This window comes from Maniola jurtina, chromosome 8, assembly GCF_905333055.1.
Source record: "Maniola jurtina chromosome 8, ilManJurt1.1, whole genome shotgun sequence".
NCBI classification, from domain to species: Eukaryota; Metazoa; Arthropoda; class Insecta; order Lepidoptera; family Nymphalidae; genus Maniola; species Maniola jurtina.
In genome coordinates this window covers 14,280,734-14,569,091 of record NC_060036.1, presented here as the reverse complement: position 1 = coordinate 14,569,091, position 288,358 = coordinate 14,280,734, and the positions used below count along the sequence as shown (strand labels likewise).

Sequence of the window (288,358 nt, the reverse complement as noted above, 5' to 3'; positions counted from 1 at the left end):
ATTTTTGGACTAGATGTTGGGGCTGATTACTTTAGCTTAGGCTTGGGGAATGTGGTCACCGGTGGGCTGGAAACCGTTCTTGTCGGCGATGTAGGTGACGAGGTAAGTTTTACCATCATCGCCGACGTAGGAGTAAGCTCCACGGACTGCGATGCCCTCGTCTTCGGATCCAACGTTTTGAAGCACTCCGGTTTCCTCACCCTTGATTCCGTTGGAGGTCTCGTAACTGTTAACAAAATAACGGTTATTATAGCAGGTAAAATATCGCAGTCAGTATTACCATCGCTGACTCACAAGACAGCGTGGGTCTCCTCTCAGATTTAATGAGAAGGGTTTTGGCCATAAACATTTGGCCACAGTCTGCTGCACTAAGCTGGTCCAGTTTAAACTAACAGTGTAAACTAGAACTTATCGAAAAGGAGCATCTTCAAATTATTTGATTGCTTTATGCGTTATGAAATCCTTTGCTCGTGTTACTTAATATTTATTTGTTAACATATTGCCGCATCGATACCCGGCAGCGTTATTAACTTGTTTGATTTATTCCGAAATAATGGAAACTTTTCTCTTCACGACCTCTGTGATCAGCCTAGCACCAGTTATTAGACAATCTTTATTAAAATGTGTTTTTTTCATAAGAATTCATCATTATCATCATTTCTTGGGGAGTTGTAATCTCCCAGTACCCTGTGAGAAATTTCGATTAAATACATAGGTACTGAAGAGATGCGAAGTGCAGCAAAACTAAAATGGCTGTATTGAATTGATTGCAATTTCACCTGGTGGTAAATGATGATGCGACCTAAGATGGAAGCGGGCTATTCTGGAAGAGGTATGGGCAGTTTTTATTAAGCTCATAAGCACTCCTCTGGTTTCTATAGTACCGGAACGCTAAATCACTTGGTGGCACGGCTTTGCCGGTAGAATGGTAACTAGCCACGGACAAATTCTCCCACCAGACCAGACCAGAAATTTAGGAATTATAAATAACCCCAAACCCCTGATGCCGAGAATCTAACCCGGGACCTCCCACTTATAAGAAATGTGTTAAGAAAGTAGTTGTAACTTACGCGTAGTTGAATCCATCAACACCAATGTTGTCGCTATCGTACCGCAGGATCTGGGCATCACCGTCGGGGGAGACTGGGGCGGCGACGGCCGCGGCCACGAACAGAGCGAATACGATGAACTGTGGGACAAAACACTTATCAGAATCCTATGCAATTGCTTGGCACTTAACACTTCTCCTCTCTTCACTGACAAATCATCATCATCCCAACCCGTTGACTAAAGAGCATGGGTCCGGAAGATTCTCCAACAAGCGTGGATTAGCAGACTTCATGCACCTTTAAAAATATTAATGGACAACTCTCAAAAGAGCGGAAGCTTCGTACAAAAATTACTCTTCAAACAAAAATGAAACCTGATAACCAAAAAGCCTGAGTAGAAGTTCTCAATAAAATAACTTTATAACAGGATAATTAAAATTCAGTGCTAAAAAGTATCTCAGCTTGATACAAAAAAAAGCAAAAACTGTTAATTGTTAAACATGCTTAGAATTAAAACGAGAGAGACATGTTAGACAAAAATCTGTCTCATCTTAACCGTGTATTAAGTCTGAGCAGAGTCAAAGTTCGATAGCTCAGCCTTTTGCACATTGTAAGAACTTTCCTTGTCTAAGGAATACAATAGCCAAAAATTATTGTTGCTTGTGTAGATTACACATAATTATGGCTTATGTATTGTTAGACAAGAGTTATGGTCTTGCATTGCGAAGATGCCCGCAGGCAAATCCATGTGGTCCGTTGGTCCGTTAGCACAATTCTTATTATAAAAAACACTATATTAAAAGTCACAATGTGTCACAGACGTACCGATTTCATTTTGAAAGGTGTTGGTGTTTGTTATTGCTAAGCAATGGAGAGAATGATGCCCCTCAGTAGAAGATGCCGCTATATATACCGGGGCAGCTTGCAGGCAAGGACGCGTTGTGACATTTGAACTTAGAGCCATCTTCGGTCAGCGTTCTTTGTCAAAGGTTCTTTACTATGTCAGGCTGTGGTTAATGTTCACCCGTTTCAAGGATAACCTATTATTTATTAATTTTATTCATTATTTAGGAATTTATATAATCTTGGCACATTAATGACTTTTATTGTTTTTTTTTTGGCTGTTTCAAGGCATAAGTAATATAATACAGAAGTAAACTTATAACTTTTAGTTCGTGTGTGATTTTGTGTTTCTCACAATACCTCCTCGAATAAGTATTTGATAGTTGTAGTAAGTAGATATTCTGCAAAATTTATAACAATATAATTTTTGTGGAGACGATGGAGCTATTAAAAAAATTCAGCTTGTATCTTAAACTTAAATCTACGTCGTCATCATGACCAGTTCACTACTAAGAACGGGTTTTTTCTTAGAATGAGAAGGGTTTTAGGCCATAGTCTACCACGATGCCCAGTGTGGATTGGCAGACAACTCTCAAGCATGCCTCCCTTCAAGGTCCAGGTCAGGTTTCCTTACGATGTCTTCCTTCACTGTTACAGTGAAGGAAGACATCGTAAGGAAGGAAGTGGCAATGGGCAGGGCACTTAGTTCGAGAAACCGATGGACGTTGGGGTCTCAAGACGTTAGAATAGCAACCCCACACTGCGCAGCGTTGGAAGACCTCCCACTAGCTAGACGGACGATATCAAACGAATCGCAGGTACCGCTGGGTTCAAGAAGCGCAAGATCGTGGCGTTTGGTGTGATCCCTACAAGAGACCTATGTCCAGCATTGGGCGTTTATCATTGATGATGATTTTTTTTTAATAAAATAGCGGGAATACGAGCAAGCGGGTCACCTGATGTTAAGTGATTATGCTGCAGTGAACAATTGCAGTACCAGAGGAACCGCCAATGCGTTGCCGGCATTTCAGGGATTTGTTGGTCCGCCCCTTGAATAACCCCATGCTGTAATCTAATGGAAACACCGCAGAAGGTAGTTGATTCCACAGTTTCCATGTGCATGTTGATGATGAAATGAAACCTTACTGATGTGTGCTTACTGTTACTTGAACCTACAGTAATTTATGTTGATTTAGCTGATACGTGTAGGTCACGAGATGAAATATTTGAGCACAAAGTGCAACGATTATATGTTATGAATTATTTATACTCCTTTCACTTAACCGGTGTATTGAACTCTATGTTTGATAGCTTAGAAATAATTAATAATTAAGTAAGATAGTCTATTTAAAAAAACTTGTCTTAACTGACTGACTGATCTATCAACGCACAGCCTAAATGTTGGCGTCGGAAACTTGCAATTTAGTAAAAGGTCCTATTATATTATCCTACGTTTTATAACATAGGCACTCACTAAGAAAGGATTTTTAGAAATTCTACCCCTAAGAGGGTTATACGTATACAGGATGAAAGTTCGCACGAACGGCCCTCATTTTTTCAAGTTATATCCATGAATGAGTATTTCAGGATTTTTGGAAAATCCGCCCACTCACTGGTTTTCATAAATTATATTCTAGTGAAGCCGGGGCTACGGAAATACATATAACTCCAAAAAGTTAGTAACGCATGCCCGGGATAGAACCCTGGAGCCCCCGAAAAATGACGTTTCATTTGGCTATCGCTATCGCTGCTTTTTTTTATTCAATGCTTTGCATAATGTGGAAAGTTGTTAGCGCTACAAAGTACAAACCACAAACAGGCGGAACCGCATGCAAGAACATGTACATAGAGTGACTGGTGACATGATGCAACTTGCAAGCATTGATTTTGGAAGCCCTACCCCTATCAATCCATACCAATCTATAGTTTTCTATGAAAGTTCGTCATTTTTCAAGTTATATCCCTGAAATTCCGTCCTTGGGGTTTCAGTTAAAAATGTATAAAATGATCCACGATTTTTGGAAATTTTACCTCCTCTCCGATTTTAAGAATTCTACTCGAGCAAAGCTGGGGTAAGTCACCTAGTATTAAGTATTATGAATCCCTACTAATATTACTAATATGCAAAATTCTGTCGCTCTGTTATCTTTTCACGAACATCCGTTTAGCCGATTTTGATGACATATTTTGGAAACGGCCATTTTTTTCGGGAAAATCAATGAGTTTCCACAGATTTTTAAAACAAATCATTTACTTGATACAAATAGCCTGTATCCCTAAGACGGACCATAGGCTACTTTTATACCGAAAAATCTAACTTTAAACTGAAATCTACACGGATGACGTCGCGGGCATTATTTAGTATAGTATTGGCAGTATTGGCCGAAAGCTTCCTAGGCTTAATGTCACAATGAGACAATATCAATGTTACCTCATCAAAAGCTAAATGACAAATGGTACTTCTTTGCGTAGGATTCGCACAACTACGCTTGTTGCATTACACAATACTAAAAACCTTTTGAAGTTTTGTTTTTAAAGAGAATTTTGCTTCATTAGTAGTAGATGACGCCCGTTTCTTCGTCCGCGTGGTTTTTTTTTATAAATCTCAATTTTAATTATACGGTACAAAAAGTAGTACTTAAGATAAATCCCAAGGAAATTTGTTGATTCAAAAAAAAGTTAAAATCATTTATTCAAAGTAGATACTATTGTACACCTTTTGTTTGTCAGATTTGTTAGATTAGAAAAATGATATTATTATAGTGGTGATAATTAATTACGTAAACTTAAAACTAAAGCTACGAGGGTTCTAAACTCGCCCAAGTATATTAATTTTGTTAATATATCGATTCATGTAGTATGTTGGAGGTTCGATCCCTGACCTGTAACTTTTCGGAGCCATGTGCGCTTTAAGCAATTAAAATATCATTTCATTTAATGGCGAAGGAAAACATCGTAAGGAAACCTGCAATGTCTGAGAGTTCTCCATAATGTTCTCAAAGGTGTGTGAAGTCTGCTAATCTGCACTGGGCATGGCGGCTCATTTATTTATTTATTGATTTATTTTATTTATTTTATTTTATCAACATAAATCTTATAACTATTTACATATTCTTAACGCCCATTCATTCTGAGAGGAGACCTGTGCTCAGTAGTGAGCCGAAGATGGGTTGATCATGATGATGTCAATTATTGCTACGCGATTTTTTTTGCATTCATATTTTGATGAAACTCAAAAATTAACTATAGTAATTTATTGATGAAAAATGATAATTTTGAAAATTAAAAGGCTATAAAATACTAATATAGTGACAAAAGTTAAATAAATTCAGTATCCTTTTAGGCTATGAGGCTATAATGCGTTATGCCATCCCACACAGGCATTCGTGGATTAGGGTCATCACTGATTGACACAGCACCGTGCTGACATCATTTCAGTACAACGCGGTCACAAAAAGGTATGAAATTGTACCGGAGATTTCAAATTACGATATTTCGCCGTCTCGTAGACCGCGATTTTTTTTCTCGTCATCCACACTAAATGCCTTTACCTGTACAGCTACATGCATGTCACATTAGTTAACTAAATTGCACTTGGTCTTCAGAACACGTTTTTAACTTCAGAAGAAACAGCGTTCTATTCTGAAACACTACGCCGTCCGTACACATGCAACTAACTTGTCGATACAGGTGAGTTTGATTGTCTTGAATTTTTTTTAGAGTAAATGAACGAAGATGATTGTTTTAAAGTCTTCTTCTCACTGCACATAATCAAGCGTTTGCTGGTTGGATCTATAGATGATTTAAAAAAATATCGTGCTAAGGCTACAAAGCAATTTTATTTGAGGAATATAACAGCGTTGTGCTGATGCGGTTCTGGATAAGTCAGCGATGACCATTATATTTGAAGTATTTTTTGAGATATGGACCTTATTATTTATTGTCTACGGTTTACAATCCCTTTGAATGGACTTAAATAAAATTATGCAGCATGCATAATAAAAACAATTCAAATATGCATTTCCATAGATTTCCAAACAAGTTCAATGCTGATGAATAAATTATTTTAAACATGACCAAGTTAAAGTTTAGATTTGTTTAAAAATATGTAAATTCAATTTAATTTTCAATTGAATCGCACAAATTCCCCAACACGCAATTGACGCACGTTTCGCTCCGACACCGGAGCATCCTCAGGAGATGTAGACCTTACACTGCACAATCCCAACCTAAAAAACCTAAGAAGGTCCATAAGGTGATAATTAATTACGTTAACTTAAAATTAATGCGAGGGTACGAGGGTTCCAAACGTGCCCTGGTCTGAGAAGAAGCCCACTCTCAAGTCTTTTACACGGATTTCCGCATTCCAGTCTTCCACAGTAATCTAGATAATAGTCATTTTGATTTAGTTTTAATGAGTTCACTTTTTTCTGCTGATTAAAATGCCTGGATTGGAATTCGGCAGAATTATTTCCTAGTTTTGGTTATTGTTTGGAACCGAATACCTGCAGTCAAATATCGATAAATCGTGACTCGTTATTCGATTAAACGCTTGTTTTAGCGTGGAAGACGGCCTGGCGACTTGTCCTACCTACTTACATTATGAAATAGCTTTTATCTGTTACATAATAAAATTAGAATTTTATGTATAAGGTTCATGCAGAAGACTCTAACATAGCTATAATATAACAATATTATATACTTAAAGTAATACACAGTTTAACTTACTTTTTTAATTGCATATAATTTTAGTCAAAAGAATGAAATGAAAGATGTATCCACTTGTTTCTCTTATAAAAACGCGAAAGTATGTAAAAATATGCGAAAAATTATAAGAATGCTTGTTGAGAGAAGGTTATTACCGTGTAAACCTTCGCTAATTCACGCGGGTGACAACATTACGCAACACGAGTTTATTTGTCTCCGCCACAGAAATCGAAACACATGTAGAAGTGTTAAAAAACCGTGAGATTGATGCCGCGCTGCTGAACCTAGCGTGTCATTATAAAAGTAGAGTTATTTTCAAAGTAATAGAGTTCAGTTTACGTTATTTTAGATGCTAGAGCTGTTTTTCTTTCGGATTTCCTCATTATTGATTTGATCACGTAGAGAAGCTCTAAGCATAGCTCTATAGCTGAGTGACTCCAAGCTTTCTTTCAAGGCATATAGTTACCGACCAATGCATCGACCAGTGGTAAACATTTGACGATTCAAAAGTACTTGTAAAAGTTTAACTGAATAAAAATATTTTGAATTTTGAATTTGGCTATGTATTGGACATCACTGGTGACACATACTGTTGAAGACTAATGTCTTCGAACACAAAGACTTTGGTCTTTAAGCTACAGGTTGCGAACCGATTGAAGTTAGGGTCCAAAGTTGCTGGAATGGCGACCTCACATCGGCAAGTGCAGCGTTAGATGACCCTACACTAGATGGAAAGATGACATCAAACGAGTTGCAGGGAGAACAAGCAAATACACTTTCTCATCAGAAAGCGTGTGTGTTGCTTTGCTTTTCAATCAAGCTGCTACTGAGCAACGGATCGACGAAGTTTTTACACAGATATAGATGAATTAAAGACCTGGATAGGCGCGTAGGCTATTTTTTATCCCCGTAACCCCTAAAGAGACTCAGACAGGTCATAATGACAATTTGTAGAATTTTGTAAGTGAATGTCTTCTAATTGGCGAGACGCATTCCCCGTATCATAGACAGACAAGATATACCATTTCTATCAGCTTATTTAGATTTCTGTGGCCTGCGCCCACGCAGCGGCAGGTGGTCTAAGATGGCACTGTTTCTTCACGCCTGATTCATTTCTTTCGAGTGTGGAGAGTGAATCACATTTACATAATGGGCCTTACCGAAAGTTTGAACCATGTTCCAGGAATTCGAACTTAGGTGCCTATTGTTACAAAATCGTTGACTTTTCCCTATCATAAGTTAATATTGTTTCATTAATAATATTGCTACATTATTGTAACACTGAAGCGGTGATAACTTAGCGGATAAAAATATGTCGGCCCAGACTCACGGAGTTTTCTGAGTTAGATACTTATGTGCGTTTCAACTCTACAATAGATAAAAATAAAGTGAGGTTACGTTATCTTCACGAGAAAAGATCAACAAACTGATGTCAATATGGCTTTTTTTAGTTTATTCTTTTTTTACCGACACTTCAAGGAAACTTCTAAATTAGTAATTCATAAAATACATATCAAAAAGTGCAGGCAAAAAAAAAACACTATCACAAAAATTATAAATCAAAAAAAGCTATGCCGAAACAAGCAAGGTTTAATTACTTCATATTGCAACGGCTAAAGTAAAAAATAGCATTATTAATTTGATGCATCGTTATTTAGACATAACAAATCCGTTACGTTTAGTCAAAGTTCATGTAAGAGCTGGCGCAGACTAGACAGCATTTAGTTCTAAGGATTTTTAGGGTTCCGTACCTCATATTGGAAAAATGTTCCCATCTAAGGTCACTTTGTTGTTCGTTTGCCTGTCTATCTGTGAGTCTGTGAGTAAAACCTGGGTTAAGATAATAATAATAATTTTGTGAACGCTGTTAATTACGATTAAATAAATAAAATAAAATAAATGCCCTCTCTGCAAGAAACGACTTGAGGTTTTAGATAAAATAATTAACAAGCTAAACTAAATATTCATATGGGCTGCAGTTGCTGTAAAAATTTGAAGTTTAAAGCTTTTCAAAGCATATTTTCATACAAAATGTTTGATTCAAATCAAAACCTGCAAATAGGGCACTTCCTGTTGAAATACGGTTAGTTAAAAATTTATTGCATTAAAGTATACTAAATATCTATCTAAATATTATCTAACTAAATACTAAGTGATATTTAGCTCTTTCATATCAAATCGCTTTAGGAAAGGGTTTCCGGGTAAAAGTAACCTATGTGATAATCCAGGGTATAATCTATCTCCATTCAAAATTTCAGCCAAACCCGTCAAGTAGTTTTTGCGTGAAAGAGTAACAAACATACACACATACATACATGTACACACAAGAAACACACAAACTTTCGCCTTTATAATATAAGTATGGATAGCGCATTTGTTAAATTTGCGCCAGTCCTAATTTACCTGGGCTTATTATGATACAATTGTGGTGAGGTCAAAGTATGCTGTCTTATATGCAATGTAATATGCAGTAATACATTACAATGTGCCTCTTGGGTGTGAACAACCAATATCCAATATAATACGTGATTATGTAAGTCTCTTGCCGGTATTTTAAATGGTTTTTAGGGTTCCGTACCTCAAAAGGAAAAACGGAAACCTTGTAGGATCACTTTGTTGTCTGTCGTGTCTGTCAAGAACCTATAGGGTTCTTCCCGTTGACTTAGAATCATGAACTTTGACAGATAGGTAAGTCCCATACGTAAAGTAAAAAATCTGTAAACTAATAATTTGTAACTTTATTGTAGTAAAAATGTGTTCATGAACAAATAATTAGTATTTTCAATTTTCAAAGTAAGATAGATAACTATACTAAGTAGAGTAACGGATTTTTATTTATTTTTATGCATAATAGTTTTTGATTTATCGTGTAAAATGACAGGAAAAATACCCGAGTACGGAACCCTCGGTGCGTGAGTCTGATTCGCACTTGGCCAGTTTGATAATGGTTTTGAAGAAATCCTATTACTACACACGGATTCACGAAAAAAATTATTCTTTGTTGGTATAAAAAGAAGAGAGTAGTGATAGCCTATTGGTTAAGACCTTCTATTCGGGAGGTCGGGGTTCGATCCCGGGCACGCAACTCTGACTTTTCAAGATTATATGTGCGTTTTAAGCAATTGAATATCACTTGATTTAACGGTTAAGAATGTATCGTGAGGAAACTTGTATGCCTGAGAGTTCTCCATAAAGTTTCTCAATGGGAACAGGAAATCGAATTTGCAGCGCATTGTTTTCTAAGGGTTAGTTGTACATCAGAAGGTCAAATTACTTCTGGTCACAGTTACTAAACCATTTTAAATTTAATGAAAAAAAAAAACTAGGTGTTCAACCTATAAAACCTTAATAGGTTACGTTACACAATACACTATTTGTATGTTCATGGTTACTATTCTCATAGCTGTAACCGTACTTTAACCGATGATATGAACTGACCGTGAAGTCTTATTGCATGACAGGTGGTTTTAAAGTTAATGCTAGCGTTAAGTCTTGACCATCAAGCAAAATAGGTTTCACAAGTTAGTACTTATTTTATTACTCCATGAGATAGTTAAATATAAAATGTTGGTCCAAAGTTAACAAATCCCGACTAGTAAAATCTATTTTGCTTTTACATGAATGAATAAAATATTATGCTACATTCTACGCTAAAAGAGAAATGCAAACAAACAATAAAATTAAAATGGGTACGATTGGCGGCCTTATCGCAATCAGGTTGCGGAGGATTTAATGACTAATGAGAAAGGGTAACCCCTTTCTCATTAGTCATTAAATCCTCCGCAATTTATCGAAGAAATAGAAACCTACTTAAAAATACCCAAATAATATTATATAATACACAAGTACAAACATAACATACTTTATGGTTGGGCAAAGTTTAAAGGCAGTGTTAGTTTAAACATCTGTCATGCAACTGGACCTTGGTGAGTATTCGCAAATCTGATGCCAGTTGATCATTAAACATTTAGACATTTTGAAACAATTTAAAACTAACCTTTTTTTATCGACATCGATTGAAACCGATTTAGCACATTTTTAAATGATTCTTTAAATTAGTTACTCGCTGATTCGGTGCAGATAATAAAAATAATATTTGGTTATATCTTGCCTAATCCAATGAAGAATACCCGGCTGAGTTTAGTGTGGGCTCTTCTTAGACCTGGGCGTGTTTGGACCACTTGTAACTTTTGTTTTAAGTTTACTAATAATAATAGTTTAAATTTAATAATAATAATCACCGTAATCACCATGATATTATTATTTTCCAAATTCCACAATTTGATGATCAAAGAGTGTACAATGACACCCAATTGGAATAAATTATTTGATTTTTAGGGTTTCGTACCTCAAAAGGAAAAGCGGAAACCTTACAGGATCACTTTGTTTTCTGTCTGTCAGTCTGTCGTGTCTGCTTCGTGTCTGTCAATTTTCAAAGTAAATAATTAATATTTTCAAAGTAAAATACCAAGTGAGGTACCATATGAAAGGGCATTACTTGTACATTCTAAAACAGGTTTTAATATATTTCTATGCATAATAGTTTTTGATGTATCGTGCAAAATGTTGAAAAAATTCCGTGTACAGAACCCTGCAAACCCGGAGACGGCGGAACCATGTATTTCAATAATAATATCCTTTGTTCTACTAAAAATAGGTAAAAAAGTGTCATCAGACATATAATATAGTATCAGATGGCTCCCATATAAATATTTATGTGTTCTGATCGCATATGAGTCGTGAAAGCCTGACATTTGCGCGCGCGGGCGCAAATGTCAGCGTTTCGACACCCACCGCCGACAAGCAATAGATAATGCACACGTGGATTTACCTACTATAATAAAAAAGCCGGCCAAGTGCAAGTCAGACTGGCCCAACAAGGGTTCTGTACTCGAGTATTTTTTCCGACATTTTGTACGATAAAGGTACCAAGGGGGGTATCATATGAAAGGGCTTTACCTGAAGGTACATTCTAAAACAGATTTCTATTTATTTTATGCATAATGGTTTTTGATTTATCGCAAAATGATAAATCAAAAACTATTAATACCTGAGTACAGAACCCTCGGTGCACGAGTCTGACTCGCACTTGGCCGTTTTTTTGCGAACTATTTTTGCCATTTCAGCTTCGCAATTCGCTGAGCTGTGTCGGTTACTCCGGTTCTTCTGTGGATCTCCTCATTTTTGATTCAATATTATGACGTTCGATCAACGCCACAATTTCAATCATTATTATGACAAAGTGCATATTCCAATCTTGACTCTACGGCCTTGCTGCTATAGTTCCTATGCATTTCGTTTCGGCTGAACTTTAATTAATAAAGCTACATATCAAAGCGAATATTAAGTCATTCATTAATAACTTGAAGATATTAAATATTAATTACTTATTAATCATAAAAAAATTGCATTCAATTAAATTTTTGTTTTTTTTATAAGTTCATTATTTTTTGAACTTGACCTTTCTACACTTAAGTTTTCTCGCTATTCTAGCAACCTGTTCAGGATTCTTTTTTATTATCATCATGATCAACCCATCACCGGCTCACTACAGAGCACGGGCCTCCTCTATTACCGGTAAGCGGTTACCATCCATCCATATACCCCCCTACCCCTAACGGTCACTATAAACACTACCCATCACTACCCATAATATAAATGCGAAAGAGCGTTTATTTGCGTTAATTTGTCCCTCAATCACGTTGCAACGGAACAACGGATCGACGTAATTTTTAGCAACATTATAGTTTACGACCTGAAGAGTGACAAAGGCTACTTTTTATCCCGGAAAATCAAAGAGTTCGCATGGGATTTTAAAACTGAAATCCACGCGGACGAAGTCGCTGGCATCAGCTAGAACCTAACCATATTAGTTTACACACCGAATTTTTTTTTAAAAATAAACTTTATCCGTATTAGTTTGACTATTTTTAAAAATAAACTTTATTACTCAGGTTATCAAACAAAAAAAAATTGTTTGAAACTCGTTCACCTGATTATTTCCTGGTCATCGTAAAATATCATGGTTAGTTTATTGATAGACATCTCTGCGATTATAAATTAATATTTGTTTGTGTGTACTTGTAGTTAATAAGTAGGTAGTAAGTCCATCACGCAGAAGCTACTGGGCCGATTCTTACAAAACTGACAGTTTGAAAACGTAATATGAAAACATTAGCGTCGATTCTGATGTTTTTCTCTAAACTAAATTTAGAGTATCTGCATCTTGTTGCTTGAAGCTAGACGGATTAGAGACTTTAAATTTCAGTGCTACTCTACTTTAAGGACTTCGTCTGTGTTGGTGTTAGCTTAGAGTGTTTTTTTTGTTAAAACTGATTGGAAAGCGCTCTAAGGGGGTGCCGTGCGTATGTCGGCGAGCGCCGGCACAGACGGGGCCCATACTTGTATAGTTTCCCTAACTTGTTACAAATTTGACATACTACAAACTTGACATTGGCAAATCTTTGTAAAGCCAGACGAGAGAGCAAAAAAAAAGCTCTACTTTGACTGGCATCTGAAGTTACGAGGTTTGACAGTTCTAAATTAAATTTAAAACTGTCAAACTGTGTCTGTCCTTTTCATATTACATTAGTAAGAAAAAGATGCGAATACTCTATAGTGATCAGAATTAGTACAAATCATCAATGTGAAATTACAGTATAATAAAAATACTGCCTACCCAACTTTAATAAAAATAAGTCCTTTAGTGCCTAAGCGATCCTTTCCAGGACGAAAGCAGTTTTAAATTATGTCACTGTATATCAATAATGTATTCGATAAACTCAGTAAAATCTATCTCTGGGTATTCCTGCCCCCTTTTCATTCGTTATTTAAAGGGTTTCCAGGAATAATAAAATAGTGGGCTCCCATATCATTCCAGGGATTTCGACTCTTAGGTTTCAAGATTGTTAATATCAGACGATAATAGCCCGGACGTCGCGCTACAAACAAAATGTACGACGGTAATCACTTAACATCAGGTGACCTGCCTGCTTGTTGGCTCTAAATAACCATTTTCAAAAAACACACTTGGGTCATTGGATCATACCCAGCGCAAGGCCACAAGTCCTTCTATTATAATGAATATCAAATATCCAAAATACCATGAGATCGCTGTATCGGGTCATGTCTTTTTTCTACAATCTGTCATAATTCATTAGACTCAGCTCACGTTTTTTTTCCGGAAATGTTGCATTGCTACAATACCTGCCTACTAACACTAAATAATTCAAATAATATTTTGATACAAAGACCTATCAAAACATTATTAATTTAACTAACTGACAAGGGTCGCTCGTATCTGAAAATCCATTCTCTAGTGTAGGTACAAAAAATCCTAAAAGCATATAATTATTATATCGTCAGTTTTAATCGAAAGCCCTAATACCTACATATTTTCGTGATTTGAAAAAATCACGGATTTCAATACAAATCACCCATTATTTATTATTATCTTTAGGGGTGGAGTTTTTAAAATTTTTAAATCAGAGTTTCTTAATTTTTAACAGAAATTTCAAATAGCATTATCTTGAACTTACAAATTTTCATCCCTTATCTAACCCCCTTAGGGTTGGCAGGTAAATAGTTCAAAAACTTAACCTTACTTAAGACTTTATCTTTAAGTCTCCAGGTAAAGTCGCGAGCGAAAAATCTAGTTAAATAAAATAGGTAATCCTACTTAGTGTTTTGCAACCGAATCAATGGAACACGTCATCGTAAAAAATATCCTAAAATATACAAAATATGTTACAATCAATGCGCGATCAAATGGGCCGCTCCTTTTCATGTAGATAACAGATTATTTAGATGTGTTTTACAATAAGGCAAGCTATTCACGACACGATGACGCTAAGCGACAAAATAGTCGCACAGGAGTTTTCATTTTAAACAAAAGAAATGGAAAATAAAAAGCAGAATTGTATTTACGATAAAGTAGGTTTAAAAAAAGGGGTTTTTGAAAATTTTTATTTATGGACTTTGGTTAATTTTGAACTTCAATGAGATATTAAAAAATGTGAAGTGTTCACGAGTATGTATCACTAACATCAAATCAAGAAAGCCTAGCAAATATTGTTATATTTTTTATTCAGATACAAGTTAACCCTTGACTGCAATCACACTTGGTGACAAGTGATGATTTTATTTTACCCATAACCCTTTGTTCCTCAAAAACACCTTTCACAAACTCGCTTATGGTGAGTTAGAGGTGCTATTAATGTTCATAAAAACATAGCAGCGTGTATGCGTGCAGGAACTGCTAATAGTAGCAGCCTTTGAACAAAATGGTGACAATAAATTGTAGATGTATAGAATAAACCAGCTCAGCATTCCTAAGAGTGCTGAGCTGGTATATTCTGCTACTGATTATAGTAACTTAATCCTTAAACGGATACCTATGATTGGCATTTTTTTACATAGTTTTTTCGTCTTGAAACGGCACAAATATTGTGAGGAACTTATAATTAGGACAGCTTCTTATGTCAGGACAAAAGTGTCGTGTCGTGCATAGGGCGCCTCGCTAAAATGTCGCGCCGTGACATATTGTACTTGACTCGCGACGCGCTCACCTTGACACGCCGCGAATGTCGCGAAGCTTGCATAATTACGGATAAAAATAATAAAATGTATCTGTGCTGTCATTTTCAGGGTTGTCATCTGCGCGTTTCTAATGTTTTTCCTAGTTGCTCAGGAAAAAAAACCTCAAAATAGGTATACTTTCTCTTTCAATTCTGAGGATCGTATCCAAAGGGGCCTTTAGTCATATAATAAAAGTAATAACAATGAATTCTGTACTATGATCAAATTTTTCAAATAAGTAGGTAAAAAAATGGCCGTTTTTGTAAAATCTTCAAAAATACTTTAGCTTAATAACTTTTTAAACAAATAGTCAATTATCAAACTGACCAGTAAGCAATCATAAAACGGTCCATTTTTGAAAAAATCTAGTCGAAATAAATAAATGTTTATCTGAAATCCTCATATTTCGTAACCGTCAATGTAACATTTCAATATGATTTCAATATAAAATCTGTTCGGTTTTGATCATCAACATCATTTCAGTTTTTAACCCATTGCTGGCCTACTACTAAGCACGGTCCGCGGCTCTCATGAGGAGGAGGAGACTCTCCTCTCAGAATGAGAAGGAAAATGATTAAGAAGACGTAGAAAGTTAGTTTTGATATTATATTGAAAATATTGCATTGACTAATACTGGTAATACAAAATACCTACTTCTTTTAAGTCTATGCTGTTAATATATTATAATATAATAAATAATTAGTTTTTTGTAAGTCCTGTTAATTTTTTTTTTATAATTTAAACTTTAACCTAGATTAAGATTGTAAATATAATTTTGTACGCTGTTAATTACCTACGAATAAATAAATAAAATAAATAAATAGTGACAACCTTAGATAATGATGACTTGGCGAGAACGAGGAACCATTCACTGAACACGTGATTAGTGTGTTTCCATTGTAAAATAAATATTAAAGTTATTTATTTTAAATTATGAAGGAATAAAACAAAGCTAAAACATATTATCACTACCCATATTATAAATGCGAAAGTGTAATTGCTTGTTGGCTTGTTGGTTTGTCCTTCAATCACGTCGCAACGGAGCAACTAGTTTTTTAGAAGTGAATTTTTACATAGCTTTTACATTATTTAAAAACAAAAAAAAAACAAAATAAAACACGCCATCGCATCCAGACCGTGAAAAAACTTCAAATAAAAGTAGTTGTAAGATACTGGGTATTCGACATCAATAGAATATTTTTGTAATGTTTTTATTTCTTTTCTAGAGTGCATGAATAGGCAAAGGACGCTTTTATCTTATTTTAAAATACATGAATTTTTAAGCTTTGATTGTTAATTCTTTATGCTAACTTTGATGCAAGATTGAATCTGAACTTTCACTACTTTTGAGTTCCAATATGTTTTTTTTTCATGCTTCATCTCAACTGAATGTGATTCTACTAATTAGATTTCTGTGATTATGAAACACTGTGTATTTCCTTGTTCACCTACTGCATAGACATACGAGTACAAGAGTATGTCCAGCAACGGACGTCTAGCGACAATGACGCCCTTCCAAAGCTTTTTAGAAATTACTGCCGAACTCCATTTTGGATTAAATTTTACAAATTTAATGTAAAATAATTAATTTTAAAAATAATTAAATTAATCACACTTCACACTTAATATTATAAAGGCAAAATTTGTGTGTGTGTGTGTGTATGTTTGTTACTCCTTCACGCAAAAACTACTAGACGGATTTGGTTGAAATTTGGAATGGAGATAGATAATATCCTGGATTAGCACATAGGCTACGTTTTATCCCGGAAAATTAAAGAGTTCCCACGGGATTTCGAAATACTTAAATCGGCTAGTTTGAATTAAAAACAATAATATCGTAGGATAGTGGAAACAAGTAGGTCTGATTGACGTGGAGAGTGGAGACACACATGGTCTGTGAACTAGTCGAGAATCAGTCGACGACCCACATTGGCTCTAATCGGTAAAGTATCACTGAACTTTATTGGTAAAATAACTTTATTTCTTATATTGTAACCGACTTAAAAAAAGGAGCAGGTTCTCAATTCGACTGACTGTATGTTTTTTTTGTATGTTTGTTACGCGATTTCTCCGCCAAATAAGAACCGATTTTGATAATGAAAAAAAAATAAAAACCGACTTCTATTACCACAAACGCTAAAAGTAAAAAATAATTTAATTTATAACCGTATGTATTATGTATACAAGAGTAAATGTAGTTAGTTGTACAATAACATTTTTTGGAGTCGGTGCCAATGAGGTGCCAATGTGGAGTCACAAGCAATATGAAAAAGCAATAAGCCGCACGAACCGATTAGGTACTAAACAGTTCGTGCGGCTAATTGGCACCGGCTCCAAAAAGTGTTAATATAGAACTACATTTACTCTTGTATACAATATAATACATTCGGTAATAAATTAAATTATTTTTTTTACTTTTTCGTGTTTGTGATTATTGAAATCGGTTTTTATTTTATTTTGAAATAATTTAATTACATAATTTTTATGATAGTGTTTTTTACCTACACTTCAAGGAGATTTCTAAATAATTTTTAAATAGGTACATATCAAAAATTATGGTTCCGGCAGGATTCGAGTGCCATTCCTTTTAGACCACGGAATCCGGATGACATATAGGCTACATTCTATACTTACAGAAAAAAATCAACCTGACGGATGTTACCCCTACATACATCCAAAAAAGGGGGGGTCTTCAAAAAATTTTATTTTGCTATTGTACCCAGTGGGATATAAAATGAAAGACGAAAAATTCTGAGTTCATAAGTATAAATATAGTATATAGTGCTGTCATAGATACTTAAGATTTTTCTAAGTACGCACTAAGTACTTACCTAACTAGTACCTACCTAATGCAGAATACTCTTAGCATAGAATAAGCACTTCAAAAGTGACATCCATTTAGGTATTATTCAACACAGCTTATCTGTGTAATCAGTAATCACAAAATAATTTTCAAATAAAAGATGCAAAACAAATAGTTTTTAATATTGCCCACATTTCGAAGGTGCGCTAAACTCTACCCTATTTTTTGAACAATAGAGTTTTAATTTCTTTCGAGTCGGTGTTACAAAATGTTCACACAAATCGGTCATCAGCTGATCGGCTCGTTATACTGGGTGATATTTTGGGAGGGATCAGTGAGAACCAAAATTAAGCTATTAGAGATAGAAGAATTGGGTTTGAGCGATGATATTATTATTTATCAATTTATAATTATATAAAAATACGTTATAACGAGTCAGTTGGTAGACCACTCAGGACTGCTGAAATGACAAACGGGCTTCGAATCTCTAGTTTTTCTCTAAAATTTGTTTAGTAGAGTATCTGCATCTTTTTTTTAATATTGTTAAAAAAGGACGAAGCATGAATTTTCTTTTAAAGACACTAAATTTTAGTGCACGCTACAAAAAACAATAGGCTCGCAGTTATTCTTTTAATATGCTCGCTCGACTTCATACATACATTACACGTGTAGAAACAAAAATTTAATTTGTTATTTTTTAGTGTTTGTGGTTATTAATCAACTTCAAAAAGGCGGAGGCTCTCGATTCATCGGAATCTTTTTTTTATTTGAATGTGAAGTCGGTTTTTTTTAGATTTTTTTTTATATTACTGACCTCTTCCAAAATTTCACTCAATAGAGTACGGTCAACGCAACATTTCTGTAGTGTGTGTAATAGATTAGAACCGGTTGGATGTAGGAAGATGCGCTAAATGTCAGCTAATAGGTACTTATACCCACTTCAAAGTACGATTAACACACCACATCAACATTTGCACTTTCAACTTCTTGTGTGCATGCACTTGATTGAGATTTAAAATGACCTCGTTGGCGCGGTGATAAGCGCTGTGATAATCTTATAAGTGGGAGGTCCCGGGTTCGATTCCTGGCAGGGGTTTGGAATTTCATAATTTCTAAATTTCTGCTCTGGTCTGGTGGGATGCTTCGGCCGTGGCTAGTCACCACTCTACCGGCAAAGCTGTGCCGCCATGCGATTTAGCGTTCCGGTACGATGCCGTGTAGAAACCAAAGGAGTATAGTTTTAATAAAAATTCAGTTCCAGGTTATCCCGCTTCCATCTTAGAATGCATCATCACTTACCACCGAGTGAGATTGCAGTCAAGACCTCAATTGTATCTGAATAAAATAAAAATAAACTTTGCTTATAAACAAGAGGTTCTAGTTGCAGATTCGATTCTCAGCTGAGTCAAATCTAAAATTCATCACCATCATCATCACCGCCATCATGATCATAGGTTTTCTTGACAGAAACGACGGACAGACAGAAAGACAGACAACAAAGTCCTTTTTGCCTTTTGAGGTACGGATCCCTAAAAATGTTTAGCCATTAGCCAGTATCGCTCGGGATGAGTTTAATTACCCCACACATCTAGATCTGTTCAGGAATTTAGAAACTATGATGGAATGAAAAGTTGTACCTAATAGCCTAGTGGTTAGGACGTCCACCACCTGATCGGAGGTCGGAGGTTCGATCCCGGGCACGCATCTCTAACTTTTCGGAGTTATGTGCGTTTTAAGCTATTAAATATCACTTGCTTTAACGGTGAAGGAAAACATCGTGAGGAAACCTGCATGCCTGAGAGAGTTCTCCATACGTTTCTCAAAGATGTGTGAAGTCTGCCAGTCTGCACTCATGCGTGGCAGACTATGGCCTAAACTCTTCTCTTTCTGAGAGGGGACCCGTCCTCTGTAGTGAGCCGGCGATGAGTTGTTCATGATGAAGAAACTCACCACATTATACATAGGTACATGAAGCCTGAAAACATTGCACTCCTTTTTTGCAGTTGTGTAAAAATAGTTGTGAAGCACTAAATAAAAAAAATCTTGAGTAAAATAATATTATGTAAATAATATTCTGGCATTTACAATAAATTAGAATCTACAAGTTTGCCCTATGCGGCCGAGAAGTGAACCTGTGACCTTACCGAACCGGACGTAAGACCATACATTTACTACCTGTGCCGGGTCCCAGACAACCTAGAATGACTATGGTTAAACTATGGGTACCTCGTAGATATAAATTAAATCAATTGCAAGACGATTCCTGCGACTTCGTCTGCGTGAATTTAGGTTTTAAAAATCCCGTGAGAACTTAGGTATTTTCCGGGATAAAAAGTAGCCTATGTGCTAATCCATGGTATAATCTATATCCATTCCTCAGCCAAATCCGTCCTGTAGTTTTTGCGTGGAAGAGTAACAATCACCCACCCATCCTTACATACAAATTTCCGCGTTTATAATATTAATACGTAGGATATCTAAGGCTAAATAAAATTCAATAAGACTAGTTAGTGTATGATTGTAGTTCTTTGTGATTGCGAAGATGCTCCCATGCAATTAGATAGGCAATAAATTTATTATAACAGAATCGTGCATCTTCTGATTTGAGGTCAAAGATTCAAATCACTCGTCCTGCAAAGGGCAAGTCAGTTTAACTTTGTTTTTGCGGCCGGAGATCTGCCATGAAGCCAATTTATATATTTTGATTTACCATGAAACTAATATGCTTATATCAACATGATCAACCCATTGCCAGCCGCCTACTGAGCACCCGTCTCCTCTCAGACTAAAAAGGTTTTAGGCCACAGTCTGCCAGTCTTAAAAATAAATTAAAATCTGTTTTAGAATTAACAGGTGATCTTCATGTGATACCCCACTTAGTATAGTTAACTTTCTTTGAAAATTTAAAATCCATCCATACTAATATTATAAATTTGAAAGTGTGCCTGTCTGTCTATCTGTCTGCTACCTTTTCACGGCCCAACAATTTAACCGATTTGTATGAAATTTGGTACTAAGGTAGCTTGCGTCCATAAAATTGACATAGGCAACGCGGAAAATCAAACAGTTCTCACGGGATCTTTGAAAACCTAATTCCACGCGGACGAAGTCGCGGGCACCCTCTAGTACTAATTATTTGTTCGTGAGCACATTTTAATTATTTTTTTTGTGATGTAACCACAAATTCATGGTTTTCAGATTTTTGCCTTTAATTGTGCTACAAGACCTACCTACCTGCCAAATTTCATTATTCTAACTCAATGGGAAGTAGCCTATAGGTTTTGTTGACAGACACGACAGACGGAGAGACAGACGGACGGACAGACAGACAGACAGACAACGAAGTGGGTTCCTTTTTCCTTTTAAGGTACGGAACCCTATAAAACATATTTTCCTGGATGATAATATGGGTACCTATGTGTATCATGGACCCGTGTTAACAGCATCATTAGAGCAAAGCAAAAGCAAGACATCGCAAATGCACGGCAGCGACAAACGTCAGATACTCCTTTGTGGCAGTCACGCGCACGAACATCAAACACGTCGTGTGTAAGGCGACCAGGATTTGCAGAAACGGTACGAAAATCCGTAGCAAGTCATTAATTTTTAACCCCCGACCCAAAAAGAGGGATGTTATAAGTTTGACGTGTGTATCTGTGTATGTGTGTGTCTGTGGCATCGTAGCTCCTAAACTAATGAACCGATTTTAATTTCGTTTTTTTGTTTGAAAGGTAGCTTGATCGAGAGAGTTCTTAGCTATAATCCAAGAAAATAGGTTCAGCCGTTTTAAAGTTATCAGCTCTTTTGTAGTTACTGTAACCTTCACTAATTGTTGGGGGTGTTATAAATTTTTAATTTACACTACGGTTTACGGCCTTAAACCCTTCTCATTCTGAGGAGACCCGTTCTCAGTAGTGGGCTGGCGATGGGCTGGTCATGGTTATACATCACAAACAGAGTATCAAGAATTTGAGCATGAAAAAACGTTATTCAAGAAACAGCCTGAAAAGAATAGTAACTACAATCCAACCTTGTGGCGACCCTCGTTGCCTTTGATCAGTGCCACTAGCAAACGTAACTACGCTAATGTGGGCTTTGTCACAACTACCCACCTACTTTGATGCTCAGGACACTGAAATGTACATAATGTATAATCTATTTTTAAGGTTCCGTACCTCAAAATGAAAAACGGAACCCCTAAATAGGATAACTTTGTTGTCTGTCTGTCTATCCGTCTGTCGTGTCTGTCAAGAAACTAGGGTACTTCCCGTTGACCTAGAATCATTAAATTTGGCAGGTAGGTAGGTCTTAGCACATGGCACAAGTGAAGGAAAAAATTTAAAATGTGTTCATGAACAAATAAATTAGTATTTTCAATTTTCAAAGTAAGATAAATATACCAAGTGTCATACCAACTGTACAAAGGGCCTTGCTATATTCTATTATATGCTATATTATATTCTAAAACAGATTTATTTTTGTTTTTATGCATAAAAGTTTTTGATTTATCGTACAAAATGTCGGAAAAATACCCGAGTACGAAACCCTCGGTGCGCGAGTCTGACTCGCACTTGGCCGGTTTTTCTTGACTGACTTAAAAGGTGAACAAGTAGCTTCCTGCAATCAATCAAATATCACTTGCTTAAACGGTGAACGAAAACATCGTGAGGAAATATATGATGCATAAGAGTTCTCTATAATGTACACAAAGTGTGTGTATTCTGCCAATCCGCACTTGGTCAACATGGTGGTCTACGGTTAACCACTTCTCATTCTGAGAGAACCGTGCTTAGTAGTGAGCCGGTTATGGGTTGATGATGATAGTAAACGTAGACCGCTGCGATTAGCCTAACTCCTAACTACCAATGATTCAAGATTCAAGATTCTTTTATTCAATCTAAGTTCTTAAACTAATAAAAATTCTTAAATAAAAAATAATATTTAGGATAACTTTTAATCCTACAAAAGTAGGACTAAAAGTTATCCTAAATATTATTTTTTAACCCCCGACCCAAAAAGAAGGGTGTTATAAGTTTGACGTGTGTATCAGTGTAGGTATCTGTCTGTGGCATCGTAGCTCCTAAACTAATGAACCGATTTTAATTTAGTTTTTTTTTTGTTGGAAAGGTGGCTTGATCGAGTGTTCTTAGCTATAACCCAAGAAAATTGGTTCAGCCGTTTGAAAGTTATCAGCTCTTTTCTAGTTACTGTAACCGTCACTTGTCGAGGGTGTTATAAATTTTTAATTTGCACTTGTATTTTTGCTATTTATTATTAATTGTTAGTTGATGTGTTTTATATTATAAGTTATAACAGTAGATACACAATTTAAAAAGATGGTAAAGTTGGTAAGGCATACCGTACATACGTAGGAATAGGAATACATTGGTAGGTAGCTTATTGCACTGAAGTCACATAATTCCAGTTTTTACCTACATTAAGCACACAGACAGACAAATGGGCAGCAGTTAACTTCATCGCCGGCGACGATCCCGCAGGTCATCCCGGCGACCCGCCGCTAATTTGTTGCGGAACTTCGTTACGTTACGGACATAGACGTTACATATTATTGGCGTCACTCAGAAAAGCAGGTATTATTTAAATAATTTAATCGAATAATTGGAATGTCCTCTCCAAAACCAACACAAAAAACACAAGTTTAATGTGTAAGGTTATCCGAGAGTTTTAATCTAAACAAACTAATGCCAAAATAAATAATTTAATTAGAGCGTGATTGCTATCACAACATCTAATTATTCAGTTCACAATCCAAATACCGAAAATATGCGATATCGCTCCGAATCTCAGAAGGAGACTGAACTAAAACCTTCAAAACACCCGTATTTATGCAAGTTCAATCTTGTTGGCCTCCTAGTAACAGATTGTATGACATCGAATGAGCCAAATATCGATTTTACCAAACTACCTTCATCAGCTAAATTAATAATTTTATATTATTTTTGACAACTCAAATCAACTTTTTTAAAAATAACCTTACAATAAATACGAGTATGTCTACTGTGTTACGTTATAAAGGGTGCGAGCAGTGCGCGGTTTATGCCTGCAACTTCATTCGCGTGTATTTAGGTTTCAAAAACCGGCCAAGTGCGAGTCAGACTCGCGCACTGAGGGTTCCGTACTCGGGTATTTTTCCCAACATTTTGCACGATAAATCAAAAACTATTATGCACAAAAATAAATAAAATTCTGTTTTAGAATGTACAAGTAAAGCACTTTCATATGATAGCCCACTTGATATAGTTATCTTACTTTGAAAATTTAAACACATTTTAATTTTTTTTAATGATGTAACCACAAATTCGCGGTTTTCAGATTTATTCCTGTACTTGTGCTATAAGACCTACTTACCTGCCAAATTTCATGATTCTATGTCAACGGGAAGTACCTTATAGGTTTCTTGACAGACAACAAAGTGATCCTATAAGGGTTCCGTTTTTCCTTTTGAGGTACGGAACCCTAAAAATCCTGTAGAAACTCCGCGAGATGGTTCCGTGGGATGATTTTCCACGTTAAAAAGCAGGCTATGTCACTGCAAGTCTTAGACTATCCATGATCATGGAACACTAGACACTATTGAGCACTGGTCTCATTTTGGAACGAGAAGGGTTTGACCAAGTGCGAATTGGCAGACTTCACGCATCTTTGAGAACATTATGAAGAGCTCTCAGGCGTACAGATTTCCTCACGATGTGTTATTGCCGTTAAAACAAGTGATATTTAATTGCTTATATCGCACATAACTTAGAAAAGTTGAAAGTGCGTGGCCGGGATCGATTTTATCGATTGATAAAAATCGCGTGGGAACTCCTGGCTTTTCGGGGTGAAACCTTTCTTACTCTTCAGGTCCTTAACTATATCCATACAAAAAAAACCGCGGATCCTTCCCCCGTTGCGGCATGATTGAAGGACAAACCAAGAAACTAAACACACTGTCACATTTATAGCAATTATTAGTATAATTGTTTTACTTAAGGCCATTCAGATGCCCTCTCGAGAGTTAATTACCCACTCGGAGTTAGCTAAAGTTCGAAACTCCCCAACTTTTCCAATCTACGCCACCTTTGATATCCCACTTCTATTCTATTCAATTTATTGGCTATCAAAATCCCTGATCTGCGTCAATAATGGAGATTGGAAGATGGTTTTTGTTGTTGTTGATTGTTGTTATTAAAACTCGGAAAATAGGCTTCAAAAAATAAAGGCCCAGAACACCAATTAAAAATTATATGTAAAAAGCATTTTTTTTAATAATATGTAGGTAAGTAGGTACTGCAAATATTCTAAAATGGCGAAAAGAATATAGCATCAAGGTCATAGGCAAGTCAAGAACTAAAAGCTCTATTTGCTATAATCCACTGAAACAGACAAATCCCTATGATGCAACATGCAGCATTTGCATGCATTTCTCGGGTATTATTGAATTCCTCGCTACGCTCAGGATCCTACTTAGAATTCCTCGCTGGGCTTGGGATTCTACTATAGAGTCCTGTAGCTGCTGAATTCGAAATAAGGCCCTCGAGTAGCAAAATATCACTTTGGCCCCTTGTAACATAAATACCTATTATTCTCTCACTATCAACAAATTCATCCTCGAAGTTGCAAAAGAATTCAGATAAATATTTCTTAATTGAAAAATCGGTTGCAAAATTGGAATCAAATATACGGAAGTGAAGCTAAATAAAACTGTTTAAAAATGATACAAAGCTCTTTAGAAACAGCTAATAAACGAGCGAGGTAGCCGACTAACTGCCAGTCGACAGTGGAGTGGAGCGGAGTGGAGGCAGAGTGGAGGCGGTAAGCGTTTTATTTTTCCTCGTTAATTATTTCAGCTAACAAGGTGTTGTCTCGCACTTTATTTATTGCTTTCTGAGCGTTGAGCTTTTTCTTGGCTCTTTGATACATTGTAATGTATTTTTAGCTGAAATCAAATAGTAGGTTCTTAAATTATCAGGTATATTTGGAATTTCAATCTTTTTAGGGTTCTGTATTCGAAGGGTGCCAACGGGACCCTAAGCCTTTGCTGTCGGTCCATCCATCTGTTCGTCGTCAGCGGGCTGTATCTCTTGAACCGTTATTAGTTGAAACTTGAAATTTTCACAGAATGTGTATTTCAATGCCGATATCAACAAAAATAAAAACTTCAAAATGGCCGCCATAAAAATAAATGAAAAATGTTTTTTCTTGTAGGATGGCACGGAACCCTTCGTGTGTGTCTGACTGACTGACTGATTTCTTGAGTTTGGCTCTGAAGAAAATAGAAATAAATTAAATCAAATAAAATGTTTGTCAAAATAATATCTTTATTTTTTTCATAAATGCTTGTTTTCTTTTTTAATAACTATAAACACCTGCCCAAGCCTCGCTCGCTTGGAATTTCTAAAATAATTTCTTAGTTAGACAGCCTTTTTAAAGAAAACGTAATGCAAAATCAAAATTTCCGAAATGGGTCTTAAATTTTACGAATTTGGTGAAAAAGCGAATTGAGCTGTAAATATATATACTCAAATCAAATATTAAAAAAAATCCATCCCAACTCTCACCAAAATATACAAAGACCGATCTAGTATTTTCTGAGAAAAAGTGATACAACAGAGTCTGTTTTTTATTTAAAGGCAAGGAATCCTAAATATGAGGATCTAAAGGCCTATAATAATTATTTTATTGAGGAAAACCTATCCGCGGTGGTTGTTTTTCCCCCATAAACTGCTAAGTTTTACGAGGCGGTGTTGTTGAGGCCTTCCGTCATCCGTGACACTTATGTCGTGATCATAGCGCGGGGGCCTGGTGGCAGGTGGGAGACCAGATTTATTAAACCGCATTGAAAGTTTACGGGGCTATTATTAGCTGTGGTCGAGATGAAATTTTCTACATATTTGAACGTTTTATGACTGAAATAAGACATTTTTAACCCCCGACCCAAAAAGAGGGGTGTTATAAGTTTGACGTGTGTATCTGTGTGTCTGTGTATCTGTCTGTGGCATCGTAGCGCCTAAACGAATGAACCGATTTTAATTTAGTTTTTTTTGTTTGAAAGGTGGCTTGATCGAGAGTGTTTTTAGCTATAATCCAAAAAAATTGGTTCAGCCGTTTAAAAGTTATCAGCTCTTTTCTAGTTTTCTTGTAGAAAAGAAGGTTAGATTAGGTTCATAATATTCTAGTGTCAATAGACAAATGTCAAGCTGTCAAGATGGACGTTGCCTAGATATACATAATTATTTATTTGAAAATGATGTTTTGGAAAACTCAGATACCTACTTTGGATTGTAGGCACGGAATATTATTAGTCCAAGAAAATCGGTTCAGCCGTTTGAAAGTTATCAGCTCTTTTCTAGTTACTACATAACCTTCACTGGTCGGGGGTGTTGAAAATTTTTAATTTACACTTGTTACCAAAGAATGCTTTGGCTTTCTAGAATCCTTATGGTAGAGCGTGTTTCCAATTTCGACTGCGTCTTACTTATAATACAACTGTACCTACTTAATTTCGGTACATTTTGAAAATTTTAATCGCAGGAAATTTTTGTCTGTCTTCTTGCACGCTTTACACTTATAATACTACTAAACGGATTTAGGAATATTTATAGTTATAGTTTGTAACTCGAAAATCATTAGAGTTTCTTCGGGATACGAGAGCTTGGTTATTTTGCTCCAATTTCCTTTTATATATTAAGATATCGGTCAGAAGTCTCAAAAATAAAAGTCTAGGTTTATTTATGCCAAAGGCAAAACACGTAGATTTAACGTCTTCGTAGCGACTAGCGGCGAGGGTCTGGAGGTGAGGTGGTGTTTACAAAAACACGGTGACTGGCTGATCGGGCCCTCCCGCGTCTTTATCGGCCCGCGTAGGCTTGTTGTCTGAAAGGACCGCACTATGCCACCATGAACAAATATTCATATCCATAATAATATTATAAATGCGAAAGTGTGTCTGTCTGTCTATCTGTCCACCTGGCTGCTAGCTTTTCTAGTTTAAGAGGGGTCTCTGCGTCACTCGTTCCATACAAACGTAGTTACAATTTCATTTGAATATTAAGCAACCAAAGACCATGAAATTTTGCAGACTTATTCTAGAAACTAATATCTATGCCTGTGGTTTTCCAGATTTCTGTTAAAATATTCGGTTTCAAAGTTACGCGGTCTTACAAATTTACATAGAAAATGTGGGGGGTAGCTTTCCCCGGGTATCGAACCTCGCCCCCAACCCCGAGGTGCAATAAAAATGCGCTATGTCGTTCTGCAGTCTCCAGCCAGGCGTAGTGAGGCAGCGATTTTCCCAGTTTTCCGATTTTCTTGTCGCTGACTCTTGTTCGGTGATCAGTGGAATGTCCAGTCGAGACACCCCCGCGTTTATATATATTTTTGCCCAATTATCTAGAATATTTGCTGCCTCACCCCCTCTGTGGTTAAGCCTTTATTTTTCCCATTTTCTATTTACATATTATGTTGATTCCTTAACTAATACTTAGTCTAGTTTATTTACAATACCTAGAATCATGCATGCTTACTCTGCGACATCTATTTTCCGAATAACGGCGGAATTTCGGATTTTGCATATTTATATGACCCTGCCCCGCACCACCGAGGCTATAAATATCACCCCCGCCAGGTTCCCGCATTCATTTCGCGAGACGCCGTTGCAGCGAAAGTATGCATGTTACAAGTACAATTTGGTATGCTAGACGTCTAGATTTATCTAGACTACCTATAATAAATGTTCTACATATGTTACTTTACTAAATAATTACATAAATTAATTCTACTGTTTGAATCTAGATTTCCTAGGTCTTTACTTCTTATATTTGCAGTCTTTGGTTTTAAAAGGCTAGATCTTGATCAAATGAATCGTTTACAACATATTATTTTCCTGTTTTCTATTTAATCTATGGGTAATGGATTAAAGAAATTATACAACCTTAAGTCCTAGGTTTTAGCCTTTTGCCTAAAACCTAGGTGTACTGTTTTTTCCCAGATTAGGGATCGCGCTAATCTTTATTCGTATAAACAAAAAACATTTACAATTATTCAATACTTTCTAAGTTATTTACATTTTTCCTTAATAACTATATCGAGTTATATTTCCGCAAATACTAGACCTAGATTCTATTTATTATTGGTTTTACATAGTTTTCTTAGTTATCTACCTATACTTATACTTTAAATCAATGTATTCTTTATTAATTTGCCAAATTCTTATAAGATAAAAACATAAGTTAAAACTAATTTTCACCCTAGAATGCTCGCTCCTGATTGGTCGAGAGCGCTTTTCTGCTCGCTCATGTAGTTACTTCGCCAGTCTTGCAGCGGAACGCGGCTCGTCGTTCACATAATTTTTAACTTAGAATGCTCGCTCCTGATTGGTCGAGAGCGCCTTTCTGCTCGCTCCTGTAGCTATTTCACCGGTCTTGCATCGGAGCGCGGTTCGTCGTGCACATTTCTCCCGCCGGTCGCAGCATGCGGCTCTAATACTGGTAGCACGACGATCCTCTTGCTTGGTCTTTTCAGCACGTGCCCGTTGCTCGTCGTCACGTCCACGACGCGTACTTCGTCGTCCGGCCCTGGATATACTCGAGATACTCGTCCTCGTGGCCATACGTTCCTGGGTAGGTTTGGATCGCAGATGATGACTAGATCGCCGACTTTGGGGTGAGAGCCGGTATGGTAGGGCTCCCGCCGCTGTTGTAGCTGGGGAAGGTACTCCTTCACCCAACGTCTCCAAAACTCGTCCACCAGATGCTGTGAGTCGCGCCGGTGGTAGGTCCCCCATCGACGGTGTCATCGGCTTCGCTTTTCTTAATTTGCATATCGGACAGCTCCTTATAACACTTTTCACCGTAGGTCGTATTCGCGTGATCCAGTATCGTTGTCGTAACTCGTTCACAGTCAACTCAACGCCGCCGTGATGCATTTTTTCGTGTACATATTGTATATACATTTTTGTATATTTATGTTTTCCATCTAGCAGAGCAGGGTTGACCGTTTCCATGGTGATTTCTGTAGTCGCTTTGATTCTTCCCCGTAGACGAATTAGCCCATCATTTTCCAGGTAAACACTCAGACTTGCGAGCTTGTCACGTGGGCCGGGGGCGTTTCCCCGTATGATGCGTTCTCTTTCACTCGCGTATGATTGTGCTTGCACTTCTCGCACCCATAGTTTTTCCGCTTTTAGAATGTAATCTGATTCCAAATGCACGAATTTTCTTTTTTCTCTTCTTTTCACACTTGTATTTGAGTCCTTTACGATTTTTCGGCCCCTTGTCCAGCTAGGATCTTCTATGGGATTCGGTTTCGTACGTTTTCTTTTCGTTGCGGCCGTTGCGTGTTTTCCGGGTCTACACAGGTCGACGAACTGTAGCACGCGTGCGGTCGCCCTTACTAATGTTTGCCATTTTGAGATGTTTTCGATTTTCGGTAAGTGTGCCGCAAGCGTAGGTTCATGCGCGATACAGCATCGTTCTTCGTCCGTTTTTTCAGGGACAATTTTCTCTTCAGGTGGCCATTCTTCTTCCGCCTTTTTTAGGAACGGTGGCCCGTGAAACCATCTGTGGTTTGCGTTGAAGTCGCTCGGCGTTTCTCTCGTCGCGTCGTCGGCTACATTTTCCTTGGTAGGCACCCACCGCCACTGATTGACTTTAGTTAATTCTTCAATTTCCGCTAGACGGTGTGCTACGAAAGTCTTGAAAGTGCGCGGCTCCGATCTTATCCACGCGAGTACTGTGCGTGAATCCGTCCAGTAGATTTTCCTTGAGAACTTGAAATCGTGTTCCTCTTCAGTTCGCTCGGCTAGGCGCGCTCCCAGTAAAGCAGCTTGTAGCTCGAGTCGGGGTATAGAAGTGGGTTTCAGTGGCGCCACGCGACTTTTCGCGGCGGCCAGGGCGACGTGTATCGATCCGTCGGCTCGTTCCATCCTTATGAATATTGCGGCTGCGTAGGCTTCCTGACTTGCATCTACGAATACGTGTAGCTGCCTGTCTACGACCGCTGATCCAACATTGTAGCTCCGTGGGATGTGTAGACTCTCTATTGCTCGTAGGTTGTCTAGCCATGATGACCATCGTGGTTGTAGTTTTTCCGGGATCTGTTCATCCCACCCTGTCCCATATCTCCATGTTTCTTGCATAAGCCTTTTCGCTGGCGTGGTGAGTGGCGAAACTAGGCCTAATGGATCGAAGAGAGACATGATGACACTTAAAGCTTCTCTTTTCGTTGGTGGCCGCGTGTGGTCGAGAATTTCGGGTGGTGTCTTCTCTATGTTCAGCCGAAAACCGATGCAGTCTTTTTCCACTTCCCATAGCAGGCCGAGGGTCTTCTCCGTGTTGGCGCCTCCTATAGGTACGGTTTCGGTCCCGGTGTCTGTATTAAAGTGACGTAATACAGACGAGTCGTTCGACACCCATCCTCGTAGCACGAATCCAGCTTGTCGATGTACGTAGTCGACGTCTCTTGACACTTGCATTGCTTCTTCTTTTGTCGGGAAGCTTGATATGAAGTCATCCATATAATGATTCTTCTTTATTTCTTTCACGGCCTTGGGATAGGTTGCTTCGAAGTCTTCGGCATTTCTATTCTTTATGTACAACGCCGTACATGGTGATGACGTAGCCCCGAAGATCACCGACGTCATCTGGTACTCCTCAGGTTGCTTGTCGCCTCTGCTATCCTCCCGCCATAAAAATCTCAGCGCGTCTCTGTCTTCTTCTCGTATTTTAATTTGCATAAACATTTCCTTTATGTCCGCTGAGATCGCGTAGGCGTGCTGTCGGAACCGCATGACGACTCCCGGCAGCGATTGCAGTAAGTCGGGTCCGGAGAGCAGCATGTCGTTCAGACTCCAGCCATGAGACCTTGCAGCCGCGTCGTGCACTAGTCGTATCTTCGGCTTCGATGGGTTACACACGGCGAAATGAGGTAGGTACCACGTTTTCCCCGATTTCCCCGGCGCTTGTGCCTTGACGGCGTATCCCGACGTAAGTAGATTTTCTATTCGTTCTTCGTATTTTTCCTTGAGAACCGGATCGCGGTTTAACTTTTTCTCCAAAGTCTTCAATCGCTTGAAGGCGTCATCGTAGTTGTTAGGTACAACGAAGTCATCTTGTTTCCATAGCAACGAAGTTTCGAAGCGGCCATCGGGCAATCTTCGACTATTTTCCTTTTGAATTTTCATCGCGCGTTCTTCTGGATCACTCTTCTGTCTTCTGGGACTGATACCGAGAGCTTCCATGTCGAAGAACTCCTTCCTCATATTTTCCATTTTGTTATCTTGTTCCTTGAGTATAATGTGACCACAGAAGGCGACATTCTCGTGATATGACGTGCGACATCCGTGTAGAACCCATCCTAGGCGTGTATTTGAAGCCACCGGTTGATCTCGACGACCGGTACGGATCTCCAATGCCGACAATAACTCCCAGTTATCTTGACCGATAAGTATCTTCGGGCTCGCGTTCTTGTATATCAATTTATCTTCAATTTCCTGTAGGTGGACGCAGTCCCTTAGTTCTCTTTGTTCGATATTCTGTTTCGTAAACATAAGGCGTTGTACTGTGCGGGCGTTTCGTAACGTAAACTCTTCTTCATTGAACCGTCCTCGTATCTTGACGTCGACGCGTCGGCTGTTTTCGTGCCTCACTGTTTCATTAAGGCCTTGCACCCACATAGGATCCCGCGGCCCGTCGAGCTCCAATATTTCCGCCAGGTTTTCGTCGATCAACGTGATAGTGCTGCCGTCGTCCATAAGGGCGTAGGTATCGACGCGGGCACCGGTAGGTCCCGTCAGCGTGACCGGTGCAATCTTCAAGTATGCTTGTCGGCTTCTATTGCTGGCGTTTTTCACGATTTCCACCGTAGACGTGACTTCAGCGACGACCGGCGATGACGGCGACGGTGAAGCCTCTCTTTTCTTGTGATGGAGAAGTCGATGATGCGACATACTGCAGCCGTCGTGACCACACTTCTTGGCCCTGCACGTAGACCGACGATGCGGGCTTCTTAGACATAGGAAACAGATACGATGCTTCTTTACAATTTCCCAGCGTTCGTTCGTGTTGACGTCACGGAAGCATTTGCACTCGGGTAACTGGTGGTCTAATTTGCAAACAGGACATTGTTCCTTCTTGGTATTCTGCTCTTTCGTGGAGTAGGTATGCTCGATCCTCTTCTTCGTATACCTCTCATTATACCCTGAGATGTCTTCAGGTTGCGCGTACGCTCCGCACTTGTCCGCCTCTTCATTTAAGAATGTTGCGAGTTTTTTCAAATCAGGAATGTCCTCCTTTTCCTTCGCAGCATAGTCATACCACGCTTTTCGTAAAATCGGCGTTAATTTTTCTATCGTGGCCTTCACCAACTCTGGATTGTACATATATTGAATTTTCTTCAAGGCTTCCAATGTAGCTATTATATTCGATACTTTGTTTGCAAATATACATAGGTCACGTGGGCTATCACTTAATTTTCCAAGCGATTTTATTTTCTGTATTTCGCTTATTGCCAATGCATCAGGTCTCCCAAATCTTCTTTCCAGAGCTTCCATGATATTCTTGGGATCTGGTGAGCTGATGAGTAGACTGCTGATAGCTTCATGCGCCGCCCCCTTGACGCTGCGGCGCAGTCTTGATACATTTTCCGTTTTTGAAAATAACCCCTTGGTTTCTTCATAAGCAGCGCGAAACGTTAGCCAACAACCGGATTGCCCATTGAACACCGGCAGCTCCTGGAGGTACTTCGGTGCGTCTCTCGTCGTCCGTACTGCTTGACTGAGAGCTGTTGCCAGTGAGGTAACATCCACGTTGAGTGGCTGACGCGCAGGCCGGTTTTCTTCTTCCCGGTGTTCGCATTTCCCGTCGTCGTGTCGACTGCGAGCGCCCTGTCCTCGTCCTTCATTGTTCACCTTTTCTGGTTTTCCCTCCAGCCATTCTTGAACGTGGCTAGAACGTTCCTCTTTTCCTTCATCTTCATTTTCCGATGCTGACGCCAGGTCCTCTTCGTCCGTAGCGGCAGCGTGATGCTTTTCCAATTGTGCTTGAGCGAGAGCGATAGATGCTCGGATCTCTTCTAACTTCAGGGCGGCCAGTTTTTCCTTCAATTCAGCTTCTTTCAGCTTTCTTGACCCGGAGCGATGTGACTTCGTCGGCTTGGCGCGCCCGGAGTCTCTCGTTGGTTTTGCCGTGACGTTAGAAGATGTCGTGTTTTCCGTGGAATTTTCCGTGGACGTGGTTGATCCACTTGTGGTGGTACGATCTGTACCCTCGGAGGTTGTGGTGCGTTCTGCACTCTCCGATGTGGCCGCTGACGTGTCGCGGCTTGATGCAGCAGTAGGTCTTGAGACGGAGTCCCTCACACCGCTGGTGGCAGTAGGTCTTGAAGTGGTACTTCTCACACCGCCGGGATGATTCTCACTGACTGGAACAATATTTTCCGACGCGTTGGCTTGAGACCGCGTTGTAGGCATTTTCTTGATTTTCGATGACCCGCACTTGGTTCTGTAGAATTTTCCTTAATCCGGCTCGAAGGACCAGAAAATGTGGGGGGTAGCTTTCCCCGGGTATCGAACCTCGCCCCCAACCCCGAGGTGCAATAAAAATGCGCTATGTCGTTCTGCAGTCTCCAGCCAGGCGTAGTGAGGCAGCGATTTTCCCAGTTTTCCGATTTTCTTGTCGCTGACTCTTGTTCGGTGATCAGTGGAATGTCCAGTCGAGACACCCCCGCGTTTATATATATTTTTGCCCAATTATCTAGAATATTTGCTGCCTCACCCCCTCTGTGGTTAAGCCTTTATTTTTCCCATTTTCTATTTACATATTATGTTGATTCCTTAACTAATACTTAGTCTAGTTTATTTACAATACCTAGAATCATGCATGCTTACTCTGCGACATCTATTTTCCGAATAACGGCGGAATTTCGGATTTTGCATATTTATATGACCCTGCCCCGCACCACCGAGGCTATAAATATCACCCCCGCCAGGTTCCCGCATTCATTTCGCGAGACGCCGTTGCAGCGAAAGTATGCATGTTACAAGTACAATTTGGTATGCTAGACGTCTAGATTTATCTAGACTACCTATAATAAATGTTCTACATATGTTACTTTACTAAATAATTACATAAATTAATTCTACTGTTTGAATCTAGATTTCCTAGGTCTTTACTTCTTATATTTGCAGTCTTTGGTTTTAAAAGGCTAGATCTTGATCAAATGAATCGTTTACAACATATTATTTTCCTGTTTTCTATTTAATCTATGGGTAATGGATTAAAGAAATTATACAACCTTAAGTCCTAGGTTTTAGCCTTTTGCCTAAAACCTAGGTGTACTGTTTTTTCCCAGATTAGGGATCGCGCTAATCTTTATTCGTATAAACAAAAAACATTTACAATTATTCAATACTTTCTAAGTTATTTACATTTTTCCTTAATAACTATATCGAGTTATATTTCCGCAAATACTAGACCTAGATTCTATTTATTATTGGTTTTACATAGTTTTCTTAGTTATCTACCTATACTTATACTTTAAATCAATGTATTCTTTATTAATTTGCCAAATTCTTATAAGATAAAAACATAAGTTAAAACTAATTTTCACCCTAGAATGCTCGCTCCTGATTGGTCGAGAGCGCTTTTCTGCTCGCTCATGTAGTTACTTCGCCAGTCTTGCAGCGGAACGCGGCTCGTCGTTCACATAATTTTTAACTTAGAATGCTCGCTCCTGATTGGTCGAGAGCGCCTTTCTGCTCGCTCCTGTAGCTATTTCACCGGTCTTGCATCGGAGCGCGGTTCGTCGTGCACACAAATCTTTGAGCCCCTGTAATTTTAAAACTACATATTTTTAGAAAAATCTAAAACACCACAGGCACAGATATTAGTTTTTAGCATATGTCTGCAAAATTTCATGGACTTTGGTTGCTTCATATTCAAATTAAATTGGAACTACGATTGTATGGAGTAAGTGACGGAGAGAGCCCTGTTAACTGATTTTGATTACATTTGATACAGAGTTAGCTTACATTCCGGGGATGGCTATTTTTTATCCCGTTTATCCTGGAAAATCAAAGAATTCCCACGGGATTCTTAAAGGCGCATCCGTTTATCCGACTTATATGAAATTTAGTACCGAGGTAGTTTGCATTCTTGTAATTATTGACATAGGCAACTTTTTATGACGAAAATCAAATAGTTCCCACGGGATCTTTAAAAACCTAAATCCACGCGGACGAAGTCGCGGGCATCCTCTAGTAATATATAATTTAAAAAAATCTAAAATATTGTCACCTGAACCATTGTCATATCGTGCATAATATATTATGTGCAGACCAATCTGGTCTGTCATAGATATAAATAGTTTTAGAATTAGATAAATAGATTTAACATAAGTTTTAGGTGTGTGTCATTACTAACAAAAATGAAAAAATATATGATCTTTTGTAGAAATAAATGATTTTTATTTTATTTTGCTGTTCAAACAATTGAGTTGATGGTTCGTCATTGCATGCGAGGGTCCACATAAATAAGTAGTGAGTAAGCAAGGTAATGGGCCGGCGCCGCCGTGTTACAGCGCCTGTAAATGTAAACAGGTACTTACCCTGCCTAACAGCTAAATATTTACAAACCCAAGCTATTTTCATACCATCTAAGCTGTACAAAGGACTTCATAAAGTCAGTTACCTTGTAGCTTATTGTAGTAGACTAGCTTATGCTATCTAGGCTGTACAATTGACGTCTTGATAATGTCAGTTAGTTATTTTGTAGCTACTTGTAAGAGACTAGCTTAAGTTCGCGACTTTATCCGCTTGAACTACATAAATTCGAACCCAACTATGGACATCCCCTATGGGATAAATTTTCAAAAATCCTTTTTTTTTTTAGATTTTTTTGAGGACTGAGCTGTGCGTTTTGATAGATCAGTCAGTCACCTTTTTCTTTTTGTATACTTACTGGTATTTAGATGATTCCCACGAATTCATTGACCGAGACTTTTACACACAGGATTGAGATTTTGTAAAAACCCCGTAAAATTTTGTAAAAAGTGGTGATAGCCCGGCTTCCTATTTGGGAGATCGGAGTTTCGACACCGGGCACCCACCTTTAACTTTTCGGAGTTATGTCAGTTTTAAACAATTCAATATCACTTGATTTAACTCTGAAGGAAAACATCGTGAGGAAACCTGCTATCCATGATTTCTCATTGACTATGGTTTAAACTGTTCTCATTCCGAGAGTTGTCCTGTGCTCAGTAGTGAGTCGTCGATAGGTTGATCATGATAATAATGATTGAAGAGAAGAAATATTTCAAACAAAAGTCGTGTTCTATGAAACTGTCAAAATTATCATATTGGGCATCAAGTTGTACGTGGCTGTACGTAAAAACGAGTTGCACAGGTTGCAGCCTACTGAAATTATTGTTCGAAACGTGAACGTTGAAATGATTGAATGAATTTACTTTTATTGTACACCACAGAATTAATACAGAAAAAACACAATACAAAGCAAAACAAAATATAGATAGGTAGGTCCCAACGTTCTGGCTTGTACTACTATATACGTATCAGGAAACTAAGGAAAGTAATGCCATGAAGTGGGTCCAACAGCAAAGTAAAAAGTAAGAAAATAAAACCTACATACGGGTCGTGGTATAGGCTAGAGCCGCGGTCTGACAACAGATCCTCATGGCGGCCTATGGCCTAAGCCCTTCTCATTTCAAGAGGAGACCTGTGTTCAGTAGTGGACCGGGCGAGGGGTTAAATGAGTTACCCATCAGTATAATGACCGGGATAAGCAGCCCCGGCGATCGTCGTGTACCGGTGTATCAAACATGTAGTTGGCAAAATTCCACCTTTTTACCGAATTATGTTTACAATTTACGACGCCCTGAAATACGGGGAGGTTAAAAATCTTGCGCTATCTGTGGCGCGCCGCCAAACTACCTGCGCGGTAAATTGTACCTACCATCTACGGCGCGGACCGTTATTAAAACTGTCAACTGTAAATATCTTTTTAACGAACTTAAAAAAGGAGGTAGGTATTCAATTCAACGCGTACCTATGTCATATTAATTCTGCTGTTATTTTTTTTAGGAATAATATTAGCCACGTTAATCATGTCTAATATTCCCCTTTCCCCTCCAACTAAGCGTGCTAGGAGTAGGTACGGCAAGAGTGCAACGGGTTGGGTTTGAACTGCCAACCTTTCAGGATTCAGTTCACTCCCGTAACCGTTGAGCTATTGAATTTAAATGAATGAAATCTATGGCCATATTGTTACACAACACAAGATAATATAAATGCAAAATGGAAAAATGAACTATACCTACATATGAATTTGGTGAAAATCTGAGGAGCATTGTCGGAAATAGAGGGCGGAATACTTCAACAACGAGTTAATTTATCCATACTAATCCATACTTCCATACTATTAATATTATAAATGCGAAAGTGTGTCTGTCTTTCTGTCTGTCTGCTACGGCTCAACCGCTGAACCGATTTTAATGAAATTTGGTTCAGACTTGGGATACATCCCGGTGAAGGACATAGGCTACTTTATATCCCTGAAAATTGAAGAGTACCTACGGGATTTAAAAAAAAACAAAATCCACGCGGGCGAAGCCGCGGGCATCCTCTAGTTAAATATAATTTCTAAATTGTGTCTGATTTAGGCTTTGACCACGGCTTGTTACCTACCGACAAAGCCGTGCAGCCAAATGATTTTTTAGACCTAATCTAGACAAGTATTTCGCCAAGATCAATTAGCATGATGGATACGCTAGTAGAGTCTCCTGTAATTTAATACCTATTTATATTAGGAAATATAACCAGAAAAATCTCATATTTAAATAAAAATTCAAATAAGATTCAACAAAAATTCCACAACAGAACATGATAATGTAAGCTAGGCATCCCTGTATGAATTTCAGTATAATTCGGCGGCAAATCATACAACGCCTGGAATCTCGCCAACCTACCCCTACGCTACCTGTTTCAGTGCTCCTATCCGATTTATAGTATTTTTCTTTCAGATAGCATTTAAATGTAGTCTTGTTGCTCATAATGCTTATTTTTATAGCACTTTGCAGAATTGTATTCAATTAGAAGAGTTCAATAGAATATTGAGTTCAGGTCCAATTAGAACAGGGGCCCTACTACCACCGCTTAAAGTAATAATGTTTCAGTATTGTTTTGACAATTTCATACAAGAAGAGAAGTTAGGTCATAGAAGAAGTTAGGTCTTTAGGGAAGGCCTATGTCCAACAGTGGACGTCCACAGAGTGATGATGATGATGATGATCCGTCAGGTCCATTTTTTTCGTATTACATATAGCCAATGTCACCCTGACCTTTACAACGAAATAATTGACACCTCATCCATCAAAATCAGCCCAGTAGTTTAGGCGCAACGGTGGAACACACAGAATTTGGATACGAACATACATACATACATAGACTGCTAAAATCATAACCCTTCCTTTTGGCTTTGCCGCAAACCCAGTAGTAGTTACGTGGCCAGCGTAAGGACTATGCCCTAAACCTTTCTCATTTTGAGAGGATCTTGCTCGTTGAATAGTGGGCCTGCAATTTAGATTGAGATCGATAAAGTCAGTTATTGAATAAACCCGTGGCTAAATAGTGCAGGTGAATAAATAACGCAGCGGTCGCGTCCACACTAACTCACTGGCTGCGTGCGTGCGACGTGACACGCTTCCAACTGATTTATGTGCCCACTGGCGAATCCAACACCACTAGTTTTTGCACGCAGCTTTCATTGCTGTTAGAGTCTATCTAGTGAAAACTAAGAATGAAAAGTGGTAGCAAAATTTGAAAAATTAGCTCATAACGTATATTTATGCCTCCTTATCAATCATGTAGGTAAGTCTGTCTTTCAAAAACATTTCATATTGCCGCTTCCATATATGTACATTTTGGACGTTGCAAAGTTTGTTAAAACGAACCTTCACCTTTTCAAAACTCTGCATGATAATGTTGGAAAAAGAAGATTGAGAAATCATAATAAATTAGTGTTTGATAGGATCTCAAAAACAGTATCTCACTATATCAGAAAAATTGCTACGTACGAATATGTGCATAAAAATCTTTAACAAATCACCAATGGAGATCAAAATAAAATTCAGTTATAAATTAAATAAAGGCTGCAAGAATTTTTTTTTTATGCAGTTGATGACCTAATGACACATTCATTAAGATTTGATTTTGAAACTTAATTATTAAGATTTGTGCATTATACTCGTAGTTGCTTGAACATACATCAAGAATCGGGTCAAATCTTTCTATTGTTATTACTTACGGCCTTATTAGTCAAAAAAATTGTATGTCAGGATTTCCTTACTGGATGTGTTGGCTAAGCTCTGTATTGTAAACACCTTGTAATCCCATAATATTCAAACAAATAAACTATTTCAAATTTCATGATACTAAACTATTAAACATGGTATTAAACTATTGAAAAGCGTTTTCCTTTCCCACAATAGCGCACCGTTTACCGAGCCATTCCACCTGCTCACATCGGGAAATAACTCAAACGCCGCATCTCACTGGATCTATTGTTGGGGGAAAAATGTGCTGTTCGCCCATTCGGTCCATTGTGCGCAGGTATTCAGGAAATTAACTCGGTCTAGACGCTAAACTGGTGAACTCTGCCCCTGACTTCTGGCCCGAAGAGTTCGTAACTTTGCTCTACATTAAAACTATTCCTTTCTCTTTTATCTACTCTAATACAAACAAAAAAGTTACTAAGCAGAAATTTTTTGTGTAAGGAAATATATTGTATCACGAATATACCTACATATTATTTGTGATATATACCTACATATTTACACAAACAACATTTAGGTACATGGGCCCTTCGCAGGTGAAAAAGTAATTTTAATAAAGTAAAACTCATACAATGCACTTATTTTCTTCTAAACCGATGACATAAAACAAAATTAAAGTTTCACGCAGTATAGCTCTAAGAAATGAGGAAATGAGTATAAGCAACAAGAAAAGGTAACCGACATAGGTAATTAAATGAATTACATCATACCCGCTGGAGATATTATAGCCAACACAAAATCATATTCTTTGGCGATTCTTGAAGAGGTCTACCGTGTGTCTACCACAGCGTATATAGCTGTGGATCTACTATGTCCAGCAGTGGTGACCTATGTTTCAAATAACTATAATATATTAGTCCACATAATATTTAAGACCAATTTACTCGTATATTATACCATATTCTCGCAAATAAACACTTCTTATTCTTATAGGTATGACAAGGACTAAACCGATAGGTAAAGCTATTTTTAACCCCCGACCCAAAAAGAGGGGTGTTATAAGTTTGATGTGTGTATCTGTGTATCTGTCTGTGGCATCGTAGCGCCTAAACGAGTGAACCGATTTTAATTTGGTTTTTTTTGTTTGAAAGGTGGCTTGATCGAGAGTGTTCTAAGCTATAATCCAAGAAAATCGGTTCAGTCGTTTGAAAGTTATTTACTTTTTAGAGACTTTTGTGTCGGGGGTTTTTAAATTTTGAATTTATTTAATTTTTAAATGTTTGTGGTTACTGAAGTAAGTTTTTTTTTTTCATATTGTCATGATTTGCATGATTCTAATCACTAAATAGCTCGAGCTAAAAATCCAACTAAATCATAGACGAAAAAAAATTCGACTACCGACAAAGTTCAAGGTTGAAAATTAGTCAGTAAATCCTGTTGATCTATTGTTGGGGGAAAAATGTGCTATTAAGTCCATTTGGTCTATTGTACAGGTATTCGGAAATTAACTCGGTCTAGACAACGAACCGGCGACCTCTGAGCCCCTGCTCTTGTCTGATTAAGCTTGTGACCTTTTTACTGACCTTTGACTTTGACCTTTTTATTGTTTGTTTTGTTTCGTACGCGATTTCGTTTTAGTACCAATTAATTTTTTGGCGGGATGTAGAATTGTTGGAGTAAAACTACAAAGATTGTTTAGGCGATATTTAGATATCAAAGCCTGAAAATCTTATTTGATTAGGCTGTAGAGACTGTATTTTGAATAGCTCTTGCCCACGACTTCGCTGCATACCTATTTAATTAATTAAAAAAAATCTAAATCTATTTAATATGCCGTGTCTTTTATGCTACGTTTGCGACTCTACCACTGGTTTGGAATGTAGATTCTACTGAAAAGAGCCGGCAAGAAACTCAGCAGTTGAATAGGCTTATAGCATTAAAATAAAGGATAAATAATATACCTACTTAGTTTAGTTCTGGAGATTATCTCCTTCATCCAAACTACGATACCGCTAAGATAGAATATTTATATTATAGCAATTAATTTAAAGAACTATGTCAATTTTCAGTATGGGTTAGGTATTTTTTTGCTATAAATTATAAATTGCATCTACTCTCCGGTCTCCCTCACAAAAATATTGAGAAATTTCGAAAAATTAATACCTACTTACGTTAGGTTCCTAAATACCTATGGAAATATTATAACCTGTTATTTATTCTAGGTTTGTAAATAAGAAGCTAGACCAACGTTTCATTAGAGCTATAAAGAAAACCTAGATGTATATAGACTATAGACATCTAAATTCCATGGTTTAGTTGTAATAGAATTGAACAATGCTCCGTTAAGTAAAACTTTAACGCGTTCGTCGTGGCGAGCAAAGGTCCCTGGATCACGTGGCTGGAATGGAAGGTTGATTTAATTGCCCGGCTCATTATAATGGCGTCTTAACTTTGCCTCCACGTCTGCTGTCGTCTTCGAGCGTTTTACCATAGCTGCCGACACTAGGGACCAAAGAACTTCCTTATCGATCGTCTTCTTCATTTATTCATTTTAATCGATACCGTTGTACAGTCGCTACTTACGTACATGTAGGTATATCCTCCTATCGCATGTCATTAGGTTTTCTGAGCGTAGGTACTTAGTAAATAATTCTAGTTTATTTTCGAATCCAAATTGCCAAGACATACAAGTCTTACTTACGAAGAATGACTTCTGGATTTCCGGTTTGGATTTTTAAGGGATTCAAAATAGTAGTAGTTATATATTATAACTAACTTATGCCCGCGACTTTACCCGCGTGGACCACACAAATTTCAACCCCTATTTTACCCCCTTAGGGGTTGAGTTTTCAAAATTCTTTTCTTAGCGGATGTGTAAGGTGGGGCCATTGGCAAACCGCCCTCACTTCGAAGTGAGCCACTACGTAGGGGCTAATAAAGTCTCCGCATCGTTTGGCGGCTACCAGCTAAGCCCGCTTTTGAGTTATCCGTGTGTAGTGTGTACTGTGTATACATCCTTCTGTTCCTCCATTCTTAGTTACAAACTAGCTGATGCCGGCAGCTTCGCCCGCGTGGATTTAGGTTTCTGAAAATCCTATGTGTGTACATACACACAAACTTTCGCCTTTATAATATTAGTGTGATCTTGTATGAATAAGTAACTTTTAGCCCTTTTTACTGCACTATTTTTTTTTTAATTTTTTACTAAAAAAACATTTTTACTTTTCACTTATTTCCATGTTTAGTGGCGAATTAACTCGTTACCTTACAATACGTCTCGGTTCACCCGTATAGCCACTCACGGTAGACGGCTAAATGCCTGGATCAGAGGATACGACCGACTCTAACTAATCTCATTAGACCACCGAGAGGCGTTGAGGGCAGGTATCGCTTAAGGGATCGTCTGAAACCCTCTTAGTCTCTTAAAATACTCGCACTTAGAGATTTACCGAATTAAAATTGCTTTGCTTCGTAAATATTCCCATATATATAAAAATGTTATAGGAAATTCAATAGAAAAGCCTCCAGTTTAATTTTGAATTCCACAAAACCTATATCCCAAGTTTGGAAACTAATTCAAGTAGGTATGCTTTCAAGGAATAAGCAAATCGCCTACTTATAGACCAATATTTCTAAAAAATCGTTACTTGTCTCTATGCATTTTTTACGTCGAGTTTCTTGTATAAAAGTATTTGACTAAGAAATCTTCCTGTTTCTATGTTTTTTTTTAATAAGAAAGGTCTAAGTGGACGGAATTTGCCACCTTTTTTCGGTGTAGCAGTAGGTAGGTAAGTAATATTATTAATACCTCGTCATCATATTGTATGTCGGCCCATCTCCACGGATCTGTATGTCGATCCATCTCCCGACGTGACGGATGACCGTGTGTGGCGCCGCGACTCCATCCGTCAAGATTATTGCTTATTATGTGCTCTTTATACGAGCACCTTTGGTGATCAGCCATTCAATATATGTATCTACTTACTTTGCTTTGAAGGGAACTAGCTTAAAGGATAAGTATGAGTAAGTATAGGAAATATACTTACTACCGGTAAATAGCTTAGAAATCTTCTTTTGAATCGGTGAACGATATCATCGTGAGGAATCCTGCATGCCTGAGAGTTCTTCAAAAATAAAAAACTACGTTATTATCTTTCTTTACAATAAATCTAAAGCAATTCATTTCATAAAATAAACACGTGTGTACAAAAATGAGCTTAACAAATAAAAGCAGATTTCACGGAAGATTTGAGACGATCCCAAACGCAAACTCGTGGTATAAATCTCAGAATGTTTCCATTAGGAATAAGTCCCATAAATAATGTTCCGTGCAATAACCGAGTGGGGCGTTTGCACAAAATATTTGCATGTAAAGCAGCGAGCAATCCACTTACAGCGACTTTTACCTGCACGGCGCTCGTCTCTTACAGTCTCCACTGACACTGAGACATAGACCACCGTAGAGTCGCTCATAATACCGCTTATTATAAGTTTGCACAAAATATTTGTATGTAAAGCAGCGAGCAATCAGTGGGTTGATTCCATAGGCTTTAGCGAAAAAATTGTAAGTCTATTGTAAGTTGATTCGCTAACGGTGAATGATAGCCACCAAACTCATTTGACCATAATATTATGTGGTGTGGTGTGTGGACTGTGGACCACACTGTGATCATTGACACTGTGATGGCTTTGTGATGGATAAAAATATTTTTACTCAAATTTCCCATTGAAAAAAAATGCTTTTATAAAACAGTCTTTAATTTATAATTATATTAAAATTATAAATAATTTAATAATACGCAAATATTTCTACGGATATACAGACAAAGACATTGACATAATTCACATTGGTTGGTTCTACATTGTTGCTTCACTGAGTATAATATCAAAATGATTTTTCGTAGAAAACCTTCAATGGATTAAAAATAAATGTCTAATTAATGAGCTCGCTAGTTATCATTCAGCGTTAGACACTGAGCGAATTAGCTTACAGGTCCGTGCTCATGCCGGTATCTTGGATTCAAAGTAAAAACAAAAATTACAGATCTCATGGCGTCTCCACGTCTTTTATTGGACACAATTTGTCGAGGACTTACCTCTTCATAAAGAGGGTTGGAATTTTTCTTTATTGTCCGGATTATTGAGGACTCCTGAGAGGTTTACGCGATCTCAAGATGGCTGCCGATCTTTTACGACATTATCAAACTGCCATTCACCTCCGCTTGTTATTAAGTTATTGATGGCGAACCATTTTGCAGAGCTTTGTGTAACCAAGAGATAGAGGTATTGTGATGTGGAGTTATACCTTTATACAAATTGGGTTTGGCTTTCAGCAATTTCTTGAATAAAGAAGTAGGTATAGCTTCCTACTTGTAGTTATTTTGATATAAAAGATCATCAACATTATTATGCCATCGCCGCGCCGCCGCCGGGTTGAGCATGGTTCTCCTCTCAGAATGAAACAAGGGTTTGGCAATAGTCCACCACGCTGGGCAAGTGCGGATTCGCGACTTGCTACACCTTTGAGAACATTATGGAGAACTCTCAGGTATGCAGGTTTCCTCACGTTTTAAAACAAAAACTAGAGGTCGGGATCGAACCTTGGATCCATCGACTTAAGAGGACGAAGTCTTAACTACCAGCTCTCACCGCTTTTAACTGTCAAAAAATGTAGATTTCGTAAAAGGTGAATTAATATTGTAGACCAATTCTTTGCTTTACCGCTTTTAACTGTCAAAAAATGTGGATTTCGTAAAAGGTAAATTAATATTGTAGTCCAATTCTTTTCCACTAAATTGTATTAGTTTACGAAACGCGTAGCAGCGCGTAGTGGAGTTCCCGGAGCGGTCGACAAATCTACGTCGCGCGTCGTTTACCGTCGGCTGACTTTTCAATTTGTACTGTTTCACGTAAGTGCAGTCTATGCGCCACCCGCCTGCAGCTACGATACTGCCAGTTATTTTGGATGCGCTATTCAGAAATGAAAATTATTATAACGTAGATGTACGTTAACGACAGTGAGTTTTCAAATATTTTGGTATATTTTACAATTTAAGGACTAAAAATTTGATTTTAATTGATTTTACTATTGCACCTACGTTCCTTTTTAATTTTGACTTTGAATGTTAGGAAACTTGTTACAAACGTCGAGGCTCCACCTACAATGCTAGGCGTTAAATGTTACCAACATTTGACGTATACGCGTTTTTCCTTACACGAAAAATCCCAAGTTCTAATACTTACCATATCCAATAAATAATTTGCTATACCTCACCTCCAGGAATTGCATCCGCCTTGCCCGTGTACACTAATGATAATTTATCTGTTCGCAACCTTCCTATCACCCCCCGCCCTTCCCGCCCGCCCTCACCCGCCCGCCTTCGGAACAGGAATGCGACCATCTAGATTACAATACCTAATTCTGAAAAAGCTTACTTACCGAATCTAATTTTAATCAAGATGTTTTAGATTCTAGAGCACATACAAGTAAAATAGTTAAATGAGCTGACTGAAAATTCGAAGAATAAAACTAATTGAAACTAACTGATGCTGGTGACTTCGTCCGCGTTAATTTAGGTTTTCAAAAATCACCAGTCTAACGCTATTCCATACATCCAAATCTGTTAAGGCATTTAGAACTTATGGTGGAATAAAAAAACTCACACACATGAACCCTGTATCTGAACGAAAATCTAAAAAATATTATCTGAGAGAAAAAATCTGTGTTACTTGTTACTTTTATTTTATACAGTCGAAACCTATTTAGATTTATCCCCCGAGGAGATTTTAAAAGTTGTAACAACTTTTCTCTACTCTTCAATCGTCCTATTCAATTCTAATGCAGACGTTTTCATCGTAATGTTTTTCAACAACTTTTTCGCCCGGTACAAAGTTCGATCAAGGTAAAACATTAATCTTGAGTTGTTTCCGAAAGTCCCGGCGTCCTATCATTAGTGATCCAAGAGCTAGTGGAAAATTAGAGCTACTTACTACGCAAACCAGAACCGATCCACACAGAGATAGTTTTGATACCTACTATTCATGAAAAGAGTAGACAAGCGTGTTAAATTAGAACGTGCCTGAAGAGGCTTTAAAGTTGGGACATATTGTGGCACTTTTTTACTGTTTATTTTGGTGTGTGGCAAGCGAATAAGGTAATCCCAAGAATCTTTAGTTACGAGTATACGTTATACAGAAGCTCTTTGCGAGATCTTACAAACCAGCAGGGAACCGTCTACGCTGAAATTTCAAAATTGACTTAGCCATGATGCGAAATCGAGACCTTCCTATTACAAGTGTAAATTAAAAATTTATAATACCCCCGAAAAGTGAAGGTTACAGTGACTAGAAAAGAGCTGATAAATTTCAAACGGCTGAACCGATTTTCTTGGATTATAGCTAAGAACACTCTCGATCAAGCCACCTTTCAAACAAAAAAAAAAAACTAAATTAAAATCGGTTCATTAGTTTAGGGGTTACGATGCCACAGACAGATACACAGATACACGTGTCAAACTTATAACATCCCTTTTTTTGGGTCGGGGGTTAAAAAGGGCATATTATGTAGAGGAAGATGCCTTAAACTTTCCACATGCTCTGCGGCTATAGGGAGGTTTCGTATTCAGGTACCCGTGTTTTTTATCTGGAAAACTTGGAAAAACTCGAAAGTAATCGACAGAAAGAATTAATGTGGCGTCACTAACTCGGCCGTCGCCTCTGACTTTTAAAAATCTCTCTTTCTTAATTTTTACATCATTGCAAGGTGTTATATTCTTAGTGACGCGCAACTTTTTGCTATCGATAGTGATAACTTCAGTTTTTTTTATTGAAACATTATTTTAGTAAAATTGATGGATTTGTTTATAACTTTGTCATATAAAATAGTTGAGAAAATAGTAGAAATGCTTTTACGTTTCCATAGTGTTAATATTTTATGTGAGTCTGTAAAACAACTCAGTAAACCAACTCAGTAAACCAATCATACTACTCAGTAAACCAACCGATAATATTATAATTTATGTTGACGTTGTAATTCAACACGTATACGAAAGAGGTCCTCTTTATAGGTATAAAAGTAGAAACTGCGTGGTATATCAATGTCCAGCTCAATCCACTCTCTCTAAAAACTTGAGATTTTGATCGTAGGTTTTCTCTAGGTGTACTACGACTTGAAATGATTTTCAGAAAATTGACGCGAGAGGAGTAAATCTAGTATTTTTATATAAAAAAAAATATTAGCCATGCTAATCATGACTAATACTCTCTTTCCCCTCCAATTAAGCGTAAAGCTTGTGTCAGGAGTGGGCACGACAATATTGCAACGGGTGGGGTTTGAACCGCCGACCTTTCGGAATTCAGTCCGCTCCTCAACCGTTGAGCTATCGAGGCTCTATAGTTATCGATATGAAAGCTGTCCCATCACTACGCACGTCTACGTAGTGAAACCTATTAATAATTCTCGGGTGGGAAAGTTTAAAAGTGTTTCCCTCCACCTTGTCGGCGGTGCTCGATGCTCATTAATTACCGCGGGCTCCTGGCGCGGAACCTGATGATATTGTTACTTTTAGGGTTCCGTTTCTCCAGAGAAAATAAACCATTTTAGGATCACTCTAGGTCTGTCTGTCTGTCAAGACCCGTCAAGGGAATCAAAACCTAACCTAAGACTACTTCCCATTGACCTTGAATCAGGCAAGTAGCAATGTCTTATTGCACAAGTAAAGGAAGAAATTAAAAAACCGTGAATTTGTAATTAAGTAACCTTAAATTTACAAAAAAATTAAGGTATTTTTATTGTTTTGAGACGACACTTAAAACATCTTCGGAAAAAGCGGGGAACGTCTTCGAGACTCGGTTTCCGTAATGAACGAAAAAACATACCTACGAGTTTCTACGGCACCCTCAGTCCGCGAGTCAGACTCGCACTTGGCCGGTTTTGTTAATGTAGGGACGGATGAATAGATGATGATTAGGTAATTTCAAAAAAATCGTAGCTCTTACTCGTACTATACATTAGTCAGTTACAAATTACAATAAATATTGTGAAAATGTTCCGGTGTCGGAGTGAAACGTACGTTGAGTGTATTCTAGAAGATTTGTGTGGTGTTGTGTGTCCGTGGTGTCTACCGTGTACCTATTGCTTGCTTTTCCTGCTTCTTAGTAGTGGGAGGGCGGATGGTGTATATCGACTGCTGCTTGTTGTGCCATGTAGATTATTCTATTTTGGCGGATTATAGCGAATGAAACTTGTAGTTCCTTGTATTACAAGGAACTGTATGAAGTACGTTATCTGCTGAGTCACCTTCATTAAAAGATTCGCCCTATGGGGCCGAATTTTACTGAAAGCTTTGAAAAATTAAAAAATAAATACTTTCTCATGAAAAAAAAATTATTAATGATGCAGTCTAAAATCTCTTGTCGGCTCAATTTACAAATCAGGCATCAGGTAGGTAAGTTTGTGGGTACGTCGTTTCCTTAATTTTCTCATTTACTTAATGTCACAAGCATTTCCTTAGGGTGAAAATTAAATATAAAAAAACAACAACGCTCTTTCAACTAGCAAATTACAAACGAAACTCTATGGGTATAGAAATAAGAGTATAATGAGTGGTAAAGTTAGGTTGGTAAAGAAGCAGGGCGGTCGTGGATATGACAGGTTGGAAGGTGCTTCGCTCAAGGTGTAAATGGATGCTTGGAATTCTAAGGACCTCCTTTGTGCGTATTGTTTTGTTAGACTGCTAAAAATGTTTAACTTTTAAAATGGTAACCTTTTATTGTGAAGTAGGAACTTACGTAAACGTGAAGTACTGGTTTTCTTTCAGTATCTACCCCTAGATATAATATTTCATAAGATCTCTTTTTTTTCTTTTTTAGGGTTCCGTACCTCAATAGAAAAAACGGAACCCTTATAGAATCACTTTTATTTTATTTTATATTAATACAAAACATTTATGTAACAAAGCCGGCCCTCAGTAATTCTCTTTTCGGAAATCTAAATGTTACAATATTTTGTAGATATACAATAAGTAATGTAACTATTACAATGGTTCTGATTCTGAGCGCAACTTCGTATCTCTTTCTTACTAATGTAAATAAGAAAGGACAGACAAACCTAATTTAGTTTAGAACTGTCAAACCTCGTGACTAGGTGCCAGTCGTAAGCCTGTAGAATGCACTAAAATAATCTTTCACTTTCCATGCTTTTTAGAAATAGGTAGATATTAAAAAGAAAAAGATGCAGATTCTCAAAATTTAGTTTAGAGAAAAACATCAGAAACAGAATTATCACCTCTATTAGTGTAAAGTGTAAAAGCTACTTTATGTAAGTAAACTATTAGAATCATAATGTCCTCTATGAAATAGTTACATAATCCAAAATTATGTCATCAATTCACGAACAAAGGCTGTAAATAACAAAGTTGTACACTCCACCCCTCTACCTGTTAATAAAAAAGCTTCATCGTAGTGAGGTGTGAGGGTAAAAATTACTTAAACTTTTCCGCTGAGTCGTCAGTTCGTGAGGCCATTTTTCAGCCGTCTACCCTATACTATGTGCCTCTATGCTACTGCTATATGTTACCGGGGGGTGCAATAAACTTGTTGAGCTCACGTGCTCGTTTCAAGTGGTATAACTTGTGTAACCTTTGTTAATAAAAAAACGTAAGTAAGTATTTCTAGATCTATCTTTACGAATACATGGTACCAAAAGAGTTCTCAGCATCTTTGTGTTAGTTTAAATACTGTGATAAATATAATTATATTAAATTTATCTTGACAATTTGAAAACTTGGAAACTTGAGAAGGGGCTAAACTACATTAGGTGCGTTTTTTCACGTCCGTCAAAACAGGAAGTCGCCCAAAGCGCTTCCGGCCGATAACAACATCCTGAACGAAGTTTGCCGAAGTTGCCCGAAGTTCGGCGAACTTCCGCAAAGTTTGGCAAAGTTTCGCGAAGCAGGTGCTCGTTTCGGATAAAAATTTCCACCTTTTGTTGGGAATCTTTTTATGAGAGTAAGTTTTAAGACGGATCTGTTTTATGGGGAATTATTGTCGCTCCTCGGATAATACGATGAGATGGGGAAACTTTCCCGCCCCGCTGTGCTTTCATCTTAACTTACATAACACTTTGGATCAAATACATAGAGAAAGTGTAAGTACCTACCTAAAGCACTTTATATTTAAGCACAAAATTCCATATAGGTAGGTATATGAATGATTATTTCAAATAACATTAAATAAAGTCGAGATATTTTAAGATTTAAAAGTGCGTTTACTTAGGTATTTCTTTTTTAATTTAAAACTTAATTTTCTACTCTACTTCCTGAACACCGGATACCTTTGCGCTTCTAAAAGTTATTTCCCCTAGAACTTCGAAGTTCAAACGCAGGTCCAATTTGCCATACTTTAAGGACAATAATACCATGCATACAAGTGAAAGAAAAAGTACTCAGGACTTATTACTAAAGAACAGTGCTAGTACAATTTATAGAAAAACAAAAACAAATTGTCTTCCAATAAAAACTCTAAACTGAGATAAGTCAATGGACCGATTCTTAGGTATGAGAATGATTTTAAGGTTAGGTTAATATAATATTGCTTATAAGCTTCATTCATAGGCTAGATTGTAATGTTAGTAATGTAGGTAGGTACTGTTGTCAGCACTATATGATAAAAAAGGAACAGGGCACGAAACGACCAGAAACCTGATTAAATAAATTATTCAATTATCTACAAGTTTATGAAAATCAATCTGCGCTCCTCCCCAATACTCATTAAGCAGATAACATTAATCTATCACTACAGTGATCACGGCCTAATCTGACGTCTGTGCATTAAACAACAATTTAGACTCCAGGTATTATAATAAATCTTCCGAATCGCCCCGGGACACTCGACCAATACCAACATTTACCCCTTTGATACACCCAAAACGAACGAATTTAAACCTTATTACTTTAAACATAAATACGAGGGTAGATGTAAAATTAATTGCAAATGTAACAGACGGGTTAGGGCCGGTACACACGATAGCGGGAGATATTAATCCGTCAGATCGTGATTAGATTCGGTGGCACGGAGTAATATATTCTCTAAGGTGTCAGGAATAGTCGCGTGCCAAAATTTATCGATAAATTATGAGTACTTATCACACAACAAGAGAGCTCAATTTTTATTACCAGCTCTGAGAACAAGAATGCGTCCTCTAACATGCTGATGATAGACAGGCTTTAGCCACAGAAACTAGCTATCTAGTCAGTGTCTTAAAACCACCCGGTGAAAACTCTGTAGGCGATCTACCATCACTGTAAGTACGATGGCATGACACAAAGGTGAGTTACAACGATGAGCAGGAACATCTATAGACAGCCATCTTTCAGATGAAATGCAAAGGTAACTGTTTATAATTTTTCATTTTATAATGTTCCGAAGATTAGCCCGTTCAGACAGACTGACTGACAGACAGACAGATAGACAAAAATTTTAAAGACGTGTGATTCAGTTACAGCACCGTTCAAATAATCATATGAGCTTAATATGAGATAGTTGTTTCGAAATTACAGGCCGACACTTCAATTTATTTATTAGTATAGAGTATAGTATAGATAAGGTATAACGCAGTTTTTAACCACTTGGGCAACATTTCCTATGAAGGCATCCATGGGGATAATCTCCATACTAAAGGGAAACAGGTATGTTGGACCTACTCGGTACTTGTATGTTAATTTTGAAAATACAAACCTACCATTAATACACTTTCAGGTTAAACCTTAGTTAAGCTCAAACTTGTAAACCGATTTTTTTATTGAATTCAGTTTAAATGGGCTTCGATACTCAGGTAAATCGACACAGCACATCCCTATTCGTCGCTCGCTAGGATATTCGCAGTTCGTGCCGCGGCAAGCGTCCGGCGTCTTAACGACACCTTCAGATATCAATAACTTGTACCCAGGCGCTGCAATGTGCCGCTTGTTTACACACTGATATTGTACCACGCGTATATTATACGTAAAAATGTATAACGGCCAACTTCTAAGTTGTGGTAAGTTGGAGTGTAATTCGTACAATAAAGGCGACGAATACTAAAAAATAATAAAACCGGCCAAGTGCGAGTCAGACTCGCGCACTGAGGGTTCCGTACTCGGATATTTTTCCAACATTTTGCACGATAAATCAAAAACTGTTACACATAAAAATAAATATCTGTTTTAGGATGTACCTACATTGTACAGGTAAAGCTCTTTCATATGATACCCCACTTTGGGTATAGCTATCTTACTTTGAAAATTGAAACACATTTTAATTTCTTTTAATGATGTAAACATAAATTCGCGGTTTTCAGATTTATTCCTGTACTTGTGCTATAAGACCTACCTACCTGCCAAATTTCATGATTCTAGGTCAACGGAAGTACCCTATAGGATTCTTGACAGACACGACGGACAGACAGACAGACAGACAGATAACAAAGTGATCCTATAAGGGTTCCGTGTTTCCTTTTGAGGTACGGAACCCTAACAATAATAAAAGAACATTTTAAGGAGCCGGCGAAAAAAACGCTATGATTGCGAGAAATTCAACTTTAAAGGAGTTCAACTTTTCAAAGTACCGGAATGCGTCACCGTAAATTAAATAATTATCGTGAATTATTGAAAGCAACAATCATAACATTTAAGCTGCTGAAAGCCTTTCGAGTCGTCCGCGTAATCCGCTCAGAGTTCATACCGGCAAGCAGGTAGCTCCAGCAAACAACACGCCTAGGAGTAGACTACGGAGATATGCAGGGTGCACATGAGTCAGAGGGATCAAGTCATCGTCTGACCACTACTGAATAAAAATCTCCCACGGGATCTCCAAAAACCCATCCGCTTAACCGATTTGTATGAAATTTGGTGCCGAGGTAGCTTGCGTCTCTGTAATTGACATAGGCAACTTTTTATTCCGGAAAATCAAACAGTTCCCACGGGATCTTTAAAAACCTAAATCCACGCGGACGAAGTCGCAGGCATCCTCTAGTTCTTAATAGTTTTTGACCCAATGGTCCGATACTATGTCAGATCACTTTTTATGGCAGGGAGGTACTTAGTTAAGTAGGTAGGCACGCGACGTATTTTAATTCGCAACTAATTTCCAGTGCTTAGCAGTTAAAGCGGATTCCGAAGTTGGTAATGACGACAAAGTTCGTCGCGCGCGCGCCCGCCGCCGCGCCGCCCTGTGAACTGCGGTGGGTTTTTTGGAAACTTTACGGTTACTGTGCGATACAATCTGCCAGGCTTAAACCTCAGACGACGACTAAACTAAATTGACAGGGACTAAAAATCGAGGCAAACTTTCCCGCAGAGAGAAAAGGACTTTGGGAAATAGTAAGAGGGCTCTCTCCGTCACTCGTTTCATACAATCGTAGTTCCAATTTCATTTGAATGTTAAGCAACCAAAGTCCATGAAATTTTGCAGACATATTCTAGAAACTAATATCTATTGCTTAATATACAAATGAAATTGGAACTACGATTGTATGAAACGAGTGACGGAGAGAGCCCTGTTAATTTTACAACAATTGCTCGTAAAATTGCTCTTCTTTCACCGTTTTTAGTTAGTAGTGGGAGGGCGAGCGGAGCATATCGATTATTATCGCATGTTGCACGTTAGACACGGACTAAACTAAATTGAGAGGAACTTCTCCACAGTGTTATAACTTATATCAATAAAGGTTAGTCGATATCACAGGAGACCGAAGAGCTGGCAGCTACCTCGGACAAAGAATTAGTCTAGCCATTCAAAGGGGGAACGCTGCCAGTATATTCGGAACCTTACCTAAAGGGACTTCTTTTAATAATTTATTATATTACATTTTTTAAGGTTTTTAGTTTTAGGTTTATTGTTTTACTAATTTAGATTTTAGATGTTCAGAATAAATTAATATACCTAACTTATACAAAGACTTTTATTTATTTACCTTTACACTAAAAGTAAATGAATTGTTGTGGTAACGTTTACCTTCTGCCCCGTAGTTCTCTGTAGACTAGTCCCCAGAGCGTGGTGCGAGGTAGCGGTAAAAAGAGATTGCCATTGTTAACACCTGCGATGACTCCCGTGAGATGCGTTGCTATAAATGTTACTGGTAACTTTATTTTTAGTGTTACCTTGTTAAAGAACACTTGAAGAAAGTTTATAACTTCCTTCCCACGTTAAAGTTATGCCATTATCTACATTAAAATCATTTTTAAACAAGTGGCTATTAGAGAAATGCTTCCATTCTATTAGGGAATACCTGAATCCTTATATATAATAGTATCTATGATTTTTCGATAGCTCTAATTTTTATTTTGTTTGTCTAATTATTTTTAAAATATGTGTAAAAAACAAAATATATTATGACATTAAGCACTACCTAACAGACTAGGATATTTTGAGTTGCTAATAATAATTGATTTGTTTTTATATGGTTTTTATAATGTTGACATTTTTGATCTTTATTTAACTATTATTTTATACTTTGTGTAAAGTCTATGTATGTCTTGTTTACTTAATATTTTAGTCTTGACTTTTATTTGTATTTAATTTAATTTAATTTTAGATAATATTCAAACACCAGTTATAGTGGTAAAATGTATAGCGCTCATCAGACATTATAAGGTTGCAAAAAATTAGTTCTTGTACGGATCTCTTCGTTTTTAATTTGTTCACGCGGAAAAACTCCAAGCATAGCTCTTTGCAGCTGTGTGTCTCACAACAAGACCATAATTAGCGACCATATCTCGGATCTGTAATCACTGGCAACACGCACTGTTCGAAGACTCAGGTCTTCAAGCACTGAGGAATTTTGGACGAGAAAATATCTCGAGGCTTCCCAATCCCCGAGTCCCTGAGACAATCACAGTACCAAACGGGTTGCGAAACTGAAGTGGCAATACGCAGGGCAAATAGTCCGAAAAACCGATAAATGTTGGAGTCCCGAGCTGCTAGAATGGCGATCTCGCACGGGAAAGCGCAGTGTTGGAAGACCTCCCCTTAAAGAAGACAGACGACATATCAAACCAGTCGTAGGGAACCGCTGGATTCAAGCGGCACAAGACCGTGGCTTGTGGAAGAGGCCTATGTCCAGCAGAAAACGATAGACGTTTATGATAATGATAATAATGATGACGAATAAACCAACAAACAAACACCCTTTTGCATATTTATAACATGGGTAGTGATTATGCATATATCTGCATCAATACTTCTCGTCAAGACCGTTCCCCACTCGAGGTAGGTAAGCACGTCGTCGTATCGTTGGGGCAGTTTAAATACAATCGTGCGCTAAGCTCCTGTTACACTTAACTCGTTTGTTATTACATTAAATAGTTAAGAATATCAACAACAAATCATTATTGCAAGCCTCAACACTTTCTCGTCAAGATCGTTCCCCACTCGAGGCGAGCACGTCGTCGTATCGTTGGGGCAGTTTAGACACAATCGCGAGCTAAGCACCTGCGACACTTAACCCGTTTGCAAAGCGCTGACTGTTACAGGCTCTTTTACGTGGGAAAGTGATGCCTAGAGATGTGACAGATCACATATCGATATTACTTTTAGCCATATTGACCCACTAATATTCCATTTCCCATCCAAATAAGCGTAAAATTTGTGCCAGGAGTAAATACATCAATAGTGAAATGGGTGAGGTTTGAACTGCCAACCTTTTGGATTTAAGTCCACTTCTTTAACGGTTGAGCTATTGAGCCTTATCTAATTACTATACAAATTATGCCCGCGTGGAATGGTGCCAAGAATACTGTCTCGAGTGCGTATTACGATTATTTCGGAGTTATGTGCGTTTTAAGCAATTAAATATCACTTGCTTTAACGGTGATAGAAACATCGTAAGGAAATCTGCAGGTCTGAGAGTTGTCCGTGATGTTTTCAAAGATGAGTGAAGTCTACTAATCCGTACTTGGCCAGCGTGGCCTAAACTCTTTTCATGTTGAAAGTGGTCAGTACTAGGCTGGCGATAGATTCATCGTGATGAACTACCCCCTTACACCCTAATAGGGGATCGGCTTTGCGTCTTTGTGGACGTTTTTACCTTCAATTTTTCCTCCCAACACTAATCTTGGTAATGGGAATTGGACTCTCCGTAAATATCCAAAGAAAGCGAGCTTACTCCGTACGATGGTGGGCCTTGTGTTCGGTGTGACGCTGTTCCAAGTGATCTTCAGCATTTTTCTGTAGATCCAGTTTCCTTTTTGAGAAGTCGAAGAGTTTAACTTTTTAACCCCCTACCCAAAAAGAAGGGTGTTATAAGTTTGACATGTGTATCTGTGTATCTGTCTGTGGCATCGTAGCTCCTAAACTAATGAACCGATTTTAATTTAGTTTTTTTTATTGAAAGGTGGCTTGATCGAGAGTGTTCTCAGCTATAATCCAAGAAAATCGGTTCATCCGTTTGAAAGTTACCAGCTCTTTTCTAGTTACTGTAACCTTCACTTGTCGGGGTGTTATAATTTTTTAATTTACACTTGTTTTAAAATAAAGTTGTAGTAAAAAAAAAAAAAAATTGGTTGTCTGTAAAGTCGGTTCACTAACGATAGTTGAACGTGACAACAAAGGCCGATTGTGCTTCTTTGTCGCTCGTTCCGCGCTCTCGCTTGCACTTCAAGCCTTACATGGAACGCCTCAGAGCGAGGTAACGCCGCATGAGTCATGTTTTTTCGTGCGTGCAGCCGGCTCTATCGAATTATAAGACGTTGTCACGTCAAAATATAAATGATCGATATCGACAGTCGCGTCTCTAGTCGGCACGGAGTATCGAGTGCAAGTGGTCGTTGTGCCGGATGCATGGCCATCGAGCACGCGCGCGCTCTCTACCTCCAGCCAGCGATACTGGGTCACTGGGGCTGGGCTATTCCTGGATCGGCTTTTTGTCCTTGTCATATTTTCCGTTGACGTAGCGTAGTTTTCTCGAGACATCACACTATCACACTTCACATCACACTATCACACTAATATTATAAAGGCGAAAGTGTGTATGTGTGTGTGTGTTTGTTACTCCTTCACGCAAAAACTATCGGACGGATTTAGCTGAAATTTGGAATGGAGATAGATAATATCCTGGATTAGCACATATGCTACTTTTTATCCCGGAAAATCAAAGAGTTCCCACGGGATTTCGGAAAACCTAAATCAACGCGGGCGAAATCGCGGGCGTCACAACAAAACAGGAACACACTAGTTGTGATTTAGGACAATGCACATCAATCGATTGCAATTGTGAAGCAACGATGACCCAAGTCAGTAACTTATTTGGGTGACCGACTTCAAAAATTCCAAATCGTTGAATTATCATATTATCACGCCTTTATAATATTAGTGCGACTAGCTGATGCCCGCGACTTCGCTTGGATATAGGTTTTTAAAAAATCCCGTAGGAACTCTTCAATTTTCCGGGTTAAGAAGTAGCCTATTTGTTAATCCAGGGTATTATAATCTATCTTCACTCTAGATTCCAGCCAAATCCGTCCAGTAGTTTTTGTGTGAAAGAGTAACAAACATGCACACAAACTTTCGCCTTTATAATATTAGTGTGAAGTGTGATGTGATAGTGTGATTATGTACTAAATCCCTCAAAAGTCCAAAAGTTGTTTCGTTTCCAACGGTCTCAGAGTCCGACGGTCTCAGTCGTTATCACTAAAATCTGATAGGCAGGTGAAACCTACTGGATTAATTAATGGAAAGCGGTCGCGACTCTCATTAATGAGGAATACGACGCAGAGAGAGGAAATTATCACTAGACTAGAAAATCTGTAAGAGTAGTTTCAAAGAACCTACCACTACAAAGTAACAAGCGAAAAGTAACTTGTAAACAAACAATTTTCTAGACACCTTAATTTACCTACATTAGCAATCAACCTCAAAGCATCGAGTTCCATTGAGAATGAATCTCAAATGATAGGTATCAATAGTGTCCCCTGTAATCAACCGCCATCATCCCACCGGATTACAGGGTGCGCTTACACCGTACACCTACCTACTATAAACCTCGGTTGAATAGAAATATCCATTTATCCCAACGAAATAATTACGCATTTTAAACACTTGTCCCACCGCCGACAAGGAAGCGACTAGTAATCGACTATTTGCTCGCTCGAGAAACTACTTAATCGATGTGTGATTCTGGATCAATAAAAGAGATAATATGTATAGTAATAGTTGATCGGTGAGAACTTTCTTTCCATTCGTTTGTCACAGCGACAAGAGCTATAAAGAAAACTCGTTCAGCGACCTTCTCTTCGCGGTCAAAACATTCGCGCAGTTTGAACAGGATACATTTCTAGTTCTTAGCTCAACTGGTTTCTCGCTTATCGTCTGCGGTCGCAGTGATAGCTAGGCCATGGTCCACGAAAGTGCGAAGGTAGACTTCACACATTGGACGTTATAGAGAACTTTCAAGCATGCAGGTTTCCTCGCGATATTTTCCTTCACCGTTAAAGCAACTGATGTTACATACCCCCCATGAATAGGCACCTCTGAAAAGTTGAGGTTTATATCTGGGATCGACCCAGACTTCCCTAATAGGAAGCCAACATCCTAACTACTAAGATATCTTCGCTTATAGCCTGAATAAATACAATATTTTGTAAACGAGTGGAAATTTCTAATCGTCCGAGGTTTACAGGCGCTAAGTCTATAATTATAGTTCATTTCTCTTCTATAACGTGGGCCGTGGAAGTGTTTGCTTTGAGAAATTAATAGTAGGTAGGTATTTGATAATTTACAATACGCCTGAGGAAGTTCGCACCTTCGTTATAATAACGTATACTACTAGCTGATGCCCGCGACTTCGTCCGCGTGGATTTGGGTCTTTTAAAATCCTATGGGAACTCTGATTTTCCGAGATACAAAGAAGATATTTCAATCTCCAGGGACTTTATACCAATGCAAAAAAACAAAAAAATCATGTCAATCCGTTGAATTGAAAGACAGATCAATAAACCAACAAACACATTTTCGCATAATTATAGGAGTAGTAATGACCTGAGTGCGAGTATTACAAGGTAGATATTTAAAAGATTCTAATATTTCCGTCATTGGGGCTATATTATAAAACTAGGTTGATATGCTATTTTAAAGAGATGTTAGATCTCTTACTTTAATTTAGTTTTAAGACTTATTCACACCAATTGCGTCCACGTGACACGCGCGTAAACCCCTAACACACCGGGTTACGCATACGTCCACGCTTTACGCAAGCGGTATACCATGTTTCATACAGTTCCATACATTACAACGCTATGGTACGCGCTACGTCTACGCTTACGCAGCCGGCATGAACGAGCTATTAATCTTTCCTTATTATAAAGGATACTTAAGTACTAAAAGCATAACGCATGCGCCGCACCACTACCGCAGGGACCTCCTCAATTATAACCATAGTAAAAAAGGGGATAAAATAAAACGATAGAATTATTTTGGAAAATTTATTTCGTGATCTCCAGTAGTAATAAAATAAAAACTCTACTTCTCAACACGCTACGTGAATGTGCCGTCGCGTTAAGGCACGTAACCTAGCATTACGGTACGCACAGACCAACGCGCCACCCGATAAAATATACCCATTCATTTTGAATCTTATTGCATACGCGATAACGTTCAATTTACATTAATCATAGAATGTTAGGTATATTTTATTCAGCGGTGCGAATTGGGTCCTGTGACACTTGTTTAACTCTAAAGAGAGCTTGTGCACTAGGCCAAATTAAATCAGAAAAAAAAAGTAATTAAAGCCTAATGCACCAACGCATTCGCATATGGTATTGAAACCCCATTCTTACGTATAATATGACCTATAGACATTACAAAAGGTACTGACCCCAAAAAGTGTTTTTTTGATCTGATCTTCAAAAATCATGGGAATTTAGAAAAAGTAGGTAATGTTTCTAAAAAAGATTGCTACGGTCCATTTTCCTTTAATAATATGTTTCGATACTCGAAATATATCTGAACTTTGACAGTTTCGGAGATCAATGTAACCCATGTTGTCACAGGACCCAATATATCCACAACTTTCAAAAAACGTTTCTACTTAACTACATGTCATACTAATGTCATTTTCATAAACACAATACAAACTAAACCTACGTAATTGTTAAAGCTTGAAACACACACAACACGCGATGGAACGTATCCGGCGAGGCTCTTATACACAAGAAAATGAATGAAGATTGAAGGCCCTACACTGAGGCGATATTTATTAAGCAAACTTTACTCAGACTTAAAGGGCCATAAGGAATCAGGATCTTTTGCGAAACGTGAAACAAAAAACAACTTTATGATGTTTTTACAAATTATAATTATCCACAGAGTAAAAGTGGCTAACCATGTTTTCGATTAAAAGTAAAAAAATCTTTTAGAGCAGTAAGAATTTAATTTTTTTCCATCAGAACAATAAAATTGTATCCAATCATGCTTCTATTCAAAGACGAATTTGCGAAAAAAAGTTAGATAGATAGATGGTAGGTCGATGAAATCTTTATTGCACACAATAACATAAAAAAAGCTATGGTATTAGTTCTCAAACTATGGACTCAGAAATAGCTAAGAAAAACTATTGCAGACTTTATAGAGACATAGATCTGTCTTGTTTAAGTCTGTCGCAAAGTCAACGTTCACTATAGATCTTAGCCTGAGAAACGCTCGTCGTTGCTGCATACTCCCTGTATGATACAAAGAGAACGGGTTTAAGCGCTTTTTAGTATGGCAATACAGTTTCCGTCACGTGTTGTGTTTGTTTCAAGCTTCAATGTGAACACAAATTATACAAATTCATTAAGTAATGAAAATAAAAAAGTTTTGGACTTTCACATTTTTGGACGGAGAAATAAAAAAAGCTCAAAAATCACTTGATAATAATAAAAGTACATAGTTGTATATAAATAATGATACAAAATAAAGAGATTCGGAATAGGTACATACCAAATTTAAAGCCTTAAAACTATAATATTATCTTAAAACTAATTTGTATGATTCATTACATTAATATTATTTTACTGGATTTTTAAACAAATGCAAATCGACATACTTTTAGTTTTTTTTAATCGCGTAAGAGTGCGTTTACATTGAAGATTATTGACGTACTACGGCGTAATAATTATGTAATCACGTTATACCTACTCTCAATAATAATTGGATATCTCCACTTCAATAGAAACGCGCCCTTAACTTTATATATTTGACATGCATTGCAAAAAAGATAATTTTGACAGATACTTATACGCGTTTTACAAAAAAAAATCTATTTTTTTTTTGCAAACTATACTTACATTATTATGATTTCATTTCACAAAATCAATGGCTCATATAAATAAATCTATTGTTGTTATATAAATGTATAAAATTCTAAGTACATCACTATACATAATATATTTTATACGGAAGAAAAATACTGGTAGGTAACAATTTGGTTTTACAAAAAAAAAAACAGAAATATAATTGGTACCGTCCTTTTACAACGTTTTTCGTAGAAAGGGATGGCACCATTTTAAATTCAATCAATTGTTTCTTGGTTTTTATAAAACCAAATTAGTACTTTTAAAATAAACGTCTAAACAGAGGCATAATGCCAAGTCAGCAATATTATTTAGGCATAGAACTAAAACTTGAATCGCCATTAAAAAAGGAATTTCGGGCAATTTTTACGAGTAATATACCTCAACGTGATTTTTAAATCTAATAATCTTAATTAGTATAGAAAAATATGTATTTTGTACATATTTTTGTTAAACAACCAATATTGCGAATGTGCTTTTTTCGTGCGTAATTTTTTTGGAATCCTATACTTAGGTATCTATAATTGTCACTTTGGACGAAAAATGCAGATCGCACAAATACGAACGCTATGGTATAAACCTTAAGGTTGCAAATAGCATGGTAAAATGAACTTTTTAATATTAATGTTTCATGAGATTCATAGACTAAGAGATGGGTTATAAAAGTAGCCAAATGGCACCTTATGGGAGAGAACATTAGAGCAATTTTACCTTTTGAAAATATTTTTAAAATGCCATATAAGGAGCCGTTACTTTGCGCAAATTCAAAGGAATAACCAACTATGTTTGCTATAGGAATTTAAGTAATATGGTTAGCAATATAGGTGTTAAAATAAGTAAATAAAAATATGGGTATTCCTCGCGATCTTGTTTTATAGGGAGTTTAGTTTTTTTTTTTCAATAAATGAAATTGAGAATCGAAAAAAGTTACTAAATATTCCAATACAAATTCTAGTGCCCGTAAATGAGAGAAAGGCACGCGTATATTACGATCAATATTGTCTAATACTGATAGTGAAGGGAGGATTAGAGGTAGTTTACTGATAAAATGGGTTACTTGGTTGTTCTTATTATTTACTTATCGCCGTTGCGTCTATTCGAATCGAAAAAAAAAGTTTTGGAAATTAATACCGATTTTTTTTTAAAATTAAACTGATGATTATACTGCTAAGGTGATGGAAGGGTGTAACCAGGCGAAAACACAATCCAATGCTAATAACCTTAATCAATAAATTACCTTAGTTTTGATGATTTAGAATTTTTCAAACCCGCAATGTATAGCGTGCAAAATTCGAGTCAATGCCCCACCTACGACGCGGCATTGACTCAGAATGGCCTACACACGTAACGTTCGTTGACCTCTAGCGTCAGTCAGATGTTTTATTTGAAATATATTGTGAAGTTTTAAAAATACAGGATTTTGTTTGCGTTTTTTATCGCTTGTCTTCGTTTTGCTAGCGTTCTCGTTACACCCTGTATTTTAATTATTATATTGAGCTATAGAGGCTTCAAATCAAAAACCGAATCCCGTTAGCCGCAACAGCGATACAGCGTAAAGGCAAACAGGTGACGTGTGTGGTGAGTAAGTGAGAGGGTGGTGGAGTGGGTGTCGCGTGGCGGCTAGATGAAGAACTCCCTGCGCTTGGTGACGCGCGGGCCAGTGGCTGCGGCCAAGGCTGCCGCGTCCGGGTCAGCCGCGCCGTCCGCACCACGCTCCTCCTGAGGTCAAATATAGCATTTAAGTGTATGTTACATGGAATTATTTAAAGGGGGACCAACAAATTCCTCAAAGGCCTCTTCCAAAGGTACCTCTGGTGCTTGCAAATGTTCATGGGCGGCGGTAATCACTTAACATCAGGTAACCCACCTGCTCGTTTGCTCGCTATTTTTTTATTAAAAAAACGTTGATTTTTCTCAGTTATTTTTTTAATTTTTATTCAGATACAACTTTTTTTTTACTCTCTTGTCACTATAACAAGAGCCGGCTGCTTACTCTGACGTAAGAGGAAGCAGCCAGTGAAGGTGTTAGAGACGTTTTTTAGTTATTTTAAAATTTAAAAAAAAATGTATAGTGTGTAATATGCAATAATAAAATAATGATATGTGCGATACAAGTTAGCCCTTAACTGCAATCTTACCTGATGGTTAGTGATGATGCTGTTTAAGATGGAAGCGGGCTAACTTGAAAGGGGTCTGGCAGTTTCATTAAACCTTAAGATTTTTTAAATTAAAAAAAATTAATTTAAAAAATCTCAAAAAATAAAGCTGATTTTAGATAATTATCAAAAAAACTCCACTCAACTCCGTCTGTTTATGCTAGTAATTTTACCTGTGTGAGATATTCTCCCTTGTGGCGCGACAAGGCCCGCACTAGCACGATCGCCACGACAATCAGCAGCAGGAAGATGAACGCCAGCACCGCTGCGACAAACAACAACGAATCAGTATCACGCTATAAACAAGTTTGACATTACATTTTGTCAAGAAGTATAATCATTGATGTAGGCAAATAGGTATAGATGGCAGCTCACGAACAAAATGACATCGCTTAAGTTGCCAGGTTTGCACACATATGTAGAAAAAAGTTTTATAATATGACGCCTATAGTCGGTGCAGTGGAAGTCCAGGTCGTCTCCTACATCGGAAGGGGGGGGGGGGGGGGGGGGGGGAGGGTGTCTTCACCGGCTTCGAGGGGTGAGTGACCGGCTCACTCCAACGAAGTTTTGAGGAGTGTGCAAAGTGCTACTCACTGCCAAGAATGGCCTCATCGGTGCTGTGGAAGTCCAGGTCATCCCCCAGGTCAGCAGGAGGAGGGGGGCGCGTCTCCACGGGCTCCGGGGGGTGAGTGACTGGTTCCACACCGCAAAAGTCTTCGTGGAGTTGACCTAGGGAAAAGATACGGTTTTAATAGATTTCAAATTTTCAGGGTCAATAAAATGATGTACCTAGTTATTTATTTTATTACCTCCAATAGACCTGACGTTGGGCGGGGGATCCTGCTGGAACAGCAGCTTCAAAGGGTAGATATCATCGAACTCCACTCTGCTGACGCAGCCGACGAAGCCTTCGTACATAGTCTCGTTGCGACCTATGTACATGTACTGAATGTTGTTAAACTGCGCATCCGCTGACTCGCGGATGTTGAAGTGGTACTCTTGGGTTTCGTAATTGTCCACCTATACATAACAAATAATAAAAATTTCAAAATTTCCGCTATTAAAATTAAAAAGTATTATTTCTTGTACAATGGTACGGAACACTTCGTGTGCTAGTTTTTTTTGATTTATTTATTTATAGATACAAAAATTCCTTACAAACTATCTCTTACTAAACTGCAACGCAGTTTGTTGGCGAGTTAGCGCTCATACCATACCATAAACATCTATACTTACAAACATTAAATTTACTATGGTCAGACTCGCACTTGACCTTGATTTTTGTTTGAGCATACCTGTAAAACCATAGTAGCGCCGCTATCCTTTCGGGACAAGCGAACATCGTGGTACTGGCCCAGACCGAAGTGTTTGCCTTGGAAGATGATCTCCTGACGCTCAAAGCCGAAATCGAATACCACTCGGAGATGTCCTGTTGGAAAAGATGGACATATTATTCGAATTTATTAGCGCACTAGATGACACCCGCGACTTCATCCGCATGGATTTGGGAACTTTTGATTTTCCGGGGCCTAAAGCCTATGTCTTTCCCCGGAACACTTTGGAAAAGTTCATCAAAATTGTTGAAAGTTAAAATGTTTAAATTGGACAGACAGACAGACAGACGAACGGAGAGACAAACTTTCGTATTTAAAATATTAGTATGGATACGGATTGTCACAAACGTTAGCCATGATATTATGAGGCACCAATTCAAAATTCAATGAAATGTTTGTTTTATTAATTTTAAGGGAGAGTCTCATTGGTATGACATCATTAGCGCCATCTATGAGGCTTTTAAGAAACAGGGCCTGAAAAGTTTGTAAAATTACTCATTAGTTTTTTAGCATTCAATCTATTTATACTTTTTATTTTGCCCTTTTGAATTAAAGCATGTATATCTCTGCGTTCCTAGTTGCGTGCAGCCTGGGACGCTCTCGCTAAAGCCTATGTTCAGCCGTAGACGCAAATAGGCTGATTGATTGATTCACTCACCAGAATTAGACACCATGAGGGTGAGGTATTCCGAAGAGATGTTGGAGTAGAAGCCAAGAAGGAAGCCCTTGGGGTTGGTGGTGGTGAAGCCCACCCGAATCTTCTCGTTGATGGTGGAGCGCCAGGATCCAAGGAAGTCATACTTCACCATCGAATTCGGCCGCAAGTTTACACCAATCTCTGGAGGAACAAATAACATGCCAAATACATCTTCAATAACATCCTCTCATAATATGTTCCACAAATAACACTACTTTAGAAGGTTTTTTACCCATAGATGAAACTAATGTGAATCGGTAGAGTAATGGAGCCTATGTTAGATACTTAAGTGGAAAAAATAGAACTTCAAGTTTTTTAAATATTTACTATATTTGTTTTTAACGATTTTCTATGTATGGCCTATAAAAAAATCAAAAATATTTCTATTAATATAAACCAGCAGTAATCACCAAGCATATTTTTATCCCAAAAACCTTGGTACAGGTCTCTTCATAAATCTTCAAATCTTGATGAAAACGTTCACCATGTTTACCATTCAAATTATAATTTGGAGCAGATAACATTGAAAAAACAGTTCAATATTTGTACATAAATACGAGTCTATAAAAGTGGTAGTAGTGCCCGTACGATAGGTAAATGTAACAGGGCCTGAAGCACTCACCGTCAGCACAGATGGGTCCCTTGAAGGCGGTCCAGCGACAGTCGCATCCGTACGAGTCGTACCCCTCCAGGCACGTGCCGTTGTTGAGGCACGGGGACGACTCGCACTTGCCCGTGCAGCCCTCCGATACGCCGTACACTCCTGTACGATACCAAAATGTATTATGAAAGAAAAAACCGGCCAAGTGTAAGTCAGACTCGCGCACCGAGGAATTTTTCCGCCATTTACCACGATAGATCAAAAACTATTATGCATAAAAATAAATAAAAATCTGTTTTAGGATGTACATAGGTTTTCTTGACAGATACGACCGACGGACGGACAGCTAGATAGATATACAGACAGACAACAATGTGATCCTATAAGGGTTCCGTTTTTCCTTTTGAGGTACGGAACCCTAAAAAAAGAAAAACATGTATTTATCAAACAGATGATGCCCGCAAGTTCGATTGTGTGGATTTAGATTTACTTAAACACGTGAAAACCCTCCAATTTTCCGAGATAAAGAAGCTTGTGTTTCCAATTTCGCAAAATTCTTGAACCGGAAATCGCAGCTTTGAAAGACCTCACACTAGGTGAACAGATGACATCAAACGAGGCTGTGGGAGCTGCTAGTTGGTGGCGCGTGGCAGCCCCTACAAGACCTTTGTCCAGCGGTGGACAAGTGGCAATAAGACCCACCTCGCCTGGCGTGGTAGCGCAGGTCAACCGGGACGCCATTGAGCAGCATGGCCCGCATGCAGCCCACGAAGCCGTCCTTCCTGTCCAGCGTCGCGCCCAGCACCAGCGCGGTCGTGAGGTGCAAAGCCCGCACCGGGTCTTTAGCTGTGCGGATCTCATTCTTTAACGCTCCGTCCACTACTACACGTGCTTCTTTTCTGTTAAAAATGAAATGAACAATTGAACCTTTTTAATTTCAAATACATAGATAAATGCACAATTTCTTTTGAAACATTTTTTTTAATTTATAGACTATCGCTAGGCTGCAATCAGACTTGCTAGCAAGTGATAGCAGCCTAAGATAGAGCGCGCTTGCCTAGAAGTTGCCTATTCACTCTTGACTTGAAGGTACTTATACTAAAAGGTAATCTGTAGCTATTATTCTAAAGAGGTTCCTTTCAATACAGACAAAAAGCCATCAGCGAGTCTGTTGCTGGATTCCAATAATGCTCTGAGTGGAATCCACTTAGAAGGTAAACTGGAGTTGATCACTACCAATAATTTATGTAGACCCTGGGGATTAGGAAGTTACCTGTTCCTCTCAATGGAGACGGAATGCCACTTGTTGTCAGCGAGTCTGTTGCTGGTTTCCACGGATACTCCAAGGGGAGTGTCCCCCACTTGGAACTGGAACTGGAGCTGGTCTCCGCCGATGATGGACAGCTTTATGTAGTCTTGCGGGCCCTGGGGATGAGGAATTGCGAATTATTACGGTGGCAATCCTGAGGACTCTTGTACAGAAAATACTGTCCAAAATTGCCAGACCTTACCTTATCTATTCTACCTATTATTCTCTATTAAATCTATTAAACCTTAGTTTTAAAGGTTTAATAGATTTGGGTTTTCAATTCCAAGGGAACTATTTTCTGCCCCAGAAAAAAATTGTTTATCCCATTTTTTTAAAGTCATCACCGGCATGCGATAATTCTGTCAAAATTAGTTATCCTGAAAAGAAAAAATCCTGAAAATACAAGATTATCCTGAAAAAAAGGTAAACAAAAATTTAAGAAAATGTTGAAAATTGGATTGAGCTAATCAGGCGATGGAGAGAGTCCTATGTCCATGGTCGTTTATCGGTTGATAATGATAATGATGATGATAATTAAAAAAAATATATAGTGCGTCATTTTGAGAACGCACTTGCCATTTTTGCTGTTTCAACTGTCATGTCAAAATCACGATTGTTGTTGTTTGCTTATTAAGTGCCTTTTTGTTGTGCCACACAGCATAATTTACTTCGCGGAAGACGCTTTGCTTGGAGAAAACACAAAGAAGGCTGATCAATTTTCTTAACGAGTCTATTCGGGAACTCGACCTAAGGGTAAACCGTACTTTTGACATGAAAGTTGACATATAAAGCAAATAATGTAAGTGCGTTCCTTACCTTAGAGTGTAGCAAGACGGCATTCTCCTTGGTGGTTTTGAACTCAAAGTAGATGTCTCCACTGTGACTCAGGTCGAAGGTCGGCAGGGTTATCACGGCATCCGATATGCGGAAGGTCACTGCGTTGCTGAATAGATCTGCCAATAGAAATGTTTGCGTTCGACAAATTACGCGCCGTGTGCGAAATTATGTCGAACTAGATAATGCTCGCGACTCCGTCCGCGTGGAGGTTTTTTAAAATCCCTTTAAACTCTTTGCTTTTCCGGGATAAAAAGTTCCCAAGGTTAATTGCCGCTACGTCAGCTACCTCTATACCTAAATAAATCGGTTAAACTGATAGACCCTTAAGAATCCCGTAGGAACTCTGATTTTCCGGGATAAAAAGTACTATGTCCATCCACGGTATGTAAGCTAACTCTGTACCAAACTTCATTAAAATCGGTTCAGAGGTTGAGTCGTGAAAACGTAGCAGACAGACAGACACGCTTTCGCATTTATATTTTTTTTTTATATTTAATAATACGGAATATTGAAGGCTATATTACCGTCTCCCTCGCACAGCAGCGGTCCCAGAGAATACCGTCCCTGTTTTTCATCCAGATGACTGCCCGTATCTCCGAAACGCAGCTGTTTGACCGGCAAGAACTCTTTCTCCGTTATATCACCACCATCGATTTGGAACTCTGTTCAAATAAAAACATGGCTGTACAATGTACACCCGACAAATTGTGCATCTATTTCGATCTTTGATTTTGAGGTCGTCTATATACTCAAGACTTAGTAAAAAACACTAGAAATATAACTTACAAATACGATTGATAAAATGCAATTACAAAACAAGGGGACTATTTGGTTGACGGAAATTGGGCATTCAGCCCAAGTGGTAGTGGTTCAAGAATTTACGTCAATGGAGTTTCCACCCAGCAGCGTCCAAGGTGCAAATAGCCCAAACGGTTGCCAACCTCCGATAGGCGACGATACTTTAAGAAGAAGAATATCTAAATGGTCCCGTAAAAGAGCCCCTATTAGTCCCTACTTGCATGAGACACATGTTGATAGTAATTTGTAGTAGTTTCGTTTTTATTTTTCAACACTTACATCTAGCATTACAGGTGTTCCTAATTCGCTAGTGTAAAACATACATAGTGTAAAAGCTACTTAAGTCTTAAAAATAACCTTAAAAATAAATATCTACTTGTGATAGTGAAGTGTGTAGTTATGGTTAGAGTAGTTACCATCGGTGGACAGGGGGCTGTACTCAGCGTCGCAGTTGCACCACTTGGTGGGGTCGACGCAGGAGCCCAGCACGCCGCACTGGCACATGCGGCTGCCCGGCGTGGCGCCCGCCCAGTAGTCCATGCGCTGTCCACTGCGGGACACCCACCACGCAAACGGGTGGAAGTTCGTTTCGTCACCTGAGACAGGAAATAAAATTATACTTCTAAAAATCTAAAACTATCAGAATTCACCTCTTATATCAGAACACCACTTTAATACAGTTATCACAACTGGTTTAACGCCAAAGGAATGGAGCAGAAGTGTTAATGTATTCTTCTTCAACAAGATAAAGTTGAAAACTAAAACCCGACTGTGATCGTCCAATAACTGCTGAAATATTATATGTATAAAAATTATTTTTCTGTTACAAATTACATTTATATTCATGAATTCAGAATTATCTTCCCTTTTATTTGACATCCCACTCGATGCAAAAAAAAATTTTGGAGACCCCCACTTTTTTCCATGTTACATCCATTAGTTCAATTTTTTCGTATAAAATGTAGCCTATGTCACCCAGACCTTTACGACGAATCGATTGACACTTCATTCATCAAAATCGGCCCAGTAGTTAAGGCGCTACGGTGGAACACAGAGAATCTGGATACAAACATACATACATACATACATACATACATAAGACTGCTAGGGATAGGTACCATGGGCAGTACAAATCTAAGCTCAGCTAGGGGCTTGGCTCTACTAGAGATCTCATAACTTTTTAACAGTGAAAGCATTTTGAACTTGTGAGTCTTGGCAACCTTTACATGGTTTTTGGTGGGATAGTCGTTACAATCTAATGAAATGAAAATCACTCACGATATTTTGAACATTAAAAAAGCTTGAAGTCATTAAAATACATGCTAAAATCATAACCCTTCCGGCTTTGCCCTAGTCGGATAAAAATCTAAAACTAGCGGGGTTTAGCTCCCAGTAACTAGTCCCCAATAAGACGTCTTGTCTGAAGGTGACTTACTGGGGGAATTGAGCAGTCGGGAATGCCTGCACAGATACTCCAGGCGTTGACTGCAGGTGTGGCTCCTGTTCAGCAGAGCCTCCAACTGCGCGCGCGACGCGTCGTACGTGATGTCTTGTCTGAAGATGACTTACTGGGGGAATTGAGCAGTCGGGAATGCCTGCACAGATACTCCAGGCGTTGACTGCAGGTGTGGCTCCTGTTCAGCAGAGCCTCCAACTGCGCGCGCGACGCGTCGTATGTGATGTCTTGTCTGAAGATGACTTACTGGGGGAATTGAGCAGTCGGGAATGCCTGCACAGATACTCCAGGCGTTGACTGCAGGTGTGGCTCCTGTTCAGCAGAGCCTCCAACTGCGCGCGCGACGCGTCGTATGTGATGTCTTGTCTGAAGATGACTTACTGGGGGAATTGAGCAGTCGGGAATGCCTGCACAGATACTCCAGGCGTTGACTGCAGGTGTGGCTCCTGTTCAGCAGAGCCTCCAACTGCGCGCGCGACGCGTCGTATGTGATGTCTTGTCTGAAGATGACTTACTGGGGGAATTGAGCAGTCGGGAATGCCTGCACAGATACTCCAGGCGTTGACTGCAGGTGTGGCTCCTGTTCAGCAGAGCCTCCAACTGCGCGCGCGACGCGTCGTATGTGATGTCTTGTCTGAAGATGACTTACTGGGGGAATTGAGCAGTCGGGAATGCCTGCACAGATACTCCAGGCGTTGACTGCAGGTGTGGCTCCTGTTCAGCAGAGCCTCCAACTGCGCGCGCGACGCGTCGTATGTAATATCTTGTCTAAAGCTGCCCGGTTCCTGGTAGCCGTCCACCTGAGAGCTCTGCACTGCCGAGTGCTGGATTGAGGTTAATATACGCCCGTCCGCTACAAAAAAAAAAAGTTTTATTAAGAACTAGTCAAGTGCGAGTCAGTCCGAACCTCGAAAGGATTACGAGTAATTGTTTTGTCCTTTAACCAACTGCTAATGTAAGTTTGCAACCGCAAAGAAAATAATTTTCATGTGATATAACTACTTATCAATGATTTTCGAATTTTTTCCTTGCTTCTTGGTTTTCAACGGGAAGTACACTGTACAGGGTGAAACCAGAACTCTAGCAAAAACAGCGATATTATTATATTAACTTAACACAATCCAATGCCAATAACTATTTGCCTTATTACAAGATAAGGCAAAAAGTAAAAGTAGCATTTTAGTGATTTTTCAAACCCGCATTGTATAGCGGGTAAAAGTCAAGTTAATGCCCCCACCTACGACGTGGCATTGACTTCGAGGGACCTATTTATGGAACGTTCGTTGACCTCTAGCGTCAGCCTAATGTTTTATTTGGAATACATTGTGAACTTTCAAATATACAGGTTTTTTTTAATTTTTTCGTAATTCTTTATCGGTAATCATCAGTATTATCACCCGTCTTCGTTTTTACTAGCGTTCTGGCTACACCCTGTATGTTATGCCCAGCAGTGGACATCTATCGGTTGACGCTGATGTTGACTTACAGTAGAACTGGCAGGTGGCGGGGAAGGGCGGCAGGGGCCCGGAGCCGTCGACGTCCAGCATGAGATGTGTGGAGGATTGTTGAGCGACGCCGCCCGCGCCGCCCGCGCCGCCCGCTTGTTGGTAGGCCGCGCACGATACCGGGTGCAGTGCTACACAAAGTCAAAATCACAGTCAAAATTAAAGTCAAAATGATGATTTTTTTAATGATTTCAAGCTTTTTATGGTTAAAATATCTTGAGTGATTTTCATTTTAAGTATAGATTGTAATGGCTATCCCACGAAAAACCATGTAAAGGTTGCCAAGACTCACAAGTTCATAATGCTTTCACTGTTAAAAAGTTATGAGATTGCTAGTAGAGCCAAGCCCCTAGCTGAGCTTAGATTTGTACTGCCCATGGTACCTATCCCAAGTCTAAAGTATATAGCTCTTAACTCTTGACTGTATCACATATTTTATGACAGTAAATAACAAATAACTTTACTTACAAGCTCTGATTCTACAAACTCTACATCTTGGTTAAAAAAGTACATTCATTTAGTGGTATACACTGAGTTAGAGAATCACACCGCTGCCTGTTGGCAAGTTATGATGCAGTGCAAGATGAAGCATGTAGAAGATGCCTATTAACTCTTGGCTTGAAGGTACCCATATTAAAAGAGGGGGGGAGGGGGGGTTTCTCGTCTGGCTTTACACTGATAAGCCAATGTCAAGTTTGTAGTTGTAGCGGTTGCCACATTCGCAAGAAGATGTCGCTTCTAAACTCAATCAATCAACAACGCTCGAAACACGAACCCCAGCCTGATAACTCACGACCTACGCCTAGATGGCAGCACGGGTAGCTTAACTGGAATACAAGGAGAAACACGCAACTTCCAATCGCATTGACAGAGCGTTTACCAAATTGCACTATATATAGAGGAGTCAACGTCTAACCGTCGGCCCAGCTGGCGCCACCGAGCACAACACCGCTCGGTTGGGAAATTTCCCTATTGGTACGGTCGAGCATACACCCACAGCTCCCGTACATTGGTGACAACCGACGTGATCGAAGACGGATCGCACACCACCACAACCGACTCAAGCGTGGTCACACACACCACCACAAGCAGTCGACGTGATTGAAGACGGATCACACATCACCGCAACCAACTCAGCGTGGTCACACACCACCGCAACAGCCGACGTGACCAAAAAGTGGACGCACACCGCACACTGACGCACGGCGCACACCAACGCGGTCAAGGGACGCATCGCGCACACACCGCAACACCCTTGGGATCGCACGGCGCAAGCGCAGCAAGCGTCATCGCACATCAGGGCAAAATGGGTCTGCACTCCACCAGCAGATGTCAGCATACAACGCCACTTCTCTGGATGGTTAAGCCAGGCGCCATTCCCCTTGGATGCACAACAACGCCACCTCTCCTCGATACTTCACACCACGACGTCGTCTCAGAGGGGAGTGATGTAGCGGTTGCCACATTCGCAAGAAGATGTCGCTTCTAAACTCAATCAATCAACAACGCTCGAAACACGAACCCCAGCCTGATAACTCACGACCTACGCCTAGATGGCAGCACGGGTAGCTTAACTGGAATACAAGGAGAAACACGCAACTTCCAATCGCATTGACAGAGCGTTTACCAAATTGCACTATATATAGAGGAGTCAACGTCTAACCGTCGGCCCAGCTGGCGCCACCGAGCACAACACCGCTCGGTTGGGAAATTTCCCTATTGGTACGGTCGAGCATACACCCACAGCTCCCGTACATAGTTATTAACAAGTTAGGGAAACTATATGTATAAGTATGGACTTCGTCTGTGCCGGCGCCCGCCGACATACACGCGGCGCCCCTTTAGATAGAGCGCTTCCCAGTCAGTTCCACCACCAATAAACACCAGCAGAACACAAAAACCGGCCACAAGCAAACGCCACCACAGACGAAGTCCCAAAGAGGGGTTTACTCTTACACGTGTGGCAGACGGCCCCGGCGTACCCCGTGGCTGCGCAGTCGCACGTGAACTCCTCCGCAGTCTGCGTGCACACTCCGTTGTGTTCGCACGGGTTGGGGTTACACCTGGAGCAAGGTCAAGTCACAGTTAAAATCAATGAAAGGGAAGAGTAAAATAAGGAAAGCGTTAACTTCCCCTAAACACAAATGAAATAGCAACTTCTTAACTTAGAAAGAAAAACCGATCAAGTGCGAGTCGAAGTCACACACGAAAGGTTCCGTACCATCGTACAAGATATACCTAAGGCCTTTATGTAGAACCCTGCATAACGGTCTGCGCCATCTATATGTGATTTAGTAAATTACCGAAACGTGAACACATTTTAATTTTTTTTTGTACATTGTGTTGTGATACAACTACAAATTCACGGTTTTTGGATTTATTCCTTTACTTGTGCTATAAGACCTACCTAGCTACCTGCCAAATTTCATGGTTCTAGGTCAACGGGAAGGTTATATAGGTTAGGTACCCTATAGGTTTTCTTGACAGACACGACAGACGGCCAGACAGACAGACAGACAACAAAGTGATCCCTAAAGGGTTCCGTATTTTCTTTTGAGGTATGGAACCCTAATAACGAGGATGAGTCAAATGAGAAATATTTTCTTAACGAATGTCTACGTCATTATAGCTATCTGCATGTCTTTCAGCCTGATCCGTCCATAGTTTGAGCTGTGCGTTGATAGACTAGACCAGTCAGTCAATCAATCAATTTCCCTTTTCATACATTTAAATGCATGGACCAAACCGCGTCAGATTGGACCAGACGATTTCATCTAAATCTAAGTCAAAGTAATTTTTTTTAAAGAATATTAGCCATGCTAATCATAACTAACACTCCCCTTTCCCCTCCAATTAAGCGTAAAGCTTGTGCCAGGAGTGGATACGACAATAGCGCAACGGGTGGGTTTTGAACCGCGGACCTTTCGGAATTCAGTCCTTTCCTCAACCGTTGAGCTATCGAGGCTCTTATATTATATTCTATTAATATTCAAGTACATAGTGCCATGTTTCTTTAAACTATTACTACTGTAGTCATAGTAGGTATCTATTTACCTGTCAATCATGTGGCAAGCATCGAAGACGACTTCATTGGGGCAGCAGTACTCCTCTTTTTTCCAGTCGGTTGGTAGGCGATAGTTGCCGTCCACTGCAATCTTGCGCATGCAACCGATGAAGCCGCGGGGCGGGGCTTTGCCACCTACACACATACACAAATATATCTGATGTAACAGACCAACCAACATGTTTATCAGTGGGAGGGCGGCGGGGGGTGCATGTCGCATGCTGCATGTTGCACCATACAGATTTGTTTGGTTTAGCGGATTATACAATTAATTAAGCTTTTGGTTCCTTGTATATCTGATGTATTTTGTTTCTAGGAGCGGTGATAACCTAGTGGTTATGACGTCGGCCTTCTTTCGAGAGGTTGGGGGGTTCGATCCATCTCTAAATTTGGATAGCGTTTTAAGCAATTAAATATCACTTGTTTTAACGGTGAAGGAAAACATCGTGAGAAAATCTGTATGCCTGAAAATTCTCGATAATGTTCTCAAAGGAGACACGTTCTCAGTAGTGGGCCGGCGATGGGGTGATCATGATGATCATTTGAAAAGAGCAACCGCCGAGTTTCTTGCTGGTTCTTCTCGGTAGGAACAGCATTCCGAACCAGTGGTAGATTATTTTGACGATTCAAAAGCACTTGTAAAAGTTTAATTGAATAAAAATAATTTGAATTTGAATTTTGAATTTGATGATGATAATTTTGTTTCTTGCGAAATAGTGGTTTCTGTACTATAGAAATCTAACAAATCTGACCATCAAAAAAGAGTACAATGGTACCTACTTTACATAAATGATTTGACTAAAACACTTAAAAAGTCTGAGATTTGACTATTCACTTTTTGACACATGTAGGAATAGTTGACTCCTGTCAGTGACGTCGAAGACTCGATGTTATTTTACTCGTACAAGATACCTAACTGTCGTGAACTGTTACGAATCTATAAAAGTTTCTTGTTATACTACGAACGCCTGAAAAGGGAAACCAAACTTACCAGCAATATAAAATGTACTTCCAGTAAAGAACCTCAGTTTCTTCGTAGTTTTAACAGGTCGGTAGTCCACCGAAAGGATAAGACTGTCCGGCGCCATGGTGAGCAGCAGAGAATGCCATCGCCCGTCGTTGAACTCCTCCGCATAGTTATCTAGCTTCGCTTTGGATGAGCCTTCGTTGTATAGCTCCACCTTTACTTTGCCTTCTTCTAGGAAAACCTGGTGTAGACAAGTTAAATCAAAACTGTGTCATTCTTTTCTTTTGGGAACATTGTGAAAAAGATGGATAACTAAAATGGCAGGTCTAGGTACTAGTGCTATCCTTTTCCACAGGGAGCAATAGAAAAGCGATAAGAATATTAGTTAAAAGAGATTGTTTACAATGGAATTCAATAGCTCAACGGCTAAGGAGTGGACTGAATTCCGAAAGGTCATATATTCGTAGCCCACCGTTGCACTGTTATCGTATCTGGCCTGGCACAAGCTTTACGCTTAGTAAAAGGGGAATATTAGTCATGATTAACATGGCTACTATTCTTTTAAAAATAACATAATATGTGAAATTAGGCCAATAGTTTTGACCACAAGTACTGAGATCTATGTAATAACAAAGTTCTTCGCTGGAACAATACATCTTCAAAATGGTATATCTTAGCACTCACCTTTACGTATCCTTCACTCTTGAACTTATGGTAAATGAGCAATCCATGGAGCTCATATGTTCGGAATTCGAGGGAAATATTGAGCGTAGTCCCACCGGAGTACCCGCGCAGTTTGGCGTATGATCCCTCTTTGAGGAATGTCACTGGTACTATTGGTGGCTCCTGAAATAGTTTACAACGTTAGTTGCAATGCCAAACTTCCACCACCAGCCACCAAACAAAACAGCTGTTTCGAGACCGCCATCGTTTATTAAGGTGTGTTAAAGAATTAATTAGTGTCATAGATTAAAAGAAACAAAGAAATATTAAAAGATCTTTACTCACAGGACAAGCATACAGGGTGTTAACTTTCTGAAACTTAAAGGCCTCTCCGCTCTCGTAGCCCTGTTTAAGCTCCTCAATAACCTTTGTGTTGTTAAGATACATGTTCTCCACACACCCTGTGAAGTTTTGCGTCACTACTAAGCCCTCTTGAGAATTGGGCACACCCCCTATGTATATCTATAAAGGAAGAAGGGAAATTTTAAGTCATTTCGTCTATTTTGGATTTAAGCAAAGCTTTTGACTCAGTATATCAAAATAATTAGCTACTTGAAAAAACAAGTTGTATGTCATGGTGTATTTTTGAATTTTAGCAAGGCGTTTGATTCAGTCTCTCATGATTTTCAGCTAGAAATGTGCCGTAAATGCCATTTATATATATATAATGTTATTTTATTCTTGATTGAAGTCGGGAAATGAAACCAAGACTTAATTGCGTTTCTATACAATTACAGAAACAACATTTAAAGCCTTTATTTACGGTTACAAATCTTTTCTAATGATAAAACAAAAAAATACGTTAACTTCCAAACACAGACAAAACTTCAGCTGTCAATTTTCCTAACTGTCAGTAGTGACATTTGACAAGTTAAGTCCATAGACTAACCGCCTTCAGAATATGTTTTAGCACCAAAGACAAAGTAATAAATTAAAGAAAAGCACTGAGTAGGTGTCCATGGTTAAAGTGGTTTTCTTTACATATAGTATACAACTTGTCTTACGATAATTAAAATTACAAGCACATGAAAATCAAACACTAAAGAACTAATTAATGGGATCTTACAAGGGAGTACTCTGGCATTTTTCTTTTGCTGTTTTATACAAGTGATCTCCTAAATTTCACTACTAATAAATACTCAAATATACTAAAGCCTTTCAGCAGATTATATTTATAATTTGAATTGCACTTGTAGAACTGACCAGACGGCTTACAAGACGACACGCGTTAACATTTCTCGGAAGTAGTAGGGAACAATCTACATTCTAGACAATCTCGAAGTCAAGAATTAGAACAGAATTACTAAGAATAGAAACGAATGGCTTCTTCTGGAGTCAATTACTAATTCCACTTTTGGTTAAACATACCGCTCTATTTAGGTTAAGCCTAGAGAACTCTCCTTTGATTCTTCCGCGTACCACCACGCGGTCCACTGTCAACATGATGTCGCGTCGGTTCCTCGATAACATTACATCGTGCCAGATGTTATCGTCTAGCAAACTGCCGACGGATAGTGATGTGGATGTGCCCGAGCCTGGCGGAAAATATACAACAATTATATAAAAGCACAGTCTATATAACTCAGGCACAATTTTCTTCCAATTCCGACGTGCCTATGCCTTCCCTGTAATATCACTGAACCAATAAAGCTACGGCTTTTACTGGCTTTTTTTGGTAGTTCACTATCAAATTAAGACTATTTTCAAAAAAACGGTCAAGTGCGAGTCGGACTCGCACACGAAGGGTTCCGTACCATCGTACAAACATACCTAACATTATAACTTTATCTAGAACTCTGCAAGTTAATAACGGTCCGCGCCATCTATATGTAATTTAGTGAATTAAATTTTTCGTGAACACATTTTTTTGTATGATATAACCACAAATTCACGGTTTTCGGATTTATTCCTTTATTTGTGCTATAAGACCTACCTACCTACCAAATTTCATGATTCTAGTTCAACGGGAAGGATCCTTTAGGTTTTCTTGACTGACGGACGGGTTGCTATAATGGTTCCGATTTTCTTTTTGAGGTACGGAACCCTAAAAAGGGAACAATACCCTGTTGCCAATGACATTAAGACCTTGTTTCCTGCTGCAAGGGCACTTACCCAGATCAATGTTGAGCACAAGGCGGTTATCCCTCAGCTGCAAAGCGATATAGTCGCCCTGCGTGCCGCGCGAGTACATGAGCGCGCCGGAAGCCACGCTCGTCTTGAAGCGGAACTTGACCGTCTCGCGCGTTGCCGAGATGGGGTCGCGCAGGAGGTCCACTTTCACCAGCGATGTCCCGTTGAAGTATAATGTATCCGCCACTGCACCAAACAAAACGCTCGGTAAATACAGTACTACGCCTTTTGTAAGTTACTAGCTTTTGCCCGCGACTTTGTCCGCGTAAACTACACAAATTTCAAACTCTTATATCGCGAGATAGCACCAGTCTCTGTCGTTATTGTGTTTAAAATCTTAGTGTCAAGTAATAAGGTATGTATTTCATTGGTGAACACACACTTTACTGCACAAACGAACTTTGGCGATGCGACTTATAAAAGTGATAATATTATAATTTGTGTTAAATATTTAGCGCGCTAAAATGCAGCGCTCAGATAGAGCCTTGTTTTAAATTTTATTAAATTCCAATTCTGGAAATAGCAACTATAACAAAAAAAGACTAACTACATACAGATACACGATACTATTTTTTCCAGCAGTAAGACATGGATAGATACCATAGTCGCAGCCGTAGACCTCGACCCTCATGGAGATCTTGTCCCGCCAGCGCATGGGGTTGATGCGGATGTACTGCGCTATGATCGGCACCTCGAACTCGTTTTTAACCACCGTGTTACCGTCATGGTTACCTTCGAACATCTGAAAGTTTCCAAAATAATTATTACGACAAATTCAATGTCTGGATAATTTTCTAACATGGTCCCAATATTATAGAACTCTTTGATTTTCTATGTGCCTCCAGAATGCAGGTTATTTCTGTACGAAACAGTTGATGCGAGCGACTCAGTCTGGGTGGATTAAAGTTTTTAAAAATCCCATGGGAACTTTTTGGTTTTCTGGGAATAACAGTAGCAGGGACCTATCCGTCCCTGGGGTCACATCAAAATCCCGATCCCAGGCACGCACCACATAACTTTTCGGAGTTACATGCGTTTTGACTTTAACGGTGAAAGAAAACGTCGTAAGGAAACCTGCATGCCTGAGACTTCTACATGTTCGCAAAGGTGTGTAAAGTGTGCCAATCCGCATTTGGTTGGCATAGTTGACTATGGCCAAACCCTTCTCATTCTGAGACAAGAACCGTGAGCTCATACCAGCGATGGGTTGATGGTGATGATGAGTCTTAATACACTGTTATACGTCAACTACATCACCTGTGTATACCCATTAGCCTTGGTCATCGCCCTCCAACTCTCCCCATCATCGGAATACTGTATCATATACTCGGTGACGTACTCCTCGGTGGCGAAGCGCCCCCGGGTGGCGATACCATGCAGCTCTTTGCGGGACTGAAGGTTGATGGTGAGGTGCTGGTAGTAGGAGGACTCCTTCGCCGTCCACACCGACGTGCCTTCACCAATGTTAGTGCTACTTAGTTAGGTTAGCCGATACTACTGCAAGAACTGGTAGCGCCAGAGACAAATCTAGCGGGAATTCGGTGCAGAAAATTTCTTTCATAAAGGGTTTTGAATATTTTAGTATGGAGCCTGCTTTACTGTGCGTCATTTTCTTTTTTTTTAAATAACAGCTACGCATAAAATTTGTATTAATCAACAGCTGGCATCAATACAAACAAGTGAACGCATAAAACAACATTTTCCAAAGTGTCACGTTTCCGAGATGTAAGCTATCAAGATGTACTGGTGATACAGGTTTTTTGCGTGGCTGAAAAAAAGAAAAAGCCCTTTTCAAGTTTTTCCATTTTTGAAATCTCGAGGTATGAGACAATGAATGCAAATAGTTGCGGAACCTCAGTGAGAAATGCGCTCAAAGCGCGCGCGAATATGGCGCTCTCTTAACATTGCCACATGACACTGGCGCAGAATTCCAAGGGCATTTTTCGCTAGATTTGTCTCTGGTCTTGAATATACGGATCGAATTGATCGATTGCTTCAAAGAAATATAACTCTTGCGGTTGGCTTCTGTTTTAGTTGTTAGGTATTAATTTTAGACTCTTAGCAGGGAAAATTATTAAATTAAGCGTTACCAAGTCAGTAATTTTCCACATTATTTTAGGATTTGGAATTTGTATCATAATATACCTACTAATGATTATAGTACAGTATTATTGTACATGTCCTAATTTTCCTGTTAAGAGACCAAACTATTATACTTAAGTTAAATAGAAATACTTATAGATCAGTTTATTAAAATAATTTAAAGAATATATTCAAGAAATTAAAAAATGTTAAAATAAAGTATTAAGTACTAGTGCAAAATAATATCAAGCATTCCTAACTACAACATGCCATAAACATCTACTCTACTTGATAAATTAGTTACATGACCCCACTTTGTTAACATTATAACATACCCATGTGTGTTAAATTGTTAATCCTACCAAAACCCACTGTGTTAAGTTGTTAATCCTACCAAAACCACTTTGTTAAATTGTTGAACTTTTAATAATTACCTTAACTTCACCCCCTGCAGCTTTGTAGCGTACATAGTCAAGACCGTTGGAACCGTAACTGATGTGGTATTCTTGAACAAACTCCTGAGAGTGAGCTCTGCCCTGAGTTGCTACTCGAGTTATGTTCTTCACAGTTCCCAAGTCGATCACTAGTTGCTGATCGAAATCATTCTCAGATGCTGTCCACGCGTTCAAACCTTTTCCAAAATTTTTTTCTTTTTATGTTACTGGCTAGTACTTTTTGTTAGTAGGTTTCTGGTGTTAGTTTTAATGAAAAAAAATGTTAAGGTTTTCCTTTATTTATACCCTTATTATAAAACTTTCAAACTGCTATTCAATACTAAGTTTGGATTCTAAACTGATTTAGAAGTACATAATAACAACATTAGCAATATTACCCTATATCTCCCATTATACAATTTCAGTAAAACTATAATTAAACTCTTAAAATATAACTTTTAATCTGAAATAGGATTCTTAATACTATATTTTCTTATTATCTGAGTTTTTTTTTACATTTGTTATAAAGTTTTCTTAGTATTTTAATTTCCTATGCATGATGCTAAAATTCTAGTAATTGGTACATGAACAATAATCCCACTGGCGAGATTAATATAATATCATGATTTAGACCTAAATTGTCTATTGAGGTTTCATTACTTTCTTGATAAAATCATTAGCAAACACTGAGTCTAACTCTGCTAAAGGTTCAGCCTCCTTCACTAAATCATCATAGCTCAAAAACTCATAATTTATAGAATCATTTTTCTCTTTATCATCTTCAAATGAAACTGCCACAGCATGTTTTTCATCTAATAACGTCTCTTCAAAATGCCAATCTTCTTTCAAACAATTCTTTACATACAATTTCGTATCTGCAGTTATTTCACCAACTTTTAATTCAGATTTAATATTAAAACTTATTTCGTTCAATGCTACAGTGATTCCTAGACCAATATTTTTAACGTAACTCTCTTTTAGACACCACATTCGGTAGAAACATGCAATCTGTTCTGATTCATTAGGGTATGCATAAATGGTTTTCCATTCGTGATCAGAAAACTGTCTTTTCATAATGCGAAAGAATTCCTGTATGTTTTTATTAGCTGGTGGTTCTATCTTCATGAGATCAATGCCAATGTTTTTTCCGTTAGTCCCTCCTAATACAACATAGTCTCCTTGATGTGAAATGTTAAAGTTTACTGGTACATCACCTATACCTGATAGGTATGGCTTCCCACGATCATCTCTGCCAAAGCAAACGTTTTGGTATTCTAATAACGTACTTGTATGAACAAACTTTCTTAACATAAGCCGTCCAATTAAAGATGACTTGGCATCGTCTTGGAAGACAAACCTTGAGATTCTCTGCTTTTCTTCAGGCTGTATGTAACTTGAAGCAGCCAATATTTGATCAAAAGTTGGTGTCCAAGTGCTAGTATTAAATGCCCATCTCACATTTACTTTATCCATGGTCTCTGAGCAAATAGACTGTTTCTTTGTTGTTTGGTTTCTCCAAGTTAGTATGTTCATCAAAGTATTTCTTTTAATTGGTTTTTTAACCTGCAGAGGAATTAATCCTGTTACAGGTTCCCTTAATTTTAGCAGTTTTATTTGAAAACTTCCATAAGCCCTATTGTAAACACTACAAACAATATATTTCAAAACAAAACCATGCACATTTAAATCAAAAATAAATTTTTGCTCTTAATAGGTGCTCCTACAAAGCTATAAATCACACTTTAATGAAACTCAAAATAATAGCATAAAACACTAAACCTTTTAAAGAAATTAAAGAAAAGAGCTGCAAACATATTTGTAATGATTCAATAACCCAATACATTTGCAAACTATCAGTTATTCATAACTGTTTTTCTTATTAGAGAACATTTGTTACCTAATCAAAATTAATCAAGTACGTAGAAGAAAATGGATTGTATTTTTCAATGATAAATCCTAGAGTCTATGTTAGGAAAGAAATCCATTTAAGTTAAACTATTTAGCTAAAAACTGCAAGTATTTTGAGTTATTTAGTACAGTGATTGTAAAACAAGTGGACCAATCTTAAAATGAGGCACTTGACTGTGCAGTGTGTGTACAAAAACAGACCACAGCAGGCGTTGTATCCTTAGCTGTACCTGCGCAGACCGCCACGTTACAACTTCAGATTGGACTACTTGTTTTGTGTTCACTGTTAATATTTAGTAAGAACTTTTTTTAGTTGAATGTTTTTCAGCTTACCATACAGCTTAGCATTCTCCGGCCCCCTTTCCCTTAAACTAGAAGTTGCAGTGAGTTTAGCACCTTCTACCAGTGGCTCGTTGCATTCATAAGTATCATAATATCTTGATAAATCTAAATGGAAACAGGTACAAAAATTATAACCTTACTTCATTTTATTCTTTAAGTACTAAGCTATACAAACTTTGAATAAGAGTAATAGCTCAATTGAACTACTAAAACATATTAAAACACTCTTTGCTGGCCCTATTTTTCAATAAAACAGGACTGTTTACAAAATGTTTTAATGTATTCAAAACTTCGACTTACCTGCTTTAGTATTTGTTATGCTGAAGCAAATTAATGGTAGGTAATAATATACCGAAAAGCTCATCATAATTTCATATTGTTTTTGATCGAATTGTGTGAAATAAAATACAATCTCAGTTATAAAATTAAATAAAACTGTTTGATCATTACGTCCGTTGTCACACTCTTTGCCGGACAACACCCAAGTGTGTTTTCGTTGACCAATTATTGTAAAAAAAAAAAGTAAAACCATAAAACTACACAACACACTATTGGTCAAAATTAATTAAAAGTGTTTTCCGTTACCCCAAGAACCAATCAAAATTAATACTTTGGACTTTTTTCAATCAGAACCTGTAATTGAAAACATATTATGTTCCTTCTAAAAGATTTTTTCGTACCCATCAAACGTCAAAAATGATGAAAATGTGTCCATGGCCTTAGTTTTATGGCTCTCTTACACGATGACAAGTTATTCCGCACAAAATATGGCGGACAACCCAACCCTAGACAATTCCGCAGCTATAGCTAGTATTTTTTTTCATCTGGCAACACACTAAATATTTTCTGCTCAGTGATTTTCTGACTTCTGTCAATATGTAGATTATGTACTTGTATTGGTGAATTTTTAGCTTTTGTGAAAATATTTACCGTGTTGAATGTAATAAATAAATCGAAGTAAGGGTAAAAGTTAATGTCGTCACATGAAGAGTGCTAGAGTTTAACTAAAGTGTATGTAATAACATTTTATTGGTCTTTTTCTGTATGTGCACCGCCGCAACTTTCCCGTTACCTGCATTGAATCAATATTTTACTTCTGCCACGTTAATTCGATTGATACTCGATTATTTTGTATGTAAAAAGTCTTAAATATCCCCAAAACCTTATGCATTTTATGATAATATTGTAAGTCCTCTAATGAGTCATAATGCAAATGATCTCAGACTTGACTACTGACCATTTGTGATCTAAAGGTGCCTACAACATGTCGGATTGGTGCATAAAATCAATATTCTACGTATACCGGCGCAATTACAGTTATTGAGCAACAAGTGTACTTATATTGTGTTTCCAATACAGTTATACTGAACCCACAGATATTTGGTTTAGTTGATTTTACATAAATAATAAGAAATTTCTTATTCAAATCCCATTAAAGTTTTCTTTCAATATACTTACAGTGTATAACGTTTGAGTTCATTAACTCAACTCTGCTCTTTTGTGGCACAACTAACTTTTACACGCTATATTAGCTTTATCTGTTACTTCTTTGGAAGCAAAGAAGAAATCTTGCAACTTTCTTTACACCCTGTTCTCAATGTAGACTACTCTGGAAGCATGAAAGAAAATCTAACAACTTCCTTTTCACCCAGTTCTCAATTATTTAGTATCTGTTGCAAGCTTTGCAATTTTTTGCAACTCTCCTTCAACTTGGTACATTTAAATAGTACCTACTAGCTGATGCCCGTGACTTTGTCTATGTGTATTTAGATTTTTAAAAATCCCTTAGGAACTTTGATTTTCCAGGATAAAAAGTAGCCTATTTGTTAATCCAGGGTATAATCTATCTCTATTCTAAACAGCCAATTCCGTTCAGTAGTTTTTGCATGAAAGTAACAGACATACACACAAACTTTCACCTTTATAATATTAGTGTGATAGTAGTGTGACTATCAAAATGGTACAATGATGAAGGTGGGAGGGTCTCTTCAATGACTTACAATGGAATAGAAATACTTTTTATTCAAATAAACTTTTACAAGTATTTTTGGATCCATATTTCAAATTTTTTAGCATTGCACTCATAAAAACTAATTTATCTTTCTTAACTCCTCTTTTTGTGTGGTTTATGTAAACAATTATAAACTTATGTATTAATTTGTGTTGTAGAAGTGATAATGTCAAGCATGTCCGACCGCAAGGCAGAGCTGGAGCGCAAGAAAGCCAAACTCCAAGCTCTGCGGGAAGAGAAGGACAGACGCAGGCGAGAGAAAGAGCAGAAAGATGCTGAAGAAGCCCTGGTGAGTAAACTGACACTAACATTTAACTAACTGGTTCTTGACTCGTAGTTTTCACATTCTTCTTCTTCTTCTCTCTGGGCTGGTTTCCGCACTTAAACGTTTCCGTCTGTTGTGCGTGCGTTGCCCCTCCCCGCCGAAGTAAAGTAGTTTTCACATGTCATGAACACTGAAATGAAATACATGAAATGATTCATTTTCATTTCTTGTCTTTCTTTTGTCTTAAAACTTGATGATTTTTTGGAATTAATGAATTCTGTCAATAAACTAAGACAAATTATTTGTCTAGCAACGCGCCTCCACCGCGTCCAGCCTGGACAGTCGTCGCGACTTGGACGAAATGCTGTCGTCGCTCGGAGTGGCGCCCGTCAAAGACGTCCTCTCGTCACTGTCGTCCATGACGTCACTCACGCCGCCGCAGACAGCCTCACCTGATGCCAGTCTACCACACACTGACAAGTCCAGCTTACCTCCGCATGGGTAAGATGATTTCATTGTAATTATTCCTCAAAATATATCAAAAAAAAAACATTATCATTGACAGACTGGACATCAGCTATTGGACATGAACCTTCCCTTAAAATGATCCCTAGTCAGCTCTATCTCACAGTCTTCTTCATTCAGCCACCTGTTATATTGTTGGTACATCCTGCTGAACGGCGCTCCACGTTTTTTACAAATTCCATGCTTATAATTTGCATGTAAATTTTGTGTCATATAGACCCAACTAAGAAATGATTTTCAGATATTCGACCTAAGATTTGCTCAAGTTGTATAAAATACTGTTCAGCTATTTTACCACACAAATTACATACACACACCATACACACCACAAATATAGACCCTAGTTGTATTTTAGATAATTTAACTATTCATTTCAATGTTATTCTGTTATTTTAGGCAAAAGGCAATTTTAATTGTCCATAAATGAAATGAGACCTGGAACCCAAGGCATATATTATCTATTCTGTAATATACCTATGTGTGTAATTTTGTGGGTGGTTCTAAAATAAATAAATAAATTTTTTTTAATCAATTTTCCAGAGGCCCAAAGAAACCACTGCAACTGCAAGTGGTCTCAGTTCAATCAACTGACATTCCACCCAAGGAGAACGTTACATATGCTAAACAGACGCAAACTACTGCCTCTGGCGTCACAGAGTTGCGCGATGGTAAGTTATCACTCTCTTCTATCTTTTCTTTTACTTTCTTTTTCTTTTGCTTTAATTATCCCATTATCAATTTTTTTTTAATTTTTAAGGAATCGAATTAGTAGTAACAATTTTTATTGAAAAAAAAAGAATTACTAGTAGAATTTTTAAGTTTTTTTCTTAATATTTTAAAGAATTAAGTTAGTAACAAATAAATTTCAGAAAATAAAGAATTGCCTAGTCATAAGTTTAATTTCAATTTAATAATCATTATCGACTTTAATAATATTTAACTTATTAATAAAAGCTTCTACCTTTATCTCAAAAAGGAAAGTAAAATCGAAATGAATAATTAAATCTTTAAACCCTGACTGTTGTTCTATTGACAAATATTAAAATATTATTTAGGTATAGTTCATTTTAGATAATCAATAAATTGTTCCATTACATAAAGTTGATCACAATAAAGGACAATATTATCAATGTTTTAAATACCTGCAAAAAATATTGCCCTTTATAGTTTTTGAAAATTGATTTATTTTATTTTAAATTTGGACATTTGTTGTAAATAATGATTCAAAATGGGTTTCAATTCTGCATTGCATTGATATTTCAGGTTTTTATTAACAATTAAGTTAATTAACATATGCAGTACAGAATGGATTTTTTTGTGTTGTTTTCTGTGGAATGTTGTGCCCTTGAAAGTCAAATTGTATTTTGACTACAAGTTGGCATGCAAATTCTCAAATCTTTAAGCCTTTTTTGGTTAGTTTACTATTTTGATTTTTACTGGTTAATTTTTTGTCATTTCAGCTTATTATTTCATACAATTTGAGAATTTGTCCCCCAAACAGATACATTAATATATTAATAATGAACTTAACTGTGATGTCTATGGGTGATGGTCTTAACATGGTCATTTGCAAATATGTACTATAGGATTTTAAAAGGCATGAAAAACATCATGAAGGACTAAATTAATAATAATAGAGCAAATCATTATTTTATTTTTTTAGTATAGAAATTTGGTAAATGATTGCAAACCTCTTAGGATTCAGTTAGTCAGTGGCTTGATTGTGGTAAAATGAGAGCTACAGTGTCATGATCACAATCACCTCTGATTGGTTGACACTTTTACAATGCATTGTTGCAACAAGAATGCCGTGATTTCAGGCAATCACAACAATATAAACCCAGCTGAGTTTCTTGTAGGCTCTTCTCAGACCTGGGCGCGTTTGGAACCGTCGTAGCTTTAGTTTTAAGTTTACGCAATTAATTATCACCACTATATCATCATACATTAACAATTCTGACCATCAAAAGGAGTACAACTACTTTGAATAAATGATTTGAGTTTTGAATGACTGATGCGGGTTTTCCGGAATCGACCTACTGGTTTTTGTCCCCAATGTCTCTTATGGGTGTCTTCATCTCTTACGTCTTTCACTCTTAGCTAAAAATAGATAGATTATATTTTCGCCTAGCCGTAGTTACGAATACCGTGCTCTAAAGGAAATAACCAGTGTCGAAAAGATTGCAATCATTTACCAACTATATATGTATACAATATACAAGTTTATTTGTCTATTCCTCAGTTTTCAATATATTTTCTTCAACTTTGATTTTACCTTCTTCATATAAAACATAGTATTTGCAAATGGTACCACCTCTGTGTTAACCAACGACATCTGTAGTTACAGAAAGCAGTATTTACTTTTCTCATGTCATTTTTTTTGTTCGGGCCTTGTCAGTAGTCTGAATTTATGTTTATACTTTAAAAACAGTTAGCTTAGAACATGATCATTTAGGCTTTTTAGTGAGTAGGTCGTTAAATAGAATGAAGCTTGAGCGTTGAATTACAAAATTCTAAATAATGAATATATTCCAGGTATCAGGGATTTATATTATTCGGTCACACTGTTGCTTTTTATCGTCCTTTGGTATAAAAAAAGCTGCAATTGGCTGACACTTTTTTTTCAAAGTTTTAAATCTGGAATAAAACTAGCTGAGAACTAACGTGTTGGTATAATCTTTACGGTATTTAATGAGAGAAAAAAAAAACAGGCTGAACTGAAAACTACCTCTTTTTGAAAGTCAATTCAAAAAACAACTGGATGTTATGGGCATTCCCTCGGTTTCCTGATTTTGGTGCCTTCAGCTACAATCAAAATAGATATGAAGAAATTTTGAGAGATCTTAGTAATAATGTGATATATAAATTTGGACTACATATCTTCACGCAACGTTTTGTCTTTTGTTTGCTTGACGTGCTGGCCAAAAGTATGTGTTTTTTTTTACTTTTTTTCTAATTACATCTTAATCTAAAATTACTGTCACGATTTGGCTGAACTACTTATAAAAAAATATCTATTATCATTTTTTTGGGATCCGTATCTACCAAGAAAAAAAAGCCATATAGGATCGCTTCATTGTCTGTCTGTCTGTCTGTTTATTTTTGTATAATAAAGAGTTCTTACTTGAGGTATAGTGCATAATTGTGGTAGTTAAGCGGTGCGGGAGGGTGGCAGTTGTCATAAGTTGACAAATCACTGAGCTCTTGGAGTGACGTCATCACACCCTTCCCGCACCGCACAGACTACCACAGGAACCTACTCAGTTATGCGTTATGGCTGCAAGTTACTCATTCCCACAAACCCATCGGCGTTCCCACTAGATTACAACATGGGGTTAAGACCAACAAATTCCTAAAAGGCCGGCAATGCATCGGCGGTATCTCTGGTGCTGCAAATGTTCATGGGCGGCGGTAATCACTTAACATCAGGTGACCCGCCTGCTCCTTTCAGCAAAAAAGTGCCATTTTGTGACAGCGATAAATATAAAATATTTTCTTATTTGTTTGTAAACCATCTTTTGATGAGACTGACAGCAAAAGTAAATACTGTAATGAGTTAGGCTGCAATGTTTGTGTTTGTGCTACCATAAACAAGGCTGCTCTTCCAATGCATCACCGCTTGCAGGATACATGGAGGACTGGTGGCGGCCGCGCAAAGGTAACCCACACTTATTAACACTCCTCTACACTTCTCGTCATACCTACTATACACGTCACGAAACTTGAAAAGCAGGCCGTCATTCATCATCAGCCTGTGTACGTCCACTGTTGGACATAGGCCTTCCCTATAGAGCGCCACTACACCCGGTCCTCAGCCTTCCTCATCCAGCCATTTCCCGCCAGCCGCTTTATATCGTCAGTCCATCGTACTCGCGGTCTCCACTCAAGGACTTTCCGGCTCCAACGCCATCGCCTCTACGACAAGCATGGCCTGCCCACTGCCACTTCAGCTTGCTAATAGTTTGGACTATGTCAGTGACCTTGGTTCTCCTGCGGATCTCCTCAATGATGATTAGTAACCAACATAGCTCAACGGATTGCGAAGCTGAAGTGAAAGTGGGATGCACTGGAACTGTCACTTATGTATGAAATAACTATTAGGTACTTTAAGATTAACTACTGCTCAGTTTCAACTTTCGTGACGAAAACTGTATTTTCTTTCTATTTGACAAATTATTATTGGTTAAGTGTCTATGAAACAACTGTTATTTGAAATCGGTTATTGATTCGATTTTTATTACACAAGCGTAATATATGAAATACGGAACTTAAGTGTGCAAATGTCAAATAGAAAGTAGTATAATGAACCGTAAAATAAAATTACACATGAGACCGTCAAATTAAACTGTAATGATTTTTGTTATAGCTAAAACGTACATTTATCAACTGTTACTACCCTATTCAAATGCTTCAAGCATCACTTGACACCTACAAACTTTATTTACATCTTCGTGTTGCCAATTCTGTTGTACACGATCTCTAAACTAAATTAAATTGACAGTTCTAAGGTTGAAATCTTTAGCGCGCACTTTGAGTTTGCTTAGATTTAAGTTTCAGTTAAAACTAGATAGATTTACGCCAGCGGCATAACGCTGTCTCGTTTTAACAGTGTCTTAAGTCTGAGCTGTCAAAGTGCGTTCTGTAGATCTCATCCTTAATGTAATGCTATCCTTTTCCACAAAGGATATTATGAAAGGGATAGCAATATATTTAGGCTTATAATTTTAGTTTCATTCAGAGATTGTATACAGCAGAATTAGCCACATTATAATATTATTGAGTGAAATGTGTTAGCATTTGAATAAAATTATTATAAAATTGAAAACATAAAAAACAGTTTAATTTCACGGTCGTTGGCAATGAGACATGTGTTTTGTATGTGTTTGTCACAGATCAATGAACGTTAATTTTATTTAATAAATAATGTATCTCATGTTTTATTAATAAAATACACGTGCATGCGAATCGTATGTTATCCGTTCATTAAATGGGGGAAATTGTATCCATTACCTCGACGCACACAACAGTGGTCTAAAGTCCAAGCAGCTCATATTTTGAGTGGTGTCGCATGTATTTCAGATACAAATGCATGTTTAGGAGTTTGTCCGGAAAAATGGGTTCTTAGAATGAGAATGCATATACTTTTGTTTCTTCCCAAACTCTCCCAAAAATATTCAAGATTCTGATTTAGTTAATCGCATTTCGGGATTCTGTGAAATATATCATTTATCCAGGTATTTTATTGACGTTTTTCAAAAAGACCTCCACCAGATAATTTGAGATTTTTATCACAAATCATTGTTCCCAGGAATTTATAGAGACAGACGACCGCATCGGAATACTTGGCCAAACTATAGACTCGACAAAAGAAAGTTCCCATCTATACTAATAAATAAAATTGGAGTGTCTGTCTGTAATTTCGAAATAACTACCGCATATTAAGGTCATATGGTTATTTGAACGATACTATAACTAAATCACACTTTTTAAAATTTTTGTCTGTCTGTCTGTCTGTTTGAAAAGGCTAATCTTCGGAACGGCAGAACCGATTTTGACGGGATTTTCACAGACAAGTAGAGAATTGACCAGGGAGTAACATAGGCTACTTTTTAACCGACTTTCAAAAAGGGAGTTGTGTTTTTCTACCTATGTACACCGAAATCTCCGAGATTTCTGAACCGATTTGCGTCATTTCTTTTTTAATCGATAGAGGAACTTTGCGACATTGTTTTATAAAAAATTTGGATCCCAACTCCTCAATCCTGATGCTGCAGGGGATCTGACCAATCCACGCGGGCGAAGCTGCGGGCATCAGCTAGTTAAAAATAAATTTACCACAAAAATTCAAAATCTGTTTATTTCATGTGGGATAACTATGCTACGTCTGTGATCCTACCACTGGTTCGGAGAGCAGATTCTACTGAGAAGAGTCTAGTCGGCACAAAACTCAGCAGTTACTCTTTTCAAATCTTAAAAAATTACAATAGGTACTTAAATCAATATTTAAATCTTACTTTACTATCTTGTGGGCAACTGAAAGCTAACCCGGTTGCTTCCACACGACTGTCATAAAATACAATATTCTATCGTCGTAATTTGTGATTTTTTTAAAAGTCCTTTTGGGATCATTAAACTTCATTAAATTCTAAAAAAAATTGCATCATATCTCATTCCTGTTTCTTAGCACGAATTGCAAGAATATCAAACTGAGAGAATTTACTCGACTTCCTAAAAGTTAAACTTATCAAGACTACCAAAATAATCTTAAGTGTTAAGCCTCAATAATCTGCTTTTCTGGGCAAGCTCCTCTAACAGTATTAACTTCACGAACACTGTGAATACCATTTTCATTGTTTTGGAATTCGAAACGTCCATCAATAGTTAAGGCAATTTATATTTTTTCTATTGATCCTGCGATTACAATGGAAACTTTATTCACTTACAATATTTTTACAAAACAATAGTTGACTATTTCATTTTACTGTGAATTATGGCAATTTTGATCCATTCAAATTGGGCATATTGAAAAATCTTCATATTAATGTAACAAATACGAAAATATTGGAATGATTGGATTTTAGTAAGACAGAACAGGTATACGTTTGGAAAATATTTTTACTCTATTTTTCCAAAAACATATGCTATAAGAACATTGACATTAGTCAAATATTGTTATGTGGAACAAAACCGAATTCGATTTATCTTCCTATTCATTATATTATACAGATCAAAAAACCACGTTTTATGATTAATACAAGGCAGAAGCGAATAAAGTTCCAATAAGTACATTAAATTTTGAAAATAACTACAATAAATCTTTTATTATAATGACTGTTCATATTTGAACTGACGGATTATTTTGATTTTTGTCCCGATATAGCACACGCCACTGACTACTACGGTAAGTCATTATTCCTCCTGATTGCTTCTTGTCTCTCTCTAACATTACATCTCTGTTACTTCGGTGATTAACTTGGTGTCGGGTGTACTAGGTTGTCTTACATAGTTATGTACATATAGACGTATATCCTTTCTGTCACGCTTCTAGAAGTTTCCTACTAACATTTTTATAGGTACGGTTTCAATCAGATTACTGGATAACAAAACTATTTTATTATATCTAGTTTATTTCATTTTTTTTATTACAATAATTATCTAGAAATCTGGTACATACTCTACGTATAAGGGTCGTAAACGCATCGCCGTATAATGTGGTTGTGTTTTTTTACCAAAAATTAAATTAAAAAAATTGGCCTTCCAGAGTTCTCCACGTGGCATCATCAGCCACTATTAAGGCCTCAAATATTATTATCACAAAATATAAAGATGTTATTCCTTATAATATGTGTATAATCTGTTATGGTGGTGGTATGGGGGATCGCCATATCATCTCACGCCCACTTACCCTTTCGAGTCAACTAACAAACACTGCACAGGTCTTGATACAAATTGACCCATTTAATTTCAACTCTAGGACTGATTGTTGCACTTTTCTCCCAAACTGGATTTAGTTCAGCAATCAAATACAATAGGTGTATTTACACCAGCAAAATTTTTGATATATTTTTTTCCAAAGCTTGATCTCATCTCATCTAACCATTATAAAAATATTTGAAGGACAAAATCCAGGACCTTGTTGATAAATTATTTTGAATTCTTTTTATGTAGTAGTTTTTTACAATTTACAGTCTTACAGTTAAATCAAATGGAGTCGTGTTCACGGGTCATGCTGTAAATTATAAAATACTTGCGCTAATAATTAATTATATGTGTAAAGTTTTTGTTTTTTATTATTATTTATATTAATAATGGTCGAAAGATACTGACATTGTTTTGTTTTCCTCCCTTTTTCAAGACGAGTACAATCTAAACCCGGGTTTAGAGTGGGAGGACGAGTTTACAGGTAGGTTTCAATTCCGAACCATAAAAACAATCATTGAACTAAAACTTGCCCTTGGTAGAGCCTGTGCCGCTGTCACTTAGCATGTTTGTTCCTTACTCTATCTATTTCTCCATATCTTTAACGCTATTTATCGAATATAGTCGCTAACAACAACATTTAACATAGCACATCGTAAAGATCAGATCATACATGTAAACTCATGCAACTCTCTCTTTCTAAAAGGTTCGCGACAGTTATTCCATTGTTTTCTAAAATAAGGAATACCCAATAACTTTATTGCTGATAAGGGTCCTCAGTTAGTCTCTAAAATATATTTAATTACTGCTGTTATATTGCTATCATTGCATCGGCTATAATATGCAATCATTAAAATATAAAATGGAATAACTACGTCTATTCACTTTATCATTCTTAAACTTTATACTCCTTCTGTATGCGTTTACACTGTGATAATATATTTTTTTGATGTTATAATCTGTAGTGTTTTTAATATGTCGGCCTCAAAGGTTTTCTAAACGTATTTAAACTTATTTGCATGTGACAGAAAATTATTGTGTGTATGCATGACGAGCAGTCATCATATATTATATTATTTAAACAAATTTATTTTTGCGTATATTTACACTAAGTATATCTCTCTAGTGGAGAGCTCGGGAAGTTTTGAGTTTTTTTTTTGCATAACTTAATAATTTATTTTAGAGCTTTCTGTCACTCAAAATGCTTTTTAGGATTATATTTATTGTGTGTGTCTTACAGTTGCACATGATTCAGTTTTCGTTTTTGGGTTAAAAACTGTGTTATGGTCAACAAAGTTTTTGAAATAGGTAGTAACATTTATCATGTAATTTTGTTTCAAACATAATGTTGAGTTATGACATTATAGATACAGAATGTTGGAAGAAAAAATGCCACGACGATTCGATTATTTTGTTTTTCTACTCAAAAATATTGTAAAATAAATTTTGAACTTGTACCTTCATGGAACAACATCAATTGTGATAGGCCAATCAACATAATCTAGTCTGCAAAGAGTAAAAAACATTTTTTTTTGTTTAAATAAATTTAAATTATAGTAAAACATATCACAGATCTAATCCTGAATTATGTAATTATTTACTACTGATAAATTGAATATTTACATGCCGATACATCTACTCAAACTGTGCAGTTTACAATAAGGGTAGCTTCATCAGAATCGTCGCATATTTTTTATCGATCTTTTTCTATTTCTCAAAAAAAAAAAAAAAACAACTTAATCGAATCGTTTTATTCTAATTCAGCATGCTGTATCTGTAGCCAGACATTCAAATCATTCGATTTGTTACGAAGTAGGATATAGGAGTCTTATTTTCGTTTGTCAAAGCTTCATAAAGCATTATACCTAATAACTTAACGATCACAGACAAGACTAGACTATATCACGCTTACGTTGTGCTAACACAATCAAAACTGATAAATTATAATATCTAATCAATCATAAAATCTAGCCATAGTTATTAATTAGAAAAAAATATTATTAGCAGTCATTATTTCTGGATCTCGTAAGACAACATAATTTTTTTAACACATTTCTCGAAAAAATCTTCTTTTTTTTTGCTATGACGTTATAGCTGAAGATATCTAAGCTTTCAATAACATTTTAATATACATAGTATAATATTATTAGTCACATTAATAAATAAATAAAATTTCATCTTTGTTGTTTAACATCTTTAAAATCGCTTTAATCTATGGCTAGATTTATTTAAACTATGGAAATCTAATTAACTTACATAAAGCTGTACAACGTGAGTTTTATTTATAGCTAGGATGCAAACGAAAACATGCAAGATGATTTTCTTTAACAGTTACAAAAATTCCTTTCCATTTTATCAATGGAGAGGCTGGCCGACAAGACTGTGTGATTTCACCGAAATTAAATTTTACATGAGCATAAAATTGAATGAAAGCTGTTGAAAGTTTACTATAACTGTCCCGTAATCGAAATCACTACCTTCAGACTCAATTTTAGCACAGTTGTAGACTATTTTGCTTTAAAATGAGTTTAGATTTGCATTTAGTGATTGAAATCACAAAGTTTAGTATTGTCTTAGGCAGTTTCGCTAAAAATGAGCTCAGGTTTGTATTTAATGATCGAAATCACAAACTTATAAGGTCGTTATACTTTTGCAGATTTGCATTCAATGATTGAAATCACGAAAATTAGCATAGTCTTAGGCTGTTTCGTTAAAAATTAGGTTCAGATTTGTACTCAGCGTTCTAAAAAGATATTTTGCCAGCTCCTCCATGAATGTCTAATGATTAATATCATTAAATTCTTCATTAATTCATTAAAAGTAGCCTTTATTGTAACATTTTCTTAATCTATCATCTTGCACGTTTTTACTATCATTTTCTTACATATGTTTAGACCACCAACAGTAACCTTTTTTTCGCTGGTAGTTGAAACAATTAATTAGTGCAATTGTACACACGTTTCCTTTCACACACGTCTATCACGTAACACATTATATGATTTCATGGAGTTACTATAAAACTTAGCATTTTGCAAAATATCACTATTTATAAGTTTATTCAATTTTAGCTTATAGCTACTAGAAAATTGTTACCTATGTAATTACTTTGGATATTCTTTAACTTCATGGAATCAAGAAAAAGGGTACGACCGACTTTAGAAATCAAAAAATATCTTTACCAAGAGACTTTTCAATCAATTTACCAAAATATACCAAAAATTCGTAAAAAAATTAAGGGAAATTCGCACCCACAAAGTTATGTTTATTGTCGGATAATAAAGTCTGTCGTGGTCCCCTCGCACACTGGCCGGAGCACAAGGGCCATTCTTATTCACCGTCCAGTGCTTACATTCGACGGGGACGGCGCTCGGCAAGGCGAGGACGAAGAGGCGGCCTTCCACGGTAAACTACCACCGGGCATCCTGCCTCACGGCCTGCCGACCGTCAAGGAGGTGCAACCGGCCGTCACCGCAGCGCCGCAAGAGAAGAAGGAAGAGGAGAAGGAAAAGAAAAGTAAGTTGCTTTCATTGTTCTTCTCAACTTTGAATTACTTAAGATTTGAAAGAAAGATGTTTACGTTTATTTTCACAATAGTATTGACCTTTTGTTGTATATAAGTATGAATTACTTCTTACTTAATTTAATCTGCTTTTTGTATCAAGTGAAACTTCTATCGTGTTCCATAATTTGGTTCCATTAAAACCCCCGTCATTTCTAATTTCAAGTAAATATTGTTTTCGTATCCATCTTCGTGGCCATCTTAAATTTTCAAATAGACGCCATCTTCGTAATCAGCACTCTGATAAGGATTTCTTAAAAAAGACGTCGTCCATCTTGAATTTAAAAATGTATGTTATGGTCATAATCAGCACCCCGAAAGCCTCAAAGATGACTCATACATCGATTCATTCAAAAGAGGTTGCCGATCTTGAATTTGAAAATGGACGTCATTTTCGGTAGGACTATAATTAGGGGTCTCCCAAATACTTAGTCAACAAGGCTCCTCCATATACAGTCCGCGAGCTGAGCAACGACGAGAAGCAAACGATAATGCTGTCGGCGGAGTTCCAGAAGTTCATGAGCCGCGCCGGCCGCGTCATCGAGCGCGCGCTGGCCGAGTCCGTCGACATCTACACGGACTACACCGGCGGCGGCGACAACGAGAATGCTCAGTAAGTACCATTTTTAGGGCTTCGTACCTCAAAAGGAAAATTGGAACCCTTATAGGATCACTTTGTTGTCTGTCTGTCTGTCTTTCCGTCTGTCGTGTCTGTCAAGAAAACCTATAGGGTACTTCCCGTTGACCTAGAATCATGAAATTTGTCAGGTAGGTAAGTCTTATAGCACAAGTAAAGGAATAAATCCGAAAACCGTAAAGATGTGTATATCATACAAAAAAAAATTAATGTGTTCACGAATAATTTGATTAAGGACGTCTTTGCAAAATGAATAGGTATCAAAATTGCACTACTACATAAGTACACTGCCCACACGCACACAGCTGCGTCAAAATGAGTGAATCGACTTGATTTTGATACTTTGATATTTTTATTTTATTTTATATTTGGTCATCTATTTTTTTTTTAACAGTTTTTTTTTTAAATATGTATCTTGACAATAATACAGTAAGTAGAACAGTGCCTACAGACTAAGGGTCTGATGATGAAATATTTCACCATGACTTCTTGGCAATGAACAACATTTCCATGCTTATGAAATTATGAGCTCCTACTATGACTAAAATAATCTGAGAAGGATAGCATTACATTACCTCCCGACTTGATGAAATTGCATACTTTGGAACCTACTACTGGAACTCAGAGACGAATAGAGCTAGGTGTTTCGAGTTTGGGCTCATTTTCTTAGTCATGATGAGATCTTACCTCCGGATTTGTGGAGTGACCTGATGGTATACCTCGGAAGTCACTATTGGAACTCGGAGACGAATAGAGCTAGGTGTTTCGAGTTTGGGCTCATTTTCTTAGTCATGATGAGATCTTACCTCCGGATTTGTGGAGTGACCTGATGGTATACCTCGGAAGTCACTATTGGAACTCGGAGACGAATAGAGCTAGGTGTTTCGAGTTTGGGCTCATTTTCTTAGTCATGATGAGATCTTACCTCCGGATTTGTGGAGTGACCTGATGGTATACCTCGAAAGTCACTATTGGAACTCGGAGACGAATAGAGCTAGGTGTTTCGAGTTTGGGCTCATTTTCTTAGTCATGATGAGATCTTACCTCCGGATTTGTGGAGTGACCTGATGGTATACCTCGGAAGTCACTATTGGAACTCGGAGACGAATAGAGCTAGGTGTTTCGAGTTTGGGCTCATTTTCTTAGTCATGATGAGATCTTACCTCCGGATTTGTGGAGTGACCTGATGGTATACTTTGGAAGTCACTATTGGAACTCGGAGACGAATAGAGCTAGGTGTTTCAAGTTTGGACTCATTTTCTTAGTCATGATGAGATCTTACCTCCGGATTTGTGGAGTGACCTGATGGTATCCTCGGAAGTCACTATTGGAACTCGGAGACGAATAGAGCTAGGTGTTTCGAGTTTGGGCTCATTTTCTTAGTCATGAAGAGATCTTACCTCCGAATTTGTGGAGTGACCTGATGGTACACCTCGGAAGTCACTATTGGAACTCGGAGACGAATAGAGCTAGGTGTTTCGAGTTTGGGCTCATTTTCTTAGTCATGATGAGATCTTACCTCCGGATTTGTGGAGTGACCTGATGGTATACCTCGGAAGTCACTATTGGAACTCGGAGACGAATAGAGCTAGGTGTTTCGAGTTTGGGCTCATTTTCTTAGTCATGATGAGATCTTACCTCCGGATTTGTGGAGTGACCTGATGGTATACCTCGAAAGTCACTATTGGAACTCGGAGACGAATAGAGCTAGGTGTTTCGAGTTTGGGCTCATTTTATTAGTCATGATGAGATCTTACCTCCGGATTTGTGGAGTGACCTGATGGTATACCTCGGAAGTCACTATTGGAACTCGGAGACGAATAGAGCTAGGTGTTTCGAGTTTGGGCTCATTTTCTTAGTCATGATGAGATCTTACCTCCGGATTTGTGGAGTGACCTGATGGTATACTTTGGAAGTCACTATTGGAACTCGAAGACGAATAGAGCTAGGTGTTTCGAGTTTGGACTCATTTTCTTAGTCATGATGAGATCTTACCTCCGGATTTGTGGAGTGACCTGATGGTATCATCGGAAGTCACTATTGGAACTCGGAGACGAATAGAGCTAGGTGTTTCGAGTTTGGGCTCATTTTCTTAGTCATGAAGAGATCTTACCTCCGGATTTGTGGAGTGACCTGATGGTATACCTCGGAAGTCACTATTGGAACTCGGAGACGAATAGAGCTAGGTGTTTCGAGTTTGGGCTCATTTTCTTAGTCATGATGAGATCTTACCTCCGGATTTGTGGAGTGACCTGATGGTATACCTCGGAAGTCACTATTGGAACTCGGAGACGAATAGAGCTAGGTGTTTCGAGTTTGGGCTCATTTTCTTAGTCATGATGAGATCTTACCTCCGGATTTGTGGAGTGACCTGATGGTATACCTCGAAAGTCACTATTGGAACTCGGAGACGAATAGAGCTAGGTGTTTCGAGTTTGGGCTCGTTTTGTTAGTTATGACGAGATTATACCTTGAAACTTGTTGGAGTGCTCTGAAGGTATACTTCAAAAGCCACTATTAGACTTTCGAGTCGAGTAGAGTTAGATGTTATGAGTTTGAGCTCGTTTTGTAAGTTCCAATAGTGACTTCCGAGGTATACCTCGGAAGTCACTATTGGAACTCGGAGACGAATAGAGCTAGGTGTTTCGAGTTTGGGCTCATTTTCTTAGTAATGATGAGATCTTACCTCCGGATTTGTGGAGTGACCTGATGGTATACCTCGGAAGTCACTATTGGAACTCGGAGACGAATAGAGCTAGGTGTTTCGAGTTTGGGCTCATTTTCTTAGTAATGATGAGATCTTACCTCCGGATTTGTGGAGTGACCTGATGGTATACCTCGGAAGTCACTATTGGAACTCGGAGACGAATAGAGCTAGGTGTAGCTCTATTCGTCTCCGAGTTCCAATAGTGACTTCCGAGGTATACCATCAGGTCACTCCACAAATCCGGAGGTAAGATCTCATCATGACTAAGAAAATGAGCCCGAACTCGAAACAGCTAGCTTTATTCGTCTCCGAGTTCCAATAGTGACATCCGAGGTATACCATCAGGTCACTTCACGAATCCGGAAGTAACATCTCATCATGACTAAGAAAATGAGCCCAAACTCGAAACACCTAGCTCTATTCGTCTCCGAGTTCCAATAGTGACTTCCGAGGTGTACCATCAGGTCACTCCACAAATCCGGAGGTAAGATCTCATCATGACTAAGAAAATGAGCCCAAACTCGAAACACCTAGCTCTATTCGTCTCCGAGTTCCAATAGTGACTTCCGAGGTGTACCATCAGGTCACTCCACAAATTCGGAGGTAAGATCTCTTCATGACTAAGAAAATGAGCCCAAACTCGAAACACCTAGCTCTATTCGTCTCCGAGTTCCAATAGTGACTTCCGAGGATACCATCAGGTCACTCCACAAATCCGGAGGTAAGATCTCATCATGACTAAGAAAATGAGCTCAAACTCGAAAAACCTAGCTCTATTCGTCTCCGAGTTCCAATAGTGGCTTCCGAGGTATACTATCAGGTCACTCCACAAATCCGGAGGTAAGATCTCATCATGACTAAGAAAATGAGCCCAAACTCGAAACACCTAGCTCTATTCGTCTCCGAGTTCCAATAGTGGCTTCCGAGGTACACCATCAGGTCACTCCACAAATCCGGAGGTAAGATCTCATCATGACTAAGAAAATGAGCTCAAACTCGAAAAACCTAGCTCTATTCGTCTCCGAGTTCCAATAGTGGCTTCCGAGGTATACTATCAGGTCACTCCACAAATCCGGAGGTAAGATCTCTTCATGACTAAGAAAATGAGCCCAAACTCGAAACACCTAGCTCTATTCGTCTCCGAGTTCCAATAGTGACTTCCGATGATACCATCAGGTCACTCCACAAATCCGGAGGTAAGATCTCATCATGACTAAGAAAATGAGTCCAAACTCGAAACACCTAGCTCTATTCGTCTTCGAGTTCCAATAGTGACTTCCAAAGTATACCATCAGGCCACTCCACAAATCCGGAGGTAAGATCTCATCATGACAAAGAAAATGAGCCCAAACTCGAAACACCTAGCTCTATTCGTCTCCGAGTTCCAATAGTGACTTCCGAGGTATACCATCAGGTCACTCCACAAATCCGGAGGTAAGATCTCATCATGACTAAGAAATTGAGCCCAAACTCGAAACACCTAGCTCTATTCGTCTCCGAGTTCCAATAGTGGCTTCCGAGGTACACCATCAGGTCACTCCACAAATCCGGAGGTAAGATCTCATCATGACTAAGAAAATGAGCTCAAACTCGAAAAACCTAGCTCTATTCGTCTCCGAGTTCCAATAGTGGCTTCCGAGGTATACTATCAGGTCACTCCACAAATCCGGAGGTAAGATCTCATCATGACTAAGAAAATGAGCCCAAACTCGAAACATCTAGCTCTATTCGTCTCCGAGTTCCAATAGTGACTTCCGAGGTATACCATCAGGTCACTCCACAAATCCGGAGGTAAGATCTCATCATGACTAAGAAAATGAGCCCAAACTCGAAACACCTAGCTCTATTCGTCTCCGAGTTCCAATAGTGACTTCCGAGGTATACCATCAGGTCACTCCACAAATCCGGAGGTAAGATCTCATCATGACTAAGAAAATGAGCCCAAACTCGAAACATCTAGCTCTATTCGTCTCCGAGTTCCAATAGTGACTTCCGAGGTATACCATCAGGTCACTCCACAAATCCGGAGGTAAGATCTCATCATTACTAAGAAAATGAGCCCAAACTCGAAACTACTAGCTCTATTCGTCTCCGAGTTCCAATAGTGACTTCCGAGGTATACCATCAGGTCACTCCACAAATCCGGAGGTAAGATCTCATCATGACTAAGAAAATGAGCCCAAACTCGAAACACCTAGCTCTATTCGTCTCCGAGTTCCAATAGTGACTTCCGAGGTATACCATCAGGTCACTCCACAAATCCGGAGGTAAGATCTCATCATTACTAAGAAAATGAGCCCAAACTCGAAACACCTAGCTCTATTCGTCTCCGAGTTCCAATAGTGACTTCCGAGGTATACCATCAGGTCACTCCACAAATCCGGAGGTAAGATCTCATCATGACTAAGAAAATGAGCCCAAACTCGAAACACCTAGCTCTATTCGTCTCCAAGTTCCAATAGTGACTTCCGAGGTATACCATCAGGTCACTCCACAAATCCGGAGGTAAGATCTCATCATTACTAAGAAAATGAGCCCAAACTCGAAACACCTAGCTCTATTCGTCTCCGAGTTCCAATAGTGACTTCCGAGGTATACCATCAGGTCACTCCACAAATCCGGAGGTAAGATCTCATCATGACTAAGAAAATGAGCCCAAACTCGAAACACCTAGCTCTATTCGTCTCCGAGTTCCAATAGTGACTTCCGAGGTATACCATCAGGTCACTCCACAAATCCGGAGGTAAGATCTCATCATGTCTAAGAAAATGAGCCCAAACTCGAAACACCTAGCTCTATTCGTCTCCGAGTTCCAATAGTGACTTCCGAGGTATACCATCAGGTCACTCCACAAATCCGGAGGTAAGATCTCATCATGACTAAGAAAATGAGCCCAAACTCGAAACATCTAGCTCTATTCGTCTCCGAGTTCCAATAGTGACTTCCGAGGTATACCATCAGGTCACTCCACAAATCCGGAGGTAAGATCTCATCATTACTAAGAAAATGAGCCCAAACTCGAAACACCTAGCTCTATTCGTCTCCGAGTTCCAATAGTGACTTCCGAGGTATACCATCAGGTCACTCCACAAATCCGGAGGTAAGATCTCATCATGACTAAGAAAATGAGCCCAAACTCGAAACACCTAGCTCTATTCGTCTCCGAGTTCCAATAGTGACTTCCGAGGTATACCATCAGGTCACTCCACAAATCCGGAGGTAAGATCTCATCATGACTAAGAAAATGAGCCCAAACTCGAAACACCTAGCTCTATTCGTCTCCGAGTTCCAATAGTGACTTCCGAGGTATACCATCAGGTCACTCCACAAATCCGGAGGTAAGATCTCATCATTACTAAGAAAATGAGCCCAAACTCGAAACACCTAGCTCTATTCGTCTCCGAGTTCCAATAGTGACTTCCGAGGTATACCATCAGGTCACTCCACAAATCCGGAGGTAAGATCTCATCATTACTAAGAAAATGAGCCCAAACTCGAAACACCTAGCTCTATTCGTCTCCGAGTTCCAATAGTGACTTCCGAGGTATACCATCAGGTCACTCCACAAATCCGGAGGTAAGATCTCATCATTACTAAGAAAATGAGCCCAAACTCGAAACACCTAGCTCTATTCGTCTCCGAGTTCCAATAGTGACTTCCGAGGTATACCATCAGGTCACTCCACAAATCCGGAGGTAAGATCTCATCATGACTAAGAAAATGAGCCCAAACTCGAAACACCTAGCTCTATTCGTCTCCGAGTTCCAATAGTGACTTTCGAGGTATACCATCAGGTCACTCCACAAATCCGGAGGTAAGATCTCATCATGACTAAGAAAATGAGCCCAAACTCGAAACACCTAGCTCTATTCGTCTCCGAGTTCCAATAGTGACTTCCGAGGTATACCATCAGGTCACTCCACAAATCCGGAGGTAAGATCTCATCATGACTAAGAAAATGAGCCCAAACTCGAAACACCTAGCTCGATTCGTCTCCGAGTTCCAATAGTGACTTTCGAGGTATACCATCAGGTCACTCCACAAATCCGGAGGTAAGATCTCGTCATGACTAAGAAAACGAGCCCAAACTGGACACATCTAGTTCTTCTAGTCTTCAAGTTCCTGTCGCAGCCTTCGAAGTTCACTATCAGATCACTATCATGCTCAAGAAAAAAATCCAGCTAACGATAAAATGTGATAATAGGTACATAATATTATCATTATTATCTTACCTTGCCAAAATATCAGCACAATCACGGAATAAGTACCTATAAATATCAGTTAGGGTTTTGTCGAACTATTTTGTGTTCGTACAGCGATCTTTTCCACATCAAAAAATTATAGCAACCGACGCAGAGACCACCCACGAAGGCGGCTAGCCGCTGACTGATATAATTTTGAAATCATACCATTGCCTGCCCAATATCAAAATAACCCTTAGTGCACTGTATTAAGGTTTGCGGTTGAAGCAAAATACGTGAAAAATTTATACACGATGTTTTTATTTATTTTTATAATACTATTAATATAATAATCTCACATTTTGAGGTACACATTATGTGCTAACGGAAAATATTTATTAGAAGAATAAAATCCGTACGTAAACTGAGAAAAATGTACCTAAACTTGACCCTAAATCGTTAATTCTGCGTGGAAGAGGTGAAGGAAAATCGTTCTTATAGTATCAAAATTAATGATTTTATCAAAAAATTACTCGATCTCTGGAGATAAAGGACCAATCTATTTTTAGCAATCTGTAGTTCCAATTTACTTAGTATATTTTAGCCACAAAGCGTACCGAAAATCTATACAAGTGTGCAAATACGTCCTTAACTAAATCACATATAGATGGCGCAGACCGTTATTAACTTGCAGAGTTCTAGATAAAGGTGTTAGGTATATGTCTAGTACAAGGTGTTAGGTACCTATATGTCTAGTGCAATAGCACTGGACCAGGCGTGCGCGGCAGCGGGCTGCGGGGAGCGGGGTCTCGCTGCGACCGGCGCTGGCGCGCGGCCCTATGCATTCGCGGTGCTACCTTCTACTTACCAGCATTTATATCATACATTAGAGTATATTAAACATTTTAAAAAACAATTAAAAAAGTGTTATCAGTGCAGTCAGTCCAATACAAGGTGCAACACAACACAATACTATCCAGTATATCTTGTACCACGCTACGGAACCCTTCGTGTGCGAGTCCGACTCGCACTTGACCGGTTTTTCTTTCCAACACAGTTGGCTTCGGCTCGTTCCTTTGGGTTAACGCCCCCTAATGGCCACTTTTTTAAATCGCAGGGACGACAAATCAGATGCGCGTCTATCCCTCGTGCGCACGTTCTACGACGAGCGTTGGTCTCGAGGCCGCTGCGTCACGTGCCTCGACTGGTCCTCGGCCCATCCGGAGCTGATGCTGGCCTCGTACCACAACAGCGACGACGCTCCTCACGACCCCGACGGAGTGTGCCTCGTGTGGAACACCAAGTTCAAGAAGTCCACGCCCGAGGATATCTTCCACTGTCAGTCGCCAGTCATGAGCGCTACTTTTGCCAGGTAATTGCTCAGCAATTCTTCCCAATTATCTTCACATTATATGGGATTTAGCAGAATAAATCCACAAGTCCACGACTCATCTTGAGCTGATGAATTCGGTCAGGGTCATGAAGAGCATTCCTCATTACCCTGACGAAATTTGCCTCGTGTGGACTAAAAAGTTCAAGAAGTCCAGGTACTTTCGCCTGATTGTCTGTCTGTCTAGATTTGTTAGGTAAGCGCAGATGAAATTGCAGGTTTCTTGAAAAGATTTTTCATTCCCTAAATCCAAAAAAAGATGTCACTACTTATGGTCTTCCTGATGTGGAATAGAATTTCGAAAAGATTTTGTAATTCCTTCTGGAACGAGAAAAATTTAATTAAACATCCATCTTATATCCTTTTATCTCATTTCTGGAGTCAATATATTTGCATTGTTTTTAGATTCCACCCGAACCTCATCCTGGGTGGAACGTATTCGGGGCAGATCGTGCTGTGGGACAACCGCGTGCAGAAGCGGACGCCCATACAACGCACGCCGCTCTCTTCGCTCGCACATACTGTGAGTTTAATATAACCAGCCAAGAGTGGATTAAGTCAGTCGGCCCAGACCTTGGTCTGTTTTAAGGTATTTCTTGAGTTAGGGTGGACCATTCCAACTGACTCTTACATCTTTCATTGAAGATCATTATTGGACTTGATTTCCAATTTGACTACACAAGATTTCTTGAGACACAAGATTTCTAGACTGGAAGTCCAGGGCAGGCCGCCTTTCTTGCCATACTTGCTGATTGCCTATAATATGAGCGAAAGGTTTTCGCTAATAATCACACAATCTGAAAAATGTATTACACCCATTTGGGATGGTGTCATAGTTGAAAATGTTACATTTGTATGCTTTGTTTTTATCTGTGACACCAACTACAAATAAATGCATTTCCTTTCTTTCTTTCTACGACTTACCATTCTGTAAACTTTAAGTGTTCCAAAAGGAATATCACACACTACAAAAAAAATACTACAAAAAAATTGCTTTGATTACTTTATGCTTACTGAGTAAGTTGCTTTTTGGTAGTACAAGGAACCCAATAATATGAGTTTCCGAAAAACTTTTTTTTGACCCACAGCACCCAGTATACTGCCTATCGGTAGTGGGCAGTCAGAACGCCCACAACCTGATCTCTGTCTCCACGGACGGGCGCATGTGCTCCTGGTCTCTGGACATGCTGTCCCAGCCTCAGGAGACGCTGGACCTTCACCACAGGCAGAACAAAGCCGTGGCCGTCACCTGCATGGCGTTCCCTCACGCCGACGTCAACAACTTCGTGCTGGGCAGCGAGGACGGCAACATCTACACTGGTAAGGCCCAGGCTGTAAACTTTCGACCTTCACTACAGGCACAGAACAGAACAGTAATAAGCTACCCGTGCGAAGCAGGGGCGGGTCGCTAGTTTACTATGCTGCAACTTGAAATACTAGTAACGCCATCTATGTTAGATAAAGCACAACTCCAAGATTTTTAAGAGTTCCACACAAAATTTTGTAAACGGCTTCCAAAAAAGAGGTTCCTGATTCGGCCTTTTTTGCATTTCTAATTCAAATTCCTTTATTGCAAATATGGGTTAACGATGGAGATGTTAAAAAACCAAAAAAAGGTACAGCCAAACTCTGCCTTTTAGCATACAATATTTTATGATATGAAAACTTGTACATAGTCCTGATAAAATTGGCCACATTAAATAGTCACAAGGAATATTAACATAACTAGCTGGTGCCCGCGACTTAGTTCCCGTGGATATAGGTTTTTAAAAGTCCCGTGGGAGCTCATTGATTTTCCGGGATAAAAAGTAGCCTATGTGTTAATCCAGGGTATAATCAATCTCCATTCCAAATTTCAGCCAAATCCGTCCAGCAGTTTTTGCGTGAAAGAGTAACAAACTCTACACGTGAAATACATCCATCCACATTCCATACATACAAACTTTTGCGTTTATAATATTAGTAGGATGTCAAAAATTAAAAAAAAAAATTAAAACGTCAAAAGGGCTCTGTTGTTTTCACCAGGGTGCCGACACGGACAGAGAGCAGGCGTGTCAGAAAGCGTGGAGGCGCACGCAGGCCCCGTCACGGCTGTGGCGTGCCACGCCGCGCCCGCTGCCTTAGACCTGTCGCATCTCTACCTCTCCGCCTCTGTGGACTGGAGCGTCAAGCTGTGGAGTCTTAAGGTTAGATACAAGTTGAATTAAAATGGGCTTAAGCTGTCTTGTTTTAAGGTTCGATTTCGTCCATAATTCTAAGCATTCAAAAAGAGTTTGGTAAAAAAAATTGATAGCCTTGAATATACGTCTTCAGAACAAATGCGTTTAAGTAAGTTGTTTTGTTTCCTAAAATAATGTTCTAAATGATTCTCAGGAAAATAAGGCGCTGTACTCGTTCGAGGACAGCGGCGACTATGTAGCAGACGTGCGCTGGTCGCCCGCTCATCCTGCCCTGTTCGCCGCCGTGGACGCGGCCGGTAGACTCGACCTGTGGAACCTCAACAGAGACACCGAGGTATGTGTATCCTGCAGGGGCATAAGGCGCTGTACTCGTTCGAGGACTAACAAATCCAAGAAAAATTATACTACACTTATCAAATCAGGCAATCAAACATCAAAACAAACGAAAAAAGGTCAAAACGAGTATGAAATAGTGAAATGAAATGTCACAATCATTCTTTTTAATAGTTGGCCAATATTTTACGAGAGATTATTTAGTACTTTGTGTAGTTTGATCGATGATTCATTTTATTTTAATTGGTTGTCAAACTGAAAACTAGGAAACAGTTTGGATTTTATGCATTTCAAAAGAGCTTTAGTTATTAATCAACGTTCCTATTTTTCATCTGGTGGTTTTCTGGGAGGGATTTTATCATTCAGTTATCTCCAGGTGCCGATCGCGTCGGTGATGTCGGAGACAGGAGTAGCCTTCAACCGGGTATCGTGGAGTCCGAGCGGTGGCCACGTCACAGCGGGCGACGACGCGGGGAAGATCTGGGTCTACGAACTGGCTGAGGTAAGTTCTGTCCTTCCCAAAAACGAATACGCACTGCATCCGATCCGAATCCGTGAAAATACGTATATGAAAACTCGGACCGAATCCCTTGCTTCTGGACTAATCCGATCTCTGATCGAAATCTAAGTTATCTAATCTATATGGCCAACTAGATGATACCCGCCACTTTGTCCGCGTGGGTTTAGGTTTTTAAAAATCCCGTAGGAACTCTTTGGTTTTCCAAGATAAAAAGTTGTCTATGTCAATTTCCGTATTTTTTAATAAAATTTAATATTTTACTTAAATTTTTATAATTAATTCATTAAAAAATGATATTCTTACTGCAGCTATGAATTTTAGCTGATAGTGGGAGGGTGTCAGGGGAAATTATGATGGAAACACACATACATACACATCTGTGTTACCAGTCAACTGTCATCATTTCCCAGAACGTGGCGCAACCTCGTCACGACGAGTGGAGCAAGTTGGTGTACACGCTGCAGGAGTTGCGCAACAACCAAGCCGACGAGGAGACGGACCGCCTCAGCCTGGCCACCTCCCTCACCAGCCTCAGCTCACTGGCCAGCAACCCTCTCAGGTAAATACACAACACCTATATTTTATACTAATAGACAAACCATGCTTTTTTTTCAAGAAAACCATCGGCAAGGTAGGTGTGAGGAACGCTCACCATATGCGGTGGGGGACGCTCACCATATGCGGTGGGGGACGCTCACCACGTATGGTGGTCGTATGGTTGGGGCTGGGCCGTGAAAAGCTAGAAGACAGACACACATTCGCATTAGTATATTAGAATGGATAACAGCTGTTGCTGTACAATAAAATCCGTAAATAATGCATTTGCGAAGCTAGTGTGAACGATATCATGCTAAATATATAATATCGATTCCCTTATGCGTCTCGACGTTAGACATAAATCCACCTTAGATACATTTTCCCTTAGATAGATGTTAGAATTTCGAGCTTTATATTCAGCAGCTTACTGGTTCTTCTCAGCAGAATCTGTTTTCCAAGCCAGTGATAGTCTTGATATAAGTCTTGGTACATGCTGTGCTACATGAAATAAATAAATTCATTTCACTAACGGAATATTCTTTTTGCTGTTTGTAGATAACTGCTACACTGGGACATTCGCTGTGGATGGAAGTTGTAATGAGCGAGGCTGGGTTCCCATGTCACTGAAGGAAATTGTGGTGCGAGAGAAAAACATGTTTAAATCTAGATCTTTTAATGCTCTTAACCGTTATAACTATATTTAAAAGTTGCATACAATAAAGTATAATAGCCTAAAACTGCACAAATGCATTTTTATCAATAATTCCATAGTTCAAGATGAATGGATTGAAATTGACGAAGGTTCCTTCCTTTAACTGTATAAAAATTAAAGCCAGACATATTTATATTATGTATATCTGAATTTGCAAGGTGTTATTTCGTAGCGGGCGGCCCAGGTAAGAGTGGCGGCCAGCGTGTAGAACAAACTTAATATTTACAAGTTGGAAGGAAGACACGTGGACGTGTCCTAATCGAGAGCGGGTGCCAAGCGGCATGGAGAGTATGGCATCGCGCCCGCTGCCCGCCGCGCAGGCGCAGGACGCACCCGCTCCCAGCTGGGCCGCCGACTTAGAGCCTTAATAATTATTATAGGTTTTAGTATCAAGGTGTAATTATTGTTATCAATTAATATTTTACTCATTATCAAGTATTATTGTAAAATTGTATTTATATAATTTAGAACATCCTGTGCATTGCATGGTCCTTGAAATGTAACCATGCATGGCACGCCAAATGATACCATACATGGTTATTTTTTGAATGTCAGTGCATATGCAATTAAGTATGAATTGTAAGAGATGAAATATGAATAAATTCATTGCTTATTATTATTTTTTTCTTTTATTTCTACATTGACTATAGGATGCAATTTGAGTTTAATACATTGAGTTATTTTCAAAGCATTTTGAAATTTGGCGTGAACCACTGAATCAAGTTATACGAAAATAAAACTGCATTCTTATATTTCTCAATAACAATAAAATCAAACCTAGTTTCTCAAAAAAAAAATTTTAGTAATTTTACTATGGAAATTGATAGTGTTGTAATGAATAACAGTAATAGGGTGAAAAAAAAACATTACATGACTATTAAATTATTTATTACAAAATTCCAACCCTGGGTTGCCATTTTGTTGAAGCAAGCTCGTAGGTGTCAAAAAGTATCCCACCAAAAACATTTCATGTGAAGGTTGCCAAGACTCACAAGTTCATAATGTTAAAAACTTATGAGATTACTAGTAGAGCCAAGCCCCTATCTGAGCTTAGATTTGTGCTGCCCATGGGATCTATCCCAAGTCCAAAGTATATAGCTCTTAAGTGCTCTTGACTGTATCACATTTATATCAATAACAAATAACTCTACTTACAAGCTCTGATTCTACAAACTCTACATCTTGGTTAAAAAAGTACGGCTTGGCTGTTTAATGTTCATGGAATTTTTATCTGCCAGTGGTGTCAAAGCCTCAAGATTTTGTTAGAAGCTGTGTTACAAGCTTTGCTTTTTATTATTAAACTAGCTGATGCCCGCAGCTTCGCCCGCGTGGATTGGTCAGATCCCCTGCAGCATCAGGATTGAGGAGTTGGACTCCAAATTTTTTATGAAACAATGTCGCAATGTTCCTCTATCGATTAAAAAAGAAATGACGCAAATCGGTTCAGAAATCTCGGAGATTTCGGTGTACATAGGTAGAAAAACACAACTCCCTTTTTGAAAGTCGGTTAAAAAAGTAGCCTATGTTACTCCCTGGTCAATTCTCTACTTGTCTGTGAAAATCCCGTCAAAATCGGTTCAGCCGTTCCCAAGATTAGGCTTTTCAAACAGACAGACAGACAGACAAAAATTTTAAAAACGTGTGATTCAGTTATAGTATCGTTCAAATAACCATATGATCTTAATATGCGGTAGTTATTTCGAAATTACAGACAGACACTCCAATTTTATTTATTAGTATAGACTACAATTGTATGAGTGTTGCCTATTATTATACACTTTATTTGTACACTACCAGAAGGAAAATTACAATACAAGAACAAGAAAACAGACAAAAGTAGGATACAAATGTCTGCCTTATTGCTTGCTATTAGTGAGCTCTACCAGGCAACCTTTGAATTAGAGAAATTCTATCTGGAGTTTTATCATCTTTGTGAAGTCCTAACAAAACAACTCATTCGGGTGAGAATGGTACGGCAATCTTTCCTTTAGCCAAGTTGACTTCTTCCCAAAGAGTGCAACAAAGGCTCTTTCTGTCCATAATATCTGTGTACAGCTTCCCGTCTAGGTGATCCATTTCGTGCTGAGCTATTCTAGCTGCCCAGCCTTTGTATAGCTGTGATATTGACTCACCTTCTGGGTTATAGCCTGTAAGGTAAGTTAATTTTCATAGAATGCTGCATAATATACTTACAACATCAAAAAAAAGCCACAGAGGCAGGCGAGGGACATGAACAAAAATAAAAAAATTAGTGAGTAGGTGCAATTTTAATTTGAAAATATCTAAAATATTTTCTTAGTTTTGGCAAATCAATACCCATATTATAAACGTGAGTGTGTCTGTTTATTGGTTGACTTCGCAACGGAGCAATGGATCAGTGGTTTTTGCATGGGTTAGGTTTGAGTTAAAGATTTGGAGAGTGACACAGGCTACTTTTATACTGGAAAATTAAAGAGTTCCCACGGCATTTTCAAAACCTAAATTCACATAGGCAAAGTTGCAGGTATCAGCTCATATCTTAATATTAGGAAGTTTTACCTGTAATTTGAACAGCATTGTATCGGGCTACCTCTGCATTGAAGAACTTAACACTTTCACATCCTTCTGGTTGAATAACTTTTTGATAATCCATCACTTTCAACTGAGGATTAACAAAAACCTGTAATACAAAACACCATATTTTCCATGAAAAAAACCAGTATGTAAACCTCATTATTATCATAACAATATAGCTTCGATATTACAATGTTTTACATTTTTATTTAAACAGGATATTTTATTCTAAGTTTGAATTAATAGTTTTTGGTTCATTTACTCACTCACAGTATACGGCACAACACTTATATTCCTCAGTTTAATAACTTCTGCCGACATTTCTGATATTTGTTTTTCCGTAAGCCTCATAACAAATATTCTTAAATTAACTCCAACTTGCGGTGCCGCCATTCCTACACTGCCATATCTATTCATTACATAACTCAGCTTTTCAATCACACTTTTAATTTCTTTGGTTTTTATTTTCTCTAAAGGAACCGGCTCCGATACTTTACGTAATGTTGGGTCTCCAATTTGAACAACATGTTTGTAAGGCGGAGGCGATGGTCCGTGGCTTGGACCTAGTCTTGCATACCAGTTAATTGTTTTTCTAATTACACCCATTATAAATTATATTTCATTCTTCACCGATAATCAATTTTTTTTGTAAATGCCAACTGCACAGCCACTCTGCGGAAACAGAAAATAAAAATCTGTTCTGAAAAATCGTAACATAAACATAACCTAAAATATGAAAATGACAGAGTAGGGATGTGCGCATTTACTCGACCAGCTACTAGTCGATTTCCGAAAGCCTGTATCGATCATTATTACAATCGCAATTGTTGTGACTGGCTGAATTATCAATTAAATGGTATTCTTGTAGCTACAAGAAAACTATAAATTCAGCTAATCATAGCAACTGCGTAAGATTGATGCAAGTTTTTCGGAATCGACCTACAGAAATTAGTTTTGCCTTAACTATCGATAGTCTATCGATTTTGGACTATCGACAGCCAACACTAGTGTCAACGTCAACATCAAATGTCAAAAGATCAAAAGAGAGAGACGAGAGGTGGGAATACTTTTTCTGTGCAAAATTCTCTAATAATTCTAAAAACAAATGAGAATCTAGTATTTAATTTGAATACTTGTTTGCACTGCCGAGGCCGATATAAATTAAACTGAACGACTTATTTTATATAGGAATAATATTCAAATTCCATCGATAACTTTGTTCAAAGTTCAAGTTCATGGTGAGTATCAACTGCTTTACGATTTACTCAAAAGTATTTGAAAGTTAATATTAAACCCTTATGCTAATACAATCCAAAAACATACATACTATTGGTAGCTACGCGTAGTTTTAATTAAATAATATTGATAGATATAAAGTATCGTAATCTATGACGTAAAAATAAATTATCATATAATGTAAACAACTGACTGCCTACGGTTCATAAGGAGATATACAGTATGATACTGACATTTAATGGTATGATATTATTCTATTACAGATGCTAAAATTAAGGTTACTCCCGCAAGTAACCTCTGTACTAAGACGCACAATGTCCACCCAGGAACCAGATGTGATATTCGAAACGCTCAATAACGCTGGCATCATTACATTGAACAGGCCTAAAGTTTTGAACTCTCTAAATACATCGATGGTTACAAAATTACTTCCACAGCTGCAGGAGATGGAAAGTAGTAAAAGGCTAGTCATTATCAAGGGGGCAGGAGATAAGGCCTTCTGCGCTGGGGGGGATGTTAAGGCAGCTATTGATAAAGTGGAAGGCCGTATTTTCTTCCATACAGAGTATAATGTTAACTATCTCATAGGTAATACTGATGACTTTATAATTTATATATATTCGAATTTAAGCTTCAGTGCAAAATTATGTTGAATTTGTACCTATCCATTCTATACTTCAATTGTATACTTATTAAATGACCCACAACATAAATTAAGTATAATATCACACCAAAGTAGGTGATGATGATGATGCAGCCTAAGGTAATACTTACCTAGAACTTAACTACCTATACTTGCCTAGAAAGAATTCACTCGTCTTTTGAAGGTCCCAATATTGTAATCTTGTTAACAGATGATTGCAAAGTTAATTTCTTCTATTTATTTAATTTGTATAAAATATAAACTAGTAATTTATAGTATGTATTTTTACATGAATAAACTCTATTGATTTTATACCTACTTAAAGATAGTGTGATGTTCTGACTAAAATTTAAAAAAATAAAAAAACTAGTAAATAAAACTACATATTGTCTAAAAAGTGACTAATTCTTTTTAATTATAACTTTCTTGTTATGTTTAGGTAAATACAAAATCCCATACATAGCATTTATAAATGGGATAACAATGGGAGGAGGCTTGGGTCTCTCAGTGCATGGAAGGTACCGGGTGGCGACAGAAAAGACAATGATAGCCATGCCCGAGACTAAGATTGGATTGTTCCCTGATGTCGGTGGATCTTACTTCTTGCCGAGGTTGCAGGTTAACTTGGGACTTTATTTGGGATTAACAGGTACCTAGTAATGTAATTTTTAATTGCATTACCATTATTCACCCATAAATAGATCTGAAGGTCTAATATTATCAATATTTAAATATTAGTTTCAATATTTGATTGTCTATAATAATCTGTTGATAAGTTACCAGTATTGTTATTTGTCAAAGTAGAATATGTTTTATGTTATAGGTGATAGATTAAAAGGCAAGGACGTAGTTAAAGCTGGCATAGCAACTCATTTCGTATCAAGCAAGAGGTTGTATGAATTAGAGAAACTGTTATCAAGGTGCACCAGTGAAATAGAAGTTGATAATTTACTGAACAAATTCAATGAGCCGCCCGAGGAATTCTCTCTTGCACCTAACATCAAACACATAAACTACTGCTTTGCTGCTTCCACTGTTGAAGAGATCATTGAGAGGCTGGAGAAAGTGCAGAATGATTGGTCGGTTAAAACTCTAGAGGTAAACATCTATATCATTTATGCGGTTAATAATCTCATCTGGTGACGGAAGGGTTGACTCATTTTTTGAGCAAAGGCTGGCTTTTTCTGGCTGTCCAATGTAGAAATTCAGCCAGTACTCTTGGCACCATTCCACGCGGGCATGATTTGTACAGTAAATAGATAAGGCAAACTTTAAGTTCTATTGAAACACATATTTTTTCAAATATATAACAAGAAATTAACAATTTACGCTGAGTTGTTTGAAAGGAATTCGAAAATTAAAATTAAACTAAATCATGAGACTCCATAGAATTCGTGTCTTTAAATTCATTTGATTTTAACTTTAATTTTTGAACTTTTCGGACGGAAGTCACGTTTATAAGTCACTTCCGCCTAAAATGGTCGCCAAACAAAACAGCTGTATCTCAATACAGTTGTAGTTCTGTTTGGCAGGCGTATTTATTGAGTGGTACCAAATCATTAGTGATAAAGATTAAAGGCCGATTGACACCAATTGCGTACACGTGACAAGTGCGTAAACCCCTAACACACCGGGTCACGCATGCGTCCACGCTTTACGCAAGCGGTGTGCCATGTTTCATACAGTTCCATACATTACAACGCAGTGGTACGCGCTACGTCTACGCTTACGCAGCCTGTGTGAACAGGCTATAAAATCACAATTTTTCTTACAATGTGATATAATTTTTTAAACATTACAGACACTCCATCAGATGTGCCCCGGCTCGCTGAAGATCACGATGCGAGCGTTACAGCGCGGCGCACAGCTGGACCTGCCGCAGTGTCTCCGCATGGAGTACCGCGTCGCGTGTCGGGCCATTGAGAACCACGACTTTCCCGAAGGTGAGTTTTAACCGTGGAGCCCCTACACCCCTGTCACATCAGAGTACTATACTACGTAACGAAGCGAAACTCACGCTCCCCTCCCCCTTTTTTTCATTGATGACTCAGCTATTGGTGCTGAGCGTCACTCGGTTCTCGCCTTGTTGTCAAGCTCAATCCTGAGCCTCCCCTCCCCGCCCCCCTTCCCCCCTCAAAGTCAAAATCATTTATTCAAAGTAGGTAACCTGCGCCCGGCCCCGGCTTTGCACGGGTAGTTTATTACAATTTTCGCAGGGATCTCTAATTTTTACTGTCGCTCAGGAATAATGTAGCCTTTTCCTGGTGAAAGAATTTTCGAAATTGCTTCAGTAGTGCCAAAAAAAAGATACTTCCTTACAGCTTTCAAAGCACGAAGTAATGCCACGCAGTTCTGTGCTCACCTTGGACAACATGGGCAGGTTATATTAGTCCGTGCGAGTCGGACAAACCCTGCCAGTCGGCAGAAGACCGTAGGGATTTTTCCCTCTCCCGAAATAAAAAAAAGACATACTTTCAAACTTTACCTCTTTATAATCTTAGTATAGATTATGGATGAAGGGCTATAGATCTTTTTTCTTATTTTTAGGCGTCCGAGCTTTACTTATCGACAAGGACAACAAACCTCAATGGAATCCCAAGACTTTAGCCGAAGTGGACGACGATTATGTAGAAAGTTACTTCAAGAAACTCCCGCAGGATAGAGAGCTCCAGTTCTTCGACGCTAAGCTTTGAGTGAAACGAATCTTATGAGTTATGACCTCATATTATATTATGTTGTAATATCTAGTATAAAATTGCTTTATCACCCTTCCTCTGTTACAAAAACGGAGCTCTACACCTGTGATTAAAGGCCGATTCACACCAATTGCGTACACGTGACACGTGCGTAGTGACGCGCGTAAACCCCTAACACACGGGTGACGCATACGTCCACGCTTTACGCAAGCGGTGTGCCATGTTTCATACAGTTCCATACATTACAACGCAATGGTATGCGCTACGTCTACGCTTACGCAGCCTGTGTGAACGAGCTATAAATGTAATGCCTTCTTAGGAAAGTTAAATGCTTGTTAGTGCAGCTTACAAGACCTACAAACATACATGTACAAAAGTGTATTGATTTACTGAAAGTTTCTCAGAAATGATAAAGCAATTTTATGGTTGACTACCTATTCAATTATTATGACTTTCAGTCATACAAAAGAATCAATTATGTATCCAGCTTAAGATGTTGCTATGTAATATTTTTATATGTAAAATTTTGAAGACTTAAAGCATTTATAAAAGTGATGAAAATTTTAGGACAGTAATATTGGAAATATTGCTTAAATGTATCATAGTAAAAAGTAAGTATAATATATATTTGAAATTCGTGAACAAACAAAACATGTAGGAAGGAAAGTAGAGACTTAGGGTGAGATCTATAGAGCGTACTTTGATTTTGTTCAGCTTAAGACAGAGTTGAAACGAGACAGATATATCTCTCACATAAATCTGTCTCGTTTTAACTCAATTTCGATTCGATTCCCGGCAGGAGCAATTTGGGGATTTTTAAGTCCGAGCAAATCAAAGCATGCTCTTATAGACCTCAGCCTATAGCATGAAACAATTTATCTGATACAGGGTGTGTGAGGCATTTACTTAAAAAATAATTACTTAGTTATTTTAAAAAAGATCGAAATATACACGAAATATTTTTAATAAGACCCATTGCATTATTACAAGACATATTCTGCCAAGGTCGGTGCTGACGTGAAGGGTCCCGCATTTTAGGGTTCCGTGTAATGTTGCTAATCCGGATGGGAATATATTATTGTTATACCTAATTATTACATCAGTCATTTTTTAGACTTGCATATTTTGATATTTTTATTGCATGCGTGCCTAAAAAATATAATACCTACTACAATTTTTTATAATTAATGTTAGTAAAATAGGTACATAGAGTAAATACACAGACATAAAGAAAAAGGTAGACGGAGGTGGCGACCAAACTATTCATAATTTTAAGACTAGCGCTTATAACGCCAGCGCATATAAGGTCCACTTTGTTTTTAAGTTCTACATTATGTACTATCGATTTTTATTTCACAAATTTTTCACTCTTCAGAGTTATGTGCGTTAAGTATAGTCAAGTATACTCCGTAGAGTACTACGAAGTAGAGTTTTCCGTACTACTTGGTCACCCAAAATGGTTGACACTTATTTTTGTCTTTGTCATTTGTATGGTATTACGTAACAGAGAAAACCCTACACTTACTTCTCCCTGAATAGATTATACCCACCTGACTCGTACATGTATAAATTCGTATTTTATCTCGACAATGTTGATTGATTTCCAATTTCGAAACACTATAAAATTGACCTAAAAGTTGATTGACTTTCAGGTCAATTTAGTCATTTATTCAGTAGTGTCTGCTTGGGGTGCTGGCTGTATATGTATTGGCGACAAACTCGAAATCTACTCGATCTCGATATCGAGATGTACGAATTCATACTAAGGGTGCTACCGATTACCAGATACCGATATTTCTCCATACCTGGTACGAGACGAGCTTTTGTTTTTGAAAATTAAATTCACTATAGAGACTATTAAACCTTCTGTCTCATTTATTGGTGTCCCGTTTAGTCTACATTTCTCTTTAAGTCTGTGGCTAAATGTTAAGTGTAAAAAATAAAAACATATTTTATATTCTTTGTACCGTTTTTGTACCTTTATTTGTAATCATAAAACTACTTTTATAAGAAATAAGTGCCTAAGTGGAGTTATGTTATGTAGTAAAAAGACTGTTCACAGATTTAAATGAATAAAGACCCTAACTACATATTGTTTTTCATTTTACCTACTAAAAGCCGATTCACACCAACCAGGTACAAGTGACGCGCGTGAATCCGTAGACATAACTGCACGCATTACGTCTACGCGAACGTTCACGCCACGCAAGCGGTATGCCATGTCTCATACAGTTCCATTACAACGCAATGGTACGCGCTACGTCTACGCTTACGAGACGCATACGCGGCCTGTGTGGCCGGCGCTTTAGGACCTCCCTGGCGCAGTGGTCTTCGATCGGTCGGGTGCGAATCCCGGCAGGGTTTGGTTTATGTTTAAATTCACTGGTCTGATCTCGTAGGAGGCTTCGGCCGTGGCTAGTTACCACCCTACCGGCAAAGCCGTGCCGCCAAGCGATTTAACGTTCCGGTATGATGCCGTGTAGAAACCAAAGAGATATGGGTTTAATAAAAACTGCCAAAACCCCTTCGGTTCGCTTCCATCGTAGACTGCATCACCAAGGTACCACCAGGTGAGATTGCAGTCAAGGGCTAACTTGTATCCGAATAAATAAATAAAACCTAGGTGACGGTGCCGAATCTGATGTCACACTTTCTACTTACCTATACACTAAAAAATAAAAGTGCTAGATACCTACCTATTTAGAAAGTGCAAAACTATCAAGAAAAACTGTGTAGCTTATATTGAACGTAAATAACTAGGTACTAGGCAGGTAGATATTTTCACATTAATTATTCAACTAACATTCATACAATATTACTTAGGTAGGTACCCCTTTATATAATTCCAATCACATTTAAATCTGAATATTAAATACGGTGATTGCGATCTACTTGTTAATTGTTAAACATCTCTAATAAGTAGGTAAAATAGTTATGTATTCTGTGCTAATTACTGCTATTTATTAATATTCATATACCTAACTAACTACAAGCCTAGTATTACAGTGAACAGAAATATTTTTAGAAGGTTGGTATAGTTGTTTCGTTTCAGGTTGAAATCTATAGAGCGCACTTACGGCCGTATTCACAAACGTTACTTTGAGGTCTCACAATAAGCTCGAACGCATAGTGTAGGTTCTACCAATCAGATCACTGTAAATTGACATGATACAGTCATCTGATTGGTGGAACGGACACTGTGCGTTCGAGGCTCGAGTGCACTATGAGACCTCATAGTAACGTTTGTGAATACGGGTGTTAGACTTTGCTTAGACATAAGGTATAGTTATAACGAGACAGATTTATGCCAGCGGTATAACGCTGTCTCGATTTAACAATGTCATGTGCTACAGATCTCGTGTGAGTTCCTACCGACTCATCTTGATTGCAGGCAAAGTACATTCGTTTCTATTCGTTTCGATATTACGTCACAGAACACCCGCCCGCCCGCCGCCATATGATTTGACTCGAGCGTCAACCAATCACGTTCGAGGAGAAGCTATTCCCGTGTTAATCAGATCAAGAAATGGAATAGAGCGGCATTAGTTCGTACTGTTTTTGTACAAAAGTTCGTCGTTTTATATGAATGGGCCGTGAACCCTCCGTACACCGGCCCAAACACTGCTGTTACCCACAACGTTATTACCTTTCCTAACCCTAACTAGGCATTTCCACTAACGAGTTTTAAATTTTCTTGAAGTGAAGTACAGGAGTCGCAAAGTCACAGTTTCTAGTTCGCCTTCTATTTGATTTAATTAGTTAATACATAAGTGAAAATGCTGAATAAGATGCTTTCACCATCTGAAACATTGAAAATAAATGTGAAGTCGCGTCAGTATACCTACTGGATTCTCTTATACCTAGGTACAATTATCGTTTCATGTTTTATGCCTACCGCACCAACTTTAAAATTGGCGTGGTTTAAAAATGTGGTGAAGTGTGAGTTGGACTCACACACGACGGCTTCCGTAATCCGTACCGTCGTCGTAGTTACAAGAAATAACACTTTTAATTTTCTTGTGATGTAATTCACGGTTTTCAGATTTTCCCCTTTACTTTTCCTGTTAACTTCACACTAATATTATAAAGGCGAAAGTTTGTATGTGTGTGTGTGTGTGTGTGTGTATGTTTGTTACTCCTTCACGCAAAAACTACTGGACGGATTTGGCTGAAATTCGGAATGGAGATAGATAATATCCTGGATTAGCACATAGGCTACTTTTTATCTCGGAAAACCATAGAGTTCCCACGGTATTTCGAAAAACCCTAAATCCACGCGGACGAAGTCGCGGGCGTCAGCTAGTATAAGATATCGCTAACCGCCAAACATGATTATTCTCACCGAAACATACGCCTGGTAAGAGATCTCCATAATTCCGAAACTTCGTAATACGACAGGCCTCTGCAAAATTGTAATACTTTAATAAAAATTTTACACTAATTTTAATAACAGGCGAAAAGTTCGATTTTATTGTAATGTAACTAGGTAGGTATATAGCAATAAACGATCGAATCGATCGAATTTTCAAAGATTCGTGGCGAGAAATCATTGACGAGTTAGATTCGCGCAAAATGCAAAGAGAAAGAGGTATATAATTATTATGTAGGTCACTACCGCGCAAGGAATTATTTTCTGTGCTTTTTCTGTGGTGATTTTTGTCTTAAAATATTCGATTGTATTGCAATAAGTCAATGGTTGTTGAGTAGGTTTTGTAATCAAGATGTTTAGGTTTTTCATATTATGTAGGTAATTGTTGACGTCGCAAATGGAATAACTACGTGTTTCTTAATTTATTAATATTCTATTAAACTCTATATGGTCAGAAAAGTAATAAACAATTTTTGATTAATAATTTGGTTCTCAGAACCGACTTGAATTTTTTTTGAAGGTATACACTATGCTTTCGGACTTAGTCTAGTAGTTACTCAAAGTAGGTTTTACGAGTAGACGGTGTGATCAAGATGGCTAGCTTCTTACTATAGCTAGGGTTGGTTACCTATGTTCCTACCCTTTACAACATGTAAAGGGTAGGAACATAGGTACGTACCTATGTTCCTACCCTTTACATGTTGCAATAATATTATGACTAACATAAATTTTTAAAATAAAATCAATGTATTTGAAAGCTTTTTCGTGAATAAGTAGTTAAATACGAAACGACTTGTGTCTACCTACTTAACTTTTATATACCTACATAAGTAGTTAGAAAATTAATAGTAAAAGCTTTTTATTACAGAAGCAACTTGGATTTTTTACATGCCGTATCTGTAATTTTTTTTATGCTACACTTTTGATTTAATCTCAAATATGTCTCAAATGAAAAATGAACAAATTATACCATACATCACTTCGCTTGCTCTGCTTAATGATTTCCTCATGTTTTTTTTTTTTCTCTCTCGTCTGGCTTTACAAAGATTAGCCAATGTCAAGTTTGTAGTTATAAGTTAGTTAAACTATACAAGTATGGACCCCGTCTGTGCCGGCGCTCGCCGACATACGCACGGCACCCCCTTAGAGCGCTTTCCAGTCAGTTTTAACAAAAAAAAACACTCCAAAAAGGCAGAGCACGCCCGCCAGCTAACACCAACACAGACGAAGTCCCTTTCCTCATCTTACACATTTCTACCTAGTTACCTGAGCTTGATCCATAGCTATGACCAATAACTTTCGGACTCTTTGAGAGCTCTTGCCGCGACAATTCTGCCAGCCTGAACTATAAATAGCAGTGGGAAGAAGGCCTGCCTGAAATGGTTTCATTTGTTATTAATTATTATTTATAGTTTACTAGCTGATCCCACGACTTCGTCCCCGTAATTTCGAAGTCCCGTGGGAACTCTTTGATTTTTTGGGATAAAAACTAGCCTATGTGACTCTCTATGTCCTTAGTTATATCTATGCAAAAAATCACGTCAATCCAACTTTGGTGCTAGGGGCGGACCAACAAATTCCCGAAAGACCAGCAAAGCATTGATCCGCGCAGGTGCTGCAAATATTTATGGGCGGTGGTAATCACTTAACACAAGGTGACCCGCCTGTTCGTTTGCTCGTTTGCGCTAGTTTTTCAAATGATTCTTACATTTATTGGCGTCACTCAGAAAAACAGGTATTATTTAAATATTTTTATCGAATTATTGGAATGTCCTCTCCAAAACCAACACAGAAAAACACAAGTTTAATGTGTAAGGTTATCCGAGAGTTTTAATCTAAACAAACTAATGCCAAAATAAATAATTTAATTAGAGCGTGATTGCTATCACAACATCTAATTATCCAGTTCACAATCCAAATACCGAAAATATGCGATATCGCTCCGAATCTCAGAAGGAGACTAAACTAAAACCTTCGAAACACCCGTATTTATGCAAGTTCAATCTTGTTGGCCTCCTAGCAACAGATTGTATGACATCGAATGAGCCAAATATCGATTTTATCAAACTACCTGCATTAGATAAATTAATAATTTTATATTATTTTTGACAACTCAAATCAATTTTTAAAAATAACCTTACACATTTTAGCTGTGGTTTTAGTAAGAACTGTTTGAATAGACGGCCTACTTACCGCTACTGTGACATCTCCACCGTTCCACATTAATATGCCAGTGCTGTAAAGTAGTGAAGCTGAAGTCAAAACTATCGTAAAAGCCATTGCTAACGTACGCTCGGTACTCTAAAACAAGATTTAAGCTGATGAAAAAAAAAAACATATACCAAATTACCTAGATAATTTTATTTATTGGTGACTTACCATCATTTGTAACATTTGTAATGAGAAGACAAACACGTTTATAATTATTTGTGCGCTGTATACGAAACCGCAGACCAGTTGACATTGTCTGGTGCACCTTTATAGAAATTTTATCTCAGTTAAATATTCATATGTCATATTTATGTACTTACCTATAATATTATTCTGATTTGCCATTTTAACTGACATATTTTATATTAGTAAAAAAAGATAATTGAACAACTCTGCCGTCCTAACGAAGAGAGCATTTAACTAGGTTTCGACTACTATCGAGATATTCGCGGTTATGATTAGCTACTTACAAATCGTAATATTACATATTGCAGTTTTGATAACCAACAGAACCGAAACTACTGAAGATACAAAAAAGACGTCTAAGGCGAAAATATAGAGCTCATTTTCCTGATTACCCTAACGAAGAGAGCAATACCTATTACCTAACTAGGTTTCGACTACTTTCGAGATATTCGCGGTTATGATTAGCTACTTACAAATCGTAATATTACATATTGCAGTTTTGATAACCAACAGAACCGAAACTACTGAAGATACAAAAAAGACGTCTAAGTCGAAAATATAGAGCTCATTTTCCTGATTACGGATATGGTCTTAAGTTCATTTGCCCAAAAACTCGACTTATTGCACTCTTTGTTAGGACGGCAGAACTGGTTCACTTATCTTTATCCAGTACAACAATAGCCCATGTGAAAAATCGTTGGATACTTTTACAAAGTAAGGTAATTCAGGCTTCTCATTCAGGCTGCATTGTCTGTATACTCACCACAATGTTTCACTATGTAATTGGATTCCAACTTTGAGAGCCTCTTCGTATTTTTGTTCAGCATTCTCTTGACCCGTTTCTCTTATGCTCTGCTCGTCGAATATATCATTGAGACTGTAGAAATAACTTTGTAGATTGTTAAATTGGTAGGCCAGACACCCTGTAGTTATTATTATGAGTATGAAGACTGCTGAGACACGGGTCATGCATACCCACCACATGAAATAGCCAAAGAATCTACCAATACCTGCTGCAATGCTTTTGTCAGTAACGTCGGGCCACGCAGTCACTACTGTTACAAAAGTACCACCTTCAACAATGTTGAAAGAAAATGTAAAAAAAAAGATTATACCATATGTTTTGTTAACAATAATTGTGAATATAAATTTGACCGGCTTGCCCGCGAAATTCAAATTTAATTTAGTTTTTCGCAATTTGTAAACTAATACGACAACGTAGGCTTATGGCATTCTGATTTCGACAGTGGCAGTATCATCCTCACAGGTTTACATAAAAATCTTTATTTGAAAAGGTCCAGTTTAAGAAATTAATTAAAGTATCGACTTAAACTGGACCTTTTCAAGTAAAGATTTTTATATAAACCTGTGAGGATGATACTGCCACTGTCGGAATCAAAATGCCATAAACCTACGTTGTCGTATTGGTTTACAAATTGCGAAAAACCAAATTAAATTTGAATTTCGCGGGCAGGCCGGTCGCTTTGCCCTTAATATATACCTACCACGTAAAACTTGCATCACTCCCTCCAAGCCGTAAGAAACCAACGCGCTCATGAGATTTAAGAGAAATGCCACTGAATACATTGTAGTTTTCTTGATCATTTGCCGTTCAACTTCAGGGTCGTTGTAGACATTCTTCATTTTGATGCATAATTTATAAAGCAGAATGTTTACCTCTTCTTTGTAATATTCAATAACAAAACTATAGCTTGTGAGGATGGAATGACTAAAAGCAAGAATGGTCATGTCACTTGCTTGCTTGGCTGATAAGTTCTTTTGTGTGAAAAAAGACCCCACTTCCATAGCGACGAATATAAAAATACAAACTGTTAGAACTTTCTGTATATATTTGTGAATTGTCTTTGTGTAACCACTCTCTTGCCATTTAAGTAAATCAGGCAATGCACCAATAAGCCAAAATGTATTTACTTTGTAAAAGTACAACGAAGTCTTATTTAGATTGTGTTTAGAGTTGTGATTGGAATTTTCGCTAGACGTTGACATCCTTGCAATAATTTGCTTCTCATAACGTTACAGCAAAACCGTTCGCTGAACTTGTTCAAACTACAATATTATTAACAAGAGTATAAGTAGAAATAAACAAGAGCTTCGCAACTTTTATATCACAAGTAAGAGGTGGATGGGTCTATACTCTATAACATACTGAGTGAAACTCACATTTAATCAAGCATTTTCAATTATTTATGTCTTTTACTTTGTATATTAATTGTAACTATAGTAGTATATAGGTAGAGAGATAATAATATAGGTAGTCAAATGAGGCTATAATTAATAGTACCCTGAACTTACCCAACGGACCTTATTAATATGCCTCTGCTGTTCGTCCGTCCATCAGTCCATCCATCCATCCATCCGTCTCCATCCGTCCGTCTGTCTGTCAGCGTACCGTATCACGTGAACCGTAATTGGTAAAGAGTCAAAATTTTTACAGAATGTGTTTCTATTGCTCCTTTAATCTATTTCTATACTAATAAATAAAATTGGAGTGTCTGTCTGTAATTTCGATATAACTACCGCATATTAAGGTCATATGGTTATTTGAACGATACTATAACTGAATCACACGTTTTTAAAATTTTTGTCTGTCTGTCTGTCTGTCTGTCTGTCTGTCTGTCTGTTTGAAAAGGCTAATCTTGGGAATGGCTGAACCGATTTTGACGGGATTTTCACAGACAAGTAGAGAATTGACCAGGGAGTAACATTGGCTACTTTTTTAACCGACTTTCAAAAAGGGAGTTGTGTTTTTCTACCTATGTACACCGAAATCTCCGTGATTTCTGAACCGATTTGCGTCATTTCTTTTTTAATCGATAGAGGAACTTTGCGACATTGTTTCATAAAAAATTTGGAGTCCAACTCCTCAATCCTGATGCTGCAGGGGATCTGACCAATCCACGCGGGCGAAGCTGCGGGCATCAGCTAGTAACAAATAATAATCTTCTTCAAGTTGAATTGTGCAAGTTATACTTGAACGTAAATAACTAACTAGGTAACTAGGTACCTACCTATTTCCATTTTTTTTTCAAGTACCTACCTATAATTAAATTACTACCATTTCAATATAATTCCAATCTGAATATTAAATACTTTAAATATAATTGACAGTGATTGCGATCTACTTGTTAATTGCTAAATATTATACGTCACTTATAAGTAACTGTGGATCTGTAGTTATGTGCTAATTACTGGGATTCATAGACCTACCAGACATAGTTAGTAGTGAACTGCAAAGTATTTAGCATGAAGCATGATGTACCAAATTAATAGGTTGGTTGTAACTTGTAATAATAGTACTTAGCTTACATAGTTATTATTCGAATAGATTTTGTAATCAAGATGTTTAGAATTTTCTTATAACTTGTACAATTATATCGAAATACGCATTTCATAATTTGTGTTATATCCTAGCTAACTCTATTATAGTTAATACATATAGTCCGGAAAATAATAATAATTATAATGTAAACCTTAATCTAAATTAAAATTTAATACCTAAATAACTGTCAATTTTACTTTGCAATTATAAAAAATTTACAACTTAGTTCTCAGAATTTTTAACATAGCTAATCACAGACCACGAATAGCTAATCAAGTTCACGGAGCTGCCAATAACTTCGGTCTCTTATAAATCCTGGCCGCGACAGTGCTGCCACCCAGAATCTTCAATCTGTATAAACCATACATGTAAGCGACATTGCCTTTGCCTCGAGTTGAATTAAAAAAAGAAAAGACAATTGGCGGGAGATGGGAAAATGGCGGCAAAAATTTTCCTAATTCGCAAGAGCGTTAAAAAAGCGTTGCGTTAAAACCCGGCGTTGCGCTGAAAATATAAAGTGCGCGTTAAAAAAGCATTGACGTCTGAACAGACACTCGGGAATGCACATTTTGTTCTATTTGAATGCGTTTTTAATGGACGTGAAACAAGCTCTCGTGCGGATGATGGCTAAAAGAGTCATATCCAGGGCCGTAAAAAAAAATAAAAAAAAATTTTTTTCTTTCATCTGTGAAATAGTGGAATTTTGAAATTTTGGTGATTTTAAAATGGACTGTTATAATAACAAATAAATAGGACTTCGTCTGTGGTGGCGTTTGCTGGCGCGCGTGTTGTGACTTTTTGGAGTGTTTTTTTGTTAGAAGTGGCCGGTTTTTGTGTTCTGCTGGTGTTTATTGCTAGTGGAACTGACTGGGAAGCGCTCTAAAGGGGCGCCGCGTGCATGTCGGCGGGCGCCGGTACAGACGAAGTCCATACTTATACATATAGTTTCCTAACTTGTAAATAACTACAAACTTGACATTGGCTAATCAGTGTAAAGCCAGACGAGAGAAAAAAAATAAAAAAAAATAAAACTAAAATTTGATTGAAATAATCAATACGAAAGTGAAACAATAATTCTAAATCGAAATGACTGATTTAACGTAAAAACATAAATAAAATACTTGTAATTAAAAATATTGTATACCAGTAACCCTTACAGTTTAGAGGTTATAAACATTAATTTCATTTTTCGCCGAGGTCGTTTCGTAAATCGTAAATATGCGGACTTATAAGCGTAGGAATGTAAAAGAGTGTATAGAGCCTATTGAGGGAGTACTCGGGCTGTGCAGACTGTGTCTGGAGGAAACTAAGGAGAGTGTTCCCATTTTTACCAATAAAAGTGATATCTGCACCGTGCTCGCCACTAGAATATTGATGTGTGTTGGCTATGAGGTATGGAATAGCTTTTTAAACAAAAACTTCTTTTTTTTAAATAAAAATTGTGAGCAAACGATCAGGCGACTCCCCTGATGTTAAGTGATAACCGCTGCCCATGAACATTTGAACCGCTACTGCGTTGCCGGTCTTTCAGTTGATCCACCCCTTGAATAACCCCACGTTTTGCACATCGGATGGAAACATTTAAGTGCGGAAACCAGCCCAGAGAGAAAAAAGAACCCCACATAGTAATCTAGTCGGAACACTATCTTTAGTATCTTAATCCACTATGATTTAAAACTCCATGAAATGAAATAAGAAATTATGAGAATGAGATAGAATGTGAATAGATGTTTCATATTATTTTGTACTTGATTTACCATAAATATACCATAATATATGATTTACCATAAGCTTCTAGGTCTAGCCTAGCCACAATGTCTTCCTTCACCATTGAAGCATATGATACTTGATTGCTTGAAACACACAACTCTGAAAAGTTACAGGTGCATGGCCAGGATCAATTTCCTGACTTACCGAACAGAAGGCAGCTATCTTAATCATAGGCTATCATCACACACATGTATAGATTTATCATCTTTTGCAGATTACACGAGAAGATTGTCTACCGAACGCAATATGCACTGAGTGCCACAATAAATTGAATAAATATTATGAGTTCCGAAAGAAATGTGATAGTACATACATTAAACTAAAAAATCACTTACTTGCTGTACAGGCAAGAACACCTAAAAAGCTTAGTGCTGAACAAGAAGAGCATAAGGCTTTATTGGGCAGTATGTCAATCTGCCCAATCAGTCAGTCAGTCTGTCCTATCAGTCAATCTGTTTGTCCAGTCAGACAGTCAATCTCTCCAATCGACCAGACAGTCTGCCCAATTATCCAGTCAGTATGTTCAAGTAGCCAGTCAGTTTCTTCAATTAGTCAGTCAGTCTATTCAATTAATCAGCCAATCTGTTCAATTATCCAGTCAGTATGTTCAAGTAGCCGGTCACGGCAGTCAGTTTCTCCCATTAGTCAGTCAATCTGTTCAATTAATCAGCCAGTCTGTTCAATTATCCAGTCAGTATGTTCAAGTAGCCAGTCAGTTTCTCCAAATAGTCAGTCAGTCTGTCCAATTAGTCAGCCAGTCTGTTCAATTATCCACTCAGTCACTCAGCCACTATGTGCAGTCAGTCAGTCAGTCAATCAATTAGATAGTACAAATGCTCAGTTACACAGTACAGATAATAATCAGTTAAATGGCACAGTTGGCCAGTCAGATTGGACAATCAGTCAGTCAGACACATCTTTAGACAGTCATTTAGTGACCATGTCAAGAGATCAGCTTATGCTTGCGTTTGAAAAGCCGTTAGAAATTGTACAAACTGAGTTACAACAAAATGGATTGGATAGTACACTTAATATATGGATGGACGGCGCTGTGGATAAAAATGTGGAGGTTTGCAATGCTTTCAGTCTACCTATTTAGTTTTATGATTAACATTAAAAGAATTCTTAAGAACATTTAAAACAAATGTTTTTTTTTTGTTTCCACAATGAACTATATTATATAGGTAGGTAATTAGATGAATTAAGTATTTTGATTGTGTATTACAGGCCAATTTCAATTTTACCGACTTTTAGCAAGATATTTGAAAAAATTATGCTCAACCAACTGCTCCAGCACTTTAATCTGAATAAATTACTTCATTCGGAGCAGTATGGTTTTACTAAAGGTCGATCAACAATCGATGCGGGCGCAATGCTTTTAAAGCATATATTCGATGCATGGGAGAACTCACAGAATGCTATTGGAATTTTCTGTGATTTGTCTAAAGCATTCGATTGCGTTTCGCATGAGACTCTCTTGGCTAAATTGAACCACTATGGAATCAAAGACTCTGCGCTTAGTCTCATTGCGTCCTACCTCAGTGATCGTATACAAACTGTATGTGTAAATGATGTGAAGTCATCCGGATCAGCCTCACTAATGGGTGTTCCACAAGGCTCTATCTTAGGTCCCTTCATGTTTTTGGTATATATAAACGATTTACCATATTTCGTCCAAAATGATTGCGATATTGTACTATTTGCTGATGATACGTCTTTGATTTTTAAAGTCGATAGAAATTATAATAATTTTGACGATGTAAATAGAACCATATCGCAGGTTACTCATTGGTTTACTGTTAATAATTTGCTTTTAAATGCAAAGAAAACTAAGTGTGTCGAATTCGCATTGCCCAATACTAAGACGGCAAATGATTTTAATTTAATGGTAAATAATGATATGTTGAAAGTAGAAGAAACTACCGTGTTCCTAGGGATAACTTTAGATGCAAAGCTTCAATGGAACGCCCATATATCAACACTTGCTGGTAAACTCAGCTCTGCTGCTTACGCTGTTAGAAAGATTCGACAGATAACTGATGTGGAAACTGCAAAAATTGTATATTTTGCCTATTTTCACAGTATTATGTCTTACGGAATCTTACTATGGGGTAAAGCGGCAGATATTGGAAAAATTTTCGTATTACAAAAAAGGGCAATACGCGCAATCTATAATTTAAAACCGCGCGATTCCCTACGAGAGAAATTTAAGGAAATAGGTATTCTTACAGTAGCTTCTCAATATATTTACGCTAATATAATTTTTGTACGACAAAACATTCATAGTTACAAAAAAATCGGTGATTTCCACGACCGGCAAACTAGAAACCGTAATAGGCTCGCATATCCTACGCTCCGCCTCAGGAAAGTGGGAAAATCGTTTGTGGGAATGAGTGTAATATTTTATAATAAAATTCCACAATCAATTTTAGACTTGCCTTTACACAAGTTTAAAAAATCTATTAAAAGTATGCTCCTGGAAAAAGCTTATTATACAATCGAAGATTATGTAAATGACAAAAAAGCTTGGATTTGATTCGCTCCAGCAATATACGGCGCTGCAATTGCTTGTATACAGTATGGCATATTATTGTAAATTGTACATTTGAAAAGAGCAACCGCCGAGTTTCTTGCTGGTTCTTCTCGGTAGGAACAGCATTCCGAACCAGTGGTAGATTATTTTGACGATTCAAAAGCACTTGTAAAAGTTTAATTGAATAAAAATAATTTGAATTTGAATTTATTGTATTTTTTTTGCACATTTTGAATCAATAGACAGTTGGTCAATTTCTTCTTTTATATATAATACTATTTACATAATACAGCTTAGATTATCTCATGAGAACTCTGATTTTGTGGGATAAAAAGTAGCCTATGTCCATCCTTATCCCTTAAAATGTCTATCTAAGGGTGTATGTCTGTACAAAATTGTGTCCGAATTGGTTAATTCAACAGACAGCATTAGTAGCTTTTTCCATTAGTCTGCATAGATTTAGGTTTTGTAAAGATCAGAATGCTGCAAAATCCTTTCATGATGGAAATCTATCATTACCCAGCTGTTTGAGCTGTATGTTGGTATACTTAAATAGAAAGTTTATTATTACAGGACATTCCTCAAGAACCTAGTCAAACTAAACCAACAGAATTGTGTCCGGACGTCACTGAGTTCCTGTGTTCAATACTTGTAGAGATGGGCATTCTGAAGAGACACCAAAATGAGCTGCAAATGATAGAAGAGTACAGAACGATACAGGTAGAGACAGGCGATTGCAGACAGATCACTTTGGAGTTCGTTCAAATTGAAGAGGTATTTAGTATTTAGTTTGTAGGGTTCCGTGAGTCTACGAGACCGTATTTTTAAGCCTTTGTCTGTCTGTCTGTTTGTCAGCCGCTTGTATCTCATGAACCGTAACAGGTAGAGAGTTGAAATTATTGCAGGATGTTTGTTTCTATTGCCACTATAACAACTAATAATACAAAATTTCAATATGTCCGCTATGAAAATTAAAACAAGCATTATTTTTTGTACTATGGTACGGAACCTTTCGTGTGTGAGTCCGACTCGCATTTGACTGTTTTGACCAATAATAGATTCACTTAATGATTCGAAAGCATTTTGGAAAATTTATTTGAATAAATATTTTTTCGATTTCTGTTAAAACGTATCTCTATCTTTCACTACATGTTATATTATGTTTCCATGTTTTTAAAATTCTATTTTGTTTCAGGAACAATCAACTCCAACAACGATGATAAATAATAAAACGAAAGAAAATGGAAAAACAATAAATGAGGTCACAAAAAAAAAGAATGAGTAAGTCAAATATTTCAGTATAATTAGACTTGTTTTGATGATAAGGGTGACCAATCAACACATAGGCATGGTTGCTTCAGCAAATTCGTAACCATTATACTTGTTGTTACAAAACAAAATATCAAAGAAAACCATTTTAATGAATGTATGTAACGATAACAAACTGTTTGAAACAACATCGGAGCCTTAGCTATACTGTGCTGTGCAATGTCAGTCACATATTTCTTGACAGACACGACAGACAGACAGACAAAGAGACAACAAAGTGATACTATAAGGGTTCCGTTTTTCCTTTTGAGGTAGGGAACCCTAAAAAAAGCACCAGAAAGTTAGCTTAGCTGAGCACACAGCACAGCGCTGCATAGCTCAATGTCGATTGGGCGCCCTTATGCCTGTAGCATTCAAACTCATCATTAGATTCTACTATATGATTAGGGTGTGGTCTGTTCAGGCGTCCGCGGTGCCCCGAGTGCGGGCGGGAGTTCTCCACGCGCGCCGTGCTCAAGCGGCACCTGCGCACGCACACCGGCGAGCGCCCCTTCCGCTGCGCCAGCTGCGGGCTCAGCTTCACGCAGCGAGAGGTGCTGACGCGGCACGCACTGGTGCACCGACGTGAGTTCCCGCCTCCTCGAAAACCTTGGATTACATCCACATCAGGGGTGTTACGGATATTCGCATCCGCATCCGCAATTCGCATTAATTCATACATTTGCATCCGCATCCGCATCAATTAATGCGGAGCTTTTACGATGCCGACTCATATTTGCAACAAGTAACGACTTGTAAAGAAAGTGGGTGGCTCCAGAGAGGCACATGCCTTACGCATGTGTTAGTGGAGCTAACCATTTAGTGAAGTTGGGTTGATACATATATCATCTACTTAATCACTATTTAGCGATTTCATATTCCGACTCGCACTTGGCCGATTTTGAGCATAACCTTTATTGAGGGCTGGCTCTGCGCCTGGCTCAGAATACCGAGAAGAAGCAGCTAAAAGCTCGGCAGTAACACTGGGCGTGTCTTCCCCAGCGGTGCGCCCGTTCGCGTGCGCGCGCTGCCCCAAGAGCTTCACGCAGCGCGGCGCGCTGGCGGCGCACGCGCGGCGCCACGCGCCCGCCGACCCCGCGCCCGTGCACGACTGCGCGCTCTGCCCCAAGCGCTTCCTGCACGCCTCCGGTGAGAAACGCGTTTTTAGGGTTCCGTATCTCAAAAGGAAAAATGGAATCCTTATAGGATCATTTTGTTGTCTGTCTGTCCGTCTGTCGTGTATGTCAAGAAAACCTATAGGGTACATCCCGTTGAACTAGAATCATGAGGCAGGTAGGTAGATCTTATAGCACAAGTAAGGGTAAATCCGAAAAACGTGAATTAGTGGTTTACATCAAAAAAAATGTGTTCATGAATAAACATAATTAGATAGTATTTTCAATTTTCAAAGTAAGATAACTATACCAAGTGGGGTATCATATGGAAGGACCTTACCTGTACATTCTAAAAGATTTTTATTTATTTTTATGCATAATAGTTTTTGATTTATCATGCAAAATGTCGGAAAAATACCCGAGTACGGAACCCCCGCGCGGGTCTGACTTGCACTTGACCAGTATTATCTACTCAAAATAATAAAAAGTTCCTGATACTAATGGTGTTGTCGTATAGGGCTGTCTCGCCACATGAAGGCGCACCTGGGCCGCGTGTGGCAGTGCGGCGCGTGCGGCAAGCACTTCAGCGACGACAGCGCGCTGCGCCGCCACCGCCGCCTCAAGCACGAGCCGCACCACGCGCACCAACCGCACCAGACGCACCAACCGCCGCAAGAGATATAACTATATGGAGCTGCCGAACACTCAAAATACTTTTTTTGGGTTGTTCCCATTGGGTCACACTCTCGTGAGTAACACTGACACAACGGGTGAAATTCCTCTTCAGTCCTAATGTGACACAAGAGGAATTTAGTTTCCGGATGAGTCACATTCGTGTGTGACAGTGTAGCTGAACGAGAAAAATATTATCCTTGAGCCACTCTGTGACATATAACGCCACTTTATTCGTGTCCTTAATTTCCACCATTTCATAAAACTTACGTAAAACGTACTTACGTAATTGTTACAAGAAGAAAAAAAAACTGTCATAGTGTTACGGGAGTATGACTCAACGGGAACAACCCCGCTATCTATTGGTGCAATGTGAACGAAGGTGATAAGTGTAAGATCCAATATCGACATCGACAATGGGGAAGATTGCTTACAACTTTTATGTAGAGGGTGGTTTCTTACCTGTTAAAAGACTGATAAAAACTGTTCATTGTATGAATAGATTTCTGAAGTTTTCGCGAAGTTTTTTTAAAAAGTACCTATTTCAATTGATTTTTCGTAAGACCATAGGTGAGCTCGTTGTGAGGCTTATACGCGTAGATATTTTAATCTTGATGTTTTCAGCCCACTGAATTGAACTCATTTCCAACCAAAACAGCCTAAAACTGTACTGAAATTGAATACCGATGTTCATGACTCCAAGAACTCATTTACAAGCCACATGGTCTAAAACTGTAAATTAAGCCCGAATTTTGTGATTATGATCAAAGCAGTCTCAACAGTACAACAGTAAAGTTTAAACAGTTTTCATTCCTCAGTCTTTTGCTCCTGTAAAATTTTATTTCGTGTTTCGTGCATTTACACGTTTTCGCCAGCTCCACGTATTATGTAATTATGATTTTAAAACATCCCTCAGAGATATAATAGGTATGTGTTAATACTTATTTAATTTATTAAAGGCCGATCTTTTAATTGCTTAAATTTTTTAAATACCATAATGTGTGAACAAATAAATTTTATTTATCAGAATTCCTATAAACACCTGTCAAACTTATTAGGCTATTGAAAAATCGGGACTTTAAATTATATTAAAGGTCTGAACGCACTTACGCCTCGGCGCGCTTTGCTCCATACAAACTATATTTGCCGCATCACGTCGCGCGCGCAGCGTAAGTGCGTTTGGACCTTGATTATTATTGTTATAACTAAACACCCATATTGGGTTTATAGTATATTTAAATAATTTTATTTATTCGTTGGTTTTTGTCAATCAATCGTACAACGGAGTAGTTGTTACAGTTAAAATTGTATAGTATACTTAGCAATTGTTTTGCGTTTTATAAGTATAATAATTTCTCAAAGATATGGGGATGGATATTTTCTCACATGTTTCTGAAGTAAACGAAACTTTGACTATGCGCTACGTATTTTCCTACATAATGTAAATACATACTTAGCGCATAGGTTTATTAGATCTCTTAGAGAGCGGTGAGGCGCAGCGCAAATTGCATTTTTCATTGCCACACCATTATCGACTTTACTCAGGTTAAAATAATATCGAAAATCAATTGGCACTAGATTAAAGGGAAAAGTACGACTAGTGTGTTAATTGATTTTCGATATTATTTCAACGTGTGCAAAGTAGATAATGACTTGGCAGTGAAAAATGTTCTGTGCTGCGCTACAGAGCATTGAGTTTGAAATATACAAGCTCGGAAGTATTTTTATATAAAAAAAGTATCTATAATTCTTTTTTAATAAAATACTAAAGTTATGAAATCTTTCATTTCACAAAATTTTACCAAAGAGATAGAAGATAGAGGTTAAAATTCAGACAAATAAAACTCAATTGGATTTTACTTAAAACATTTTATTGGAAAAAAATTTCATCCTATATTGAAAGGCAACGTGGTAAGTATTGTATATTTTAATATTTATGTTGATGAAACATTCAAGAACGTTGAACTGTACCGATGAGGTTCTAAACGGCGACACGGACTTGATATATCCCTTTTTATATGAAAAAAAAAGAAAATAACGCAGTGTAAGAAAAACCATTCAGTGGTCTGACGAAAGATTCGGCGTGACTAGATGAGTGGTCACCGTGTTAGTCCCAATGACTACCAGTGGTGTATGTAGTAGTTTGCGCTCACACCATGCACGATTACACGGAAAGAAGTTAATATAGGGCTCTTTCTGTTACGTAATCCCATACAAATGATAGAGACTAAAATCTCAGAGGGGACCATTTTGAGTCACCGACCAATCACAAACATGTATTCGAAAACGGTTTCGTTTGTGATTGGTTCGTAACTCAAAATGGTCAACGCCTACTGAAATTTTTGTCTCTATCATTTGTATGGGATAACGTAACAGAGAGAGCCCTATACGTGCTAACTTCTTTCCGTGGATATAGTATAGAGGCCTCCGTGGGTCGACTGCATTGGTCTCTTTAGACTGTTATTTATAGGACGAAAATGATCAAATAATGCAAAAATGCTGCTAATTCAGTTACAACAAATGTGTAAACTAAATTGAGTATTGTTATCCTTTTTTCAATGTTTCTTTAGGAAAAGGATAGCACTATTTTTTCGACCAGCCACTAGTTTAATGTGTACAGCCGAATCAGCATTACTACTACTATTACGTGAAAAGTATTTTAAATATTATAAACTTCTAATGATTGACCCATAAAAAGATTAAAACTTGAGATAAAACAGTAATCGAAAGTAGAGTTTGAAAACCTTAGGCTTAGTACAATAGTTCTGTATGTGACCAAAAGGAGCGCAATATTTACAAGGACTAGCGATCCAAAGTTACCAAAATCAAAGTATGTCGTTTTCTAGGGATATATACCGTGGTTAATTAATTGTATTTGTACACAATCTCAAAACTAAATGGACAGGTCTAAGGTTAAAAATAGAGCACACTTTGACTTTGCTTAGACTTAAGTTTCCGTTAAAACGAGATAGATTTATGACAGCGGTATAACGCTGTCTCGTTTTAACAGTGTCTTAAGTGTGAGCAAAGTCAAAATGCGCTCTACAGATCTCAGCCTAAATCTAGTGCTATCCTTTTCCGAATGAAGCATTATAAAAGCGATAGCAATATTTTTAGACCCGTTGCTTTTAGTTCAGAGATTGTGTACAAGAGAATTAGCCACAATTTGTGATATTTCGAGAATGTTCCGTGTTGCTGATAGAGCTCCCCATAGGTCTAAAAGCGCACTTTGACTTTGCTCAGACTGTTAAAAGAAGACAGCGTTATATCGCTGGCATAACTTTGTCTCGTTTTAACTGAAACTTAAGTCTGAGCAAAATCAAAGTATGCTCTATAGATCTAAGCCTTACAGTCGGTGAGGGATATGCAACGGATGGCACTTATTGTTAACGAACACGTACAAAACAAACCATTTGAAAATATAATTAGTTTTCCACAAGATTTATTCTCAAAAAAAAACCAAGTACACGCCACCGCATTTTTTTCACTTACATGGAATGCCTTTAATACACTTAAAAATAACATTATACACATCCTATATGCATACAAATAGATAATAATAATATTATATAGTTTAGAATTTTGTTCACAAGGTAATATTGAGGGGGTATTTGCACAGAACCGTACAGTGTGGGACATGGCTGGACCACGTATCGTTATGTGACGCTGACGTCGGTCGCGTACAGATTGTCAGGCAAAAAGATAGTGTTGTTTAACCAATAAAGAAATAAATCGAAGGGCGGTTGGTTAATCATTCGATCTTCCTTACACAGTATACCTGTGTAAATCATATGAGTGAGACGGAATCATTTCGATTTGTTTCATTACTGGCGACTGGTATACTGCTCTTTCCTACAGCGAGGGAAGCGGAAGGTACTAAAGATTGCGCGGGATAGACACACCTACCTTGCGCCTCACTTCGTAGTCGTACCACCAGACTGATAAATTACCCACTGCGCAGGTTTAAGCTGAAAAAGTTTTTCTAGCGTCAGCTGTAGGTACCTACTCTTCACGACGAACTGTAGGTGTACCTCTCCTACTAGGCGTAAAGTCTTATAAATGTACCAAGCTTAAATTTAGGAGATAAAAGTAAAGTTCTACTTAGGGATCCCACAAAAAAAAGAATGCCAGGCTGTAAAAGTGCCATTCTATTAAAAAACTGCGCAGTAAAATCAATCATAGTTTACAATAAAATACCAAAGGCGTTTAGAGAACTTCCATTAAACTTATTTCAATTAAGGCTTAAACGGTGGCTAATAGAAAGGTGCTTCTACACAGTAGATGAATTTTTGACATTCAAAGAATAGTTTTTATTTTTCCTGACAGAACACGGCCCGGTCACGTGCCTATAACTGCACGGTCGTGTTCGAAATTCGAATATAGCCTAATTATAGTGAATGATTGGCGACCGAAGAGCGAGGACTGGCAGCGAGTCTTATGTACAACACTATATAACGATAATATCAACTTGGGACATATCGAGCTACAACGAGAACAGAGCAGACTAGTCTTAGACTGAGACCTATTAGAACGAACATGGACTGTGTTCAGACTTGAGGCAATGTTAAAACAAGACAGTGTTGTAACGCTGGCATAAATCTGTCTTGTTTTAACTGGAACTTAAGTTTGAGCAAAGTCTACGTACGCTCTATAGATCTTAGCCTTAGTTTTTTGATTAGCAAAAGAAATCATCGGAGTTTGCGTGACTATTAGTCCATGGTAGTGATGTCTATGGCCTAGCACCAAAGTTTGACAGCTACAGTGTGACAATCGCAATCAATTTGATTGGCTTATGTAATGCGTAAAAAATGACTCCTCACGCGCCATTTTAACTTTATGTGTCAAATATCATGTCAAAAGTACGATTTTAGTCCTTATTTTAAAGGCGACCGTACTTTTGGGATGACAGTTGTCCCATAGAGTTAAAATGGCACGTGATAAGTCTTTGTACGGACTATACTATAGCTGTGCCACTAGGAACTATTGCTATTTAACGAAACGACACTCACTCTCTCCGCCAGTCTATCGTCGCCCACATGGCACGGCTACTGGCACTGCCACTGGCATGATCTTATCACACGAGTGAGACGCACTGATGTTGCTTACGTAGAGCGTTGTCCTTGTCCTGCTCGATTGGCTTCGCTTAAACCCCATAAAGTAGTAATTATATTTCGTGCGATTGCGCAGACCTCAGCCTATTGTTACCTACATACAAATCGTGCGCGGACAGGCCGGTGTCGGTAGTAGTAATAGGTAATTAAATCAGTTCCCTTGTATGGAGTGTCGGAGGTATACTTTGGCTAGAGCGCCTAAAACCTAGAGGTTTTTTCTAGAGCTTAGGTACCTACTTTGTTTGCTCAGACTTTAGTTACAGTTAAAACGAGATCGATTTACGTCAGAGGAATAAATCTGTCACGTTTTATCTGTGAATTGAGTCAAGCAAAATCAATGTGGTGGACAGACATCCGACGAGTGGCAGGGAGTCGCTGGATGGACGTCTCTACAATACAATAGACCTATGTCCAGCAGTGGACGTCTATGTTAATAGTGAAAATCAAAGTAGGATGTTACCCTCAAAAAATTACAACAATTGCGACTGTCACTGTACGATTATCACACCTATGATGCTGCGCATAGAGAATAGATATTAGATTCATTTGCCAAACATAATACTGACACTTCATAAACTCCAGTGAGATTTCGCACAAAAACTCAAAAACTAGCCTACAGATCAGAAGGAACCGATTAGGAAACGATGAAATAATTACAATCAAAGGCCCCCTAGGATAAAAAAATAAATAAAGTCCCTCCCATCCCACTAACTCAGCACACTTCGAAACTGTTCAAGTTTTGAGCAAAACTAACTGTAAAAACATCGTTTAAAAATGTTGTTTTTTTTTTGTTTTTGACACTTTTTGTGAGATTTAAGAGCTAGGTTCCCACACATTCCAATATGGCAGAATGATTTAAAAACCTATCTTTAGATAGACAACAGATGGGATGACATAGAACCTGCACCCGTATTACGAAACAGTTTTGAGGCATTGCGATCGTCGCAATCATTGTAACGTATATATTATTGTGATCATCCTCTATTTCGCAAATTTTAACATTTTCAATTATTATGTATTATTAAAGTCTCTGTATACTTTCAACAAATATGGCTAACATAAACCCTTGACGATAAAATTACGGTCATTTTAGATATTTGCTTTAATTTGAATATAAAATCAATGATGTTTTATTGAATCAGTGTCGTGTTTCAGTTGACCTGAACTTTTAGATTTTTATTTTCTGTCTATATTTTTTTTTGTCTAGGTACTGCTTCTACGATTTAATGAAATAATCTCCCTATCAACACCTAGGTATATTATAGTAAAATGTGTCTAAAATGTTCGTAATTTTACTGTAAAGTATTTATGTTTGCCATATTTGTCAAAAGGATACTTACAATAAATAAAAATGTTAGAATGTGTAAATTAAAAAGGGGCATGATCTAGGTGCTACGCGGCAAAGGATTCAATTTTTAAGTTTTTGGAATGCTAACTAACTATAATAACCTTGACTGGTAATTTTGACTAACAGCGCAAGAGTCAGTAGGAACGATTGCGACCATCGTATTGATTGTAACTAACATTCGTAATACAAGATATTGGCTCGCAAGCACGCACGAAAAAATAATCAACAGACCAATAAAAAAAAAGAGTTAAAATATATATACGAAACACACCTCATTTTATATAGATTTATGACTCACAAGATATGCTCCCATCGACGCGACCATACGCGATATAAGATACAGTATATCGAAAAAAAATGTTTTTGCAGTTTCTTTTAACTATATAGGCTTGCACTTGGCTACAATTATACCAAACAGTGATGCAGCCTATGGTGCATATTCACTTTTCTTTTTTTTATTCAGATATAAGTTAGCCCTTGACTGCAATCTCACCTGGTGGTAAGTGATGATGCAGTCTTGGATAGAAGTAAGCTAACCTGGAAGGGGTATGGCAGTTTTTCATTAAACATATTATACTCCTTCTTATGAAGTACCTACATAATAAAAAGTTATTCTTTGAAAACATTGGCGTAGATTGCGTAAAATAAACCAATTACTTTATAATCAAAAATAGCATTGGAAAAATAAAATAAAAAATTATAAAACGTATTTACTTACTTAAATTTAAAAAAAAACAAATTCTGTTTATGTACACCGTCCCTTATACCGAGTATAGCACGTAGTTATAGAATAAAAATCCAAATCACTTACAAATAATATTATATTTAATTAATCATTAATTAAACGAATCTGTGTGCCTTCAACGTTTTCGAAAATCCTCGAGAGGTCCGATGTATACATATTCGGTTATTATCGCAGTTTAGCAAGCATACAGTATGGTAATATCCATACAATCCAACTGTCACCATCATGACGCAACAGAATTGGAAACAGATTTTTTTAAGTATCCCCCCAGTATTTCTTGGGATACAGGAAGTTTGTTACTGAACTGTACGGTTGCTAAGCTGCGTTCTATAGCACATTATACACTAAAATAAAATTACTATTAAGTAATAATAATAATCAATATTTACAATTATAGTCCCGAGTACGACGCCCGACGGATTCTATCGTTTTTTGTAAAATGCAAGCACCGTTCTAATATGACCCCTTCTTACATCGTATATAAGGTTGATAATTGAAACTGGCGCGGCGGTGCTCTATTCTATGTCAGTTCAACTTGTACTGAGAATGAAAACATTTTAGAAATTATTTAATTAAAAACGTAAAAATAGATATAATACTTACTAAAAAAGAATATTTTTAATTTGCATGTTGAAATATGAAAGATTAAAAAAAATTAATCCTTCACATTTCAATTTAGAATCCAGAGCCCTACAACCAGTTAAAAAAAACAGCCAGCCAAAAAAAACATCAGTTATAAAAAGTTCAATGTGGCAAGGGTTGTACAAATTGGATGGACACAGAATATCGATAACGCCTGGACGGTGTATGAGAACATGTAAGAACATCGATAATAATCACTACACTATCACCCCACCCGCTCCACGGCAGCCTAGCGCTCGTTTATTCAATTTATTCGCGGTTTCAAATAAACCAGAAAAATGCGTGATCGATTTTTTGGCACTAATGTTAAACGCACCTTGAGAGCCTATAGTGGCTTAAAAAGTTAAAACAAAATGTATAAGTTTGGTTTGGTTAGTTTTATTTTTATCCCCTTCAGGAAAGGCAAAGGTCGTAGACCATGCAGCCTGGTAAGTCGTAGATGAATTATTCTTGTTGTTATGAAATATGAAGGCAAAGCCTGTTCAGTCGTTTCTTTAAATAAAATATTTTTATCTTTAATCTTCAAAGATTCATATTTTATTAAAGTTGCGTGATGACATTTTTCTTGTCTAATGGTGGTTTTACACTCATGGCAGTCATATATGTCTTTCACATTGATACGCTTGCCGACCGCGGACCAATCCAATGTTTGCCATGAGTGTAAAAGCATCATAACATGCAATTCTAAATAATATTGGCAGAATGCTTTATCCTTTTAGCAAAAGTACAAAGCATATAAAAGATCTTTCTTTATACTTTGAGAAAAAAATACTAACCCAAAAAAAATAAAAGTGCTACATTTCAACTTAGGCCACTATACTGGTGCAAATTGGCACATTTTGACTTAGGCCACTATAGCGTCGCGGTTTCGTGAGCGGGGCTAGGCCGTGTGGAATCGTCTACAATTATTGCCTTTATCGTAAAAGACTGTAATTGTACGAAACTCGATACATTAAACCGTCGACGACCTCATAGGTCTCGCGCTGGCTTCGAGAGACGACACTACGCATATATTATATTCACAACATACCCGCATATTTACAGATATTAAAACGTTCTTTATTGTATCGATTCATAAGTTTTACTACGTTTTGAGTTGTTTCTTAAGTTTATAAAGTTTAATATTAAAAGAAATTAATAGAAAAATACTTATTTAAAAAAATTAAATTGGTAATTACTTTTTATCCTGGGTTCCATATAATGGCAAGAGCGTTATTCTAAACAAAGTAGGTTGGCGAATACAGCTTTGCCAGTATTTTTCTCAAAAAAATAAAAAATAATATAAAGGCAGATTTTAATTCTAATAAACATGGAGGGTATGTGTAACATGTATGTTTACAATTTGATACAATATATAAAAATATATTATTACAATTTATAAATGCCAATATAAGAATACACTACCAATATGATTTTCATACTTATAATTATATAATACGTATAAATATCATCATCGTTTGACATTTTGAAAAACGGCGTATGTCACCGTGTAGAGTAAATTCTGGTCCACAAGTATTTCACGGCATCCTAGTAATTTATAGCAAATAGGAGAGTCCTAAATATATTTTCTATCAAAACAGTTGCAAGATCACATAAGCCGTTATTCAACCGACGAAAGGTTTACAAAAAAATATTATAGTACTTATTGATATCGAGTTCTCTTGTTGACGAAACAGACTTTTTTACTATTTATTTTTACACTTATATCAATAAATCCTGGTTTTTATAGATAAATCCCAGAATATGGAAATCATTGAATTAAAAAAAAAAACTCTTTATTTGCATGCGGTGTTTACCTTTAATAAGCTCATCATTTTGTCTAAGAACTTTGTATTTTTGATATTGTAATTGATTTACGTGATAAAGCTAATGAATTAAAAAAAAAAAAATAAAGCACAAAAACTATACTTTTTTGTATTAGGTCGTTATTGCTCAAATACAATAATACATAGTCCTTTTGTTTTGGAGTTGATTAAAGAAGGTAATAAATAAATCTGTTTCGTCAACTAGCGAGTGGTGGTGTGGTGGTGGTGGCACCACTGCGTCGTGTCGTCCTGTCGTGTCGCGCGGCGCGGCGCCGGCCCGGCGGGTGTAGTCGCGTTGCGCGGTCGCGGTACCACCTGCCGCCAATACCAACAGTTCATTAGACATCGGAATATACTTAGAAGATCTACCTACAAGATGCCTTATTCACTTTTCTTTTAAAGATTTTCCAAATACTATTGGAAATTAGTAGTTGTGCAACGGGTGGGGTTTGAACCGGCGACCTTTCGGAATTCAGTCCGCTCCTTGAGCCATTGAGCTATCGAGGCTCTAAAAGTTAGTTGTGTAGTGTGTGTATACCTGGTGTCTACATGTTCTCGAACTGGTCGACGCGGCGCTTGGTGTTCCCCTTGCGGATCTCGCGCAGGGTCTTGTACTTGTCGCGGCCTTGGCGCACGTTTTCGCGGTGGATCTTGTCCATTGCCGTTTCTTTCGTCTCATCCCGGGACTGCGCCAAGTCTTGTTTTAGCGCCTGGAAATGGAAAATCAGCTTTATTAATTGGAACGACACATGAGTCAACGAGGTCGTCTGAACTGTGCAACGAATATCCTTTTAGATATATTGCCGGGTCTCCATATGCACCTTCGTACCCCTCATAGCTGATGCATTCTATTGAATAAATAAATCATCATTGATTCATTCAATGATGGCTTGCTTGAAGTTACTAGAGTGATCCTATTTTCAGTGGGGCATTGATTATAAGTTGGTGCTGATGATAAGGGAGGCTACCAATAAGAAATCTTGAACTGATTGTCTTCAATAGCATCTGAGAAATCATATTTCTTGTGCAAGTGATAACTGAGGGTGTTTACTCCAATCAATAGTAGATTATTATTATTAGATTATGATGTCTGCAGTTGATTAATGAGTCATGATGATGACGGTGATTATATTAAGGAAAATTATTATCAGGTGGCGCTGATATTGAGGATGGTGATGACGATTATCGCGATGATATTGAGATTGGTGATGATGATGAGTCATACACACCTTGAGCTGATTGTGCAGGCGCTCGGAGCGCTCGGCGAGCGTGCGTCGCTCGGCCAACGGGTCCACTAAGCCATCAGGCCCAGGCGCCAACTCTCCACCACCAGCTTCCGAGCCTCCCTCAGAGCCACTGCCTTCTGCTGCGTCACCGTCAGGGCCCTGGTTGTCTTCGTGCAGGTGATGGTGGGTGGGCGTGGTCGCGGCCGCCAGCAACGCCGCCGCCTCGTCCTGCTTGCGGCGGGCTTCCTCGACCTCCTCTTGCAGACGTCTGGTCTCCGAGTCTTTGACCTCGACCTCTTGCTGGATGCGCGACACCTCCTCCTGTTTGGCCGCGATTTCATCTTCGAGTTTCTGACGCTCCGCCGCCTCCATGTTCTACAATGAAAGACAATTCTGTTATAAACGAGTAGGTACACAACTGTATGATATTTTTTTGAAGTGAAACTTCTTTATCTATGTAGGAAATATCACATATAGGTGATTTTATCTCAATAACGTAAGTAATGGTGATGGATATGACGTGTCTCTTTAAGCGTGTAAACCAGCCCAGAAAGAGAAGAAGAAGAGATGACGTGTCTCGTTCTGGCGCTGCTCCAGCTCCTCCTTAGCGGCTTGCAGCTGACAGAGCTGCTCCTTCAGCCATCTGATCATTTCCTGGGCTTCCAGCAGGTGATGAAGATAAACAGTACCTTGGTCTCCTCGAGGCGCTGCATCATGGCTTGCAGCTCATTCTGGCGCTGCTCCAGCTCCTCCTTAGCGGCTTGCAGCTGACGGAGCTGCTCCTCTAGCCGTCTGATCATTTCCTGGGCTTCCAGCAAGTTGGCCTGGAAACAACAGTCATCATCATCATTTCAAACCATTACTGGCCACCTACCTCGAAACGTTTCCTGAGAGGAAACCTGTACTCAGGTTTCCTCTCAGAATGAGAAGGACTTAGTCTATACTCCGCCATGCTGGCCTAATGTAGATTAACAAATTTACATATATTTAAGAATATTATGGAGATTATATTAAATATAGGAAAAGGAGGAAGAATGGTACCTGTGAGCGTTCCATCTCCTCCTGCATCTGCCTCAGTCGATCCTCATACTCCTGTTGCTTCTTCTCCGCGCGCTCGCGGGCTGCGATCTCCAGCTGCAGCTTTTCTCTGTAAAATACCAGAGAAACATCATCTCTGGAACCCTTTTTTTATTTAGGAACAAGCTGCTGTAAAATACCAGAGAAAAATCATCTTTGGAACTTTTTTTAATTCATAGACGGCAGACGCGCTTAGCTGCAATCAGACCGGCTGGCAAGTGAAGATGCAACCTAAGATAGAGCGCGCTTGCCTAGATATTACCTATATTATATATATATCATTAAATTATTGTACTAACCCTATATCTACTAACCACATTATTTATTTTGTATTCACTTATATTGCATCCTATAGTTACCGTCCGAAACTTCTGGCTTCACGGAAGACCAGCGCTGTGCCTGCGTTCCCGACACAGGCGCAGCAAATGCTGAGTGGAGTCCATTTTGGCACCACACACCACGCGTCCCATTTCATATTTTATTTATTTTAAGCTATATTTTTGTTGGTACCAAATAAACAGTTTTTCTTTCTTTCTTCTTTCTTTCTATATTAAAGGTGAAAGGGAAAACTGAAGCCAGAAGGGCGTTCCATATCATAGCGGTAGGAATTAGAAACGAGGAGGCAAATCTACAGTTTGACTACGTACCTTTGCGCCTGTTTGGCCAGCTTCTCTTCCCTCGCCTGCGCCTTCATCTGCTGCACATCAATGGTGTCGGGCTTGCGGCGTCGCATGTACAACTCGTGGTTGCCCATGCACAGAGCGAGGATACGTTTGTTGACGCGCACCCGCGGCGCGAAGAACACAAAGTCCGGCGCCTTCTTGTCGATCGGCTTGATGATGAACTTGCGGTCGTTGAACGAGATGTTGCGGATCTCCGACCACGGGAAACCGATTTTGGGTGTCAATCTGTAAAAAAAAATATTCAGTTTCAACATCATCATCAATTTTTTTTTATTATTCAGATACAAGTTATCCCTTGACTGCAATCTCACCTGGTTGCAAGTGATGATGCAGTCTAAGAAGAAAGGGGTATAGCAGTTTTCATTAAAAAGAATAGAATAGTATATTTTTATTCAAAAAAACTTTTACAAGTGCTTTTGAATCTTCAAAATAATTTACCACTGGTTTATCTGGTAAATCTTTTTACTGAAACTAAAGAATTCCCAGTGAAGCACAAATATATCATTGTGGAATGTTAGGTATATGTAATTGGTTCAAACGGCTGATACAATAATCCAGACAGATAGTGATAGTAGATAGTGTGTGGATGACATAATAATTGATTCTGATAAGAACTGTGATACTCGTAATTACATGCATCACAAGATGATATAGATTTATTAGATTTATCGACTAGTGCTTAGCTGCAATCACACCTGCTGGCAAGTGATGATGCAGCCTAAGATGGAGCACGCTTGCCTAGAAGATGCCTATTCACTCTTGACGTGAAGGCAACTACATATATTCAATTTGTACCCCTTTTATTAAAAGCTTGTGACTTTTTGGCAACTTCTAGTTTTTGTCCCGAAAAATCTAAGAGTTCCTACGGGATTTTTCAAAAAAATATCCCAAACCCACGGTTACGAAGTCGCGGGAATCATCTTTTTTCCACAGAAATAGCTTGCATCCCGGACTCGGGTATAAGCTTCATTTCCAGGGTTCCGTACCTCAAAAAGAAAAACAGAACCCTTATAGGATCATGTCTGTCAGCCTGTCCGTCTGTCGTGTCTGTCAAGAAAACCTAAAGGGTACTTCCAGTTGATCTAGAATTATGAAATTTGGCACGTAGGTACCTCTTACAGCATAAGTAAAGGTATAAATCCGAAAACCGTGAATTTGTGGTTACATCATAGAAAAAAATAATTGAAATGTGTTTTAATTTTCAAAGTAAGATAACTGTACTCAGTGGGATCATATGAAAAGGCTTTACTTGTACATTCTAAAACAGATTGTTATTTATTTTCAAGCATAATAGTTTTTAATTTATCGTGCAAAATGTCGGAAAAATACCCAAGTACGGAACCCTTTGGTGCGCGAGTCTGACTCGCACTTGGCCGGTTTTTTAAAGAGTTCCGACGAGACTTTCAAAAAACCTAAATCGATACCGGCGAAGTGGCGGGCATTATTTAGTGAGTTGTGTTATGTTGAAAACATTTTAGCGAATTAGTGAAAGTTGAATACGTTATCAGCAAAATAAACTAATGCACATGAATAAATTTCTTGTACTGCGATTAGCGAGTCATACTAAATTTATATATTTTGTAGTTTCAACAAACGGGTTCGTTTATCTCGTCCGCCGACGAGACATTGTAATCGCACTGTTCAATTACTTGCCAACGAGTATTTCGATAAAAAGTTTGTTTTATTTTTATGTCCATTGTTTTTTTACACGAGGGCATTAATTACCTTTGACTAAAAAGTGTTCTGGCCAAAACGGTTAAAAATGAAAAAGCATAACCTTGCCAAACATGAAGAAGATGGCAATACGGCAGACGCGAAGAAATCAGAAGAAATTATGTCATAGTTCAACAATACAAAAGGCCAGCAGTTATGAAGAGATAAAAGTTTTCCTGAAAAATACGCTGGAGAACTCTAAAAGAGTCACCTGAATACCTCAAGCTATCAGGAGACGGGAAAACGAAATACCAGTTGGCAGGCCACACAGGTCGTGGGAGCAATTGCTCTTATGGTTGCAAATTTGCGACAGGCATTCGGCAAATGAACTGATCACATTATCCGGGCCACAGTGAATGTTTTGTGTTTAGAAAATTTGAAGTTACTCGGTTGTTGGGAGGTAATCCGACTATCGAAAGCATACTAGGCGGTTCCATTAAAAATTGGACCTTAATTATTAGGTTGCGATAAGGAACAAATTTTAAAAGTTATTAAAATTAGCAAGTCGATGACGCGACCTTAAAGGTTTTACTTCTCGCAAAATTGCCTAATGCGCCTAAAGAAGTTTCCACTTCAATAAAGAGCAAAGGAAATAATATCAAGACGCCACTCACTTGTCATCCTTCTCATAGATGTTCAGCCCCAGCGCGTCGACTCCGAGCCACAGCTCCGTGTTCTTCTTGTTGCGGATCTCGAAGTAGTTGACGCCGTACATCTCCAGATCCTGCGCGATCTTCAGGTACTCCATCATGGCGTCCTCGCGCAGCATCCCGCGGTGCTCCTGCCACCAGTTTGTGATGCTCTGCTCCCATTCCTCGCGGGACATCTGATGGAGAAGTTACAATGTTTTACTCGACTGCGGCAAAGCCAAAAGGAAGGGTTCTGATTTTTTACGCCGCCTAAATTCAGGCGGCATAAGAGTCCTGTGCCCAGCAATGGAGATGTGTTTGGTGATGATGATATGGGTGTAAGATTACCTTGTGCTGATCAGTGACGCGTTGTGGCAGTAAACGGTCGTTGGTGAGGAACCCAGGCGCGTGCACCGCCGGGTTGTGGTCTCCATGGCGCGCCTGGACGGCGTACGAGGCCAGGAGGACTGAGGTCTCTGGCGGGCAGTAGATCTCGTCTGATAGGATGCCGTTCTTGACCTGGAAACAAGAATCCAATTATATAATATCGTACGACTATTGGTACAGTGTAATAGTCAGAGAGAAAGAGAGTTCAAATATTAATTCAACATGAAAAACTTTACTTCATTGATGCACTTTCATCATTTATTATCCATATTTGCGAAATATTTTGCACCCACCTATGTGACATTCGGAAATCCCAAGTATGTATAATGTATATTATGTTCACACGTCAACGCTTTACGTGTGAACAGATACTTTGAAAACTTTGTTATAAAAACACTCGTGTAAAAGGCCCTAAGCATCATAACTTTCAAAATAAAGCCCAGGTAGTTACTATTTAACTTGCGTTTTTACGCAAATTGAAGTCAGATTTTCGTTCTCGGTTTTGAATCAAGATTTTGGAATTTTCTTAAAACTCTTTGAAATTAACTCGCTAAGGGGCAAGCGACGGGTCTGCCAGCGAAATTCAAATTTTACTTGGTTTTTCGCAATTTGCAAACTAATACGACAAAGTAGGCACGTAGGTAGTAGGTACGACACTTGGCATTTGGCACTTCAATTGCGGCAATGGCAGTATCATCCTCACAGGTTTATATAAAAATCTTTACTTGAAAGGGTCCAGTTTAAGAAGTTAGTTCTAGTATCGACTAGTTTGTGAGTTATAGTCGATACTAGAACTAATTTCTGAAGATGCTATCGTTACTTTACTACCCCAGTTCTTAGCCACGGGATATAGAAGAAGCAAAACTACTAACTTGTAAGTAGAAGAGTTTGAGCGTAATCTCCTGTATGATCTCGTCGGCGACGTCCTCGGGGTAGAATTTGGCGCGGAATTTGAACTGAAGCGGGTTCTCCTTCTTGACGTCTTGTTGCATCACCTGCAACGTTAAAAATACATAAATAAATAAAGCTTCATGAGGACTTTTTCTGTGTTGGTGTTAGCTGCCGGGCGTGCTCTGCCTTTTTGAAGTGTTTTTTTTTTGTTAAAACTGATTGGAAAGCGCTCTAAGGGGGTGCCGTGCGCGTGTCGGCGAGCGCCAGCACAGACGTGGACCATACTTGTATAGTTTAACTAACTTGTTACAAATAACTACAAACTTAACATTGGCTAATCTTTGTAAAGCCAGACGAGAGAGAAAAAAAAAAGCTTCATGAGCTCACAGAACAACACAAAGAAAAAATACAAAAGATGTAAGTACTCTTTCAACGGAGAGAAATTAATATAGGGCTCTCTCTGTTAGTAATTCCATTCGTATAGGAACAAATGACAAAGGCGAAAGAGTCAGTGGGTGTTTACCATTTTGAGTAATCAACCAATCACAAACAAGCCTATGTCTTCCGTACTAACTGCAGTTTCCGTGGATAGAGCAGTAAAGAAAACATAGGCTCGTTTGTGATTGGTTGTCACTCAAAATGGTTAACGTCCACTGACTTTTTGTCTTTGTCATCTGTATGAGATTACGTAACAGAGAGAGGCCTATATTAACTTTTCTCCGTGGATAGAGTATAGAAACTTCAAACTTGAAGTTTGGCGACATTTGAGATAAGCAACGATTTTTATTGATTTTCCTTCTTCTTGGCATGTAAAAGATATGACGTAACCATAAATTCATCAGTAAAAAGTCGCGGTAGTGTCTGCCTGGCGTTTGATTTACTTCTCACGACTGTATAGATCTTACGTCACCGTTTAAATTGATACATGTGTAATGTGAGTTGTAACACCCATATTTCTTTAAAGAAGTTTCCCTAACGACTCTCCAGTGCTCTCCACACAAATGCAGTTTGGTTCTCATTTGATTATTATTAACCACCAATCAAACTCGATGAAATTTTAATGTCGATTGTGTCTGCAGTTTCCTAGATTTTCGTAAAAATATCTAGTTTTAAGTTTTTAAACACGGGTTTCAGATTTACATAAATAGTTCCTAGAATATATCTACATTTAATTTTTGATTGGTTGATATTTAAATGAGAGTCAAACTAAGGCCGAGATGTATAGAGCGCACTTTGACTTTACTCAGACTTAAGACACTGATTAATCGAGACAAAGTTATACTGCGGACATAAATCTATCTCGTTTAACCAAAACTCAAGTCTAAGCCAAGTCAAAGTTTGCTTTATAGATTTCAACCTAAGATTGTTTGGATTGGAGCGCACTACGAATAAACTTCTCTTAACATTTGTTATGAGACGATGAGTGATGTCAATAGCTATACTTAGTCATACACATACAAGATAATATATTGAAATTTACCGAGGAACTTCCTTAACCTCTGCCTCGGCCTATAACGTAGGTATGACAACATAGCACAATGATGCCAAGGCTCCCAGTGATAAAGTTAAAAATAATTACCCACATTACTAGCTACAACCTTAATTACTTAATGTAATCGATTACAGCAGCCTTTAACTTTATTTTTAGGTTAATATGATAAAAATGGAAAGTCTCCAGAGTTTTATCTATAGGTAGTATACTTGTGAGTTACACCTTATTGTTACAAGTTGAGATACACCTGTGAGTTTTACTCATGTAAGTAGCTTACATGATTAACTTACGACACTTATGTAAACACTCTCATAAGTCATTTACCTTAGTAAAGTAATTAATTAATTATGTACGCTACTTACGCGAGTAAAACTTACAGGTCTAATCCCTGCCTAACTATTATCAGTGCAATTCAAGATATTTATATTAAAGATATCAATAGATGCAAGGTATACACTTGCTTACCCTGCATCAATCGATCTTGGGCTAGGAGTAAAGTGGGCGAAACCCCTTTGAATATAAATAATCTTACCCATCTGGAGAATGGTAGCGACCCTGACTTCGTTGCGTGCCCAATAGGTCCAGGGGGAGCGTTAAAAAGGCAATAATTAATTACAATTCAGCGCCAGGGTTGACAACACACGACTCAGCATAATACAATCATAACTTACCTATACAAGGAACGAAAAGCTTCATTTGCTATAATTCGCTAAACCAGACAAGTCTATATGGTAGGTACCACGCAGCACCACACAGATCCTAAAACCCCTCGATGCACGTTTCACCTGGACACCTAAATGCAAAGCTTTGCAATTACGTGTAAGGTCTATATCTCCTGAGGATGCTCCAGTGTAGGGGCGAAACGTGCGTCGAGTGGTTTCAGTATCTGTGTGGTGCTGCGTGGTACCATATAGATTCGTCGGATTATAGCAAATTAAGCTTTTGGTTCCTTGAATATCATGGACTTCCGCAAAGAAACGCCTGCTTCTATACAACAATCATTACTCATACATCATACAACATCGGGCGAATAACAAGTACTCCGATTATGTGACAATGGGTTACGTATTACTAATTAATTTAAAGAAAGTTATGTTAGAGGTCCTTTTGACAACACAATATACAGCGTGTTTGATAAATCATATAACACGACAAAATGAAGTATAGTGCGTACATTTTGAGATCTCACCTCGCCATTTTAGCTCTCTGTGTCAACTGTCATTTGAAAAGTACAGTTCACCTTTAATTTAAGGACTATAATCGAACTTTTAACTTAACAGATGACACACAGAGTTAGAATGGCAAGTAAGATCTCAAAATGTATGCAATGTAGTAAGTACCAAATAACTAACTATTTGCCATAGATAGAAAAACCTTCAAACGGTCCTTTGACTTCCGGAGTTTCCGGAGTTTCGAAGCTTCAATTTAAAAAAAGTGCATAATGAGATCAAATAATCCGTTTTATTTGAATATTTCTTGCGCTTATTTAAATGTTCAAGTCATAAAACACTTCAGTTAGAAAAATGAAGAGAAAACTTTATTTACGACCCGGTTTAATTAATTAGTAAGATTTTTCTTTTACATTTTTTTAATTATGTTTTCTATTTATATTTCGTATGTACAATTTATGAAGACTGTACTGTGCAGTGCAAGTAGACTCTACAGTACAGTCTTCACAGTAAACGCTGAAAAGGCTCGACTTTTTTCTAAAAATATGAAAATCGAAACTCCGATTATATTCACGACTAGCTGATGCCCGCAGCTTCGCCCGCGTGGATTGGTCAGATCCCCTGCAGCATCAGGACTGAGGAGTTGGACTCCAAATTTTTTATGAAACAATGTCGCAAAGTTCCTCTATCGATTAAAAAAGAAATGACGCAAATCGGTTCAGAAATCTCGGAGATTTCGGTGTACATAGGTAGAAAAACACAACTCCCTTTTTAAAAGTCGGTTAAAAAAGTAGCCTATTTTACGCCCTGGTCAATCCTCTACTTGCCTGTGAAAGTCCCGTCAAAATCGGTTCAGCCGTTCCAAAGATTAGCCTTTTCAAACAGACAGACAGACAGACAGACAGACAGACAGACAGACAGACAGACAGACAGACAAAAATTTTAAAAACGTGTGATTCAGTTATGGTATCGTTCAAATAACCATATGAGCTTAATATGAGGTAGTTATTTCGAAATTACAGACAGACACTCCAATTTTATTTATTAGTATAGATAACTCCGGTTTTACAAACGAATCTATATTCTTCCGAAGCTCCGGAGTTACGCCAAAACCGGAGTTCAAGCCCTAGTAGCTAGTAGGTAGCTCTGCAGAAAAGTAAAAGATTACAAACGTTATCGGAAATGGTTATAGCATTGCTACATGGAACCAATAGGTATATGATGGTTATGAGATTTTCTCTGAAAGCCGCTTACGTCATAGTTGCCTCTAACAAACAATATGTTATAGCTGATCAAATAGGTATGCTTATTAGTTAACTTTAATGACTTAAATGGTATTTTTCTGTGAAGGTGGATGTGATTCATAGCGGAAAAACGTTTTAATATAGGTTTTTCTATACTTTGTATACATTATATTTAATTAACCAATTTTGAAATAGCATACCAATTACCTACCCATTTATTGTAATTGAAAATTACTTTACTGGAATCACTATGTATTTTATTTATTAAAAAATATATGAATTAGAATTACTTTTTTTGATTGAAAATGTTATTATTAAGATATATTATCACGTTCAACTACGATTTTGAAACGACAAAAATCTAAAGTTTTCGTGTTATAGAAGAACGCCGTGCGAAAATTATTATCATCGGCTATTTAGTTTGACGGATCTGATAAGAGTGATAAGATAAAATATACGCCGTATGACGTAACCGCCTCAGGAAATTATAAAAGTATATACATACATATTACTATATAATATGGCATTATAAACGGCGCGATGTTATGCAGCCTACCTACTATTTATTTTATACAAAATATCTTACAAGTCTGAATCGAAAAGTAATTCCATTCTTTTTACGCAGGAAGCATTGGGGAAAAAACTAGCACTACATTAGGATCGATAATTTAGATCAGATTAGGTTTAAAAGTACAACTAAATAGGCACCACCAATAGGTACAGATAAATTGAAGAGCAACACGAACTAGCGACAATATTCACTACATCAGGTGTCAAGCCTATTACCAAATCGTCGGCCCTATCGTACGCGGCTTCTTCCTCGTCTTCCTCGGGCGACACCAGCTTCTTCACGGCCGTCGTCACGCACCGCGCTGTCTTCTCCACGATGCTCTCTGGCTATATTATTTGTAATTTTTTAAATAAAATGAAATATCTACGGATACCCATATATAATTCATGTTTACTTTTAAATGATTTAACATAGTTGAGCATGATAGAAAAATCAAGGTATTTATTATAGTTATTAAGTTTATAAGTTGAATCGCTAGTAAACCTTTAAATAAAAATAAATATAAATAAATAATATAAAATTCAGGCCCCTATAATAGATACCTATATTTATTTCAGGCAATACCCTGCTTGAAAGGGGTGTTCAACTTCTATCTATTATCTTAAAACAATTTTTTTTTAAATTATCATAATTTCTTTATCCCTTCGTTAGTTAATAATATTATGTTGCACGGTACAGTTTTTAATTTTTTTTATTTTTCAAATAGCTTCGATAGCTCAACGGTTGAGGAGTGGATTAAGTTCCGAAAGGTCGGCGGTTGAAAACCTCAACCGTTGCACTATTGTCGTACCCACTCCTGGCACAAGCTTTACGCTTAGTTGGAGGGGGAAGGGGAGTATTAGTTATGATAAGCATGGCTAATATACGTTATGAAATTTATTTATTTACGTCCAGAAGATTCAGATCAGGTTCGATGTGGCAGACGAACAGACGGACAGACGAGTGACCCTAAAGGGTTCCGTTTTATCATTCAGACGTACGGAATCCTAAAAATGCCGAACCTTCGTAGGTTACAAGATAAGCGATTGTCAGTGTGTCAAAGAAAGTGAAGTTTTTTAACAGGGCTCTCTCCGTCACTTGCTTCCACTCGCTTCATACAATCGTAGTTCCAATTTCATTTGAATATTAAGCAACCAAAGTCCATGAAATTTTACAGACATATTCTAGAAACTAATATCTGTGTCTGTGGTGTTTTAGATTTTTCTAAAAATATGTAGTTTTAAAATTACAGGGGCTCAAAGATTTGTATGAAAATTTTCAAGACCGCGTAACTTTGAAACCGAATATTTTAACAGAAATCTGAAAAACCACAGACATAGATATTAGTTTCTAGAATATGTCTGCAAAATTTTATGGACTTTGGTTGCTTAATATTCAAATGAAATTGGAACTACGATTGTATGAAGCGAGTAGAAGCGAGTGACGGAGAGAGCCCTCTTTAAGAGGTATTAAACTAGGAGCTGCGAAGGTCAGAATCCATAGGACAAAAGTGCCGATTCACACACAACTGAATCAGCGGCTCAATGCTCAGGTTGAGCATTGAGCAATCGAGCGGCATGACACTGAGCACTGAGCACTGAGCAGTGAGGTGCGAACTGTGAACGGCGAAAGTACGGCGAGCGGTCGACGACCCCGCGAGTCGCGTTCGCTGCACAATCAGCTGTTCTTGTGCGAACATTCCTCAGATGCCGGCCTTACAAGCGACGATAGACGACCTCTCTAGTCTCTAGTGCTAACGTACAAGCCATGAAACGATTCAATTTCTGGCTGGATATGTTTTAGAATTTAGCAAAACGATCTGTTACATCATACATACATACGATTTTTCATAAAAATCTAGTAGAAACGTCAAAAAATGTGGTTTAATTAAAAATTCGACTTTAGTCTCGATGATGTTATTTGGCTCATGCCTTGATTGAGCGGCTGTCGTCGCTGGGTTGTGGAGTGGGGCTATACCGGTCGGATCGGCGAGATACAGGTTATCGAACGATATTGCTCAGAGTACGAGTATGAGGATAACGACGCGCGTACGTGGCAGCAAGGTCGTCTCCAGGCGCGTCACTTTCACTTACCGTCTGCCAATCCAAAGTTGATACTTCATACTAGGCAATCAGTATTGCTGCTTATGGTATTTAACTTAGTCGAACTAGAATAGAAACAAATTAATGGACGGATCGGGCTGAAATTTGGCTGAAATTGTCATAATAGCTACCTGCTATTGTGACGTAATTTCAGCCAAACATAATTTGTTAAGTTTGGATTTTTGAAACTTCAACCCCTTAGAGGGTTGAAATATGGGTTTAAAATTTGTGTAGTCCACGCGGACGAGGTCGCGGGTAAAAGCTAGTGTACAATATGATAGGCACTGAGATACCCAAAACAAGGGTTGTTGAACTCACTTGATAAGCATTTAGGTATAAGTTGAAAATATCACTTGTTATTGAAAACACTAAAATTGAGTAGGTATTTTAATAAACCATTGAAAGTTAAGTTTATTGAAGCAAACCTGTTTGACTTTGAACTCGTAAACATAATATGTTATCGGCAACTTTTAATCATAATTACCGACTACACTCACTGTATTAATTGTTAATTGTAATTATATTTATAAATCAACGGATATCGTTATCGTGAGTATTAATTAAAATCAAGTTCAATGCGCTAACATTATTAATTAATAAATAATTCCCATTCAGTTCAATGCAACTAAATGCTTAGGATTTAGACAGACGGATTTCATTTGCATTTTGCATTAGCTGACTGCAAAATTGCATTTAGAATGCAGTTTTACTGACCATGCGAATGCAATCCAAGGACGAGCAAGAGGAACCGCCAATGCATTGCCAGCTTATCAGGAATTTGTTGTCCAGTTTAAGAAGTTAGTTCTAGTATGGACTAGTTTGTGAGTTACTGTCGATACTAGAACTAACTTCTTAAACTGGACCCTTTCAAGTAAAGATTTTTATATAAACTTGTGAGGATGATACTGCCATTGCCGCAATTAAAGTGCCATAAGACTACGTTGTCGTATTAGTTTGCAAATTGCGAAAAACCAAGTAAAATTTGAATTTCGCGGGCAGACCCGTCGCTACCAACTTAAGAGGGCGCAGCTCAGTGCTTTCTTCATACAAACGTAGGAGGGTGATCACTACATAATTTGATATTATACGCTCAAAACTAAGTATCATATCTATTTGTCTCGTCATTATCTAGGTTCATTGATATGTAACACATTGAAAAAAACATAGATTATATAGCCTCGAAATATTACTATTTTAACACTTTTATATCAACTTTGCGCGTATAATTTCATCACTATAGTTTAATTACTCATTAGTTGAAAAAAACTTTATTTTGCAACTTTATTTTACATACATTTAGTAGTTTTTTCCATAAATACTTTTCCCAAACTGTTTAACCCTTTTCGCGAGCTTTATTACGGTGAAAATCATCGTGCCTCTCACCTTTCTCATACAATGCTAGGTGAAAAGAAAATAGGTAAACCCAACTTCAGTCGAGCGTACTGCGTGCCCTTAACAGCAACAGGTATATTGTAAGGACCCTAGAATAAACAAAACCTGGCTCTTTCAAAATGAATGGTAAGAACAGAAGCATTATCAAGATAAATAAGTTAATATCCTTTCAGCCTTTTCCGGTGTTTGGCTTAAGTCTCAGTATATTATTATCAGTGGATAATTCCGCACTCCGTAGCCATGACTAACGCGTGTCTTTGTACGGCTTCGCCAAATCGCCACATATCCACACCGCAGCTTAGCAATCGTACAGTTCAGAATTCTTATCAGATCAAAGAAAAAGAAGGGTCGCGTAACGCGTTTCACAAACCAAGAATGTAGGATTTCGGGAAGGTTACTTCAAAGCGAATTTCAAAGAAATTACCCAAGGACAGCTATTTTTGAGAACAATTCTATAACTGCAAACGCTATGAGATTTTTTGACCGGACAAGTCAAATACAATACATTCAAGCTAATAGAACTTCTTTCACTCTTTCTTTTGCAAGGCGGCTTTCTTTCTTTTTCTTTCTTTTCTTATTTACCTTAATCAGCCAAAAAGCTACCTGAGTGATTATCTAATCAGGTAGCTTTTTGGCTGAAATCCGTTAAAGGTGCACTATGCACGGCCCATACGCTATCGCGAACTGGCAATGAAATCGACTATCAATCAATGGAATCCAGTCCACTTTTCCTTTCTTTTTCTCTTTATTGTTACAACATCTTTCTGGTACAAATAAAAAAAAATGTGATACGAGTGAAAAACCTAGCATGGGGTAAATTAAGTCGCTTACGGATTTCTCTGACAAGGTTTCTGTAGTTTGTTTATTGTTTAAGCGCAATAATGGAAATGCAACTATACCTACTATACAGTTGTTTCCGAACTGTACAGTAGCTAAACTACGTGAAGGAGTCAGCGATGCGCGACGCTGCGTCGCCGCGTGACCCTGTTCCCACGACCGCTCATCACCAGGTGGCGAGACCTGTCATCTCCTACATACCCAGTTAACGACCTTGGTCTACTGAACTGTACGATCGCTAAGCTGCGAGTTTTGAGGGCTACCTACCCCAAGGATGCCAATGGGACCCTATTAATTAACCTCCGCTGTCCGTCCGTCCGTCTATGTGTTATTGGGCTATATCTCGTGATCCGTAATAGGTTAAGAATGTATATATTTATTGCCGCTATAACAACAAATAATTAAAATCAAAAAGGTTATGTCTTGTAAGATGATATGGAATCTTTCGGCTCGGAGCGGCACGGCTTTGCCAGTAGGGTGGTAACTAGGCACAGCCGAAGCCTGCCACCAGACCAGACCAGAAATTTAGAAACTATACAATTCCAAATCTATACAATTCCAAATCTATACAATTCCAAACCCCTGCCGGGAATCGAACCCGGGACCTCCCACTAATAAGCACAGCACTTACCACTGCACCAGGGAGGCCGTCAAACTAGTCAGTATTGAGGCCGTATTTCGTATGCCAGTCGCTTATAATTATCACCGATGACAAAAAACGGCATTCCGTGAGCACGAAATCGCGTGCGTGAGTTTTATTGTTACAGAACAGGACAAACGATAATCGCTTTATGGGTTTTCTTTGTATTGGCTATATTAAAATAATCGTTTTAATTTTATTAGCAGCCTATAAGGTAATTTTTAAGTCCCGACGCAAACAAAAGGGTGTTATAAGTTTAACGTGTGTGTCTGTCTGTGGCATCATAACGCTAAAACGGATGGACCGATTTGAATGCAGTCTCTTTGATTCGAAAGGCGTAATAAGTTTGTATAGAAGCGCGTAAGAAGGGCCGTCTTAACTATTTCATTTAAGTCTAAATTATTCAATTCAATTCAATTTAATATTTATATAAAGGTCGAGACAGTTAAGTCCGGATAATGAATAAGGGGGGATCGCGTCCCGTGGGACCTGTCTAGTGCACCTCAATTGTAACGACTGTCTGGATCATTATTTCACATCTGTGCAGTCTGCGATCTGCGGACTGTCCTTTGAAAAAAGCCTAGTACCTGTAAGTACCTATAAAATAATTTAAAAAAGCCATTTATTCCCATATCTATAACAAAATAAACAAGTGTAAATTAAAAATTTATAACACCCCCGACGATCCAAAGTATTTGAGTTTTCCAAAACATCATTTTCAAATAAATAATTATGTATTTAGGCAACGTCCATCTTGACAGCTTGACATTTGTCTATTGACATAATATTATGAACTTAACGGTTATCTAACCTTCTTTTGTACAAGAAAACTAGAAAAGAGCTGATAACTCTTAAACGGCTGAACCAATTTTTTTAGATTATAGCTAAGAACACTCTCGATCAAGCCACTTTTCAAACAAAAAAAACTAAATTAAAATCGGTTCATTCGTTTAGGCGCTACGATGCCACAGACAGATACACAGATACACAGACACACAGATACACAGATACACACGTCAAACTTATAACACCCCTCTTTTTGGGTCGGGGGTTAAAAAGTACCTATACAGATAAATAATAATCTTACTGGTAGACACTTCAAAAGTGGTAACCTCTGAGTTTGTTAGTGAATTTTCATTTCAACCGCATATGCAATCACCCTAGTTAACATTCAAATGAAACTAAAAATAACACAAGAATAGTTGAAAATGTCAGCATGCATCATACGAGAACCGGTATTGTAGTTGCTAGTAACAAGTTTAGAATGAATTATGAATAATGACGATAATTGCTACGATGATGCCGACATGTGATGACTAGATAAATGAATAAATAGTAAATACAGATGTCTACAGACAGACAGACAACAAAGTGATCCTATAAGGGTTCCGTTTTTCCTTTTGAGGTACGAAACCCTTAAAACTGCAATGCCACTTCGAAGTTAGCCCATTTCTACTTTAGACTGTATCATTACTTAACACCAGGTGAGATCGCACGCAAGGGATAACTTGTAATGGTATAAAAAGTACTATGTTGAATTTAGTATTGGGACCTGTAATCTAGAGTCGGTAAAGGCGAGCGGAACTTTAATTACCTACCTCAAGTGCAAAACAGGTGCATAATGATTGAATCGTTAGGAATTTGATAAAGGCTAATTACCTAATTAATAGGCACTCGACGTTTCTCAATAACTGAGTTATCAAAAACGTCAATCCGTTTAGTCATAGCGGAACTCGGCGGATGAATCAACTTTAGATATTATACTATGCTACATCAATAGGGTTGTCAGACGTTACTTGTAATATATTACTATTTTAAGAACTTTGTTTTGTTTTATACTTTGCATGGTCTTCTATTGGAAACAGCGCGCAAAATAGAAATGAAATAGAAGGTAAGTATAGATTATACCAGATATACTAACGTGGTTAGTCGGTGTAAGCCCGACTAGTTTCGAACCTATCGGGGTCCTTTTTCACAGGGACACAGCTCGAAACACGTCGCTCGCAGTCTCACCCGCGGATGGTTTCGATACTAGTCGGGCTTACGTCAACAAAATATGTGAGCCCGAGTGAAATCCTTCACGATAGTTTAAACGCTGACATTGACTGTATTTATTTCCTATGTAGGACAATAGAAATGCTTAGAATTTGATATAAGTAAATAATTTTTTTTAAAAAAAACGGCAACCCTACATACATAATAACATTTTAAATATAATTTTAAACAATGATCCCATGTCGACTAAAATGGTAAATGACGTAATATCACATTGTAACTGGAAACAATTTACTTCGAAGAATCGCGTTTTGACTAACGTTCAACGCGTAGGTTTATAAACAATTAGTAATTAATTACTAATTATTATTAATGTGAATGTGTGCTTGTTTGTTGATTTATTGGTTCGTTAGTTTGTTGATTTTCGTTCAATCACGTTGACACGTATCTCTAATGTGTGGCAGCGGAAAAGTTTACCGAACGTCCCAAACACGCGATTATATTTTACGATTAATTTTTATTTCGTTGGGTAATAACTAACAACATTTATTTTAAGTTTTGTACTAAAATGGTAGCACAAGCGACTCTGGCGTGTGGCAACACTGCGTACAGCGGGAAAGTTGACCGAGGCGTCCCAACATGCGTTTATTTACGATTTCTCCGCGTCTAGTGTGTCGTGGAATCATTACTCAATATCGGTGCCACGCGTGCCGAGAAGCTTTTTGCTTAGATCACGAACACGGCTCACAAATCAATAGCTCGTACCTACCTAGGTCTAACCCGGTGAGAAGTTACGCGTCAACCAGGAAGAGATGTGACAGAAACTGGCTAAGTGAAAAAATACGTACCTACATAAGAGAAATCGTAAGTCCTCTCGTAGGGCACAAATCAAATATAGCACTAAGTACAGTTATTCAGTCAGAACTTTAAATTAACTTTAGTTGTATGGGTTCAGGAAAATGCTCCAAAAAGGAAACAATAATTATTATGGGCAAAATGTCCCACAAATTTTGTTTCTCAGAAAATAAGAAAAGTCTGGCGGCAGTGGGACCTTGCTCTATTATGCCGTTTCTCGTTTACTTTGAGGCCTTTCCCTCTCTGGCCTATGACATTCAAATCGTCCTTGCAATTGGCAAGGCACATAAAAAAGAGATAAGAGTTCGAAAAATCGAGACGTTGGGGTCCTAAGTGCCAGAATGTGTCCAAAATACGAACTTGCATCGGGAAGCGCAGCGCTGGAAGACATCCCATTAGGAATTAGGTGGACAGACGGCATCAAACGAGTCTCAAGGAGCCGCTGGATTCAGGCGGCTCAAGACCGTGGCGTGTGGACAAGAGACCTATGTTCAGCTGTGGACGTCTATTGGTTGATAATGATGATGATACTCGACTAGAAGAAAGTCGGAAGGTAGAACTCAGCATTAGATACAACAAATGACTAGTCAAACAACGAGTTATGTGACAGCTAAAAGTACAAGACAGTGCAATGGCGTGGAGGTGCTGAATTGCTAAACGCCGATTATTATTATGGTAGTTGGTAGCGACTGCGAGTTGCGAGGCCGTCGAGTGACGATTACGTAAGTGCGATAAGTAACGAGTAACGACAGAGACGCATTGACACTGTGCAGCGAATGTACCGAAAACGCACCGAGATATTAGGCGCCATACATATTGTTATAAGGTTCTATTTTTACCTGACTGCGGCAAAGCCAAAAGGAAGGGTTATGATTTTAGTAATCTATGTTGTATGTATGTATGTGTGTATGTATGTATGTATGTATGTATGTGTGTATGTATGTATGTATGTATGTATGTGTGTATGTGTGTATGTATGTATGTTAGTATCCAGATTCTGTGTGTTCCTCCGTAGCGCCTTAACTACTAGGCCGATTTGGATGAATGAGTTTGAAATTGATTAATTGTAAAGGTGCGGATGACAAGGCTATATTTTATACAAAAAAAAATAACCTAAAGGATTTTACATCAAAAAAGTGGGGCTCTCCAAAATTTTTTTTTGTTATTGTATCAAATGGGATGTCAATTTAAAGAGGAGAAAATTCCGAGTTCATAAATATATATGTACTATAGCATTAAAATATACCAAGGGACAGAAAACAATTTTACTCTAATATTTCAGCGTTTATTTAGACGATCGCAGTCGGGTTTTAATTTTCAACTTGTTCCTATAATTGTTAGGTAAGAAATAATAGTTAGTCACGAATCACGATGTTGGTATTCTAATGGGATACAGTAAGGTGTTACATCCGCGTTATATATCGGAAACCGCTATAAGGTCCGAAGACGTAATAAATTATGTCAGTGAGTGCAGTTAGTCCTTAATAAGAGCGGTATTTAATTGCCGTTAGCTATGAGTAGATAGAGAATAGAGGAGTCAGGAGATTATAATCCAAAGCACTCAGTGACAGCGCAGGGTGAGTATTTTTAACCCCCGACCCAAAAAGAGGGGTGTTATAAGTTTGACGTGTGTATCTGTCTGTGGCATCGTAGCTCCTAAACTAATGAACCGATTTTAATTTAATTTTTTTTTGTTTGAAAGGTGGCTTGATCGAGAGTGTTCTTAGCTTTAATCCAAGAAAATCGGTTCAGCCGTTTGAAAGTTATCAGCTCTTTTCTAGATCTTACTGTAACCTTTACTTGTCGGGGGTGTTATAAATTTTTAATTTACACTTGTTATACTATTGCTCAAAAAAAGAGTGGAATATTTTCAGGCTTCATTTATGTACTCGTATACTTATGAGTTTCTTTATTTTACATTTCTTTATATTATTATTATTAATAGACGGTACATCTGACACGATGGTCACTTTGCAATTGTGCATTGTAAGGTCTACATCTTCCTGAGGATGCTCCGGTGTTGGAGCGAAACATGCGTCGAGTGTGTTCTGGTGGATTTGTATGATGTTGCGTGGTGGTACTTGGGGCTTGCTTGGTGGCTGGCTTTTCCTGCATGCTTAGCTGTGGGAGGGCGGGTGTTGCATGTCACATGCTTCATGTTGTACAATACAGGTTTGCCTTTTTAGCGGATTATGGCTAGCTTCTATACAATATTATTTTTGAAGTTATGTGATAATGATTGTGAGGAATGCAGAAGATTAGATGGTCAGGGATAGAGAAAAGAATACGCATGAATGCAAGTGCAAAGGATAAAATCAAAGGTCATCAGAGAGAGTGAGATCCGAAGATTTCCGTTGTATAAATTGAATTTTCTAGAGGTTTTGAAAGTTGATGATAACAAAAGATTTATGTCTTCAATTTCTAAACTCAGTAAGCAATTTGCGATTTAAATTCACCTTGTGGCGAGCCTTGGCTGGTGCACACTGGCACCATGTGCTTCATAAATATGTAAGGCTCATAATGTAAACCATCTGGTAAAGTGCTATTGTACAAATAACTAACTTTTTAGGGTTACGTACCCTAATAACGCTAAAAGGAAGCGCAGTGTCGAATACGACCTCCAGGCTCAACCCCGGTGCACCAACGACCCGAAACAGGTGGCGGGAAGCAGGTGGATGAGGAAGGCAAAGAAGGTATAAGTAACTTCTCATGGTTCCATACCAGTAGAGAAAGCGATCGTCTGGGACGACCTCCATCCTGCTGGACTGACGACCCGAATAAGATGGCGGGGAGCGAGTGGATTAAGAAGGCGGAGGACTGTGTCTGGTGGCTCGCTCTTGAAAAGTCCTATGCCCAGCTGTGGACGCATAACAGCAGTGGATGATGGATAGGATTAGACCTGAAGCGTGCCATGTCCATCAGATCTGTCAACAGGCATTACGGGTCATGACTCCGCAATAGGTAGAGAAATTTTCAGTGCGTATTTCTATTACCGCTATAACAACAAATAAAACAAGATGGCGAATGTCAAAATGGCCGCCATGCATTAACTTGTGCGATGGTACGGAACCCTTCGTGTACCAGTCCGACTCGCACTCGTTTCATTCAAAAAGTCTAACCGTGAAAATATTAGTCACCATTTGGATTTGTCATATTATTTTAGATTTAGGTACGAGTAACCAAGGTCACCGGAACCAGTAACCAAAATTAATGATAATGATATTTTTTCACGAAAATCAGTAGCTCTGTATGTATCGCTATGTCCGGATTTCGACATCATCATCGTCAGCCGATAGATATTACTGATGACAACACCTCTGCGCGCCCGCAGCGCGGAAAGCCGAATGTACAATAAGCCCACTAGGACCATAAACTGAGATGGCGGGCCCTAGCCAGTGAAATCCCGGCTAAAAGATCTCCACCAGGGTGCGAATTCGCCATTTCGGATTGGACTATTCCTTTACAGGAAATTGAGGAGATTAAGATATTGCTTCTAATCTGAAAGCTACTTTCGGACTTTCTTCCAGTACCATATACGTAGGAAATTAGAGAAAGGATTAAACGAACAAGCAAGTACGAAAGATCAAAAGGTCGGAGGGTAATTTAACCGAGAGAGTATAGCAAGAAGCTAAAACCAAAAGATTTCACTGTGTTTGTATCATTTACCAATATCATGTTTGATACTTGTTTGATAACGAAAAACTATTGTGCCTGACACCTTATTTTAGCTACAATATAGTGAATTATCACACTATCACACTAATATTATAAAGGCGAAAGTTTGTGTGTATGTATGTGTGTGTGTATGTTTGTTACTCTTTCATGCAAAAACTACTGGATGGATTTAGTTTTTTGGAATGGAGATAGTTTATACCCTAGATTAGGCTACTTTTTATCCCCAAAAATTAAAGAGTTCCACTTGATCTTTAAAAACCTACATCCACGCGAACGAAATCGCGGGCATCAGCTAGTAGTCAGTAAATCTAAGCCATAAAACTAAAACGATATAACAACGCCTATCAATTTTGGACGACGACGCGACGCCGCCGTTGTTGTGTCGATGCCATGAGGGTAATTAAATTTTGTCCGTTAAGCTTTTGTACGAGCCAAACGTTCGCCGCTCGCCTTTTTCGGCGCCTAGTTATGATGAGACGAGCAGAGCATCAAATTGAGCCAATTTAAACAAAACCGTTTATGATATAACGGTAAGATGGTCAACTTTGAAAAGGGCGATAATAAAATTACGCGATGTCCAACATTTAATTGAAATTATGTTTTTATCAAAGTAGACTTGTAATGTAATGCTTCAAGTACTAACTACAGTATACGGTATACTGTAGTTATTTTGATTGGTGGTCCATTCATACACAAAGCAACTACAAAAACAAGAATGGCAAATCTATCGAGAAAATAATATAATTTAAGTCTACGATTACATAGGAAAAAACATTAAGAATCGTGACGTGGCGTCATAATTAAAAAAATTAAGAAACACCTCTGCCCTGCCAAAAAACGAGCAAAAATATATTCATATATGAAAATGGTGTCGCAACTTTCTTTAAAATAACTTTTTTTTTTAAATCTTTATTGCTACTATGACAAAGAATAAAATACAGGATAGACTTAAAAACAAAGGGCGACCTTATCAAGTTATCACTATATATCTCTTCCAGGCAACCCATAACTGTAAGACGGGGCATTATTGAAAGATGCAACCTTTAAAAAATAACGTCATATCAACTTAGCTACCAATAAAAATAAGAACATATAAATTAGTTTGGTTGACAAAGATGACCGCATTAACACAGCGCTGAGTCACACGCATGTCATTTGCCTTTGAGATCAACTCGATGCAAAAACACAATGATATGTTGATGTGATCAACCTCGAATGGGAAACACTCGCGGAGCGATCCGCCTACGCTCTGAATAATCAAAATCTTGACTCCAGACTAACGAGAATGGAAGAATTTATTATAGACTAGCTGTGCCCGCGACTTCGTTCGCGTGGAATAGTGACTTTTCGGGCAGCATGTACGTTAAAAATGTTCGCCGTGATTCTTTAAATTGACATAACTTTTTTATTTATGAACCGATTGACATGAAATAAACACTAAATCCTAAGTGAAGCTTACTACAATATATTAGTGAAAACCGTATCTAAATCGAATAAGCCGTTTCTGAGATTAGCGTGCACAAACACACAGACAAACAGACAAACAGACAAAAAAAAACTTAATTACAATTTCGGGTTCGGCATCGATATAATAACAACCCCTGCTACTTTTTTTTTATATATTTCCATTGTACAGACACCACTTTTCTACAATTTTATTATATGTAATATATAGATAGTAAATCTTTGAAAGACACGAATAGATTTATTTGACTACATAAAAGTGATGCCGTCAAATTCTACTACCTGCAAAGATTTAAAGTTCTAAAATAACAGAAACAACAAAAAAATAAATTAACAGAAGCAATAAACAATAAAATAACAGAAATTTAATTATTTATTATTGTTCTTTTCTTCTTTATGGTATCTAATTTCATTAGTTTTTCGTTCACTACTTTTATTCATACACTTTTCTTGATTAAAGTTGATAGGCAACAAGTGTAAATTAAAAATTTATAACACCCCCGACGATCCAAAGTATTTGAGTTTTCCAAAACATCATTAACCGACTTCCAAAAAAGGAGGAGGTTCTCAATTCGTCGGGATCTTTTTTTTTTTTTTTTTTTATTTTTTTTTATATTTTTTATGTATGTTCCCCGATTACTCAAAGGCCCCTGGACCGATTTGGAAAATTTTTTTTTTGTTTGAAAGGGTATACTGTGCAGGTGGTCCCATATAAATTTGGTGAAGATCTGATGAATATCTTCGGAGATGGAGAACAGAACTCCTCAATGGATAGGAGCAAATTGCTCGCGATCACTGTAATAGCTTAGTAAACAGTAGGGTTTTAACTGGGCATATTATAGTACAGTGGGGCCACTAAAAATTGTGAAATAAAAAATTTTCAAAAGAAAAATAAAACCGACTTCAAAAACCAAAAACACTAAAAAGTAGAAAATAATTTTTGTTTAGCTACACATGTAATGTACCTAGGTATGAAGTCGGGCGAGCTTCACTCTTGGATTTCTAATTTTGTTTTAATATGCTCGCTCAACTTCATACCTAGGTACATTACATGTGTAGCTAAACAAAAATTATTTTCTGCTTTTTAGTGTTTTTGGTTTTTGAAGTCGGTTTTATTTATCTTTTGAAATTTTTTTTCAAATAAATAATTATGTATTTAGGCAACGTCCATCTTGACAGCTTGACATTTGTCTATTGACATAATTTTATGAACCTAACGATTATCTAACCTTCTTTTCTACAAGAAAACTAGAAAAGAGCTGATAACTCTTAAACGGCTGAACCAATTTTTTTAGATTATAGCTAAGAACACTCTCGATCAAGCCACCTTTCAAACAAAAAAAACTAAATTAAAATCGGTTCATTCGTTTAGGCGCTACGATGCCACAGACAGATACACAGATACACAGACACACAGATACACAGAACACACGTCAAACTTATAACACCCCTCTTTTTGGGTCGGGGGTTAAAAAGGACGATAAAATATTATATTCTTCTCAACGAATATGCTTTATCACTTTTGCGTACTTATATTTATTCACTTTTGCCGATTAGTTGATAGGCAATTTGCCAGCAATTCAACTCTCTCAACCTTCACCCGCCAACACTCTGCAAACATAACTCCATTAAGGAAAACGTGGACTTGCCAGGCAGGACTTAGCATGCCATTCACGTACATGCAACATGCTCGTCATTCGTAGTACTGCTAATAGTTTTAGCAAGAATTTTGACGCTATTTTCCGCCTTGAGTTTAAGAGTTCCCGCTAGATTTCAACATGGGGGTTGTTCAAGTGGTGGATCAAAAATTCCAACGCACTGGCGGTTCCTCTGGTGCTGCAAATGTTCATGGGCGGTGATGATCACTTGACATCAGGTTACCCGCCTGCTCGTTTACTCAAACTCTGTCAGTGTCAGCTCTGTCAGCTCACTATTTTTTTATTAAAAAAAATAGTGAGCTTTTTACTTTGAAATGATGAAAAATTTAACTGAGAGGCATTTAAGAACACTGCAGGACTGTTCTGTTGGCGCAAAGGTAAATAGAATCTGATATTATAGTTAAAAGCTATTAAGGCAGCTTTGAACGCGAATAACCTTCCGCACCAACGAATGAACAATGAGTCGATGACGAATACCTCAGTAGTCAGACTCCATCACCGATTATGGCTATATAAACAAACCTTGCAAAAATACATTTGGTAAGTAAATTGAATTGCAAATGTTTAGATTGCCCTCCTTTTTCTGTAATAATACAAGATATTTATTGACTTAACTTTGATAAAAAAAGTATAAGGCAGAAAAGAATCTTTCAAGTAATTTATGGATTTTAAGTGAAACAATTTTCACCTCTTGGAAAGGCATAATGAAATAAATGCAGCTTTAGAATCTTTATCAACGTGAACTTAAAATAATTTCAATATTTTTCGAAATAATTAAAATCATATTATGCGATTTCAAATGATAATCCAACTACCCAAAAAAATACTCAGGTTTTAATCCTGCCGGTTCTACAATTTTCAATATGTAGGTACTAATTCAAATAAAACGCTGCTAAAAAGTACTTCATTCATCAATAAAATAAAGTAATAGATTGTTTCCACTACCTTATCAAACGACTCTTCGAGTGTTTATGGAGTGGCACGTGCCTGTTTCCATTGTCACATTGTAGTGGAGATACGAGGGATTAACGATGCAGTCGCTGTCGTTAACGACGGAAATAGGTTCCATTAACGACCGTACAAGACACGTAAGCGTCAGCAATCATGTCATAACAAAGTTGTTGCTACAAGCTAAAGGTAATGTAAAATTGTTTAGTTTAATCAATCAGGGAAAGAGTAAGCGGGAATGGAGAGATGCTTGGAGTTTCTCTACAGATCGAATCAGAAATGAGGAGATCCGTAGGAGAACCAGAGTAACCGACGTAGGTCAACGGATTGCGAAGCTGAAGTGGCAATGGCAGGGCACATAGCTCGAAAAACCGATAGGCGTTGGAGTCCCAAGTTTCTAGAATGGCGGAAAGTGCAGTATTGGAAGACGCCCTTGCTAGGTGGACAGACCAAACCAGTCGCAGGCCCAAGATCGTGACGTGTGAAAATCCCTACAAGAGACCTAATATGTCCAGCAGCTGAATATCGGTTAGGAATATATATCGGTTGATAATGATGATTATATTGATGAAAGCGTTATATTTTAAACAAAGTTAAAAGACTTAAATAAAAGTGCTTGAATTTTGAAATGTAAAACATACAAACGAGATATTATCCTTGAAATTCAAATGCACCAGGGCGACCGTACCAGAGAATGCTTTGTCAGCTACAACGGAATTTAATAATTCGCCCCTTTGAACAACCCCATAGCTTTGTGAGGAGGCCACAAAAGAAAATATAAATACGTAACTAGTTTACAACTGAATCACTATCCATATTAAAAATGCGAAAGTGTGTTTGTTTGGTTATTGGTTTGTCTTTCAATCACGCCGCAAAGGACCAACGGATTGGCGTGATTTTTTGCATGGACATAGTTGAAGACCTGGTGAATGATAGAGGCTACTTTTAAGTTTCCACGTGATTTTAAAAACCTACATCCACTCAGACGAAGTCGCTGGCATCAGCTAGTGAATGTTTTTGGTTTCATGCAAAGAAGCAAAGCAGCATCAAAATATAAAAACTATATAGACTCGAAAACCCAAAAGACCCAGTAAAGGACTATGGATGATGAATTTAAACCTATTTGTACTCAGTCAGGTTTCATTCTTTTAATAAATTGAGAACAATATCTTCACTATTCGTTGTAGTTGTGACTTATTTGACCTTTAAAAGATCAGCTATCTCTAATGTTAATACGTTATGTCACGTACTAATAAATATTTCAAATATTTTGTTAATCTACGCAACATATCTTTTGATATCCGTCTATGATAGTACTATGGACATTGGACAGTTATGGAACTTGTAACAAAACGTCAAGGTTTCGGCGTCACTGGCAGGCGTCAAATGTTACCTACACTATGCCACCCGAACCAAAATAACGAATGGATTGACACCTCATTCATCAAAATCCGTTTGCTAATTCGGGCGATGCGGTGGAATAAAATACAAACATACATACATAGACTGCTAAAATCATAACCTTTCCTTTTGGCTTTGCCGTAGCCGGGTATGAATAAGTTCTTGTAAGCTCTTGAAGGTAGTCAATGAATAATTGGCAAGATATGTACATCAATCCTTCCTTTAATCCTGTAGGCGTGTGTAATCCCTACAAAAGATGAATATCCAGCGGTGGACGTCCGTCGATGAGTTGATAATGACCATGATGATGACTTCAGATAGAGGCTCTTTGGTCGAGCAGGCTAAGATAAACCACGGATCGTTGTTAAATTCTTTTCTCAAAGAAATTACAGCTACAAATGGTGGTATTAATAGTAAACAGTCGAGTGGAATTACCACCGCATTCGCATGTTTGTTTTTAGCGCCTTATCATTGTTATATTTATTAATGATAATGCCGTCTGACACTCCTAAATCCGGTTACGAAATCCATTTACACAATTATGTTGTAATTTAGATACTATACACTCAGCACTATAAAATATATATCTTGGACATATAGTAAATAATAATCAGCCTGGGTCTCATTTCATGAGTTAGAGGAAGAGGCTTCGTTACCCGGGGTGATCATAATTTTTGCTGAAGAATACTAGCCATTTTATTTACACCCAACCCACCCAATAAAAAGTGTAAATTAAAAATTTATAACACCCCCGACAAGTGAAGCTTACAGTAACTAGAAAAGAGCTGATAACTTTCAAACGGCTGAACCGATTTTCTTGGATTATAGCTAAGAACATTCTCGATCAAGCCACCTTGCAAACAAAAAAAAACTAAATTAAAATCGGTTCATTAGTTTAGGAGCTACGATGCCACAGACAGATACACACGTCAAACTTTTAACACCCCTCTTTTTGGGTCGGGGGTTAAAAAATCAGTTCATGAATTCTTACGAGTATTATTGCTAATACGAATTCGTTAACGGTATATAAGTTTTTGATAAAAACACGCGTACTTTATCTTGCCCATAATTTTCATCTAACATCGAAAATCAAATATGCAGAACCGATAGGAATGTACCGTAACCCACAACCAAGAACTGGTTTGGTAACATTACACCTGTACCCGCAGTCTTACTCTTGAAGGGATTCCGATTTCAATACGAAGTCCACAGAGTTTCAACATATTGTTAAGATACAAAGATTTTATGCTACAAACAAATTGAACTAGATTTAAAACAAACTCCCTTAGCGCACCTTCTAAAGTCTCAGTTTCAATGATGAGACTCGGAATCGCAAACTTATAAGATTGAAATCTAAGCATACAAAAGACAAGTGTAAATTAAAAATTTATAACACCCCCGACAAGTGAAGGTTACACTAACTAGAAATGAGCTGAAAAATTTCTAACGGCTGAATCGATTTTCTTGGATTATAGCTAAGAACACTCTCCATCAAGCCACCTTTCAAACAAAAAACTAAATTAAAATCGGTTCATTCGTTTAGGAGCTACGATGCCACAGACAGATACACAGATACACACGTCAAACTTATAACATCCCTCTTTTTGGGTCGGGGGTTAAAAAAGAAACAACTCTGCCATCGTACATAAGTATTGAGTATTCAATGGCAAGTCATCACCATAGTTTAGTACACGTTTGCAGTACGAGATCGCAATCGCTGTCAAGAGTATGCGCGCTGTTTACCCATTCACCGAGCGGAGACAACGCGAGTGAATAGAAATACGGCATTCGAAGACTCAATTGTCGTGGAAATCGGACAATGTACGGAACACAATGTTGTAGGCCGCCGACATACAGACAGTCGTCTGTCACTATTCACTGATCACTTGTAACATCGTAGTCATATTTGATACAAGTGTAAATTAAAAATTTATAACACCCCCGACAAGTGAAGGTTACAGTAACTAGAAAAGAGCTGATAACTTTCAAACGGCTGAACCGATTTTCTTGGATTATAGCTAAGAACACTCTCGATCAAACCACCTTACACACGTCAAACTTATAACAGCCCTCTTTTTGGGTCGGGGGTTAAAAATTAAATGGTGATAACTTAATGATTAAGACGTTAGCCTCATATATTTAATGAATCCTAGCACAGGTTAACTACATAGGAGTCAGATCCACCACCCACGCTAATGGCCAAATTATAACTTTAAAAGTTTTTCCTTTTTTTTATTTTATTCAGATACAAGTTAGCCCTTGACTGCAATCTCACTTGTTGATAAGTGATGATCACTACTAAAGTACCAACGTACACGGCGGTATCGTACCGGAACGCTAAATCGCTTGGCGGCACGGCTTTGCCGGTAGGGTGGTAACTAGCCACGGTCGAAGCCTCCCATCAGACCAAAACGTAAAAAAGGTTGGCCTCCTATTCGAGAGATCGGTTGTTCAATACCAGGCACGCATCTCTAACTTTTCGGAGTTATGTGCGTACTAAGCAATTGGATAACACTTTATCGGCGAAGGAAAACATCGTAGGAAGAGAGTAACATCATCAATTAGAGTAAAATTCTCAATATTTCGACGAAATTTGGTACAGAGATAGCTTGCATCCCAGGTACGGACATAGACTATTATATATAGCGGTAAATCAAAGAGTTCCCACGGGATTTTAAAAACCGAAATCCACGCGGGCGAAGCCACGGGCATTAGATAGTAGGTAATAAACCTTTGAAAAATAATTATTAAAGTTTAGTTATGAATATAGAAACACAAAAAGAAAGGAAATCTGTGAAGGCTTATAGAAGGAAAATAATAAAGTTAAAATATTCAGAGGTACCTACCTACAAATGGGGAAAATCCTAAGCAATAATTTGGTAAAGCAAGGCCACTTTTAAGGTAAAGTGAAAATATAACAGGTTTTAGCTCAGGCTCAGAAACTATACGACGACCACTATAACTTAACTATAGCTATTCTATAGAGCTAAACTACGTTTGTTTGGAGGGCACTACGAATAAACCCTTCTTAACTATTTATTATCCATCCATACTAATATGATAAATGCGAAAGTGTGTCTGTCTGTTTGTCTGCTACCTTTTCACGGCCCAACAGTTCAACTGATTTTAACAAAAGATACAGAGTTAGCTTACATCCCGGGGTCGGACATAGGCTACTTTTTATCCCGGAAAATCAGTGTTCCCACGGGATTCTTAAAAGCTCATCCGTTTATCCGATTTATATGTTAGGTACAGGGGCAGTTTACGTCCCGGAATTTGACATAAGCAACTTTTTATCCCGGAAAAGCAAAGAGTCCCCACGGGAGTTTTAAACAACCTAAATCCACGCGGACGAAGTCGCGGACATCATCTAGTCGTTAAGTAAACTCTGTAACCGGATGTCCTTACTTAACCTTACAGCCTACTTAACCAGCTTCCACTGTCTTTTTGGCAAGCTGTACCTACACACATATATACAAGATGGCATTGCTTTTAGCGGGTCAATGTCGATAAAGGACATGGTACAGGAAAAACGGTGTATACCGAACGCAGAATAACAAAATGTCGGAAGCACGCCTCGACGTGAATCACAATTAGATTTTGTTGGACAAGTGGGTTAATACATTTCCCCGACTTGATTTACCTGCTACATAAAAAATAAAAATAATACATATATAAATACATATATAAAAGGAAAAGGTGACTGACTGATTGATCTATTAACAGAGCTCTCTCCGTCACTTACTCCATACAATCGTAGTTCCCATTTCATTTGAATATTAAGCAACCAAAGTCCATGAAATTTTGCAGACATAGTCTAGAAACTAATATCTGTGTCTGTGGTGTTTTAGATTTTTCTAAAAATATGTAGTTTTAAAATTACAGGGGCTCAAAGATTTGTATTTTTCTTAAAAAAAAGGCCCAACTTTGTGCTCGTTTTTCTAGACAACGAAGCAATTTAATGAAATTTGGAAAAACCACAGACCTAGAAAATTTAATGAATATTATGTAGTAAAAAAATTATCGTTATATATTTTATATTGTTATAATTATGTGGGAACTACGAAAACCAGAAATTACACCCAGAAATCTTGAAAATTTCGTGCTGTCTCGATTTGTGCAAGCGGGGTGGTGAAGTGCGGGGGACGACACGTGAAACTGACAGAAACTGACAGTCTAAACACACGGGCCACATTTAGACTGCACCCAACTCCAAACTTGTCGATAGGTCTAACTAAATACACTGGTACATTTCAACTTGCGTTAGACGTATGCGTTACCTACCGTTATGCGTAGACGTTGCCTGTAGATAAAAATATGTCTCATGTTTGCTGGCAATAGCGCATGCATCAAACCCTGCAAGTTGCAACTCTCTTGCAACCTATTCCTCACGCAATACGCACAGCTTTAATATTATAATTTTTGACAATGTATACTATATGTAATGCCATATCACAGGTCACTCTCTGATTTATTGCTAACAATTTACTTCCAAATGCAAAGAAATCTAAGTGTGTTAAATTCACACTGCCCAATACCAGGACCTTAAATGACATAAATTCATTGATAAATAATCATATGTTGAAAATAAAGGAGAACCCCGTGTTACTCGGTATAATGTTAGATGCAAAGCTTCTATGGAACACCCACATATCAACACTTGATGGTAAACTCAGCTCTGCTGCTTACACTGTTAGAAAAATTCGACAGGTACTGACGTGGAAACTGCAAAAATTGTATATTTTGCTTATTTTCACTGTATTATGTCTTACGGACTCTTGCTATGAGATAAAGCGGTAGATATTGAGAAAAAAATGTATTACAGAAAAGGACAAGACGTGCAATTTATAATTTAAAACCGCGCGCTGCCATACAATAAAAATATAAGGAAATAAGTACCTTATCTATTATCTTATAGTAGCTTCTAAATATATTTACAACTAGCTAATGCCCGCAGCTTCGCTCGCGTGGATTTAGGTTTTTAAAAATCCCGATCCTTTCATTTCCCAGAACAAAAGTTGCCTCTCCGTAATAGCCCGTCCCCGGGATGCAACTTGTTTCTGTATCACGTAAGAATATTTAAACGGATGATCCTTTTCAAATCCCGAGGGATCACCAGGATTTAGGAATGCAATTTCTTACAGCATCAGGGTTGAGGTCAACGACAAAGTGTTTACTTGGTATAGATACCTTCAATATCAATTAATAATCGACACTTTTTAAATCCCATTAACTTTAGTAGTCAGGTCCCCTGCAACATCAGGATTGAGGAGTTGGAATCCAAATTTTTTATTGAACAATGTCGCAAACTTTCTTTATCGATTAAAAAAACTACCCAAAATTACGCAGTTAGCTTACCTGCCAAATTTCATGGTTTTGAGTCAACGGGAAGTACCCTAGAGGTTTTCTTGACACACACGACAGACAGAGAGATAGACAACAAAGTGATCCTATAAGAGTTCCGTTTTTCATTTTGAGGTACGAAACCCTAGAAAACGTAGGATCGGCATTCCGAACCAGTGGTAAATTTTTCTGACCATCCAAAAACACTTTGAAGTTTACCTAAAAGTTTACAGGAATAAAAATTTATCATTGTATTCCATTCCATTTCATTCTATTCCATTCTGTTCAAAGATAAATAGATAATAAAAATATTTGTCACCGAAACAATAATTTACGATACATCGACCAATATCAATTTTACTGATGACAATCTGACTATTACCAAAGTGAACGACTACTATAATATCTATTATATACGACTAACACAATATGTATTATAAATTGTGTGCCGTTTGCATTCTCACTAGGTTCTCATTAAGTTTGTTTTATTTGGTTAAACTTTCTGGCATTTATATTGTTATGACGTTTAATTGGCAAACAGTCTGTTTATTGGCTGAAACTCAAAAATTCAGCCAATCACAACAAAGAAAATATTGTAATAATGATTGATGCAGCTTTCTGTAATTGAAAACAAAATATTTGACATTAACTTGAATGTGACAGTGTTTTCCGAATAGGGTTGCCAGAGGCCCCGTATTTTACTGGTTACCCCGTATTTCAGGATACAGAAACCTGTAATTATGAAAATAAAATACGGGGCAAATAAAACTAAATATTTTTAGGGTTCCGTAACTCAAAAGCAAAAAAGAACTCTTATAGGATCACTTCGTTGTCTGTCAGTCTATCAGTCTTTCCGTCTGTCCATCTGTCCATCTGTCCTTCTATCCGTCTGTCATGTGTTCATGAACAAATATTAGTATTTTCAATTTGCAAAGTAAGATAACTACATATATCAAGTGGGTTATCATATGAAAGGGCTTTACCTGTTCATTCTAAAACAGATTTTTATTTATTTTTATGCATATTTTTTTAATGCATAACAGTTTTTGATTTCTCGAGTAAAATGTCGGAAAAAATACCCGAATACGGAACCCTCGGTGCGTGGGTCTGACTCGCACTTGGCCGGTTTTTTACAAATTCAGCAGGAGCTGACTGGCGAAATCAAACACTGACGTTATGTCCAGTAGAAAGAATATTTTCCTTTTGCGGCAATGCGTAGCCGAAACCCACTCGATATTGATCATGGTCGTAGCCAAGGCGGCGGGGCTTGGTTTGAGGATGTAAGCCTTTTTTTATACAAGTTAGCCCGTGACTTTAATCTTTTCTAGTGGTAAGTGATGATGCAGTCTAATTTCTTGGCCGTTAGGGCCATACTAACCATATAACTAGCCATGACCGAAGCCTCCCACCAGACCAGAAATTTCGAAATGGCGACTGCGCCTGGGAATCCGTCAAAAACCTAAGCCTAAAATAATACTTACACTATTTCTTGCATTTGCTTACCAATTTTTTTTTGGAAATATATCAAATATTTCGCGCTCACTTCACTCGCGCTTTGAATTTCTATTACTTGGTGTAAACCCCGCAATTTCGTTTGCATGAATTTAGATTTTTAAAAATTCCGTAGGGGATTTTCCGGGCTAAAAAGCCGCCTAAAAAAAATGTCTGGGATGCAAGTTACCTCTGAATAGTAAGTACCAAAATTTTGGTAAAGAAGATGGGCCGTGAAAGGGTAACAAATAGATAGGCAAATAGATATACTGTCGTATTCGTAATATTAGTATGGATAGGAAGCTTTAAAAATAAAATCTTGCTATGGCTACACTCGTTTCCCTTTCATTTTAATTTTTTCTGTATTGAACCAAAAACACTTACGCTCACTGCGCTCGCGCTTTTTTATTGTTGTATTTTATCTCACTGTCAAATTGAAAGGCGAAATTCCACTAACCAGGTAATTAGCCCATAAAGTTGAGCGAATGTTTTTTTCCTCATGACAGGATTCAGTTCCGGCCCTAATAAAACCTCTCCCGCAATCGATTCCTGGCCACGGCCATAGTATTGATACTGTGAAGGTGGAATTACAAATTAAATGTAATTTTAAGTTGAAATGAGAAGATTGTATGCATGAAATGTATAACATTTTGCTTTACAACACTAAGAGTTTTTAAAAGCTATTTAAATAAATAAATCTTTTATTTAAAACCACATTGCAAACACAGTTCACCAATCAAGATACGGCAACATACAGAGAAAAAATACAAAACTTATAAATAAACTGAAATATCTAAATAGGCTTTCCATGCATTTCAGAGAGAAACACCGCCTATATATATATTCTTCAAATACTTCAAAATTTCAAATTTCTTCAAATCTAAACCCCGTATTTTTGATGGTGGTAGCCTGTAAATCAAAAAGAGCCAGGTGGCAACCCTACTTCGACCTAGACAGAATGAAAAATTGTTTTCATTACTCGGTATGCCTACTGCCATAGTGTGACAGAAAGTGTGACGGTAGTTGTGACCTCTGATTGGCCGACTCTCTTTCACTATTTGCTAAAATTGATGATTGCAACAACAATTTTTTCTTTTTTGTAATCGAAAACAGAACACGGACGTCAAACAGGTTGACTAATTGCAATCATTTCTGACCGGCTAACATTGTTCCGCTAGTGGCTCAAACTCACTGTCGCAGCAAGAACATGGTAAATTCAGCCAATCACAGCAATTTGAAATTTGGTTATCACAAATGTACCGATCTAGGAACCGAGAATGCACGAACCAGGGCAGATAGAGATAAGAACAATAATATCATACGTAGGAAATCGACGGGGGATCGTTGGCAAGGATAGCCTTAACGCACAGATAAAACTACTGGACGCATCGGGCAAAAATTTCCATGCCTATTATGACATAGACAACCGCGAAGAAAGGATTTATAAAAATTCAAACCCTATCGGGGGTTTGGTGTAGTCAAAAACTGACGAAGTCGCGGGCATAAGCTAGTAAATTATACAAATTGATTTTTTTTGATTGACAAAGATTACAGAACATGTGGTAGAGTCGATAGTTGCTACAGATTCGCCGGTAAAAAAAACCTGAAAAATAGGGTTTTCTTTCAAATTCGGTTAAAGAAGATATACAATATTCAGTACCAGCATTCTATACGATAGTTGATATTAATAATGTATACTAGAAAAAAAGTGATCAACCAAAGGTCATCTCTTTCTTGACGATAAAACATTGAAAAACCCGTTCCCCGCTACAGAGATAATTTGACCAATTGACGCAACCGGTGATACAAGTATAGATCTCTTGAGGTCGTCACCACAAATTATTTCATCGATAAAAAGAATGTTATTTAAAAGTATAGGAATAAAAATCTCTAAAATATCTGTAAAAATGACCAGGCATTCAAAATTTGTTTTGCATTGCACCAAATATAGGACAAGACATGTAAATATAACACATAAGATGTTGCAACCAATACAATGATTTCTTATCTCAAAAAGACGTTTTTCATATCTCTTTCCCTAAATATAAGTAAGACGAAAAAGATGTTCTAGCAAATTTTTTTTACTAACTTTTCAGTTTTAACTTTAAGCTAATCGATTTTTGTTTTTGAATTTTTTTGCTAGTAAGTCAAGTGCTCATCTTATAATTTTTATTTCATTTATCATTGTATCGGCTATTGCAATACCCAGCTCTCTTTTGTACCATTAAAAAAAAATTAAGTGTAGAAACATTCGATATCCCCGTCTCCACAAATCACGCCACGAGTAATAAATCGATTATTTATTAATGTAGAGCATTTGGCAAACGCACGCAAAACCGTAATCTCAGCAATAAATCGTGGAGAACATAATGTTTTCACGAATATCGATTCAACGTACGCAAACTTGAACTTATGTAACGCTGGCCATACACGATCAATTTCACCGACAAGTTTGCAGCAGACTTGAAGCGGCGTCCGCCTTCAAGCGCGGATCCACCGTTGTGGCCACGATGGGCATGCCCACGACCCTAACAGATTAATAATTGTAATGTCATACTTTCGCGGTCGGCTTTAAAGTTGTAAAAAATTCATCAAAATCGTTTTAGAAGTTAGAGTCTAAAATATGACTCTGTGATGTGCAAACAAAGACATTTATTTACTTTTGTAATTTTTGTGAGTCGAAAAAAATAACATTTTAAAGGTTTATTAATTTACGTGTACGGCTTTGCCCACGAGGAGCTATAGGTACACTGTAAAAAATCTTGGTCAGGGCGTCATATATTTTGTAAACATCTCCTTTGTTGGGATGCACTTTGTCGATCATGAGCAAGTTCATTACTCCTTTGCTGTGCCCACAACCTTTTTGGAGGCCTGGATCCGCGCCTGGTAAGTCCGCTGCAAACTTGATCTTGTAAAGCCAGCGTTACAACTAAAAATAAGCCTTACATCGGAATCACACGAGCGTCAAGTTTCAGACGCCTGCGCATGTTCAGGAGCATAATATTATGTACGAGAGCATAAAAACGGAAAGTCAAACAAAGGTGAACTTCATCCAACACTAAACTAAAACTATTGTAAGATTGTTTAATTTAAAAGTAAAAGTTTCGTTATGCTTTTAACTTTTATACATAAAGGTGACTATACATTCGTCTATATTTACCTCCTCCTGTATTGTATAATAATAATTGTAGAGTTTTCATCCTTGAATGAAAGTATATAGCTGGAATTTTGAATAGGTATGTAATCACAAACCAACCTCGTTACCTTTATTAAATTGCCGCGTTTGAAAGATAATCTAAATCTAGGTAGACATATTTTCAGTCCAATATTTGACAGTAAAAAAGTTGAAGTCTGTTCACTAACATAGTTTCGCTACCTAACTTGTGTTTATTATTTATATTGGTATTTTATTACAATAACCATAATAATAATCATATAATTCTATTTAATTATTAGAAAAGAAAACATTTATTTAACAAACAATAAAAAATAATAAAATAAAAGCAAAATAATAAGTGCGCCTGCAGGTGTAGCGACACTATGTTAGTGAACAGACTTTACACAGTCGCGCGCGGTCGCTCAGCACTGGAGGACGCGCTTTCTGTTCGATCCCGAACCGGTTTCACGTTGTTCCGCGAGATCGTGTTGATGCGTTTTCGCTTTATAATGTTAATACAAAATGAACAGCGAGAAGCACGATAATGTGATATCAATCGAAGAGCAGACTGCTAACTGTATAGCTGGATATTATGCAAGGATCTATAATAGTGAGGTGACAAGTAATAGTGCGAATATGGAGATCATAGACGAGAACATAGAGGAAAGAAATAGTATGGATACGTCAAGACCGACTTGTGACGAACCTATAGAGGAAGAAAATAGCATGGATACATCAAGATCGCTTAAGAGAAACAGGCCAGTAGACCAAGAGGAGGTTTGGACTACGGTGAATAGGCGAGGCAAACGATTAGCTCGACCACATATAGGAGACGAATCTATCAGGATACCGGAAGATAAAATAGAGATAAACATAACGAGCACTTCATCGGGGATGCTGCCTAAACAGTTTAAATTAGCGAAAATATTAAAGACTGAAAATATACAAGACATTACAAGGGTCAAATATATTAGTGCATACAAAGCTGTTATACAATTCAGCAATGATAGCAGTGCAGACAAGTTAATGGAGTCAAAATTTATGAAAGAAAATGGGTTTAAATGTCAAAGGACCTTTGACATCAAGGAGACTTATGGGGTAATCAAAAATATTGATTTGGATGTAACTGATGAAGAAATATTGGAAAGTCTAAAATGTGAAATAGATATTATAGGAGTTAAAAGACTGAAACGTAGAAACAGCAGTGATGGTCATTGGGAACCCTCAGAAGTTATAAGAATATGTTTTAAGGGATCAACATTGCCAACAAAGGTATATATTTTTGAAACAGTAAGCACCGTAACCCCTTATGAATACCCAGTCAGTCAGTGTGCGCGATGCTGGAGATTTGGACATAAAATTAGATTCTGTCCTTCTAATAAAGTGATTTGCCCAAAATGTAGTGGTTACCATGATAATTGTACTGCCACAACATTCAAATGTAGTAACTGTCATGGTAAACATATGGCACTATCTCATACTTGTCCTATATATAAGAAAGAAAAACGCATTCGAGAATTAATGGCAGAATTTAATTGTTCGTACAAAAGGGCGCTAACCATATATGTACGACCGGAACAGACAAGTCATCAGAGCGACACAGAAGATTCCGACTCTAAAGTAGATGCCGAGTACACAAATGAATATTTTAGTACTGAGGCAACGACATCTTATGCTGAAAATACTTATGCTGAGGTATTAAAAAAGAAATCGAAGGATAAAGGGAATCGAAAGAGTGAACAAGAAAAAAATACCACAAAACGAAAGAGTCAGAAAGAGAAACATGAATCAAGGGAAGATGAAGATACTAATTTCTTTTGTGAAAATGAAAATGGAAGTTATCATACCAAAGAAGACAGCTCTAAACATGAAACAAATAAATTTAACTGGAAGAAAATACTAAAACAAATGAAGGACAAAATATGTGATAGTAAGCTAACTATAGAGGAAAAAATAAAAACCTGTGCCACGATAATTTTTGAAGCGGTCAAACATTTTGTATTGAACTACTTAACTCAGCTGCCTTTCTTCTCGGTTATTAGACAATGGGTAACCGATACGAGCACATAAAAATTAACATAGTACAATGGAATTGTCAAAGCCTGCGACCTAAAAAAAGGGAGTTTGAACTCTTACTTAGCCAAGAAAAAATACACATAGCTATACTAAGTGAAACATGGCTTGATCCTGAAAGTTCTTTTAGAATTAGTGGCTACAATATCTTCAGAGCAGATCGCGAAGACGGTTATGGAGGAACGGCTATATTAACCCATAAATCTATAAAAGCAATTCTTTGCGATCTTAACATCTCCAATAGGCAAATACAAGCCATTCACGTTAAACTTTTTAATTGCGCGTACATAGAAAATATAATTTCTATTTACTGTCCGTCATCAGTAAGAACAACCAAAAATGATTGGGATGAAATTTTTTCTTTACTTCATCAAAAGACACTAATAGCAGGGGATTTTAATGCCCATCACTCCAATTGGTCATCGAAAATAGATACACGTGGAAACCAAATTTTTGACTCCATCCTGGACAATAACTTTTTTTCTCTTAATGATGGAAAAAACACAAGAATAAAATTGGTTGATGGTGTTGTCCAGAGAACTTCTCCAGATTTGTCTATCATATCCACGGATTTGGCTTTAAAATTCAAGTGGGAAGTGATGAATGAAAATCTAGAGAGCGATCACATGTTAATAAAAATTAGTACTGTAATTGAATGTTTAAGAAATTTTACCAAACGAAGAAACTACAAGAAAGCAGATTGGGCATCATATACAAACAGAATAGAATCAGAACTCTTGAACCTTTCTCTTCCCTCAGATCCTCAAAATGCATACAATAAATTTATAGATATTGTAAGTAGAGCAGCTGATGAATTCATGCCTACGATAAAAGTCTGCGAAAATCCCCTGCATCAGAAAAAATTCATACCCAAACCGTACTGGACACCGGAACTGTCGCATACAGTTGCGCAGCGAAGACGGGCTCTGGCCACTTTCAGGCGAAACCCTACACCGGAGAACCTCAGCGCTTTACAGAGAAAGGTCAGCATAGCACAAAGAGATATACGTAGAGGTAGCTGCCAATCATTTCAACAATTTTGTAACAATATAGATAATATTACGACGTCAAGTGATATGTGGAGACAAATGAATTGGGTTAAAGGTCGTAGATTAGGTAGATCTACTATAGATTATGATAAAGCCGATGCATTGTTGTTAGATTTAGCGCCAGATTATGTTGATCCACCGACCCCTATTTTCACCTCTGTTAATACAAACCTAAGTGCACCGATTTCGGTACAGGAAGTTATCAATTCTATTAAAAATAAAGATACTGCCCCAGGCCAAGACAATATTTCCTATTCAATGATCAAACATCTGCCTCTTGCTGGTAAAAAAGTACTTACATCTTTATATAATCTTTTTTTAAAATCGAGCATAATTCCGGAACAATGGAGAAACGTGAGAATTCTGCCCGTACCGAAATCGGGCTGCAATAATAATAATTTGAATTCTAGTGTTAGACCAATCGCTTTGATATCTTGCTTATGTAAAATACTTCACACGATTATAACGCGTAGATTGGAATGGTTCTTAGAAAAGAATAATTATCTTTCGCAAAATACCACAGGTTTCAGAAGATATAAGTCGTGTTATGATGGACTTTCCAGATTGGTCTCTAGGATTCAGATTAGTTTTTCTAAAGGCCTGCCAACACTTGCTTGTTTTGTAGATATCAAGAGTGCGTATAACACAGTAGATGTATCCGCACTTCTTACTATTCTGGATAATCTTGGTGTAGGATCCCTTTTATGCAATTATCTTTGGCAATATCTACATCAGAGAAATCTGTCAATAATAACGAGTGATAATAAAATATTGAGTAGATCTACTGGCATAGGTATTGCCCAAGGGGATCCCTTATCGCCTATATTGTTTAACGCAGCTACTATAAAAGTGTGCCAAAATATCAACCAAGTATTTATTTCCCAGTATGCAGATGATTTTATTCTTTATATTTGCCAGAAACAACTTACAGAATCTATCTCTTCTTTGCAAAATGCGTTAGATTCGTTCCAAAATATTATTGCTGAGCTAGGTTTAAATATTTCTGATAGAAAAACAAAGGTATGTGTGTTTAGCAGAGGCAGAACTAGGAAAAGAATTAATTTAAATATTAATAATAACATCATTGAACAAGTTGATTGTGTAAAATATCTTGGCATGTGGTTGGATAGTTCTTTAAAATGGACAAAACATATTAATGAAATTCGTGACAAAATTAATAAACATTTAAATATTTTTAAAATTCTGGCAGGCTCTAAATGGGGCGTTCATCCCAAACACCTCCGTAGACTTTATATAGCTATTATCCGAAGTAGAATTGATTACGGCAGCTTTCTTTATCATACTAGTGCTAACAGTCATTTACTTAAATTAGATCGCATACAGAACCAAGCAATGAGGATTGTAGGAGGATTTATTAAGAGCACACCCATCCATGTGATGGAAAGTGAGCTATGTATTCAACCGCTTACAGTTCGTAGACGATTTCTTGCAGGCAAGTTTTATTTGAGATTTAATATTACAAATAACAACATAACTAACAACATTTTAGAAGAGCTTTCCCGCCTATGCCACGGATATTACTGGAGGAATAAAAAATTACCATTATTAGTAGACATATATAGAACTTATAAAGAAACCCCGATGTATTGTAATTCAATTCCTGATGTATTTACTTTAAGTACATGGGTCAGTAATATTGATTTGTCAGACGTTATTTGTACTAAAATTACTGGGATAGACGCTGCTAAAAGACAACTTAATGTCATGGACCTTAAAATGAAATGTTTGGAATTTATTAATAGTATATACGGATCACACTACAGATTGTACACGGATGGGTCTAAGGATGAAACATGTCTAGGAGCTGCTTTTTATGATCCACAAATGGTTGTTGCTACTAAATTTAAAATTAATGTTAACGTTTCCATCATGAATTGTGAACTTATAGCTATTGCAGAAGCACTTTCACACATAATGAAAATAGACAGAGAGAATTTCGTTATATTTACAGATTCGAAAAGCAGTATCCAACATTTGGCTCAGATACCCTCGAGTTGTCGAGGCATTCCGATAGCCATGATTATCATAGATGCTATTTGTAAATTACGTGAATCAAAGAAAAGTGTAATTCTACAATGGATTCCTTCACATATAGGGATAGCGGGAAACGAAGAGGCTGACGCTGCTGCCCGACAAGCGACGCGTGACGGTACACCGTACTCTTGTTTACCTTTGCCTTCTGACCTCCTTGGAAGCGTGAAGATGATGTGTACGCAAGCATGGCGTGAATATTTTGATGAACGTTCACTAACTAAAGGTATTTGGTATAAGACTCTGCAGAGTGAGCCTCTTCGGTACCCATGGTTTGACAAAGTTAAGAGGAAATACGTAGTTGCATTACTCAGACTGCGCTCTGGTCACATTCCGTCGAGCAAGTTCACATATTTAATGGGTAAAACTGACTCCCCAAACTGCACAGTTTGTGGAGTCATAGACGATGCTCAACACGTGCTGATGGAGTGTGAGCGGAACGCGGCTCTACGTCGACGAGTGCTTCCTCGACTCATGGATGTGGGGGTATGCAACAGCTTCTTAGCTTGCCCCTTATCGGAGCAGGCTAAGAAGTTGTGTGCATTATTATTTGCAGCCCAGTAACTTTAGTACGTATAATACTTTCAAATATTGTTTTTTTTTAGTGATTAAGGTTTTATATAAAGGTTGATTTGCTCATGGGGGCGACATTATCACAAAGTGATAAAGCCCCATCACAAAATAAAGATTAAAAAAAAAAAAAAAAAAAAAGACTACACAGTTTCATCTTATGACCTAGGCATCCAAATCTTCTGAGACGTGGTTAATAAACTTTAAGCCTAGGAATCGTGAAGTGTTGACATTGTACTCCACAGTAGGTATGAAAGTTACACATTTTCACCACGGATAAAGAATTCAAACAAATCTACTACACATTATTTAGTTTGTAACGATGTGACTGGCCTGACCTATATGGTCACTTTAAAATCCCCTTAAAAATATCAAAAAAACAAAAAAAGATTAAGTGGATAAGTAATTTATGTAACTTATTAGTATTAGTATTGTTAGTACTGAACTAAACAAAGTACTAACCTTCTTGTAGAGCTTAATCCAGGTGAGGTCACCCTTGGAGTCGGTGTACTGGAGGCCGAAGAACCAGACCTCGCGCAGGCCGATGGTCTTCACCACCTGGTCGAAGAGCTGCTTGCCCGTGGTGGTCTGCTGGATCGCGAACTCCAGCTCCGCGTCCATCGTCGTCACCCGGACGTTCATCTGCAATTGACATTACAATTTATAATTGCCTGTAAGCCTCAATAGCTCAACGGTTATAGGAGTGGACTGAAATCCGAAAGATCGGCGGTTCAAACTCCACCCGTTGCAATATTGTCGTACCCACTCCTAGCACAAGCTTTACGCTTAGTTGGAGGGGAAAAGGGAAGTTTATAGTCATGATTAAACTGACTAATATTCTTTTAAAAAAAAATACACTAGCCCACGTGGTTCTCATCATCTCCTATTCTAATTAGGTCGATTCACGTTGACAACGACAAAAGTACAAAAAAACTCGCGTATTTTTTTATCGATAAAAAAATTGTGCTTTATGTTTATATACGAGATTAACATGCTATCTAAAATTTTAGAATTTCGCTTCGATTTACTTCCAATGGAAATCGATTATAAGAAGATTTTTCAAAGTCCTTTCTAAGGGTGTGATCTATAGAGCGCTTTTTGACTTTACTCTGACTTAATTCTCACTTAAGTCTGACTTAACTTTCATCAAGTCGATAAGTACTTCCAAACTATGGTTGTAGAAAAAGGTAGATGACTGTTAGTTAGTCAGTCAGTTTATATCGTTTCTCTAGAAAGAGATTTTGCATGTAAGACCCCCCCCCCACTAAGAAAGGATTTTCAAAAATTACACCCGAGAGACGCCGCTAGCTTTTTACATTGAGGGTAATTCGAAACAATGCACTAGTCTATAACTTTCAGGAATGAGGTAAAATAATGACAAGTGTAAATTAAAAATTTTCAACACCCCCGACAAATCATTTTCAAATAAATAATTATGGATATCTAGGCAACGTCCATCTTGACAACTTGACATTTGTCAATTGACACTTGAATATTATGAACCTAAGGGTTATCTAACCTTCTTTTCTACAAGAAAACTAGAAAATAGCTCATAACTCTTAAACGGCTGAACCAATTTTTTTGGATTATAGCTAAGAACACTCTCGATCAAGCCACCTTTCAAACAAAAAAAAGTAAATTAAAATCGGTTCATTCGTTTAGGCGCTACGATGCCACAGACAGATACACAGATACACAGACACACAGATACACAGATACACACGTCAAACTTATAACACCCCTCTTTTTGGGTCGGGGGTTAAAAAAACACCTGTGTTACGAGGATTTTTAGGTATAAAGTATGTATGTGTTTAACGCGTACTTTCCTATTTGAATATTATATTATGTACATAGTAAAGATACTGTATAAGTATTTCCTCACAACCGTTTTACGGAAACTACATACTTAGCTGGAACTTTCACTATAATATAAAGATAAAGGCTAGCAACTAGAATGAGGCATATTTTAATTAATACCATGTTGGGGAGATAGAGTCATGAATAAATTTATTATAATTTAGCCATAAACGCTGTTTCGAAACACAAATCGTAACTTCGACCTATAAGGTCTCATACAGGTTCCCTAGTGTGGAGGCTAACGCAAAATGACTGTTAAACTTCTGTGTCAATAAAGATTTATTTATTTGTTTATTCACACTAATTAGAGTTGATTATAGTGCCCGGCAAACAACTTGGACCCGAAGAGGTGTAGTCGGAGTAAGTTGACGAATCTGGGAAGCGAAAGTCGACGTATCAACCCATCGCGTGCACCCACGCCGACTGATCAACCAATCGTGCGCACCCGCCAGTCGCCAGCCAATCGCATCAATGCTCAACTTGTTCCCGGGCACTTTACCGCTATTTTTTTTTTTCAGCTACAAGTTAGCCCACGACTGCAATGTCACCTGGTGGCAAGTGATGATGCAGTCGAAGATGGAAGCGTGCTAATCGGGAAGGGGTATGGCAGTTTTTATAAAAGTCATACCTCTTTGGTTTCTGTACGGCATAGTAACGGAACGCTAAATAGCCTGGCTTCAGTAGTAGTAGTAGACCAGACTAGATTTAGTCATTACTAGCTGTGCCCGCGACTTCGTTCGCGTGGAATAGTGACCGCGCTTTATATTATAGCCACGGACGCTCAGGCGCGAGGCGTGTAGTACGTACTCTGTACGTTAAAAATGTTCGCCGTGATTCTTTAAATTGATATAACTTTTTTATTTATGAACCGATTGACATGAAATAAACACTAAATCCTAAGTGAAGCTTACTACAATATATTAGTGAAAACCGTATCTAAATCGAATAAGCCGTTTCTGAGATTAGCGTGCACAAACACACAGACAAACAGACAAACAGACAAAAAAAAAATTAATTACAATTTCGGGTTCGGCATCGATATAATAACAACCCCTGCTACTTTTTTTTTATATATTTCCATTGTACAGACACCACTTTTCTACAATTTTATTATATGTATAGATAAAGTTCCAAACCTCTGCCGGGAATCGACCCCGGACCTTCCATAATAAGACCCGCCACAGAAGTCGTGAAAGTATGTACAGTTACAGACATAAAATACCCAAGGGTCATAAAATACGTTTTAATACTTTTAAATGACCGTAAGTACGTAAAGAAAAACTACTAAAATACAGTACTAATAACAAGTAAGTACATTTAACTGGCATAACGATTAGCAAAATGTTTATATTTTACAATCATTTTCCTGTTACATTCGATAAAGTAGTGTTTAAAATCCAGTTAAACACTAAACTTATATCCATTACTGAGGAAAAATTAATTATTATGACTACTTTAGTACGAGTAGCAGATACTAGATATTTTAAACGAAATGCCATAGAGTATTGCAAGACTTGAAACTTTATTGCACAGGCATCCCGCATAATTTAAATTTTTATCTTGGCAGAAATACATAAAATGGAAACTAAAAGCTTGAATAACTTTTATTTATAGGTATTTGAAGTTGAGATGTCCTTAAAACTCCGTTAAGTTCCGTTGAAGTTGAATGAATCTAATAACCAGACAATTCATAAAGAAAATCTAAATCGTAAAAACTTTATGGATGTAGCATTAAAATTAAAAGTAGACTCAAAAATAGATGCAATTAGTTTAAACTAGCTTACTCCCACGACTTCGCGTGGATTCAGGTTAAAAATCAACGCGATGTCGCTCTACAGGTCTTTCACACATGCAAAAAACCGGCCAAGTGCGAGTCAGACTCGCGCACAGAGGGTTCGGTTACTCGGGTATTTTTCCGACATTTTGCACCATAAATCAAAAACTATTAAGTACACATAAAAATAAATAAAAATCTGTTTTAGAATGTACAGGTAAAGCCCTTTCATATGATACCCCACTTGGTATAGTTATCTTACTTTGAAAATTGAAACATATTTTAATTTTTTTTTAATGATGTAACCACAAATTCGCGGTTTTGAGATTTACAAAAAATACAAAAAAAAATACAAAAATATTTTCCTGTACTTGTGCTATAAGACCTACCTACTTGCCATATTTTATGATTCTAGGTCAACGGAAAGTACCCTATAGGTATCATGACGGACAGACAACGAAGTGATCCTATAAGGATTCTGTTTTTCCTTTTGAGGTACGGAACCCTAAAAATCACGTCGATCCGTTGCGACGTTTTGAAGGACAAACCAACCAACAAACACACTTTCGCATCTATGATATGGGTAGTGATTTCCTGATGAATTGATCCCTACAGAAATATTAACACACTTCAAAGACATCCAAGTATTAAAAATAATTAAGACGAGAAACAGAAATAAACTTGAAAAGGGAGAATCCGTCCTGAAATAGATGCAATTTGTTTTGCATCTATATTTACACGGTTCAGTTGAGCCGCTGCCAAACGGATGTGATCTTCCGGGGGACGATTGTGTCATTCGTTATTTACAAACCTTACTTCTACTACTATCGGACCGATTCATGAATAAAAAGTAATGTTAGCAGCAAGAGTTGTTGTTTTTGGTGTTCGCAGGGTAGCAATACTTACTTCGTATTACTCTTGGGTTCCCAATGTTTTAACTAGATTGTTTCAGCCCTCAAGTGTTGTTTATGATTTGGTTTTCTGTATCTTGACATACATGTATGTTCTAGTGCACTGTGAGACCTTATAGTAATATTTATGAATACGTGTCTAATTGTCCTTCATTCTAAACCTAACCACAACACAGGTTGGTTGCCAATTTAAGCGAGTAGCACTCATTTAAAACTATTTCCATTTAAGGTTAACGACTATGTAACTTGTGTGTCAGTCTTATGAATTATAAAAGGTTTTGGAGCGCTTGGTCCTCCTTGATACAGAATCAGGATACGTTGACTGGTAGATACGAATGTTACTTTATTTATGCATGAAAATTACGCGCATAGAGTAACTAAATCGGGCAGACAGTCTGATGTTGTAATAAACATCTAAAATAGATTTTATGAGTTTGAAAGTCATAACGCTTTTATCTTTGAGAACCCTGCATTTTGCTTTCCATTCGGAAATAGCAGAAAATTTTAATTTCTCATTTCACAGAAACAAACCGGCTGTGACCATCGATATTCGATAATATGTTTTTCAATATACATTGAGTACTTATGAAAGTTCGGTCGGTTACCTCTGATAGTGATAACGTATCTTATCAAAGCGTGTAATATGTATTTGGAAATTGATTCGTTTATGTTCTAGTCTAGTTTTAAACAGTACATTAGCTAATAACGTTAACCTTAATCTGAATTTATTTTAGGTTAAACTTAAATCATTAGCTCAGGTATCCTCCTAAGAATGAAAAGGGTTTAGGCTATAGTCCGCCACGCTGGATAAGTGCAGATTGGCAGACTTGACATCTTTGAGAACAATATGTAGAACTCTCATATATGCAGGTTTCCTCACGACATATTCCTTCACAGCTAAAGCAAGTGATATTTTATTGCTTATAACGCACATAACTCCCAAAAGTAGAAGTGCGGGGCAAGGATCAAACCGAAGCGAACGTCTTAACCACTAAGCTATCACGGTTCTTCGCATTTATAATATTATATGTATAACAGCAATCTCGAGATATAACAATTTTCGCATCCCGATTTGCAATTTCATTGAAGCTCATTTTATTTTCGTTCAAAACTATTCCAAGTATAGACTATGGCTGTGACTATGGTTAGTCTATTATCATCATGCGATCGTAAATCTGGGAACAATAGTATCGTGTTAGATATTATCAGTTAACAATGTGCCTTCGCGTTCATTCATCGTTACGTTTCGAGGTCGGTGTTGAGCCTTGATTCAACAATCTTCCCCCATTATTATTAGCTGCATTGGTTACTATTACGACCCACATGGAATGACATCTACAGACTTATCAACTTTTTTGGTCTAGAAGCTCTATGGATTTAGATCCTTTGAAAAAATTGGAACTGTTAATAACATGAGTACGGGTTTTCTTTTCACAATCTTCCCTGAAAAGGAGCATCAGATTACTCTATCTCAGCCCGAATTTAACTACTAGCAACTGAAGAACTGAATTCTCGAAATACTTAGTTTTAATTTAAGTAGATATAGGAGTTGCAGGTTTTCTCGTCACGTGTAGACAGCCGATTTGTCGGCACATCTGACGATGGCTTTAATCGCATCGTTTATGACCCGCATCGATCTATAAATCGGAATTGATCCTTGATCAATTTACTTTATAATTTCGTGACTCACCTCTGTGACCTCGTCTGCTCCCCGCATGTAATCACAGTCTGCTTATTATTCAAAACCAAATTTGAGTTTATCATTATGCATTAATTTTGCAAAGGGGTTGCCAAAATGACTCACTTGGTTATCAATAAAAATTAGTTAAAGCTCATAAACTAAAAATCTTATAAATACTGCTACGTATGAACAGTTCATTATTATACAGTACATATAAAAAGACGTCCTGACTGAGTGATCTATGAACGCATAGACTATAAACCGCTGGGTTAGACATTTGATGACAGTAGGAACCTACCTAGGTTTTTTATGACGTAAGCGCCTTCTAAGAAAGGATTTTTTTAAATTCCATCCCTAAGGGGGTTAAGTTTTATGTGATTTGTATGAAAGTCTGAAAATTGTTTTTTTTGACTTTCAGACAAAAATGAAAAGGTAAATAAATACATATTACATGTTTCAAGATTTTCGGAAATTAAGCTTAAGGGATAGATGTGCTATTTGATGATAATATATTTCATTTGATATCGAACTCAACAGATTTATGTTAATTTTTTTACTTTGCGTATCTTCGTTGTTCATAACCGCCATATTGGATTTATCACCAACATTCCTGTGATAAGACCGGTTTATTGTAGTAAAAATAATATTGAACAGAAAATCTATTTCAATGCGAGAAAATAAATCAATTTCCGTATAAGAAAAATGGCGTGACTTGGTTGGAGTAAACTTTATTAAATGTATTGGCTTGCTGTATTTTATTAGCCTGCTGACATGATTTTAAAAAATATATAACGTATTTATTCATCAGATTTATACCATTTACAATAACATGACTAACTGTAATAAAGCGCTAGATGGGAACTGAGAAAAGCCTATCAGTTAGCAATTTAAAACGCGAATATATCAACCAAGGGACAAACAGAAGGGATCTTCAGAGATTTTCTATGAAAAATACAAGCAACACAGATACAAAATAAAAATAGAGTGTGACTCCAGTTACTTGGTACAACAATTAAACTAATTAAAGTTAATTGCCACCAATTTCTTAAGTAATAACAGTAACTTTTAATGGTGACTAAGATTCAATTACTTAGGAATGAAGAAAGTAACTACACCGAGTAACTATACCTATTACCTTAGGACTTCTTCATAATATATATCTCATGATAACAAGTGTAAATTAAAAATTTATAACACCCCCGACAAGTGAAGGTTACAGTAACTAGAAAAGACCGAAAAGACCTGATAACTTTCAAATGGTTGAACTGATTTTCTTGGACTATTGCGCGCCTACGATCTAAAGTATCTGAGTTTTCCAAAACATCATTTTCAAATAAATAATTATGTATCTAGGCAACGTCCATCTTGACAGCTTGACATTTGTCAATTGACATAATATTATGAACCTAACGGTTATCTAACCTTCTTTTCTACAAGAAAACTAGAAAAGAGCTGATAACTCTTAAACGGCTGAACCATTTTTTTTGGATTATAGCTAAGAACACTCTCGATCAAGCCACCTTTCAAACAAAAAAAACTAAATTAAAATCGGTTCATTAGTTTAGGCGCTACGGTGCCACAGACAGATACACAGATACACAGACACACAGATACACAGATACACAGACACACAGATACACACGTCAAACTTATAACACCCCTCTTTTTGGGTCGGGGGTTAAAAACAAAACGAAAGAAAGCGTCGCTAATCTTAAGTCTCACACACCATACACAATAGGCACACTGTGTAAGTGAGATCGAATGATTAACGCAACTATTTCCGTTATATTTCTATCGGCACGCATTATAACTAACTGCAAACTTTTCAAAACCACACTCGTCCATGAACAACGTATTCTTCTTCCTGTCCTTATCTCAAGCTATGTAAGGTCAGCACAACATCTTTTCTTCCTCTCTTCTGTCATCCGTCAACGCTTTATCCATCCATTTTACACGCAAATCCACGCAATTCATCCATCTTTCGTTTTTTCTTCCTTTCCCCTTTTTTACTTTCACATGCATATTTAACATCTCCCCTCCATACCATGCCAGCCTAAGTAATTTAAATTCAAAATATCTATATCAAGTCGCTACCATCGGATCGGAAAGCCGAATGTACTAAAAACAATCTTCAAGAAGCTCAGCAGTTAGCCTTTTCATCATGACAAATCTAGATCTAGATTCTAGTCTTCAAAAAAGGGGAAAAATTAGCAGGCAATGTTGAGCACAATGATTCAGCGAATGCAATGCAAGCTGAAGATAAGTAACCTAACGACAATCTAGAGACTTATCAGTGTAAGCGACGGATGTGTGTGCAAGGATTTAGCAATTTGCTGTTACAACAACGGTTAGCGGATAGAATATGCGACACTGCTGTCCAATTGTAATATGTACAAAGCTTGGCGAAAATTATTTTGTAATGATTACACTTGAAGATTGTTATTATCACAGCCATAAAGCAGATAGACCTTAGTAAACGATAACGGGACAAAAAGTTTGAGATTACGATTGAAACAAGTTAGGAAAACTTTTCAAAACCATTTGGTATAATGATTATTATAGTAGAAGCAGACAAAACTGAAGAAAAAACTGCATTCGACACTTAAGTTCGAGATCAAGATTTTTTAAATAAAGAAGGAAGGAATGTTGGACCATGACCTTATAACTCATCATACCTAAAAATCATTTAGCAATAATTAATGGCAAACTTATATAAATGAATGAATGATTTATTTTTTTATGAAAACGTAACATGTAGGAGGTTATGTTAGTACTAAGCTCTCGCCATTGCATGAGGAAATAAATTACAAAAAAATACTAATCTTACAGGTAAGATGTATCTGTGCATTGAAGGTCAAGGTAGGAGAGATAAATATCTTCAAAGTAAGTACGCCTATTAGATAAATTATGGACATTTATAGCATCTCTGACAATGAAACTTATGCAATTTGCATGAATAGGTAAAATATTTACGACAATTTTTGTAATCAACGTAAAATTCATACGAGATAAATCACCTCGGTTAATTGCCTCATCAGGTGACAGAAAAGCTGGTTCATTTTTCCGCAAAGAATCAGGCTGGCTGTTCAGCGCGGAAATGCAGCCAGTAGTCTTGAGTATGTACTTTATAGTAATTAGATTATGACTATTAGCTTTATTACTGTACCTATAATTTTCAATATAAAAACATAAAATGGATAAAAGGTCAATTGCTAAATTAAATTGTCAAAAATCTTTATATTTCTATTGATAAGTCCTGAATCATGTAATACCTTCAGTAACATAGAAGAAACATTCAGGCTTCTGTTAGCTGAATCAAATTTTACTTCTATACCCTCAAAAACTCATTACAACTCACCACTTCACTTGATTCTTTTTCATTTTTTGATACCAATGTCGATTTCCGACTTCTAAACCGACGGAACAAGAACTCGAACATTGCAGTTAAAATTAACTGCAATTAGTACTGTAATAGTAATTTTATCACTACGACGCGACGGTAAAAAGACGTCTCGACCTCACTAGGAGCCTTGGCTCGAATGTGTTATCGAGGTATCCCACTTTAATGACTCAGGGCTGTATAGACTACAGGCCCATGTTTAAAAATGGGTGGGTCATATGAACCACCAGGTGACGTATACAGGACGATATAAGAGCATAAAATAATAAGTTTCAGCACTATGCCGTCACTTGTAAGCTGTCCAACAGAGTGCTGGTGAGAATTGAAAAGTGCAGGTAGAGTGAGTACATTTTGGTCATATATTTTTGTACGGCATTTTTACCATCGATAGATCCATGAAAAATAATAAGAAAGCGCGCAGTGCCGTAAAAAAATGGTGCGCCACAAAGTCAGTAAATGTTTTGATTTTCTGACAATTTCCGGGGTAAATTTGGTCATTTAATTCTGTACGGCACTAGTTTCATACTGTTTCAATACAGCCTCTAATCCATTATTCCGCAACGCCGTACAAAAATCATGCGACAAGGGGAAAAAATTGAGGGTAGCAACCCCCTCTCTTTCCGTGGTCCGGGGGGTGATTTGAGAAAGTACGGCTTTGGTTCCAAAACATTATCTAGCACTCAAAAGTACTATTAAAAATAATGCCGTAAAAAAATTAGTGTTCATTTGAATGTGTATCAATAATTATCTTAATTTCATGGTATACTTAATTTTTAAAGCTGTAAAATCATTTGACTCTGTACGGCAACTTTTTTTTTAACATGATAGTGTAAAATACTATTGTTATATAGTATTGCCGTTCAAAAGAAACTGTTCTAAAAAAAATTATAGATAAATACAAAAACTGAAATTTTTCAAATTATTGCAAAAGTTTAAATATTCATAGATTAATAAAATATAGCAATTTTCTACGCTTTTCCCTTGTTTTAAATAGTATTAAGATAAATAAATTAGGAAAAAATTATGCCGTACATTTTAATGCAGACCATATCTTTTAGGCTGATGAAAATGACGCTACCATTTTAAGGGTAGTACTTTATGGCCATCTGATACTGTACGGCATTAACATATTTTTGAAGAGAACAATTGATAATATGATAAAATCACTATGCCGTCTAACTGAAGTGAACGGGTGTGTATATAATATCCACATCCCCTACAAACCTTTGGACCAACGAAAATGTACGGCATGTAAAAAAATATTATCTATGCATAAAACACTTTCAAAATAAATTAATTTTATGTTGTTTCAAATCACCCCCCGGACCACGGAAAGAGAGGGGGTTGCTACCCTCAATTTTTTCCCCTTGTCGCATGATTTTTGTACGGCGTTGCGGAATAATGGATTAGAGGCTGTATTGAAACAGTATGAAACTAGTGCCGTACAGAATTAAATGACCAAATTTACCCCGGAAATTGTCAGAAAATCAAAACATTTACTGACTTTGTGGCGCACCATTTTTTTACGGCACTGCGCGCTTTCTTATTATTTTTCATGGATCTATCGATGGTAAAAATGCCGTACAAAAATATATGACCAAAATGTACTCACTCTACCTGCACTTTTCAATTCTCACCAGCACTCTGTTGGACAGCTTACAAGTGACGGCATAGTGCTGAAACTTATTATTTTATGCTCTTATATCGTCCTGTATACGTCACCTGGTGGTTCATATGACCCACCCATTTTTAAAGATGGGCCTGTAGTCTAGTATACTGATCATGTATAAACAGATCCTGAGTAATTTAGTATACAAGATAAATCTACGACATCGTTTACCTACTAAAATTCAGCTGCTGAAAGTTATGCTGAAAGATGGTTTATTATTAGTTTATTATTCATTTTCGTTTTTGACAGCGATCGATCAGAAAAAGTTTAAGATATTTTAGCACTTTTGTGATTTCCGTTTATAATCTATTGCCTTCCGTGATAACTGTCTCCGTAGTAAGGGTCTTCTTTTTCTCTTTCTTTCTTCTTTGGGGCTGTGCAGAAGATCTTCAAATTTATTTCAATTCCCTGTATCACTTCGACCGTCTCTGATCATTTGTGATCGCTACCAATTCACCTAGGTAACCTAGTACCAAAGTTGTGATAATAATTAACATTGCAATTAGAATTGCACACACAGATCACAATTATTTTATTGTTGTTATTGGTTTAATTTGTGGTAATTTTCCTACAACAGCACATTTTTTGGTGTCTGTTTGTCGGCCGCAGTTGTATTTTTGATATTTTGTCAACACTGGCATTGGTCAAAGTCATTATCATTCTTTTCGAAACGTTTTCACCGATCATAATCGTAATATCTACTTATGTCTGCTGTGGCCGGTTAATAATGTAGTTAGTAAGTAGTTACAAATAGGTATAGTCGGTGTGTTTGAGCTGTGCACCTAAGTCTTAGCAAACAATAAAGATATGAGGGTGACATCATCGTATCTCGTGGCGTACTTGCTCTCGAGTTAGAACGAGAATTATGATTTGTTGAAATTACAGTCGACTTGTTAGATAGTTCTATAATATTTTTTTTTAGATATAGGCAAAGCAAGATATCAAAGTCTTGAGGAAAAGAAGGACCAAGAATTTTATTATTCTATTAAACAGGAAAGATGAATAAGACTACGAAACTTGTTGTTAAATGCTAATAAAATAATATATCTAAAGAAATAAAGGTTATTCAACAACTATCGATGAAGACAATTGATGTTCATGTAAACAAATTAGATAAATACGTTTAGTATATAAAAAGTTGAGCAAAAACCAATTGAATACTTGTAAAAAACAAAGTTAAATAATAAAATAACAAGTAATCAGTTACGTAACTGTTAAATTACTAGCGATAACATGTCACGAAAATATTAATCATCGTGATTGTTCACTTTCTTGAAACTGAAACGGTGAAAGTAAAGTATTAATTTCATGATGAGTTTTATTAGCTCACTCGATATTATATTTTCACGTCTTTCAATAAATATAATAATCATTGCAAACGAAAGGTACATGCAGTCTATCTCTGTAATTCGGTTTTGCAAATTTATAGTAGTAATGGTAGAGAGTGGCCGACATAGCTCAACGAATTAGCCAGCTGAAGTGCCACGTCTGCCGCAGAACCGATGGCCGCTGGGGCAGAAGTTTTCTGGAATGGAGACCGCGTATCAGCAACCGCAGTGTGGGACGATCTAAAACCCGCTGGACTGACGACCTTAAAGATAGCGGGAAGAGGATGGATGAGGAAGGCGAAGGATCATGCGTGGTGGCGCGCTCTTGAGAAGGCCTTATGTCCAGCAGTGAATGGAAACAGACTGATTGATTGATTGAATGGTAGAGATACAAAATAAGCATAAAATAAAACAGTTATTACAATATGGGTACAGAATGAGCGAATGAGATCTTCGGCCAGTACTGGGAGGCGAGGACATACAATGATGAAGATAAAAACAACAACAATTGTACAGCAAACACTGAAAATATTTACTTAATGAAGAGCGGAATAATTCAGCTATCTGCATGGCAACAACGGATTAGCATATTACGTAAACAGATGTACAGGGTACATCTCATAATGAAAAATTAGCGGCCATGAGAACAGTACGGCGATTTTCCATGGATATTATTGCAAATGAGGAGCCGTGGCACGAATACGACAGGAAGTCGGTAAAGCCACACGTAATGTTCAAGGCAATGTAATGTAACAATTAGTTTTGACACACTCTAGTGTCATGACCGAATAAACTTGGATAACCTTTTCCGAAATAATGGAAAAGATTCGCATAGAAGAAAGTGAAAACACTGATTACAGACGAGAACCAAATTACGCTCTATATGAATGAAGCCATCAAAACGTAAACGACCCGAAGATCGTAAAATGAAACTTTCTCGTTTGGAGCAAGAGAGACAAAACATCCAACATTTGGTCAATCAACAGTAGGCTGCTATACATTGCAGGACAGGTGTTAGAGCAGGTGCTCACGCCACGTGCTTGATTGACAGACGGGAACGCACCTTTAACCCCGATAGTTCTTTTATGGCGGCACATGATTTGAGGATTTGTTTCTTTTACTTATTGTTACTAACAGACGGAATATAATGCATACTTAATTTGATACATAGCAAAATGTGATGTCGCGTGGACTAAAGGATTTGCTACCTTAGGTTGCAAAAGGATTTATAATTTCAGTTACCAAGACTTTTATAAAATTTCTCGGTTACTTTTAATAGAATGTCAAAGCTCAAAAAACCATTTTATCATCCAATTTCCAAATCATTTCGTGCCTAAATCTTGACTTGTCTATGAACTTATGGACTTGCTCTTAAGCAACTAAATATGAGATCTACAGAGCGTCCTTTGCTCAGAAGTTCTAGAGTTGAAACGAGACAGATTTATCTACTCTGCATAAATCTGTCTCATTTTAACTGTCTTAAGTCTGAGCAATGTCAAAGTGCGCTCTGTAGATCTCAGCCAAAGATCGCTCTTGAAGAAAGTAACAAGTTGAAACGAGATGAAATAAGCCTATTTACCTTTATTCATTAAAATATTAAAATTAAGCAAAGAAAAGGAACTAGCCAAAGGTCTCCATAATTAGTATGAATATTATGAATTTAAATGACGGAATTTCACCAATTTTAATGATATAGTATTAAGCTTAATACATATGCAAGTAAATCCAAGAAACGCTAGCAAGCCGTTCAAGAAATCGAAGAAGAGTGTGAGTGAAACGAAGTGAAACGGAGCTACGGCCGTGGAGCATATCGACCGTCAAATAAATTCAAGTACAACGAGTAATGAATGAGCGCCCACCTCGGCTGTGGTAGCGTAACATCACACGAGGAATCTTTTCACTCGACTACGGCTAAGCCAAAAGGAAGGGTTATTATTTTAGCAGTCCATTCTCGGTCGCGCTAAGTTTGCACCTCGCTGGAATACGGAGCCTCTCCCACTTACCCGCTCACCTCCCCGCGGTCGTCTTGTCGCGTCAGAACGGTTCGCATACCGTACCTAAACGTCAGTGTGATGTAATCGACGCGAGGTGCAAAAGCTTAGCTTGACAGAGTAGTCGTAGCTTTAGTGTTAAGTTTACATAATTAATTATCACCACTATAATATTATCATCTTACAAATCTAACAATTCTGACCATGAAAAGGAGTAAATCGGACCTACACTCAATAAATGATTTTTAGTTTGAATATAAATACAGGTTTGTATTTATGTGTGTTCCACCGTAGCACTTAAACTACTGAATAGTGTTGAGATGAAAAATTGACGGAGTCAACAACAACTTAATTATAATCAACTAGAGGATGGATTTAGATTTTTATAGATCCCGTGGGAGCTCTTTGATTTTGCAGGATAAAAAGTAGCCTATGTCCGTCCCCGGTATATAAGCTAACCCTGTACCAAATTTCGTTAGAATCGGTTATACTGTTGGGCCTTGAAAAGGTAGCAGACAGGCAGATAGACAGACAGACACACTTTCGCATTTATAATAATAGTATGGATGAAGCGAGAATGACAGCAATCCGAAGTTTGACAACTAGTCAAATCAGCATCTTTTTATCAACCGTCAAAACACGCGCTTAGTATGGGACGTTACAATGATTTGACGTGCTTTTTTAGTTCAATCGATAATTTAATCACTGAGAAATAATTTGACATTGGCAAAAACCGTATTAGTTAACCCTTGAGTACTAGAGACTAGAGACCTTTTGATTTAAAACTTTTTAATCAGTTTCTTTCATGTCTCGACTGTTACAATGAGATGGCTAGTAGCCAAGGAGAATTGTGGGGTTTAGAAAATTTTAGGTATTAAGTATAATTATTATATGAGCTACACGGGTAGAGTATTTAAAGATACACATAAAGACAAACGCAAAGGAGTAAATGTCACAGTAATTATGTATGTGTGACGACATCATGCAAAGAAAGACAATATTTTTGCAGTGCTAAAGACAATATAAAATAGCATAACAATGGTGTCTGGTATTGTTATTTTTTACTTCAACTTCTCATGGTTTCCTTGACAACTAACGCTACATAAAATGTTCATGTGGAACATAAATGTAATCATAGTAATAAAACCATATATAAATAAGTCAGTTATTATCAAAAACAATTACTTTCTTACGTCAGCAGAATATTCTGTTTCTAGGCAAGAAATAATCACGACAAATACTTGGTTGAATTGAGTAAAGGTTGTAGATTGCGTGTATTGTAATTATGTTAATGTAAAGATGATGCAACAATAAACCAGATAAATTCTAAAAAAGAATTCATGGGAGAGAGGGAACCCTGTCATGATTGTGATTGTTGCATCGACAACATCAATCATCATCATCATTAATATGATATTTTATAATATCGATTAGTTTTTATGTAAACTGAAAAAAAAAAACAGATTTCGGAAGTATAAAATTCGACGAATAACTAAGATGATGCGTTCATGATTGTAGTAATGAAAAATATACATATATTTTTATAGACCTAGCCTTTTCACATGTTAATTGGGGTCGGCTCTCCTAACCATATTTCTCCAAGTTGTTCTCTTTTGGGTCGTCATTGTGTCTAATTGGGCTGTTTTAAGGTCGTTCAATACTACTGACATCTAGCTTTGTTGAGGTCTGCCCGTTGTCTGGGTCCAGCGCTAACATGTATTACGCTTCTGGTCATATTGTGATCCTCGGGTCTTCTCATGACATGACCATACCACCGCAGCCGTCTCTCTAAGGGTGAGATCTATAGAGCGCGCTCTGCCTTTGCTTAGACTTAAGACAGAGTTAAAACGAGACAGAGCTATATCTCTCACATAAATCTGTCTCGTTTTAACTCAATCTTAAGTCAGAGCAAAGTCAAAGTGCGCTTTATAGATTTCAGCCTAAGAGTTTGACTGCGATTGGTGCTACTTTAAAGGTGCCTAGAATATGCCTATTTTGTACCTTATCTAGTAAGGTGACTCCACCTGCCCATCTCAGCATTTTCATTTCAGTAAGGAAAATTACGTGTCAAAGTAATTATAACCACAAATAGCTCTTTTAAGGAAAACTGGCATAGTATAGGTGCGAATGAGTCTTATATTCAAAGAGCAGTCATCGTAACTAAATATAATGCTAACCAATTTAATTTATCCATTAAAGGAGTTAGTTGCAGTGCTTAGAAATGAAATGGGGACACAAGGTCAAGCTTTCCATGTGCAAACGGATACTCCTCAATAGTATCAAGAAATTGTGTGACATTGGTGATGATGAAAATATGAAACATGAATCAGCCTGAATAGGTTTAAAAGTTGTACATAGGCCGACACAATTTTACAGATTCTACATGGACTTACACGAGAAAAAAAATGAGCAGTAGGTACGGCTTTCATGTTTATGAGCTTCAAAAAACTGGAAATATAGCAAAAAAAAATATTCTAACATGATGAAAATACCGCTACCTCAAAAATACCTTAAATAAATGAGGCAAAGGTATTCTCAGATAAAATACTACAGATTTTAATGACAATAAAGATATGGGTACCTACTCAAAAGAAAAAAAAAGGTTTCTGTTGAAGACGATCCAACATTTTAATGAGATTAAAATATAAGATAGGGGCCGGCGGAAAAACGTTAATATCACCTGATAAGTTTTTTGCTTATGTGTTTTTGTTGAAACAAGCAGTGTTTCTAACAAGGAAGAACCTTGAAGATTCAGTTAGACAAGTGCTAAGTATGTAATCCTACTATTGTAAGCTAACTGATGCGCGCGACTTTGTCCGTATGATTTTAGATTTTAAAATCGCGTGGATACTCTTTGATTTTCCTGCATAAAAAGTAGCCTATGGCGCTGATTCTGTTGTCCTTTTCTCAAATTAGAGTATCTGAATTTTATTCTTTTTAATATTGCTAAAAAAAACGTAAAATGAATTTTACATTTAAAGACTCTAAATTTTAGGGCACACTACAAATTTAAAGTAAAGGCTCGCGACTGGCAGATAAAGTCCCGAGGTTTGACAGCTCTAAATTAAATTTGTAAGTGCCAAACTGAGTCTGTTCTTTTCATATTAAATTAGTAAGAAGAGGATGCAAATACTCTAGTACATATTTAGTTGTGCTCAGAATCAGTACCTATGTCACTCTCCCGGTCTTTAATCTATACCCATGCAAAAAATCACGTCAATCCATTGCTCCGTTGCAACGTGATCGAAAGAAAAACAAACAGACAAACACATTTTCGTATTTATTAAGTATAATTATTATTTGATGTTCATGCAATGTAGTATGGTAAAGGAATAATTATTCTATTATGGATAATGTTAAACATAATGTTGTTCTGGCGACTTAACTTTGTGATTTATGATTTTATCAGCGTCTAAAAATTAAAAATAACGAATTAATTTTAAATTATGAAGAGGTTTTTGAATAACCAGTTACCAGTCGTAATGGTGAGAACAAGAATAATATTGCTATGCACAAGTTAGTCATATTACAGGTTCACGCGAAATTGTGTCTGTCTGTCTGTTTCTTTTTCACAGTCCGTCAGTTTAACCAATTATGTCAAAATTCGGTACTAATTTTTTCCGAAAAATCAAAGACAACGTACGGGATTAAAAAAAAACTAAATCCACGCGGACGAAGTCTCAATTATATATAGGTTGTAAGTTGTAAGTAAACCTAACTTAAGTACTGGGAACTTGATCCGACGAAGATAAAAAAAGAAATATATGCAAACAGCTTCAGTCTTCGTGCTAACCTCAATTACTATGAAAAAACAATTTAATAAGCCTACAATATAGTTATTATTCATAATAATTAGCTTGTCAGCAGTTGTGATCGGCTAAGACGAAGCAATAGATTACGGATTAGATAATATTCACTATAATCACGGCGCTCGAACGTGGAATGTAGGTGATTTTACGAAATCCACTGATAAGTTCATAATGGAATTTACAACCGTAATAGTATTGCTATTATGTACCTCCTTGAGAAAAGATGCGATATGAACTGTAAATCAGTGACCAAGCCAAAAAAAAATCGGATTTATTGAAAAGCATTGTTTAGGAATCCCAAGGGGATAAAAATCAAACAAACATAGAATGTTATTTTCAAGATTTAAGATTCAAGAATCTTTATTTGCAGAAAGATTTTAGAGGGCTATAGCTTTGTGGGGTGGGGAAAAGAAAAATAAATTAAAAAAATGAGAAATACGAAACCAAAAAGATGGTAGCATGTGGGAGGGAACGGGCCAGAGAAGAAGAACATAAAGAAGACAAGAACATACCTATGGAGAAGTTAAAAGGAAGTAATATGATGATAATAATTACTGTCGTTGAGGATATGCTGAGTAATGCAAAAATAATAGATTTATTTTTAATGTTGGTCGAAGATTCTGTACTATACACGTATCGCTAATTATATTTTACAGACTGGTTTGCAAAAAATTTTGCTGCTTGGTAGTTGCTACCTTAATAATATCGAAAATAAAAGTACCAAGACCGAAAACGAAAGCCGCAGACGCATTAGCGAAACAGGAAAACTTTTCCGTCCCTTTCCCTTCCATCGCGAAGACAGGGATAGGGACAAAATGACGGTTAAAACCGTTCGCGAACAAAACAAATAATAAAACGTTTTAACCGAACCATCTTGATTCAGATTCCTCGTCTTGAGTTGACGTCGTCATGACATCATCGTCGCTTATGAATTTATTATGAACAAAATTCTAAGTAATATCTTGGTAATACTACTTAAATATTACTGTTGCTAGGTGAATTTAATCGTGCGAATTTTGCACGCCAATTTAGAATTCACTTCATGAAAACGTTTTGATGGCGGATCTGATTTGCATTTAGTTTAAAAAACCTTGGAGAAAATTCCACTTGTCTTTTTGGAAATGTCAGTATTAGTTCTTATTGTTAGATCCATTCTATTTTGGCCTATATTTATTTACCTTTTTATTATAATCTGTGATTATGGGTAATTTTTTTCTAAGGAAATTGTCTTCCTAACAAATGTCGACGGAGTGATAGCAAATCTCCAGATAGACCTAAAGAAATAGAATTATAAATGCAGGACCCGTTTATAATGAGCCCTTAAACTGAACTAAGGGTTTCTTAAGGTCCAGCATCAATGAGAAGCCACGAGCAGTTGCTATTATTTTGTTCCTCTGTCCCTATACAAAAGACTGAGTTATTTAATCCATATTTTGCTCCCTAGAAAGGTTTATAAGAACTTGTCTATCTATCTTACTAATATTTGCGAGGAAATCTACTGTAATATTATAAAGAGGAAAGATTTGTTTGCAAATCGAACTCTGATATTACTGAACCGATTTTAATAATTCTGTAAGGCTGTAATCTACTTATATAAAAGCTTGTAATATTATAAGATGATGACAGTGAATAGGAGCGAGACACAGGGAATTTAGAACACGCCACATCACGAAAGAAGATGCGTTACTTAAAATTTAGGTTTAGAGTGAAGTCGCGTGTAAAACTGACTTTAGGGTATATACGCGAAGGAGTAAGGATGTACAGGTCTTATATAATATCAGTGGTGCCGTTAGACTTTATCCTTTAGACAATTATGTAATAAAAACTTAAGTACCTGTTTACCGCCGGCAACCATCTTGCTGTTAAATCAAAAGTACTTGTAACACTGAGTGCAGAAGTCACGGTCACTGGCACAACACTAGGTACTGCTAGTATACTGGTACAAGACGCTACACCGCGTCTGCGGTACGCGGCGGTGAAGTTTGAACTGAACGGTCGTTTGGTTTCGCCGCGGGGATGCGCTTGCGAGTTACGGTGCGCTTGCGCAGGACGAAGGCTGACGCGCACCGGCACACCTGATATCCGACTACCATCTACAGACGATCCAACTTAGGCCGGCAGCAGGATTTTTCGTACGTGAGTGTTGAGTGCAAACTGTATATGTATAAGAAATAGTTTACAATCAAAATCATACCCAAAAACTACAGCTTCAAACTCCCGCCGGCAATAACTGCGTTGGTCACAAGTGACACAACATTGTTAGTTTTAATTCGGCGCAACTTGTCGAACGCTTCCTTTGAAAAGCGATTCTATAGGCGTGTTTGTTTGCTTTATTTGGAAATTAGTGCAACTGCACCTGCACGTATCGCGCATATGCTCACAAAAAAGCACCATCCCGCGCTCTGGTCGTTTAATTCTTTCACCAAAGGTTGTTCGTAAGAGATTGCTTTAACAATAAAGCCGCCTTTGCACCATCGTGCATAGCTTCTACTGTGTTTTCTGCGTAATATGTATGTGTTTGTTTATAAAGAAATCTAAAAAAAAGCAAACGAACACGGCTAAACAGGACTTACTGGAGTCACAGTTAACGAGAGTTAGGAAACTTGTAACAAAACGTTTGACGCTTGGTAAAACGACTAAAGTGTCTTTGATGTCACGTCACTCCTAGCCTAATGTTAGTTTTGTGTTACTTACTTTTTTAAAACAATTTAAGTACATTCAGGACACTTTTTTTGGGTGTGTATTCGGACACAGTTTGAACTTTGAAGTATTCGCAAATGCCAACTGTTCGCAGCCGACTTGTTGGCCTGTCTGTCGATGCCTTAACACACAAGTCGCACCTGCACGGTATTGTAACCTGTCTAATTATTGGCATAAAGATCAAAATCGGATGCAATAAATCCACCATAATAAAAGATCGGTAAAGTTTGTGTGCAATATAAAATAGCTTCTACAGATCACATCGAACGCGTAGCATGATTAAGGGGATTGTTTTTTTTTTCACTTTTCGATGGCAAATACGATTTCACCTGTTGATAGATGATCATATGAATGACTGGCTGATGCCCGCAACTTCTCCGCGCGGATTTAGATTTTAATAACTCCCTTAGGAACTCTTTGATTTTCCGGGATAAAAAGTAGCCGGTCACTCTCTAGGTCCTTAACAAATCCTTGCAAAAATCAGATCAATCCGTTGCTCCGTTGCGACGTGATTGAAGGACCTGTCATGTCAAAAATACGGTTCACCTTTGAAATAAAGAACTTCGAGCCTCAATAGCTCAACCGGTAAAGGAGTGGACTGATAACCGAAAGGTCGACGGTTCAAACCCCGCCCGTTGCACTATTGTCGTACCTACTCCTAGCACAAGTCTGACGCTTAATTGGAGAGGAAAGGGGAATATTAGTCATTTAACATGGCTAATATTCTTTTTTTTTTTTTTAAAAAAAAAGGACTAAAATCGTACAATTCTGACATGATATTTCACACATAGAGTAAAAATGGCGCGTGAGAAGACATTTTTGACGCATTATACCTTAACTTATCGCATCATTATTTACGGGCAAACAAAGACCGCCTACAGTTTAGCAGTTTTTTCACTCTACTTCTATATTGAATCGTGATCGAATCGATGACTAAATGTATTGTGTGGTGTCATAATATCACTTACTGTATGTCGTTGCAAAGTTTACACTATGTTTACAACAATACACGACTGGATCGTAACAGCCCGCTTCATCGAAGTCATAAATTAATGCTGTTTTCACAGATGACGGAAACAAAACAACGTTATCTGTGCGTGTCACCCTTTGCCTCTAACCCACCTCCTCACCGGAGTGAAGCCGGGTGAATGAATTTTGCTTAAGATACTAGATTTTTTAGTCAAAATTGCAAATCGACGTTTGGAATTAAGCCTATTTTTGGCAAAAGAAAACATATTTTTTACACAAGCTAAATAAATTAAAAAAAAATATGAAGTAAAGTGTTACATGAAGTTGTTAATTTTCCAACTGTCTAGTTTGTTATACAGTTTATTTACAAACGAAGTTGCCTCAAAATTTGCCCCAAAATAGAGGTTTTTCAAGGGCCATAACTTTTACAATTTTACTTGTTTTATGGCATAGATAATGGATAGATCAATCGATATATGACTTAGTTATAGATCTAGATCTAGAACAACAATTAGAAAAATAGAACACTTCTACATTTTATTAATATGGAAGTATGGATAGTATGGATAATCAGAGAATTTTTGACATAAGCAACATCCCTATTGCATTCGAGCGAAGCCAGAGCGGGTCAGCTAGTGTAGCAGGTAGCTACGATGTACACAAATGCAATGTCCGGCGAGTGCAGTGTCCACTAAGCAGATAACTCGCGGCCCACTTTCTAGCTTCCTTCCTACGACACCGCGCGCCCGATAATGCCTCACTTCCTATTGCACAACTCTACAAGGCCCTACAATCTACATCTACTTAGTTAAAAGACTATTTATTTCACCTAGGATTGCCAGGTGCCCCGTATTTTACAGGTTACCCCGTATTTCAGGGGTATATGATTTAATACAGAAGACAAGATACGGGGTACATAAAGCTCTTCCTTGTGCGGCAATGCGTGGACCAATACCCGCGTAACCGAAACCGACTCATACTCGTATTGATACTGGAAAGGCGGAATCACATGTTAAGTGTAATATTTAGCTAACATGCAAATATTTTTAAAGAGCTTAAAAGATGTTTCTTCAAACAGTAAGTAAGTATTAAAAAAATAATTATGTAAAACACTCTCCCGTAAAAAAAAAAATCTAAACCCCATATTTCTGATGATGGTAACCCGTGGCAACCCTAATTTTACCTTATTTTGCAATTCAAAAACTCACATATTTGTTATCAACTAGCTGATGCCCGCGACTTTCTTTGTCCGCGTGAATTTAGGTTTTTAAAAATCCCGTGGGAACTTTTTAATTTTCCGGGATAAAAATGTAGCCTACGTCACTCTCCAGGTCTTTACACCCCATGCAAAAATCACGTCGATACGTTGCTCCGTTTGACGTGATTGAAGGACAAACCAACAAACAAACACACTTTCGCAATTTAATATGGGTACTAGGGTAGTGATGCGAAAGTGTGTCTGTCTGTCTGTCTGTCAATCTGCTAGTTTTTCTCGTGCCATCTGTTAAACTGATTTTGATCAGGTATAAAGTTAATATACGTCTCGGGGACGAAAATGGGCCCTTTTTATCCCGGAAAATCATGTTCCCACGGGATTTTTAAACACCAGAATCTACGCGGACGAAGTCGCGGGCATCATCTAGTGCACCGTATTTTATCCACAAAATCTAATAAACTACCATATTCATTTAATTCTCAGAATCAACCAACATTTGGGAATGTTATTTTAGATTTAACTGATGCAAATAAATTGAGATTCAGCTTCAAAATAAGAAGTGAATTATCTTTGGGTTATAACATGATTTACTTGTTCACTGGATTATAGTCTTTGCGCACATAGAGATTAGATTTAGATTCGATTTTTTATTGCTTACATTCTTTAATGCCAAGGAGATAATATTGAAAGAATAAGTTGCTATAAACTAATCCTATCTATGGGTCGATAAGGCAATATAACATATGTAAAATCCTTTAAATAAAGTTTTGAATACAAAACCTTATTAAACATGTGAAGTATTTACCTTTTCACAACTTAACAACTGAACTGATCTTGATAAAATATAGCCGAGGAGAAAATTGCAGCCTAGTTAAGGACATGACATTTTATTCAAGGTAAACAGAGTTCCCACGTTAATTCTAAAAAACCCTAAATCCAAGTGGATGGAGTCGCTGGCAAAAGCTAGTAGTTGATAAATGAAGAGCGAAAAGTCCTATCTTTCACCAATACAACATGCAAATATCTTTGTTCAAGGTATAACAATGCGAATCTTTCTTTTTTCTTATGCAATAGAAAATACAATACATTAAACATTAGTTATGGGCAAAACAAAAAAAAAAGAATAATGTTGTTCATTGTTTGCATACAATGATCTAACTAATAAATAAAACTACAGAAACTAAACAATATAATAATATATATCACTTATGAAAATATCATTATGCCATCATTGTCACCTCGGCCTGCCACGCCTGGCGTTGATGGTTCTAGAGTCCAGAAAGAAGCAGATTTTGACCACAAGTCATCTGGCATATGGTACAAGTGACCTGCTCAGTCTCATTTTAGTAACGCGGCTGCAAGGCCAACGTCAGCTACTTGCGTTTAAGAACTTATAGCAGACGGATTCGCACACGAAAGGTCCGAAGGGTCCATACCATCCTACAAAAAAATTTCAATCCAGTATAATTTATTTAGTCATCAACTCAAATCTTTAATTTTTTGTGATGTAATCAAAAATTCACGGTTTTCGGATTTTTTTCCTTTACTTGTACTATAAGACATTACCACCTGCCCAACATGATTCCAGGTCAACAGGAAGTGCCCATAAGTTCGATGGATGGACAACACAGTAAAGTCTTTGTAAACCTGCATTTACAGCAAATAAATGATCCATTCAAGTGATCCTATAAGGGTTCTTTTTTTTGAGGTATGAAAGCTAGGAAACCATAAATCTAACCAATAACAAGGATGGCAATGGAGCAATGCATCAATCACAAGGGACAATCATAATAAGGGGCAAGGCCTTTGATTGCTGTGACATTGAAAATTTAACCATGCATGGAAAATGTGTGAGGAAAAATCATGATTTATTACACATTTTGATAGGTACAAAATAGTATAATGCGTCCAAACTAAGAATAGGAACGAATTTCTGCCATATTGTGACATATGAATGGGAAATATGTATATATTTTGATTTTAAAGTATTGTCAATACATAGATAGATCCCGATTATGGTTGAGATTTATAGAGCACACTTTACTTTGCTTCCATTTAACCCAAGTATAACTTGCATATCTTCAAGGCAAGAGTGAAGAGACAGCTTCGAGGCAAGCATACTCAAATATACATCATCATTGCTCTGTTTCTTGGGCATGATTGTCGTCAAGGGCAAGCCTATCACAATACAAAAAGACACTGTTAAAACGAGACAGCCTTAGATATTTGGTAGTCTGTCTTGTTTAAGCTGAAACTTAAGAGATAGCAAAGTCAAAGACCACTTCTATAAATCTCAGCCTAATAAAGGATTTTTCAGTTATTATTCCGCTCATTTTAAGTACTAAATAAGTGAGGCGTAGCAAGCTAAGTCTCTAAGAAAAAGTTGGGCTTACATCAACTGAATATTATGTGAGTACAGCTGTTATATAGTGTAATGAAAATAACTCAGGACATTTCAAACATCAAAATTATTCCACCCACGCGAAACAGGATGGGTCAAGTAATATGTAATAATCGCAAATTCAGTAGAAAAAGAGGAAGTGGAATGGTTTTTTAACAGATAACTACCAGTATATTTTGAAGGTCTGTGCACAACTGAATTATAGCCAATGTGTAACTAAAGTTAGCACTTAGCATACAGCATACAAAAACTAACTAACAGAGGAGTATCACACTTTAACACTTCACCCTAAAAACCTTCACTAACCACATCATCCCCACCAGGTATTATCATTTTAGTTATATACTCAAGTATCTGAAAAATAAATATAACAATGAGCATTTGGGTAAAATTAAATACTTAATGGATTCTTAACTATCAGGTACTTAATATTAAAAATATTAAAATCTGTGTTCAATGTAAAACATGGACAGTTTCATGATATGATTTGTGATATTTGTTTTGTATGTGTGTAACTTGTGCAAAACACAAAATGTGAATGCAAGGAATGATTGTAGAAGTCCCTACAACATTGAGACCTATGTCCAGCAATGGATGTCCATAGGTTGACGATGATGATGATAAAATAACTGAAATTTTATAACTTAAAACTTATTTTTTTCATATATAATAAAAATATTGGACAAAAACTAAGATTTTTCAATACAAATTACTTAGTTAAATCCATCCTATACGAATTTAAATTATGAATAAAACTGTACTGTTATGACTAACTATAAAAGTAGAGATACCAACATACTTTCGGAAGAAAAATTGATAAGGAGTTGTCTTATCTTGTACACTTTTAAAATTGATAACTCATCACAACTCTTTGATGGTATGACACTTTTATCAAGACGTTATAACTTGTTAACCAAACACTTTTACTTTTCCTCACCATCCATGTACAAACAAGTTTATATAAAAGTGATTTTACCAAGAAAGTAAAGAAAGTATATGCCTTTAAATAGATTTACAGGATGTAAGATAAATAAAAATAACTTTTTTTCTTATTTTGCTTTATAGCTTAGCAGTTGATGCCTGCGATTTTGTCCATGTAGATTAAAGATCCAAGGGAATTCTTCAATTTCATGGACAAAAGTAAACTTAGATATCTGTACATACTACAAGCTATCTCTATTACAAATAGACGATAACTGCAATTTCATCTGATTTATCAATTTAGGTCTTTTAAGAGTTTCCTGCCAACTCTTTAAACAACCAAAAAAATAGCCATGTCAATCTTTGGGATGCAAATTTGACAAAATTGGTAAGACAGATGGGCTGTAAAAAGCTTGTAAAGAGACAGACACATTCATATTTATAATATGAGTATGGATTAAATGAACTTCGCTAATGTCACATGAAATGGAAGAGCCCAAGATTATGAAATAATGACAACACGATAAAGATTACATCTGCTAACTTACATTGTTCAATTCCAAAAACACTTTAACTTGAAATTAAGACCTTTATACTGACTTATAAAAATTTATACACCATTGATACATGTGTGATATATATTGAATGTGTTATACTTAATGTGTATTACTTAAGCTATGTATTAAGTAGTGTAAATTTTTATCAGCGCCACTATTAAAGTCTTGAATAAATAAAGCAAATTAAGTAATAAGTTAAAACAATTAGTTTAGAATACTGTGTGGTGATAAGGTGGGCTTGAAAGTTGGTTATTTAGGATTTTTGTTGGACTGAACTAGCATTATATGATCAAACTGAATATAAATTAAGTAATTATGAAATCACCTGCTATTATGAAGAAAAGAGTACTTAAATGAAGTCATTTAGAAGATTTTTGCAAGAAAGTTTTGTTATTTTATACATAATCATTATAGCATGCATTTTTAATAATTCTTTGCAAATTGCTCTGCCACATGCATCTTTTGTAAATTACCAATAAAGCCCTACCCATATAAACTGCAGAATGCAACAAAGTTGTACCATTCACAATATTTACTTTCATTCACCCAAGTAAGAGCTAGGCAACACTTATTCAATGATTTAACATGCTGTCTGATCACATTGCGATGGTGAAATCACTAAAAACACGCACCGAACGATTACATTCTGACTACAAAATTGTACGTAATACGCCAAACGAGATCTGCACTGACTTGAACAAACACAAACTTCTATAAGTTGATAACAAGTTTTATGATTTAACTTACCGATTTCGGCATGTTTGCTGCTTAGGATATCAATCTGAAACGAGAAATCGGCCATGTAAGAGACGATTAGACATCATATGAATAATCTAGCTTGAGGAAAGCGGGTAACAAGTACCTACTGTGTTAGGTCGGTACCGCGTGACATTTTGTGACTGAATCCACTAATATTAGCGTACAAAATCTTCAGTTTCAGTAATTTACAGGCAGTCTTTATGTTTTCTCACTAAATAGATACAAACGGTCGACTGTAAATATGTAGGTAGTCACCGGCGGAGTATGGAGATTATGCTACGTGCTGCGAGACCACCAGGGGTCACGTATAGGTCCGAAACGAGGGGTCATGGACAAAAATCTAGTTCGCTGATAAAACTTACCCAGTAAATAGAATAGTATCACCTAATTATCCACATAAGTAGCACAACACACATGAAGAAAGCACACACCCAAAAGAGCCACAAAAATATCGCGACGTGATGTGACAACTGACTGCGTGACGTGGTAAACGGTGCTACTATACCAAAAAATTTGAAATCCTACAATTAGTAGAACAGTTTTGCCAATATAATATTATAAAATGTGGTAGAAATAATTATTGTTGCTATGTGACATACAGTGAAACTGGGTAAGTTTAGAAAAACAGTCCGACAAGGGTCTTTTGGCACTTGAATGACATTGACATTTGACAAGGGGGCGTAGTTGTAACACAAGAGCTAAAAGCAAATAAAATCTCAAGTTTAGGGAATATATTGAAAATGTCATTGTTAAAAATCGAGTTCATTTTGTCTTATTTTAACTGAAAGAAAAAATTGGGAAAGCCGTCCTAATTCCACATCGAAAAAGAATCATAAAAATCATTTTCAATTATAGGCCATGGACTTGCAAGTTGAAACCCATCATGTATATTTGCTCAAATACTATATTTACCTATTGCGAAATATAGCTATAAGATGCAGACACATATTTTATGCTGTATTTATTATCAGGATATTTCGTGAGGTTATGTGTAAAGATGTGTATATGGAATGATTGAATATTAAAAAAAAGGTAATTTCAGATTTTTTACAATGCAACACCAAGTATAAGAGGACAGCGACGGGACAGCGGGACAGCGTGACACCAAACAAGATGGCGGTGTTAGTTTCGATTTTGGCCACGCGCCAAAAGAGCCTTGTGGTACTTGTCATTAGACATTTTGGCTATCAGTTTGGCTACCTTGTTCGTCAACGAGCTACATATCATGTGGCAAAGCTATTTTTGTATTTAAAGTTACCCAGTCTATTGGACGACAAGGTTCTTTTGGCACTTGACTGAGGGTGCAGTTGTCGGTTTATGCCATAGAGATATTACTTTATGCTGACACAGCGAACCTTGCAGCGAACTATCATCAAGTGACGAGCTATGCATTCAGAGACATCCATGATAATTTTATGGAACGTTCGCTGGAAAGTTTCTCATTGCCTTTGTCAATGTACGTCTTGCCATGAGACAAAATAAAAGGTAAAATTAATGGTAACAATGGGTATTTATGTGAAATAGCCCATAGAAAAGAAAGTAAATGTGTATGCATATCTTGGTGACATTTCCATATTATGAGGAAAAATAAAAATCATGAAAAGTGTAAAAAAAATATTTAATTGTGCAGGTAAATAAATTATAATATTATCCATACATATTTAATCTTTTATGAAGCACAATTAAAATTCTTATTAAAATTAACCTATTATTAATATTTAATTTAATCCATATTATTCTGAATTTCAGTATTAAAAATGTTTTTATATTATCACCGTTTCTATATTATATCCAAATATTATAAATGCACAACGCAAATTAAATTAATTGTCAAAGTTACAGATATACAAACTTTGTATTTCCAATTTTGGAAATTATGTATCAAAAGTTTGTACTGTTAATAAGCATTCTTACATCCAGACAAGCTCACATTTTTTTCTTACAACTAGTTTTTTTGTTAACTTAAAAGTACATACAAAACTTATCATACGAAAAGCTGAAACATCCATGGCACGGTAATATTATCTATACAGTATTCTAACTCGGCCGTTTCTTTGAAATAAATACCTACAGCTGCGCGGTACGTAAACATGCGGTAGGGCTGCCCGCCTCCAGTAGTTTAATTACATTTGCCTACTTTGTGTTTCCATCTAGTTTTGTGATTGTAAATATACTTTTTTTTATATAAACAAATAAAATACTTTGTGAATTGCATAGGAAATGTTCAATAAAAATGCGTGTTGTTTTTTGATTGGTAGATTTAATTAAAAAACCATGTTTATATTTGCGCCTCGACTGAGACGTAGGAAATTAAACGAACGTTACGAATTATTAAATTTTAAAGTTTAAAAAATCCGCATCCCTATAAAGCTTTTAATCAAAAATTGTTTTGGGAAACATGGGCAAGATAGAGAAAAAGGAATAAATATCTTTTACTTGGTTATAGACACCTGCAGCTACTTTACAATTTATATATTTGGTTTTAAATGAAGTTTGGAACATTTTCTCCATTTTTTGTATATATTCCACAAAATCATCGCTGGGTACAATCAAAAAAGTTTGCGAATTAATCTTATTGTAGTCCCGGTACCTTAAATACCGACATTCTGAGCTGAAATTGTGGCTTCTTTGATCGGGTTTCACATACAACGAAAAAATCGCGCGGTTATTGTTAGAAAAACAAAACACCGCCCGTTCGTCACTGCGGCACAGTCGCGACTGTCTGCATGTCGAACGCCTGCCGACATCGAGGTGCGTAGGTATAGCTCGCGTTTCGTCCGTTTGTATGAAGTTGGAATACTGTACATACCATTACCGTGTCCATGGAATCACTTTGTTAAATAAATAGAGATAGGTCTTAAAATTCTACCAAAATGGTAGGAATTTAAAAGATGTCACAATTTACAAAGACTAGCTATGCTATAGATGCTGTAGACAGAGACACCAATTTTGCTGCATTAATATTTTTTCTGGCCCGTGTTTTATGAATTATGATTATGAAGAAGCTTGATGATAACATTGGTTTAGTTCATAATCAATTTGATCTCAACCCATCGCCGCGTACTGAGAAAGAGGAGGGTTTAGGCCATAGCTGGCCAAGTGTGGGTTGTCTGACTATGCATGGATTGTGCCTTATTCCGATGCTTCTTTTGCTTGGGGCCTTAGTTTAAATAGCTTAAATAGTGGTTGTGGCGCCAGGATAACTTACTTTTGGGCATAATTTTTAAATTAACGTCTTTTCCTTCTTTATTTTATTCATTCCTGATTGACGTCAAGTGCAAGCCCATCCTGAATCAAAAACTAAGTTTGTCGCATACGAAATTGGTGTCTTGTCTTGGTATTTTAGTAGCAAAAAATATTTAAAGGTCCTATCCTAATATTCGTTCTCTTCATCCAGCTCCCCCTCAGTGGAGTCCACGCCCACTTCCTCGTAGTCCTTCTCCAGGGCAGCCAGATCCTCACGAGCCTCTGAGAACTCTCCTTCCTCCATACCCTCACCGACGTACCAGTGGACGAAAGCACGCTTTGCGTACATCAGGTCGAATTTGTGGTCAAGTCTGGAAAAAAATTAAGATACGCATTACTACAACCTTCACATTGTCAAAAAATCTAGGATGCAGGTCAGGTGTCATTTAAGTACCCACACAAAAGTATGTGAAGTCCGGCCATCTTAGATTTGAAAATGGATGCCATTTTTGAAATAAAGGCAATGTGTGTAATACCAACCTGGCCCACGCTTCCGCGATGGCAGTGGTGTTGGACAGCATGCACACAGCGCGCTGGACTTTGGCGAGGTCTCCGCCCGGCACCACTGTTGGAGGCTGGTAATTAATGCCCACCTAAAAATCGAACATGAAAAAATTATCAACCACGAGGAGTATACGAGTCTCCTCGCCGACCTGGGTGGCCTGCTTGGATTTTAGAGTGAGCTCGGCTGGCTGAAGTGGCACATACATCTGGATCTGGCAGGAAGCCGCACATACAACGGACCGTTAGGATATGGAACGCCCTTACGGCTTCAGTTTTCCCCTCCAGTTTTAATATAGGTTCCTCAAGTCAAGAGTGAATAGGCATCCTCTAAACAAGCACGCTCCATCTAAGGCTGCATCATCACTTGCCAGCAGGTCTGGTAGCAGCTAAGCGCTGGTCTATAAATAAATAAAAAGTGCAGAAAAAACTCGGAAGAAGAAGAATATAAGAAGAAGATAAACTGACCTTGAAACCTGTAGGGCACCAGTCCACGAACTGGATTGTCCTCTTTGTTTTGATGGTGGCGATGGCAGCGTTCACGTCTTTTGGCACCACATCTCCCCTGAAACAAATATATTGTGTAATCCCCTAAGTAACTAACTAATAATAAAATTAACAACTCGAAGCAATAGATCGCCGCGCCCGAAGACTTTATTAGTGATCAATCATTTACGCAGGCAAAATTGCAGTGTATAGCACCATCACAATGTCGCCTGCTTATCGGTCTTTTATCAGATACACTTTGGAGAGTGTGCTCAGGAACTTCAAACCCATGTTCATCCTTCACCGTTCTACCACAGAACAGCGCGAAACCGTGATGTTGGCATCTTTATGGCTGACATTCAATCTATTCGTACGAAACGTTTTTGATCAACGTTTCTGATACGAACTGCAAGTGTAGAATGCCTTTAATCTGGCGTCCGTCCGAGGGTGAAAACGATCTTCAAAAATTAGGAATACGACTGTAAAGAAATAATACCTGTATAACATGCAGCACGCCATATATTTGCCGTGACGTGGGTCGCATTTCACCAACTGTAATGAAAATAAAACATTTTGTAGTCATCATCATCATCATGATCAACACATCGCCACCGGCTCACTACTGAGCACAATTCTCCGCTCACAATCAGAATGGTTTGACCATTACATAGTCTACCATCCTGGGCAAGTGCGGATAGGCAGACTTCACCACCTGACATTATGGACATAAAATATTATGGAAAACTCTTAGGCATAGGTATCTACAGGTTTCCTCGATATTTAAATTGCTTAAAAGTTAAAATGTACCTACATAGCTCCGAAAAGTTACAGGTTTATAGACAAAATCACATATCGATTATAATTTGTACGTTTCTTGAGTGACAAACTAATGCATAGCTAGTCGCTTGTCTTCGCCGATGGGTGGTCTTGCTATATTAATATTTTCCTGCTATGCTATTTTAAGCAAATACCAACTTACAAACGGTAAAACAATGCGACAGAGTCACAGAGATTTTACACAAAGCACAAAGCCCCGAATAAGCTTAATAAGTTGGCTGCGTCATACCACAGCTTGGCAGTATGCCAAGCATATTGTAGCTGGGTTGTTTATAACGTGGCTGACTGATGTAAAATCAATTTCACCACGGTACCTACGCCGCATTGCGTTTGCAGAACGCAGTTATTGAAAACAAGCTTTTAGTATATTAAAAAAAACACGACTGCCCTGTCATATTGTTTTTTTTTTTTTTCAAAAAATTGTAGCCTACTATTCAGTCGGGATGATATTTAAGGATTCTAACGGTACCCCATACAATACAGATCTGTTCAGGCATTTAGGAGTTATGGAGGAATAAATAAACTCACCTACATGAACCCTGAAAACATTATAGTCTTTTTTAGAGTTCCGTAGCCAAGGGTAAAAACGAAGCCCTATTAATGTCATTCTACTCTATCTGTCTGTCCGTCTATCTATCCGCGTGTCACAGGTCCCTAGCTCGTAGACTAAATGAGTTACAAACCTGAAATTTTGGTATTTGGTGTAGAACGTTGAACCAAAACTAAATATTTTATTATCTATTCTATGCCATTTCTCAATTATTAAGTACCTATATATTTTAAATTTTTGATGTACCTGGTTAGCGGGCTCGAAGCAGGCGTTGGTGATCTCAGCCACGGTGAGCTGCTCGTGGTACGCCTTCTCGGCCGAGATGACCGGCGCGTACGTCGCCAGCGGGAAGTGGATGCGCGGGTAGGGCACCAGGTTGGTCTGGAACTCCGTCAGGTCGACGTTGAGCGCGCCGTCGAAACGGAGAGATGCCGTGATTGAGGACACGATCTGTAGAGAACGTAAAAGTTTTTATCAACTTTTTGGAGTTGTGACTTGTACCCACATATATTTATTATATCAACGCTGCTGTTACTTGGGAGTTGGAAATTTTACCTACTTCAAATGTTCAAGTGGTGGAAAAGGAGGAGCGATGTATACACTAGTATCGTAGCAGATGTTGTCCAAAGGAGTGACAGAATTATGGGCAGTTGCTGAGAGGCATAGTGGTGAGAAGATAGGAAAGAGAGAAAGAAGAGGAAAATAAAGAACATCTAGAGAACTGGATGAGATTGTTTCAGTTCTTGCGAGATGGATAACCTGGTACCTCTGCAAGCAGATTTTTTCTTCTCCCGAAAGAAGGCCAGTAGAAAGGTTTGAGGGTCTCTTAGCTGCTGTCCTATGAGCCGGTTGAGATTGGTGTAGGTGGTTCTCTCAATGTTGGTTGCAGTGGCAGATGTGATAGATGCCCTCGCTGTTCATCATGAACTCTGAACGACGGTGGTATCATAAAGGGTCATAAAACACTTTTCTCGGAACATCTGTCTAATGACCCTGTCGACGTTGCAGATGGGATGTTTAGATGTGAAGGAGATAATGATCTAAAGAAGTGGAATAAGTGGAATCATGGAGTGATGTACGGGTGTGGTCACGGGGTAGTCAGCATTTACTTCTTTGCAAGTGGGATATCTCCGAATATTACTTTGGTGGATAGGACTCCGTGCTCACCTGTCCAATGAGCCTGTTAAGGTTAGTGTAGGTGGGTCTCTCGATGTCCAGGTTGCGGCGGCAGATATCATAGATGGCCTCGTTGTCTACCATGAACGCGCAGTCCGAGTGCTCTAAAGTGGTGTGCGTGGTGAGGATCGAGTTGTATGGCTCCACCACAGCTGTTGATACCTGCCATTAAGGAATTGTGTAAGAGCATCCATTATGCGATAGGTTCCACATCAATCTCTTCCGTTCATCATGATGTAGGATTGATAACGTGGAGAATTATTCAGAAATTTCATAGCATTTGAGGATAGGGTATTATCAATCAGGAGCTCGATTATGGTGAGAGTTATAGCACACGAGTAGATATGTGGCTACAGTATGACGATCATAATCACTCATTATTAGCTACAGAGTAATGTTGCAACACGAATACCATAAATTCAGCCAATCACAACAATTGCGTTTGTAATAATGATTGATGTGCAGCAATTATTCACTTATTATGTGTAGGCATCATCAATATCAACCGGGACCTCTCACTTGAATGCCACTCTACTGTAACATGAGATGCATTACCTGGGGTGCGGGGTATATGGAGAACTCGAGCTTGGACTTCTTGCCGTAGTCCACGGAGAGCCTCTCCATGAGCAGCGACGTGAACCCAGAGCCGGTGCCGCCGCCGAACGAGTGGAAAACCAGGAAACCCTGCGCAAAACCAACTCAATCAAAGTCAATAATGTCCACGTAGCAAAGAGTCTTCCAACGCTGCGCTGTCCGATGAGAAGTCACCATTCCATCATCTTAGGACCACAACATCTATCGCTTTTTTTTATCTATGGCTTTATGTGCACATTGCCACTTGAGCTTCGCAATCCGTTGAACTAAATCGGTTACTCTGTTTATTCTCATTTCTAATTTGATCACGTGGAGAAACTCCAAGCAATAGAACTCTCCATCGGTCGCTGAGAAACTCTGACCTTTCTTATGTAACCCATACTTAGCGACCATGTCTCGGAACCCTAGGTCATCACTAGACAAGACACAACACAATTTCGGACGAGAAGACATCTTGAAGCATCCCGAATCCGATTGGGAGGAATTGTTACCTGCAGCCCAGTGCACTGGTCAGCCAGCTTCCTGATCCTGTCGAGGACGACATCAACTATCTCTTTGCCGATGGTGTAGTGGCCGCGCGCGTAGTTGTTGGCCGCATCTTCCTTGCCGGTGATGAGTTGTTCTGGGTGGAAGAGTTGCCGGTAGGTGCCTGTGCGGACTTCATCTGTAACAACAGAGATGAGACGAGAATATTATTTCACAACCTCCCTGGAGCAGTGGTGTAAGTCTTAAGTGGGAGGTCCCAGATTCGATTCCCAGGGGCAGTTTGGGAATTTATATTTTCTAAATTGTCTCTAGTCTGGTCTGGTGGGAAGCTAGAAGCGTGGCTAGTTACCCTACCGGCAAAGCCGTGCCGCCAAGAGATTTAGCGTTCCTGTACAATGCCGTTTAGGAACTGATAAGTTCATCTTCGATTGCATAATCACTTACCATCGGGTAATATTGCTGTACATATGGAATTAATTAAAAAAAAATCTGGGACCTGAAGAGCTTGTTGAGTTAAATGGTAACCCCTCACACGTCATACGCCTCGTGTTCAGATTTAACCATTTATTTTGCGGTCACAGAAGGCGGTGCATAGCGAAGAACTCTCAGTATAATAGGTCACAGCTGCTGCTAACTACATCCATTTCAGGATTAATAAACAAAAAGTTGATATCGGTCAATTGCGAGTCAGATTGCGCACTAAGGGTTCCGTACCATCGCGCTAATAACACTTAATTTTTTTTTAAATTTTCATGGCGTCCATTTTGATTTTTTAATATTTGTTGTTATAGCGGCAATAGATATACACATTCTCTGAAAATTTCAACTCTCTACCTATCACAGTTCACGAGATACAGCTGACAGACAGACGGACAGACCGACGGACAACGGAGATTTAGTAATAGCATAGAATAATACAGTAATTATAGGTATCGATGGTAATAGAGCGTTGGCAACCTTCGGTACGCGGAACCATAGAAGCTAAGGAAGATCAAGTTCCGTACGCGTTGAAATGAAAACATTTTAATTTCACGAAAACCGTTATCTTCCCTCGCCAAATAAGGAAACTTATTTTGACTGACAACGGAATAATTGCATTTTGATTAAAACATCCGATAAAACTTTCATTGCCTTATTCGAGCCATTCGAGCCTTATTCCCTACTGAATCGTTTATTGTCAGATCAAGTTACCTACATTGACAAGTTAAAACTTTACTTGCTTTAAAAAACCGGCCAAGTGTGAGGCAGACTCGCACACGAAGGGTTCCGTAACATCATACAAGGTATAGAACACTTTTATGTAGGACACTGCATGTTAATAAATGTATGTGAAAATTGAATTTTTCGTGTGTACACATTTTATTTTTTTGTTTGATAATATAGGTACCACAAATTCATGACAGACAGGCAAATAGACAACAAATTGATCCTATACGGGTTCCTTATTTCCTTTGGAGGTACGGAACCCTAAAAAAGAAGCGTAAGTGCCTATAATAAATGTAATTAATATATTGTAAATTGCGATGCCCTGACAGGGCGTCATGTAACTATACTTATTTAGCTTTAAGTTATATAGTTATTAGTACATGACAGCAATGAAATAAATAAATAAATAAATAAATACTTTGGCAGAACCAAATGGGACTTTCTTTCTTCCTTCTGGGTAGGTTTCCGGACATAAACGTTCCCGTTTACTGTGAGTGCCGAAATGGAGCTTTAATTCTTATGGTTCCCTTAATTTAACTTACCGACTACGGTAGGTTCCAGGTCCACAAAAACAGCTCTTGGCACATGCTTCCCCGCGCCGGTTTCGCTGAAGAAGGTATTAAAGGAGTCGTCTCCTCCCCCCAGGGTCTTGTCTGAAGGCATCTGGCCGTCAGGCTGGATGCCGTGCTCGAGGCAGTACAGCTCCCAGCAGGCATTGCCGATCTGAACTCCGGCTTGGCCGATGTGGACTGAGATGCATTCCCTCTGGAAAAGACAAAGCAAGTTTACATGAAAAAATAGTTGTATTTGGAGTTAAGGAGGAAATATCTACAACAAGTCGTCGTCACCCATAGACGTCCAAATCATATCAATCAGGCTGTTTGTGTCCACACTATCCTTCCTCCTTCCTCATCCACCCACTTCCAGGTCGTTACTCCAGCGGGTTGGAGGTCGTCCGACACTGCGCTTGCTGATACGCCGTCTCCACTCCAGAACACGTATGCCCCAGCGGCTATCAGTTATGCAGCAGACGTGGCCTGCCCAGTGCCACTTCAGCTGGCTTATTCGTTGAGCTATGTCGGTCTCTCTGGTTCTCCTACGGATTTCCTCGTTACGGATTTTGTCCCTCAGAGAGACACCAACATAGCCGGCTCCATAGCACGCTGACCGACTTTGAACTCGTGGACAAGGCCAACTGTCATTGTCCACGTTTCAGCGCCATACGTCATCACAGTTTCGTGTTTAGGCTTTGGGTTATCGATGAATTGAAGACTTGTCGCAATTTTCCACTATAGATGTCCACTGCTAGATATTATACTATTTTGTGGGGACCCCTAACCTAAGCGGCATCGTACCCTAACATTATTAAATTGCTCGGCGCACGGCTTTGCCGGCAGGGTGATAGTAATTAGCAAAGGCCGAAGCCTCCTACCAGTTCAGACCTACGCCAATTCAGAAATTATAAATTACCAAATTGACCCAGCGTGGAACCAAACCCAGGACTAGGACTTCCCACTGATAAGACTTACAGCTCTTACTGTAGCGCCGTGTAGGTCGTGAAATTAATTTGATTTTGAATTCGACAGACTATCAAAAACCGATTTCAAGGAATGACTTGTCAAATTACAATCATTATCATACCCCAATAGCATTAAACCCATTAGAGCTTTAATCGAAAGCGATTGAATTCCTTCACGATATTGTAAGGAGTCGCAAAGAGTTCATTTCCCCCAATTCACTCGAAAGGCATATTTTGTTTGTAGGTAATTTGGATATTGTATACGATTTACGATTCACGCAGATCTTATTGAAGGCTGTCAACGATTTTAGGGTTCCGGGTTCCGTACCTTGAAAGGAAAAAAGGAACCACTATAGAATCACTTCGTTGTCCGTCTGTTTGTCTGTTAGTCTGTTTGACACATTTTGTAGGAACGCGTGGAAGTTGAAATAATTAATCCTAGTATTTAGATTTAGAATAGTGGTGATAGCCTAGTGGTTAAGAGGTCGGTCTATTAATCGGGAGTTCGGAGGTTCGATCCCGGATACACACTTCTAACTTCTCGGAGTTATGTGCGTTTTGAGCAAATAAAGATCACTTGCTTTAACGGTGAAAGAAAACATCGTGAGAACCTGCCTACCTGGAAAGTTCTCAAAGGTGTGTGAAGTCTACCAATCCGCACTTCGCCAGCGTGGCCGGACTGTTTGTCCGTCTGTCACAGCCAATTTGCTCCAAATCTACTGAGCCGATTACTTTGAAGTACAGATAGACACATAAGTGATCCTATAGACGTTCTGCTTTTCATTTCGGACGTACGGAACCCTAAAAACTCCGACTGTACTCAAATCTGTCTGTTTGTGCTTGTCCTTACTATAAGTGGGGGCCCGAAAAAGAAAAGTCAGCACGTAATTTACGACCTGTCCCTTTCCACGATCAGTTTACCGCAACAAAACAACAAAAAGATACATTTTATACTCGTGCGTGACACGGCTACCACGCCGTAAAATGGGGGTAGTGGCAGGTATTTACGGGGGGCAATGACACGAACTGTCATTATGAAACCATGTTATTGCCCTGAAAATTGTGTTGTTCATGTACAAGTGTAAATTAAAAATTTATAACACCCCCGACGATCCAAAGTATTTGAGTTTTCCAAAACATCATTTTCAAATAAATAATTATGTATTTAGGCAACGTCCATCTTGACAGCTTGACATTTGTCAATTGACATAATATTATGAACCTAACGGTTATCTAACCTTCTTTTCTACAAGAAAACTAGAAAAGAGCTGATAACTCTTAAACGGCTGAATCAATTTTTTTAGATTATAGCTAAGAACACTCTCGATCAAGCCACCTTTCAAACAAAAAAAACTAAATTAAAATCGGTTCATTCGTTTAGGCGCTACGATGCCACAGACAGATACACAGATACACAGATACACACGTCAAACTTATAACACCCCTCTTTTTGGGTCGGGGGTTAAAAAGATACATTTTATACTCGTGCGTGACACGGCTACCACGCCGTAAAATGGGGGTAGTGGCAGGTATTTACCGGGGGCAATGACACGAACTGTCATTATGAAACCATGTTATTGCCCTGAAAATTGTGTTGTTCATGTATAAAATGGAATTTCGATAGTAATTCAGCCCGATCAGCCAAAATAGATTAAGCTAGTTTTAAGGAGTGGGCGCCTAGGTCTTAGGGATCCAGGGATCATGAACATTAGTCGGCTTTTTGGTTCCCCGAGGACTATGGCGCCCAATTTGTTTGTAATTTTTATATCATTTTAATTTAATTTGGCTGAATAAAATATGTTTATTATTATTAATTAAATTATTAAAAATGCTGCTGGTTTGGATCTACGAAAAGCCGTAAGATAAGAGAAATTGAATAGATTTTGTCAACCCGTCGCTGGCCAACTACTGAGCACAGGTCTCTTCTCAGATTGTTAAGAATAGAGAACTCTCAGGCATGCAGGTTTCGAGTGATGTTTCAAGTGATGCCTCCTAACTCCGAAAAATTAGAAGTGCGTCTCCGAGATCGAACCTCTGACCTGCCGAATAGGAGGCGGACGTCTTAAAACTACATGGCATAGGAAGGTTAGCAAGCTTTAGTTAAATTTTGATTCCGTAATTTTGTCTTTTTATATAGTGAAAATGATGAAAGCTTTGCACTGAAAAGATGTAACAAATAGATAGGTACAAATAGGTAATAATAATTAATTCATGATTAGGTAAATTTTGCTGTCTTACTTATAGCAAAAGCCTCGAAGAATTTTTCTGGAAATAGGTTCAAAGCCCGAGCCAGAGGCTCAATAGAGAAACACACTATTTTAAGCAGTTGAACTTTTATTATTTAATGTTCTACCAATATAAAAGCTTTTCATATCAGTTTAGACTTTAGCCATCCAGGCATAATTTTCAATTTGATGTTCTGTGGGGGACTGAATCAAAATGGAAAATGAAAATTCCCGTGTTACTCATTATCCTGGCTTCGAGCGGGATATTTGATGGGGTTGATGCACGCACTGATACGCATGTTTGCCTCTGATACCTATGGGTAAGCTATGGGTATTACCTAATCTTTGTAGGAGTATTGATTTTATTGCAATGTCGATAAAGTTTAGAATAGCTAGGACATTGTTGCCTGGAAAATGCAAGGTTTTATTTTTCAATTTTTCAAGTGACGATGCAGTTTAAGATGGAAGGGGTATGGAAGTTTCATTCTCGTACCCCTGATCGGTTTCTACCAGAACGCTAAATCGCTTGGCGGCACGGCTTTGCCGGTACGGTGGTGACTAGTCACGGCCGAAGCCTCCCATCAGACAAAGTCATGTGCAAGCGGTGATAGCCCAGTGGTTAAGATGTCCGCCTCCTACTCGGCAGGTCGGGAGTTCGATCCCGGGCACCTATTACTTTCAGAGTTATGTGCGTTTTAAGCAATTAAATATCAAACCCAGCAATCACAAGTGTAAATTATAAAATAACACCCCCGACAATTGAAGGTTACAGTAACTAGAAAAGAGCTGATAACTTTCAAACGGCTGAACCGAGTTTCTTGGATTATAGCTAAGAACACTCTCGATCAAGCCACCTTTCAAACAAAAAAAATAAGTAAGTAAATTAAAATCGGTTCATTAGTTTAGGAGCTACGATGCCACAGACAGATACACAGATACACACGTCAAACTTGTAACATCCCTCTTTTTGGGTCGGGGGTTAAAAAATGAACTCAGGATCAGCCGTATAGGAGACTGAAATCTTAACCAGTAGGCTATAATCGCTTAGCGAGTTACTGAACCGCAATAAAGGAAATAATCCAAACAAATTATAGCCCTAAAGAATGATAGAGATGACGACGGGATGTCACGGTCGAGATGGCTCAGACAAAAGACCCTGTCAGCTCTGATTCACTATGCAGATCTGTGATCAGTCAATGAAGCGTCTCAGATTATAGCTAAGCGATAGCATTCATGATTTCTTCGTAACTACGCGGCTTGAAAGACTCTTTGTGTTTTCGGGACGAACAGGAAAATTTTCATGTTGTGTGAAGAGTCTTCTTAAGCCCACAAAGAGGGTTGAGCTGTATGCATGTAGGTATTATAATATATACTAAAAGGCCGTTCATATGTTAAAAATCTATTAAAGGTTCCTATACTCCTGAAAAAAGCAGAATTTATACAATCGAAGATTAATAAATAGTAACAAGCTTGGATTTGATTCGCTCCAGCAATGCGCGGTGCCGCAATTAATTGCTTATAATAGGTGTTATGGCATAATATTATTATAAATTGAACGCTTGAAAAGAGCAACCGCCGAGTTTCTTGCTGGTTCTTTTCGGTAAGAACGGCGCGGCGCTTCCAACCTAACTAACATGTCGCAAAATATGGCCTCGGTATGAGACCTTACGCTAATGGATGTTCTAACTCGGTCTTCTACTGTATCTGCGCAATAACCTAGTAGTTAGCGTTACACACCTTAGCCATTCAGCTTATATATGGAGCATCTTGCTATACCTACGTCCACATCTCAATCAATCAAACAATCAAATTTCTTTATCTCATTTAATCTTTTTTCGCGTGGGTCAATAAATTGTATATAGAAAAGCGCGAGAGTAGGTAACCTATTGTAATTTGTACAACTTCTAAAACAAAATTATTCCCATTGGATAATGGGCTTATGTCAAACAATGGCTCTTGCCCACGATGAATTAAGACAAATCGATTTTATTTTCCTTTTTCGTTACCAATTGCTATAGTTAGTTGCCTAATTAAGTCTTCTGAGCCAATTTAAACTCCTTAACAGTTTAAATTGTACAAGATTGCAGTACTACGTGACAAATCTTCGGTGTAAAAGCTTAAACCAATTACGTGGGTGTATTATTCAATTACTATAGACATCGTAAAACAAGTAACTCGCAATTAACCGCCTACTTCAGTTATTTATTTCCACTGTGTGGTACTCTTATTTGGTAACATTTTTAGTGTTCTGCACCTCAAAAGGAATAAAGGAACCCTTATAGAGGGCCACTTTGTTGTCTGTCTGTCCGTCCGCCTGCCCGTCTGTCCGTTCTGTCTTTCAAGAAAAGCTTTAGGGTACTTCCCGTTGTGGCAGTTAGGTAGCACGAAAAAAAATCCGACAACCATGAATTTGTGGTTACATCACAAAAAAAAACAAAATGTGTTCACGGAAAAATCATTTACTAAATCACTATAGATGACACAATCCGTCATAAACTTGCAGTGTCCTAAATATGTAAAAGTGTAAAAAGTAAGGTACGCCTTGTACAATGGTACGGAACCCTTTGTGTGTAAGCCTGACTCGCACTTCACGGATTTTTTTCGTATATTTTTGCGGTTCAATCAATGAGGAACCTTCAAGAGCGTGTTCCTTAAAAGTCTCATGCATGGTGTTGTGTATAACCTTCCAAGAAAAGACTTAAAGGTTTTTCAAAAATCCTGTAGGAACTCTTTGATTTATCGGGATATAAAGTAATTTATTTCAGTCTCTGGGATACAATCTATCTCTGAACTAGTCAATGGCTAACACGTAATACAACAAAATAAAATAAAATCAACTTTCGAGTGAAGTTTACCTATTAGTAGGTAGTATCGTAGAATTTCATGATAATAGGCCGTTACTCAGCTCTATTGGTGATTGATGATAGGGTAACTTAATGGTACCGGATGGTACATGGTTTATAAAGTTTAGAAAAACTCTATGAAAAATGAAAATGAAACCTTCAGGTTATCATGACGATCTTCTTACCAAATTCCCAGATCGCGTTCCTAGGTAAAACACTAGAATGTAGGCACGTAGTTTGCCGACCGTAGGTATTTTATTTAAGTATAGTTATTTATATCACAGAGATATCTTGAGCAACTGTTTTTAGCTTGTCAGTTCTAATTTACGAAACAGATTACATATAAAGCAAAACAAAGGAATCTCGATTTTAACATTACATTCCAAACATGGCAGTAGGTACTCTTCTTATGTAAGGTACATAATAATGATAATGAAAATACATAATGTTATTGATTGACAGATTGAATTATAATTATCCCTTCGGACTACTTTTCGAGCTTCGATGAATTAAAAGAGTTTGTATCCAAAAAATTTAAGTCGGTAATTGAAGGTGAGGGATTCCTAGATTAGTGTAAGAAAACTTTTTATACCTGCTCGTACGAATGTACTTAGTAAAATTTTATTGTGATACCTACCTAATGATGTAGGTTTGAAATCAATCAACTGATTTAAACACTTCGTTTATTAAAAATACCACTCTGAAATAAAATCCTTTACTTCAAAAGTTGTCTTTCAAAGTTTTAACCGTTTCAACTTACAAGAATCACCTCGGCTCGTTTGCAGTGTAACCCTATCGGGGTAGGGGTTGTGTAGCGGAGGGATGTACAGGAAAGTCCACCCCTCATCAAGTGTCCACTTCCCCCGCCGGATGTTAGATTAGGATAACGAGCAAGATACTTAGGTCTAGACGTAGGTTCAGGCATATTTTTGTAAGTATTTTTAGGGTTCCGTACCTCAAAAGGAAAAACGGAACCCTTATAGGATCACTTTGTTGTCTGTCTATCTGTCTGTCTGTCTGTCAAGAAACCTATTCCCGTTGACCTAGAATCATGATTTGGCAGGTAGGTAGGTCTTATAGGACAAGTACAGGAATAAATCTGAAAACTGCGAATTTGTGGTTACAACATTAAAAAAAAATTAAAATGTGTTTCAATTTTTAAAATAAGATAATTAAACCAAGTGGGGTATGATATGAAAGGGATTTACCTGTAAATCCTAAAACAGATTTTTATTTATTTTTATGTCTAATAGTTTTTGATTTATTGTGCAAAATGTTGGAAAAATACCCGAGTACGGAACCCTCAGTGCGCGAGTCTGACTTGCACTTGGCCGGTTTTTTATTCTTTTCATATTATGTCGTCTGTCAACCTAGCGGTTGTCTATCAACGCTGCGCTTTGAGCTAGTCTATTGCGGAAAATCTGCATCATCCGACAGTGAAAAATAAAATATGTTGTAAATATTTTTTCATATTTCATTTTTTCCAATCATTATTACAATAGCAATTGTTGGTGTTCTACTTGCAACAATGTATTATAGCCAATAACGAGCGAGCATCAACCAATCAGAAAGATTGCGATTGACATTCATTGTAGCTATCATTCTATGTGCGTGGTCGCTATTCCAACACATGAGGACACCAATGGCGCTGATTCTGTTCCTTAAACTAAATTTAGGGTATCTGCTTCTTGTTTATAAAGGACGGAACATGAATTTTACATTTAAAGATTACTGTGCACGCCACGCTCGCGAATGGCAGCTAAAGCCACGCGGATTGACAGTTGACTCTAAATTAAAAAAAAACTGTCAAACTGTATCTAGCCTTTTCATATTTCATTAGTAAGAAGAAGATGCGAATACATTAAAATTTAGTTGTCCTCAGAATCAGTACCAAGTCCATCGGTTCTTCGAACTATGTCCTTGCCTGCCTACTGCATCAGAACTCCACTATTATGCCATATCATAGGAGTCTACAATAATAGTGCCGCGTCTATCATTACGTGATTGCAGGTAATAAGTAATTTATTGCGAGGGGTTGTTGAACCACTAATTTCCTCCTTCGGCCGCACGCCGCCGCCGCCGGCGCACAAAAACCGGCAAAACCGATGACAACACCCAGCTCAATGGATTAGCGATTTTTAATCCATTGTTACTAGATTTTTATCGAACGTATTAAAGAGCCGTGATAGCCTAGTGGTTAAGACGTCCGCCTTTATTCGAGAGGTCGGGGATTCGATCCCGGGCATGCACGTGCAACCTGCATGACTGAGAGTTCTCCATAATATTCTCAAAGGTGTGTGAAGACTGCCAATCCGCACTGTGCCAACTGGTGGACTATGGCAAAAGCCCTTCTCCAATGATAATAGAAGCAAAAAGAGCCTCTTTTTTCTTCTAATATCATTGCCCTTCTCATTATAAGAAAAGACTGACTGATACGCGGTCACCTCTCCAGAACACGTTTGCCCCAGCGGCCTGCCCACTGGTACTTCAGCTGACCAAGTCGTTGAGCTATGCTGGTCACTCTGGTTCTCCTACGGATTTCCTCGTTACGGATTTTGTCCCTCAGAGAGATGCCCAACATAGACCGCTCCATAGCATGTGGATAAGGCCACGTTTCAGTGCCATACGCCGTCACAGGTATAGGACATACTCATTAAAGACTTCCGTCTTTAGGCTTTGGGGTATCGATGAATTGAATACTTGACGCAATATTCTAAATGCTGCCCAGCTCAGCTGTATTCTTCTGTCAGCTACCTTGTCCAAATTGTTTCTACCAAAGCTGTCCTACGTACATAGTTGTATTCTCGAACAGCTTCGATGCTGACATTTTCGACGGAGACGGATCTCGGGATGACGTACCCATTAAACATGCCATTGGTTTTGACCACGTTCATCCCGAACTACGTTATGTACATATGAACGTAAAGTAGGTACCTAAATTCGCCTATTCTTACTTTACGAGTGGTGTTGAGTCAGACGGGAGTCGGGAGCGAGGCTGACGTCACCCCCTTTGCAATACGAGCCGACTCGATTACAGGAATAACTGAAGCCCTAACCCATTATAATTTTTATGTAGTGAGTAGTGACCCGACAGCGACGCGCGACTGCAATTTTTATAGGAGGTCACACGAAAGCTCTAGGCACAATTTTTTATTTAAATATCATAATTTCAGATTAGGCTATGTTATTTACAAACAAGTACTTAATAGATACTTAATTTAAAAACCAGTCAAGTGTGTGTCGGGCTCGCACACGAAGGGTTCCGTATTATGGTACAAGAAATAACACTTTTAATTATAATTTTTGAATTCTTATTATTTACTAGAGGATGCCCGCGACTTCGTCCGCGTGGATTTTGGTTTTTAAAGATCCCGTGGGAACTGTTTGATATTCCGGGATAAAAAGTTGCTTATGTCAATAACAGCCCGGATGCAAGCTACCTCGGTACCAAACATACAAATCGATCAAGCGGATGAGTATTTAGGAATCCCGCGGGAACTGTTTGTTTTTTCGGGATAAAAAGTAGCCTATGTCCTTCCCCGGATTGTATCCTAAGTCTGTACAAAATTGAGCGGTTGAGCCGTGAAAGCGTAGCAGACAGACAGAAAGATAGACACACTTTCGCATTTATAATATTAGTATGGATTGTTATAGCGGCAAAAGATTCCGTCAAGGAATTTTCATTTGTAAGGCATATGTTAGTATTCTAACGACAATCATACATATAAAATCCAAATCTGTTCAGGCTTTTAGAAGTTATGGTGGAATAAACTCTTACTATACCTATCCCTATAGGTACCTACATACTTTAAAAAATTACATTCCTTTTTTTGGGCAGTCGTGTAATAAGGAATGCAGATGCTTTGTTTATGTTTGAAATTTAATCGACGTACGTTTCTTAAAACTCTGAATCATACCTAAGTCATAATAAATTGATGACCGCAGAAATCAAGAGCAGTAGGTATTATGATAATATAACATGAAAAATAATTGGGATGATGCCTATGTCAAAAATAAAAATTATTTCTTAGGTATTATTAAAGTCTACCAAAATTCATAAAATTCACGTCGGCTGAAGTTTAAAGTTTAAACTGGCAGCGGTTTAAAATCTATTTAAAGTAATAACAAAATTTCAAAAAAAAAACCGACGTTAATAATAATTGGAAGTACAGACGCGTTATAAATTAAGTTTGCTGTTTGAGTCACACATCGTCACACCCTTTTGTGTAAATTAAAACAATACATAAGTAGTTATTATACAAAGAGCTTAATGACCTAGCGCGGTGTTCCTGATCGTGACCACATGCGATGGCAAAATTAATTTTTATTTAACTTCCTGGCTTCACTTTAGTCGGATTTTGAAAATCCGACTTTCGCGAATCGGAAAAAAAATTGAGTGAGGGGGTGGAATTTCCAAAAATCCTGAAACACATAGGTGCTAATTCATTTTTGCCCAAAAGCCCAAACACCAATTTTTTGAAAAGTGCTGGACTTTCATACAAACTTTCGTTCCCTGTGAATTTCTATGAATTAGCAAACGTACCCTGTGTATTTCTTTATTTTTAACCAAAAGCTCAAAATCAATATTCATTGATATAACTTGAGAATAACGGACAAAATATAATAAATAAATAATAAAAATAGTCTTAGGGATGGAATTTCCAAAAATCCTTAGTGGCCGCCTACATAACCTATAACTTAGTTTGCATCCCAGGGAGGCTACTTTTTATCCCGAAAATTAAAAATTTACACGGGATTTTTAAAAACTAAATCCTCGCTGACGAAGGGCATCGTCTAGTTTAAAATAAATCACACTAATATTAAAAAGGCGAAAGTCTGTATGTGTGTGTGTGTGTGTATGTTTGTTACTCCTTCACGCAAAAACTACTGAACGGATTGGGCTGAAATTAAGAATGGATATAGATTATCCCCTGGATTAGCACATAGGCTACTTTTTATCCCGGAAAATTAAAGTGTTCCCACGAGATTTTTAAAAAACCTACATCCACGCTAACGAAGTCGCGGGTATTAGCTAGTTTAATAATAAAATAAACTTGTCGGATTACAGGGGGTGCCGGATTAGACAGGGGCCGGATTACCGGGGGTCCACTGGATTAGCTTTGGTTTTTTTGTATGATATCAACAGCTGTTTGGCTAGACTGGGGAAATATTACATCGATTTCAGGCCACACAGTCTGAGCTTATTGATTCCGTCCAATTGGATACTAATGTTGTAACTTGTAAGGTTATTTCGTTCAAAACTTTTAATTCACTTCAAATGGTTTTGTGCTAGATTATTACTAGTTTTAAGTTCCATAATGATAGTCCCAGAACACTTTTTGAATATAAGTAGTTCGACTATGATTGTAAGGGCTCCGTACCCGAAGAGTGCTAACTGCCAACGGGATCCTATTACTAAGTCTCCACTGTAAGTTCATCCGTCTGTCAGCGCGCTCTATCTCATAAACCGTAATAGGTAGGGAGTTGAAATTTTTACAGAATGTGTATTTCCATTGCCGCTGATACACAGACACACACACATATAAAAATACACACACATGATAAAAATTTCAAAATGGCCGGCAGGAAAATTTAAAAAAAAAATTAAAAAGATTTATTTGTTACGATGGTGAGCGAGTTGGACTCGGACTTGACTGATTTTTATGACATTGAATAAACATTTACTTGACAACTTCTACTGTCCCAATTTTTTTCTTTTGATACAATGAAATGATCCTTGCAAAATAATGAGTCGATACTTAGTGAGTTTTATGCATCCGTCAGTTACTCCAATCCGAACTAATATTATAAATGCGAAAGTGTGTATGTCTGTCTGTCTGTTAGCTTTTCACGGTAGTTTACACAACAGTTTACCTGATTTTGACGAAACGTGAACGTGCAGAGTTAGCTTATATCCGGGGACGGACATAGGCTACTTCTTATCCCGGAAAATCAAAGAGTTCCCACGGGATTCCTAAAGGCCCATCCGCTTAACCGATTTATTATGAAAAATGGTACCGAGGTACATAGCTTGCGTCCCTGTAATTGACATTGGCAATTTTTTATCCCGGAAAATCAAACAGTTCCCATCTTTAAAGACCTAAATCCACGCGAACGAAGTCGTTGGCTAGTAATGTATAGAAATTAAAAAAATAGCAGGACCTAGGCAGACTCATTAGTACGGCTGTTGACTTCACAAAAGCTCGGCCAGGGTTTTAATATTTCACTCAGCTCAACAATAGAAGTGCATGGTGCATTGTGAATCCATTGTGCTGGCTATGGGAAAGTGCTAATTGATTATTTATTATTCCACGACATGTTATAGCTTGATAAATAGACGCCGTGACTACATTCCACGTTTATCGGATACACGATGTTTCTGACAAGCATAGTAAAAATGTTATTTGGTATCATCATCATCTACGATCTACTCATTGCCGGCTCACTACTGAGTATGGGTCTCCTCTCGGAATGAGGAGAGCTTGAGTTTAGACCTCCACGCTGACTTAGAGTCAATTGGCATACTTCATACACCTGAACTCTCAAGCGTACAGGTTTTCTGCTTGTGAAAAATTATTTAAAACATACATAGCCCGACCCGCGGGCACGAGTTCTTTTTGAAGAAATTTCTAAAATGGACTTTGGGCTGGGATTTCGATGAATAATAAAAATAAAAGCTTTTTTGGTAACATGAAAATAACAGTTATATTTTCCTTGCAGTACAAAGAGATTCCTTTGTATATACACTTTTAGAGCTTTAATCAGTCAAGCATTTAGATTATAGGTATCTATCTACTCGTAGGTAGATAGGTACCATTTATCTATTGAAAGAATAGATTGTTCGGGTTTATACTTCAACATAAATCAATTCGTTGCGATAAAATCAATTCGACAAGTGAAGAAGATAGGTTTCTTTATACTTTACGCTGATTTATAAATAGCGGCAGTTTTGGATATTATTATTAAATACAAAGTTGTTATCAATATATGACATCCAGAGAATTACAAGTATCAACCGTAAAATTGAAAAATACGGAAATTAGTTCCGCTTACATTGGAAGGAGGGATATTCATTATGCGTGCGCAATTTGGAGATTTATAATTTACTAGAGGATGCCCGCGACTTTGTCAGCGTGAATTTAGGTTTTTAAAGATCCCGTGGGAACTGTTTGATTTTCCGGCATAAAAAGTTGCTTATGTCAATGACAGGGACGCAAGTTAACACAGGGACGCAAGTTACCTTGGTACCAAATTTCATACAAATCAATATGTGGATGGGTTTTTGGGAATCCCGTGGGAACTCTTTGATTTTCCGGGATAAAAATAGCCTACGTCCGTCCCCGGGATATAAGCTGACCCTGTACCAAATTTCGTCAGAATCGGCTAAAAGGTAACAGACAGACAGACACACTTTCGCATTTATAATATTAGTATGGAAGTATGGATTTTGTATTGCGATGAGAGCGTAGTGGTTCGAAAATTGGGCCACCTATTCAGTGGGTCCAAGGTTGCATCCCAGGCCTTCAAATGTTTTAAGCAATTAAATATCACTTGCTCTAACGGTGAAGGAAAACATCGCGAGGGAACCTCCATGCCTGAGAGCTTACAATAATTTTAAAGAGTCTATCAACCCTCACGTGTCCAATGTGGTGGACTATGGATTAATTCTGAGTGGAGACCAATGTTTAGTAGTGGGCTGGTGATGGGTTATAATGACGAAATTGGGTTCAGACTAGTCTGGTGGAAGGTTTCGTCCTTCGGTACTTAAGTACCTATCAGGGGAGATTGCAATTAAGGACTTAGCTTGTAATCGATAAAGAAAAAGTAGGTACTTAGATAATAATAATATACAGGAAAATGCGAAAATGCTTGAAAGCCTTTATTATTAGATAGGTATTTACCTGCGTGACTTCAATATCAATTTCACGCGCTAATACAGTGTAAAGTTAATTCAAAAATGGCTTTGGTAGAGGTTTTAAATTGTTATACGGTAGAGTTCTGTGATTCATCACTCCTTCAGTATCTTTGGTAGAATTTTAACACTATAGTTGTAAATTTTAGTATGTTATATAGATATACATAGCTCTTATACTAAGATCTAATTAAATCTAAGTAACTAACAACTTAATCGCAAAATAACAAAAAGGTTATATGAAAAAACCACACTTAAATATAAACAAAATAAATACTATTTTTATAATATCTCCTGGTAATAAATAAATTAAAGTAAGTAAGTAGGTATTATTTTATATGCCAAGATAATAATATGGTCATTATTTTATATGAAGTTGAATTTTTTTTAAAACATGATAAATAATAATGTATTACATACATTAATAATAATGCTTACCTAGTAAGCATTATTAATAATAATGCTTACTAGGTTTGAATTAAGCTAAACTTCTTTGTAAAAGATCTTTATATTTTATTTGTTTGGTTAAACTATTTCTACAAACTAAGTCAATTCAGTCTTTTTATTTAACAAGTTACATAGTAAAAATTTGGATTCCATGAAAGCCACTTAAAATCACTATAATAATATAACGTGTACTCAAACTTACTTTAATTTAATTAATTATTTAAAAGTTCCTTATAATTTTATCACACAAAAATCAATACCTAGACCTAACCTAGACCGAAAATCGTCTAAAAAAATCCGCCCTAAATTTACCGCCCAAAAGCGATAAAAATTATCAAGGACTTACCATATTGTCTAGATTTGGGTCCTTAAGGCTGAACTACGAGATGAGTATGAGATGAGGAGAGATATCGGGTGGCGTGGAGAGTCGGTGAGGCGACGCACCGGCCCGGACTGTGCCCGCCGAGACGGGGGCGAGGGCTTTATATAAGCACGACAAATTCGCGCAGGCATACTTTGGATGCCCCAGGCGATGGAGCTTTTATTTGCCGGAGCTTTTAAAAGAATAAGCTTTCAAATCTTTTATCTAATAAGATATTGCTTAAAGTTTGAACTTATCCACAAAATCAAAGTTGAAGTGAAAATCGTGTCCAAAAAATCCACCTTAAATAAAAATTTGTTGACGCCCAAAAGCAATTAAAGTTATAAAGGACTTACCATGTTGTCTAGATTTGGGTCCTTACGGCTAAACTTTTATTAGCTATAGAGCTTTTATTTGGTGGAGCTTTTTAAAGAAGCATATTAACGGCAAAACCGTGCGCCAAGTGATTTAGTGTTCCGGTCCAATGCCGTGTAGAAACCAAAGGGGTATACTATAGGTCTAATGAAAACTACTACACCCAGTCCAGGTTAGCCAGCTTCCATCTTAGACTGCATCATCACTCACCACCAGGTGAGATTACAGACAAGGGCTAGCTGGCATCTCAATAATACTAAAAAAGTTAAACGTACAATCAAATATTTTCATTGAATTTAAATTGCGTTAGGATGTGGAACGCTCTTCCAGTGTCAGTTTTCCTCTCCACTTTTAATATAAATAGTAAATACCTTTTATGTCATTAGTAAAATTAGAAGAATCATCACCGTCATGATCAATGCATCCCTGACCTGCTACTCTCAGAGTGGGAATAGTTTAGACTTTAGGCCATAGCCCGAGTGCAAATTGGCAGAATTTACGCACCTTTGAAAACAATATGGAGAACTCTCAGACATGCAGGTTACCTCACAATGTTTTCCTTCTCAGTTAAAGAAATTGATATTTAATTGCTTCAAACGCATACAACTCCGAAAAGTTACAGGTTACCTGGAATCGAATCCCCGACATCCAGAATAAGGAGGTTTAACCACTAAGCTATCAAGCTGCTTTTTAAAAATTAGAATAAAACTGTAGACTTAATTAGATGCAGTTTCAGAATAAGGACGCCACTGAATACTCATCAGACTGTAGTGTCCAAACAACTATATTTATGCCTATCTAGTAAAAATTTTCAGAGAAATTATAAGAACAATGAGTAACTGAGTGAGTAACCACAAATCTAGCTACATTTATAGAACTTTGTTTTTAATTGTATTTTATTACTTGAAACTAAAGCGGAACGCATACCGTCAGACTTTAGAGCAGAGCTATTACAACAAATAATTTGAAAATCCAAAAAAACCTAGTGTTATTTCATAGTTTAGTCTGCAGTTTGCACTAACTGCTAATTTTTTTGTACTTTTTTTATTGACATATCGGGTATAGAACACTGTTTTCTGGATTCCGAGAAAAGTATTTCTCAGATATTCCAGAGTGAGTTTCTAATTCTAAATCCTTATTTTGCTCTCGAAATCATGGTTGCTATAACACAAGGGTTGGACGAGATGAATGGATGCTGGGGAATGACGACGGAGGGAGTTCGCCCTTGACCCTCTGCGATGTTTTGACTGCATACATCAAATGTATGTACCTAGACATTATTAAAGTCTAGTTAGATTTTTAGGGTCCCGTAACTCCAGAGAATAAAGGAACCCTAGGATCATTTCGTTGTCTGTATGTCTGTCAAGACTCGACAATGAATTCAAAACCTATAGGGTACTTCCCGTTGATCTAAAATCACGAAAGGCAGGTAGCGATGTCTTATAGAACAAGTATAGGGGAAAATCCGAAAACCGTGAATATGTGGTTACATCACAAACAAAATTTAAAAAGTGTTAACAGGGCTCTCTCCGTCACTAATTCCATACAATCGTAGTCCCAATTTCATTAGAATATTAAGCAACCAATGTCCATGAAATTTTGCAGACATATTCTAGAAACTAATATCTGTGCTTGTGGTGTTTTTGATTTTTCTTCAAATGTGCAGTTTTAAAATTACAGCCCGGGCTCGAAGGATTTGTATGTGAATTTTTAAGACCGCGTAACTTTGAAACCGAATATTTTAACGGAAATCTGGAAAACCACAGGCAAATATATTAGTTCCCGCAACGTTTCTACAAAATTCCATCGAGTATGATTGATTGTATTCAAATGAGAGATGAACTAACTTCGTTACGTATGGAGCGAGTGACGGAGAGACCCCTCTTAAATAATTGTTTTCAATCCGATGGTACGGAACCCTTAGTGTGCGAGTCCGACTCGCACTTGACCAGTTGTTTTTATTTATTCGTTTCTAGATTTTAATCAAGCGCACAGCATCATGTACCCTATAAGTCAAGGGATGAGATGAATGGGTAATAGCAGGGGATGTCGAGGGAGGCAGTCCGCCCTTGACTGCATGTAGCAGGTATGTACCTACTATACCCTATATAAGATACCTAGGTTATAGGTAGGTATATTGGGATTTTCCTTTGTTTCTATAGTATACTAGCTGACGCCCGCGACTTCGTCCGCGTGGATTTAGGTTTTTCGAAATCCCGTGGGAACTCTTTGATTTTCCGGGATGAAAAGTAGCCTATGTGCTAATCCAGGATATTATCTATCTCCATTCCGAATTTCAGCCAAATCCGTCCAGTGGTTTTGCGTGAAGGAGTAACAAACATACACACACACATACATACAAACTTTCGCCTTTATAATATTAAGTGTGATTCTAATTTAGCGCTCAGATTCATGTGCCCCATTAAAACGCAAAGGATGAGCTGATGAGATGAATGGGTAATAACAAGGGATGTTTAGGGAGAGAGTTTGCCCTTGGGCCGTGGACATCGGAGTTGTTTTGCCTCCATACAACAAACGGTATTATAGGTAGAGTATAGTTGATGCCCGCAGCTTCGCCCGCGTGGGTTGGTCAGATCCCCTGCAGCATCAGGATTGAGGAGTTGGAATCCAAATTTTTTATGGAACAATATCCCAAAGTTCCCTTAGCGATAAAAAAAATACGCAAATCGGTTCAGAAATCTCGGAGATATAATCAGTGTATATAACTAGGTAGAAAACACAACTCCTCTATTTTCAAAGTCTGTTAAAAAGTAGCCTACGTTACTCCTTGGTTAATCCTCTACTTGTCTGTGAAAGTCCCGTCAAAATAGGTTTAGCTATTCAGACAAAATTTTTAAAAACGTGTGATTTAGTTATGGTATCGTTCAAATAACCATATGAGCTTAATATGAGATACCTTTCTTTTTTTAAAAAAAAAAAAGGTATCTCATATTAAGCTCATATGATTATTAGTTATTTCGAAATTACAGACAGACACTTCAATTTTATTTATTAGTAGTAGGTATAGATAGTGTGGTGTGTTCTAGTTTATTGCGCAGCATCATGTTTTCTGTTTTAACGCAAGGGATGAGATGAGATGGTTGATTGCAGGGGATGTCGAAGGAGGGAGGTTGCCCTTGACCCTCCAGTTCTGACTGCATATATCAAGCGTATGTAGGTATTATAGAAATCTAGATAGTGTCGTATTTTTTAATTTTGTTTTCTATTATAACGCAAAGGATGAGATGAAATGAATGGGAAATAACAGGATATGATAACGGAGGGGCATCCTTGTTTGACTATACATCGTATAAGTAGGTAGGTATAATGTACCTCAATAACGTAGGTGCTTAGTTTTTTTTTAATTTGCAGTCTAGCACTTGGCTGTAGGCAAGTGATGATGCAGGCTAAGATGGAGCGAACTTGTGTAGCCTATTCACTTTTGACTTGAAGGTAACATATTAAAAGTGGAGGGGAAGACTGATGCCGCAAGGGCGTCCCATATTCTAGCGGTTCGAATTAGAAACGAGGAGGCAAATCGCTTCGTATGTTTTCGTGGAGATAGTTGGTTGTTTTTCTTTGTCCCTAAATTCTTATTGATTGTGCAATGATCTCCATAACGCAAAGGTTGAGACAAGATGGGGATAATGAAGGAGGGCGCCCGCCCTTGCCCCTCTGTGATGTTTTGAGTTTTTGACTGCATACATCAAACGTTTTAGGTTTTATCCATATTAATATCCATATATTATAGTATACCTACACATCGTACTAGTGTAAATCACACTTCACACTAATATTATAAAGGAGAAAGTTTGTATGTGTGTGTGTGTGTATGTTTGTTACTCCTTCACGCAAAAACTACTAGACGGATTGGGCTGAAATTTAGAATGGAGATAGATTATACCCTGGATTAGCACATAGGCTACTTTTTATCCCGGAAAATCAAAGAGTTCCCACGGGAATTTAAAAAACCTAAATCCACGCGAATGAAGTCGCGGGTATCACCTAGTATCATAATATTAGGATGTTATAATAGTACATACTTAGTGAGTTTGTTCTATGTTTTTTGTATTTTCATATTTGTTTTTTATTTTTCTTTGTTCCTAGATTCTAATTTTTGAGGTGCAAGTAGGTATTATGATGATCCATATAAACGCAATCGCAAAAATTCAATGGAAGAGAATAGAGATGAATTAATACACATAGGTAACTTCTAAATTTTACAAAATATCCTCCTATAGTAATAGGTAAAAAAAAACTAAATTAAAATCGGTCCATTCGTTTAGGCGCTACGAGGCCACAGACAGATAGGTACACAGATACACAGATACACAGATACACAGATACACAGATACACACGTCAAACTTATAACACCCCTCTTTTTGGGTCGGGGGTTAATGAAAACTAATCGAATGTTTACATGTTTACGTCATGCACACGCCACGCCATACAGCACCATATTGTGCGTGCGACAATTATGGCTTCACATTCACAGGCGCCCTTGCTCGCGTTCTTATGTTCTAACACGATTTCGACGTGTTTCCCTAATGTCCTTAGTAGCTTAATTAATATTATTAAGTATTTAAAGTACTTAAAAACGTTTTGTTACTAAGTAAAGTACTTACCTTAGTAGTAGTAGACACCTACTTATTATAATAATTGAATGCCGTCTCATCTGCGTGTTTCCCTAATGTACTTAAGTACCTAGGTACTTAAAAAGTTTTGTTACTAAGTAAATTAAGTTTTAAAAAAAAGTACCTAAGTAGTAGTACCAATTATAATATGTAATTGAATGCCGTCTCATGTGGTGGTAAAAATTCTAGTGAACACTAGCCTAAAGTGAAATATCACATTTGAGACGTGCAGCCATGAGTCACTGGTACATATTCGGTGCAAACACAAAACAACTATATTGGCCAAATAAAGTAAAACTAAATAGCTTATTAAAGTACAGTCAAATGAAAAAGCGATTAGATTAGATTAGATAATTTTATAAAATTAGAACGGTCCGTCCGTCCGTCCGTCCGTCCGTCCGTCCGTCCGTCCGTCCGTCCGTCCGTCCGTTCGTCCATCCGTCCGGTCCGTTCGTTCGTCCGTCCATCCGTCCTTCCACCCGTCCGTCCGTCCGTCCTTCCATCCGTCCGTCCATCCGTCCGTCCGTCCGTCTTCTGTCTGTCTGTCTGTTGGCCCTCGGCGGCTCGTTGGCAACACGGAGGAGAAGGTTGGATGGCGAGAGCCTAGCCGTGCCGGACGGACTAGGAGTTGGGTTTTAATTTGTGCTAGAGAAATATTGTGATTAATCAATGTTGGAGTTTTATTTTAGTACGGCTTAAAAATACAATTTGTGCGCGATTGTACATAGATAAAACAGCATCGATTGAGAACGCTTGAAAATAATTGCAATCAATTGCTCCTCGTTGTCCCACCGACCACGTACCGCCATATGCGGCGCCTGGCCATATGTTATGTCGGTGCAAAGGAAAATGAACTTTAAAGCATTAAAATTAAAGATCAAAGGTAAGTATGAAACGAGGCTATAAGTATGGTGCCTAGGATTTGAGTCGGGCACCTACCTACCTACTTCCCCCTAATAATTCGCGTTGCGTAGTTAGGTATAATAGCTAGTTTGTCCGCTCAATACTATGAGTAGGTATTTCCATAACCCTTTGGTATTTTTTATGTAAAAGTTTATAGGGAACTACATTCTATAAGCTTAATTCGCTATAATATAGTAATGCAATTTGCAAAGTCTGCATCCCCTGAAGATGAGGAGAAAAAGTACGTTGAATGTGGGCGTGTGTGGCGCGTGTGTTGCGCGTATATGGCTCTCGTGTGGTTCATGTGTAGCGCGTGTGAGGTGCGTTTGTTGCGCGTGTGTGGTGCGTGTGTTGCGCGTGTGTGGCGCGTGTATGGCGTGTGGTTGGAGATAGGTATAGTACGCAGCAGGTTGACATACCAATCGGGGTATGAGTCGCCCGTATGTCACCCTCGCTTATTCCGAACCAGGTTAGCGAGGGAGCTGAGCGGACCTACAGGGCATCCTCACTCCGATTGCCATGTCGACCTGGCAAATATACACGGTAAGTTAAAACTAGGCAAACCTGAAGAAGAATCAGTAGCATAACAAATGACAGCATTCACCTATTTTGTCCTTAGTTCAGCGAACAATGGGAAAGACCATTGTCTCGTCGTGAGCAGTGAGCTAGAAGAGCAGAGGTGGGGCTGCTAATGACCCGTGAAATCACTGACAACATTATGACTAGCCTACTTAGTAGTTGGTAGGTACCTACTTCATACAGGTAACGTTGAAGTATGTCTGTCTGTATGTATGAGCACGAAATAAATTCTTTTTTGTGGCATGAGACCGTCAATACACCGTCCGAAGTGAACGGACCTCTCTCTATACTTGTGGTTAAATGTAATGTCTTGTGAAGTCAGTTAATACCTTGTTAGTGCGTGGTGGAACTCTCATTTCCATTAACAGTCTGTTAAACGATTTGATAGAATGTTAAATTAACAAATGGACTTCGTCTGTGGTGGCGTTTGCTGGCGCGCGTGTTGTGACTTTTTGTAGTGTTTTTTTTTGTTGAAACTGACTGGAAGGCGCTCTGGGGGGGTGCCGTGCGTGTGTCGGCGAGCGCCGGCTCAGACGGGGTCCGTACTTGTATGGTTTGGCTAACTTGTTACAAATAACTACAAACTTGACATTGGCTAATCATTGTAAAAGCCAGACGAGAGAGAAAAAAAAAATTAACAAACACACAACTACAAAAAGGTAGAGGTGCGTGACGAAGCTCGCGAGCTCCCGAATACGAAGGAGGCGTAGGCTATCACTGCAGGTAACCCTATCTGTCACATCCTATTCTACGGTTGCAGGTTCTAAATTTTTCATGTATAGCTATTGCAACATGCAAATAAATAAATTCTATTCTATTCTATTCTATTAGCTAAGCAGGCAACAGTGGCGTGATCGCGCCTCATTATGCGTTAGCGAATAATATGATGAACTAGTCGTTGCTAATTATTTATTTGCAGGCAACGCGTGAAGTAGTGATAAGCTCGCGGTCAAGACATTGGACCTTCTCGTTGGGGGGTCCGAGGTTCGGTCCCGGATCTCTAACTCCTCAAACTTTCGAGAGTTCAACAGGAAAGGAAAGGAAAGGAAAAAGGACAACATTGTGAGGAAACCCGTATACCTGAGAGTTTTCCAAAATGTTCTCAAAGGTCTTTGATGGCTGCCAATATGCACTTGGCGTACGTGGCTGACTATGGCCAGCTACTTCTCATTCTGAAACAAACCCCGTGCTCAGTAGTGAACTGGCGATGGATTGACGATCATGTGATGAGGCAACATGATTTCTAATGATGTCACATGGCTTTCGACGAATAAAATAAATAAAAGTCAGAGAAAGTTTATTTTAAATTTATTTCCAACATATTTACAACACCAAACTCTTACCACGTAAATCATAATATTATATGCTTTAAAATAAATTCCAAAGTTTCATCAAAAATTCGTCGATAATGGCACAAAAGTATTTTTAATCGTCACGATTTCAAGAGTCCAATATTTAGGTTATATAAAATTATTAGAGTAACTAAAATTAATGAATTTAGTCATTTAGGCTGGACGAATATCGCTCCTTTCACTTCCTTTGCGAGCGTCAAGTCAATAATACGCAAGAAATATCCGTCGAAACGGATGAAATAGAAAAAATTCGGATCCGATCCGAGTTTTCTAGATCTCAATTTTGTCGGATTCGGATCGGATGCAGTGCGTACAGAGCCAGATACTTCCTTCCTTCGGAGGCAGTTTAGGACACCGAACGGAAGCATATTTTTGATCGTTAATCCATAGCTACCATAGAGAAACTTGAGATGGATAATTTTAACGCTCAGGCGACAGCAGGCAAAAAAAAAATATGCGCTTAGCCTTCGTTACTTAAATAACAGACTAAGAATAATTATGATAAAATGTGGCAACGAATTCACAATGATATCCCCTAGACTAGCTAAGACTAGTCAAGTTATTTAACTTTTGACTCAAGGCTACGTCCACACCTGCGCGTCGTGAATGCGGGATGCGGGATGCGATGCGGGAGCGTCCATGACGCGAATTTATACGAGCATACCTTTATTTTATACAGGAAATGCCTAACGAATACCCTGCCATCAGGGGAAACAGAGGGATTATGTGGGCCTTGCACCCACTAAATCCTCAACGGACTGGCTGATCCCACTAAAACCTGTGTTTGTTCCTCAGCGGATTGGCTGATGCGCGGGTATCACTAAGGTAGTCTTCACCGCGCTCATACGAGCACACCTACGCGACTAGGTAAAATTCGAATCGCGAACCTCATCTGTTAGTGCAGTGTTGCTGCTCACTAGATCATTAGACACTACAGTCTACAGACGCGGTTGAACCGCGTTGCAGTCGCGTAGGTGTGCATGTGGGAAGCGATCACCACGCGCCCGACGTTCCCGATTCGCAGTCGATTTGGTCGCGCAGGTTTGGATGATGCTAATATTACATAGTCAATTTTTTTTATGTTAAAAACTAAAAATTAATGTAAAATTACTGAATAATATTATGAATGTTTTAAACTTTGGTACAGTACTTTAGTATCAAATATTGAAAGAATTTACACATTTCTTAACTTAGGTATACAATTATTTGTAAACACACTTTATTCCAAAAACTCTTTCTACATTAGTTTCTACTCATACCTACCTAAATTACGCAACATTTTTTCGCCATTGAAATAATTTTCATTTTCTTGCCACATTATTTTCATTCTTACAGATTAGTGAGGTATGTAAAGATTTCAATATAATTTATAAATTAAAAACCTAATCTACTTAATACATTTAAAATCTGCTTTGTCTTAGTATACCACATAAAGACACATAAAGTCAGGTAAGATCAAAACGCTCTTTTTCGTCTCATTGGTCAAGCTAGACATTTAGCTTAGATAAATTGCATAAAGCAGGAGTATGTCCTCTCGATGGAATTTCAGTCAAGACAGCCAATCTCCACAGAAATTAGCCATCTTCGCGGGAGATTTTTTTCATTTATTCGCGGGGATTTAGCCATTTCCTTACTACATCCTTTGATAAAGTTCAAGATAGCAATTCTTGGTTGGGGAAATTCAGAATCCCAGAGGTCATCAATTTAGCTCATCTACTAGTCTTCTTTTCTTCATATGCCTCTCCATTACTGAAGGTCAGCATTCAGTTGTCTAAACTTCTCCTTGTCCATGGCTAGGTCAAATAGTTCTCCGACTGTTTTACGTAGCCATGACTTCTTCCTTCTTCCCACCCCTCTTTTTTCTGTGGTTTTACCCATCATAATTGTCTGCAGCAGGCGGTTCTCATTGTGTCGTAAAATATGGTTCAGGTACGAGATCATACATTACTTGATAGTTTTAACTTACTCGGTCTTCTTCTGCATTCGGGCAAGTACTTCTAGTAGTCAGGCCTGAGAAATTCATGTGAGTTTGGTTGAAAAGAGCGTATTAGTGTCTGTGCTAATATATTGAAGAATTGAACGCTTTGCTTATACATGTCTCGTGGTTGAAGAGGAAGTTCCTGTTTCGGCTATTCATCAGAGTAAGTCAACAACGAAAGGCGTGCATGAGCACGGGGGGCATGTTGTCAGACTTGCCTCTTTGCGTCATCCTAGTCATAGTGAGTCAAAAGCGCCCTCCTGTTGGCCAGTCCTAAAGAACTCTTGCGAGTTCTTGGCAGTGAAGATGAAGGGCGAGCGGCGCGAGGGGCAGCGGAAGGAGTGCATCAGTACGGGAGGCACGTTGTCCGACTTGTTGCCCACCGGCTCCAGCAGGTTGTTCCACAGAAGGTTCGCAGCTGTAAGGAAAATAAAATGCTTAATAGAGATGAATGAATGAATGAATGAGTATACTTTTATTGTACACCACAAAATTAGTACAAAAAACAAATACAAAGCACAACAAAAAGTTACATATATAGTTACAGAGATGTAACATAGAGGTTCTATGTAACATTTCTATATCACACTAAGTATAGTATGATAAGCAAATATTTATTGCATAATCCTAAAAGATATATTTCAGGAAAAATGGAGGGATGTTGTGGATGTGCTACTTGGGAGGTGAGTTTGGAGTGGTGAACCTCATATGTACAATGCTGGAAGAGAAAGGGTATGGGTAAAAATCCAGAAATACATGGAAGGCATAGTGGAAAGAAAGGATAAGGATGAAAAAGAAGGAAGATGAGCTAGACCAACAATGCGGAAATATTATTTTTTAAAGAAAGGAGGGGTTTAAGCTAGTCCAGCTTAAACTAGCTAGGAGTCCAGTAGGTACTACGCAACTTGAATACCCATGGTGCTTTCCCTCCTACGGAAAAAACTCAGTTAAAGACTCTTAAACCCACTTGCCTACATTATAGGAATAAGTCAATTACCAAGTGCATGCCCCTTCTGCGAGAAGTGGAAGCAGTCATGAGTGATGTAGGACTGGTGGATGACGAGTGACAACGGTTGAGTCGGCGGCATCGGCGCGTTGAACAACCGCATGAACGGCTGCACCACCACCGTGAAATCGTCGCGCGTGTCGTATCGGCCGGAGTCTATCTGCAGAAAGAAGTACAGGATATGAAATTCTTTTTCGTAAAGCATAGGTTTCAGCAATAGCAATCGGTATGAGAACCTGAATTGTTGTCAAAAAATTGGCCAAGTGCGAGTCAGACTTACATACGAAGGGTTTCGTACCATCGTAAGAAATAACACTTTTTTTTTGTAATATAATCAAAAAGAAATTCAGGTACTTTTTTTTGTCTTGGCAAACCGGTCTTGATAGACACGACATACAGGCGAAGTGTATCAAATAACTTACTAGAGCAGTCTCCGCAGCCTGGTACCGCCTCGCCTGCCGCACCAGGTCCAGCAGTTCTCCTCCGCCTCGGTGGAAGCACGTGCAGAACAGAGGATGCATGAGGCGACACATGAGCGGCCGTAGTACCCGTACTGACACTGACACGTCTGTAAATACAAGAGTTACTATTAGAATCTAACTTGTAAAGAATATGCCATGAACCTTAGATCATAAACCAAAAATAATTGGATAAGACTCTGGTTCTAAAATGATTACATATACAATAATGGTCAAACTGAAGAGGAATTTCGTTTTGAGCTTTGAATCCTGTCGATACAGACCATGCATCATCGGAGACAAAAGGGTTGAAGATGCTAGAGCCTAGACGAATGAATCATGTCATGCCTTATCTACGTCTACGGGATGACATTGCTTTGCACTACAGTCCGAAGCCATTCTATTGGCATAGTTGTTCAAACATAGTTATAAGATCGACAATATGTCCTGGACAAATGTTTGTGGAAGTAGTTCAGTACCTTGACTAACCTTTTTAACTTGGGAGCCTGATCACACAATATCACCTGTGTCAAACATATTTTACACTGGTAAAGACTAACCTAGTACAGGTATAAGGTTGACGATAGTCCTGGGCAAATGTTTGTGGAAGTAGTCGAGCGCCTTGGCCAGCTTCCTGGCGTGTGCGGCTGGGGACCACGCCACGGGGGACAGGCAGGAGGCCGAGCAGAGGTCGTTGGCGCCGATGAAGACTGTTATCATCTTCCAGTCGCGCGACACGTCGATGTCAGGCGACGAGCGGATGCGGGCTACGAGGATCTGGAAATTATGTCCAATTGGGTAAGTTTCGTTGCTAAAAAAACCAGTGATAAATTCAGAAATGAGGTGGATAAGAAAACTAGAGCAACCGACGTAGCTAAAAGGGATTAAGAGAAGCTGAAGTGGCAATGGGCAGTTATATAATAAAAACGATACACTTTGGGGTCCCAACGTGCTAGAAAGGCAAACAGGAAGTGCAACGTTGGTGGAAGACCCTCTACGAGGTGGACAAACGACATCAAACAAGTCGCATGGAGCCACAGGATTCAGGCGGAGCAAGACCGTGCCGTGTGGAAGTCTCTAGAAGAGACCTTAGAAAGGCCTTGGCCTATGTTCAGCGTTGAACGTCTATTGGTAGAAGATCATGAAAATGATGATTTTCTTTATCACTTGTTTATCACTTAACAGTAGCGAAGAAACCGAAAGAGATTTATAAAACAAAAAAAGTGTTGTGTTGGCTCAGCAAAAAATGTTAGGTATTATTTACTTAATTGCTTTGTAACTGAGCTTTGTAATGTAATATTTCACCGGTAATTTCGTTAACGCAAACCAGTTATGTGCGCAGTCGTTTAGCATAGTTCACACGGGTCAAATTGTACATTTCCAATACGTATTATTGTATAACTGTATAGTCTGGAGCTGTGACTTGGCCTGCGCTTGTTATGGCCCGAAAACCTGTAGTCCTCATGGTCTCAGTGCTAAAAAAATACGAGACATTTCACCGCGGATAGCCTCATCTGATGACAGAAAGGCTGGCTCATATTTTGTGCAAAGCATCAGCCTGGCTGTCCAGCGCGATAATGCAGTATTCATTGCACCATTCCACGAGGGCATGATTTGTACATTGCCTAGATAACGTTGCTTTAAGATTTATTGTAACGTTAAAAAAAGATGGGGTTTGAGTATCAAACCTTGGTAATTTTATGGCCTAGATATTTGAAGTTGATGAAATTAGTAAGTAGCTGCTAATTAAGAATTTGTTAAATCTTCTTATTTTACACTTTAATAAATCCGAGGTCAACAAGTAATTATAAAATTATTACAAAGAAGGATGAGATGATAACGAAACATATGATTTTGTATTTGGAAATTGTCTTCGTCTGTAATGGTAGAAATAGAAAACGTTCTTTTTTTATCAAATCACTAACCATAACTATTATAAATTCGAAAGGGTTTTTGTTTGTTGGTTTATTGATTTGTCTTTTAATCACATCGCAACGCAGCAAGGGATCATAGACTACTTTTTATCCCGGAAAATGAAAGTTTCCACAGGATTTATCAAAAACTGAAATCCACGTGAATGAAGTCGCGGGATTCAGCTTGTATTACTACCCATATTATGAATGCGAAAGTGCGTTTGTTTGTTTAATAATATGTTTTATTTTTGGTTTGTCCCTCAATCAAGTCGCAACGCAGCAACGGATCGATGCATTTTTTGCATATCCATCGTAGTTAAAAACCTGAAGAGTGATAATATAGGCTACTTTAATCCCAGAAAATCAATTGTGATAACTTGGTATAATAATAACGCTAAGTTTTTGCTAGCGCTCTGCTTACACCCCGTATAAAGAAATAAATAAAGAGGATAGAAACCTTAGCCTGCTTGTAAGCGTCCTGATCAGAAGCGACAGGAAAGGCCACATTGAGCCGAGAGTTCTTCGCGAGCCACTCTCCCGTACCCGTGGAGTAGCCGCGAAGATTGGGGTTGTACTCCTTGAGGATGTTGGGCAGCGTCAGGTATTCCCGCCAGGTGCTGTCACCACCTGGAATAGAAAGAAAGAAAGAAAGAAAGAAAGAAAAACGACCTCCCTGGCGCAGTGGTAAGGATCGATTCCCGGCAGGCGATTAGAATTTTATAATTTCTAAATCTCTGATCTAGTCTATCTAGGCTTCGGCCGTAGCTAGTTACCATCCTACCGACAAAGCCGTGCCGCCAAGCGATTTAGCGTTCCGGTACGATGCTGTGTAGAAACTAAGGGGTTATTGGTTAAAAACTGCCATATTATGCCTTCCAGGTTAGCCGGCTTCCATCTTAGACGGCAGTATCACTTACCGCCACGTGAGATTGCAGTCAAGGGCTAACTTGTATCTAAATAGAAAATAAAAAAGAGGTTTTGGAAGACTACGCCTTACCCCAATTCTAATCTGTCCCTCGCCGCCAATACTCAAGTAGAAAACCAACCTGCACACCACGAGACTCCTCGATACTCCACGATGGCTCCGAGGGCAAACTCCTCAAGCGCCCCGCTACCAGCGACCAAGGAGTCACCTATCGCAGCCACCACGTCTATGTCCCCTGGCCTCAGCCGGTGGACGGACGTGGGGACCTGCCTGCTGCGGCCCCATCGTATGGAGTCCTGGCAGGGGAACGGTGTGGAGGGCGGGAAGGTGCTCTGCCGGCGAACGTTGGACTTGCGTGCTGGGTAGTGGACTGTCCACTGGAAAAGATAGAAACCAGATTATTTAAACAACGAAGTAGGCAATGATTTAAATTATACAGTATTTCCTGTAACTATGGAATACATCAATAAATTCTTCTTTGTATAAGTACGAGTGTAAGTAAGCGGTGATAGGTACCTCTAGGTGATAGATAGGTGATAGAAGCACCTCTAGCATCTGATACTACCTACCTACCTAATAACCCTTAGGTCATTAGATGTTAGCTGTCACCTTAATGATTTAGTAGGTATATAACGCGAAAGATCGGGCGCCCAACACATATTCCATTCTCGTTATCTGTGGCATATCTCATGAAAACTCCTACCGTTGTGGAAAGGAGTCAGAAACCCAGCCATTAGCAATATGATAAGAGTTACATTTGGCTCGTCTTCATGGTAGAGATAACTTAACAATACGTAGGTACTTTAAACGTATACCTATTACTGAATTAATATACCTATTCGCATACAAGCTTCGCATTCTTTTTTGAATCGGTCAAATAAACAGACTTATCAAGTCAATAGTCATGTACCCAACGTCCATATAAGAGGTAAAGAATAGCGTACAATAGTGTCTTAAGTGTGTGTTACATAACACCGGTCATCTGCATGCATGAAGTGAAGTGTTAGTTGTGTTCGCTCACACTGGGAGAGTGTCGAGACGTCGTGACCAGGAAGAGTGTGACGTGACTTCGCAAGTGAGGAGATGACCTTGCTGATGTAGGGTAATCGCAGTCTAACAAAAACCATACAGTCACCCAACGCCTGTGAGGTGTGCGGAAGAGCCGGCGGGGCCTTGTAATAAATCCAAGATTTCTACGTGACATTTCACTGCGATTTAAAGCCTCATCGCATGACAGAAGGGCTGGCTCATTTTTCGCGCAACGGATCAGCCTGACTGTTCAGTGCGGAAATGCAGTCAGTATTCTTGGCACCATTGCAGACTTATATATGTAGCTTGATTTGTTTTTATATGGTTTTTATAATGTTGACATTTTTGATCTTTATTTAACTATTATTTTATACTTTGCTTGTGTAAAGTCTATGTAAGTATGTCTTTCTTTACTTAATATTTTAGTCTTGACTTTTATTTGTATTTAATTTAATTTAATTTAAGGAAATATTCAAACACCAGTTATAGTGGTAAAATGTATAAGGCTCATCAGACATTATTTTAACATATTGTACCTACATTTTATTGAATAAATCATTGAATTTGAATTTGTTTCATTGTAATATTTTCAATTAAAAAAAAGTATATTAATCCATTCTAATATTATAAATACGAAAGTGTGTCTGTCTGCCTGTCTGCTGCGTTTCGCGGCCCATTCGTTGAAATGATTTTGACGAAATTTGGTACTTACACAGAGAGGTTAGGTACTTTCATTCCCGAAAATCTAAGAGTTCCCGTAATTTAAAAAAAAAGGCAAAACCGATATAAAAAAGGCAAAGCCAAAATGAAGGTTATGATTTTAGCAGTCTAATGATGTAAGTATGTGTGCCTAAATTACTGAGCCGATTTTGATGAATGAGGTGTCAATCAATTTGTTATTATGACATGACATAGGCATGTCATTTGTGAGATAGGCTACATTTTATACGGAAAAATCGACCTGACGGATATTACATTCAAAAAATTGGGGATATTAAAAAAAATTTTTGCTATAGTATCGAGTGGGATATCAAATGAAAGGGGAAAACTGAGTTCATAAATATAAAAATATACCGGGTGACAGAAAAACAATTTTACTATAACTGCCGCTATCTATCGGCAGTTCGTTTTTAACCCCCGACCCAAAAAGAAGGGTGTTATAAGTTTGACGTGTGTAATGTGTATCTGTGTATCTGTATATATGTCTGTGGCATCGTAGCTCCTAAACTAATGAACCGATTTTGATTTAGTTTTTTTTGTTTGAAAGGTGGCTTAATCGAGAGTGTTCTTAGCTATAATCCAAGAAAATCGGTTCAGCCATTTGAAAGTTGTCAGCTCTTTTCTAGTTATTACTGTAACCTTCACTTGTCGGGGGTGTTATAAATTTTTAATTTACACTTGTTTCTGTGATTGGTCACGTATTACTTAATTATTTAAGTCAGGTGAAAGCTCTTTACAGTGCAGTGCAATGTCCAAGTTGCTCTTTATACCTAAATAAGTATATAAAGTATGTCGACACAGTAATTTGCGAATCGTATCGAGAACATCGTTGGCTTTGACCCAGAACAAATTTCGCATCACGACCACAAAAGAATAGCAAGTGAAATTGCTTCATGGATATTTAAAGTAACATCAAACATGAATGACATAATAAAAGCCGGCCAAGTGCGAGTCAGACTCGCGCACCGAGGGTTTCGTACTCGAGTTTTTTTTCGACATTATGCACTATAAATCAAAAACTGTTATGCATAGAAATCAATAAAAATCTGTTTCAGAATGTACAAGTAACCCTTTCATATGATACCCACCCCACTTGGTAGGATAGCTATTTTACTTTTCATTTTAATTTGTTTTTTAGTGATGTAACCACAAATTCGCAGTTTTCGGATCTTTTCTTTTATTACTTGTGCTATAAGACCTATTTACCTGCCAAATATCATGATTCTAGGTCAACGAGAAGTACCCTGTAGGTTTTCTTGACAGATACAACCGACGGACAGACGGACGTGCAGACATACAGACAGACAACAAAGTGATTCTATAAGGGTTCCGTATTTCCTCTTGAGCTACGGAACCCCAAAAAAAAATGTAAATGATTTGTATGATGAGATTGAAAAATTTAGTCTGAATGTACAAAGCGGAAAGGTGACTGATTGATTGATCTATCAACGCACTGGACGAATCGGATGACGTAGACATCTGCTGAGGGTTTTTTGAAAATTCAATCACTGACAGATAAAATAGGGGTACAAGACAAATCTGTATAGTGCCACATACGTATTATAGAAGCAGGCGTTATGGCAGGGAAGTCCATGATATACAAGGAACCAAAAGCTTAATTTGCTATAATCCGCCAAACCAACGAAATCTGTATGGTACGCAGCACCATTGCAAAGTCAATGCAATTAGACATTGTAAGGTCTACATCTCCTGAGGATGCTTGTCGGGGCGAAACGCGCGTCGAGTGGTGAATGGAATTTGTTCCTGCGTACCATACAGATTTCGTTGGTTTGGCGGATTATAGCAAATTAAGCTTTTGGTTCCTTGTATAGTGCCACATACAACATGCGATATGCACCGCCCGCCTTCCCAGTTCCCACTGCTAAGCATGCAGGAAAAGCAAGCCAGCAAGCAAGCATCTGTAAAAATATGTAATTCGGTAGAACATACTATTCACAGAAATCCTAATTACTCCTAAATTCTGTGATATCACGCTATCACTATATTATCTCATTTAGTATTCAAACGAATGTAAATTAAACTGGTTCCATACGACCATTTTTATCTACTTCAAAGTACTTAAAAAGTGAAAAGTGGCACACAATACATAATAATCGCCGCAATAAAGATGTGTTTTATAGCAATAACACTATATTATTAACTTCTTTCTTATGGAAGTAACCTATCGCTTGAACTATGGCATCCGCTTTTCATCATTGACACACATACGGACATAGGTACATGATGCAGCGTCAAATGGTTATTATTATTGGTAACTAGGTGATGCCCGCGACTTCGTTCGCGTGGATGTAGGTTTTTTAAAATTCCCGTGGGAACTCTTTAATTTTCCGGGATAAAAAGTAGCCTATGTGCTAATCCAGGGTATAATCTATCTCCATTCTAAACAGCCCAATCCGTCCAGTAGTTTTTGCGTGAAGGAGTAACAAACATACACACACACACACACATACTAACTTTCTCCTTTACAATATTAAGTGTGATACCTACCTAAGTACGTAGGTACCGCGTTTGCAGCATCGATCGTCAAAATGAGATATAAAACATGATTAAGTACCTAGTTAAAATTCTACGAGTACTAGTAACTATTTAACTAGGGATAGTTGCGTCCTTGTTTGTAGGCATTCAGAAAGCTGAAAAGGTTAGCTGAAGAGGTTTATGAGCAGGGCCCGACGATTGCACTTTTGCATTGCACTCTGTGGTCTTTTGCAACAGTTGAATTAACATGTTGATCAACAAGTACTTAAGTAGGTAGGGGTATACCTACTTTAATTTTCGTAACATTTCAAACCGACCCGATGTATACATATCTACTCATGTGACGTATTCCGACTATCCACCCTGTATGGTGGATGAAAATATGTGTTTCCGTGTATCCATTCGAGAGGGGGTAATTAGGGGGATATACTGAATAACCCGCTCTGGAAGTGTGTAGACTTCACGTCTATTTCAGAGTGAGCTCTCGGTTTAATCCTGAATCGACCTATTCTGTCAAACATTAGGTATTTGACTAGGGCTAACGTGAAGTCCAAGATTTAAATATATACCTATTAATAATAGCTGTTGCCCGCAGCATCGCCCGCGTGGATTTAGGTTCTTAAAAATCCCGTGGGAACTTTTGATTACCCAGGACAAAAGTAACCTCTCCGTAATAGCCCGTCCCCCAGGATGCAACTCGTTACCGTACCACGTAAAAACATTTAAACGGATAATCAGGATTTAGGAATGCAATTCCTTACAGCATCAGGGTGGAGGAGTTGAGTCCTCGAGGTCAACGACAAAGTGTTTACTTGGTATAGATTTAAAACTCTTAAGTCACGCTGTATTGCCAGGACGGCCTATGTTGGGACTTGGGGATTTTTTTCATTTTAAAGCCTTGCAGTGTACTTGTAGGTGAAGCCTCGAGGTTTTGTTAAAAAGTTTCATAACCTGTCAGGAACTGGGTCTGTTTATTTATAAATTATCGTATAAAATTTTGTTTCATTTATCGGAATGATGACCCAGTTCCGTGGCCCGTGGTCACGTCGCTACGTAACTAATTAATTTGTAATAATTACTTGTATCACTATCACCACTACCGATATACATATACCTACCGTCGTAATTTATTTAATATGCCTATTAATCCTACTGATTAATTAATTAAATTATCTTTTGAATAAACCCGCTTTTACGTCACTTTTATGATTTCTAAACAAATCAGATGACATGGTTTAAAATATGTTAATTAAATGCATATTATGCAGATTGATTCACATTTCTGTGGAGTAGGGCTTTAGCCAGGAAGCTGTATTAGCTGTCGAAAATTTTATGGCCTTTTTGACAAATAAAACCTTTGCTATAAGTAACTTATCGACAATTTCGGCCATGAGCCATGACTTACTCGTAACAATTACATATTACAAAATCTATTTTATTATTTATACATTTCTGTGTCTTGGTGTACAATAAAGAATATTTTACTTTACTTTACCTTATCAACATAATATTATATATTATGTGTCAATTTACAATATTTTTGTCACAACCTATTAAGAAGTAGTTTATCTGCAAATTCTGTTGACATAGAATCTGAAATTTAAATTCACCCCAAAAGCTTCGAAAACCTCGCTCTGTTAAAAATGAGTTGGGGATACCTACTTAGAAAATAGAGCACTTAGAAATTGAGAATACCTAGATATTTTCTAATGAACTACTTTACTTTCTAGGTAAGTAAGTACCTACTTTGTATTGGTATATTTTGATTTCTTAGCCACACCGAAATGTTAGATGCTTCGAATTAATAGTACTGTAGCGTAGCCAAAGGTTCTAGACTAGGTAGACACTAATTAAACTATGCAATAGATTGATCTACTTTTGAACTATAATTTCCTGAGTATACCCGACCAGACTTTTGATTTCGAACGGGTGCAATTAACCTCCTTTGATCCAAATTCCAAACATGAAAGTTTCTACAAAATACCTGTTCCAGGGGTATGGGCTTACAGAAACTGTCATACCCCTCCGAAATTACCACAACAATTTCGCCGGGTATTTTTTATACCTACTTAATAGGTCCAAAGCCTGTGCAACGGGGTCAAAATATCAATTTAAAATGCCTCAAAACCGCGCCGGTCGTTACGTAATACGCATAAATTGTATGGAAAAAGAAGTAACAAGTGTCGTTATGCAACAGAACAGGCTCATGTTGATACGTTGATATGCGCTGATACGTTAAAAAATGTCGTTGAGACTCAATCGACATAAAGTGCGCCGGTTTTAGAACTTTAGGATCTGAGGCTTAGTATGAGATGCAGTGTGCATGGTTTGACTACCTCCCTGGTGCAATTTTTATTTTAAGGAACATTAGCCATGCTAATCATGACTTATATTCCCCTTTCCCCTCCAACTAAGCGTCAAGCTTGTGCTAGGAGCAGGTACGACAATAGTGCAACGCGTGGGGTTTGAACCACGCACCTTTCGGAATTCAGTCCGCTCCTCAACCGTTGAGCTTTTGAGGCTAAGTACAACCACAATGGTGAGCGCTGTGGTCATTATAATAAAGAAACCGATCGAAATTTTCACTCTTACGGGTTCCGTATCCAAAGGTTAAAAACGGAGCCCTATTAATAATGTCACTCTGCTGGAGTGGAGCATTTCCAAGCATTTCCGCTTGGCGCACTGGCTAAAAACGAATTTGATCTTTAAATCAAACCTATTAAGGTATATTTTACTTTAACGCTGAACTGTTTCGACCCTACGCTCGAAATCTATCAACGTTGGTGCAATACTTATAACTCGCACTAAGCACACAGAGTAAGATCATATAACCGCCATGTCTTACGCCGTAATTTCAATCACCTGGAATGCCTGGAATTCTTCCACTTCCCGCTGGAAAAATACCAAACATTCCAGACATTAAAAGCGGTGATAGATTATTTGGTCGCCGACTTCTTTTCGTTAGGTCGGGTGCTCGATCCTGGGCATCCACCAATAACATATCACTTACTTTAACGGTGAAGGAAAACATCGCAAGGAAACCAAGACATGCCTGCAAGTTCTCCACAATGTTCTCAAAAGTGTGCGAAGTCTGCCAATACGCACTTGGCCAGCTTGGCAGACTAAAGCCTAATACCTAATCCTTCTGAAAGGAGACTCGTGAAGCTGCCATCTTCCAACTTTCAACCAAATACCTATTGCGTCCGATGCTACTTATCAAGACTATTAAACCTAAGATGATGTTCGAAATTTTCCGCTTGTCTTGCGAATAAATATAAAATGAACATAAATCAACTATGTGTGAATACCTTTGCAATCACTACAAAGTAAGTGGGTACTTAGCCTGAAACATGTCAGATGTCAAATAAGGCAAGAGGCATACTTAACTGTCTGCATTTAAACATTAAAAATATTAAGGATTCATTTACTAATAATAATATACCACAGACGGTCACTGTTAACGTTTTTAACACTAAAAAAAATACACTTTTGGCTACATAAGTCAGCGTTATATGACTTTTTACTGTTTGACTTATAACCTTAATTATTATATCTACGAAAGAATATTAAATTTTAATACCCAATTTGCTCGTTTTTTGACTGTCAAGTTTGACCCTAACGCTAACTTTCTCCTGCAATTGGTTAGAGTTAAAACACTACAGATTTTTGTACTTAATCAGACTTGTTGACTAAACTGTAGATATATGCCCTTAAATTCTGCACAAAGGTGGCTCACCGCGTGATAAATGGAAACAAAACATACAAGTGTAATATAGCCATATAGCTCTTAAAAGTATCATTTATATTGTAATAATATGAGAAAATGCTAAGGTAAAATTGTGTTTTGATTCTAAATATCTAAAAATACGGATACCTACGCACGTCATATTCACACGACTTATTAGAAAACACTTAAAGAGACTTTTAAGATAGAAAAGACAATAAAATAAAATAATAAAAATAAATGACCAAAATATTATAAACCGCTGACACGGTCTCCGACCACCAAATCGGGGAGAAATTGGAATTTAACAAAAAACAAGATAAAGTTAATAATTAAAACCCGACTACGGTGGAACTCTCAGAATCTGGATACATACATACTTACATAGACTGCTAAAATCATAACCCTTTCTTTTGGCTTTGCCGTAGTCGGGTAAAAAACTGTAAGTCGGTAAATATGTCAGTAGCATCAACGCCTAATAATTCGCTCGGTGCGTATGAAACTTTACACAAAAGCTGCCCGCGCGCGTATACTAGCATACCTAGCAAGCGTGTAATAAAACATTTTTGCAGTAAAATGGCAGTGATAAAACAACCTCGTCGTAAATATTCAGCTGCTTATGAAGTACGATGACACGTGCACTTTGTGAGTTTGGTATTGGCCTGTGACATACTTTGTAGTTATTTATATGGTCTATAGCACGTGACAGGTCGAGATGGCAATCGGAGGTGCCCTACACACCCGCACGGAATTTGGAATGGAGATAGATTGTACCCTGGATTAACACATAAGCTACTTTTTATCCTGGAAAATCGATGAGTTCCTACGGGATTTTTAAAAAACCTAAATCCACGCGGACGAAGTCGCGGGCATCATATAGTTAAATATAAGTTATTACTCGTTAGAAATACCACGATAAATATCGCACAAAACTTACAAAACAAGCTTGCACATTTAGGCTCCAAAGTGTAACCGATTTATCCGTTATGACATAAGGCGCGTTACTCCCGATCAGCTAAATGGACTGATCAAGACCGGCCCAGAATCCGTCTTGACCGGTATCCGTGCGAGTTTTTGAGTTACCACATTATCACAGTTTAACAATCATACAGTACAGGATCGCATTCACCTCAGTTGGTTAGGCTCTAAAGTGTAACCGATTTATCCGATATGATGTAAGGTGGTTTTATTTCTTTCAAACCCCAATTTACCCTCTTCGGGGTTGAATTTTCAAAAATCCTTTTTTAGCGGATATCTACGTCATCATAGCTATCTAGGGGGTGTTGTGTGTAGCATCTCTCATCTGCATGCAAAATCCAGCCCGATCCGTCCAATAGTTTGAACTGTGCCCTGATAGATCAGTCAGTCACTCGCGTTATCCTTTCATATATTTAGATACTAGCCGATGCCCGCGACTTCGCCCGCGTGGATTTAGGTTTTTCAAAATCCCGCGGGAACTCTTTGATTTTCCGGGACAAAAAGTAGCCTATGTGCTAATCCAGGATATTATCTATCTGCATTCCAGTCAAATCCGTCCAGTAGTTTTTGCGTGAAGGAGTAACAAACATACACACACACACACACACATACAAACTTTCACCTTTATAATATTAGTGTGATTTATTATTTAACAAGCTTTTAAAGATTGTCCGAACAATTAATGGTTGCCTTACTGTATGCTTTCTAAACAGTAATACTGTAAATTGACCAGTACCTCTTACACTTACAAAAAATAAAATCACAGCCATTGCTGCATTTGCCATACCTTGACATTTCGGTACCATCTTAAGGTCAGCCTTTCTCTCAATAAGGCAACAAAAACTAATAAAGGTACATTATACTTATTTGGTTTTGGTGTGTATTTTTCGTCACTAAGACCTTCCTTCGTGTTGGCTGATTTCGTGTAAACATCTTATGAAATAGGTCTACACTCTACATATTCATCTTTTACCTACTTATATATTTTACGACAAAATAGAATCCATATTAAAAAATATAGCGAAGAAAGCTAAGCAAAAATTTTAAATTTAATGCAAAAAAATTGGTTGTCTGTAAAGTCGGTTTACTGACGATAGTTGAACGTGACAACAAATGCCGATTGTACTTCTTTGTCGCTCGTTCCGCGCTCTCGCTTGCACTTCAAGCCTTACATGGAACGCCTCAGAGCGACGTAACGCCGCATGAGTCATGTTTTTTGTGCGTGCAGCCGGCTCTATCGAATTATAAGACGTTGTCACGTCAAAAATTTAAGTACTTACCTAAACAAGTGTAAATTAAAAATTTATAACACCCCCGACAAGTGAAGGTTACAGTAACTAGAAAAGAGCTCATAACTTTCAATTGGCTGAACTGATTTTCTTGGATTATAGCTAAGAACATTCTCAATCAAGCCACCTTTAAAAAAAAAACTAAATTAAAATCGGTTAGTTTAGGAGCTACGATGCCACAGACAGATACACAGATACACATGTCAAACTAATAACAGCCCTCTTTTTGGGTCGGGGGTAAAAATACACAAACTCTGTGTAAATATGGACGGACAGACGTGGAGGATTTAGATTACTAAATTGGCACCCTTCGGATAAGGAAAACGTAAGAGAATTTGGCACACAGAGATAAAATCTAATGCCAAAATTATCGTACGACGAAAGAATTAAGTGAAATAGTGATGTACCGCACCCATTAAGCAACGTATCTCATAATAATTATGAACCATAAAATAATAATTTGCAAAACATTAACCACATTAATTCATCATAGCTTAGAACTTCTTGAATGCATATTATGCCAAGTTGTTCAAAATATGCTGTTACGAGCAGATTGTTAGATTTTGACGGATACGTTTGTACAAAAAAGAATGTATTTTTATCTAAACAATGCTTTTACAAAGCATTTTTATGTATTATTTAAGAATTGATTTTTTTCCATACTTATCATCGGTGAATTTTTGTTTAAAAAACGAACCTGACTTTTTTTTGAGAATCATAATATTATACATAATTCATCAAGTAAAAAGTTGATTTTTTTAAAACAGAATTTTCGCATTAGGCTTCTAAAAGCTAACTAAAATAAGAAAATAAGTTAAATGTGTTTTAAGTATGAAATTATTATGTCTGTCTTCTTACTGCGCCATCTTCTCAATAGATAAATTATAGACAAAATTATAACCCGAAGAAGGCATCGACGAAGTCGCGGGCATGATCTAGTTAATATAATATTTAATTGATATGGATAGTTAATAAGATAATTATTAGGTTCATAACTAGAAATAAAATTGTAGTAGACCGCGTATTTGTATGCTACGGAGCCCTCTACAAAAGAGTTAAACGCGCTCTTGGCTGTTTATTTTTTATTTTGTATAAAATAATATAAAGTCAAGGATGCTTTAATTTGTAATATAATATAATATTATAAATGCGAAAGTGTTTCTGTCTATCTGTCTATCTGTCTGTCTGTCTGTTTGTCTATCTGTCTGTCTGTCTGTCTGTCTGCTACCTTTTCACGGCCCAACAGTGTAACCGATTCTGACGAAATTTGGTACAGAGTTAGCTTATATCCCGGGGACGGACATAGGCAACTTTTTATCCCGGAAAATCAAACAGTTCCCACGGAATCCATAAAAATCTTAATCCACGCGGACGAAGTCGCGGGCATCCTCTAGTACCTTATAATATTATACAGGTTACTAATTGTTGCGCGCAACTTCGTCCGCGAGAGGGGTCTCTCCGTCACTCGCTCCATACAAACGTAGTTCGTCTATAACCAATACTAACCAATCATACTCAATGGAATTTTGTAGAAACGTTCCGGGAACTATAATATCTATGCCTGTGGTTCTCCAGATTTCCGTTAAAATCTTCGGGTTCACATACAAATCTTTGAGCCCCTGTAATTTTAAAACTACATATTTTTAGAAAAATTTAAAACACCACAGGCACAGATATTAGTTTCTAGAATATGCCTGCAAAATTTCATGGAATTTGGTTGCTTAATATTCAAATTAAATTGGAACTACGATTATATGGAGTAAGTGACGGAGAGAGCCCTGTTAACTCTTTGATTTTCCAGGATAAGTCACTCTCGAGCCTCCACTCCACGTCATTATGTCGATCCATTGCTCCGAAGGACAGACAGCACAGTTTCGCAAATACGGGTAGTGATAACATAGCCCGTATCCCGTATATTATGTAATGTAGTGAAACAATAATTTGCTTGATAATTGAGGTTTTGTGATTAATTAACGAAAGTCGTGGTTGTTGAATTTTAACACATTCATTTAGAGTTGCATAGTATTCTGTTTTTTTAGGACATGTCCTGATTCAAGTGTGTTATTAAAGTAAAAACTGGTTGAAAACAGAAATGTTTTTTTTTTCACATAAATTCAAATTAACTTTGCACAAAGTGATTTCGAATCCTCAAATGCATCTTTTTTTTCTATTGCATAGATACCTGATTTATTTTATTTATTTGTTAACATTAATCGTATGACTATTTACATTTTATATTCTTAGCGCCCAAAAGTCTAAGTGCAGTTGGTTTTGGAACGCCTTTCTAATTGCCTTTTGGGTTTTCGTGAAGGGTAAAAACTTTAAGATCACGTCAGTGACATGCTAATGTTGATCTTATTGGGAGTGCTAGTAGATTAATAAAAAAAAAACAAAAAACCGACTTTAATAACCACAAAATTAAATTTGATGATTTTTTCTTTTTGAACCAGTGCCAATTAACCGCACGAACGAACTACTCCTTCCTACTCTTAATATTTTTTTTGTGTCTTTGTAAAGTTTATCCTGGTTTTCAATGCTTTGAGATGGTTACACTGTCATAAATATGTAGTTAATGGAAAAAACCCGTAGGCACATGAACCTAGTCGTTACGGAATCGTTACGGCTTGTAAACTATCAGAGACAAGTCAGTTTTTGTGTGTACTTTACTACTTTGTATTTGTTATTAGTTTTCAGAGTTCCGTAGCCAAAGGGTAAAATGGAACCCTAATGTCTGTCTGTCACGGGTCTCTAGCTCGTAGACGATGAGTTACAAACCTCAAACTTTGGCATTTTGCGTAAAACGTTGACTCCAACTGAACTGGGAGCTCCCATACCTACATGAAAAAGTGTCCGAAAAAAATAATATTTCTAATCTTACCCTAAGATCTGGGGTAATCATTGCCATTATTTCATACCTTTACCTATACCCTACTCATTAAGAAGAGTACGAATATATATTTTTCTTTTTCATCTTCAGAAATGAAGAAATGCCTTTATCAGTTTTAGATGATTTTTAGGGCAGGGTTTGTCTCAAAACTGAACTAGTTAGGAATACGATATTTCGATATAATATCATGCGCCATATTATACTGTATTTATACAACAAATAGTGAAAACAAGGATTCATATAACTGTAACCATAACATAATAAGAGGCGGCTTTTAATAGAGAAGCTTTTCGGATGATGATCGCCAAAAATGCACGCGATGATGATGATAACATAATAATGTACGGAACCCAAAAAGAGTGAGGAACAACTCGCACTTCACCGGTTTATTTTTATATTAGCTCGTTACGCATTATTACCTATCATTATGTACAAATGTCGGCCTCACTGTCCGGACGGATGACCTCGTCGGTATTCGATAATTTATTGGGTAGGTACATACAATGTATTATAATTTCTGATTAGTTTAATTGGCACATTTGCCGCTCTGATTAAATAAATAAATACTTATTACTACTCCATAACATATGTCCGTGATAGCCTAGTAACTAGTGGTTAAGACGTCCGCCTTCTACTCGAGAGATCGGCAGTTCGATCCTGGGAGAGCACTTCTAACTTTTCAGAGTTCAATGAAATATTACTTGCTTTGATGGTGAAGGAAAACATCGTGAGGAAACCTGCATGCCTGAGAGCTCTCCATAATGTTCTTAAAGGTATGTGAAGTCTGCCAATCCGCTCTGAGCCAGCGTGGCAGACTATGACCTAAACCCTGCTCATGCCAAGAGGAGACCCCGTGGTCAGTAGTGGGCTGGGGGAAAGCAGCTCTATTTTTATAGAGTTCTTAGCAATAGATCCCGTGCTCAGTAATGATGACCCAGCGGTGCGTTGATCATGATGATTTTGGGTACGTGTGATAGCGCTTTGAAAAGTTGAAATTGCCAACCTTGGTAAGGACACCACATGAAGAAAAAGATACACTACACAGTCTCCAATTTTTTTTTGAAATTTCGTGTTTTCCTGTAATTTACCTACCTAACGGTGAAAAAAAGTGGAGGTCTCCAAAATATTTTTTTTGCTATTGTATCGAGTGGGGTGTCAAATGAAAGAGGAGAAAATTTTGAGTTCATAAATACAAATGTACTACAACCACAGCTACAACATTAAAATATACCAAGCGACAGAAAACAATTTAACTATAATATTTCAGCGTTTATTAACAGGGCTCTCTCCGTCACTCGTTTCATACAATCGTAGTTCCAATTTCATTTGAATATTAAGCAACCAAAGTCCATGAAATTTTGCAGACATATTCTAGAAACTAATATCTGTGTCTGTGGTGTTTTAGATTCTTCTAAAAATATGTAGTTTTAAAATTACAGGGGCTCAAAGATTTGTATGAAAATTTTTAAGACCGCGTAACTTTGAAACCGAATATTTTAACAGAAATCTGGAAAACCACAGACACAGATATTAGTTTCTAGAATATGTCTGCAAAATTTCATGGACTTTGGTCGCATAATATTAAAATGAAATTGGAACTATCTTTGTATGAAGCGAGTGACGGAGACACCCCTCTTAAGACGATCGCAGTTAGGTATTAGTTTTCAACTTTTTTTTTTTTTTAAGTTATACTAACATAGTTTTTAAGTTTAATATTGTACTAACACCATCAGATCGAGAATTCTCGGACTAGGATCGGATGCCACGCGCGTGTGCAAAAAACCTCAGTCCGACGAGTTATACATCCGTCTCCGGGATGCAAACTAAATCCGTGCCGACAAAAGATAAACAAACAGTCGTGGTCAAACACTTTTCCGAACTAATAACATTAATTTATGGATGTTTAGTTAGGCAATGTTTGTTCAACCTTGAGATCTTTTTGGATCTTCGCCAAATGTCATACAAAGTAGGCTTATGGCACGGGATGTCCTTCCTTAGCCAAATAAAATCACTTCGAACTAATATTGACCAATCGTCAGTTGAATAAGTAAGTGATAACTCCTTCCTCCTTACAGGATCCTTATAGGATCACTTTGTTGTCTGTCTGTCTGTCTGTCTGTCCGTCCGTCCGTCCGTCCGTCCGTCGTGTCTGTCAAGAAACCCATAGGGTACTTCCCGTTGACCTAGAATCATGAATTTTGGCAGGTAGGTAGATCTTATAGCACAAGTACCTACAGGAATAATTCTGAAAACCGCGAATTTGTAGGCGCATCATTAAAAAAAAATATATATGTTTCAATTTTCAAAGTAAGATAACTATACCAAGTGGGGTATCATAACATGAAAGGGCTTTACCTGTACATTCTAAAACAGACTTTTATTTATTTTTATGCAGAATAGTTCTTGATTTATCGTGCAAAATGTTGGAAAAAATACCCGAGTACGGAACCCTCAGTGTGCGAGTCTGACTCGCACTTGGCCGGTTTTTCGAACTAAGTGCACTGCCCATTGCACTTCAGCTTCGCAACCCGATGTGCTATGGCGGTACACTGGTACTCCTACGGATCTCCTCATTTATTTGATCACGTAGAGAAACTCTAGCATGCTGTCGAGTGAAGACGCCTGGCAACGATATAGCCAAATGCTGAGGGCTGTCATGATGCGAAGGGAACAGAAAGAAAAAGAAGAAAAGAAGAAGATAGAGATTTAGGAGGTCAGCACGAAATAATGCCACGCAGTTCCGTGCTCACTTTGGCAGACATGGGGAGGTTATTTTCATTCGTGCGAGTCGGACACACCCTGCCAGCAGGCAGAAGTCCGTAGGGATTTGATTCCGCCCCCGAAGAAAAAAAAGAGAAACTCTAAGCTCTCTCCATCGCCCACTGAATGACTGAGCTTTCTTATGAGGCCCATAGTTAGCGACCATGTCTCGGATCCATAACATGTCCTCACTAGCAATACGCACTGTTCGAAGACATAATGGTCTAATAACATGGTCGCATTGATAACATTTTATGGGCAGGTTAGGCAATGTTAATCCAACCTTGAGGTCTTTTTTGGTTTTCGCCATATGACACATAAAGGTAGGCTTGTGACACAGGATGTCCTTCTTTACCAAATGAAACCATTTCGAACTAAAATTGACCAACCATGAGTTGAGTAAGTGTAAGTAAAGTGCTGTCAAGGTTATCGAAAGGTGATGGTTGGATGGTGTATTAATATTTAATTATAATTAGGTACATATAGCGTTTTGAAACCCGATAGCTATCTTACTGGCTCAGACCACATAATAAAATATGTTATGTGCTAAGATTATACAGTGTGACTAATGCAGAAAAACCACAGTTAAGGAAAATAATTTTGGTAAACGTGCACTGTGGCAACACGGTATTGCACAAAATTTAGTTTATTTTGATCTGGTTTGATTTTGACATAGTCATATTAGTCACTTTTATGGCTGATTCAAGAACATTATAGTAAACTAGCTGATACACGCGACTTCGTTCGCGTGGATGTAGGTTTTTTAAAATTCCTGTGGGAACTCTTTGATTTTCCGGGATAAAAAGTAGCTTATGTGCTAATCCAGGGTATAATCTATCTCCATTCTAAATTTCAGCCCAATCCGTCCAGAAGTTTTTGCGTGAAGGAGTAACAAACATACACACACACACACATACAAACTTTCTCCTTCATAATATTAGTGTGATAGTGTGACTAGCTGAGGTCCGCCGTTCCGTCCGCGTGGATTTAGGCTTTTGAAAATCCTGTGGGGACTCTTAGATTTTCCGGGATAAAAAGTACACCCTATGTCACTTTCCAGGTCTCTAACTATAGACATCCTTGCAAAAAAGCGCCAATCGTTACTCCGTTGCGACGTGATTGGAGGACTAACCAACAAACACACTTTCTTATTTACAATACGGGTAGTGAGTCTTTGAACGAAATCTCCCCGCAAGTTCCAACAACAATGTTTTAACTCAATCGGATAAACGATGCGCTAAATGCATAGGTGACAAATTGTTATTAATTATTATTATTATTTCATCATTATTAAAAGTACAGTTAAACATCACACATTTAAAATTCTACCAATGCGATATTGACTAAATACTTAAATTATATCGATGCCCGCGACTTCGTCCGCGTGGATTTAGGTTTTTGAAGATCCCGTGGAAACTGTTTTGTTTTCCGGGATAAAAAGTTGTCTATGTCAATAACATGCATGCAAGCGACCTCGGTACCAAATTTTATACAAATCGGTTGAGCGGATGGGTCTTTAGAAATCCCGTGGGAACTCTTTGATTTTCCGGGATAAAAAGTAGCCTATGTCCGTCCCCGGGATATAAGCTGACTCTGTACCTAATTTCATCCAAATCGGTTAAACTGTTGGGCCGTGAAAAGGTAGCGGACAGACAGACACATTAATAATATTAGTATGGATGTCTAGACGCATTAATTAAGTTATTGTAAAGACACGACCCAGAGTAGAGGACGACCTTTATATAGCAAGTCACAAAACAACTTGGTACAGACAAGTAATTTGTTCTATTATTTTACCGTTTCACCACAACAACGCGCGTTCAGTAAAGTTTTAATGATGTTGTAACCACAGTTTAGCTATCATTCCGTTCAGAAACTAATAAACTTATGTACTTACTTGTTTATTATTAAGGATAATTAGCTATGTGGGTTGGAATAAGTTAAGTAATGTAGGAAATATTGTATGCTTAGAATAAGTTATTACTTACTAATTATTATGCCAGCTCTATAACAAACTGGGCCACGAGTTAGGTGAAAGTCATAAAATGTAAATAATAAACATCATGTACATATAATTTATTTATAAATAAATAAATAAACTTGCGGAGCAGTATGAATCTCATTCTACAATACTAAGTTTGTTGTTTTTTTTTGACGTGACAACGTCTTATAATTCGATAGAGCCGGCTGCACGCACGAAAAACATGACTCATGCGGCGTTACCTCGCTCTGAGGCGTTCCATGTAAGGCTTGAAGTGCAAGCGAGAGCGCGGAACGAGCGACAAAGAAGCACAATCGGCCTTTGTTGTCACGTTCAACTATCGTCAGTAAACCGACTTTACAGACAACCAATTTTTTAATTAGTGAGCTAGCTCATGACTGCAATCAAACCTCCTGTCAAGTGGTAATGCAACCTAAGCTGGAGCGCGCATGCCTAGAAAATGCCATTGAAGATATTCTTGATTTGAATGTACCTAGGTTAAAACTGGAGGGGAAAACTGCAGTCATAAGGCCATTTCATATCCTAGCGGTTCGAATCAGATATAAGGAAACATTTCTCTTTGTATGTGCCCCTGAAACTTACGACTGACTACGTACGGGTACAGAACTTGGCGATGCCTAGCAATACGATAGTAGAGGAGATGAGGAAGGAACCAAGTCAAAATATAATGGTGCACTCTCTGAAATCTAGTAAGCATTGATGCTTGCTAGATTAGTAAAAATAACAACGACTGCCCAAAAAAGGAGTGTTTTTAGTGTTTTGGTACCTATGTAGGTATGTGAGTTTCTTATCCACCATAACTTATGAATTCCTGAACAGATTTGGATGTATGAGGTATCGATCCTTACATCATCCCAAGTGATACTTGGTATACAATTTTTGAAAAAAATCAATATGGCGGCGTATGGCGTCATTTTCATATACGTGTTTTTTTTTTACTTTTTGTTCATATTTTGGCAGGGCAGTCGTGTTTTTGATTTTTTTGAATACAACTTATTTTGAAAAGTTAATAAGTAATATTATTTTGATAGCCAATATTTTCACACAACCCAAGGCAATTTCCCAACTGTACGATGACTAAACTGTGGTTGTACAAACATAACAGCTTATACAAAACACCGCAAAAGCACCATCCACTGCCTCTAACCTCTTGCTTATGAAACGATCAACGTTTCCTTCATTCACCCGACCAGGTATTTAAAGCTTGAAACAAACACGGCGCGCGGCGGTTTCTACTAGGCAAGACATTATACGGACACAAGGAGCTGCAGGCCTATCGTCGTAGTTTGACAATTATTTTGTAACGGATACTGGTGTAAACCGAGACAAACGCTAGAGAGAAGAAGTGTGAAAATTGCAATCACTTTTGATTGTCTGACACTTGTCACTATTGGCTGAAATACACGGTTGCAGCAAGGAAACCATAGATTACCACCATACACCAATTTCAAGTTCTTCAAGGCTTCCATCATAGACATTACCACCACTATAATATGAGGTCGCAATCAAGGTATACTTGTCGTCGTATAAAAAAAGCTTCTGGCGCGTTGGATATGTTGCCGTCGCTCCATCATGCCGCCGCGCGCTCTGTTTGTCTTAGCTTTAAATCTCTCAAGAATAACAAATGAGAATATTATTAATTTAAAGTGAATGAACTCAAAATCACTAAATTATGCGGTACTTTATTTAGACACACAGTTATGTAAGCTTTTGGTGTTCCAAAGTTATTGTTCGTTGGTTTTCAATCGATATGGCTGGATACGGATGAGAGCCATTATTTTGTAGGTTTTGACTTTTGCCACAGAATCGCAGCTTTCTAAGGTTTTTATCGTGCCCATAGTTGGCGTGGTTAAGCCAAACTGCGCGTGGAGACGGTTGAACAGACATATACATATACTGAGTATGTATCTACTAAGATGACGAAGGGATGAGTAAAATATTTTTCGAATCAATACAGAACTTTTCATTTCTGTCAGTTCAGTTCGATCCTACATACTTACGTCTTGTGTTTATACATTAATTAAACAATAATATTTTACGTTACTAGTTAATATATATCTTAATACGGACGTATAAGCTAATATCTTTTGTGAGCGTTATAAACATATAATATCAGTAAAAAATATAAGGAAGCCAATAAATATAATGCATGCTCGAATTTCTCTATACGTATATTATATAATACGTATTATATAGCAAGTATATGCAAGTAGAACAATGCAGTAAGAGTACCGTCCTTGAATATCAATTCAAAAGTTCAGCGCGCACAGTCCTTCAATGGATGCAAGGCGCAATCGTGTTGCAAACCAAATAGGTTGCGTTTTCTTTGCAAATTAATCAGTTATATAAACTTCTGTATGATTTACATTTCGTTAATGTTTGAATTGTACCTGCACGTCTTGCAATAATTAAGTAGGTATATTATTTTCGCAAGCAGCCATAATGTAAAATTTATATAACTAATATAATGGAATAAGTATAAGTATTGCAATATAAATGCCTTAACGGGGCGTCATGACATTAACATCTTAATAATAATTATACCTACTTCTTGATAGGCTAGGAACTTGCGTTCATTTTCCTATTATCAGATAAAAGATTCGTCAAGTGTATCAAATTTTAACATTCTCCAGAAGAAAAACTGCTCAAATCTCAATTTATTCCTCCGTTAAGCGGTTACTTCGGATCGAGAGTTCTCAGATTCGGATCGGATGCAGTGCGTAAAAAGCCTAAACAGTAGCTTCCGGTGGCGCCCTGCTGTCTCTGTTGTCAACTAGAGTTTTATAACTTACCAAAAAAAATGGCACTCGTGTTGTAAATTTAACTTACAAGCTATGTTTACTAGCATCGAAATTGCATTTTAAGAGCAACTGTATTGAAAAATATTTTAAGCTACGCAGCTCAACGGTTAAGGGGTGGACTCAAATCCGAAAGGTCGTACGTTAAAATCCTATCCGTTGCACTTTTATTGTCCTACATACCTGCTCTCAGCATACGAGTAGGTAAGCTTTCGCTTGTATTCGGAGAGGAATTGGGAATCGTAGTCATATAAGTCTATTTGTCACTTTATTTTCACGACTATTTCTACATTTCATATGTGAAATTGGTGATAGCCTATAAATAGTGGTTAAGACGTCGGAACTTCCAAGTAGGGAGGTCCAGGGTTCGATAACGGTGACGCACCCCTAACTTTTCCGAGTTTCGTGTGTTTTAAGCAATTAAGTATCACTTGCTTTAACGGTGAAGGAAAACATCGTGAGGAAACCTGCATGCCTGGAAATTCTCCATAGTGGTCTCAAAACTGTTTGAAGTCTGCCAATCAGCACTTGGCCAGCGTTATGCCCTAAATCTGAGAGATGATCTGACATAGTGGCCATCAGATTATATGTACCTACCTATTTGTCTAGAACTCACCACATTGTTGAAGGCCACAAAGCTGCCGTTGCGGGCGAGGGCCTCACTCAGTAGCAGCAGCAGCAGGCCGAGCGTCCACATGCTGGCACCATCACGACACCGCACAACACAAACTACCGCGCCGCTCCTGACGCAGCGGCAACAGAACCCATCGAAATCCCATACATTTTCTTTTTAAAATTGTCTTAGAAAAACGGAATACCAAAAGCTCTTCTAACCAAATGAACGAAGTTTGTTTATTTTAAACTTGAAAGTCTTTGTAAGTCACTTTGTGAAATAATATGCTTTCTTATATACGTAGGTACGTAATAACACAAAACTTTTAATATTGTTCCATGTATAAAAAGCTAATGAGAACACCAAACTTATTACGTAACTTTTAACCCCAAAACTTTTTTTTTAATCTGGTAAAGTTAGGTTTTTTAATAGTAAGTACAAAAACTGTTTTGTATCATCAAACTTTTTCAGTGTTTTTTTTTTTTATGTAAAAAAGCGTTATTCAAACTTGTCGCTAAAGTTACGATTACTTTAAAAACTTTTTCAATTAACAAACTTTTTTGATGGATGGAAAAAGTAAACAAAACTTTTTAATCACCAAACTTTTCTATACTTATAAAAAAAGTAAACTGTTTTAAGCCGCTTTTTTTAAACGTTTGAAATTGGAATCCAGGACGCGTGTGCGCGTATCGCGCTTGGCGGGAAAATGCGGCGCACACGCGCGGCTGCGCGGCGCGCGTACTGTTGCCCAACAAGTCAACAGCGACGTATCACACGCTATCACGACCTTTTCCGACTATCCCCACGTTTTAATTTGGTTAGCGAGATCTCATAAGATCTCAGACTTGAGACATTTTGTTGCACATCCTTTTCTTATCTCGTCGCGACTTTGTAACCGACTTTAAAAAAAGGAGGAGGTTCTCAATTCGACTTGTATGTTGATTATGTGTATATGATGTGTTCCTATGTAAAATAATTACTTTGTTTGAAAACTTTTTAATCTCGTCACCCCTTTTTTTCCCGCAACTTAACCATGGCCTAAAATCGTCTTGCTTACGTCGGGTTACAATATTCAGTTAAGTACATACATAAAATTAAATTAATTAATTTATTGAATGCAGGGCAGACAACCTGTGCCCCTTATTTAAGAATTATTATGTCAAGACTTTACCACCGGTTCGGAAAGAAAATTCTACTGAGAAGAGCAGGCAAGAAAGTCTGCATTGGCATCTTTTTTCAATGTATGTTTACAATGCAATAAAATATACTTAATTATTTATTTGCATAATGTGTGTAAGTAAGGTGTTAAATCTAAGAAACATAGATCTGCACATAGCCATGTCAGCGTACAAATATAGAAGACAGTTGAGATTACAGTGTATAAAATAAATATTGAAATACCAGGAATCATAAAATTGAACTTGGAAGGTACGAGTAAAACTATACATTAGTAATACATTTTACATTTTTGATATAAACAATTGTTAATGTTAACAAGAGTGTAAATTTAAAATTTGTAACACCCGCGATAAGTGAAGGTTACAGTAACTAGAAAAGAGCTGATAACTTTCAAACGGCTAAACCGATTCTCTTGGATTATAGCTAAGAAACAAAAAAACTAAATTAAAATCGGTTCATTAATTTAGGAGCTACGATACCACAGACAGATACACAGATACACACGTCAAACTTATAACATCCCTCTTTTTAGGTCGAGGGTTAGTAACCAAACGAATACTTATAGGCACCGTAATAAAATTACTAATTAATCTGTAATCAGTCGATAAGTTATCCAGTAACATACAACTTTTATTCCAGCGACTCGTCGCAAGACAGTGTCGTGCTAATTAGCGACACCCACACCTATCAATCAGCGGGTTGACCGACTGGTCGTGTTGTCAGCTGACCCTCCGCTAAATCCGTCGAACACGATGTAATAATATTTCTATTATAATGTACCGGATTTAACTTTCGAAACCTCCACTACTTACCTACCTCCTGTTTGTGTGAAGTCGATGCTCGGTAGACATGTTGGCACCAATCCAATGATCAATGAATAAATAATAATTAATCAGTAAATAAAATTGTCCTATTCAAAGCCTCTACAAAATAATTATAAGTATACATTGCACAACTTTTAATGTCATCTGCAGCTCGATTCCGTAAAACCTGCATCAATCATTATTACAATCGCAATTGTTGTTATTGGCTAGAATGGTATTCTTGGCACAACAATACATTGTAGCCAATCAACAGTGAGCGAGCGTCTCCCGTCTCGTGGAGTCCACGGGTGACCGGAGGTCTGGCAGTTACCTCGGTCAGCATAATAGAAGCCTGGCCATTCAACCGTTCAATTCGTTACCGTGGTTTGGATGACATTTTTGTTTTATATTTTTTATGTAAGTATATATATTATATTTTTTTATTATTATATTAAAGAATATTAGCCATGCTAACAATGACTAATACTCCCCTTTTCCGTCCAATTAAGCGTAAAGCTTGTGCCAAGAGTGGGTACGACAATAGTGCAACGGGTGCAGGGGTTTGAACCACCGACCTTCCGGACTTCAGTCCGCTCCTCAACCGTTGAGCTATCGAGAAGAAAATTTAAATAGTTATAGTATTTGTAAATAAAAATACCTAATAAAAGTTTAATTAAATAAAAAATATTTTTATTTATTCATTCATTTGTTTATTTATAGAGATCTCAGATACTCGTGGAGATCGGCTTTTGTGGCCGAAATTCGGTCAGGAGAACATTATTATCTAAGAATTTCAATTTTTTAGTGAGCACATTACGACTTACGAGTAGGTTTCGGAGACGACGCAACCGGTTATAAAGACATATGCAAACATTACGTTAGAAGAGTTTATATAAATAGAAAAACACCAGCCAAGTGCGAGTTGGACTCGCGCACCGAGTGTTCCGTACCTTGGAAGGATGTAATTATTATGTTGCTTTTCTCCAAATGCAAATGTATATAAAGCGTGAAACAAACTAAGTATAGGACGCGTCCATAAATGTAACCGTAAAAAAAAAAATTAATGTGATGAACCACAAATTAATGTTTTTCAGATTTTTTCCTTCACCTGTGCTGAGACCTCGCTTCTTACCTTTCATGGTTTAGAATTAGATCAATGGAAAGTACCCTAGGACTATAGATTTTTAAATGTAATTAATTTCAAATGAAAATTACTTCATTAATTTCATGTATGTATAAAAGCCCTTAAATAAATAAAGAAAAAAAAAGAAAAATTTCATGTAGCACATCTTTGACACGGTTGTGGTATTATGTCAAGACTGCCACCGGCTTGGAAGGAAATTCTACTGAGAAGAGCCGGCAAAATGTCAAAATACGCGTAATTTTTTTACGTTTACTTAAAAGCTCGATTTTTTAAAAAGCTCCAAGGGACTGAATTTCAACTTGATACCTCCGTGCTTTTCTGAGAAAAAATTGCCTTGACTGACAGACAGACGGACAACGAAGCGATTGACATACGGAACCCTAAAAATAATACGTCTTATTTGCTCACGCTTTCTTTTATAATAGCCAAAAGGCTTTGAACTACGAACAATGGCCAATAACCCAGTGCCGAACAGTAATTAAGTAGGTATTGTACTTGAATGTTAGTTAAAATGTGATTAAAACGAGGTAAGTGCCTGGTGATTATGCTCTTTTGTTTTTCTTTACATAATCTTATTATTTTTGTAGACGCACCATTCCGGAACAGTGGCCTTTAACCGGTAAAAGAACTACATATTTCTTAGAGCTAGGGCGCGCCGAACTAGAATTTCGCTAGAATAAAAATCGCATGCAGGCTAGGCCTTCTGTGGATGATAGCCTAGTAGCCGGGGTTGTTTTAGGGTTCCACACCTCAAAAGAGAAAACGGAACCCTTTTGGCCGGTTTTTTTATAGAGACATGGTTTGCTGCGCGTCGCGGTTGAGACTCACAGCCATTATTGAATTGAAATCACTCACGATAGTTTAAACATTAAAATTTAGAAATTACCTATCCGGGAACCGAACTCGGGACCTACCGCTCATAAGCAGAGCCTCTAAACCAGAGCGATCGACCTACATAATAAAACAACTTCAATAAATTAAAAGATGATATTCGGCTATCATCATTAGGTACCTACATAATTATGTGTGTCATAAAACAAGTAAATAATCCATTCAAATTTACTTATGACGTAACTATACGGAGCAGAGAGTTGTCAAACTACTAGAGCCATTGTCTAATTGAATAAATGAATAACAAGTGTAAACTAAAAATTTATAACACCCCCGACAAGTGAAAGTTGCAGTAACTAGAAAAGAACTGATAACTTTCAAACGGCTGAAACGATTTTCTTGGATTATAACTAAGAACACTCTTGATCAAGCCACCTTTCAAACAAAAAAAAACTAAATTAAAATCGGTTCATTAGTATAAGAGCTACGATGCCAAAGACAGATACACACGTTAAACTTCTAACACCCCTCTTTTTGAGGCGGGGGTGAAAATGTTAGGCAAAATTAGATAAGGCTAGCTTTAAGTTTTATTGTAATATTTTCATTAAAAAAAAAGTTACTGAAAAAAAAAGGCAAAATTAGTTCAACTTGAATGACAAAGCTGAAGTAACAACTGTGCCTATGTAGTTACAGTAGGGTCATCATCATCATCACCATCAACCCATTCGGGTCTTCTCTCAGAATGAGATCCGTTTAGGCTATAGTCCACCACGCTGGACAAGTGCGGTTTGACCGACTTCACACACTTTGAGAACAATATGAAATCTCAGGTAGAGAATCTCAGGCTTCAGTTCAAATGCCGTGGTCGTGCGTTGTCGACTACAAAAAGAAAAGATTAATAAAATCATTGGGAATGCCGTCAATCAAGGATAAGAAATACGCACGACAACGGCATTTGAATTGAATTATATATAACGTTATTAATGTGAAACTGCCAAAAGACTTCAATAGACCTAAATAAACAGGTATATCTAACACATCATAACACTTATCTTACTCTTAAGACATTGATAGCACTAAGCACTTATCTTGTTTCTTTCTTTTTAGTTTATTTTACTTAAACCAAGTTGGGTTCAAGTTGTTTCATTTTTCCGTAGTCGGGTTATAGTTTTTTCATTTTTTTTAACGCCTGATGTGTGCCTGATATTTACAGTCTGCTTTTCCATATTCTAACTCAATGGGCACTAATAGTTACTTTAATGGAGAGATATAAATAATATTACTGAGGAAAATTTAATCTTACGTTCTAAGTAATAAACATTAAAATATGAAAACGATCTTATCAAAACGAGGCTAATGTAAACGTAATGGATAGAGCCTAGACATTTATTATAAATACCAAGGCTACTTTTGGTCTCGAAAAGCAAAAAGTTCCCACGAAATTTTTATAACCTAAATTCACATCCAGGATGAACTTGCAGACACACATATCACTATCAGTATAGGTACATCTATTCTATACTAATATTATAAAAAGGGAAAGTTTCTAAGTTTATTTGTAGGGGGTAATCTCTGGAATCACTGAACCAATTTTGAAAATTCTTTCACCAGTAGACTTCAATTTTAGACTTGCCAGTTTACACAAGTTTAAAAAATCTATTTAAAGTATGCTACTGAAAGAAGCTTATTATAAAATCGAAGATTATGTAAATGACAAAAAGGCTTGGATTTGACTCGCTCCGGCAATACGCGGGGCTGCAATTGCTTGTATAATACAGTATGGCCTATTATTGTAAATTGAACACTTGAAAAGAGCAACCGCCGAGTTTCTTGCTGGTTCTTCTCAGAAGGAACAGCATTCCGAACCAGTGGTAGATTATTTTGACGATTCAAAAGCACTTGTAAAAGTTTAATTGAATAAATATATTTTGAATTTGAATTTATCAGCTAATAGTTTTATTAGAAGTCTGAAAACAGAACAGACTCCAAAGTCCAAATTAAAACAACTTCTGCATGTGGCCTAGTGGCAAAGATATTTATCCGGCAACACGGACTTCCGGACTTTAATGAAATTTAAAAACCCGAAAATCGAGTTTTTGTGTAAATGATGGCCTCTACCTACTAGAGAGAAAGCCAGCCCGTACCAGACCTTCGTTATTTTATAAAAGCTGAAAGTTTCGCTGCGTATTGTCCCCAACACAGGAAGGAACGATCAGCGACTATGAAGTTTGGATCATGGTGGCTTTGGGAGATAACAGGTAATACAGGTGTAAAAAAACAGGTGTAATACGTCAAAGTATAAAGTCGACTTTTTTATATTTTCTTCGGAATAGTATAAAAAATCACATCATGCATTGCCAGACACTTTAGTGTCTTGGCAGCCTAATTAACCAACCTAAACCCATAAAAATTAAACTATACTTTGACGTAAGGTTTTTTTACACCTTTATTACTTGTTATCTCCCAAAGCCACCATGATTCAAACTTCACAGTCGCTGATCGTTCCTCCCTGTGTTGGGGACAATACGCGGATAAACTTTTAGCTTTTATAAAATAACGTAGGTCTGGCACGCGCTGGCTCTTAGTCCATAACTACCGTGACATAATATTTGTTTGAAATGGTTCGTAAAGCCAATACGTAATGTCTACTTTGGCTTGTTGTACAAATTGAGACCAGTGTGGAGAGGACCTAAACTAGCGGCACGCTATGATGGCCGGTTTGACGTTTGTCCGCTCATGAAGTTCCGTATTAATTGATAACGACTTTTAAGGAAATAATTGTATTACTTTATTGACGATAGTGATGTGCAGAGATTCATAAATTTTATCGAATGTAGTTTTAGGTTTAGGACTCAAAATTTATTTATTAAATTGATTTCTTAAATGTATACAAGTGTAGAAAAATCAGTTTGCACCATTTAAGGGGTGAATGTACTTGTGAATATGAACAATTTTCACTATGTGGACAAACCTCTGAAATCGCAAATAAATATCAATAAATTTTTAAAAATGGAATCTAATACGATCGTCACATAGGATCGCTGGCTAGCACAACTACTACCTCCGGCAAACTCGCGTCATTGCTCAATGCAAAACAAAGCAGTTTCGAATTGACGTTGCTTCGAAAAGTATAAACTGTCAGTGCAATGCGATTGTGATATAGTTTTTACCTGGCTTTGGATTTCAAATATTGATACTGCATTACTGTTGACCCTTGCTCGTTAATTTGGACTCTGTTCAAGCCCTTTGTTGTGGATTTCGTCGATATGACCGAACGTACGCAGAGAACTGTTCTAAATAGTCAGACACGTGAGTTCGTAATACGCCTTCGTAACTATTTCGATCGTGAAGCTCAAAATGGAGGGCCAATTTTACCTATAACGTCAGTGGTTGAACGCGTAGCTGATGCGCTTAATATTGGACAACGAACTGTTAGACGGATAACTAAAAAAAAATATGGCGAGACTGGCACAGAAGAAAATAAACTTCACACACCAAAAAAGAGAAAACGAGCAAAACCAGTCGTAGGCATCGATAGCTTTGATGCCGATGCTATCCGAAGACATGTTTACGGCTACTATTTACAGAAGGAGTATCCAACAAGAAAAAAGTTGGTGCATTCACTGAAGGAAGCTGGATTATTCTTCGGTGGGGAAAGTTCTTTAACGAAGATTTTGAAGACCATTGGATTTCGATACAAAAAATGTAACAAACGCAAAATATTGATGGAAAGATTTGATATAGCGATGGCAAGGTATACTTTTTTACGGCAAGTGAAAGAAATCAAAAATTGGCAAAATGTTGTGTTCTTGGATGAAACATGGCTTAATGCTAACCATACTGTAGGCCGTTCTTGGAACGATGACACAGCAGCATCTACTTCCAAAGTTCCTGTAGGAAAAGGATCGCGACTTATAATTTGTCACGCCGGAACCATCAACGGGTTTGTCGAAGGTTCTCTCATGGCTTTTGCGTCAAAAACCACTGGAGACTATCATGAAGACATGAATGGAGAAAAGTTTACTGAATGGTTTACCTCAATGTTGTGTAGCCTCCCTGAACCATCTATTATAATTATGGACAACGCCCCATACCACTCGATGCAAATTGACAAGCCACCTGCCCAATCCCAAAAGAAAGCTGATATCGTCGCATGGCTTCGTAAAAATGGCGTAGATGCAAACATGAATATGTTAAAAGCGGAATTAGTACGTCTTTTAAAAGAAAACAAACCAACCAAGATCCGATACGTCATTGACGAAATAGCATTAGAACATGGGCACAGAGTTATACGGTTACCGCCTTACCATTGTGAGTATAATGCGATTGAGTTGGTGTGGGCTCAAATTAAGGGATATGCTGCAAGACACAATACAGAACCCCCATTTACCACAAAAAAAATGCTAAAATTATTAGAAGAAGCTTGTGAACATGTGACTAAAGGAGACTGGGAAAAGGTTGTGAATAGAACTGTTAAATTAATAAGGGAAGATTATGAAAGAGATGTGAAAATAGATAATATTATAGAAAACGAACATATAATTATTAATGTATGTGATGATAGCAGTGACGACAGTGAAAATAGTAGTATGGACGAATCTGATTAATTATGGCCTTTTGTGGCACCTTTTTTGGTATCTTTTGTATTCATATGTTTCTTGTGTGCATATAAAGTATGTATATTCATTTTCGTTCAAATATTCAGTTCGTTCAAATAAATTAAATAAACATATATATTTTTGTTTTATTAAACCTATTTAATCAGGTACAAAAACAAAACTTAATTGTTTTTTGTTCGAGAATAAATTGACATTCCACATCACTATTGTAATGTGTCAAACCGGCCATCATAGCGTGCCGCTAGTGTACTCACATCATCACCATCATGATCAACCGATACACGTCCACTACAGGACATGGTCTCTTGCATCCCTACAAGAGACCATGTCCAGCTGTGGACGTCATGGCTTTACATAGTGGAGATAGAGGTCAATGTACATACATAAATGATCCAAATTTCCGGCCCACTACTGAGTACGGGTCTCCTCTCAGAATGAGAAGGGTTTAGGCCATAGTCTGCCACGCTGGTCTAATGCGGATTGGCGACTTCACACATCTTTGAGAACATGGACAACTCTCAAGCATGCAGGTTTCCTCACGATGTTTTCCTTCACCAGAAGTCAATGTTTTAGAAATTCGCTTCCAATGTAAATTGAACCTTATAGGATTTCATGTGTAATGTTATTCTTGTACGGACATGTGAAACGCAAAATAAGGAGTGTGAATATGAAAAAATTATCGAGCTGCATGCCCGGAATCGAACCCTGCCGAATAGGTATCTTAACCACTAAGCTATCACGACTAATAACTACAATGTATATAGTATAATAGTAATAATATGATGCTCAAGACTTTGTCCACGTGGATGTAGGTAGATCTTAAAAAATCTCGATAGATTTGATAGATTAAATTAGGATGAAAAGTAGCCTTTGTCCGTCTCCAGGATGCAAGCTATCTCTGTAGTCTGTTATACTAAACGTCAAAATCGGTTAGACAAAAGGGCTGTAAAAAAGCCAGCAGATATACAGACATACTATATATCTAATATACATACTATTGCATTTATAATATTAGTATGGATTTGTACAGTAATAAGATTCCGCAAAAACACGTTTAATTGTAATTAAAAAAAATAGTTTTACATAATTTACCATCCAAAAATTTGGTATGTGGTACCTACCTACCTGACTACGCCGTAGCAAGCTCATAAAATGTTACCCACTTAGAGTTGTCTAATAACTAGCGATGCTTGAACAGATGACCTGGCATGCAATTAGACTTGGATCCTGTGAGGGCTAGACCTTCGTTATTTAATAAACAGATAACTAAAACCGTAAAATCTTTCGTTAAAGTATTAAGTCAATACTTTTTAAACTTTCTTCGGAGTAGTAGGTATTAGATAGAAAAGTCATGCTATGCCAGACATTTAGTATCGTGGCAACTGGCAACCCCGTAAGCAGACATCCTTAAACTTTAAATAAGGTAGTTATGTCTTGGGTGACTGGCAGAGGGTTGCCACGATACTAAGTGTCTGGCAATGCAACACGTGATTTCTAATACTCCAAAAAAAAATATTAAAAAAAAATAGACTTTATACTTTGACGAAAGATTTTATACGTCCTGGGTGGGGTGGTGTACCTGTTATCTGCCAAAGCCACCAGTATCTAAACTTCACAGTTGCTGATTGTTCCTCTCTGTGTTGGGGACAATGCGTTTAGAAACTTTCAGCTTTTATAAAGTAACGAAGGTCTGGCCCTCATGGGCTCTTAGTCCATAGCGTCATATATAAATTATAATTGCCTTCGATAATATGCCGTGTCTAATAAAACTGGTCATTAGGTTAAAAACATAAAGAGTTCAACCGACCAATAAATATGTAGGAAGTACTTAATCAAGCGAGGCATCGGTAAAATAAAAGGGCGCTTGGGCGCTTTAAATAACGGATAGGAGAAATCCAACCAATTAGAAATGTCCAGCTCTTTAACCTAGAAGACTCAAGCCGCCGCCACGCCGATGAACCGCCGACCTTTCTGATTTCAGTCCGCTCCTTAACCCTTGAGCTATTGAGGGTCTAATCATGTTTAACCAAAAAATGATTTAGTATTTTAACTGTTTTTTTCCACTCTGGTTTTGAATCTGATACGCATTTTACCAGTTCTT

General features: G+C 37.8%; 12 protein-coding genes and 1 long non-coding RNA gene across 38 annotated transcripts in view; 4 read left to right on the top strand and 9 right to left on the bottom strand.

Moving 5' to 3' along the window:
* Positions 1-1,925, bottom strand: part of LOC123867414 (flexible cuticle protein 12-like) — a 2,037-nt gene extending 112 nt beyond the window's left edge. The window contains exons 1-3 of the mRNA XM_045909409.1: positions 1,875-1,925; positions 1,071-1,189; positions 1-226 (exon numbers count right to left, since the gene is read on the bottom strand). The exon at positions 1-226 is cut by the window's left edge and continues 112 nt beyond it. Coding sequence (XP_045765365.1) covers positions 37-226; positions 1,071-1,189; positions 1,875-1,883 — 318 coding nt within the window. The 5' untranslated portion in view covers positions 1,884-1,925 and the 3' untranslated portion in view covers positions 1-36. The remainder of the gene's footprint in view (positions 227-1,070; positions 1,190-1,874) is intronic.
* Positions 1,926-29,335: 27,410 nt separating this feature from the next.
* LOC123867721 lies at positions 29,336-34,447 on the bottom strand. Its single transcript, XM_045909896.1, has one exon. It carries the CDS (start codon positions 34,445-34,447, stop codon positions 29,336-29,338), a length of 5,112 nt encoding a protein of 1,703 aa, XP_045765852.1.
* A 29,505-nt stretch (positions 34,448-63,952) lies between these two features.
* On the bottom strand, positions 63,953-85,274 carry LOC123867902 (neurexin-4). Of its 3 annotated transcripts, none has more exons than XM_045910218.1 (25): positions 85,208-85,274; positions 84,899-85,012; positions 82,658-82,854; positions 80,742-80,883; positions 80,124-80,327; positions 79,380-79,546; positions 78,297-78,473; positions 77,973-78,134; positions 77,313-77,529; positions 76,312-76,456; positions 75,214-75,320; positions 73,239-73,388; positions 72,402-72,605; positions 70,713-70,892; positions 70,023-70,160; positions 69,478-69,614; positions 68,626-68,777; positions 68,055-68,251; positions 67,374-67,514; positions 66,713-66,892; positions 66,016-66,149; positions 65,530-65,740; positions 65,315-65,449; positions 64,894-64,985; positions 63,953-64,283 (listed from the first exon to the last, which is right to left on the bottom strand). In XM_045910218.1, exons 1-25 carry the CDS (start codon positions 85,272-85,274, stop codon positions 64,185-64,187), a joined length of 3,849 nt encoding a protein of 1,282 aa, XP_045766174.1. In that variant the 3' UTR covers positions 63,953-64,184. The 3 variants fall into 3 exon arrangements, with proteins under 3 accessions (XP_045766174.1, XP_045766175.1, XP_045766176.1); XM_045910219.1 differs by lacking the exon at positions 82,658-82,854 and adding an exon at positions 81,399-81,595; XM_045910220.1 differs by lacking the exons at positions 84,899-85,012; positions 85,208-85,274 and adding an exon at positions 81,399-81,595 and having other exon boundaries at positions 82,658-82,732.
* LOC123867905 (L-aminoadipate-semialdehyde dehydrogenase-phosphopantetheinyl transferase) lies at positions 82,941-85,012 on the bottom strand. Its single transcript, XM_045910237.1, has 2 exons — positions 84,899-85,012; positions 82,941-84,220 (listed from the first exon to the last, which is right to left on the bottom strand). The coding sequence occupies exons 1-2, from the start codon at positions 84,911-84,913 to the stop codon at positions 83,300-83,302; spliced, it is 936 nt and encodes a 311-aa protein (XP_045766193.1). The 5' UTR covers positions 84,914-85,012; the 3' UTR covers positions 82,941-83,299.
* Positions 85,275-85,754: 480 nt separating the features above from the next.
* Positions 85,755-112,499, top strand: LOC123867903 (cytoplasmic dynein 1 intermediate chain). 15 transcript variants are annotated; one of them, XM_045910229.1, is made up of 17 exons: positions 85,755-85,918; positions 87,077-87,207; positions 87,494-87,684; positions 88,249-88,376; positions 91,334-91,366; positions 94,589-94,609; positions 95,564-95,611; positions 98,503-98,640; positions 99,143-99,299; positions 107,329-107,583; positions 108,007-108,124; positions 108,690-108,921; positions 109,627-109,787; positions 109,975-110,115; positions 110,491-110,616; positions 111,045-111,193; positions 111,727-112,499. In XM_045910229.1, the coding sequence occupies exons 2-17, from the start codon at positions 87,085-87,087 to the stop codon at positions 111,728-111,730; spliced, it is 2,025 nt and encodes a 674-aa protein (XP_045766185.1). In that variant the 5' UTR covers positions 85,755-85,918; positions 87,077-87,084; the 3' UTR covers positions 111,731-112,499. The 15 variants fall into 15 exon arrangements, with proteins under 15 accessions (XP_045766185.1, XP_045766180.1, XP_045766181.1 ...); XM_045910224.1 differs by having other exon boundaries at positions 98,470-98,640; XM_045910225.1 differs by having other exon boundaries at positions 91,304-91,366.
* Positions 112,500-113,033: 534 nt separating this feature from the next.
* On the bottom strand, positions 113,034-115,186 carry LOC123867906 (peptide deformylase, mitochondrial-like). Of its 2 annotated transcripts, XR_006796534.1 has the most exons (4): positions 114,707-115,186; positions 114,422-114,542; positions 113,631-114,030; positions 113,034-113,188 (listed from the first exon to the last, which is right to left on the bottom strand). XR_006796534.1 is itself a non-coding variant. In XM_045910239.1 (3 exons), the coding sequence occupies exons 1-3, from the start codon at positions 115,040-115,042 to the stop codon at positions 113,837-113,839; spliced, it is 651 nt and encodes a 216-aa protein (XP_045766195.1). In that variant the 5' UTR covers positions 115,043-115,186; the 3' UTR covers positions 113,598-113,836. The 2 variants fall into 2 exon arrangements, 1 of the variants encoding a protein (XP_045766195.1); XM_045910239.1 differs by lacking the exon at positions 113,034-113,188 and having other exon boundaries at positions 113,598-114,030.
* A 276-nt stretch (positions 115,187-115,462) lies between these two features.
* Positions 115,463-121,101, top strand: LOC123867333 (3-hydroxyisobutyryl-CoA hydrolase, mitochondrial-like). The gene is made up of 6 exons (XM_045909329.1): positions 115,463-115,674; positions 115,936-116,260; positions 116,755-116,964; positions 117,139-117,413; positions 118,117-118,258; positions 118,863-121,101. The coding sequence occupies exons 1-6, from the start codon at positions 115,672-115,674 to the stop codon at positions 119,006-119,008; spliced, it is 1,101 nt and encodes a 366-aa protein (XP_045765285.1). The 5' UTR covers positions 115,463-115,671; the 3' UTR covers positions 119,009-121,101.
* Positions 121,102-121,670: 569 nt separating this feature from the next.
* On the bottom strand, positions 121,671-128,018 carry LOC123867332. Of its 3 annotated transcripts, none has more exons than XM_045909328.1 (7): positions 127,283-128,018; positions 126,541-126,850; positions 125,760-125,856; positions 125,574-125,681; positions 124,647-124,754; positions 123,354-123,413; positions 121,671-122,812 (listed from the first exon to the last, which is right to left on the bottom strand). In XM_045909328.1, the coding sequence occupies exons 1-7, from the start codon at positions 127,782-127,784 to the stop codon at positions 122,771-122,773; spliced, it is 1,227 nt and encodes a 408-aa protein (XP_045765284.1). In that variant the 5' UTR covers positions 127,785-128,018; the 3' UTR covers positions 121,671-122,770. The 3 variants fall into 3 exon arrangements, 1 of the variants encoding a protein (XP_045765284.1); XR_006796388.1 differs by having other exon boundaries at positions 122,780-122,812; positions 124,647-124,750; XR_006796389.1 differs by lacking the exon at positions 121,671-122,812 and having other exon boundaries at positions 123,378-123,413; positions 125,570-125,681.
* Positions 128,019-128,957: 939 nt separating this feature from the next.
* Positions 128,958-140,476, top strand: LOC123867575 (zinc finger and SCAN domain-containing protein 12-like). 3 transcript variants are annotated; one of them, XM_045909667.1, is made up of 7 exons: positions 128,958-129,068; positions 131,102-131,956; positions 133,994-134,194; positions 134,616-134,701; positions 135,137-135,313; positions 135,731-135,877; positions 136,361-140,476. In XM_045909667.1, the coding sequence occupies exons 2-7, from the start codon at positions 131,294-131,296 to the stop codon at positions 136,593-136,595; spliced, it is 1,509 nt and encodes a 502-aa protein (XP_045765623.1). In that variant the 5' UTR covers positions 128,958-129,068; positions 131,102-131,293; the 3' UTR covers positions 136,596-140,476. The 3 variants fall into 3 exon arrangements, with proteins under 3 accessions (XP_045765623.1, XP_045765622.1, XP_045765621.1); XM_045909666.1 differs by lacking the exon at positions 128,958-129,068 and adding an exon at positions 130,132-130,509 and having other exon boundaries at positions 135,153-135,313; XM_045909665.1 differs by lacking the exon at positions 128,958-129,068 and adding an exon at positions 130,132-130,509.
* A 3,197-nt stretch (positions 140,477-143,673) lies between these two features.
* LOC123867576 (moesin/ezrin/radixin homolog 1) lies at positions 143,674-218,364 on the bottom strand. 4 transcript variants are annotated; one of them, XM_045909668.1, is made up of 13 exons: positions 218,235-218,364; positions 217,861-217,894; positions 215,942-215,989; positions 190,392-190,571; positions 152,754-152,876; positions 151,843-152,013; positions 151,480-151,691; positions 149,117-149,377; positions 148,434-148,539; positions 148,082-148,216; positions 147,396-147,767; positions 146,705-146,876; positions 143,674-146,481 (listed from the first exon to the last, which is right to left on the bottom strand). In XM_045909668.1, exons 2-12 carry the CDS (start codon positions 217,870-217,872, stop codon positions 146,712-146,714), a joined length of 1,785 nt encoding a protein of 594 aa, XP_045765624.1. In that variant the 5' UTR covers positions 217,873-217,894; positions 218,235-218,364; the 3' UTR covers positions 143,674-146,481; positions 146,705-146,711. The 4 variants fall into 4 exon arrangements, with proteins under 4 accessions (XP_045765624.1, XP_045765626.1, XP_045765627.1 ...); XM_045909670.1 differs by lacking the exon at positions 215,942-215,989; XM_045909671.1 differs by lacking the exons at positions 215,942-215,989; positions 218,235-218,364 and adding an exon at positions 217,980-218,002.
* Positions 163,623-168,450, top strand: LOC123867585. The gene is made up of 3 exons (XR_006796446.1): positions 163,623-163,723; positions 167,311-167,313; positions 168,441-168,450. It is a non-coding gene; the product is annotated as an uncharacterized LOC123867585 (long non-coding RNA).
* Positions 218,365-220,698: 2,334 nt separating the features above from the next.
* On the bottom strand, positions 220,699-242,646 carry LOC123867581 (tubulin alpha-1A chain). 2 transcript variants are annotated; one of them, XM_045909678.1, is made up of 10 exons: positions 242,618-242,646; positions 227,497-227,719; positions 225,754-225,926; positions 225,224-225,352; positions 224,660-224,830; positions 223,739-223,942; positions 222,602-222,657; positions 222,088-222,184; positions 221,599-221,711; positions 220,699-221,429 (listed from the first exon to the last, which is right to left on the bottom strand). In XM_045909678.1, the coding sequence occupies exons 1-10, from the start codon at positions 242,618-242,620 to the stop codon at positions 221,246-221,248; spliced, it is 1,353 nt and encodes a 450-aa protein (XP_045765634.1). In that variant the 5' UTR covers positions 242,621-242,646; the 3' UTR covers positions 220,699-221,245. The 2 variants fall into 2 exon arrangements, with proteins under 2 accessions (XP_045765634.1, XP_045765633.1); XM_045909677.1 differs by lacking the exon at positions 242,618-242,646 and adding an exon at positions 242,247-242,353.
* Positions 242,647-252,311: 9,665 nt separating this feature from the next.
* LOC123867582 (phospholipase B1, membrane-associated-like) lies at positions 252,312-278,405 on the bottom strand. The gene is made up of 7 exons (XM_045909679.1): positions 277,685-278,405; positions 256,507-256,762; positions 255,918-256,087; positions 254,108-254,324; positions 253,512-253,657; positions 253,081-253,249; positions 252,312-252,501 (listed from the first exon to the last, which is right to left on the bottom strand). Exons 1-7 carry the CDS (start codon positions 277,763-277,765, stop codon positions 252,320-252,322), a joined length of 1,221 nt encoding a protein of 406 aa, XP_045765635.1. The 5' UTR covers positions 277,766-278,405; the 3' UTR covers positions 252,312-252,319.
* Between the last annotated feature and the right edge of the window lie 9,953 nt (positions 278,406-288,358).

Bases quoted from the DNA above. Each gene is read 5' to 3' on its own strand.
- LOC123867333 (XM_045909329.1), top strand. The intron at 116,965-117,138 runs GTACCTAGTAAT...TTTATGTTATAG, and splicing joins ACTTTATTTGGGATTAACAG to GTGATAGATTAAAAGGCAAG. The intron at 118,259-118,862 runs GTGAGTTTTAAC...TCTTATTTTTAG, and splicing joins GAACCACGACTTTCCCGAAG to GCGTCCGAGCTTTACTTATC.
- LOC123867582 (XM_045909679.1), bottom strand. From the start codon at position 277,765: ATGTGGACGCTCGGCCTGCTGCTGCTGCTACTGAGTGAGGCCCTCGCC. The intron at 256,763-277,684 runs GTGAGTTCTAGA...TATCTTTTCCAG, and splicing joins TTGTGGCCTTCAACAATGTG to TGGACAGTCCACTACCCAGC. The intron at 252,502-253,080 runs GTAATTGACTTA...TTTTCCTTACAG, and splicing joins GCAGAAGGGGCATGCACTTG to CTGCGAACCTTCTGTGGAAC.
- LOC123867576 (XM_045909668.1), bottom strand. The intron at 190,572-215,941 runs GTTAGTGAAGGT...TGTCAATTGCAG, and splicing joins TACCTGGTGGGGATGATGTG to ATGAACGTCCGGGTGACGAC. The intron at 149,378-151,479 runs GTGAGTGGCGTC...TTTTTTTTACAG, and splicing joins ATCTATGAGAAGGATGACAA to ATTGACACCCAAAATCGGTT.
- LOC123867575 (XM_045909665.1), top strand. From the start codon at position 130,336: ATGCGGACTTATAAGCGTAGGAATGTAAAAGAGTGTATAGAGCCTATT. The intron at 134,195-134,615 runs GTATTTAGTATT...ATTTTGTTTCAG, and splicing joins AGTTCGTTCAAATTGAAGAG to GAACAATCAACTCCAACAAC. The intron at 135,878-136,360 runs GTGAGAAACGCG...GTTGTCGTATAG, and splicing joins GCGCTTCCTGCACGCCTCCG to GGCTGTCTCGCCACATGAAG.
- LOC123867903 (XM_045910221.1), top strand. From the start codon at position 87,085: ATGTCAAGCATGTCCGACCGCAAGGCAGAGCTGGAGCGCAAGAAAGCC. The intron at 108,922-109,626 runs GTAAGGCCCAGG...TGTTTTCACCAG, and splicing joins GGACGGCAACATCTACACTG to GGTGCCGACACGGACAGAGA. The intron at 109,788-109,974 runs GTTAGATACAAG...AATGATTCTCAG, and splicing joins TCAAGCTGTGGAGTCTTAAG to GAAAATAAGGCGCTGTACTC.
- LOC123867902 (XM_045910218.1), bottom strand. From the start codon at position 85,274: ATGATGAGCTTTTCGGTATATTATTACCTACCATTAATTTGCTTCAGC. The intron at 76,457-77,312 runs GTAAGTTTGGTT...GTATGTGTGTAG, and splicing joins AAGTACATTTTATATTGCTG to GTGGCAAAGCCCCGCCCCGC. The intron at 75,321-76,311 runs GTAAATAGATAC...ACCTTGCTCCAG, and splicing joins GCTTGCCACATGATTGACAG to GTGTAACCCCAACCCGTGCG.
- LOC123867906 (XM_045910239.1), bottom strand. From the start codon at position 115,042: ATGGGTGTAATTAGAAAAACAATTAACTGGTATGCAAGACTAGGTCCA. The intron at 114,543-114,706 runs GTGAGTGAGTAA...TTTGTATTACAG, and splicing joins TAAGTGTTGTGCCGTATACT to GTTTTTGTTAATCCTCAGTT. The intron at 114,031-114,421 runs GTAAAACTTCCT...CTTACCTTACAG, and splicing joins CAATGCTGTTCAAATTACAG to GCTATAACCCAGAAGGTGAG.
- LOC123867721 (XM_045909896.1), bottom strand. From the start codon at position 34,447: ATGCCTACAACGCGGTCTCAAGCCAACGCGTCGGAAAATATTGTTCCA.
- LOC123867581 (XM_045909678.1), bottom strand. The intron at 222,658-223,738 runs GTACATCAAAAA...TTTTCATTACAG, and splicing joins GCTTCGAGCCCGCTAACCAG to TTGGTGAAATGCGACCCACG. The intron at 222,185-222,601 runs GTATTATTTCTT...TATTTGTTTCAG, and splicing joins GCGTGCTGCATGTTATACAG to GGGAGATGTGGTGCCAAAAG.
- LOC123867332 (XM_045909328.1), bottom strand. From the start codon at position 127,784: ATGTCAACGTCTAGCGAAAATTCCAATCACAACTCTAAACACAATCTA. The intron at 124,755-125,573 runs GTAAGTAGGCCG...AAACCATTTCAG, and splicing joins GTGGAGATGTCACAGTAGCG to GCAGGCCTTCTTCCCACTGC. The intron at 122,813-123,353 runs GTGAGAATAATC...TCAATGTTTCAG, and splicing joins CTTACCAGGCGTATGTTTCG to ATGGTGAAAGCATCTTATTC.